Source organism: Mixophyes fleayi, chromosome 4 (assembly GCF_038048845.1).
Source record: "Mixophyes fleayi isolate aMixFle1 chromosome 4, aMixFle1.hap1, whole genome shotgun sequence".
NCBI lineage: Eukaryota > Metazoa > Chordata > Amphibia > Anura > Limnodynastidae > Mixophyes > Mixophyes fleayi.
Window position 1 is genome coordinate 128,502,723 of NC_134405.1, and position 288,358 is coordinate 128,791,080.

Here is a 288,358-nt window from a genome sequence, read left to right on the forward strand (position 1 = left end):
AATTCTCTCGAGAAGCTTGGAGGGACATGGGAGCTGAGAGATGGGGTGGCAATTTGAGAGAGAGTTTGGGTCAGAATTTTGTTTTTTTAGAATAGGAGTAATCACTGTGATGGAAAGATACCAGTAGAGAGAGATAGATTATATATTTCAGTCAGAGGTGGAATGAGCACACGATACAAGGACCTACCAATTTGTGAGGGAATGGGATCAAGAAGACAGGAGGTAGAGTAGGAAGATAAGAAGAGAGTAGCGGGTGTCAGAGGATGCTGGGAAGGAATTGAGCTGATTCCTAGTCGAGGGAGATGATACCATTTTAAGTCTGATCTTATCAATCTTGTCCTTGAAATAGGAAGCAAGATCGTAGGCACTGATGGTAGTCTGAGGGTTTGGAGTGGGAGGATTGAGAAGAGATTTAAATGTTTTAAAAAGGTGTTAAGGGGTTAGAAGCCTGAGCATAGATGAGAGAATGGAAGTATGTTTGTTTAGCAGTGTCCTGAGCACTGCGATAGAAGTGGTAGATAGCAGTATATGCGCTGAACTCATTAGAGGTACAAGATTTACGCCAGTGACGTTCAGCTTTACAAGACAGTTTTTGTAGATTCTGTGTTACTTTAGTGTGCCACGGTTGACAACGAAGTCTATACAGAGCATGAAGAGTCACTGGAGCCACTTGATCAAGGGCAGTTGCTAGGGTTTGGTGAAAATGAGGAACTGTCATATCAGGGGAGGAGAATGTAGAAATTGGGGAGAGAAGTTGTTGGAGAGAGGTGGAAAACTGTTGAAAATCAATAGAGTTAATATCCCTGCGGGTATGAGGAGGCTTGGAAGAGTTTGACAGTAGGGAGGTTAAAGAACTGAGAGTGAGCGAGTAGCTAATAAGGTGATGATCCAGGAGGGGGAAAGGAGTGTTAAGGAAATTAGAAACTGAGCATAGTCTAGAGACAACAAGATCAAGACGGTGCTGGATTTTGGTAGCGGTCACATATATGTGTGTGGGAGAAGTATTGGGGACCTGGATTAGGTGATATTTCACCAGCTAATAGAAGCAGGGAGGTAGAAAGATAGGAAAGATGATTGTAAGATGTGTATCCTTTTAGTTTCTGGCAACAGGGTGGGGCTGTTATAACTATTGAATTAAAGTCGGATAACAGTTCATGAGTGTTCACTAGAGGTGAAGAATGATGGGGCAATGTGGAGTGCAATGTTGAACCCAGTGTCAGAATGTCTTCCAGCAGGACGATGACCCCAAACACGCTTCAAAAAGCACCAAGGAATGGTTCAAGACAGGATGATGGACTGTTCTAAAGTGGCCAGTAATGAGTCCACATCTAAATCTCATAGAACATCCATGGAGAGATCTGAAAATGAGTGTTGGGAGAAGGCTCCCTTCAATGTTGGTAGAACGGCAGCAGTTTTCACATGAAGAGTGGACCGACTTGCCAGTAGAGAGGTGCAGGAAGCTCATTCATGGCTATAGGAAGTGGTTGACTGCAGTTATTCTGATTAAAGGCTGTGATGCCAAATATGAAGCCTAGGGTGTCAATATGTTTGTCAATGCCATTTATTTTCATGTTCTCATTTAAAAATATATACTACATTAAATTCATAATAAAATACAAAGGTTCTGTATAAAAACAGATACAGAATTATGGATACTGAATACTATTGCAATTTAGCTTTAATTTTAGAGAAAATTGTAAGTTATTTGAAAAATTGCTAGGGTGCCAATATTTTTGGCCATGAGTGTACTTCCCACTACTAGCAGAACCATAGGTAATTCACCACCTTTCTCAGAGCCGCGCAATGCAGTCTCCTGTCATTGCCATGTAGAGAAATATGCAAATAGTATAAATATATATATATATATATATATATATATATATATATATATATATATATATATACAATGGTTGAAATGGGGGTGTATATTGTGGTATGCCATACAGTCACTTCTTCTACTGCCTGTACTGTAAAACTGTCAAATTATCAAATTCCATTCCCCTTCATTTATATACACACTCAGTACTCATGTGGAAGCAACTCAATGCATAAAAACATGTACACGTAGTCATGAGATTCAGTTGTTGTTCATATCAAACTCCAAAGTGGGGAAAAAATATGATCTAAGTGACTTTGACTATGCAGTGAACGTTGGTGCCAGTCGAGCTGCTTTGGTTATCTCAGAAACTGCTGATCTCCTGGGATTTTCACAACAACAATATCTTGAGTTCCAGAGAATAGTGCACAAAACAAAAATTGCCCAGTGAGCGTCAGAAGTGTGTGATAATGCTTTGTAAATGAGAGACATCAGAGATGGATTTCCAGACTAGTTCAAGCTGACAGCAATTCAAATAACCATGTGTTTCAACAGTGGTATATAGAAGAGCATCTCTGAACGCACAGCACATCAAACCTAGACATGGATGGGCTACAGCAGAAGAAGACCTCACCAGCTTCCACTCCTGTCAGCTGAGAACAGGAAGCTGCTGTTACAGTGGGAACAGACTAACCAAAACTGGACAGTTGAAGATTGGAAAGAGAGAGAGAGATCTAAGCTTAACCTTTTGTTTACAAACATTTTTATTTTTGTTTCCCTAAATGACAGTTACCGAGCCTGACCCCTGTGGGCAAAGTCCTAGTACTGCTGCGTGCTGTACTGGTATCATGGAACTTCCATGTAAAGTGTGTGCTTTCTGTGTCGAAGCCGTATAATTGGATGAACGAAAGTATATTGATTAATATTGTTTTACCATGCGATTGCGATTAGTACGCCACGTGTTATGTGTCATGGAGCGATCGCACAATAAAACACACACGCATACACTCGCACTTTTACATTCACCTATTTATATATTTCATATTTATAATGGTTCCATTCCACAGTCATTTATGAGCAGATGGTATTTGGTTTATAGTTATATATATTATAAAGTTATATGTACATTTTAGAGATATTTAAGGTTGAGGTTACAGGAAATATGTCATGTTTAGTATCATTTTAATCCCCTATTTATCCGCAGTTGTCCGGTTCATTTGCTGAAGGGTTCGTACATTGCATACTTTAGTTAACGAAGCTAGGGAATAAATGTTTAAAATGATACTGTCTGTGTAATGTAAATAGACTAGTTTAAACTGGATTCTTGAAAATCGGATTATCATCTGGAGAGCAGACCCCCACCCTTGGAATGTTGACCCCCACCTATGGAGGGGGTTGTTTGAACTGGCCTATGACCTGCATTACACTGGACCCTCCTGAAGCCTGGACCTATAGAAGCAAGCCACATCATCTGTATTATTTTCTCTGTATCACTGAGTGTGTATATATACAGCTCCCTGGGACCAGCTAAAACAGTCATCACAGACCACAGTCTTCTGGACTGAAGGACTGTCTCGCTGGACCCAGCAGAGAGCGCAGCCTATGGATCCATGTATTTGGTATCGGCTGTATTGTACTGTAGCTTATTTATGGAACTGCTAAACCTTTGCTTTTGCAAAATAAAATGTTTGTGCTTTGGAACTACAAGAAATCGCTTAGACAATGCTTATTGAAAAACGATGAAAATACTTTAATATCTGCATTTCCATCCATATGCAGTCATACACATCTTGGCTCCACATCAACAACACATACGCCTCGTTTATATCAAGTCATCTACATCAGCATGTATCTGAACCTCTCTTCTAGCAAGTAGAAAGGATACACCTCCTAGCAGGAGTATATGCGTGTTTCTCCTGTGTTAATCTATTCAGAAATTGGCTATCGCAGGTCTATACTCAATCTTCCTGATTTACGGGGCTATAGCAGTTTTTAAATAGATCCCTTAGAACCCTGTTTATCCAAAAATATAAACCATTTTGTTGCTGCTTATCGCAGAGCTAGACAATCTTCTCTCACTGCAATTTAACAGTATAATTTCCGGGGCAGATAAGTGTTCATGCATATGCAGTGGAACAACTGTGGCTTCAAGTTCCACTTTTGAAAGAAATTAAAAATATAAAAAATGTAAGAAAAATCAATAAAATATAGGGGAAAAAATGCTTTCAAATATTTAAATAATGAAGCATTTTTTCTTGTGCAGAACTTCCTGTGATGGGAGATAATGATAGAAGAACAGCAGCAGTTCTTGTTCCACTGCTTTCCTTAATAAATAGGCTTCCCCATGCCTTCACCAGAGATCCTTAGCGAAGGCTATAACCAGCGATAATTTTGGGGGCTTTAGTAAATAGGGAGAAGCCCTAAATCCGTCAAACTCCCGTTTCTTAGGAGAAAGAGCTTTTCTGCCCATCACAAATAGGCCCCTTAATGTTTCTATAACATTTTCTTCCAATTAAAATGTTCAATCAGATATGTCTCCTTTTACTCTGAGAAAGACATCACCCCTTCCACTGTGATGTTAGCCCTAGAAAGTCTGTGTAAATGCAAATTAGTTGTTTATTACCTCTGTTCAAACACCTTTCAAGTCAGATTTTCTTTACACTGACCTAACTTCTTACCAGAATGTCCTACTAAGATGATATTACCTACAGACCTACAGACAACAGGTCATAAACTCCCCTTCATTTGCATACAAAACATGTCTCTTGTAAGTATGACATTTTAGAAAAATGACGTTTTCCTGTGTCCTTACTTCCCTTCATTCACACTTATCCCAGCTGCTCTGTCCCCTCAGTTGAAATGTCCTGAGATATCACTAATGTTATTGATTGAGCTTTTACAATCTGTATCATAAATTGGTATTGAGCACTCATCTGTACCTATGTGTCTGGAACTCTCTATCCATAAATGCCTCCTGGATTTAGAGACTAAATCAAAGAAATAAAGTAGTTTAGCTTCCCCCTACTTTATTTAAACCTTTGCCTGGACACAGAGTTCCTCTGAGCCACATAAAGCTAATAATATGAGTTAATTCACAAACAGAAACTTGCAGTTTTATATGACTACTAATTAGCTTGCATATAACAGCACATGTTAGGGAATTTAAATGGTAACCTCCATTGGGGCAGGGACTGATGTGAATGGCAAAAATGTTCTGTACAGTGCTGCATAATTGGTAGCACTATCTAAGCAAATAAATAAATAAAACAATGATTGGCAAAGCAGACATTGAAAGAGTTAACATTATATTTGAAAAAAAATAAAATCCAACTTAAAGCTGTTTTATATACAGGAACATTTTCTATAAACACAGTAAAACAGCTGACCCTTAGCTAGAGCCCTTAAAGCTAAACGAGACCTAAGACCAGAGTCCATTAGTCCTATTAAAAACTCTTCAAATAAGGGATCATGTGACATGAAGCTGGATAGATGTACCAATCCTCGATCTGCTGCTGGCCTGTCATCCTACACAATTTGTCCTTTGTTACAATTCATTGCTGTGTTCCTCGAACCCCCTAGACCACGCTATGGGCCCTTCTAGAAACATCAAAGCAGCGCTGAAGCTGGAAAGACTTTAACACTATCGCGTGGTGTCTGAGGATATATTCAACACAGCAGAAACCAAGGGCCTTCTCAGTAATTAGTGTCGGCATTAATCAAATATTTCTACTGTTCCCAGGCTCCCTATATTCTTAGCTTGGACATCAACCCTTACCAAAAAGTTGATCATCAATGATGTCTTATGCTGATTTCTTCGTTTGCCCCGACATTCGAACTCTAACTCACCCTTACAAAGCAACTGTTTCAAATCCGCATGTGCTGATTCTATTTTACTATTTCACTTCTATTTCCCCTAATAGCCAGCTATGAGGCAATAGATATTTGCTAGAAATTGGTAGCTAAAGAAAGAATGTTTACGGACAATGTGGGAAGTAGAAGCATTATGTGACCTTTATGTTGATAACACTTTTGTATAATTTCAGCAGCTGCAAGATAGTTACCACATTCCTAGATATTGTGGGGGGGGGGTTTAAATCAAACATGGTGTTTGTGCACAATGGAGTCCTGGATGCCCAGTACTTTCTCCACCGTAGAAATATTGTTTATAAAAAGTTATTGTACTCTATCCTATCCAAGAATAGGCATGGGTGATAGATATCGAAAATATCTCTGACAAGGCATAGGTAGAAGCTTTAAGAGTGCCAAGCAAAGTATCTATCCAAGTTACAAACAGGATTATTATAAGTTACAAATAGTTTTATAACATCAAATAGATCATATATATCCTATACAGTTGTTCAAATGGGCATTTGTACCTTCCCTAAATAATGTGAAAGAGATGAAAGTAACTTTATTCACCTAAATTGTAGCTGTCATTGTATCAGAAAAATTCTGATCAGATGTAATCCATTACTTTGATCATCTTTTATCCACTCCCATATCTCTGAGTTTTGCCTTTTATAAAATTTCTACTTTAAATATGGCAGTCAAAAATCAGTGATTTGACTAAACTGCAGTTTAATACATTTACCCCAAGACGTTTGTTGGAGAGCTGGTAAAGAAAAAGATACATATTCACATCTTTGATGGGAAGGCAAACACATAAGGTTTAAGGCCAGAAGTCAATTTTACAGAATCATATTTTAATATTTCAACCCTGTGCATCTATCACAAATGAGGAAAACAAATTATTGTGTTTTTTGCTTAACGCTGCTCTTAGTATAATTCTTACATTTTCCATCTCCTTCTTCCATCTCCTCAACCTTTTAATTAGTGTTTTGATATATATACACAGATAGAGTGTCCTGCATGTAAAACAATTAATTACAGTTTGGCCCAATGTGGTTCTGAAAAGGGAAACTGGCACCAGACTGGGCATACCAGTCACTTTTGCCTTACTGAACAATAAGCAGAGTAATGAAAGGTTAAGTGCAGGGTTGGCACTAACATTAGGCATATCTAGGCAGACGCATAGTTTGCCAATTCATAGGTGGTGCCTCAAACCCTGAATGAGTAACATAATGAGCACCGGCCGCTAACATGGAGGGGAAGCAGCCAACAGCTTTTTACCTGTGAAGCTGCTGGCTGCTGACACTCCATGTCGGTGATGGGCTGGGAGAGTGGCACTGGGTTATGATATCACAGTGGAGCACCAGATCCAACCCATATCCATTCCACAAGTAAAGAAGTGGGGGTGCCCAAGGAGCAGTCTGCTTATGATGACTTTGATAAATCACTTTGGTCTACTAGTTTCACAGACCATATACATAAATAGGGTTGCCTTGCACAAAGTATAGTTGAATCTAATCTGTCCTAATGTACTTTTGGGAATCAAATGTAAGAACAAAGGACACATGACTCTAAGTTTGTCCCACTCAGAGAAGCAGCTAAAAATGTGTTTGCATCTATTCTATTCTGTTTGCATCTATTCTATTCACATCCAGTTTGTTATTCCATTGTTTTCTATCATGGGAAGGGGCGCTAGCACCCTCTTGGCCAATTTGAAACAAGTCAAGCCATAAGAGGAAGAAAGTGTGCGTCGTGGGATCACCATATCCATTGGGGACCATAGCAGGGGCTGGCTGGCAAATATTAGCCTGGGGTGAGACTTGGCTCAGCAGCCTATTAGGAACATTCTAAAGGGGAAAAAATGCAGGTAGTCCAGTGACCCAGCCTGGGTCACTGTTCTGTGGGGAAGGGCGGCAGATTACCCCCTTACCATAGAGGGGCCTGTGGACAATGGATCCATGGCAAGTATAATTTAATTTTCTTATATGAACGCCTTGATTTCCACCCAAAATTACATTTTAGTTTTGAGTGGAGTCATTCTTTAAATAAGGATCTGGGAGTAAATGTATCAAGCTGAGAGTTTTCCGGCGGGTTTGAAAAACCAATCAAATTCTAGCTATCATTTATTTAGAACATTCTACAAAATGACAGTTAGAATCTGATTGGTTGCTATAGGTAACATCTCCACTTTTCAAACTCGCCAGAAAACTCTCAGCTCGATACATTTACCCCTTGGTATCTTTGATAACCTTTAGTGATTCCTAGCAACTGATTTGAAAGTATATTTACCCAAGTACAACCATGACTTGGGCATCAAAACTGGCAGAAACATTTGTACCTATTACAAATTGGTGTCAAGTGTGTGTGTGTGTGTGTGTATATATATATATATATATATATATATATATATATATATATATATATATATATATATATATATATATTATAAAAGTTCAGTTTTCCACACACAACACTCTTGCAGCGATCAGAATTCAAAAAACATTTCCATATTTGTGGCAGTTTTGATCCATTTGCACTACATAAAGGGCGACCCATGGCAAAATACCATTTACTTATACAAGAAACCGAGAAAGCAGCTGAGCCCTGTGTGGACGTACTCCTTTATGTAAGCTGTCTGTGTGTAGTGGAGGAGGAGGATGGCTTTCATGCAGAAGTGCACATGAATGAAGCCGGGGAGGGGACAGCAGTAGTGGGGATGGGTCTGGAAGAGCAGTGTAGGGTTACTAAGTTTCAATCAGCTGAAGAAGGCACAGTAAAGAGAGCGACATGGGGGTGGGGTGACATGAACACATCAGATGTTGTTGTAGCCCTGGGCATTCCGGACCTGTGATAACCTGATACAGAGGTTGTCTGGGTACAGGCAGCCAACACCAATCTGGGGCAGCTAGAGAATGGAGATACCTTGAGCTGGACACACTTGTGTGACTTCCCATCTACGGTGTACGAATCCAGACACAGAGATCATGATCGAGGTGTACATCCCGTCAGTGGGGCACCAGGAGTTAAAGGCAGACAAGACCCACACGGTGAGTCCCAAGCTGTTGTCATTATTGCCATAAAACCAGAACTGACCGTATATTTATTATTCTCATATACTGGTTGCTACAACTCAGATGCGCGACTTAGGCGATCCCCTGACAACTTGCCCTATGTCTGCTTTGTCTGTACCCTGTATTGTTTAGTACAAAAGATGGACTCAAACTGGTAAGAGAAAAGCTAATTGCAAAATATCAGTGAAAATGTGACCCATAATATTGTATGTTACTGTCTGACGTGCGGTTTGGTATACATGATATTTACAATATCTGCGTTTTATCAGCACATCCACAGGTTCTGTTCCTCTCATATAGGTGACATGTTGCTGGGTCTGCTCTTCCAGTTACATAAACAATATATTACTATTAGAGGATAACTAGCGGTGTGTCTAGACTTTGAACAGTGTCTGATTGTGCAATGTGTCTCGGAGTCAGTCCTTCTAAATTGTTCAGTATTGAATGCTGCGCTGCTTCATGTCTATGTATTCTAGTATATTGTAAAATATATAATATATATATACCTTCTGAGTCTCTCTCTGTGAGGGATTTCTTTTTTTGTGTGATTTGTACTTAGCTTAAAGAAAAACACATTATACACAATGTTGTAGTTTCTGCTGTATAAATAGACTATTTAAAGTTTATAAAACCTTTCTATATGACATAGGTAGTGAAGATCAATTTTAACTGCTGATTAGTGACCATGTTGGTGTTAAAGGTTAATCGCTAAAACATTTCCAGAAATACTACAACACAGACAAAACACTTCCAATGCAGAAATGTAGACACAGAGCTGTACAGAAGCTTCTCTTGAAACATAGAATTCTGCCATTTATACATTCTAATTGCTGGTATGTTATTATTTCATTAAGATATTTGTCTTTTTATGTGTTTCAAGGATTCCTCATAAACATTTTTATTACCACAGTTGAATACATTTTTAATTATTGCTATTCTCTGCTGATCTTTCCTCACTTAAAACATTTTTTGTTGTGTTCACATGAAATGCACCTGTTTTAAATATAATTTAACATATTTTTTTACATTTTGTCTTATAGAAAGTAATATTTATTTATATTTAAATCTAAGAACCACCATTAATCAGGACAAGTAAATCTTAAGATCAGTATCAGTCTCGTGAACAAATAGGTGTCACATATACCTGATATATAGGGATAGTTACATCTTTAAAACAAATGTCTCTTAATTGTTAAGATGAGTTAGAACCTTCTGACATAAAACCTACAAGCTGAACAACTGAAGCAGGGTCTGAGCAATTAACACCTTTTTAAGTCACAAGTAAATAAATTGCAATTTATGTCCCATAGAACTGCTACATGTCAGGCACTGTCCCTTGCACTGTTTATCATGTATTCATATCAAGCTGTCATGCTAAGACCAGAAACTGCAGAAACATTAATGAAAGACACACTATGTGGGCCTAAATATTACATGTATTAAATTCACATATACTATGTAATTCCCCACTTTAGGTTTCGTATATTCCACAATATTGAACAACCAGCAATCCCTGGAACTGGTGAGAAGCAGAATTATTTCTGGTAATATTGGTGCGTCATTACGCACCACATGTCTGGCCTCAAAACTATCTGCATGCCTGAAAAAATCTACTCTAAACTGATTAGATCACTTTTGAGGATGGCAGATGACTATTGTCTGTCTGTAGACATCCAAACACCCCTCTGGTCAGTCGGCTTGATTATCGACAATCTGAATCTGGCCAACTTGGCTCCTCACATGCAATGTAAAAGTGCTTTCTTTCAAGTTAACGACCACACACGCGCTGATAGAGTAATTGTCAGCCTGTTTCTGCCCATCCTGAGTAAATCACATTTTGAGTGTTCAGAACAATTGTTTATCTTGCTGCAAACTGTTGGATGGTCTGCAGCTGGCAGATTGACTTAGTGCTTCTGTTGCTGCATTAATTTGCCTTCTAACCTTATTTTTAATTTATGTTTGTCTAATTTATAAATGTATAATAGCTTTCCTGCCACAAGACTTTACCTTCTTGTATAAAACTATTAATAAGTTAGTCTACAAAGCTTACTAGAGAACCATTGGTTTTCCTCATACGGGGAATGATGCTGAGTTGGACCTATGTCCATTGGAATAGAGTAAATCACACTAGGCAACTCTCCCGGAATGTTCGGGAGACTCCCGAAATCCGGGTCGGTCTCCTGGACTCCTGGGAGAGCAGGCAATTCCTGGTCAAAATAGCACGATTCACAGTGAATAGCGTCATTTTGGCCCCACCCCCGAGACAAAATGTAATTTACGTTTCAGGGGCGTGGCCAAAATAGCGCAATTGACCGTGCCCGCCCCCTCCCGCCCTCTAGTCACGCCCCTCTCCCGGACTGCACTGCCTGAAAGTATGGAGCAAATTACGCATTTCTGTACTTTGCATACGCACAACAAACTGTATTTGAATAATCCAACATGCTGATTCCGACACATCTGACACGTGCATCTGCTTCCGCTGGGGGGGATGGAGGAGGGAAGGCATAGGAAGGCGTAGGCCTAGTACAGTAAGGATGTGTAATCATCAGGGCCGGATTAGGGGATTGGAGGTCCCTTTGCTAACAGGGCCACCATTCCCCCGTGAGGCCCCCCATGTGAGTCGCCCCCCACGTAAGCCACCCCCCTGTGAAACTCCCCCTGTGAGCCGCCTGCCGCCCCCCACCCCAAACACTTACCTTTTTCTGTTCTCCTGTCCCTGTAGTCCTTCCGCGGTGCACTGTAAGATCATAATCTCACTCTCACAAGATCTTCTCAGTAAGGAGACTACTGAGCACCGCGGAAGGACTATAGTGACAGGCTCAGCAGCATTGATCGGGCCGGGGGAGCCCCCGCACGATCAATAATGCCGCTGAGCACTGTCATGGGCCCCCTGGATGCCGATGCCCCTGGGCTGACGCCCAGTTAGATCTTGGGTTAATCCGGCCCTGGTAATCATACATGGGAGTGAGTCAGACCTGGACACAGACATATCTCTGGCTCTGAGTCAGGAGCCATATCTCTTGTGGCTCCTGCAGGGCTGCTGCAACACTCCATGCTGCAGATAACCATCATCACACGGACCTTTCCACAGCAAAAAAAATATGTTGAAATAATTATTTACAAAAAAGAAGGAAGCCTCCCCCGCAAACGATCTAAGCACCAGCACTTGTAGCAAGGGGTAATTGTGACAATTTCGAGGAACAAAGAGCTAACCTGAGGAAGAGTGGGGGTTATCATACTTATTCCTGATGCTTCCCATCCCTGCAGATCCAGCTTTTGGGGGGGCACTGTGGTACCATAGGCGACCGCATCTGCCTATGGTACCACTGGTATGTTAGTAATAATGCAGACCCACAGTGACAAGAAAAATGCAGTGTTGTGTTTGTCTGCTTAAAGCCTTGTAGATGTGACTGTAACACTGTCCTTCCATTGCCCAGCATGTAGGCTATGAGAGAACAGAACTGCAGGGGTGGGTAAGAGATTTATGGGGTGGTGGGAGGCTGTTCAATACAGCGGGAACTGCAGGGGTCCCAGACATGGGAACACCGTGGATATGGTCATTTGGGAGAAGGGAGGGTGACAGGATAGGGCCCTTAAGTACATATGACACAGGACTCCCAACATCCCTGTTATCCTTATATATGATTCATATTTAATACATTTAAAGATATACTTGTTATCTATTTTATGTATATCACATTTTGTCAAGTCTCAACCTTTACTGTTACATTGTTAGAATAACTGTTCATACATGGATGAGCAGCAGATTTTAGGCAAATCACATTATGTTGTCAGTGCTTACTGAGAATGTTTTTAGATCTAAGGTTAGTATATAACCACTCCTGGGATTGTGCATGTGCGAACATCAACAACATTAGAAACATATATGCAGATTTCATGCATCCGGGATCCCATGTGTGTACTGTGTAATGTATACAGGTAAAGGGATCACAGAGACCTCTGACCAGTCTAAACCAAAGCCCACAAACAAGTTTAAAACACAATAAAAATGAAAATCTGTTGAGAGAAAGAAGCCATGAGACATCTGGACAGCATACTTACTTACTTACTTACAAGCAGAAAAATATAAAAAGCAAAATCCTGAAAAATTGTTTATTGAGAATATGGTCCTCTCCAGCCCTTGTGCTGGGCTTAAAGCATATTAATTACTTATGTAATATTGCTTAATATAGTTATTGTGTTGAGTCGTAGAAATACATCCCTAGTCATATGAGTAATAAAAAAAATCCTTTTATTATTGTATTCAGCAAAATAAAAAAATATAGCAAAATATAACTATTAATCTCCGTGCCATCAAATACAGTCAATAAGCCCTTAACATGGGTCCTCACAGTAGAGTAATCTCCAGGACTTACACCGTTCAGTTAGCACTTTTTCGATATAACTCTGTTTTTATTTTATGCCATATGGCTGTTACATGCTTAAAAACTTTGATTTTACGCTCAGACTGGTCATGTACAGGGATGCCGAGAGGGGAAAGGGGGGGGGCTACAAATTACCTGGCTCTGGGACACATTTATTATTTTTTCAAAGTACTTTTGTTTTGTGCCCACGTGTGGCTAAAGCATTAGGCTTGACAACATCAGTGGTGTGGACAACTATCAAGGCAAGAAGTCTCTCAGGGCCATGCAAATGACTTAAAATTCTTAAAGAGACAATGGTCAAGTTTATTGAGGAGAGTTGGTACACACCTCAACAGGTTTTTTTCATGGAGGAGACTGAGCTCTTTTGGATGAGGATGCCAAAGAGCACATACATCTCCATTAAAGAAAAAAACAATGCTTGGATTTTAGGTGTGAAAAGATCGCTTGACATTGTTACTCAGCTGTATTCATAGATGCTTACACTCCCGAAATGTACGGAAGACTCCTGAATTTCTGGGAGCCCTCCTGGACTCTCGGGAGAGCAAGGCAACCTCCCAGTTCCTAATTGCCACAATAGTAAAGTAGCGGGGGCAGCGCTTAGGAGGCGGATCACTCATCATCGTGGCCACGCCCACTGCTGTAATTGGCCGGAAACCATGATTGATGCCTTGGGGGTGGGGCCAAATGATGTGCCCCGTCGGCCCCGCCCCCAATACGCCCACCTCCCCCTGATCTCCCGGATGAGTCCTTGCCAATGTAGGCAAGTATGACTGTATTGCTTCAGGCAACTGTAGGCCTAGAAACTGCAGACTCTCAAGAGTTATTCAAAAGCATTTCTTCCTGTTATCTGGAGGAGGAACAGAAAGGGTTGGTTGTCTTGTAACACCTCCAAGAGTCACCACTTCTGTCCAACATTCAATGATTATTGTGCAAACAAAACACTTTTGCTTCTTGACAATCCTCCAGGACATCCCACCACCCTGAATGAACTTGATCAGCATGTGAAAGTGATATTCCTGCCTCCCAAACCACATTAATTCTGCAACCAATGGACTAAGGTGTTATTATCATCATCATCATCATCATCATCTATTCAGCTAGTACCTGCAAATTCCGTAACGGTTTCTTTAGTTGCGGCTTGTCTGGATCCTGGAACGTTGAGGGCCCTATTTGGAAAAAATAATGGGTACATTTAGAGAACTCCAACCAGCCCCGGCATACTACAGACTGTCATACCAAGTGAACTGTGGATTTCTTTTTACTTCCGCAGGCTCACACTCCTTGCATTTATTAGATGTCATTGCAGGCCAGCAAGCACATGATTTGTCTGACCATTTTTTGCTGTCAATGGATTTCACTTCCATGACATTGAACATTGTAACAAAAACAGATGAGAGGTTAGACCCATGCCAAGTAATTTACAGTAACAGATCAAAATTCAGTTTTCCATGGACCTAGACAGGAGAAATGCTGCTATTTGCATGAATCTGCCATAATTCCTTTATCTGGGTTTTTAATCCTCTATTTGCTGGTTTGTGTTGGTGTGGTACTAGCTGAGAATATGGGAAAACCTACAGGGGCAGCACGGTGGCTAAGTGGTTAGCACTTCTGCCTCACAGCGTTGGGGTCATGAGTCCAATTCACAACTATGGCCTTATCTGTGCGGAGTTTGTATGTTCTTCACGTGTTTGCGTGAGTTTCCTCAGGGTGCTCCGAAAAACACTCCAAAAACATACTAGTAGGTAATTGGCTTCTATCAAAATTGACCATAGTCTCTCTGTCTGTCTGTGTGTGTATGTTAGGGAATTTAGACTGTAAGCTCCAATGGGGCAGGGACTGATGTGAATGAGTTCTCTGTACAGCGCTGCAGAATCAGTGGCGCTATATAAATATATGGTGATGATGATGGTGATGATTGTTATGTTATCCTTTACTGTGACCTAGATACATAGGGCCTGATTTATTAAGAAAAGTAAAGCAAAAGAAATGAGTAACTTTGGATCTCGTGAAAACCATGTTGTATTGGAGGGAGAGGTAAATTTAAAATGTGAGGACAGATTTATAATTGGGGTAGTGCGTGTCTTAGACCAACTTTTAATGTCGGTGTAAAAATGAAGTTATCAAGTATTTGCGTGCTACATGAAAAAACAGCCAGTATTTTCCTTATGTGTAAAATAATAAACTCATTTGCACCCCTTGCACTGCAACATGGTTTTGCCAAGGTTCAAAGTTACTCGTTTTTTTCCTTTCCTTAATGAATCAGGCTCATTATCTTACTCTTAAAAGTTGTGTGACAACTGTATGCTAATATAAGAGAGGTATATGACAAGTCTGTGTACAGTAGTATCCCATGTTACCTCACTTGTTTAACGTGGAATAACACCACATAATTATTTACATACATTTGTTTACAAGGAAATTTTCATAGTTTAGTCCCTGGAACTACTGAAGCCCTGATGTACCTTATGTTATTCAATGGAAGTCAAGACGGGCATCTTACACCCAAGTTCACAAATAAGAGTCTTTAGAGCAAAGAGAACATTTACGATACACGATTTCTGACTGACGTCTGTAGAGGTTACAAATGTAGACGTCATCATATTGGAAATTGAAGAAGATCATAACAAAACATGAAATACAATTATGTATCTATGTTTTTGTAGTTGTTCTAGGAATGGGGTAGGAGTTGTCTTCTATTTGTACAAACTCTTGCTATGCACATTCTAGTCTAGTGCAGATCAGATTACTTGCTGCAGGTGTCTTCATCTTCTTTGTCTCTTTGCACATTATTTATTCTATACCTTCAAGGAACAAAACAGGTAATTTGGTGCTGTGCTTAGTCATGTAATATTCACTTGTATAGTACTGTAACTAAGGTAGTCAACATGTTGCAACATTCTGCTACCTTGAGGTTTGTGAAAACATTCAGAAGCTGTGAAACATGATGTAAAGCAACAATCCGATAAAGGAGATAAGAATTAATTATGCTTATTTTTAGCATAAATCACTGTGACAAGCTATAAGAAGACCATGGCGAATCAGACTGCTATTAATGATTTATTCTTCTGCAGGGTTTGCACAGTGTTGTGTGATTGCCATGGCAACCACAGTCACATGGCACATAATGTAGTGAGGAGAGAGGCTTTGGAACAATTAGTTTTCTCTATGCACTGTAAAATCCACCCCTTCTTCCACCCTCTCTGCCATCACATGTCATGCTGAGAGCTGTGAGTCTGTGTGACCATACTTGTGACCATACTGTCAGCCATACTTGTCTGCTCCTCAGAGAGTTTTGAAAAGCAGATAATGATTTGTAGAAGTACAGCTAATAAACATGATTATCAGTTGCATTCTTTAAAGGTACTTAACTTGGTATTTAAAGAGCAAAAGGCTATGCAGGATTGTTGATTTTAGTTGTGGGTTTTTTTCTGTCATCTGACTGCACTGCTAAGGGCCAAGTTACTAGGATGCACTCCTCATATTATAAACATGCTATCATAAAGCGCACATTAATGCATCATGAAGCTGTTTTTTTTCCAATAAATTAAATGTTACTCCAATGCATGCTGAACAGTGTTCAGGGGAAAGGTCACTGTGCAAAGAATATTGAGTAGCACAGCATCGAGAAAGCCATACAAACCCAACAAATTGTTCTGAAGATTTATTTAGTTTTAAACATCCAAAAAACCCTTCAAGAGTATATATGAGCATTCAGCATGTGTCGCCCCTCTGCTTCAGGTGTGCTCATTTCAGCTCAGAATGTAGCGCAAATGGACCTTTTTCATCTGTGCACTGTGCAGCATTCAGCCTGCTTTCCAAGGTGTAGTGTGAGTGAACAGCACCCATGATCATCATAGGGATCAATTATTCATATTTAAAGCTACATTTGAGCTGCATTCCGTTTCTTTCAACAGAATGCAGAGCAAGTGGAGCAGCAAGACGAGTTGCATTTACTTATGTACACACCCTTAAGAAATGGCTTAGTTTCTCTAAACATTTTAACACTTGGGTTTGTTTTGTATTTTCTCCAGGCTCTAAAAATAAAGTAAAAAAAATATATTCTTCCCATGTAGATTAATTAATTTTACTGACATGTAAAATTAATACATGTACTATACATGTTGTTGTGTAGATTGTTTATGACTTGAATTCCTTATTACAATGGGAAATATCAGCATGAATTCTGAATCATCATCATCAGCTATTTATATAGCACCACCAGGGTCGCCGAGAGGGGGGGGGGGCGTGTACTAATTACCCGGGCATGGCAGGGGGCCTGGCCTGGGCCCTCACTCTCGAATGTTGTTTTTTTTCCCTTTAACTTTTTTTTATCTTTTTAAAAAAAAAATTGCGCAGAGGCGTGGGTCTCTGGCGCCGTGATCATGTGAGTATACAAATACTCACATGATCGCGGCGCCAGCATCCCTCCTCCGTTTGCACTGAATGTCGGGTGTGACATTCAGTGCAAACGGAGGAGCGGCGCAAAATTTTTCACATGCTCACCTGTAAGGGGGGCCCCATGAAGTTGTTGTACTGGGGCCCTGAATTTCTCTCGGTAGCCCTGAGCGCCACTAATTCCGCAGCGCTGTGCAGAGAACTCACATCAGTCCCTGCCCCTTTGGAGCTTACAGTCTAAATTCCCTAACATACACCATACTTGTCAACTCTCCTGGATTGTCTGGGAGACCCCCGAATTCTGGGTAGGTCTCCCGGACTCATGGGAGAGCTGGCAATTCTCCCGCATCTGCCCACTTCACTAGGAAGGGGGCAGATTTCTAGCCTCCATGATGCGACTCTCCGGGAATTGCATCATTTTAGCCCGCTCTCATGATAAAATTACATCACCGGGGGCGGGGCCCAAATGGTGTGATTCACAGAGCTACGCCCCCTCACGCCCCCTCACGCCCACCTCCACACCGAGACTCCTGGAGGCCAATCTTCAGAGGTTGGCAACTATGACATACACAGAGTGAGAGAGAGAGAGAGAGAGAGAGACTAAGGTCAGTTTAATAGCAGCCATTTAACTTACAGTATGTTTTTGGACTAAACCGGAGCACCTGGAGGAAGCCCACGCAAACACAGGGAGAACATACAATGCCCCCAATGAAAGTAATGTGTGAATGAGCCCTATTAGTAGCTCCAAATCTGCAATCATGACCTTCTAAACGATGCTTAAATGGGTTGTAGCACATTTTGGGGGGGGGGGGATGTTTGTGATTCAGCTGTTACCACTGATTAAAACATACATACTACCATTGATGTGTGGTGCATCATTCAACAGTTATATATGTATTTGAAAAATACTTGTATTTAGTTTATAACCTGCTGATGGTATCACTGTTTCCTCTACTCTATAGGGAGCAAATGCTATTTATAGACAGTTGGGCCTGTTTCATTAAGGGACGTAAACAACAATTTTGTGCATACAATCTGCAAATCACTCTGTGTGTGAATGCTGCCAGTTTCAATTCATCTTCAAGCACAAAGGATACTTACTACAGCCTATGATTTCAGGGAGGGAATGGGGTGCAGAAGGGGCGTTGCCCATAGTCAGTGTACAGTACGGGCGTGCCAAACTCAAGTGCACGCAGGAGTGCCCAATTCGAGCTCTGGGCATCTCTCAGGTATTTGTCTTTGAGCGGTTTCTCTTGCTCCAGCTACAGTGCTGCTTACTAATGATGGTGGCTAAGTATGTATACTAGGACATGTGTTTGCAATCAGCAGCGACTGTAAAAATGTATTTAATGTAAACAGACATACATAACATACTAAAATAAAAAAAATGTGTTTTTATGTATTAATGTTTTATCATTAATGTCTGTATTACTAACAGGTGACACTAATTGAATAGTGTTTGTTTTTTCTGTGTCTTCTTTTGTGAGTTTATATTCCACATATGTATTGGACATATCCTGCAGTGTCCTTTCTAGTAGAGAAGAGCAGACCTACACCCCAATTCATCACCACACCCCGTTCATCACCACACGTATCTTCACATCTGCTCCTTGTTGAATTCAGGCGTACGTATAGCCAATTTACGTGCGTTTAAAAACAAACGCACATTGCGCTCATTATGCGTGCCGTGATGAATCAGGCCCAATAATTGCAATAGTGACTTCTGGTGATTAAATATAGGTAATACTTAATTAAAAATATGATTAATGAAGACCAGAATAGTTAAATATATCACACAAGATGTTTAATATTAAACTCATTTAAGAATCATGTTTTGTTGATGCCGCCACTTTTTTACACTTAGCATGTCATATAATTGGGAGAGGGATTAATTGTTTTTTGAATGCAGTCTGTAACTGTAGAGAAAGACAAAGTGAATTGACAATATCAACAAGTAGACTATGCATAAAGAAAGACCATGAGGCACTTAAGCAACTTCCAAAAGCATTTATGAGGAATATACATGCAGTACTGTTATTTTTTATAGATAGAGTATTGTGTTTTAAAAAGGGGGTCTGGTAAACCTCAGAGATTACCTAATAGACAGCTGCTGTATAATCAGCTGCCAATTTAACTTCTGATTGGATTTTTTGTTTCTCTTATAAATCTAGGAGAAAATCTGATTGTGAAGTCTGGCTTTGAAAAAATCCTGTATCCTTTGTTATACAGGATTTAGATGTGGGACACATTTTTCATTCACAGACAGAAAAACGAGACAGCTCTTGTTCACATCTGTCACATGGTACGACCTGAAGCATAGATCAAATGTCCAAAGCAGGGATAGGACAAAAACATTTTTTTAAAAAAATGACCCAATTATGCAGCTAGACACTGTCCAGTGATTCTCCTGTTTCATGTTTGTATGATAGAGATGCATTGATGATAAGATTGAATTTTTTCCATTCACTTGGCTTACGGGGTCCAGCTAACAAGTTCATATTAGTGCCATTTTACATTTTCAGTCTTTAGTACATCTTACAGTCTAGAAGATCAAATGGTAAATAATGAGAATAACATGTAGTACAGAGAAACAAAGGATGCTGACATAAACAGGCTTTATACAGCTTTGATTGCCCAAATTTCACAGATCTGGTCATTAGATTGTGGAATTAAGTCAGGCCGAAAATTAATTTTTAGGACACTTTTGTTTAAAATGGCCAAATTGACACATGAATTAGCTGTTGTATGTCGCCAGCACAGATTTATTATTATCATTTATCTATATAGCACCAATCATATTATGTATTGCTGAACAGAGAATATGTAGTCAATTTCCTTAGTCCCTGTCCCATTGGATCTTATCATCTTAATTCCCTACCACACACAGGGCCACCAAGAGAAAGTTGAGGCCTTGGTACAACAACTTCTTAGGGACCCTTCCATAGCCACTAAAGGGGACTGGGCCATGCCAGGTTGGTGGCTCCTCCCACTACATAGATGGGGACCTATGGGCCTGATAAATAATATGGTTGCAAGAGTTGCTGAGATCAATGCAGCATGTCAGAGGTAATGAGGGGAAGAGATCAGCGATCAGTATTGGCTGAGGAGATCCTTATGCAGTGCTGCTTGGTCCTCCCAATATACAATTGGAGCTCCATGCAGACCAGGAAGTGGGGTTGGGAGGGGGGAGCAGCGAGGACAGGCTCCAGGTGGGGGTTTCTTCCAGCTACTGGTCACCAGATATGGGCTCATATTATATTTTAGCCACCAGATTAGGCATATAGTAGCTGCCATATCACCTGTACTGAAGTGTATAGAGCGACTCATGTAAAGTACATACCAGGGAGGGGCCTATGTGCCTCTAGTTATGTCACTGAAGAGCAGGAAGGCTGTTCTGTATTTCAGAAACATTACCTGGGATATTTACAAACAAGCTGTCCCTGATAAACAAATCCATGCTGCTCCTGGCTTTAAAGCTGAAGATGAGTTTTAGTTTGTGTTAGTTCAAGATAAATATTTATGCTCTGACCTCCTTCTAGATAGTAAAGCTGGGTACACACTACAGAAATTTCGACCAACTTTTTATGCCGAGCAATATTACATACGACGGATGGTCCGATCGCTCGGTCCATTGACTGCATACACACTAGCCTTGTTTAAGACAATAAAGAGAAGAGCCTGAAAACATATGTTAGAACAGAGGCAGTAGATCACTGTTCAATGCTGCTGTTATCTTTCTTCACAGGTCTTCAGAGTGGATGTTTTATTCAATGGTCGCAGACATACACTGGACCGACGTTACAGTGAATTTCATGCACTCCATAAGCTGGTAATTGTCCTTTCTGTTATGTTTGTTCCTAAAGTTGTATCAAGAATGTAGTAATCCTGTATAAGGGAAAGCTGTATGAAGTTTCCCATATTTCTTCTTGAATAGGTAATCACCAGTAAACTGGAATCCAACAATAAGTTACCATTTATTACTAATAAAGGTCATTTACAAACCATACATTTCAATTTGTACAAATGTATACTGTGCTTGGAAGGCACAAAAGGTGCCCTATTGAAAAATGAAATGGGCTTTCTCCACCGCTACAATCTTATTTAAATATTCACACCCACTAAATGAAATCCTGTTTTTCCAGGTGGGTGTATATCTCTTAACATGACAAATGGCCAAAGAGTGACATCCAGGCATTTAGTTGTATTTGTAGGACATGCATATCCATGTCAATTTTAATATATGTATTAACATAAAACACAGATTTATATAGAGAACCAGAACAAAGGAAATGCAACACTGACAGTCACTTTTAGATTTATCCATAAACATCTAGACACAGAAATGCAAAACACAGGCTATTTGTAGGGTAAGAGGTACAGGGGGATTTGGATCTATAGCTGGCCACAACCTGCAATATCACCACTGATATCAGGCATTTAGCCTGAGATTGCAGAATTTGTTGTCCAAAGAGGATAGTAATGGCAGCTAATGATCCTACTGAAATCCGACCCCAGATACAGGCCACATTGAAGACAGAAGTGATCCAAGAGCTGAACGGCTGGATACCAGACGTGTGTGGCCAAAGTAATGTGAAGAAGCTGGTACTTAGGTGGAGTAGTGTGAGCGTGTGCGCCTGAGCACCTTAAGAAGCACAATCTCTAAATAATGCACAACTGGTAACTATGCAAATATAGAAAAGGCTTCTCCATATGTTCTTTCTCTTATTTAGCTACCCATCCAAAAAGGGTCAGTCGAATATAAATGGTACATACTGTCCCATTAAATTTATTTTTGCTTGTTTTTCTGCCTATTTGCTTTAAAACTTTTATGCATAATAACCACCTGGAAAAAACAAAAATGAAACTCTCATATATTTAAAACAGACCCAGAGAAAATGTCTGCGCTGTCATCCTTTGTTCTTTCCTGTGCTTCCACGAGTACGCCACGTGATGGGCACATCCGCTTATGGGTTACCCTGTGCAACACACAATGCTCTGCAGGGCTCTATACTTCATATATGAGCCAGGGACTTGGCATCTCTCCTTTAATTTCCTTTAGAACCTGTGAGTGTCCTGCTTGCTTGGTTCATGTGTGTGAGCTGTTGGTCATAGTGACTGTACTTCTGATAAACATGATCTGGCTCTACATCCTGCATTGTACTTTAGGTTCTATTCAGAACAAGACTAATAAAAGTTAATGTGGAAGTACAACATTAGGTTACACTTTCCTTTTAGCTTCTCTGGTGTGATGTGTTCCTGGAATATATACAGTAACTGTAAAAAAAACAAAAACACTTCTTTGTAACTGTAAAAACTACATCATCACTCCTTTGATATTCTGTGACTTTACGACAAGGTTAATAGTCAGTAAAAGCTAAGCACATTTTTAACTGATAGTAAAAATGTATAATGCTCTAAAAAACATAGCATCGTATAGGCGTTACTAAACTATACATGGTATGCACTCCGCTGGTAGTTTAGCCTGTTATGATGTGAACCTCATATTTACAATTTCATAATTCCCTTGTCCCTTAGGTTATAATTTGAGGCTTTGATACATATTTAGATTGCATAAATAGTACAGCAGTAAAAAGTGATGGTCATCAGTCATACCTGCCAATAATCCTGATTTTTTTCATATTGAGGCTTGGGGCTAGATTTACTAAGCTGTGGGTTTGAAAAAGTGGGGATGTTGCCTATAGCAACCAATCAGATTCTAGCTTTCAATTATTTAGTACATTCTACAAAATGATAACTAGAATCTGATTGGTTGCTATAGGCAACATCCCCACTTTTCAAACATGCAGCTTAGTAAATCTAGCCTCTGGACTCCCTGGAAGTAGCCATATGGGTGTGGCCTATTTTGCCCCAATTTCCAGATTTTTATATAATTATCGAAAATAAAAAGTATGTTAAACAATTGTCAACCCCACTGTTCCCTCTATTCTTCCCCACCCCACATACTTTATACATACACTTTGAGCACACAGCAAATCGGCGCAACTGTATGCAATATAAAGTACTAGTAATAAGAAATATGATGTAGATCAGGGTTGTCCAACCCGCGGCCTGCGGGCCGCATGCGGCCCAGCATGCCTGTAAATGTGGCCCAGCAGGAGTTTTGGTTGTGGCAAGGGGGCAGCGCTGTTAATGAAAAAAAAAATCCTGCAAAAAAAGAAAAAGATAAGAAAATACTTTACCTTGTGGTCACACGGTCCCTCCCTGGTCTCCTCCTCCGTGCGGCGCTCACAGTGAATGTTGGGCGTGACGTCATCACGTCCGACATCCATTGCGGAGCACAGCACATAGGAGTCACCCGCGCGAACTATCAGCAGCAGTGAAACGAAAAAAAACAAGAGAAGAGGATCAGAGAACAAGCCGATTAAAAGGTAAGTTAAGTTTTTTTTTGTTTTTTTTTATTATTTCAAGGGACGCTGACCAGTGTATAAACTCACCTGGTCCTGGAGCATCACGGACCTTATCTTCCTGTCTTAATGACTGCTGTATTGAAGCCCTTCATAAAATTTTGTAACAATATCACTTGATGTTTGACAGCAGCCATTAGCATGTCATTGAAGCACTGAGCAACAACTAGGAGCATTAGCAATGTTTTCTATGTTTTTTTTGGATGATCAGCTATCATTAGTGCTAGTGTATTTTATGTGCGGCCCAAAACAACTTGTCGCCTTCCAATGTGGCCCAGGGAAGCTAAAAGGTTGGACACCCCTGATGTAGATGTAGAAAATGCATATTTAGTGCTACACCTGAATTTTAGATGTAGTGAGGTATTTGACTATTGTAAAATCTAATTTATATCATGCAGTATGTTATATTTAGGATAGCTTAGAATCCCTCTTATTGCTTTGATTTTCCAAACATTAAAAGCCAGTTATTAGGGATTTTCATGTTGAAACACAGATGATTTAATTAAAATATCTGTATTCATTTCAGTTGTCATCATCATCATCAACATTTACTTATATAGCGTTCCATAGCACTTTACAATTGGGAACAAACATTAATAAAACAATACTGGGTAATACATACAGACAGAGAGGTAAGAGGTCCCTGCTCGCAAGCTTACACTCTAGGTTACAGTCGAGCAAAAATTTGCTAAGTATGTTTGGACTTCTTTGTTGTTTAATTTTTCCTATGACCCTGAATCTGGTACTTAACAGCTACAGGGCACTAGCCATTATTCCCCAGTGGTTTCCCTAGGTGACCATAATTCTCTGTTGTGTCTTTACAGCTGAGGAAGGTATGCAAGGTCCCCGATTTTCCACCCAAACGAGTTCCAAACTGGATGTCTAAGGTCCGAGAGCAACGACGGCAAGGATTAGAGTCATACATACAGGTACGTTGACTTTCATTAGTCCTGTAAAAGGATCTTTAAATTTTAAACTAGATTCACTGTAATTAAGTGTATCTCTTCTAGGCCTCAAGTAAAACAATGTTATCTGTCCAAACCTCTTTCCAGAGACAGCGTAAGCTAATAACACATAAGTATCACCTGCTTAGTGTACCAATGCTATTCCCGCCCCTCTACCGAATTAGGTTTACAATATAATGTTTTTTCACTACTATATCCGTATAAATATCACAAATAAAACAGTTGGGCCAAGGCTCGCCAATGTAAAAGGATCTGTGGTTACGCCTTAAATGCTCACATATATCATAGCATTGTTCAACATAACATAGTATATCAATATAAAATTAACCCTAGGCTCACCACCGTTATTCCTGACACTGTTCTTGCACTATTTTCTTAACATATGTATCTTTAGTAAGAATTAGTATTTATAATATTGATTTAACTATCACAGATATCAAACAATAGCTACGCAGTTATAGGTATATAAATAGTTAAATCAACATTACAAACACATATAGCTTTATAGATATATAATTATCAATGATACTTATCAAATCCTTGTATCCTGGATCCAATTCTTTGTCTGCAATGTAAGGAACGTTCCTGTAGTCCTTTTCTGTAGTGTAGTGTATATTTTCTGTAGTATAGTGTATTCCTCCTTTTCTGTAGTGTAGCGTATATTTTCTGTAGTGTATCCCTATAGAATAGTGTATTCCTATAGTATATTGCCTTTTCTGTCATGTAATATATATTTTCTGTAGTGTAGTGTATCCCTATAGAATAGTGTATTCCTATAGTATACCCTTTTCTGTAGTGTAGTGTAGTGCTCGTTGTCCAAGGGCAGGTGGCAGAGAGAACAAGGGGGAGTCCCGGGTCTGGCTTTTATAGTCCAGACCCGGAAACTCCCAGCCTCCCCATCCGTAACATGTGTGTGTGTGGTGATTCACCACACACACGTGGACGCTGTGTGTGTGGGCCAGGCCATGGGTGGAAGGAATTCACGAGAATGCAGTTTACCAATTAATCAGGAGCCATATGAAGTAAATGAATCCCTCAAAACTCTGTTTTAGAAATGAACTGTGAGCTATAATGTGGCAGAAGGGTAAGGTAATTCAATAAAATAATACTTTCTTTCTGTTGGTAGTGCACACAGTTGTTACAAAGACAATATTTGTCTGTTAAACCTCACACCACAGGTTAGTTAGCTTAAGGCATGGATCTTTTCTAACTCTGGTACACGTGTACCGTTTCAGATTTTCCTTAAAGGATCATTAATCCTAAATTATAAGTTGCTATATATAAAACAGCTCCTAACATTCCTTAATGTGCATGTAAATAGTAACCATACATGACAGAATTTGAGATGTTTTACATAGTATTTACATTGCAATGCAGCCAATTGGATGTTATTCTCTATTAGTGATTTTCGACTGAGGAATGCTGCAGTGTATGTCAGTAAGCCAGAGCTGGCAATCAGGGCCGGATTAAGGAAATGGAGGCCCCTGGGCTAAGGGGGCCTCAATTCCCCTGTGAGGCCCCCCCTCTGTGAGCCGAGCCGTCCCCAAGTCACTTGCCTCCTTCTCCTGGCATTGCAGTCCTTCCCCGGCGCGCTGTACACTCTTTACTGAGGAGATCTCGTGAGAGTGAGACTCACGAGATCTCCTCAGTAAGTCAGTAAGGAGACTGCAGCGCGCCGGGGAAGGACCGCAGTGAAAGTGCTCAGCAGCATTGATCGCGCCGGGGGTGCCCCCGCCCCCGACCACTCAATACTGCTGCTGAGCACTTTCAAGGGCCCCCTGGATGCCTGAGGCCCCTGGGCTGTAGCCCAGTTAGCCCTAGGGTTAATCCGGCCCTGCTGGCAATACACGGGCCTATCCAGTCGATCAAGCCAAGATCCGAGCTAAAAAGATCAATGTTCAGTTCGGTTCTGCACGTGGATGAATCAGCCAGTTGTAAACCACACACATTAGTCTGGTTATTTTACAGGCACCAAGTGCCACAAATGGGGATCGGTTACAAGGAATGAGAATAACACCAGGCCACTTACTGCATGAGAATGACTAGGCCCACGTCTTCATGAAGGAGTGTGGATTATAGTAACATGCAGTGAATACAGAAAGCATAAGAGAAAGACATCTTAGTAATAATGTTGTGTATCATTGTGAGGGGAAGTGGGTTCCTACTCGACAGAAAGTGATTCACGAAGTACTGTCCCAGCAGATGTGGAAGAGGTTAGTACAGTTAGGGAACTGAAATGTTTGGGATCGGAAAAATACCTATTATCGGTATGAAGTAACAGAAATAGAGAAAAAAGATTGCTCATTCACACTATATCCCTTTTAGAAAAAAAATAATTCAATTGAATATTTACACTATGCAATTGCACATACATTGTATCATTTTAGTGAGAGTAGATGACATAAGGATTCTAGAAAAAATAGGTTTGTTGCACATAAGACATTTTCTGTTTGGGTGGGACAAGAGTATCTTATCTGGTGTCACATTGTATGTTTTTATGACACCCTATCAAACAGTGCAGGTCTCCCTGCTGTCAATAGATACAAGGGGCATAAAAATAGACAGTTCCTATGCGGTGTGAGGCTGACACATAGATGAGTAGAACATTTTACCCACTAATAAGAGTGACCCTTATTACGTAAGAGCATTTAGCTGCGCTACAAATACTTAATATGGCGTACAAAACAATACAAATTGTAATGTACAGGTCAATATTAAAAGCAATTTTAGTACAAACACTTCTAAAACCATATGTGGGTACTGTCCTAGGAAATTATGGAGTCTCATTAAGAATAGTGAATATATAGGAGGCAAACACAAGCTGGAATGTCTAAAAGGGAACCATTGCTGTGAACACATGCATCTGGACCCTACCTATAGAGAGATATCCTAGAATTTCAGGACATTACATTATTACAAACACACAGATGCAATCTGGAAACTTTGTATTCTGTGTGTTTTGTATAAAGATTGGCTGCATAGCAATAATTAAAGTAACATATCTGCAACCTTGAACTTTTTTTTTACAGTGAGATTGGCTGTAGCCAAAAATGTGTCACAAAGTTAAGGTATTCAGTTGGTGCTAAAAAGGTAAATGATCATGGCAATCTGTAGTGTAGTACACATCGCAAACTGAATATGGTTCAGAGTGGGTTCAACTTTGTATTACAGTGAAAACGTAACCACACAGCACAACTTCCTGTAAAAAAAAACTAGCTTGGTTTGGAAAAAAGTGTGATTACTGTAAATTGTAAATATTGAAATATATAAGGCTGCACTCTCTTCTATGTAAGTAGTGTTGTGTGCGTGTGTGTATATAGCCAATTTGCCCCATATGCTTTCAGATGACACCAAGTAGGTCCGACTTTGCCATATAAACAATATGATCATATTGTAAGCTGTAAAATGAGGACTATAGTTGTTATGCTTTATGCAGTCAGTGTGACAAACACACTGTGCAGCGAAGCGTCAGACACTCTTAGTGTAAATGTCATGGTAATTGTGGAGGTCTGTTGTGAAGAGCTTGCAATCACTATGCTCCTTCTCAAGCCCTGTCCCGTTTTTGGTGATGTCACGTATGGACATGTCCACTCCTCTTTCCACTTTTATGACAGCATGAAATGTTGCAGTACGGCAAGGAACTGATGTGTCAACATGTATTTTGTTTTAGGGGGTTTTGTGGTTCAACCAAGAAGTCCCCAAAGAGTTGTTAGATTTTCTGAAGCTGAAACATTTCACACAAAGCAAAAAGAACTGCAGCTTGGAGTGAGTATATGTTATAACCACATTAGAGTGATCAGATATTATATTGTCTAAAGTATGATAAGGAAAAGGGACCTGTCAGCCTATAAAGCTTTTATGTAGACAGGAAGCTCCAGGATCTTTTGTCTGATTTGATATTCTTAAAGTGGATTAAAACATGACACTATCTTGCTATAGAAGACAGTGAAGTTTATACCTATATTGCAAGCTGTTATTCATAATATTATAATATTCAAAATATTGGTCCATGGTTACACTCTGCCATATTTCTTTGCAAGTCCCATCACATATCCCAATTCCCTGAATTTATTCTACAATTGCACTTTCCTGTTAGCAGCAGACCTTGTTTTTACCACATTCATTTGTTTACTTTTAACACTTAAAATAACATGAATCAGATACATATCCACTATCATAGCATATGCATCAAAGAATTGTTCTCTTTTTAAGAGATCTTGTGATGTCTGCCAGTTGACCTTAGTCAGATAGAACTGAGATTTTAGAAGTTATGCAATTCGGTTTAAAATGCCAATTTATCAACTAAACACCTGTTTTGTAGACATTTTAGGGGCTACGTTTGCAAAATAGATCAAAAGAGTCTGTTTTTCAAACATAGCACCCATCCTTTTTTTAATCATTTGCTAGATACACTCTAAGCTAGAGTGTATCTAGCCATTGCCTCTCCTGCAACATTTGATCTTTGGCATTACTGCTCCATTTTGCCTTCAGCGGTTTACACAGAGTAGCAAAATAAGTTATTTGCGCAACTAAGTTCAACCCTGTGACGTCAGGTTTGGAATGTGCCAGTATACACAGAGGACTTAGCAAACCTGACCCATAGAACTTCAAAAACCTGCGGTTGAGGTAAGGGACTAATTGCAGGAGCAGTAAACTTTTAGAGAGTGAATAGTATTTTATTTTTCTGAACTTTTCCTTTAATTAATGCCTCTCCCATTGAGAATATAAGTGTGTTATTTTATTAGGTTTAGTTCTACAAAAAAGTCTATCATGTGAACAGGTTTTATAAATGAACAGGCGTTCTCAGTGTAGACCGACAAGTGTGTATTTACGTGGGAGCTATACAAATTGGCCATTGAAGTAATACCTTGTAACAACTTTTCTTTCCACCAGATCCTTGACAGATATCACTCATGAAGAAAACAGGTACATTATATTCTATTTCACGCTCTAAATGGTTCACCAGTTTTTCAGGTTGTTATTCTTTCCATTATGGCATCAGTGATTCACATTTAGATGTCGATTTTTTTATTTTATTTTTTTTAAGAATAAATTAACACTTTTTGAGTAAATGCTTTTCAAGCAATGGAAAAAGAAGCCAAGGTGTACAGTCTTCTTATCTTCATATAATACACATACTGCTGTATTTATTCGACTTAAATGCTCAAATTTGATAAATCATTATTATTTAATATGTGAACAACAATAATACATGAACAGTGGCCGCCACATGAGCGGACAAGGACACCGGAGCATGGAAGTTCCGTCAGTAAATCAGATGTTTGCAAACTAACATGGTTGAAATCCCCATTAGTTGGCTGATGATAAGATTACCATCTGGGACTCATTGTGGACAAGCTTTGTTGGGGACTATAGCCTCCTAATGACTGACAGTCCCCATTGAACATTCTGCTATACTGGGCAGACTCATATAATTCCTAACCAGATCCCTAATTGTGTGCTTTACCAACACCGTTCCTGCATTTGTATTTATTTCATATTATGGCTTCTCCTATATTTTAAAATGTCATTGTTTTTTTAATTAGCTTATATTGACCTGTGCAAAAGAGGGTTATTTTTTTTAAGCATATGTTTTAATAAAAGAAGCATTTTTAGGTTCTCTGTAATTATTTCTGCCATGGTCAAATAAATTGAAGAAATTCTCCACAACTGTTTGCCTTGCACTGCGTTGTAGGTGTATGTAGCTCTTATAAGCAGGGCCCTCTTCCCTATGGTCTCTATACCATTTCTTCTTCACCAACATTAGTGTAATAGCTAGGCTTGGAGCTATTGGAGTCTTTATATTACCTGTCTTTGTTCTGTACTGTCTTACCCTGTATGGTTTATTGTTTGTATTCTGTACGGCGCTGCGGAAATCTTGTGGCGCCTTATAAATAAAGGATAATAATATTAATATTAATAATATTAATAATAATAGTAATAATAATAAAAACAACACACTTATGTCCTTTGTACTAATATGCTGAGTTCCACTGAGTGCCAATTTTGTGTGTGCTCCAATCACTAATGAGCATCCCTCCTTAATGATAAAATTCTGCATGCATGCAGACAATTGATGACTCGATAGCATGGGGCCCTATAAGGATCCTGATCTCTCCAAGTCGGCCATTTATAAAAGTGTTAATTGTCACATATGATTACTTTAATGGTCTAGGTCCGGTTCATTCAGGCCTCCAAAGTTTATCATGTGTTAATGTTAATGGATATTAATAGTGCATAATACACAGTTGTATCAAGTTCAACCTTTCATAAATTCTACTTGTGTAGATGAAGGCAAAACAAACCCCCCCCAGTGCGACAGTTGCCTATGTAGCCAGATAGTGGGAGAGAAATTCTTACCTGACTCCAAAAATAGCTTAAATCAGATTAAATCACTGGTTCATTAATCCACATAATGTTTTCTACTAATTATTGACAAGATACAGTAATAACATAGCAAAACTTCTGGCTGTTCCTCCTCTCCGCACCTCATATTAGCTGGTAGACAGGAGACGGAGCACCATAATGCTACACGTTTCCAGCTAGTTTGCAGACCTCTCATATACTTATGGCACCCAGGATAGTGGTGCTTGGGGAGGAACATTTTTCAACACATCTGTTCATTTTAAACCAAACGGCAAATAAAACACATAAAATATACAGCGTTTATTAAAACTCACTTAACAGACTAAATCTCCTGTGATAAAATACCAAACAGCTATGTTTACATATAATGAAGCCATTTGAACTAACAAACAATCTAACAACAAATATGATAAAAAAAAAAACAAACATCTGCAAAGTATATACATAAAGATTGTTTTAGTGAATTTAATAGAAAAAATGAAAATATTTTTTATACCCACTAATAAACCAGATAACTAAAGTGTATTCATTATAAAATTATTCTTATATATTACATCTTTAGGTTTAGTGCTGGTGTTTCATACCATTTTGTTTTTAGTTTCTACTAATTATAGCTACATGTACCATTTCTTGTAACAAAGACTTTCAATCAGCGTATACATTCTGCTAATGATTTTGCTCTCACCACCTCATATGGTTTAGAATTCCACAGCTTAACCACCCTTACAGTAAAGAACCCCGTCCTAACTTTTTTCTTCTGTTCACAATGGAAGGCTTGGGACAAGAAATTCAATCTTTGCATTTACCTTTTAAATATTTATAGATAGTAGGTAATCTTAATCACAGTTTTGTTTCAAAAATAGTTTTTTTTTTAACCTCTCTATAGTTTAATAATGATGTTTCCCACCTCTGAACCTTCTCAGGTTCTACTTGGTGCTTCTTACATTGAGCTGCATAAAACTGTCCCCCATGTTCAAGATGTGGTCTAGCTAGTGCATACCTCCCAACTATGCCAGGACAGCCCCAACTTTAGAGGGGTCTCTGCACTGTATGTCGCTTTAAGTGCTTTATGGTCTGACTCCATCTAGGGAAAGTTGAGAGGTATGATAGTGTTATTTACAATGGATACAACAATTGGCACCCTTGAAATTTGTTGTAATAATGCACCAATTCTTCCAGAAAACTGTTGAAACTGATAAAAAATATATTAGCATCAACACAAAAAGCAGAAAAATATACTGTCGTAGCTTGTTCCATACAGAAATTCCTAAATTGTCTAATCAAAATGATTGAATTAGTTAGAAATAATTAGATTTCAAGCAGGTAATTATCATTCACTTTAGAAATGAACTCACTTGTGTGTACCTGCAATATAAAAATGAAACCAGAGAAAAGAATATAGAATAGGACTCATTGTAATGTTTTGTGTCACTGTATGTACTGCAATGAGCATGAAGAAAAGAAAAAAAATTGAGGTCAGACAGAAGATTGTAGCCCAGCTTGGACAATTTCAAGGCTATATAAATATATAGATCTACAAGTTAACCCGTGCATGATACTCATGCATTCTAGTCAAATCAAGCTACTTAAGGTGTTAAAAAGGTTCTTGTCATGCATTTGGGCCTAGCCCAGGCCTCCTCAGGGGAAGAGCGTTACTTCCCGACGCAAGCGCCCTTTTTTAACGTGGTTTTGTCCACATGTCACCACCTCATTATTTGTCTCCATCACCTCATACTTCATCTTCATCGCCACATTCTTCATCAAGCTACTTAAGGTGTTAAAAACTCCCCACTGTCACCCCAACTGTCACTTCTCCTTCAAGAAATATATAGGTCAGTGTATAACTCTGCCCAGCAGGTGGCGCTGCAGCTTGTTTTTGGGTTTTTTTCACACACGCCACTAGGCATTTATATAGTAGATCACCAGAGACTTTTACCATATGTAATGTTATTATAACCCCCTTGGAAATAGAAAAGTTGATTGAATATTGTAGCACAGGATTGCTTGAATGGAAAAAGCAACTAGGTCAACTCTCAAGCAGAGTAAAGTTACAGACACAAGGTATAACCGTTTCCACTCACACCATCTAACGCCCAGTTCAATGAAAGGACGTTATATGGTAGGAGGCTCAGAAGGGCTCCTGAGAGAGAGATTTAAGAAAGCCTAACTGAAGTTTGCCAGAACACATCTATACAAGCCAGATTCCTTCTGGCAGAATATCCTGTGGACAGATGAGACCAAATTAGAGCTTTTTAGTAAAGTACATGACCCCTATATTTATAGAGATCAAAATTAAAAGAACAACTTCCATACAGTAAAACATGGAGAAGGTTTAGTGATATTTTGGGGCTGCTGTGCTACAACTGGCACTGGGTGCCATGAAAATGTGCATGGCACCATGAAATCTGGAGATTACCAGGCAAATGTTGAACCCAGTTTCAAAAACTAAGTCTCCATTGAAGGTCATGGATCTTCGAGCAGGAAGTTTACCCCAAATAGAACTCAAAAAGTACCCAGTAATTGGTTAAAAACAAGACGCTGGACTGTCCTGAAGCGGCCAGCAATGAGTCCAGGAGGCAAATGTATTAAGCATTGGTTTCTGAGAGTCGGCAATATTTGTTGACTTTGCAGAGGAAATTTAAAATGGCAATGGCTTTCAAGGCAAGTTTTGCCTTGAAAGCCATTGCCGCTTCAAATTTCCCCTGCAAAATTGCCAGATCTATATCCCATAGAACACGTGGAGAGATCTGGGAGCTGGGAGAAGGAACCTTCAAATTTGGAAGAACTGGAGCAGATTGCACATGAAGAGTGGACCAACCTGCCAGTAGAGAGGTGCAGGAAGCTCATCCATGGCTGTAGGAAGTGGTTGACTGCAGTTATTCTGACCAAAGACTGTGATGCCAAATATTAAGTCTAGGGTATCAATAATTTTGTCAATAGCATATATTTTAATTTTCTGATTTAAAAGGATATATACAATTACATTCAGAATACAGAATTTGATATAAAGGTTCTGTGATATTAACAGAAAAATAATTGTGGAGACCAAATACTGTTGTTAATTTCACCTTTTGCTAAGAGGAAAATGTTAGTTATTTCAAAAAAGTGCAACGGTGCCATGACTGTATGTTTGCATTATGTATATGTATCCACCTTTTCATGCATCCCAGGATTTCATTCATCTCTGCAGCCATAGGAATACTTGCTGGGAATTCTGAATATCTATCTTATTTTCCTTTTCAGCTTTCCCTAATTTTATTCCATTTATTGTGTTATGTGGGTTATTGGTTCAGTCTCTCTGAGGACCAAACATGCAAAATGCAAGATTAATAATATCGGACATAGCAGACATACAGAAATTTTGCATAGGTGGGAGAAACCCAACTTTTTAAGTATATAAATCTGTAACTATGTGAACATATAATGATTATAACTATTGCAAGCAATATTGCAACACCTCTGAAAAATATTTGGAGGTAGAAAGAGGCAGCAAAGTCTTTGGACTGTTCTGCATCTGACACCTATAGAAATGCTGCTTTATGACATGTCAGAGGTCAAAGTGTCCTTTTCACCATGGCCCCCACTCCAGTGACCATTGTAACCCCCTTGTGGCAGCCTGACCAATATAGTACTATAGAATTAAAAAGGGACAGATGGTGATTCATCTGCAAAATAGGTGCTCCCTCTAGTGGTCAAATGTGACGTCTACACCTACATTTCCACAAGGGAGGCTTGTGGAGTAAAATAATATGTTACACGCATATAAGTTTATAAGTGTAAGTTGAACTTTGTATCTTTGTCACTGATTTCTCCTCTCACAGCCACAGTAAGTATAATTACATGCATTCAACATTTCTATACCCAAGTGTGCACAAGTCACACATTTGGAAGTCTTTGTTGGGTCTTATCCCATTTATCCCATTGTTTCCATTGTTTACTGTCTCCTTACATATTTTGTATCTCAACTCCAGTCCTCAAGTTCCCTCTGGCAGCCCATGTTATATGTAAATATAATTAAAGCATTTGTTTTGTTAAAGATTAAAGATTTAAAGAAATCATGAACAGAATGAACAGAGATTTATAGAGGCGTTCTACCTAATCTATTCAAGTTGTATCATATGTAAGCTGGAAACCTTTATAGAGAAGGTCCTTTGTGTGTGCATGTAGCACATTGATACATGGTGGCTAAATATTCCTGTCAGTTGTTCCTCAGTAGTGCTTGTTTCTATCCAATCAGTCTGACATAAGTGTGATAGCTGACTGCCCATCATACTTAGGAGTCTATTTATTAAGTTGCGATGAGCAAAAAATCTGGAAAAGGCTGTTTTCTGCAGATAATGCCAATCACAGCTCTTCTTTTAATTTATCAAAGGGTTAGATCAGAGATTTGTCTTTATCTATTTAACACTGGTCACACATTGCGGCTCACAGGGGGGCCCTCATGGGGGAATGGAGGCCCCATTGGCCCTGGGGCCTCCATTCCTTTAATCGGGCCTTAGGTTAATGCCTAAATAGCAAAAGTGAGAGTGTATTTTGTATGTCATGTTTAATAGACATCTGTTTATCGGCTGTTACTCTGAATATGACTGATCTTTTCTGTAAATAAGGATTTAATAAATAATTGAAATAAATCCTTTGATTTTTTTCCCCCACAGTTCTAAATTAGCGCACAAAGCGGTGGTAGGATTTTACAAGGATCTGTATATTTTTCCTCCAGATACAGGTAAGATATCTTCCAGTATTAAGTCAGTACCACACTACCCCCAGCCCAACCCTATCAGTGTTCTGTCCACAAAATCACTTATAGCACGTTATTCTCTACTAAATAAATATACTTTCCCAAAAACAAGCCATCTCCGCCAAGCCGCCTTAACAAATATCCTTTACAAATAGATATTTAAATTTAATCAAGATAATAAATCTAGATTTTAGCATTCAGCCAATTAGAAACATAATTTAAATTAAAGTGATCCTTACCCAGTAACCCATGTGCAACCTGGAAATGACTCTTCTAGCACCAGAATTGAAAGTGTTAAATTGGATGTCCACTACCTACAGGGCAGAGTGACTGATCTGAGTGCTGGTGTATGTTACATATAAGTAAGAATCCCAAGTGATTGCAGCTCCCCAACTCTGTACGGCGCTCTACATTAAGCTGTGGTGTCACTTGTTGTAACTGACCAGCCAAGTGCAGATGTGGAATATCCGTGTATTAGTGGAATATCAACTGTACAGTTTAATATCATTTGTCTTTCCTCTATAACAGATATGCTTGAGGACATAGTGTTACATGGAGTTCTCCAAGGACTATACCAGAAGAATCAAAAGGACACAACTACAGTCATGCATAAGCTCCCACCAAGCAGACAAGTGCAGTGACAGCAGTAGACAACTGTCACAGGAATGATTCCATTCTCTCCTGATGGATAATGTCTCGTTTGTATTGACGCATTGGATCTCTGTGATATTCACTGAATCGGATAAACCTGCTTGGAGGAAATAGGGAAGATATGGCTTGATGCCAAATGACAGTGTTTGTTCAGGCTGGAGTGTGCAATACTAGGTTAGGGAGCAAAAACTTATGTATATTTCCCAGCATAAAGGACATGGATACAGAATTCTACAGACACTAAGTAAAATGTTGCTGATGCTGGATACCCTTCCTGACACAAGAATACACTGACTAATGACCCATGATTGTGGAAGAATACCTCTCTGAATGGGAACAACAGCACGGCTGCTGTTTATGGATTCCTCCGGGTCCAGATATTGAAGTACAATGCAATTTGCAAGCATTGCAGTCTATGCATTTAAGCATAATGTGAAGGCAGTGCCACCAGTGCTGACAAATCTAAACATATCATGGGATGTTGTTACTTTTCATGAACGCCTGCTCTCCGGCTTACAGAGAGCCTGTAAAATCACAGAATGAAGCCAAATCAGATGACCCTCATAGAGAACAAGGCTGTAGGCAGCTTTTTTTCCAGAGTGGTGTCTCCATATCTCATACCTTACAGCATACCAATGTTGGTTATAAGAATGGTATCATATGCGTCTCGGGCATTTCTCCTGAGACAGAAGGGGCCTTACATTTTGGAGCTCTGGCTAAGCCTGTTACGTGTGGATAAGGAGTGTTGCATGGCAGAAACTGGCCCCCGCTGTCCATCACAGGCACCATGTCACTGCCCCATCTGGATGTGAAAGAAGTGGAAGCACAGCTAGGACTTATATTTGTGGTACAGCAGAATACCTCGACATTCATGGGATATTATGTTTCACAGGCTGTAACTGTCTCCTTCTTTCTTTTTGGGTACTAATTCCAATAAAATGAAACCTGCTAAATTCCGAGTTAATGATTTCTGTGTAAAGTACCTGAGCTCATCAGGGAAAGGAGCGTATCTCAGAACAAGCTCTTGGGAGTCTGAGGCTCAACCCAGATAGTGACTGCTCTGCTGTACTCCTGTTGTTGGGAAACAAAACACACATAGCCCACATGGGTGTTATTTGAACACATAAGCATGAAGACTTTGATCTTATTTATTTAACCTCATTAAATAGAGATTTGACCCAATTCATATAATGTACTTGTAATAAAACACAGGAAAAGGAATGGACAGTTTTAAACTCTTTTCTGCTAAGGCATTTTTGTCGCCCCTTTGCTGAGCCTATTTGAGCCATTTTGGCCTCATCACATTCTGCCTTCAATATCAGTATTTTTCTGTGCAAGTCCCACACAAATATTACCCTGTTTTTTTTTTAGAAGATGTTGTATCTTTATAAAAATACCGTTGACTTTTATAACCCAGTAATAGAATGCACAGTAATCTCCGGAATGTGACACAATAGATTTGGCACACAAGTGAAAGGATGAGATTGTCATAACTTTATTAATAGCTGCGATAAGATGGTACCACAATTGTATGAGTTGACTTTTCCTATTTTATATTTGCATCCCTATGCAACTAACCCTTTTTGTGTGATTCCACCCACCCCTCAAATATGAGATGAGTGCATTGTAAAGGTTGCAGAGGCTAAACAAAGGTGGGGAAATTATCCCATCCATAAAACTATACAACTTACTGACTCAAATCTGGGGTCAGTTACCTTTATAACCCAAGCCTGGAATACACAGGAGATGCCATAGAGGAAACATTTTAACATATCTCAGTCATGTTCTAAATTAAAGTTGAGGAAATTGTTGTGCTGCTGGGATCCTGACAAGAATAGTACCCCATTTTTATTGATTGACTGATATATATGTACCCCTGGTACCTCTTTACACTATCTAATTCCTTTTTCTTACATAAATATGTATGTGGTTCTTTGTCTGGTGATTACATGTGTTTAATAGACAATAAGTAATAGGGCTCACGTTTTTCAAATGTGGGTATTCCCTTGTATTTTGTAAATGAGGGGAGAGTTTGGTTTAATTAATAGTAATAGGGAAGGGATGATAGCACCCCCTCCCCCTCTAAAAACATTTTTTTTCTTTTAAAAATTATTTAGAAAGGCAAACAGAGGGATACCCTAGTTTTAAGGATAGGCTCCTTGAAAAATGTGGGTCCTTTTGTTTATTTTGAAGCCAAAGGGTAAGATCTGAGCCCTCACCTTTTCTCCTATCTTCTTCAATGTTATATATAGTTTGCTGAAAAAAAATGATGCGATTTTGCCCGCCCCGCCCCCTCACGCCCCCCTCCACTGGCTGGCTCCCGGAAGGGAGCTGAAGAAAGTAGGTAAGTATGGGTTTGAAGGAGGGGACTTTTTGTTTCCAAACAATGGTGCCCCCGAGGTTTTCTGGTCCAGGAATAGGGAGATCAAGGTAATGAAAGAGCCTCTCCTATCCCTGGCATTTTCAGCGCTCGTTTCCTAGGGACATGTGCGTGTGAACACTGTGACGCCACCATCTGCCTGGTCATGTGACCTTGTGACCCTCAGTGCAGTGGCGTAACTATACATTTTGGTGCCCTGGGCGAGACAGGGCACCGGTGCCCCCCATCTAAGGAGGGGGAGGAGGGAGGGAGAGGCGAGACAGAGAGAGAGAGATTAATTTGCCAGAGTTTGATGCTTGTCCTTAACTTTCGCCGTGGAACGCATGTGCGTTCCACTGACAGGAAGTTCAGCATTTGGAATGCATTTGCGTTCCAAATGTCGAACTTCCTGTCAGTGGAACGCACATGCGTTCCACGGCGGAAGTTAAGGAGTGAAGCATCAAACTCTGGTTAGTTAATCTCTCCCTCTCTCTCTTCTTCAGCCCTTTAGCGGAACTTAAGGGCTGAAAGTATAAAGGCAGGTAGCGGGCGGCTGCTGCGCCCACTTGGCTTTGCGCCCTGGGCGAATGCACCGCCCGCACCACCCTCGTTACGGCCCTGCCTCAGTGCGTCTCTCCAGTAGCAAAAAATTATCCTATGTAATGCGCACTGGATTCATATCAAAATTAGTTATAGTGGTGTAAACATCAGTAGCCAATTCTGTAAGTGATCATATTGATCCATTTAACATATACAACAATATAAGCAGTTCAACATGCTAAAAAATGCTAGATAAGCATGATTTTTTAATGGTACCTGGCCTTAGGGCTATCTGGCCTAACCTCTTCCATTTCCCTACATTTTGTTTTGACTTCTCTGCTACTGTTAGCTCTGTCAAATTGTATCTGATGCAACCAACACTGTGAGGGCTCTGCAGGCTGTCCTCCCTCCACCAGCATCACATGTATAAAAGATACCACGCCAGAAAACAGTAACTGGAATTCACATAAGTGTCTACAAAAGGTATGTCAAGGGACATAATTATATAACAAAAACACATTTCTTAGACATATAGCATATTAGCTTTATTGCATATATTATTGGAAGATGGAATTAATCTTTAAACCACTATGCAAGAGATATTTATGTACAAATGTGAAAGTGAGAGTCACAGGGCCTTATGTTAAGTTGAATGTAAATTGCATTCTAGGCGTATAATACACTTTTTACACCTGAGCATGTGCACATACCTCTAATATTAGTGAACTAGTGATTTGTGCGCTTGCCAAGAAGTAAAAAAATGGTTTTAATTAACCCGATATAACAGGAATTAGGACAAAAGATAAAGAATATAAGCTTGTCCTGTTTGAGAATAATCTGCTTGCGACACTTACCAATTTAATTGTGTCACTTCCCAATTGTTAAACAAACTCACAGAGTTTGGTAAATTATCTCATTTTAAAGTAAATGACTGTAGCACTACAACTTACAACACTGCTGATAGAGGGCCTGAAACATGCTTTTCCCTTTGTATGGCATAAGTCCCATATAAAATATTTGAGAGTTCATATCACAAAACATTTAAATAATATTTTCCACACTAATTTCTTTCTTCTGTTGTCCAAACTCCGCAAGTTAAATGATTGAAAATCTAAGAACTTGGATAGAAAGAATTAACATTCTCAATATGAAATTGCTACCTCAAATACTATACCTTCTACAGACATTACCAAACCACATACCCCACAAGTGGTTCTCAGACATCTAGATAATGATAAGAGAATGAGAGACTTCATTTAGAATGATATAAGGCCTTGTTTAAAGCTAGAAGTACTATATAGAAAAAATCAAATCACAGAGACCTCCAACTCCATCATGTCTCTAGCTACTATGAAGCTGATTTGTTAAATAGCTTACTAGAATGGACTAGAGGCATGGTTGCAAAGTAATGGATAGAGACTGAGGAACAATCCATGTCCAATGAACAATTCCAGAACCTGTGATCTCGCATCCAATAATTACCCCTACTCCTGCTTGCTGGAAAAACTTAAATACTGGAAAATTATTTTCTCAATGGTCTCTCCCATAATGTAATAATGTAGTAAATGCTCAGTCCCCACCAGGTTTGAATCTCATTGCTCTTAAAAATTGTCTGGAGGCGGGGATATTGTTGGTGGGTCAGCTGGTGGATACCAATGGAGTACGTCATTTTTTTTGGGCTAAAAGTTTGCTTAGAGGGCTCCACAGAGACCTTACGCCACTGGTGCACTTATATTCAGGCCCTCATTACCCTTCTCATTCAACCTCTAAATGATACAGTCTAATCATTGAGGATTTGTACAGCTCTGTGCCACAGTACAAGTTGTACAAAGGAGAGGGACCTTGGACTTGATATTGAGGAGAGTAAGTGGATTTTTTCTTTCAGATGGCACACGCTAGTTCTCCAAGCATATGCGTAGTTCAAACACAATTTAAATTACTCTCTAGCTGGTACAGATGTCCTGAGTAAGATGCACATAGGTGTATCCAATTTATGTTGGCGAGGACACTGTGTTATGTCTCTCCAGTGAGATCCTTGGGGAGGGTGTTACCAGTGATCCAATGTTTAGGCTCCTAAACTGGTCAATGATGCATATTTCCAGATATAAAAAATCCTTTTTAAAGCACCTTTAGCAATGCCACTAGGCAGTGATCCCCACTCCTCTAACTATTTACGATTGGTTCTACAAAATTGATTTCTTTATGGATATGAATGATATCACTTCTGCAGCAGCTGACAATTATGAGGTATTCCGAGATACGTGGTTTAGATGGTTAGACTTCAAGGACTAAACACTTTACAATTCATACTTCTCTCCTCCCACCAAGATAGCTGCCTATACGTCATTAATGGATTGAGATGTGAGATATGATGCTAGTTACCCTTACAGCTGATCCCGACATACTTGTTATCCCGCTTCTCAGCTCTCTTCTCGGGGATAGTACATAGTAAAACCCAGCCGGCGCATAAATTACATATAATATTCATCCAGGCGAACTGGATGTTATCTTATCTCTTCTATATCTTAATCCTCTTAACACAGATATATTAAAATATGTTCCTTCTCCTCCCATCTCCCAGCCTGTCCCTATTGGTCTGTCTTCCGGGTTTGCTTTTCCCGTTTCCCCCATTTAATTTTCTACCTGGTTATGTTTCCATATTTTATGATTTCTTTTCAGTGGTTTATATTTATATATGGTAATTACGTGAGCTTCATGGTATATAATGTTTTGCATATTTGTTGCCTCATCGGCAAATGTACCTAGTATATTTGTTCCAATTACCAAATGTACTGTTCTGTTTTGATAACCAATAAAGAAAATGTATGTGCCCTGTAACTGGTGGAAGTGATATGGCTAAAAATCACATACCTCAGAGATGTCCAGAGCTTGCATCGGATGGATTTCTATGTTTTCTGCTATTAAGGTGCTGATTTAAGGAGGCGCACACTGTAGAATGTAAAAGGCTTTGTAAAAAACATTCTACAGCCTGCGCCTCCTTAAATCAGCACCTTAATAGCAGCAATCATAGTGTCCCCCTGCAAACTGACGTCATTTTGGCCGGACGGGATGTTCATTCGTCAAAAATCCTTTAAAGTCTGTTTTTCAAGCAGTCACTATTACATGTCTGTCAGTAAGCACAGTTTCACTGTTTGTTGTTGGGGTTGTGGTAGTCGGTGAACAATAATACCCAACCCAGTGTGCCCGACCTTGGCACGCCCGTACATTGCCTACGTGCACACACCCCTTCCCTCCCCCGTTCTGCCGTTGAAATCATAGTCTGTCGGAAATTACCTTTGTCATAACAAAGAATGGATAAACATTTTTGGGTGCTACCTGTTATATACCAATAACAATATATACAGGACTAACATCACACAAGTCCAATGAATGGTATACAAGTCAAATAAATTATAAATAGATTCGGATCCACACAGTAATGAATAAACTTCTTTTATGGTGACCTTTATGTTTGAAGATGAATTGCATGCACTTGCATTCACTGACGTATAGTCCATTTCTGAGCATACACAGAGCAATTTTTACACAAAATATGACACATGTCGTGATTTACGTTACTTAATTAATCAGACCCATAGTAACCAGCTTCCTCTGTGTGGAAGAGTCATATGGCTGCACAGTCTCTCAACACATTTGCACCTCTCCTAGTGAACGAGCTTATCTGGTCTGTGAGTTGAGCCTCTTTCCTTGTAAAATTATGTCATGTGACTGTGGTAGTCATCATTAATAGAAGCTTGAAGAAAAAATGTAAGTAAAAAAATAACACTGTAATGAGTGATTTATGCTTTAAAAAATACACAGGTTTTTATTGCAATTTTAACAGAAAAGTTATAAATGACAGCTAAAACTAGAACAGTTTTTCAAAACCCTCCACGTGCATGGTGAGCAGAAATGGATATGGCATATTGTGAATATGGTCTTCACTGTTTTCAAATTAAGTTAGATGTATAAACTTATACAAAGAAAAGAAAACAGAGAGTTGCACAGAAGTACCTATTCAGCATTTAATAAAATTCATTAGAAAATGTACAGAATGCATATATCAAACACACATAACCACCATAAATGTGGTATGAAATACATATGTACGTATACACTTGCCCTTTTTAAAGAAGGAAGTAGAAAAGCTCTAATATAAGTTCAGTAAAATACAGACCATATAACCTGAATAACATGCATACATGCATATAAAGGAATACAACAACCCAATGACTTCTATATCACCAGCTGGTAAAGGTTGTTGAAATATTCATGGAATTTTGATCTTTCAAGATATAGGAGAGGAAAAGCCGAACTCTCTCTATAGATGACTTTGAAAATAATATATATACATGTGTATAGACAATTACATGTCCATGCAATGAACTGTAGCTTTGCAAAGTTAGATCCTCGGGACCATCCTCATTAAGGTCAAATATTAGTAATAGCCGGTATGCGGACACATAATCACAAGATCAAATAAATAGGAATAATTTTCAACAAGATGAGATTTCATACCGCAGCCGCGGCTAAGAGAAAAAAATGAAATCCCGTGTAGATAACCACAGTCATATATTAAACATCCAACGGAGATACAGCTTCTTACGGCTTCAGAGGCTGTCTGAAATAAAGATTCCACATACCTCCAGGATGTAGCGGTTCCGTGATTATAGCCAGCAGATGGCAATTGACTTTCAGCAGTAATAGAGGTAAGGACTTCTTACCATGTAAGCGGATCCAGGTAATTACCAAAATCTTCGGTGCGCACAACTAATCCGCATATTCTATCTCCATAATTTTGGGGGACCCTGTACCATCCACTATCTAACTCGCAGTCTGTGGCTTTCTGCTTATCTGCATTTCCATTCACATGTCCCTGGCACATGCAGCCCTATCCACAAGTGAACATATCACTGCCTCCAAATAATCAGCACTTTTTCAATCTGATATAATCTGTGATGCTTTGAGCATTACAGCGACCTGATTGGCTACTATCCCTGTCTACTTCAAACTGAAGATAAAGCAGGAGCAGGAGATGAAGACTAAATACAATAAATTGCTGTGACCCTAGTCTAGTAAACCTTAAAAACAACATTGTCAAGAGCAAGATGTAGAAAGTTAATGTAGAGAAAATATATTGTATGCAGACACCTAAACAAACCAGATTAGTGAATAAAACACCTTGATTAATTGTGGCTAAATAGGAAACTATGATACCACTAGTCAGACACCAGCAAATTACTACAATTACTACAATACAGAGATGGTCAGCAGAAAACTTTTATTTACCAGGAATATCCAGGAATATCCCAAGAGGTCACTAAATATTGTTGGGGAGTTGTGTTGCATTATATCCAATACCAGTAATTGAGGAGCCATTCCAATGGATTGCAGTAGACCTATTTGGGCCACTCAGCAAACCCAACCAAACTGGGAAACAACACACATTCACCATAGTGGAATATGTCAGACAGTGGCATTATGTAACATGCATCTCTAACCTGTAGCTACTGGATCCTTTACTACAAGTTTTTTCTAATGTGGATTTTACTGTGAAATTCTTTCAAACAAGACAACTCAATTTATGTCCCAAGTATTACAGTGTCTGTCACAACAGTGTGGGGCTAAATGTACTTCATATCATCATCAGAGTCGGGGTAAGGGGACTTTAAAAATTATGTTACAAGTGTTTGTTGAGTCCTGAACGGATGATCGATAATAAAACCATGCTAGAGAGATTACAGGGTGCAGGACTTACCATTGCACCAAATAACAACATTTTACACTACTCATTGCATAATGAGAGATGCCAACAGCTTTTCAAAGACTTAGGGACGGACTACTAGAAGTGGTGTCAGACTATGCAGAGCTTAGTTAGATGACAGCCATCTTTAGTGACCCATTGGAACATCCTTTAAGATAGTAAGAACTGAGATCTGCATAGGAACGAAAGATAATAAAAGTTTTGCTGTATCTTTAACTGAGTATACTCTGGAGTGTTATCAGTTAACTATTTGGGGAGGCCCATCCAGAGTCATAGGGGAGGGGTGTAGATGTTATAAGATGGATGGGCGGAGTGTATTTCAGCCATTGCAGATCTGGATGTTCTGGCTGTTGGATGAGTACCTCCTCCCACTGTCAAGTGCTTCTTGGTTTTCTGTTCACCTTATTGCTCTTTTTCTTGTTTAAATTGTTCTGTTTTATTCCTCTTATATCCTAGCTTAATTTCTTTCTCCCTACTTTCCCAGCTTTTCCTTCAGTGTATTTTTCCCCCGTTTTTTCATCTCCCCCTCTCCTTCCTCCTCCGTTTTCTCTCCCTGTTTCCCCCCTTTTTTTCTCTCCCCCCCTTTTTCCCCTCTCTATTGCCTTTTGTGCTTTTCTTTGTTTTTTCCCCTTTTTTAGTTTTTTGTACCTCATGGTCTGTCACAATGGTGGGTGTCCGCAATGTTTTTCATAGTCCCACTCGGGCCAGCCGCCAGTCCCCCTCTCCAGTCCGCCGCTCCAGTGGTAGGGTTAGGGGTCCCCCTCCTAGGCCCTCAGCAGAGGGATATTCGGTGCCCCGAGCGGTTTCTCACGGTCTGCGCATTCGCCGGCGGACCCAGCGCATAGCGTTTCTGTTAGTCGGGCACAGCACATCTCCAGGAGGGAGATGAGGTACTCGGGGGGGGCAAGGGGGGGTGGCGGTCCACCCTACCCCCGTTAGTAAGGAGTCCAGGCCCTGTCCTTGTGTACCCGGTGGCCATTTTAGTGGCGGCGGTCATTTTGGAGGGGGGAGTAGTTCTTCCTCCCTCCGTGTACCCCATGTTCCCCTGCCTGATACAGGCAGTGTTGGCATATCTAGGGGTAGGCACAGGGTATTTTCAAGTAGGGGCAGTAGCAGGTCTTCAGTTAGGGTTAGGGGTCCTGATCTAGTAGCTCCTTTGATGGTCCCTGGGCAAGTGGATCAGGGTCAGGTGGTTCATGCTAGTCCCGGTGGGGGTGTGCAGGGAAAAGTGTTTAGGGGACGGTGATGAGGGGTTCTCCAGGGGGGGGGGTGTCCTCTCATACTATCCCAGCGGAGCAGGTTCACGGTCCTGCGGAGTCACAAGTTTTTGTTCAGTCTGAGGTGCAGCGGGCCGGCGTAGGCTTGGCCACAGAGGTACGTTGCTCGGACGAGCGGCGTATGTCTTTTGATTATGTCAGTTCCCAGGTTAGGGACGTAAGGGTTGAGAGACACGGTGGGGCTCGAGGGCACGGCAGAAGTCAAGGTGGTTTGAGTGATGTTGGTAGGAGGCGTAGGTCAGCGTCCCGTGGTTCTCTGTCTCAAGCTTCTGGCAGTAACATCTCTTTCCCAGCAGAAGCCGGGGTGTATAGGGAAGATCGGACGGCCAGATCGGAGGATCGGCAGGAGCGCTACCAGGCTTGGTCGGATGTGGAAAGTCATGCACAGGTGTTGGAGGCCGGTTCAGGGTTTGAAGGTGAGCAAGAGTTGTCTGATTTTCCTGATGTTCAATCTGTTTGGTCTGATTTTTATAGTTCCAGTACAGAATCTGATAGGTCAGGGGTTTGCCCCAAGAAACTGCTTAAGAAATTGCACAAGCACTTTATGCCGCGAGACGGGGATCGGGCGGTCGGGAGGCAGTCAGGTCAGGCCAGAGGTTCACGCCTCACGGGGGGTTAAATGCTGCGCTGTGCGAGTACAAGGATATTGCAAGGGGTTAGGTTGTCGGTCAGAGATAGGATCCACAAGGGCAGATACATTGACATGTTTGCTATGACAGATAAGGGGAAGAAAGTGGTGGTTCAGGCTCTCGCTCGGGGTGGCGAAGGTGAGGGGAACTATAAATCTTATAAGAACTGGCTTTCGGGAGCTTATCTTTTTGCGGCATGTTACTTGGAGACATGCCCTTCTGAGTGGATGGACATGCTGAAATATATGCACATGATCCATAAATTGTATGCTTCCTCCCGCCCGGGGTTGTGGCTGGCATATAATGAGACATTTAGGGAGAAATATGATGGACATGCGAGCCTCATGTTGGGTTTCAGGGATGTTGAGACCTGGTTACAGGTGTCCCAGGAAGGGGGGGGGGGGGGGTGACTCAAGTCAGGGTGTAGGATGGCGGTGGCCGGTGGGTCGCGGCAGGAGCAGCATTCCCTTTGTGTCCAGGGGCCGCTGTTACCCCTTTAACAAATCCGGGTGCACGCGCGGAGCGGCGTGCAGGTTCTCACATGCTTGTATGCGGTGCGGAGGTGGCCACTCCGTCAGGGTCTGTGACTAGCCGAGTAGAGGAGGTGGGGGGGGGGGGGGCAGTGGTCGACCGGCTGCCGCAGCTGCGGACTGCTGGGTCCCCAATTAATGCGAACAGCCTCGGCCGATGGCTGGACCGCTATCCGGTAAAAGAGGCAGCGGAATCTTTATGGGATGGGTTTCTTCATGGTTTCAGGTTGCCTATTGTGGGGTCGGTTAAGACTACTGAAGTCTGCCAGTTTGATCCCTGAAATTTTAGCGGAGAAGGTGGGTAAGGAGGTGGTGCTCGGGCGGATGTGTGGGCCTTTTTTGAACCCCCCTTATCGGGACCTGGTGGTTTCACCGGTAGGGATGGTTCCCAAAAAGGCTGCAGGGAAGTTTCGCCTGATACAGAACTTATCTTTTCCCTATGGGGCATCTGTGAATGATGCCATCCCGGAAAAATATTGTAGGGTAGTGTACCAGTCATACTGTACCAAAATCCCGGGTTTTTCCCAGGGCGAGCTCAAACGACCCGGGTCTTGGTGCAGTATGAATGGTACAAGTCAAAAATCCCGGGTCTAAAAACCCGGGTCTTCAACCCGGGATTTATCAAGGGGTAATTCCCGGGTCGGACCCGGGTTGCCTGCACTATGAATGGTGCAATCCGGGTTTTTCAACCCGGGTTGCATAGAAAACAAGATGATTGGCTGTCTGCCTGTCTCTGGAGGATTTAAAGCTGGAGAATACAAAGAATGTATATGAAAAGAAGGGCAGTTTACAGAAATTTTATTAATGGCTATTACATACATAAATATACCATTGGGTATACATGATTGAAGATATATAGAGAAGGCATACCATCACTATTGTACTTTTTTATATATATATATTTCCCTTTAAAGGTTACTTGTCCTGATTAAAGCGCAGTGCTGTGTATTTATTTGGGTGTCTGATGTAGCTGATATCCCACATTACAGAGGTACAAAGTCTGGGAAATACTAGTTGTGTGAAAGGAAGCAAAGTTCAGGTTTTTCTGCCAGGATTTAAACACTGGAGCAGCATCCAGTCTTCATTTTTCAGCCAATGAAAACTGCTCTGGTGATGACTCCCACAAATTGCCAGGGCAAAGACTTGTGCAGTATGAATGGGGTCAACCCGGGAAATTCCCGGATCCGAGGTGCAGTATGAATGGTGTTTCTGAGCTGGGACGCTCCGAGCCCCGGCAAAAACCCGGCTTGAAAAACCCGGGATATTGCCGGGGCGGCAGTATGAAAGCGGTATTACTTCTGTGCCAAAATTATAGAATTTAGATCAGATGATGGGGGATTGGTTAAGCAGCATTTATACAAGGCCTAACAAAAGCATTGGTACAATTGACAAGCTAGAGAGCAGACCTCTTAGATGGGTACTTAAATATTACTAGTTATTCCAACCAGACAAACTACATGTGGCCTATGCAGGGCTCTATATAATAACCCAACATCTTAACAACACAACCTATATAGTTGGGTAGTCAGATGATGTCCATTAGCAAAACATCATACATATAATGACGGCATAGTATGATAGTTGATGCACCAGAAATGCCACATTGTTTCCCTAACGAGCAGAACAAATCCATTTTACATGACATACTGACAGAATCCATTCAGGAACAAACTGTAACAAAATTAGAATTAAACAATTAGAAATGAATGTAATGAAGCAGGATCATGTGCCCTATTATATGAGTTTATTAATTAATTTAGTAATTAAGTGGATATTAGAATCCAAATTTGACTTAACTATACAGCTTGAAAATATTTTTAAAACATGGGGAGGCCTAATCAGTCTTATGTTGCTGGTTTTACTAGTTTAGCCCTATTCAATCTAGGTATTTTCCCTCCACAGACAGGGGCAAACACATGATTTTAAGAGGGGAGTTTCCAAATGTTTGCATGGAAGCCTGTTTAAGAAGTATCATGGTGGTATTTGTACCGCTGAAATTCCTGTTCTGTTATCGCCATCTCAGGAATGCGAGAACAGATTAATATAATTTAAAAATAATTTATTCTTTGAAGAAAGCATTTTTAATTCATTAAGGTTTTTAAGAATGTAAGCTTGTTTTTTTTATTTATTTTTTTACATAAATTTTAAACTATTTTTTTCCACATTATTGGAAGCAGTGGTGGATGTGGGAGTACATGGTGGTATGCCATAGGGTCACTTCTTCTGCTGTCTTCATTCTAAAATTATCAGATTCCATTCACTTACATTTCCATTACATTTTCATACAGCCACTTCTAAATTTCCACTTTGATCCCTTATTGAAACTAAAGTCAGCATAGTTTTCAGCAATAATAACTCTTACTGATCATTGGAGTAAGGTCTATTGTATCTCTCTCTCTCTCTCTCTCTCTCTCTCACTCTGTATCCACGTGTGCTCTCCTTTGTTTCTGTCAGCATAGCTCTGTCCCCTCTTTGTGTTTATGTCCCTTTCTTTCCATTTGTGTACCTGTGTTTCCCTCCCTCTGTCCCCCCCATGTGTGTTTCTCTGCCCCCATCTTGTGATAGTGTGTCTCAATCACTAAATTACCTTATTACCTCCCCCTTTATGTATTTTGTCTGTCTTCTTTCACTCTCTCATCACATCTGTGTGCTTGGTGCAAACTTAGGAAGAGTTCCCAGAACCCCCTCACACTCAAAACAAGTTTGCCAATAGTGTATCTGCTTTTTTACTTTTTTCGCAAAATGTTTTATTTAACTTGCGAAGGCTCCTAAGTTAATATCAAAATATTCTTGATTTTGAGAGTTTATACAATAAATAGAGTATTTTAGGAGCACCTCAATCAATCCCCAAGACAGATGCCCATTTGATGATTCTATTAGGTCGAATGTTGCATCTGTAATAGAGTGTCCTGACCATGTGTTGGAGTGGATGGATGTCTTGGATAAAGTTTGAGTTAGTGCACTACATCCCATTAGCATCAATTCTGGAGTAGGTGCGATGATGATGTGTGTAAAAAGTATAATCTGTAGAGAAGGGATTTAGCAATCTCCAAGTGTCAAACGAACCATCCTCGGCCATATGCTTATTAAGGTACTTAGAACCAGCAGCCATAGCCATTGAGGTTTACTTATTTGATCACCTCAGTTATGAGAGAGAACTGTGTTGAAATCAGATGTTAACTCTTTTGGATTTTTTGTAATTGTGAAAAAAGAGGTAGAAAAAAAATGCGGATTGACATGAGTTAGGCACAATTAAATTAGATATAGTGAATTCATGCCGATCTTCACTATAACAGTTGCATAGCATCCTTCTGTGCATTCAAATTCAGAAAATGTAACCTAGGTGCAGGGCCGGACTGGGACTAAAAATCAGCCCTGGCATTTAAAGTACACAGGCCCACCTCAGTTCCAGCAGGAAAGAAAATATGCACCGAACAGGGCGTGACCTCATTGTGTTGTGGGTGTGGCCAACATGGGGCATTGATACATACATTATAATAATACATTACATTTATCACCCCCTCTCAGCCACATCACGCCATCCCTCCAGGCACATTATGACACCCCAAGCACATTGTACTTATCTATGCTTCTGGTGCTGCTGACATCCATAAGGGTGGGAACTTCCTGTAGAGTGAGCAAGGAAGTTCTTTGTCTCACGAGATTACCAAATCTTGTGATACTTAGAGCTCCTCGGCTTGCGCTGTAGGCTGTGTCCTGTCCGGGAACTGGGAGCAGCTATCAGTTCCCTTCCTGTAACCAGAAATAGATTAAGGCCCAAGATATTTAAGACAGCATGACCCCTAACATGGCTATCACTTTAGAGAAATACACAGGCACTACTGTTAGAAGCACACAGCTCTGCCTTCACAAGCAGTATGTTGTGAAGCAGGACATACCTCCCAACTGTACTTGCAGACGGACCAAATCCTGATTAAGGGAGACAGTCACCCAAATTCAGGACTGCCCCACCAGATTCAGGACAGTTGGCAGACTGTCCTGCTCTCTCCTACCTGTCTTGGTCACTTTCACTCCTTCCTGCGCGCTGCTCTGAGAACGGAGAATCAGTGACTGCCGCCTATGCAAGTAATCACATGGGACGGCACCTGTCACGTGGTGCTGTCCCATGTGATTACTCACATAGGTGCCAGACACAGACTCTCCATCCGCCGAGCAGCGCGCAGAGTGCTGCTGCTCGGCCGGCATGCGGACCGGCCTATCTGGCGATTGGCCCTTCTGGCATTTGCCAGAAAAGCCAGATGGTCAGTCCGACCCTGCCTAGGTGTCATGAGTGCTACTCCATTTCACTTTGGGGCATGTTTATAGTACCATATTTATGGGAATCTCCAGGAGGACAGAGAGGTGTGGTATGGTATTTTCCTGAAGTCTGTCTTGTGTAAAAAAGTAAATAAAGTCCCCTCGTAATTTATCAACAGTTGAATACAACAATGAACGTTTTTGGGCAGTGTTAAGCCCCTTGTTGTTAATATAGGTAACCTTAATTGGCATAGGGGGAGATTCAGCTCAGTGTGAGGTATCTCTGGAACGTGCTCGGAGACACCGTGCACCATGTTATGACTAAAGTCTTTACCATAGAGGTGCCAGGAAAAATGAACAGAGCCTGCTACCGTAATTGCCAGCAATGTGCGCAGTGTGATATCCGTGCGCCACATTGCTGACAATAGAATCTCCCCTATAGTGTAAGTTAGTCTAAATAACTTCTAAAATATACTGGTCCTGATTCATTAAGGATCTTAACTTGAGAAACTTCTCATTTCAGTCTCCTGGACTGGTCTCCAGATAGAGTTTAAGATGTCTGTCCAATTCCATCTAAACGTGCAAAAAGAGACAGCACAAAGAGTAAGTCCAGAAGACTCAAAAAGTTGAGAAGCTGATTTATGGGACATAACATAAAAATAAAACTTTTGTCATTTTAAAATTTTCAATGCGTCTATGTTTCTGTATTATGCTATATATAGGAACAGCCTAGAATTCATTAACTTATTTTTGGTAATGTATATATGGGGCCTATGTTGTAATTTCAAGTGCCAGCCAAACTTGTACAGTAACATTACCTACAGCTAGAGACTCTCCTCTTCCTCTTAATTAAGTTTTCTTAATTTTGTATAATGAGCACGTCAATTCATGTTTTCCTGGGGGGGGGGGGGTTAATTATTTTATGGATAGTTGTTTTAACTAAGATTTAATTGTTTTATTATAGTACTTAATACTGTTTTGCTAAGAAAGTAAAGCAAAGAAATGATTACTTTGGCAAAACAATGTTGCAATGCAAGAGGTGCAAATCAGTTTATTATTTTGAAGAAAATACTGTCTGCTTTTTCACGTGGGGCGCAAATACTTGATAGCTTTATTTTTACACTGACGTTAAAAGTTGATCTAGGGCATGCTCTACCCCAATTATAAATCTGTCTTCACATTTTAAATGTACCTCCCCCTTCAATACAACATGGTTTTGCCAAGATTCAAAGTTAATCATTTTTTTTCTTTACTTTCCTTAATGAATCAGGCCCATTATGTTTACAATTATTATTGTGTATTTGAAAAACTCTGCATAATATATTGTATTGTAGGAATTATTAGTAATAAATACAGCTTCTCAGCTGGTAAATGTTGATAAATATGTGTTATTTTATTAAAAATGTTCCTGAATCTTGGTATAAGAATAAATATCCATGTACAAAAATATAAAATAAATTCCTCTGCTTGTGACTGCTGACAGTTCAATTGGAAATGTGTTATTTTCAATATGGACCTATTTGGCTGTTTAAACTTTTGCAAGATAAGCAGTGGCGGCAGCCAGTTTATAGGCTAAACCAATATTTAAGTTATCTGTTAACTAGGAATTAGTGGCAGGATTGAGCTGCCTCTCTGGGAACACCTGGACCAGGCAACACAAGTCTGAACTGGCATTTATGTAGGCTGGAACACATAAGAGGCAGCGTGCAGTCATTTACACAGGAAACAGAGCATCTAGCTCCCAGGGGTGTGTCCCTACCCCCCCCCCCCCCCCCTTCATCTGCCTCCTCCATAGGCCAGGCCAGGCAGAAGGTAATGTGAATAGCTTCCTCACGGTACACAGTAAATAAGTGTTTATTACAAATCTGTAACTTAAATGGCATGGGGGCTGCTCCAAGTCATCTCACCCACCTGCTCCATCCCTATCTCCATGTGTGCCTCTGCCCCCCATCCATGTGTGCCTCTGCCCTCCCATCCATATGTGCCTCTGCCCCCCATCCATGTGTGCCTCTGCCCTTTCATCCATATGTGCCTCTGTCCCCCACCCATGTGTGCCTCTGCCCCCCATCCATGTGTACCTCTGCCCTCCCATCCATGTGTGCCTCTGTCCCCCACTCATGTGTGCCTCTGCCCCCCATCCATGTGCACCTCTGCCCTCCCATCCATGTGTGCCTCTGCCCTCCCATCCATGTGTGCCTCTGCCCTTTCATCCATATGTGCCTCTGTCCCCCACCCATGTGTGCCTCTGCACCCCCATCGATGTGCGCCTCTGTCCCCCATCCATGTGCGCCTCTGTCCCCCCATCCATGTGCGCCCATGTGTCCCATCCATGTGCATCTATGCTCCCCATCCATGTTCGCCTCTACCCCCCATCCATGTGGGTCTCTGCCCTCCCATCCATGTGCACCTCTGTCCCCCCATCCATGTCGCCTCTACCCCCATCCATGTGCGCCTCTGCCCTCCCATCCATGTGCGCCTCTGTCCCCCCATCCATGTGCGCCTCTACCCCCACATCCATGTGCGCCTCTGCCCTTCCATTCATATGTGCCTCTGCCCCCACATCCATGTGCGCCTCTGCCCTTCCATCCATATGTGCCTCTGCCCCTCACCCATGTGTGCCTCTGCACCCCCATCGATGTGCGCCTCTGCACCCCCATCAATGTGCGCCTCTGTCCCCCCATCCATGTGCGCCCATGTGTCCCATCCATGTGCACCAATGCTCCCCATCCATGTGCGCCTCTACCCCCCATCCATGTGCGCCTCTGCCTTCCCATCCATGTGAGCCTCTGTCCCCCCATCCATTTGCACCTCTGTCCCCCATCCATGTGCGCCTCTGCCCCCACATCCATGTGCGCCTCTGCCCTTCCATCCATATGTACCTCTGTCCCCCACCCATGTGTGCCTCTGCACCCCCATCGATGTGCGCCTCTGTCCCCCATCCATGTGTGCCTCTGCACCCCCATCATTGTGCGCCTCTGTCCCCCCATCCATGTGCGCCCATGTGTCCCATCCATGTGCACCTATGCTCCCCATCCATGTGCGCCTCTACCCCCCATCCATGTGCGCCTCTGCCCTCCCATCCATGTGCACCTCTGCCCTCCCATCCATGTGCGCCTCTACCCCCCATCCATGTGCGCCTCTGCCCTCCCATCCATGTGCGCCTCTGTCCCCCCATCCATTTGTGCCTCTGTCCCCCCATCCATGTGCGCCTCTGCACCCCCATCGATGTGCGCCTCTGTCCCCCATCCATGTGCGCCTCTGTCCCCCCATCCATGTGCGCCCATGTGTCCCATCCATGTGCACCTATGCTCCCCATCCATGTTCGCCTCTACCCCCCATCCATGTGCGCCTCTGCCCTCCCATCCATGTGCACCTCTGTCCCCCCATCCATGTGCGCCTCTACCCCCATCCATGTGCGCCTCTGCCCTCCCATCCATGTGCGCCTCTGTCCCCCCATCCATTTGCGCCTCTGCCCTTCCATTCATATGTGCCTCTGCCTCCACATCCATGTGCGCCTCTGCCCTTCCATCCATATGTGCCTCTGCCCCCCACCCATGTGTGCCTCTGCACCCCCATCGATGTGCGCCTCTGCACCCCCATCAATGTGCGCCTCTGTCCCCCCATCCATGTGCGCCCATGTGTCCCATCCATGTGCACCAATGCTCCCCATCCATGTGCGCCTCTACCCCCCATCCATGTGCGCCTCTGCCTTCCCATCCATGTGAGCCTCTGTCCCCCCATCCATTTGCGCCTCTGTCCCCCATCCATGTGCGCCTCTGCCCCCACATCCATGTGCGCCTCTGCCCTTCCATCCATATGTACCTCTGTCCCCCACCCATGTGTGCCTCTGCACCCCCATCGATGTGCGCCTCTGTCCCCCATCCATGTGTGCCTCTGCACCCCCATCATTGTGCGCCTCTACCCCCCATCCATGTGCGCCTCTGCCTTCCCATCCATGTGAGCTTCTGTCCCCCCATCCATTTGCGCCTCTGTCCCCCATCCATGTGCGCCTCTGCCCCCACATCCATGTGCGCCTCTGCCCTTCCATCCATATGTACCTCTGTCCCCCACCCATGTGTGCCTCTGCACCCCCATCGATGTGCGCCTCTGTCCCCCATCCATGTGTGCCTCTGCACCCCCATCATTGTGCGCCTCTGTCCCCCCATCCATGTGCGCCCATGTGTCCCATCCATGTGCACCTATGCTCCCCATCCATGTGCGCCTCTACCCCCCATCCATGTGCGCCTCTGCCCTCCCATCCATGTGCGCCTCTGTCCCCCCATCCATGTGTGCCTCTGCCCTTTCATCCATGTGCGTCTCTGCCCTTCCATCCATATGTGCCTCTGTCCCCCACCCATGTGTGCCTCTGCACCACCATCAATGTGCGCCTCTGTCCCCCCATCCATGTGCGCCCATGTGTCCCATCCATGTGCACCTATGCTCCTCATCCATGTGCGCCTCTACCCCCATCCATGTGCGCCTCTGCCCTCCCATCCATGTGCGCCTCTGCCCTCCCATCCATGTGCGCCTCTACCCCCCATCCATGTGCGCCTCTGCCCTCCCATCCATGTGCGCCTCTGTCCCCCCATCCATTTGTGCCTCTGTCCCCCCATCCATGTGCGCCTCTGCCCCCACATCCATGTGCGCCTCTGCCCTTCCATCCATATGTGCCTCTGCCCCCACATCCATGTGCGCCTCTGCCCTTCCATCCATATGTGCCTCTGCCCCCCACCCATGTGTGCCTCTGCACCCCCATTGACGTGCGGCTCTGTCCCCCCTCCATGTGTGCCTCTGCACCTCCATCAATGTGCGCCTCTGTCCCCCCATCCATGTGCGCCCATGTGTCCCATCCATGTGCACCTATGCTCCCCATCCATGTGGGCCTCTACCCCCATCCATGTGCGCCTCTGCCCTCCCATCCATGTGCGCCTCTACCCCCCATCCATGTGCGCCTCTGTCTCCCATCCATGTGCACCCATGTCTCCCATCCATGTGCACCTCTACCCCCCATCCATGTGCGCCTCTGCCTTCCCATCCATGTGAGCCTCTGTCCCCCCATCCATGTGCGCCTCTGCCCCCACATCCATGTGCGCCTCTGCCCGTCCATCCATATCTGCCTCTGTCCCCCACCCATGTGTGCCTCTGCACCGCCATCGATGTGCACCTCTGTCCCCCATCCATGTGTGCCTCTGCACCCCCATCCATGTGCGCCTCTGTCCCCCCATCCATGTGCGCCCATGTGTCCCATCCATGTGCACCTCTGCTCCCCATCCATGTGCGCCTCTACCCCCCATCCATGTGCGCCTCTGCCTTCCCATCCATGTGCACCTCTGCTCCCCATCCATGTGCGCCTCTACCCCCCATCCATGTGCGCCTCTGCCTTCCCATCCATGTGAGCCTCTGTCCCCCCATCCATTTGCGCCTCTGTCCCCCCATCCATGTGCGCCTCTGCCCCCACATCCATGTGCGCCTCTGCCCGTCCATCCATATCTGCCTCTGTCCCCCACCCATGTGTGCCTCTGCACCGCCATCGATGTGCGCCTCTGCCCCATCCATGTGCGCCTCTGCCCTCCCATCCATGTGCGCCTCTGTCCCCCCATCCATGTGCGCCCATGTGTCCCATCCATGTGCACCTCTGCTCCCCATCCATGTGCGCCTCTACCCCCCATCCATGTGCGCCTCTGCCTTCCCATCCATGTGCACCTCTGTCCCCCCATCCATTTGCGCCTCTGTCCCCCCATCCATGTGCGCCTCTGCCCCCACATCCATGTGCGCCTCTGTCCCTCATCCATTTGTGCCTCTGTCTCCCATCCATGAGTGCCCCCCCCACCCCTATCCATTTGTGCTTCTGCAATAACAGGCGATTCAATTGGCAGTGATGTGGTGCGCGGATATCACCCCACACACATTTCCGACAACAACGGTAGAAATTTTTGACAAAATTTCTGCCGCAAAGTGTCTCACGAACATTCCGGGAACACTTAATGGCTAACTGAATATCCCCCATAATGTCATGTGTTAAGAGGCGCAGCCACACAAATCACCCCAAAAACAGAAAGCAGTACAAAGTAATAAAAATATGTCTCAAACCAAAACTAGGTACAATATCAGCCCCAAAAAAAACCATAATATGAATCTATTGCTAAAATTTACAGAAAAAAATCATATATAAACAAATTAAATGTATTATACAATAATACAACTGTAAAAACAACCCTACTTAAATAACATGATTAAACAATACATCATTAATAAAAATATTAAGCAGCAACAGATTGGAGGATCCCAGTGATTCTTAATAGTAAATGTAATAAAACAGACTAAATCTCTGAAGCAAACATTCAAATGGAACGAAAATAAGTCACTGACTTGTTTTGTCCGGAAGAGGGTGCACTTTCTCAAAGATCTGGCCACTTACTATGAAAGTGTTCCCCCCTACAAATAACTCATTAAGACTTGCTACTAATTTGTTCTTAAACCCGCTACAACTCACTATTCAACATTTGATATAGAGACTGGTTTATATACAGTTTGGATTGACAGCTGCATATGTGTCTTCCCACCGAAAAACTGGTATAAACCAATCCATTAACAGAGTACTATTGAGAATTAATCTTATATTAATCATAACTAGCGACCGCTATGTGCAATTGCTTCTCTGAAGATACCGGATTCCTGCTGATAAAATGTGTATTAAGACCAAACACCATACATTTCTTAGGACCTCAACCATGAATACCTTTTAATGTAGGTTTATCTTTGTGTAGATAATCTCACACCTGAAACTATTACAATCAATACTTTATTAATTTAGAACGACTCCATCCAATTATTGGACTTAGTCACAAAAATGATAATCACTTTCTTTTACATTCAGTATCTGGAAACAGTAGCAATGGAAAAAACAAAGGTGCATTTCATTTGTAATTATAAACTTGGCAAACTTAGGAGCTGATACAGTGTGGAATGTACTACAATTTGCATTGCGTATATTGAGTGAGATTGTTCTGTGGACTTATTTGGCACTGATGCCCACCTGCACCTGGAAAGGTGAGATGGGGGAGGGAAGAGAGCATTCTAACAATGTCTCAGTAGAGTAGCCATGTTTATGTAAATATAGCTCATGCAGACCTGTAGAAATACACATTTATGCCTGGTTGGAGGCTCAGCTTTTGCAGGTGCTATAGGGCATGTACAAATACTCGCTGAAGATAATGACTTGTGTTAAATCAGGCACTTTGGTTACTTACTCCCATTTTTGCCCAACTGCATCAGCCCATTAGTTTGCAAAAGTTTACTTAGTAGTTTTTTTAAATTATAAATGTACCCCTAATTTTAGCCAACACAAGATATGTTTTTCCCACAGCAGAACTATAAACAGCTTTATAAAAAAAATTTTGGCGTAGCACTGTGAAAGTGGATGGAGATGTAACATACACACCAAGCAGGGAAAATAGAACAATGGAAAGATTTTATTTTAAGACAGCAATAATCCAGTCAAGGAAAATTAAATTTTACTTACTAGCACATTTCCTCAAACTGATAGTGATGGTACTTGTATCTACTGGTTCATGGTGCCTCCACACAGGGTAAGTGTGAGACACTGCATCAGAAGTGTTGTATTCAGGACTCACCTCTTTGGTTGCAAGTGTCGAAGTCGTATAATTGGATGAACGAAAGTATATTGGTTAATACTGTTTTGCCGTGCGATTGCGATGCGTACGCCACGTTACACAGATCCGTACGCCACCTAACACAGCGCGTGGTGCGATTGCACGGTAAAATACGCACGCACACACTCGCATTACAACATTTAGTTATCTATATAATTCATATTCATATTGGTTCCGTTACACTGTAATTTATGAGCAGATAGTATTTGGTTTATTATTAGTTTATATAATATGATTATATGTACATTTTAGTGTTATTAAAGGTTTAGGTTATAGGAAAGGTGTCATGCCTGATATCATATTGATCCCCTATTCATCAGCAGCTGTCCGGTGCAGTCGTCGTCGAAGAGATCGCACATTGCATACTTTAGTTATTGATATTAGGGAATAAACCTTTGTATGATGCTGGCTATGAAAGGAGCAGACCCCCTGGAGAGACGACCCCCACCTTTGGATTCCTTAGATTGAATCAGCCTATGACCTGTTTACCCTGGAGCCACCCTTTGTCTGGACCTATAGAAACAATCTACGTCATCTCTATTGTTCTCTGTAACACTGAATGTGTATATATGATCATAGTCGGGCACCCAGTCTGCAGTCAACTCTGACACAGTATTCTAAGCAGATATACTGTCCATTGGGTCCCGTGGATGCGCAGCGAATGCATGCAACAAGAGTGCGGTATGTATGTTTCTTTTGGTATTGGCTGTGCTGTACTGTACTGTATTATTTAATAATGTATTGAATTGTTAACTTTTTACATCTGCTAAAATAAATCACTTTGTGCGTTGGAAACACATACAATCGATTGGGCAATGCTTATTTGAAAACAATAGAATTACTTTAATAATTTGGGAGTTTAGGAGGTTACGTTATCTGAAAGTACGCAACGCTTGCGGATTTCGGTTGCTCAACAAAGGGTGGATATTGACGGACGCGTCTCATACGGGAAAGAACACAATGTGTTCAAAACCTGTTGTTCATAGTATAATTACTTGTGAAAGCCTCTGAGACATTATTACTATGGTTGGGAACTTTTAATTTTCTGCGCAGAAAAGGTGTATAGTGTGTGATTTTGTAACGTAGATATACTGTTTTATTGTGGATTGTGCTCAGTTGCTGTCTGACGAGGCGGGTTGCCCAACTGAAGGCCGGTATACAGGGCAGGTATACGAGTGCGAAAACCGGGTTTTCGCGAATCGCCACCAAGAGATCGCAAGGTTTACTGATAATTAGTATTAGTAGGCGGTGCGATCTAACCGCACGGTAAATACAACCGCGAGCGTAAAATTGGAAGTGCGTGGAGGAATTATGTTGGAAAGGCTGGTTGATTGTATCAACTTGGTGCTACCAGTTATAATAAACTCAGCAGATTTTTGTGGTTGAGCCAGGGTATCGAGGAGCTGATAGCCCTTGGGGCCCACAGTGATATTTCTGTGTTAGGGATTCTTGTTCGGAACAAGAGTAAGCGAGTGGACGCGCCTATTTGGAAATACGTCCACCGGGCATTAGAGATCTCTAGCGGTGATTGTAGCAACAGGGTTGAAATTGTTTGCTGGAAGGAACAGAGTATTGCGGTATATCTGTGTACCACAAACAACAAGGGTATTATTTGGTGGAAGGAACAGAGCATTGCAGTGTATCTGTGTTCCACATAAAAGAGTATTATTGGCCGGAAAGAACAGAGCATTGCGGTGTGTCTGTGTTCCGTGCTGAAGGTATTGTTCAACGTGGGTGCTAAGCATACGCTAGAGATGGACAGTGTACTGCCTAAAGAAGGCCTTATTGATTCAGCGAGATTTCTCATGTGTAAAAAATATGGTACATACGCAACTGTGTAATGTGACACGTGGGTCGAAATGACCAAAGGTTGTGATAGGCCTTTCCCAACAATAGGGAGTTTCAATGCAGAGGTACTAAATAACATAAAAGATAAAGTACGGTTGATTAAGTCAACGAAAGTGAGAAATTCACATAATGATTGTTTAAAATCGTGGCAAATGGAAGGTAACACGTGGCAGAGCAGCGAATGCACAGCGGAAGTGAGTGTGGCGAAAAACGCGTGTTCAGCGGAAGTAAGCGTACCGGAAACAAGCATTCCGGATGTGTGCATTGCTAAGCGTGGTGAACTGAGCGCAAACACGCCCCCGACAAATTCGGTCGGGGCAGAAAGTACATCCAATACCAAAAATTTAAAAACTGTAACTAGTAACTTGTATGTTGTTTTAAGTAATGTTAAAAGTAATGCTTTAGGACAAAGAAAAGGAACGATCCCACCAGCAGGGGCAGCGGCTGAAAGTGGTGAGAATAATGTAAAGGTTAACACAGGGGAAGACATCCATTGTACTGCAGCAGCAATTTCAGCAACTAGATATAGTGATTTGGTAGACTTACATCCTGTCTGCACAACAACAGTTCCCAATGGGAAAGCGGACAGAGATGGTGATGTTCCCTTAAAACATGTAGCAAAGCATGATCCATGCACTAGGTCTGAAACATTTTCAATTTTGTCTGATTTCCCTGATCCTAGGAAAGATTTGACCAAATGTCAGCAGTTTATTAGATATTATGGTAGTGTGTACGAGCCAATTAATAATGATTGGCGAGTATTATTGAAGACCTGTCTTCCTCTCAATACTGATATACAAAAGTTCATTAAGGATTGTATGTTGGAGGAGGATGAATCCTTAACCGAGGATGATAATCAGGACAATATTAGACACATAATCACACAGTTGGCCATATATTTTCCAGTGATAGTGGACTGGAGTAAAATTTTTACTATCAGGCAAGAGGATAGTGAAAATGCAACAGACTATTTTTGCAGGGCTCTGATAGAGATGGCCAAATATACTGGGGTATCAGACATAAAAGATAATATATACTACAGGGAGGTTGCTATTTCAATTCTAATGGATGGCCTCAGGGAAAACTTAAAAAGAAGGGTGCAGACTTCATTACCATACTGGAGAGGAATCACTGTAAGTGCTCTCAGGGAGTCAGCTATAGGACATGATAGAAGTATGAATAAACAGAAAGAGACACTAAGTGATAGGGTAATGATGGTAAGTATCCCAGCACTAGAGGGTCTGCACACCCGACCACCAGCATACAACCCACATAATAAGAAGCATAGAATAATCAGGTGTTTCAAGTGTAACGAAGAAGACCATTTCGCAAGAGAATGTAAAAAGGAAAAAAACACAGAGTGATAGGTTAATGATGGTGAATATCCCAGCATTAGAGGGACTGCACACACGACCACTGTGTAATAACACCTGGGTTAAAGAAAAGAAACAACATGAATTGAGGAAGTGTTTTCAATGCAATAAAATAGGACACCTAGCAAAATATTGTGCAGACATGACAGGGAAGTGTTTTTACTGCCGTAAGAAGGGACACATGAGTAGGAACTGTGTAGAGAGAAGAATGGATACCTGGGTTGGAAATCACATAGACATCCACAAAGAAGGCGCACACTTCTCTCAGAGGTTCCCCAACAATTGATTGCACACCCTGTAACAACTAATACTTTGGGGTAGAACTATAGCCAACTCTAGAGTACAGGTCAGACCTGTAGTCCTACAACCAGACAAGGTAAAGGTTAAAACTGTGATAAGAATTAATGTGCAAGTTTAGGGGAAAAAAACTGATTTAAAAGGTAATCTTTGTCTTTGTTGATTTTGCTTGTTTTGTTTTATATTGTAAAATGCTTGTTTTCCTAATCGCTGGCCGAGGGAAAAGAATGGAAATGTTTGTTTTGATTGCTGTTTTAAGATAACTATCTTGTTTTCCTCTCACAGATAAAGGGTACGCAGAAGAAATATAGACTCAGTGTTTAAACGGGTGAGGTAGAGAAATAGAAAGATTACTCTTGAAAGACTAATTAACAATGGATCATTGGAACACTCTTTGTTTCAGGCTGCAGTGACTCATGATAATTTGTTTGGCCGAGAATCATTATCCAAAAATGAAGTATGTACATACTTTGCTCCAAAAATATTGTTTTATGTATCTCAGATGAGTCATCAAGAGTTAACTTCTATATTTCTCTGCCATAAGTTAGAAAGTCCGTTGAAAAGGTATGTAGTCAATGTGATACCGAGTTCTTAATGAACAAACGACGGACGACACTGGATTGCACGGTTGGGTTAAGACCCCCTAGTCAAGTATTGGGAGGGGTCATAGTTAGCAAATAGCTAAGGGGATGAGTGAAATGAATACAGCCATTTTCCCATAGAGTCCAATCCAGCTGTCATTTGTGTTGTAAAATCTCCCTTTCTGCATGAATGTTTGTATTCAAATATTTGTTTTCCTATTATTCATTGCTTTCTTATTTCCCATTTTTTTTTATCTATGTCAGCTCTCTCTCTCTCTCGCTCTCTCTCTCGCTCTCTCTCTCGCTCTCTCTTTCTCTCTCTCTCTGCTCTGGTAGAGATAAAAAACAGACACAGTCTCATCAATGGGGCTAAGACATATTTTTATTTTTTACATTTACAGACAAATTCAGGGATCCACACACTAGATTGACATGAGTTACAGAAACAGTCAAGGGTTTTGTTTTCATGTGTATAGAAGCTGCTGATTTTAAGCAGAAAGGTTCTGTCATAGAAATACGATTCCTGTTTTATAGATTGCATATCTGTTTTGTTTTTTGTTGTTTTTGTGGTTCGTGCCTTCTGTACAAAAATGTGCCTTTATATGGATGCACAAAGGGTGGAGACAGGAGATTGCTAGAGGATAGGCATACAGATATGCATCTCTGTGTAGAACATTGGAGTAGGATTTTTACCACAAGATACGACATAATGTGAAACCCTAGAAAATGTAGAATTTTCATGTTTTATATTTTTCCACTGTTAGACAGACATGTACTGGGTACTGTTATATTTGAAGAAAGTGTTATAGAAAAGAGACCCCGTTGTCTTCTCACTTAGTCAAGTAGCTGAATGTGAGGTACTGAGAATGGCATGTGAGTTGGCAGAGGGAAAATCGATCGATATACACTGGCCTTCAGCATTTTTCTAGTCTAGGGGGCGATGTTGAGTTGACTGAAAAATCTTTTTATAGCAATACCAGCACATGAGTAGCACACTACACAGAGGACTTTATACAGTGACACAGTTACCCACTGAAGTAGCTGCTAGTAAAGTCCACGCTTACACACACGACCATACATGGCTGTCACACCAGGGCGAACATAGCCGTCAAATAGACAGCAGGGTTTTATGTGACAGATAACAAATCTATGTTTTGTTTTATTTTTCGTTGTATTATTTTAGTTTTAAAATGTGAACACACACACACACATGCATACATACACATATTAGTTAATATATGAAGATTTGGGTTACCTGAAGAATTTCTCCAGATAAAACAAATCCACGTCATCCAATTACCACCATGCAGGATTCTCAAGTATACAATGGTGTACCAATGAAATATGTCTGGGTAAAGGTGTATTGAAATGTGTCTAATGTATTACTGTGTCATACTCAAAGCTTTTGTTATTCAATGTGATAGTCCTAGAGTTATAATAGGTGATAAGGGTATTCATGTTATTGATAATAGATGTATAATGTATGAGTAGTGGTAACAAATCACATACTTTCAATTAGCCATAAACCAGTGTGAACATAAAGTAGTGGTACTCGGTAGAACGAATTGAATAGAATAAGAGTTGGAACTTGATTGAAGTGACTGATAGCTTCGGCCACTAGTCCTTCCCCGCTACCAAAAGATCACTCCTGGGCAGACCCTTAACCTGTTGACTTTTGAAATGTTCTTGACCCCTCGTGAGATGATATTGTAACTGGGAGGCTAGGTTAGACCTTAAGAGAAGGTAAATAGTGAGACAGTAACCAAGAACGTCCAAAACACTGTTTCCTGAAAAGTCACACTAACTGTCAGGATGTTGGATCGGGAGAGTAAGTTGTGGAACAGAAATTTCTTAGGCACGGTAAAATACGCACGCACACACCCGCATTACAACATTTAGTTATCTATATAATTCATATTCATATTGGTTCCGTTACACTGTAATTTATGAGCAGATAGTATTTGGTTTATTATTAGTTTATATAATATGATTATATGTACATTTTAGTGTTATTAAAGGTTTAGGTTATAGGAAAGGTGTCATGCCTGATATCATATTGATCCCCTATTCATCAGCAGCTGTCCGGTGCAGTCGGTGAAGAGATCGCACATTGCATACTTTAGTTATTGATATTAGGGAATAAACCTTTGTATGATGCTGGCTACGAAAGGAGCAGACCCCCTGGAGAGACGACCCCCACCTACCTTTGGATTCCTTAGATTGAATCAGCCTATGACCTGTTTACCCTGGAGCCACCCTTTGTCTGGACCTATAGAAACAATCTACGTCATCTCTATTGTTCTCTGTAATACTTAATGTGTATATATGATCATCGTCGGGCACCCAGTCTGCAGTCAACTCTGACACAGTATTCTAAGCAGATATACTGTCCATTGGGTCCCGTGGATGCGCAGCGAATGCATGCAATAAGAGCGCGGTATGTATGTATCTTTTAATATTGGCTGTGCTGTACTGTACTGTATTATTTAATAATATATTGAATTGTTAACTTTTTACATCTGCTAAAATAAATCACTTTGTGCGTTGGAAACACATACAATCGATTGGGCAATGCTTATTTGAAAACAATAGAATTACTTTAATACAAAGTTTTCAACAGTCCTGTGAATAGTTTTATCCAAAAAGGCCAATCACAGCACGCCCGACATCTTCATTTCCAATGTGATCATCAAAGTACACCTGTATAGAAGGTTATGCAAACAAACAGGTCAGTTTCAGAGATCATGTACTGGGTAGCATGGTGGTTTAGTGGTTAGCACTTCTGCTTCACAGGACTGGGGTCATGAGATTTTGATTCCCGACCATGGCCTTATCTCTGTGGAGTTTGTATTTTCTCCATGTGTTTGTGTGGATTTCCTCCGGGTGCTCCAATTTCCTCCCACAATCCAAAAGCACACTAATAGGGTAATTGGCTGCTATTAAATTGACCTTAGTCTCTCTCAGTCTGTCTGTCTGTGTGTGTATGTTAGGGAATTTAGACTGTAAGCTCCAATGGTGAGTGAGTTCTTTGTACAGCGCAGCAGAATCGGTAGCGATATATAAATAGCTGCTGCTGCTGCTGATGTATTGTTTGCAATGGAAGGGGGGGTAGTTGTGAACAAAAGAATATCAATCCTTGACATTAACATCCTATAATTTACCGTACTCAGCCATTAGAGTAAATAACGGTGCTTTTGTATGTTAAATCCTGTTCTCTAAATCCAATTGGTGACAATGGTATAACTTGTTGAGGCAGGATATCAAGTTACACAAAAAATATTCATTAACTGCTCATTAATACTTATATTAAGGTGTGAATAACAGAACATTAATCAAAAACAACAGGGCAAGCACTGGTATAAACTGTCATCATACCAATTTTAATCCATGATTATATCTATGAAAATATAGTTGTATGTTATCTTACCTTAAACCTTACCTTTACCTTTGAATAGAAAAATAATCTCTTTCCCAATGAGTTTTCACAGAGCCACTTTCCTCACTCATTATTTCCTCACTACTTTACTACTCCCTACTTTGCATCAATCCAGTGTCGGACTGGCCCGCCGGGAAACCGGGCTATCCCCCAGTAGGCCCCGACCCTGATCGCTCCCCTCTTTGTTGGTGGGCGGAGCGGACACTTTAAAATAAAAACAAAACAAAAAAAACCCATACTCACATGATCGCGGCACCAGCGCCCCTCCTCCCTCCTCTCTGCTCCGTCCGTACAGAATGTTGGGCGTGACGTCATCAGTGAAGAGCAGTGCAGAGAGGAGTCGCAAGAAGAAAGAAGACAGAAGAAGAGAAGAAAAGAGAAGAAAGAAGCTGATAGAAAAGGTAAGTGAAGGAACGGAAGCAAGGGGGGAGTAAAGACAGCATAGGCAGCATAGAAGAGTGTGAAGGGAGGAGCAAAGATAGCATGGCAGCAACTGAAAGGGGAGCAAAGTCAGCATTGCACAGTGTGAAGGGGGGCCAAAGCAGCATGGCACAGTGTGAAGGGGAGCCAAAGCAGCATGGCAGAGTGTGAAGGGGGGCCAAAGCAGCATGGCAGAGTGTGAAGGGGGGTCAAAGCAGCATGGCACAGTGTGAAGGGGGGCCAAAGCAGCATAGCAGAGTGTAATAGGGGGCCAAAACAGCATGGCAGAGTGTGATGGGGAGCCAATGTAGCATGGCAGAGTGTGAAAGGGGGCCAAAGCAGCATGGCAGAGTGTGAAGGGGGGCCAAAGCAGCATAGCAGAGTGTGAAGGGGGGCCAAAGCAGCATGGCAGGGTGTGAATGGGGGCTAAAATAGCATGGCACAGGGTAATGAAGGGGGGCCAAAGCAGCATGCAACAGGGTGATAAAGGGGGGACAAAATAAAGGGGGGGCAAGAGCAGCATGGAGGGCGCAGTGTAATCATAAGGAGGCACTGCATGGTGATGAAGGGGCACAGTAATGTGTGTATGATGGCACAGCGGGCTTGTGGCAATGTAATGTGTGTGTGTGGTAGGTGGTGGCTAACTGATGGATGCTATTTTGTTTGTGGAGTGATGGTGGGGCAATTTAATTTTATAGTGGGGACTGTTAATTTAAGATGGGGTGGTTTGGGGGCTATTAATTGAATGTGGGGCTAAGTTTGAGGAGCATGAGGTCTATTTATTTAATGTGAATATGAATTATTTAATGGCAGTGACAGTTGCGGGAAATAGGTATATTTATTATACGTAAATGCTATTAATCTATTGCTGGGGCAGTTTTGAGGGAGGGAAATAGGTTTATTTATTAAATGGGAATACTATTACTTTAATGTTGAGTCTGGAGGGTCGTGGATCCTAATGATTGAACGCCAGAGCTGGTTATAATTTTCTAAATGTACCCATTTTTTTCGCCAAAGAGGGCCACCAACATTTCAGGATCCAGAAAAGCTGCAACTTAAGAAACCAGCAGCCACAGGTGGTGAACATGACAAGAACAGGTAGGACAGTCTGTCAAATGCTCTGATTCTAGTGGGAAAATCACGATTTTTGGTGACTGTTCTGCCAAATCTAAGAGGCAGTTCTTTATATACACACTACATTCTTTATATACTATGGTGCTAGCTGTCCTTCGTGTGCTGACCACTCCCCCTCTAGTGTCTGGCCTCGCCTCTATGATGGCTGGCCACACCCCCTCTGGTGGGCCCCCAGTGTTGCAGTACCCTGGTGGGCCCTTCCTGCCCCAGTCCGACACTGCATCCATCTCAATCACCAACCTACACAAGCAGAACCAAATCTAGCAAACAGAAATCATACTCCCATATCCTTTTTCTCACCCTGCTAATTCTCACAGCTGTTTGTGACATTTCACCCAACCCCTAGCCCTGTGCAATCCCCAATACTGCTTAAGCACCTCACACCTGTATATGTACCACACATTTTAATATAATGTTTAATTAGTATTTATGTGACTTGTATACTGCCTCTCTGGGACACTGGAATTTGTGGCATCTTAGAAATAAAAAATCATGAAGATGATGATGAGGTCAATTTGCAAAAAAGCAATTGTCTATTATTTATTTATTATTTATTATTATTATTATTTTTATTTATGATGCACCCCAAAGGTTCCGCAGTGCAATATATAGAGCATGAGAAAAAAAAGACCACAGCATACAGGGAAGTACAAAAACAAAACGCAATAAATAGAAACTCAGCTGAGAACAGGTGCACAGGGTAGAGAGGAAAAAGTGAGTTCCAGAACATAGAAAAAATGGGAAAGGGATGGAGGAAGGTGAGGAGTGACCTAAAGGAGGCAGAACATGTGGCCAACAGTGTGGGCGCCACTAATAGGATCAGGGCAGTGATAGAGAAGCAAGGGCAAGGAAGAACAGGAGAGATGGGAAGGAGTGGAGTATCGAGGTGTAGAAAAGAGGCTGGGGAGCTGAAGGCAAATGTAAACAGGAGGAACACAAGCAGAAGTGGGCCCTGTTCAAGGTATCTTACACTCTAGAGTGGAGGGGAGACTGACAGGAGAGACAGAGTGAAAAGATAGGGTGAGGGGATTAGAACTCTGAACAGGAGTAAGTAGGAGCAGATGAAGAATGTGGGTGAGATAAAGTACAGCTAGTGAAGAATGATTGTGAAGAGGGGAAGAGAGGGGCAGGGGAGAGGTTAGACAGAGGAAGTGTAGGCTTCCCTGAACAGATGTGTTTTAAGGAAGCGTTTGAAGATTTGTAGGCTAGGGCAGAGCCGTAACTTAGAATTCTAGTGCCCTGGGCGAGAAAGACAAATGCCGCCCCCCTAGCCCTCAATTTTAACCAAATTAACCTAAAATATTCCTAAATTGCGCCCCCCTTCAGCGTTGCGCCCTGGGCAGTCGCCCCTGTCGCACAGCCCTAGTTACGGCCCTGGGCTAGGGGACAGCCTGATAGAACGAGGGAGATCATTCCAGAGAAGGGGGCAGCACTGGAGAAATCTTGAATGCAGGAGTGAGATGTGGTGACCAAATGGGATGTGAGGTAGTAGTTGGCGAGATGGAGTATGAATGGCGCATACCTCACAGGCTTTGATAAACTTTTGAACATCAAGACTTAAGGAGGGCGACCAGTAAGACCGGGAGAGGAGTGCCACCGTTTTCTTCACGCTGGCATAGCCTGCAAGTCTGGAGTAGTGAGCCCAATTTAACAACTTGCGGCGTAAATGGGAGTCAACAAAAGAATGGCCCCTAGGCGGGGTTCTGACTGAGGATTGAGTCAATGCCAGAATTTTTCGGGGTTAATAATAGGTTTAACAGGCACAGAAGTCTGTGAGTCGGAGGGGTCAAAAGAGCGTGAGAGGGCATCTGCCCTGAGGTTTTTTGAGCCAGGCCGGAAGGTCAAGATGAGTTGAAAACGGCTGAAGAATAATGACCATCGCGCCTGTCGAGCATTCAAACATTGAACTGTTTGGAGGTAAATGAGATTCTTGTGGTCAGTAAAACTGGTGACTGGAAAGTGGGCTCCTTCCAATAGATAGCGCCATTCTTCCAGTGCGAGTTTAATAGCCAGAAGTTCTTTGTCCCTGATACCATAGTTAGATTCTGGGAGAGAATTTTTTTTAGAGAAGAAGCCACAAGGTCTGAAGATGCCAGAGGGAGTCTTCTGGGATAGAATAGCCCCTACGCCTACGGCAGATGCATCGACCTCCAGGAAGAAAGGTTTAAATAAATCGGGCTGAATCAAAATGGGAGCTAGAGAGAAGGCATCTTTGATAGCTCTGAATGCCAAAAGTGCTTCGTTGGGCCATAACTTCGCTTGGCCTCCCTTACGCGTCAGAGAGGTAAATGCTGAGGTTGGAGACCTGCCCCATTCGTATCGCCTGGTCAGTGTTGTCAGCCACATCGGATGTTCCTCCTCTTCTGGCCACTATATCAGTGATGTTTACGATATCAAGAAGCAAGCCTGGTTTACGTACAATGATCTGGCCGTGTCCAGAACGCAAGAGTCCACCGTTCAGAGCAACAGAGATCGCAGTGGCTACAGTAATAAGAGTAGAGAATCCCCGAATAAATTGCTGGTAGTAATTTGTGAAGCCGATAAAACGTTGAGTAGCTTTTAACCCTGCAGGTTGAGGCCAGTCACGGAGCGCTTTAAGTTTATCTGGGTCCATTTGTAGGCCAGAACCGGAGACAATGTATCCCAAGAAGGGTACTTGGGATTGATGAAATAAACATTTCTCCATCTTTCAATATAAATGGTTCTCTCGAAGGCGAAGAAGTACCTCTTTTACATGGTGTTGGTGGGAAAAAAGATCCTGGGAAAATATCAAAATATCGTCCAGATAGACCACCACGGACTGGTACAATAAATCTTGGAAGACCTTGTTGACAAACTCTTGGAAAACGGCTGGAGCATTACATTGCCCGAAAGGCATTACCAAGTACTCGTAGTGGCCGTCTCTGGTATTAAACGCCGTCTTCCACTCATCCCCTTCTTTAATCCTGATCAAGTTGTAAGCGCCCCTGAGATCCAATTTTGTAAAGATCTGAGCTCCCCGAATACGTTCAAATAATTCTGGAATAAGGGGTAGAGGATACCGATTCTTAACTGTGATGGCATCGAGTTTGCGGTAGTCTATACATGGTCTAAGAGATCCATGCTTCTTTTTCACGAAGAAGAACCCTGCACCAGCCGGGGAGGATGATTTACAGATAAGTCCTCGTTTGAGGTTCTCGGAGACTTACTCGGACATAGCCTGGGTCTACAGTATGGACAGAGGAAATACCCTGCCCCGTGGAATGTTCTTGCCCTGCACTAACCCAATGGGGCAATCCCAATGGCGGTGAGTAGGTAGAGATTCCGCAGCCACTTTGCTAAAAACATCAATGAATTCAGAGTAAACTTCGGGAAGGATATCACGAGAGGGAGTGGCTCTGCAAGAGATAACTGAATTATTGCGAATGACAGGAGTCAGACAATGATTTTTACAGAATGAACCCCAGGAGATAACCTGGGCGTGGTGCCAATTGAATTGAGGGGAGTGGACCCTTAGCCAGGGTAGACCCAGAATAATAGGATTGATGGATTGCAGGAGAACCAGAAACTTGATCCATTCTGAATAGAGAGCTCCTACCATCAGCCACACGGGAACAGTGATGCAGGTGATAGAGCCTTTAGAGACCCGGCTTCCATCTACTGCGGTGAGCATAAGCAGCTGAGGCAATGGTGAGGTTCCCAAACGGAGCTGCGAGACCAAACTGGAAGATATGAAGTTCCCCGTAGATCCCGAGTCCACAAAGGAAGATAGAAGTTGAGGGCCATCAGGAGAAGATAAGACAACTGGCATGAGATATTCTTGCTCTTTCTGAGGACAGGGAGAAATGAACCGGGATTCTAGCCTGACCTCCCTGTAATCACCTAGGAGGGAGCATTTCCCGGTCTCTTGGGGCAAAGCGAGAGGCAGTGTCCAGGATCCCCACAATAAAGGCATAGCTGGTTTTTCAGGCGTCTATCTCTTTTGTCCGGAGATAGCCGTGACCGGCCAATTTGCATCGGTTCCTCTACAGAAGCAGGAGGAGATTGGAACTGAGATGCAAGGCGTGAAAAGGGCCGGCGACTACGTTCACGTTCTTGTGAGCGTTCCTGGTGACGAATATCCACCTTAACACACAAGGAGATTAATTTATCCAAGTTAGAGGGTAGATCTCGTGATGCCAGATCATCCTTAATTCTGTCGTTCAATTTTGGCCAGAATGTAGCGATAAGAGCCTCGTTATTCCAGTAGAGCTCCAATGCTAGTGTCCGAAATTGGACTGCGTACTGGGCCCGCAGTAAGGACTCCTTGACGAAGATTTAAGAGGCCAGTGGAAGCAGTAGACACCCGACCTGGTTTGTCGAATACCCTGCAGAAGGATTCAATGAAGATCACAGAGTTTTGAAGTAGCGGATCATCGCGTTCCCACAATGGTGATGCCCAGGCCAGGGCCTGGCCGGAAATGAGAGATTATATAGGCCACCTTGATCCTTTCTGAGGAAAAATTTTCAAGAGCAAGTTCAAATTGTATGGCACATTTATTAAGGAACCCGCGGCACCTCTTTGGGTCTCCATCATATTTTTCCGGTGAGGGAATGCGTAACCCTCGGGAGCCTGCAGACCTGGTAGAGCTGAAAGGAGCTGGTGCGGGAGTAGGAGCCACTATTCCAGGAGGAGCCACAGGGTGTTTAGGTGGTGACACTTGAAGGGTATCCAGGCGGGTGATTACGCCCTGAATACAATGTAGTAACTGAGCCTGATTGGCTTCCTGCTGATCCGCACGCTGGGCTAAGTGCAACAGCAGATCCCGGGCCGACGGTTCATCCTGGTTACTCATCTTTGCCAGAGTATACTGTCACGATCGGACTTGGAGATGCCGCTGACTGGTATTGACTCTACTAGACAGGAAGGCGCGGAGTCTAACGTACCCCCAGTATTCACCAGGGACCCCCACAAGGAGGTACGGGCTTGGCTGCGTGGGGCACGCAGGTTGCGGTCCTTCAAGCTAGTTAACAGTGCAGCGGGAGATTGCAGGAGTAGTCGTATGGTCCGGGTCGTAGCCAAACGATAGCGTGGTACTGAAGGGTGATCCAGAGGAATGGTCAGGAGGAAAGCCAAGGGTCAGTATCTAGTAAGCGAAGAAGCCAAATCGTGAGACAGAGAATGGTCAGAAACAAGCCGAAGGTCAAACACCAATGGTAACTAGAATATGGGAACAGAATACTATGCTGAAGAAAGGTGAAACCAATACTCTGGCACTGGATAGGGAAAAGGAGGGGCTTTTTATAGTAGGGCACTATCCCTAATTGGACCTGCGGTGGTCAGGTGCTCCTGACCGCCGATATACAGAGAAGCGTCCTGTTGCCTAGCACTGCGCATGCGCGGCCGCGAACCAGAAGTACGTCCCGTTGCTAGGCAACGGGACGGGGACCCGACAGCAGAGCCAGGCGTACGCTCCCGACACCAAGGATGGTGTGTGAGCAGCGCCTGACACAGAGTACTTTTGAGAATTAATCTTATACTAATCATAACTAGCGACCGCTATGTGCAATCGCTTCTCTGAAGATACCGGATTCCTGCTGACAAAATGTGGATTAAGACCAAACACCATACATTTCTTAGGACCTCAACCATGAATATCTTTTAATGTATGTTTATCTTTGTGTAGATAATCTCTAATTCTTAATAATAAAAGAAAATAAAAGATATGTGACTTGGAACTTTATTAAACGTGAACTAGTTACAAATGTAGAAGTGAGTGTAAGTATATTTGCTCTGTTTGCCCATGTGATTGCGTAATTAACCCTGGCAAGACGTAGTGTACTATTCGCAATCACACGTGAAACTATTACAATCAATACTTTATTAATTTAGAACGACTCCATCCAATTATTCGACTTCGACAGTCACAAAAATGATAATCACTTTCTTTTACATTCAGCATCTGGAAACAGTTGCAGTGGAAAAAACAAAGGTGCATTTCATTTGTAATTATAAACTTGGCACACTTAGGAGCTGATACAGTGCGGAATGTACTACAATTTGCATTGCGTATATTGAGATTGTTCTGTGGACTTATTTGGCACTGATGCCCACCTGCACCTGAAAAGGTGAGATGGGGGAGGGAAGAGAGCATTCTAATAGTGGCTCAGTAGAGTAGCCATGTTTATGTAAATATAGCTCATGCAGACCTGCAGAAATACACATTTATGCCTGGTTGGAGGCTCAGCTTTTGCACCTGCTATAGGGCAGGTACAAATACTCGCTGAAGATAATGACTTGTGTTAAACACGGCGCATTGGTTACTTACTCCCATTTTTTGGCCAACTGCATCAGCCCATTAGTGTGCAAAAGTTTTTGCCTAAGTTTACTTAGTAGTTTTTTTTAAATTAGAAATGTACCCCTAATTTTAGCCAACACAAGATATGTTTTTCCCACAGCAGAACTATATACAGCTTTATAAAAAATAAAAAATAAATTACTTTCGTTCTGCCTACAATTTTGGCGTAGCACTCTGAAAGTGAATGGAGCTGTAAGTTTTCAACAGTCCTGTGAACAGTTTTTCCAAAAAGGCCAATCACAGCACGCCCGACATCTTCATTTCCAATGTGATCACCAAAGTACACCTGTACTTTGTATAGAAGGTCATGCAAACAAACAGGTCAGTTTCAGAGATCATGTACTTGGCAGCATGATGGTTTAGTGGTTAGCACTTCTGCTTCACAGCACTGGGGTCATGAGATTTGGATTCCCGACCATGGCCTTATCTTTGTGGAGTTTGTATTTTCTCCACGTGTTTGTGTGGGTTTACTCCGGGTGCTCCAGTTTCCTCCCACAATCCAAAAGCATACTAATAGGGTAATTGGCTGCTATTAAATTGACCTTAGTCTCTCTCAGTCGGTCTGTGTGGGAATTTAGACTGTAAGCTCCAATGGGGCAGGGACTAATGTGAGTGAGTTCTCTGTACAGCGCAGCAGAATTGGTAGCGATATATAAATAGCTGCTGCTGATGATGATGTATTGTTTGCAATGGAAGGGGGGAAGTTGTGAGAGAACAAAAGAATATCAATCCTTGACATTAACATCCTATAATTTACTGTACTCAGCCATTAGAGTAAATAACAGTGTTCTTATACTTATGTTAAATCCTGTTCTCTGAATCCAATTGGTGACAATGGTATAACTTGTTGAGGCAGGATATCAAGTTACACAAAAAAAAAAAAATTCATTAACTGCTCATTAATACTTATATTAAGGTGTGAATAACAGAACATTAATCGAAAACAACAGGGCAAGCACTGGTATAAACTGTCACTTGCATCATACCAATTTTAATCCATGACTAAATCTATGAAAATATAGTTGTATGTTATCTTACTTTAAACCTAACCTTTACATTTGAAAAGAAAAATACAGAGGGCCCGATTCATTAAGGAAAGTAAGGCAAGAAAAGGAGTAAGTGTTCTCCGGGACAAATCATGTTACAATGTAAGGGTGCAAATTAGTTTATTATTTTGCACATAAGTTAAATACTGGCTGTGTTTTCATGTAGCACTTATTAAATATACCCCTCAAGTCTCATACCAAATTTATGTGTTCAAGAGATAACATTAAGAAATGCATGAATACAATACATATGCGTGAGTTTTGAGAAAGCTACAACCTACTGGATCTACACCATCATTTAATAACAGGAACAGTAACAATATAGTAACGATATAGTAACAATAATATCAAGAACAGTAACAATATAGTAACGATAATAACAGTAGCAATATAGTAAATATATCAGTGTATTCAGCGATTTGTAATCATCACTGTTATGTATCACTTGTCACATTACACTACTATTTCACTGGTTTTATTATTATTTTTTTATAATCATAATAAATATTGATTTTAACATGAAGAGGGAACCATGAAGAGGGAAACCTAACTGTACCACTGACTGTATGTGCACTACAAAAATAAATTCTACCCTGTTCATCATTATTTCTATTCCCGTTTAGTAGTAGCACCTCAATTAAACAAATACTGAAAAGTTACCCTATTATAAGGAAATACATAAATAGACTGTAAGCTTGCGGGCAGGGCCTTCTTACCTCATTGTCTGTATTACCTAGTATTGTTTATTACTGTGTTTGTCCCCAATTGTAAAGCGCTATGAAATTTGCTGGCACTATATAAATAAATGTTGATGATGATGACTTATAGAGATTTAATTATACAGATTTGGTCAATTAGAATATAATATATTTATTAATGCAACAGGTTCTTTTGTCCTTTGTATATTTTATTCTAGTAAGGTAATGCAGTTTATTAATTGCTGATTACAATTTTTGATGGATTACTGGGAGACAGAGTGCCCATCTTTCAGCTTATTTATGAGCCAAATATCTGGTTATGAAGGTTTCAAACTTACATGCGAACTTCAGTGCCCAGTAATATTGTATCTAGTCCTGCCCTCCCATCAATTTTTTCCCAATATTTAACCCTAAATGTTCATGTGACAAATGCTGCAGTTTAAATCTTATTTATACATCTATGATAATCTCTTTCCCAATGAGTTTTCACAGAGCCACTTGCAGCTACTGAAGTAACTGGTATTAGAATTTCCATGTATGTCGAATGTACAGCTCCCTAATAACCCATGACCAACTTCAACATGAACAACTCTAGGATCAGTCCAAAAAGTTTCAGATTTGGAATAACTGTTTGGTTTGTACTTTTTCTTTAGTGTAGCTCTATGCCATACCTCCCACATAATAATATTCTCACAAATATAAAACATCTAAAATTTGTGGGAAATGACACAGTAGCGTTGGGTGTTGTCACATCTAAAACAAATCTACTGGACTATTCAGATCTCGACTCAATAAGCTCAACTGTAATTGCTGTTACTATATCTGTTTGACTGCTGGATCCACTGAGTCCCATTGTCAGTGTTCCGAAGATATGTCCAAGCGGCGGAGGTTGGCTACATCACTATACCAGCCATGTGGGTGACAAAGGATCCTCCACTGCCTTGCAATACCAGGACCAATTCCCCACCCCTACCCCCAACTAATCTACATTTATCCATATCTCTCACATCACTCCACCATGCACCTACTCAATTTAACCTTCATTTCTCCTACTCACTTCTATCACAGTTATGTCCAAACTCATATCTTCAGTATCCTATTTCTCCCTCTCCATCATTATTTCCACACTACTTTCCTCCCTACTTTGCATCCATCCAGGGTCGGACTGGCCCACCGGGGAGCTGGGCTATCCCCCAGTAGGCCCCGACCCTGATCGCTCCCCTCTTTGTTGGTGGGGAGAGCAGACACTTTAAAATAAAACAAAAAAAACCCCAAACCCATACACACGTGATCGTGGCACCAGCGCCCCTCCTCCCTCCTCCGTCTGCACTGAATATACGTTCAGTGAAGAGTGACGCAGAGAGGAGTCGCAAGAAGAAAGAAGACAGAAAAAGAGAAGAAAAGAGAAGAAAGAAGCCGATAGAAAAAGGTAAGTGAAAGAACGGAAGCAAGGGGGAGCAAAGACAGCATAGCAGATTGTGAAGGGGGGAGCAAAGATAGCATGGCAGAGTGTGAAGAGGGACAAAGGCAGCATGGCAGAGTGTGAAGGGGGAGCAAAGGCAGCATGGCAGAGTGTGAAGGGGGGAGCAAAGGCAGCATGGCACAGTGTGAAGGGGGAGCAAAGGCAGCATGGCACAGTGTGAAGGGGGAGCAAAGGCAGCATGGCACAGTGTGAAGGGGGAGCAAAGGCAGCATGGCGCAGTGTGAATGGGGGCAAAGGCAGCATGGCAGAGTGTGAAGGGGGCCAAAGCAGCATCGCAGAGTGTGATGGGAGGCCAAAGCAGCATGGCAGAGTGTGAAGGGGGGCCAAAGCAGCATGGCAGAGTGTGAAGGGGGGCCAAAGCAGCATGGCACAGGGTAATGAAGGGGGCCAAAGCAGCATGCAACAGGGTGATAAAGGGGGGCCAGAAGAAGGGGGGGCAAAAGCAGCATGAAGGGCGCAGTGTGATCATAAGGAGGCACTGCATGGTGATGAAGGGGCACAGTAATGTGTGTGTGATGGCACAGCGGGCTTGTGGCAATGTAATGTGTTTGTGTGTGTGTGTGGGAGGTGATGGCTAACTAATGGGTGCTATTTTGTTTGTGGCGTGACGGTTGGGCAATTTCATTTTATAGTGGGGACTGTTAATTTAAGATGGGGTGCTTTGGGGGCTATTAATTGCTTGTGGGGCTGAGTTTGAGGAGCATGAGGTCTATTCAGTGCTTTTTTTTGTAAGAAAAAAGGTGCCGGAACTCACATCACGTAGTCAATCACTGTACACACACCTACACACGTCAGTTTTGTAACGAAACATAACGGTCACCGCCCGCAGTAAGCTCTCAGCGCGCGACCACACAACCAATCACAAGCTGAGCAGCGCCACAAGCCGAGCAGTGCCATCACAACTAGCACGCATGCATCGGACTCGACACACACAAGCAGCACGCATGCACCGTTTTAATGATTTTGCGCCGACCTGCTATGCTCGACAGGGTGATTCAAGTCCAAGTGGACCAAATATCAAATGTTCAAAAGTTACTTTTAAAACTGTTGAAAAAAGGTGCCGGAACTCAGTTCTGAGTTCTATGACAAAAAAAGCACTGGGTCTATTTATTAAATGTGAATATGAATTATTTAATGGCAGTGACGGTTGCGGGAAATAGGTATATTTATTATACGTAAATGCTATTAATCTATTGCTGGGGCAGTTTTGAGGGAGGGAAATAGGTTTATTTATTAAATGGAAATACTATTACTTTAATGTTGGGGCTGGAGGAAGGCCTAAGTATTAATCATGGGTCCTACTGATTTAACGCCGGGGCTGGTTGGAATTTTCTAAATGTACCCATTTGTATTCCCAAATAGGGCCCCCAACATTCCAGGATCCAGACAAGCCGCAACTAAAGAAACCAGCAGCCACAGGTGGTGAAAATGACAAGAACAGGTAGGACAGTATGTCAAATGTTCTGATTCTAGTGGGACAATACCGATTTTTGGTGACTGTTCTGCCCAATCTAAGGGGCAGTTCAAGACTATGTACTCTTTATATACACACTGCATTTTTTATATACACACTATGGTGCTAGCTGTCCTTCGTGGACTGACCACTCCACCTCTAGTGTCTGGTCTCGCCTCTATGATGGCTGGCCACACTCCTTCTGGTGGGCCCCTAGCATTGCAGTCCCCCGATGGGCCCTTCATGCCCCAGTCCGACACTGCATCTATCTCAATCACCAACCTACACAAGCAGAACCAAATCTAGCACACAGAAATTATACTCCCATATCCTTTTTCTCACCCTGCTAATTCTCACAGCTGTTGGTGACATTTCACCCAACCCCTAGCCCTGTGCAATCCCCGATACTGCTTAAGCACCTCACACCTCTATATGTACCACACATTTTGTTATGTTTAATTAGTATTTATGTGATTTGTATACTGCCTCTCTGGGACAGTGGAATTTATGGCATCTTACAAATAAAAAATCATGAAGATGATGATGAGGTCAAGTTGCAAAAAGCAATTGTCTATTATTTAATTATTATTATTATTTTTTATTTGCATGCAAAAAATAGAAACTCAGCTGAGAACAGGTGCACAGGGCAAAGAGGTAAAAGTGAGTTCCAGAACAAAGAGAAAATGGGAAAGGGATGGAGGAATGTGAGGAGTGAACTAAAGGAGGCAGAACATGTGGCCAACAGTGTGGACGCCACTAATATGATCAAGGCAGTGATAGAGAAGCAAAGGCAAGGAAGAACAGGTGGGACAAGTACTGGAGTGGAGTATCGAGGTGTAGAAAAGAGGCTGGGGAGCTGAAGGCAAATGTAAACAGGAGGAACACAAGCAGAAGTGGGTCCTGTTCAAGGTATCTTACAATCTAGGGGTAAATGTATCAAAGTGTGAGTTTGCCAGCGTGTTTAAATCGCGGCAAATCGCGGGTGTTTACCCGGGATTTTTTTTAAAAAAAATGGAAATGTATCAAGCTGCGATTTTGACACTCATGTTCAAAATCGCTGGTCATCTCTGGCGATTTTGAGCGATGTAAACACTCCCGAGTTTAACTAACTCTCCTGTGTTTGGCAAACTCTCCTGTGCTCTAACAGTGAGATGTAAACACATCACTGTTACACTGACCTGTCATACAGGTGCCGGAGCTCCGGCAGCTGTTAAAATGTTAAAGAACAGATAAAAGTTGAAAAAAAAAAAGCGTGAGGTCCCCCCGCTATTTATGCTTAACCCTAGTGCTGCCTGACTAGTGCTGGTCCCGTGAAAATCGGGGAAAAATTTTGCGTGGGGTTCCCCCGATTTTCACTTTACCAGCACTAGGCAAACCGGCCAGGGTTGGCGGCACTATAGCAGGGGGACGCGCAGCAGGGGTCCCCCTGCCATAATGACTAACCAACCCTAGACTGTTCAGCGCTGGGCTGGATTCCCTAGGGAGTGGGGTCCGCTGAAAAAAACGAGCGGGGCCCCCCCCTAGAAAGAACCAGCCCAGTGCTGATAGCACTAGGGCTCTTCCTACCACCCCTGGGCTGTGGGTAGTAGGGTAATACGGCGTAAGGTAGTAAAAAAAACAAACTGACACCAATTTTGTTTGTGGAACTACAAGTCCCAGCCAGCCAGGTTGCCAAAAACAGTGTGGCCATGCTGGTGCTTGTATAACTACAAGCACCAGCATACCCACGGCAGCCAGGGCATGTTGGCACTTGGAGAACCACAAGTGCCAACATGCCCTGACATCCCCGGCTTGCTGGGCCCTGTAGTTCCACAAAGAAAAAAAGTTTACAAAGCCACAACACCCTCTTATAAACCACATACATTTATTAAAAATAATAAAACCCACAATAAAGACACTAACCACCCTCTTTTAAACCACAAGTATTTATTAAAATAATAAAACCCAAATACTTACCGATGATGCCTTCTTTCTTGCTCCAATGTCACTTATTATTTGTAAATCCATCTTGCCGGCTTGCCCCAGTCCCAGCCATTTGTACCTCCATAAGGGAATCTTTGCCAACGGGAACTCTTCGCCCAGAAAGGGCACATATTTGTACATCCCGACTCTTTAGTGTTGCTTGAAGATAAAAAATAAAAAAAAACAGGAGCCGCCGCAAGCACCTCCTACCTAGTAGGAGGTCCGTTTCGCAATGCTCTTATGCTGTTTGCGTAAGAGCTAACTACTGTATTATGGTATTTTCCCACGCTAGTGGGGAAATCACATAATACTGTATCTAGCGCTTACGCAATTAACGTAGCGCATTGCGCATGCGCTACGCTACTTGCGTAACCTGTAATACAGTAAATACAGGTTAATTGCGTAAGCGCTAGATACAGTCCCCCTGCTATAGTGCCGCCAACCCTGGCTGGTTTGCCTAGTGCTGGTAAAGTGAAAATCGGGGGAACCCCACGCAAAATATTTCCCCGATTTTCACGGGACCAGCACTAGTCAGGCAGCACTAGGGTTAAGCATAAATAGCGGGGGGACCTCACGCTTTTTTTTTTTTCAACTTTTATCTGTTCTTTACCATTTTAACACTGCCAGGGCAGTATAACAGTGATGTGTTTGTACAACACGCTGCTATCATGCAGTGTGTTGTATCTGGTGTGTTTTGAAGCAAACTCTCCTGAGTTTGCTAACTCGCAGCTTGATACATTTGAGAGCTGTATAGCTGCAGTGGCAAACAGTCGGGAGTTTGATCACTGGCGATTTTGCAAACAGCGATTTTGACAGAAGCACAACTCTGGCGATTTTGCATGAAATCTCAGCTTCATACATCGGCGAGTTTCAACTCTCCTGAGAAAATCGATGGAGTTGCAAACTCGCAGCTTGATACATTTACCCCCTAGTGTGGAGGGGGAGACTGACAGGAGAGACAGAGTGAAAAGAAAGGACGAGGGGATTAGAACTCTGAACAGGAGTAAGTAGGAGCAGATGAAGAATGTGGGTGAGATAATGTACAGCTAGTGAAGAAGGATTGTGAAGAGGGGAAGAGAGGGGCAGGGGAGAGGTTAGACAGAGGAAGTGTAGGCTTCCCTAAACAGATGTGTTTTAAGGAAGCGTTTTAAGATTTGTAGGCTAGGGGACAGCCTGATAGAACAAGGGAGATCATTCCAGAGAGGGTAGCACTGGAGAAATCTTGAATGCAGGAGTGAGATGTGGTGACCAAATGGGATATGAGTTAGCAGTTGGCTGACCATAGAGGGCGAGATGGAGAATGAATGGAGATGAGGTTGAAGAGGTAAGGAGCAGTGGAGTTAAAGAGGGTTTTAAAAGAGAGGGCGAGGAGTTTGAAGAGGATTCTGTAGCGAAGGGGAAGCAAGTGCAGAGCTTTACAGAGTAGGGGAGACAGATGAAGCGAGAGAGGAAGATTAGTCATGCTGCAGCATTGAGAATGGACTGAAGAGGAGTGAGATGGGTGCAGGAGAGGCCAGTAAGGAGGAGATTGCAGTAATCAGGCGGGGGGGGGGGAGATGATTAGAGAGTGGATGAGAGTTTTGGTGGCATCAATGGAGAGGATGCGTCTGATCCAGGCTATATTGCGGAGATGAAAGCGACAGAATTGGGTAAGGGATTGTATGTGGGTGGTGAGTGAAAGAGAGGAGTAGAGAGTGACATCCAGGCATTGACCTTGGGGATGAGAGGCGATGTTAGTAGTACCAATAGTGATAGAGAGGATAGGAGAGGAGGAGTCTCTTGAGGGAGGGAAGACTATAAGTTCAGATTTGGTCACATTAAGTATGAGGGGGAAATGGTAGAAATCCAGCAGGACACCTTAGTGAGGAGGGAAGGGGAGAGGACAGGAGAAAAGAGGTAGATTTGGGTGTTATGGTCATAGAGGTGGTACTGGAGGTCAAAGGAACTAATAAGATCACCCAGTGAAGAGGTGTACAAAGAAAAGAGCAGAGGGCCAAGGACAGAGCCAAGGGACTCCAACAGGAAGTGGGGAATATTGGGAGGAGGAGGAGCCAGAGGTAGAGACACAGAAGGAGAGGTTGGAGAGATAGGAGGTGAGCCAAGAGACCAGTGTCAGAAAAGGCAATGGAGATAAGGGTGTGCAGCAAGAGAGGGTGATCAACTGTATTGAAGGCTGCAGATAGGTTCAAGAGGATGGGAAGGGAGTTAGTGATTTTAGCTAGGGCAGTTTCTGTGGAGTGGAAGTTGCAAAAACCAGACTTGAGAGAATCGAAGAGGGAGTTGTCGGAGAGGTAGTTAGTGAGACAGCTGTAGACTAGCTGTTCAAGCAATTTAGAGGCGAAAGAGAGGACAGAGATGGGTCGGTAAATGGACATGATGGTGGGATCAAGATTATTTATATTTTAGAATAGGTGAGTCTAGAGCATCTCTGAATGAAGAGGGGAAAATTCCAGAGGAGAGGGATAAGCTGAAAAGGTGGGCTAGGTTGGAGTAGGCTGTAGGTCGAGAGGGATCTGAGGAGGTGGGAGGAGATGGGTTCAAGAGGGCAGGCAGAAGGATCCGGTGAGGAAGGTAAGTGAATAGAACAGGATCATGGATGTCCAGTGAAGAGGAGAGTCTATTGCTGATGAAATTGGAGGTTGGTGAAGAAGAGAGGCAACCAGATTTAGTGTGTGTCATGATCTTACCTGTTCCCCGCTCTGCTGCGCTGTCAGCGTTGTCTGGCAGCTGTGTCCGCTCCTGCAGTTCAGCGCTGTCCTCCGATGGCGCCCCCGCACTTCCCGGTTCTCCCAGCGTCAAGTCATGTGACTCCTGGGCGGGGAAGTCAAATCTCTGTATCTACTCTGCTCTGACACGCTACCTGTGTCAGAGCAATGTGTTTCCTGTTCCTGGCTACCTTTTCTTGTGTACCTGACTCCTGTGATCCTGTTCCCTGTGTACTCCTATGTTTCCTTAGACTCTTGTGTACCAACCTGGCTGTGACCTGACTACTCTTTGGCTTTATCCCTGGCACCGCGAATTGGACTGACCATCCCGTGTACCGACTCGGCTGTGTTCTTGACAACTCTCTGGATTTCCCTCTGGCACCGTATACCTGATGACCTCCTGTGTACCGACCCGGCTGTGTTTCTACTCCTCTGGATTCATCTCCTGCTACGCACACAACTGACTCCGTGTATTACCGGTTTCCGCTCCAGACCTCCAGACCCTGGAATTCACGGTTAGTGCCTGTATTTGCATCACCTTGTCATATTGCCTGTTTGACTACCCATCACTTAGAGCCTTCTCCCTTACGTCAGTAGGCTAACCTGGGGGCCGCGACCTGCGGTTCTTCGGCAGCAAAGTCCACCCTACCTTGCGGTGGTTCTTGGTGAAGACTGGAAGGCCGTTAGACTCCGCGCCCTAGGCAAGCCTGTGTAAATACTAAGGCATCAGAACCGTAACAGTGTGGGAGTGAAAGCCCAGAGATCGGTTGCAGGAAAGGTTGCTGGAAGTGGCGAAGAAAGTGGGAGGAGGAGGGCAGGATAGGGGCAGTCAAATGAAGTGGAGTTGAGAGGGTCCCAGGGCTATCCGGTGCTTCGGCAGAGGCTGGAGCAAGAAGGTCAGCAGGAGAAGGAATACTGCATATGGAGCCAGAAAGAGTGAGATCTGGAACAGGTGAAGCGGGTCATGGCAGCGGCCAAAAATGGAGATGATGTCTGGGTCTGTACTGCGTTACCAGCAGAAAAGAGATGCAGCAGGGCAGCTTGGAGCTCACAGGAATCAATGGGGTGGTGATAGAGGATCATCGAGTCGGTGTGGGAGGTGTGGATGGAGAACTCATGGACAGACAAGGATGCGGGACTAGCCTGAATCCACGGCCGCAGTTATGGAGACATATCTATGTCAGATTTCCCAAGGCAAGACCACGGAGAGAAAGTAGGTGAACAAAGTGGTTTACCAGAAACACAGGTAGTACAAGTTCAGGATGCAATAACCGGTAAGGGAGTAATATACAGTCAAGTCCATAAATATTGGGACATCAACACAATTCTCATATTTTGGGCTCTATACACCACCACAATGGATTTGAAATGAAAATAACAAGATGTGCTTTAACTGCAGACTTTCAGCTTTAATTTGAGGGTATTTACATCCAAATCAGGTGAATGGTGTAGGAATTACAACGGTTTCTATATGTGCCTCACACTTTTTAAGATTTGAAAATCACCGCTCTGCTCCACCCCCCCCTCCTCTGTGTGAAGAAGCAGAGGAGTGTTTGGGCAGCCATGAGAGAAGAGAAGAGAGAAGAGAGAAGAAGTTTGAAGAGCCCCCTGCATCTGCTGACCAGAATTCAGGAGAAAAAAGAGTGAGTAAATACAACCTAATTATTTATTTATTTTTCTTTTTGTTGATTGTTATGTTTGTATCTTGAAAAATTCCAATAAAAATACTGGATTTAAAAAAAAAAAAGAGGGTGCCCAAAGTCCAATCTAGGAAGTAGGGAGGTTAAAAAAAAATAAAAAAAATGGGGGGGATTTTGTGTGATTATTATTTGCCACCTCATGCTCTGTATTTGATTTTCAAACCATGGTGGAGAAAATTAATTTCTACCCTGTGGTTTGAAAATCAAATATAGAGCATCAGGTGGCAAATAGTCATTTTTATACGGTCGAAAAATGACTATTTACCACCTCATGCTCTATATTTGATTGACAAACTCTGCGGGCGAAAAATGACTATTTGATTGGCACCTCATGCTGTATATTTGACTTGCAAACTATGGGGTACCATTTCTACACCATAGTTTGCAAGTGATGCAGAGGCTGGTGCTGTGGTGTGATGCAGAGGTGCAGAGGGGGGTGCAGTGGTGTGATGCAGAGGGGGGTGCAGTGGTGTGATAAAGAAACATATTTGTGATGAAGGGACATGTTAGGGCCGTCCATTGCCTTTAACAAATGCATAATTCATAGGCTTATTGTGTCATGTTTTTTGTTCTAAAATCTAACACCTGGATACCTCCCCTCTAGAAATCCTGTGTCTGCAGTGGAGTCTGTAAAGCGTTCTGCATCAAACATCACTGCATCTGGACCGCTGGAGGAGGTAAGGCTTATCTTTTTTTTATCCAACACAAAAGCACAAAGTCAAGTATGTAAGGGTCTGTGAGGCGGGTATTTGGTGTGTTCGCGCGCAGGGGGGGATTTTTACATTTTGCCTAGGGCGCCGAGAACCCTTGCACTGGCCCTGGTAGGAGCCGAGGGTGGCAGAGTGAGTGATAGAGAGGACAGGTGGGGGGAGGCAAGTCTTACAAAAACAAATATAATTGCGGATAGAGTAAATTTTGTATTTGAAGTAGGTGGAAAAGTCAAGAGCAGTGATGAAGGAGGGGTGAGGAAGGACACAGTAGAGAATGGTAGCAAAGAGGCATTGTGGTTTATTGGCTAAAGAAGAGATGAGGGATATGAAATAGGTTTGTTTGGCAAGAGAGAGGGCAAAATAGTAAGAGTGAAAGATGAATTTATCAATGGAGCAGGATTTCCTCCATTGGCGTTCAGAGGAGCGGGAGCACTTTTGGAGATGAGTAAGAGGGTAGTGCCAGGGTTGGGACTTAGATTGGCGATACAAAGGGGGCTGGCTGAGGCTGCAGTATCAAGATCAACAGAAAGTGTGTAGTTGTAAAGAGAGACAGCAGTGTTGGGGAATGGTAGGGAAGAAGTAGAAGCGAGTAAGGGTTCGAGGGAGGACGCAAAGATCAATGCTGTTGATAGGACGCAGAATTCGAGCTCCTATGGGTGAAAGATGGGAGTAAAGGGGTAAAGATAGGCTAAAGGAAAGGAGATTGTGGTCAGAGATGGGGAAGACAGAATTGGAGATGTCAGACAGATGTGAGAGCACTAGGTCCAGGGAGTGGCTGTCACAGTGTTGTGGCAGAAGTTGTCCTTTGGGAGAGGGCATAGGAGGAAATGAGAGTTAGTTTAGATGCAGGGGTAGTAATAGAAGAGTCGGTAGGGATATTAAAAATCCCCATTAATAATAGTGGGAAGATCAGAAGAAAGGAATTGGGAAAGCCAGGTGTTAAGTTATGAAGAAATTGGAAGGAAGGGCCAGGGGGGGATAGATGACAGGAACACAAAAGTGGAGAGGGGAGAAGAGGTGGATGGAGTGAACTTTAAAGGAGGCGAAGGAGAGGGAGGGTTCAGGGGGAATACTGCTGAAAGTGTAGCCAGGAGAAAGTAGGACACCTACACCACCTTCTTGGCGGTCCACAGGACAGAGAGTGTGCGAGAAGGAGAGACCACTGAGGGAGTGTGCATTGGGACAAGCAGTATCAGAGGGGAGATTCACGTTTCTGTAAGGACCAGGAGACCAAAGAAATGAGAGGAAGTTGTAATAAATTGGAATGCAAGATCTGTCTTCAACAAGCTCACTCCCGAGTGTGCAGGACAGGAGAAGGTGAGAAAGAGAAAGGATGGGAAGAAGGTTGGGTGGATTGGATGTTCAGGGGGGACAAGGTGATATGTGATGGATGGGGGAGTGACAGCGAATAGAGGAGATAGGCTTGAGCCTGTAATATGTATGGAGTAAAGATGTGGGGAGCCATTTGGGGAAGTAGGTGGAAGTGTTGAATGGAGGGTACAGGAGATGTAGTAATTAAGACTTTGCAGAGTCATGAACTAGGAGAGAGGGCCAAGGTCCAGTCCAAATCCAGTTCATACTCCGTTTCAACTCATCATACTTGTGATGGCAGGCAAAGCTTTGAATAGGCTTGAAAATACAATGATGAGCTAGAAGACTGAAACAGCTGTTGCAGGGGGGGGATGGCTGAGCAATAAGAACAGCAGGCTGATTAAACAGATTGGATGCTGCAGTGAAATAAACAGACAGATAAAACAAACTCTCTTGAGGCAAGAAAGAAATAAGTTCAGAGTTCAAAACAGAGTTCTTGAGATGTGAAGCTTGCAGCCAGGGAGAGATGGAAACATCAGAGGTAAAATATGGAGTTTCAGGTGAAAGCTGAATGTTGTCCTTGTGTGGTTGTGTTTCCTGGTAGAATGTTCCCCTCCTGTTCAAGTCTTGTGTAATTCTTACATTACATGAATTAAAAAAAGCACTTTCAGATATTCAGTTTTAACAGTGGTGCAAACATGGGATGATAATTACCATGAATTTTAAAAAGCACTTTCAGATATTAATGTTTAACACTGATGCAAGCATGAGGACTTTGTTATATTAGGACACACTTAAAGTATTTGACAATTCCTATGCAATTAAGTTGGGTCCTCCTAGGTATGTTTAGAATAATTGCTTGCTACTTATTTTTTTCAATCGCTGATGCCCCATTTGTAAACATATCTACAAATATGGATCAGTACCTTCCTAAAGCTGTTGCTTTCCACTGCTTGTTACCAATACAAAAAAAAGTCTCCTTTTAACACGCACACTTTTGTTCCTAACCAGCATTAGCTTAATAGTGAAATGCCAAAATGCGTATGATATTTTCATACCTGCCAACATGATCCATTTTACCTGGGACAGTGTCCTGATCTCATTTTTAGCACTTAGCTCCCAAGTTAATTATATTGTGCTGAGTAAAGTAATTGATGATAAAATTATGAGTTTTATTTTGATGATGGTCATCCTATTTATTGTGTTCACGATAAAAGCTGTGCTACGACAAAGCAGCCAGAAAATGAGAAAGGGCATCTAGAGATTTCAGAGCTCCATTATAAATTTGCAACGGGGCCCTCTGTGCACCATCATAAACTTATACCCACCCCAATACCTGCTATATCCACAGTCAATATTCAATAGAGTCAAACTGCATTAGTAGTCATCTGGCACATTGTTTTGAATTATTTTATACCTCCCAATTTAAGAAGACATCCAGTCAGTTAGAGCGACTGCCACTAAAAAGTGTGCAAGAAAGGGGGTAGGGACTAAAACAATACATGCACTACCATGCTCCACTGCTGTGCAGAGTGGAGGTGAACAGGTCATACCTCCAAACATTACCAGTCAGGACAGCAGAGCACTAAATCAGGAAAATTAGGAGCCATGTTATTTTTGAAATTATATAAATGTACATATATAAAATACATCATGGGCCATGTTAAATTTGAATATTTGGGCATTTTTTCCCTTTTGGAACATGCAACCTTATGCAGCTAATTCCAATGCTATTGTGGGGATTGCTATGGCTATAGTCACACCCTAAGTGGGTAGGGGGGGGGGGAATTCCTAGTAGAGGATCCTCTGGTCTGTTGTTCCTATAGGCCCTCTAAAATTCTTCAGCCGTGTCCACACCAGAAGGGCGCAGCTGTGTCTCCCAATGTGTGCACTGTATCTGAACTGAGAACCCAGAGTCACGTTTCCTGTTTACATATGACTGAGTATGAGACTGACAGCCCCAGCAACCACTTAGCAATTAGCGTTGAGCGATATAATAAAGACAGGGCAGTGAACGTCTGCCGGGAAATAATTCCCACCGCGCACTGAGTGGCATTCCGGGGCTTGTTCCGGATTCAGTGACTGGCGTCAGTGACCCTGCAGCTCGGTTACAATAAGCAGACAGGGGCTGAGATAACGGTACAGCGCTGGCACCGGGTGTTATATATCTCCACGTCACACCCAGCGCCACTGCACGCCCCTTCTCACTACCATAGGCCAAGGTGTCTGGCTTGTCTGCCTCTGATTGGCTGCTTTGTTCACCAATGCCAGAATCGTAACGTGGCACATTGCATGGGGGTTGTAGCTACATGGTATAGTCCTAGCACCAGTGACCTTTACATTGATGTTTAAGCATGTACTGAAACAACAAATATGTGATGCTATCAAAACACTGGAAAACGACGAGTACCCTCAGTAATGAATACCCCATCTGGCAATACTTTAGCCCCTCATCTGAGACTAGACAAAGCTCTTTTTTTTAGACGAGTCCACTCCCTGCTTTCCTTACATACGTGGCAATTCAATACATGTAAATTGTCAGAACCCGACACAGAAGAATGTCACCCCTATGTTTGAGGCTCAGTGGTATCGTCCCTGTCGCTGTGACGTCACATGCGCTGTGCTTCTTCTTCTCCCGCTCCTAGGCCCGTTCCCGTCTTTGATGCTGCGGCTGCTGGAGAGAAACATGAAGCTGCTGTTCGCCGCTGCCCTCATCGCGGGCTCCGTTATCTTCCTGCTCTTCCCCAGCGCCTCCGAGGCAGATGAGAAGAAGAAGGGACCCAAGGTCACAGCCAAGGTAATAAGTGGCCAATGGCAGGACATGGGTCGGATGCCTGTTACTCCTGTGTCTTAGCCATGATCCATACACGTTGCTTCAGCTACATAGTCTTTATGGTGTACTTTTAGTAGCTTGGTCTCAGAGTTCTCTTATCCTTGTAACAACTACTACACCCATAAGTTATGACAGTGGACATAATAATAAGGGTATTTGGGAACATAGACTGTAGTTATGCACACAATGTCTACTTCGTACAATTATGAGTTTAATACATGGGTCACATGAATAACACTCCTTAAATATGATTATTCTATCTAGTCTAGTAGTGATAACGGTTGGAGATCTTCCACAATCTCCCTACAGCCAACCTCTACTGGATAACTGCAGCAGAATGATGTCACACACACACACTAAGTGTTGAAATAGAAATTATTAGGGCAATAAATTTGTAAAAGCACTAAAAAAATAGTTCAGAATTGGTTCACTGCCCTCTACACAGCAAAATTTTGCACTACTCAGCCAATTCCAGCTCCAGCACCATCTGTTTAGCTGTAACAATTCTCAGCTGCAGAAGAATCTGCTAGCCATTTGTGCATGACTAGGACACTACCCACATGTCCTGAAGTTCCCCATTGTCCTGAAGTTCCCCTATTCTATAAAATCCTGCCTGTACTTAGAGGTTATAAATCAGGTAATAAAAAATGGAGACCTGATTCGGCATGTTCTACTAATTCAGGTGTATGAAGATAAAGAACTTTGTGGGGGAAATAAGTATTGAAAGTTGAACCTTTTGGTGGAAAAGTGGATCGTCCTGGGAGAATGGGACAAATGTTAGCCTGAGCTATGAGTTTTAATTGATTTCAGTGAGCACTACTTGCCATTCTTTTTCCCAAACATCCCTTACCCAGAATCCATTTCCTACTGCAGCTTGCATGGTAATGTCACAAATTGTTGCCTATGTTTAGTAAAAAGCCTGTGTACGCTTCACTGATTGTCTTCATAGAGACCATACCTATGTGAACTTTCATCTCGCCTCTATTCACCTGTCAAACAATAGAATGCATGCATGGCAGATAGACACACTTCTCGCCCAGTGCTAGAGTTTTCATGATCTCTAGGTCACTGTCTCCTTAGTAAAGCATCAGACTTGTGGTAGCACATCCTGACAACACTGCAAAGCTGTTTAAAAACATTATGAATGAACACCACAAATGCATAGTTAATTTTCCCTTGTAAATACTTGCTGTGACTTGCAGGATATCAGTGGCTGACTTATTCAGAATAACTTGAGAATCACGCAGCAGAGCAGGGTCAGACATAATTGGCCAGAGGGCATGATTTTTTGTTAAGCACATTTTTCTATGTGGAAATAAAGGTTACAAGTTAAAAAGGTGAATGAAAGCTGTTGGCGTAATATCTTAAGTTGTTTAGAAGTCCATGATCTGTTAAAGGAGACACAGGTAAGTCTCCCTGTATTTCCAGTACAATTTTGCCAGTATATCTTAGATGTAGTATTGAAGCAGACATGTGTACTATTATTAAATACAAGTCCCACTAATTCTATAGCTACAATACCACACATATGACCAGTCTTTCCTCTGCAAAGACCAGATTCCCAGATCTTTTCTCCATCCTTTTTTTTTCCCGTCTTCTCTCCTTCCTCCCTTCTTTATTTACTAACATATTCACTGTTTAATCCTTGCAAGTGTGTATTAAATTTTAAAAATATATATGTTCCTAATTTAATTATATCCTTTTACTCTGAAACTGATTGAGACATTTGTTTCAAATAATTGTGTGTACAGTTTCATCCAAAGGACAATTTTTTTTTTCTCTCTATTCTAAAAGCTTGAACTCTAACTATAAACACATATGTTTAATAGATAAACAATATAGGGTACCACACCTATAGGCACTACACAGCGAGGAAATAAATACAGTTCAATATATACTTATTGTTGCATTGTAAAGTAACAGAATGTCTATGAAGTTCAGTTCATCAAGGTATTTCCATAGAATGTTTTCATCAAGATGATCTCATTCAGTATCTGTATTCATAAAATTGGGACAAGGGAAACAAAAATCCCATAGTGCATTATCTTTCACTCCAATTTATTTACATAATAAAAAACAACAAAATCTATAAAAATGTTCACAAATCCTTAAGTAGTAGATATCAGAAAGGACCGGTGGTCTGCGTGTTGTAATAAGTCTTTAATTCTGGATCATTTTAGAGGGTGATCGCTTCTCATCAGGTGATTGGACAGCCAAAACTACAATCACCTGATGAGCGATCACCCTCTAAGGAGATCCAGAATTAAAGACTTATTACAACACGCAGACCATCGGTCCTTTCTGGTAGGCGGCCAATATCTACTACTTAAGGATTTGTGAATGTTTTTATAGATTTTGTTGTTTTTTATTATGTAAATAAATTGGAGTGAAAGATAATGCACTATGGGATTTTTGTTTTCCCCTTGTCTCTTCACATGTCCCAATTTTATGAATATGGATACTGAATGAGATCATCTTGATGAAAATATTCTATGGAAATATCTTTATGAACTGAACTTTATAGACATTCTGTTACTTTATATTGTATATTGCAACAATAAGTATATATTGAACTGTATTTATTTCCCCACTGTGTAGTGCCTATAGGTGTGGTACCCTATATTGTTTATCTATTTTGTTATGGATTGATGGGTAATATCCAGATCCACTACTGAGGCAACAAAATAAGAGTTCTCTATATCTATTTTTAATATTGCTTCTGTTATACATCTGTTTAATAAACCATTCAACACATTCACTGTAGAAGTGGCTAAGTGGAAAGAGTAATTTGATTATCATCATAGAGCTTACAATCATATTTGTGCCATTCTCCAGAGTTATTGCAGAGGAGAGTGTGCATTCTAAACAAAAGGCCAATGAGCCTCATAAATTGCTTCACTCTCCAGTTGGAGCACTCCTCGGGGTAAATAAATCAAGCTGTGGGTTTGAAAAAGTGGAGATGTTGCCTACAGCAACCAATCAGATTCTAGTTATCATTTATTTAATACATTCTACAAAGTGACAGCTAGAATCTGATTGGTTGCTATAGGCAACATATCCACTTTTTCAAACCCGCAGCTTGATAAATTTACCCCCTGGAGAGTTTACGAAGATTCCGTAAGACTGAAAACACTCTCATTTACTGCTGAGTCGGTTGTCTATATATACAGCAGTCTAATTAAAGTTTGATGTGCTGGGACTCGGGAGTTCCTAAGATTGATTGAAACAAGCAGATATCTAAATATAGAGATCCTCCTTAAGCTGGGTGCACACTACAGTAAAGTAAACGATTAACGATATACCAATGACAGAATAAATTAAAAAAAATCCCGATCAGCATACCGATTGACGTGTACACACTATACACGATTATCATCAGAAATCTGCTCTTCATCTGTCAAAATTATCGGCTGCAAGGTAGTGACAGCTCAGTTTTTAATTCATTGAGACATTCAGCCCGGTAATTGTATTGGGCAGCCTGTCTTGACACGGCACTGTGCCTAGTGCAGAACTGTAAGCTGGCCGTAAATTCAGTGTGACAGCTTTATCTCCGGCAGCTGAAGCTTAACCCCAGGAACGGATGCTGCTCTAATCTCATACTGCACTAATCTTATCCGTTCCAGCCAGCACACAGAGGGTTAAGACTACATGTGCAGGGGGAGAGAGGGGGGGAGCAGCCCGTACCATCGATATTGGTCTCTTCTCTAAAGCGAAACAGCTGCAGACAGTTGACAGAAACCGTGGACAAGGTGAATGAGACCTGTCACTCTGAGATACATTATTGGCCGATAGTCGGGTGAATTCATACACACTGCAGGATTGGAAGGTGATTGGTCGGCAAAAATTAAACAGTACGACCAACCAAACGACACGATGATCGGCACTTTGGGGCGACTTTAGATCATTGTGTAAGTATACACACTACATGATATCTGATCAAACAGTCGGATGTCAGCTGATTTGTCCAATTATTGGACAAAAACCTGTAGTGTGTACCCAGCTTTATTCTGCAAAGAACGCTCAATCCAGTATATAAAAACAACATATTCCCTTTATTACGTTTGCTCTGAACAGTAACTGATAGTGGTACAAGCATATTCAGAAACTATTCAAAATGTTATGCAACAATTTTACTTTTGAGGAGTCATAGCAGTGTTTTGTTTTTTAAATATTCAGTATGTTTCCAAATTAATAACAATTTTGACCTTGTATATAAACAAGTTTTTTGACCAATTAGAAAATGTCAACTAAATATACATTTTTGGAGGCTTCTTAATGGAATAAAACAAGAAAATAAAAAATATTAAGCTTTTAATTCAATTCAAATGTAACTAATGGCACTCTCCATAATGAAATGGAAAGAAGTCTTTTTATTCCATTGTTTTGGTGAACCATAAGACCAATCCACTATCCGATGCATGCTTAGAAATAACTTGCTATTTAAAGAAGAAATATATCCTGCTTCAGCACACTATAACCCAGTATTCCATTGTCCCCCATTGGATTCAGAGAACAGGATTTAACAAGTACAAAAATCCCATTGTTCACTCTAATGTATAGTAAATTGTAGGATGTTAATGTCAAGGATTGATGTTCTTTTGTTCTCTCACAACCTCTCCCTGCCATTTCAAACAGTACATCATCTGTGAAACTGACCTGTTTGTTTGCATGACCTTCTATGCAGGTGTTCTTTGATGTTCACATTGGAGATGAAGATGTCGGGCGTATAGTGATTGGCCTTTTTGGAAAAACTGTTCCCAAGACTGTTGAAAACTTTGTTGCCCTGGCAACTGGAGAGGTGAGTCCTGAATGACACTTGTGATGCAGTGTCTCACACTTTGCCCTGTGTGGAGGCACCTTAATCCTCTCAGTTTAAGGGAAGTTGCTAGTAAGGGAAACGTAATTTTGTTATGACCGAATTATTGCTGTTTTAAATAAAAATATTTCCATTATCCAGTTTCCCCTTCTCGGTATGTACATTACAGCACCTTTCACATTCAGAGCGCTATGCTAAGATTGTAGGTCTGATGTGTCGTCCCCCCTTCCCATTTACCCATTAATGAAAGAGCAAAAAATGTTGGTTGGTTTTGTTTGTTTTTTTTGTTTTTTTTTACAAAGCTGTATGTAGTTCTGCTGTGGGCGAAAAAACATTTTCTTGGCTAAAATTAGGGCTACATTTAAAATAATAATAATAATAATAATAATAATAATAAAAATAATTAATTAATAATAAAAAAAAACCTAAGTAAACTTTTGCATATTAAGGAGCTGATGCAGAATTGGCTGCAAAATAACTCTCCCAAAAATGGCATGGAAAACCAGCATATTTCCACCCACATAACGTGCTGTGCACATCTTCAGATTCATTGGAAGCCTATGCCCCTAGTTTGACTAAAGTGAAGGCGTACACAAGGACAGCTCTTCAGTTCTTCAGTGCGGGCGGATGTAAGTGTCAGGTAGTTTATATAGGTAAATTTGTGTTCGCTTTCTGAGCATCCAAAGAACAGTCTCACTCAAGATATGCTACACAACTAGTGTACGTCCCACTATGCATCAGCCCCGGGGGGTCATGTTTATAATTGAACATTAAATGCACCTATTTTGTTTTGTGGGGGTTGTTTTTTTTTTTTTGGGGGGGGTTTCATTGCAATGGTCATATTCTTAATATAAAATGCAGCTGTAATGTTTTTACACACATTTAAAACTTCAGTAAAGGAAATGCTGCTCAATCATAGTACATTAAATTAAAATTTTCTGCACTTGGCTTATGTTTAAAATCTAAGGCAGCCAGGTTTTGACACCTTAACAGAGCCCTAACTCTTCCCATGCCACATTCACACTCTTCCCATGCCACATTCACACTTTTTTTTTTTTTTTCATTTTGCTGTCAAACTGTTAAATTCAGCAAATGGTAATTTCTGAATGCGCAGCATGTCATGTTCAGTTTTGTATTCACGGTTGTGTTAATATTTTTTCACTTGAATTTGAGTGAATCATTTAGTCTGGCCATACAACTGTCTATTTAGCCATCTTTAAAAGAATATACCATACAGATGGTCTCGGCCTGCAATATCACAGTAGTAGTGATTTGGGTTGAACACCTTTGGACTAAAGACCTTCTTCCTTGCTGATTTCAGTTTAGTTGTTGTTTGTTTTTTTTACTTAGTCTGTTGCAAAAAGCATTAATTGCAAATATTACACATGGCATCTGAAAAAGGTGACAAATCATATCCCTACTTATCTCCTTTCAGAAAGGGTTTGGCTACAAGGGCAGCAAGTTCCACCGTGTGATAAAAGACTTCATGATCCAGGGTGGGGATTTCACAAGGGGTGATGGTACTGGAGGTCAGTCTGTTTTACTTTTATATTTTGTCTGTGTTTGGTGCATGTTTGTGTAATTGCACACTATTGCGTGGTGCGCTTAGTCTACATTTCTCATCAGTACATTGCAGGTAGTGTCAATCGTATGATTATACAACTAGACATTACTGTTTAAATACTGATGGCAAATCGCTGAAAATAGTCTGTTTCAGATAACCACTGATTGATGTATTTAGCCCTAGTGTTGGCCAAGCTTCAAAGCTGGGCATTTATAAAAAGGTATGTGGAGTTTTTTTGCATCAGAAGCACTGGAGAGACTTCAAAACTGGAACACATCCATAGGGGCATGTTCAATTGTCCGGTTTCTGCCGTAGTAAAACTATTACCAGTATTACGGTAATAGTAAGCTGGATTTCGGCTCGCAGCTCCCTGAGCCGCGAGCTGAAATCCAGCGAGAAAAGTACCGTAGTACCGGTATTTACGCTCACTATTACCGTATTGACGGTAATGGTGCGCGCACCCCAAGAATTTTGGCTATAACGCCAACAATTGAATATGCCCCATAGAATCTGTAGTGTGTGTCTGAATAAACTACCTGTATGCTGTTTTTACTCTACACTTATATTGCTATAGAATTTCCAAGTTTTACATGACCCAAATAGTGGACAGACTGAGCAGTTTTCATTCCTCATGGTCTCATTCAGCAGTTTCCAAGCACAGCAAAATACTTATGCATAACATTGCTGCCTGTCTATTTAGCAATATTATTTTTGAGAACTTCCTTTATTAGCCGCCCCCCCTGTAAAAATCTTTTCTGTAATGGTAAGTGTAGTTAGACATTTATTTCTATAGAATATAAGAAGCATGAAAATGACTTTAGAATCTCCACTTGTCAAGTAGTGTGAAGCATTCTATACCATCAGTTATTGAAAGGCTTACAGCAGCATCACACTCGTCGATAATAAATCCTATAACAAGTTTGTGTTTTATTTTATTTTTACCTCCTCTAATCCAGGCAAAAGCATCTATGGGGATAGATTCCCAGATGAGAACTTTAAACTAAAGCACTACGGCGCCCTTTGGCTGAGCATGGCTAACGCTGGCAAGGACACAAATGGCTCTCAGTTTTTTATCACCACTGTTAAGACTACTTGGCTGGATGGAAGACACGTGGTGTTTGGTAAAGTTTTGGAAGGAGAGGTAAGACATTTTGGTCATTAAATGTTTACATATTTCTGTGTGTGATAATATGAATTGACTTCAAAATCAATTATATAACTAATTATACTGGTACACTTATGAACAACCGAGACTAAATCATCCAGTTATACACATATAATTTAATGGTGCTTTTCTTTAAGCCTTACATGCCAGTAATTGTATATGTATTTTGTTCTTCCTATAATAGAAATGTAAGCTTTTTGACACCAGCAGTGGTGGGTGGTATGGTACCCACATACGTTACATTCAATCTACTCTTTGATTGAATTGTACTGACATTGTAATGTGTGAGGTGGGTGAACTGTACAATTTGATACAATATATGATTGGATTACATGAAATTGCAATCAGGACAGTTGGAAAATTTGTCCCAAAAAAGTATCCCGTTGTAGCATGTGTGCTGAAATTGCATAAGTTTACACTATTCAGTATATGGTTGATATATCTGTACCATAAAAATCTTAATGTGTTGTTTTAAAGAACACTGACTGTTACTACCACAATGCAGGGAATTTAATTCCCTCACATGGAGTGTTAGTAAATAACACTGCAAGTTGTACATGTGCTGTAACCCTTAGCAAACAATGAGACGGGCTTTTATCTGTAATTCAAATAAAAAAAAAAGGTGAAACTCGTTTTTATATGCTTTTACTCTCCATTTGCGCAATGTTTGTAAATTGACTTGTATATGAGCAAAATAGCTCAAAGAACTTTAATTCTTTTATGCTAACTTGAAGTGTACATGATTCTTTTTTTATTCTTCATTGGTGATGTAATGAGGGAGGAGCAATGTGATTTTTATGCATTGTTTGAGAGCTTAAATTGGTAGCATGCCCCCAGTTTTATGGAAAATATGTTCCATACAGTTTAAACTTGCCTCTAATGACTTTTTCCCGTTTGCCAAACCTAAACGAGTACATGCGGTAACAGTGCCAGGAGCAAAAGTGACCATAGGAATCATTGCACAATTCTCTTAAACAATGTCTTGGAAGTAATCTGTGAACAGTATTAGCTGCTTTCCACATGATGCCATTGTGACTGATAGTCAGGTTGCTGTGCTATTAAAACCTGATTGATGAAAAGGTTAACAAAGTGTTTAAAGTCTCACTTTCTTAAAATATTTTTTGCATTTCTCCATTATTTTTTTTTTCCCCCAGGATGTTGTGAGAAAAATTGAAGCCACCAAGACAGATGCACGAGACAAGCCTCTTAAAGATGTGGTAATTGTAGACTGTGGAAAGATTGACGTGGATAAGCCATTTGGCATTGCTAAAGAGTAACCAAATGGTAGTACCCACTCAGCCAGGAAACTTTCATCACTGGATAAATCGGAGCCTGAAAATCTGTTGAATCAGTTGCCTTTGTTCCATAATGACTGGCACAAAGCTCTTTACAACTTGTACGGGGCCTTCTGTGTAGCTCAGAACTGAGTTAGTGACCAAAACATGTGTCAATCCAACAGGGTTTCTTGGAACATAAAGTACATTGACTTGCACATTCCACCCACTTAACGTTTAATATGCCCAAACTGGGGGGAAAACATAAGTAATGTGTGAAAGTAATGGAAATAAACGGTTTCTATAAAACGAATGCTGAGATTTTTTTTTTATATTTTTTTCTCCTAAATATTCTCTTTTCAGTTCATGTTGACTACAATTATCACTGATCAGGCACACAACTTGTCACCAAATGGCAGGTTTTATTATTTTCAGCCATGGTTAATGTCTGCTAGAATGGAGGCTACCCATATAAATGACCTGGCTATATTGGGTTCAGCTGTTGGCCATCCATTTATTGTACACAGTTTAACATGGATCTAATTGTGGCTGGTGTGGCGGATGCTATTAGATCCAGATTAGTATGATCTAGAGCAGAGTTTCCCATCCCAGTCCTCAGGACCCCTAACAGTGCAGGTTTTCCAGGTCACAGGTGAAATAATTAGAGCACCTCTGGATTTTTCAAAAAACGTGTCTAATGAATACACCTGTGCACCAGCAGAGAGAGAGAGGTGGAAAACATGCACTGGGCTTGGGAAACACTGACCTGGGGGAGACCCCAGGCAGTCTCATCTGATTAAAAAGAGAAAAAACAAACTGGTTAAATCGTTCTCTTTTTAGGCACTACAGTTGCATCATAATGTACATAAAGAACACATATTTAGTCTTCCTATATTTGGGAGAATTAGCTGATTTGAGAGATTTTCTGGATTTCCAATAATTTTGCCAAAGTAACTAGTGGAAGCATCATGTAAAAGTATAGTGTGGCTGGATCACATAGAAGTAACTTACTGTATAAATTTTAATTGTGCAATGTACATCACTGCAAATGTACCGATTTTGTATTGGAAATGTTTCTGAGACCGTATGTCATGTTGGAGGAAATTAGTTTTTGTAACTTTTCTAAAGGAAGTCCCATGGTACTTGGACCTTTTCATCTCAGTGCATCAATATACTACTAAAGAGCATTCCAAAAGAAATAATATCCAGAGGAATAGAACATAACTAAACAGCAATTACTTACACAAAACATTAAAGTACCCCTATTAAGTAAGGGTTAAAGGAGGACTAGCTACTAGGGGCAGCACTCTACTTTCTCCAACCACCTGATAGTCGCTGCTGGAATGTACCATTGAGTAGAATGAGGAAAATACAATAAATGTTTTGTTTTTTATAATGCTTTAGACTTTACCTGATGTGGAACTTGAATCATGATCAGCTTTTTAACCCTTTGCTGGAAATTATGTAAAATCTATTTGGGGCCAGTCTGACACTACGTGGCGTAACACGTGCTCCTGCAGTGTTATCTGCAGCCTCTTTTCTGTGGTCTAAATCCTCTGAGCATCCTGCTTTCATGTAAATTGTGATTGGACACCTGATCATTCTCTTGACTGGTTTAACTATGCGATGCTGTCCCTCCTAGAGTCTAAAACCAGCCCCAGTTGCACAGTTCATCCATGAATCAGCCTAAAATGGCTGCTCCATTACTGTAGCACCTAAGATGCTGGATTTCCAGTGACAAGGTGTGTGGTTGAGGGGACATATGCCTCTATTTACATGCTCCATGAAGACATCTGCTTATGCTAGCAGTGTATACAGAGATGTGCGTCTTACTCTAGATCCCAGTGTCATCTGGAGAGGATGTTGTAGACTCGGTGTGCAGGGAAATGGTGAGTAACTGATGCTGACACAGTTTAGCTCCGACAGCACAAATTGGGGGGGCGGAAGTAAAGCTATCCCCTAATTAGGCACAACATGCAAAACATAATAGTGCATTACTATGACAGTGTAAAGGAGCTCAAAAGACGAGAAATAAAATGTATGACCCCTCCCCTCCCCTCCCCCCCCTTTCTCTCTCTCTCTCTCTCTCTGACCAGACATCAGTTTTTTTATTCAGTGCCACTGGAGTAAGTACATTTATAACTTCACTTAGCTTTTTTTATTTTATTAACTTATAATTACTAGCAGTGGACACCGCAGCAAGGAGGGAGAGCGCAGATGGCGCTTACAGCCGCATTCCCCCTCTACTTAGGCTGATCATGGGTTTCCCAACAGAAAAGTTGCTGTCACTCCAATAGTGATTGGGGATCCGGCGCTGTACCAGGACAGCATGCGGGCCGGAGCAGCAACTCCTGTCCCCCATTCACAAATGGGCTGATGTGGAGCTGCCAGCGGTCCCTGACCACAACTATGCACAACAAGCCTGGCTGAGGACAGACCTCGATGGATTCCAGGTACTATATTGAGAGGCAGTTTCACTGGCAGGGGGCTCGGATGGGCACAGCTCCTACCAGTTTTAACGATATACAGGCACCTTTTACAGATGGAAAGAGGTGCTTCTAGTGGGAGAAGACACTCCTTCCTGGGGTTCTCTCAGAGCAGCATATATTTCCTTCCTGCTCACCATCCTCGGCGGAGCCTGTTACGAGTGTCCTGGAGGGGAAAAAAACCTGCCTGTGTGCTTGTCCCCTTCTCATGTTGAGTGACCTTTGTATCCAATCCTTTCTGCATTATCTGATTGATTGTTATAGGTTTCCTGTATAGGTATAGTACTCCTCTCTATAGCAGGTACTACTTTACGCACACACATATAATACACACTTATATACTCTATAGTGGTATACAATTGGCAGTGTGGGTAAAAACTGTTAGACTGTTTTTATACCGGGTCTTGTGTTTCTCATTTCTGCACTCTAACCCTGTCAGAAAGAGGGACAAGTTCCAAGTCCAAGGGTGGTGGCACAGATAAGAAATATGAGGGCATTCTCAAATTCATTGATTTGGCTTCACGTGCATCTCTCCACCCTGTGGCGACGGGAGCGTGGGTGAGTAGAGCTTTGGAAAAGTGGGCCATTCCCCTCACTGATGGCCTTCAGCCTGGAGTGCCTAGAGCTGAATTGTTATCATTAGCTGATCACATTAAGGAGGCAGCCGAGTTTTTTGGGGAGGCGGTGCTTGACGTAGGTCACAGACTAACCCGGACCTTCTCCGTGGCGGTGGTGGTTAGATGCACACTGGTTAAGATCTCGGGAGCTGCTTACCAAATCCAAGAAGGGCATGGAGGCATTGCTGTATAATGTCTCAGCATTATTTGGTTCAGCCTTAAAAAAATTAGTTTCTCAGGTCCCTGGGGACAAAGTGCATTTCTTCCAGTGGCTGGTCCCAAAATAAAGGGTAGACTTTTTTTCCACTCATTTTGTTGGCAGATCCAGGGTCAGTACCCCAGGGTGGGGTGCAGCAAGGTAGGCAAGCTTGGCCTGGGCGATGCCCAAATCAAACAGAAAAGCAACCTACATGACTACCTCCTCCCTCTTTCCGGAAGTGCGGTGGTGAGGGCCAGTCTCCTGCCGTTCTGGGACCAGTGGTGCAGTTCTACCACAGATGTCTGGGTAAAAAGGAGTAGTTCAGAGCGCATACATCATATCTCTTGGGGATGCCTCCGCAGTGTTTCACGGTTACTCCTTTCCTGGAAGAGCCAGTAGGGTGGCCTTTCAACAAGCCATTCACTCCCTGTTGGGGTCAGAGATAATTGTACCGGTTCCCAAGGCACAATGGGGGGGTGTGAGAGTTTTACTCACACCTCTTTCTCATGCAAAAACCAGACTTATCATACCGTCCCATTCTAAATCTAAAGTCGATCAATGCTCACTTGAGGGTCCCAAGCTTCCGCATGGAGTCCATCCTTTCTCATCAATGCAATGGCGTCAAACAAGTTTTTGGCATCCTTGCACAGCAAAGACGCTTGCCTTCATAAACCCATATGACAGAGACACCACAACCTGCTCAGGTTTGCGGTGGACCAGTCCATTTTCAGTTCAGAGCGCTGCCCTGTGGCCTGGCAGCGGCTTCAAGGGTGTTCTTAAAAGTCAGGGCAGTACTCATACATCAACAGGGGGTAACGGTCCTGCTGTATCTAGACGACCTCCTGATCAAGGCAAATTCAGCCTCTCTGATTCGGTCCCATCTGCATCTGACTGCAGAGACTTTGCCGTCTCATGGCTGGATCATAAACTTCAATAAGTCCAGCCTCATAACCACTCAAAGCATGGTTTTATTTTGGTCTCTTGTTCAACACCAGTTGCCAGGGGGTCTTCTTGCCCCCATAAAATATCTGGATCATTCAACAACAGGTGAAATCTCTGTTGTCCACAAGCGTGTGTCCATCCATTAGTGCATGAAGCTGATGGGTGTCATGTTTCAAAGCAGTGCAATTTGCATGATTCCACTCCTACCTCTTCCAACACGAGATCATCTTAATATGCAACAGGTGGAAGCCCAGCTCTTCCATATGTCACCAACAACGTGCATGTCATAATTGTGATGGACCTGGGCAGGTAATCTCAATCTGGGAAGACACAGCGGTGACATACATCAACCAACAAGGGGCACCAGAGTCCCCTAGCAATGACGGAGGTTGCCAAAATCATGGTGTGGGGGCGGAACAGTAGGGTTCCTGCAATTTCTGCGGTCTTCATACCAGGGACGGACAACTGGGAAGCAGATTTCCTGAGTCGGCATGCCATTTACTTGGGAAAGTGGTCCCGCCCTCTGATGTTCGTCCAGATTATGTGAAGGTGGGGACACAGGATCCTCAAGTGTATCTAGTGGATGCCATGACTGTTCCTTGGATGTTCCGGTTGGTTTACCTTTTTCCCCCAATCCTGATGTTGCCCCAGGTATTGAAGAAGATCAGGCACGAAGGAGTCACGGTCATTCGTCTGGCACCTGGTTGGCAAACGAGATTGTGGGACGCGGATCTTCTCGCCATGACAATGGATGCACCTTGGAAACTTCCTCTCTGAGAAAATCTGCTCAGCCAGGGTCTGTTTTTCCATTGGGACCTAGCATGGCTGGCTTTGATAGCCTGGAGGTTGAAACCTTAATTCTCAGACAAAAGGGTCTCCCGGGTAGTGTTATTCAAACCATGATCAAAGCCAGAAACTAGACGTCTTCCAGATATTACCATCGGTCTGAAAGTCATACGTGGGTTTGTGCGAGCAGAGAAGAGTGCTGACCTTTTCCTTCTGTTTAGCCAGAGTGTTGGCGTTTCTTCAGGACAGTCTGGATAAGGGGTTGTATATGGCATTCCTTAAAGTACATGTGTCGGCCTTGTCAATTTATTATTAAAGGTTCTGGCTCTGCTGCCAGAGGTAAAGACCTTTCTTTAGGGGGTCCTGCATGTTCAGCCAGCCTTTGTTCCTCCGCTGGCTCCGTGGGACCTACATTTGTTTCTAACTGCATTACTGAAATTGCTGTTTGAACCACTGGAGTCTATTTTCTTCAAAGCTTCTCACTTGGAAGGTTTCTTTTTTGTTGTCAATTTCCTTGGTATGGCGTGTTTCCAAGTTGGCAGCTTTCTGCTGTCGGGCTCCCTTTTTAATCTTCCATGATGACAGAGCTGTTCTGCATACCCTGGCTTCCTTTCCACCAAAAGTTGTGTCAAAATTTCACATTAACCAGGATATTGTTATCCCAGCATTGCCTCAAGATCTCCCATCCAACAGTCAGGGTTTTCTGCTGGAGTTGGATGTGGTCAGAGCCTTACGGATCTATATGGACTGCTCACCTTCAGTTTGCAAGACAGAATGTATCCTGGTCCTGTATTATGCTTGCAAATGTGGCTGGCTAGCTCCAGAACAGACTATAGCCAGATGGATTATTGGTGCAAAGTTTCTTAGGGATCGCTGGTTCCCGAGGGCCTTACAGCTCACTCCACTAGGTCAGTTGGTGCTTTCAGGGCCTCGGTCGAGCAGTTGTCGGGCAGCTACATGGTTGTCCTTCCGTCTACACGTTCACCAAATGTTATCGTTTTCATGTCTTTGCTTCCAAATGTAACGCTCCCTAGTGGCGTTTTAGTAAATACTTGCACCTCAGTGAATACAGGAGGGGGTCAGCTAGAGGGCAAGCTAGAAGTTTATGAAAAGTTACATAAACTGGTTACCATGGCGATAACTGAGCCGAGAGAGAGAGAGAGAGAGAAAAAAAAAAAAAAAAAAAAGACACAGGAGAGGAGAGATGTAGCTGGGGACCAGGGAGAGTGGGGTGGAAGCTCCAGGATCACCCAGCATTGCCTGGAAGTCTGAGTGCGGTGACTGTGACAGGGCAAGGAATGTGTGCCCTGGATGAGGGGAAGAACTCCATGTCACTATAGAGAACCCAAGAGAGAGGGGAACACTTCGCATGGAAGAGACCCTGGAGTGAGGGTTGCTACAAGAGGCATGGTAGCTGTATTGTCAGAGCCTGAGGCTGAGAGAACACAGAGTGAAGTGTCAGAGCCCACAGGAGACATCATCCCCGCAGAGGAGGGGTGAGCTGCAGTTGAGAGTTACACAGCGTGTGTCAGAGCTGCATTGAGAAGAAGCTGCCTGCCTGTAAGCATCCATGTGAGTGCCCCTGCAGAAAGGGTGATCTGCAAGACATGTGATTTATGTTATATAACATCTGGGTAACATTAAGAACTGTGCAGGAGGAGTAATGAGATATTTGCAACCATATTCATATTGCTCATTAAGAACTGTGCTGGAGAGTGAGGAGCTGTATATATTTTTCTTTATTGCTGCAACCATTATGATTATCGTGCTGGAGGAAGAGGAGTGTAAATAAAGAGTTCAGTTTATCATAGAGATGGTCTGGCGCCCAAATTATTGTGACTTTTATTGCACTGCACCACAAAGTAACATTACCTGTGTCCCACTAACTACAAAGAAACACCTGTATGTGCAGGGACCCCGATCATTTACACCCATGCCCATCAGCGAGTCAGGGCTTGATCCTTCCCTCTGTAGTGGTTACCGCCCCATCCCGCTACTAAACGTTGATCTTAAGATATATGCAAAATTCTTGCATATAGGGTTAACTCAGTGCTTCCTAAATTAGTACACCCAGACCAAGTCGGATTCATCCCAGGTCGGCAAGCTGCGGACAATACTAGGCGGACCATAGATCTCATTCAACATATTAACGATAAGGAGCAGCACTCTCTCCACTTATCACTAGATGTCGAGAAAGCGTTTGACCGCGTTGGCTGGCCCTTCATGATGCAGGGCTTAACGGCTTTCGGTTTTCAAGACCACCTTCTCAAAAGGATATCTTGTATTACAACCCATCTGCCTTTTTCCAGGTGAATGGATGTTCCTCCCCATCTTTCACTATACGAAATGGGACTCGACAGGGGTGCCCCCTTTCCCCTCTCCTATTTGCATTGGTTATAGAAGCCCTGGCTACGAAATTCGTCTGAAGGTAACCATGCCGGTGATATTTGGGTTCAAAACACACACAAGATGGCTCTCTACGAGGACAATATTCTCCTTACACTCACTAACCCTTTAAATACGCTTCCCAATCTACTTCAAGAGCTTGACATTTTCTCTACGATTTCAAATTTAAGAATAAATACAGCCAAAACAGATATCCTAGATTTTCACATTCCTCTTAAGTTGAAACAACTCCTACGGGCATATTCAATTGGCGGAAACACCAAAAATCTGTATTAGTTATTGCAGTAATAATGCGCGTAAAAACCATTAAGGTAGTTTTCTCGCTGGATTTCAGCTCATAGCTTCCTGAGCCGCGAGCTGAAATCCAGCTTACTATTACCGTAATAATGGTAATAGTTTTAACACCGCAGGGATATTCAACAATTGAATATGCCCCCTAGAATTGCATTTCCCTTTTCACTGGAATTCCTACCACATAAGATATCTGGGTATAGCACTCACCAGAAAGGTGGAAATATCTATCAAGCTAATTACCCACCGCTCATAACCTGTATTAAAAAAGACCTGGTGTCATGGGATAAACTTATATCTTGGGTGGGATGGATCACATCACTGAAAATGAATTTGCTGCCAAGGTTGCTATACCTTTTCCACACTCTCCCTATTAGAGTCCCCCCTCAACTTTAAAAATATTACAAACCTTTATAATGAAATTCATATGGTCAAATAAGAGACCTAGGATTTATTCCCGCATTTTGCAATGCTCTCCCAAGGCAGGTGGTCTCGGCCTCTCCAATCTGCGCAACTACTACCACGCTGCATGGTTGGCCCAGTGTGTACAATGGCACTGCCCTCCCGGAACCAGGATCTGGATAGACATAAAATCAGATTTATTTGGTGGCTCCCAATCGCAGTGTCCAATTCCAGCCCGATCCCACCCAGTTCTGGCCCTCTCACTCTCAATTTGGTCTCGATGCAATAGATCAGCATCTCTTTCTCCCACTCCTTCAATTCTGATACCTTTATGGTCCAACCCCGATTTCACACCCTGACTATCTCATCCCATATATACAAAGTAGGCGGGTGAGGGCAAGCTACTATTAATCATATTACTAAGACTACAATATTCCCACAATTTTTGGACTTGATGGACCAGTGTGGTTTTGTGTTGGGACAGTTCCACCAATATCTGCAGGTTAGGCATTACCATCAAATGGTCAAAGCTCAGCTGTCATCCAGGACACCCACTGCATTTGAGAATCTTTGTCTTTCAGGTCTAGCCTCGAAAGGTCTTATTTCAACTCTGTATAATACTCTACTTCCCAATACTTTGCATGTTAAAGATCGCTTCCAAATGCAGTGGAAGACGGATTTAGGGACTGCTTTAGACCAGGAAGAATGGTCGGATATTTATGAATGGACAGCACGTTGCTCCATAAATGTCCGCTTCAAAGAAAATGCTAACGAACTGCTTCATAGATGGTACCATGTTCCTTCTAGATTACAAACTATATATCCACAGACAAGCACTGACTGCTGGAGAAACTGTGGTCAAACAGGAACCTTTATACATATTTGGTGGGACTGTCCCAGGATACATCCATTCTGGCCAGCAGTCCTTACATTAGCGTCAGCAATCCTTAATGCTCCCATACCCTCTGATCCTAAGCATATCTTGTTACCACTGCCGCTCCCAGACCTTACTAAATCTGCTCACAAACTCCTTAGACATATCATTAGTGCAGCCACATGTCAAATAGCGGCCTCTTGGAAAAGCCCCACACCGCCAACATTCCAAATGGTCTGTGGTCGGATCTGGCATACATACCAGATGGAACACATCGCCAGCATACGGAGGAGGGACTCCTCCATCTCCTTCTATAAAGTCTGGTCTCCATATTATAACCAATCACCACTTCAATACTAGCAGAAATAGGGTATGGAATGGGACCGCTAGACAAGTTTAATCCTTTCCTATCTGACACATGAATCTTCAATTCCTCATCCCTCCCCTTCCTCTTCCTCTTCCTCTTTTTCTGTCCATTATCTCCCCCCCCCCTTCTCCTTATGAAGATGTCGTTAATTTAGACTATAACGCTAGATAGTTATCTTCCAAATGCGAAAGAATTGTCAGTGTGCAACAACACTCTCACATGTGTTAATATGTATAATTTGTTACTGATATACCTCTCAAGATTCTGTAATGCTATTTCCAGTGAAAGATATTTCCAAAGTGCCGAAGAGGCACATAATAAATTAAAAAAAATTAAAATAAAAAAATATAAAGAATCTTTTCTATTTAACAATGGGTTCCGTGGGAGATGGCTGCTTCGACTGGTTATTTGTTTGTTATGGCAGATACTTGCATTCCCCTCAGTAATATTTACAGAATCTTTGAAGAGTTTCTACTTCTCCCCCCTCCCCTCATTTTTTCTCCTTTATTTCCCTTCTCTCTGTTTTGTCTTTATGTGTTATGTTCATCTCCTCACTTTTTGGGGGGGAAAAAAAAGAAGAAAAATGAAACATTATGTTTTACTCCAGTACAATTACCTATATACCCCCTAGGCCTCATCACTTAATAGGATAACACATTTCACACTAGGATGTATATTATCGCATGTAGTATCAATCTTACCAACCAGCAATTATCATGCTTTTCTACATGTGGGCTAACAGGAAGCATTATACATAAGTAAAAATAGCTCTCTCTCAGCTATCTTAATGTCTGATAAGCTCATGAATGTTTTATATATTAAATAGAAGTTTTTGTTTTTTTAGGACTTCTACACAGGAAAATTTAACTCAATCATATTGTACCAAGAGTTAAAGTTTAGGTCAATTTTAAAGCCTACAGTGTTAACAAATTGAGGGCTTTCAGGAACAAAAAAAAAAAAATGTTGTGTACAGGTCCATTCATACATGTTTTTTTCAGCTATCCAACTTAGAGCATTAACTAGCTTTAAAATTGCATAATGAACCCATAATAATAAAGTTGGTCAACTCCACCAATGGTCACATGACTGACTGCAAGGGACCAGACCCAGGCAAGAGTGTGCAGTATGTACAGTACCAAAACATGGACATTTTGTATTATCTGGTTAATGTGGAGAAGAGAGTAGAATGAACAGATTGTACCAAAATGCAAACTAATTTGAAGGCTGTTAAGTGTAAACATATTTTCACCAAGTACAGAGAGCTCAAATATCATTTACTGTAAATAGAACCATAATGCACTTTTTAATGTGGTAACAGTTTTATAATAAGCAGTCCACCCTTCTCTGTTTCGGTGCAGCCCTATTGCAATCCTCCTGAAAAAGTTCAATCTATTGAAAATGCATTCAACGCTCCCCAATTTATATCCTTAAAATGTAGTAACCTCACATTCCTCAACCAGAAACATTAAACAGACAAACATTTATTAAAGTCCTTAAAAGAAACACAAAAACAGCTTAAAAAAAATCCCCTTCTAGCTACAGTGCAATGCAATACTCTAAATTAAATATACCTTAAAAACAAAAATTACAAAAAAAAACAAACAAACAAAAACAAAAAGAGTGATCTTTATACATTGCAGGTAAATGGGAAGTTTCCTGAGGGGGTGATCCATCAATGTGGAAGAGTAGGAAACGGAAGGAGGATTAACTTAAGTCCATGGTTCACCTCCAAAAACATAGTAAAGCATCCTACGAGGCATATCCTTGTGGAAAATGTTTTCAGTGTCTGGAAGTTTGAAATGAAGACTGATCAGAATAAAATAAAAAAAAAGGCACTGGAGCAGTAGGGAAACCTCTATCATACCACTTACGGGTATCCCAATCTCTTCAGTGCATCAGGAATAACCATTTCTGGCAATCAAAGGCTCACAAATAGTCAACAAGCTGCAGTACAACCTACATGATGCTGGATTATGAGTAATTCCTCAATCTTGAGACTGAAAAGGTTAGAAGTCATAGCTGGTTCAAAGCTCAGGGTTAAGATAACAGAAATGTAATGTAGAACTTTGATTGGCTGACCTCTAAATTAGACCACGGTCATTCCTAACATTCTGGCAAATTTAACCTAAGTTTACTTGGCCAATTGCTATTATCATGGCAATTTGAGACTTGCTTTCTTTTATATTTACATGAATGCCTAGATTTCATTGTTGCACAAATGCATTGATAAGACTTGCACATATCTAAAGAAAAATAAACCCTAGAACCAGCTCTGATTGGTTAAAAGATTAAACAGATATATTATATTATATTATATATAAAAAAAGTAATGAATTCACAGTTTTCTTCAGCCTAGCTCAGTGTATGCTATAGATCAGGGAAACATTAGTTACCCTGCATATTAACTGAAAAACAAAATAAAGTTTTGCTTTGTAGGAAAGGTATTGTCTACAATACCATACTTAAACAGATTGAAGAATTGTGATGTTTCCTATTAAAAAGTCTAACATTGTAAGATGATCGACAGTAGGAATTCAAGCATAGAGAGGTATTCCAATAGTATTTAGTGAGTTTATCAATTTCTGTCTGAATTTCTTTTCCCATGAAGCAGCAATACTAAATACTTATCCTCAGTTTATCAATTGTGATCTGCTGTTTACATAAAGCTAAGCAGGGAGACAAGGCTTCATCATCCTAAAACCTGAGCCCAAGCCTCGCTCTGAGGTGAACGTGCAGCAGAGCAGGAGAATGTACACGTCTTACAAAAAGGTATATTTAGTTTAAAGCCAGTAGTGCAACACAGACCCCGTGAGGCATTTACCCATGCAGGAAGCAGCCCATCTACTGTGGAATGCTTTAGTCTATACTTTATTTCTAAGGAGATAGAAAAGGGTCAGACGAGAAGAAAAAAATAAAAATAAAATAAAAGGTGGGGGAATGAACTGGATTCTTAAAACAAAGTAGTCAAGTTTCTGTTCCCTAAATAGGGAGCTGAGATGCAAGCCCCAGCCATGGCTATAAAGGAGGGTGAAGGGCTGCTGCATTCAAGCAATAAGGGAGTGCAGTAACCAATATATTTAATACAAATAAATGGGAAGGGGTGGTCCCTGACAGTCCCTGTTCTGAGCCACAGGCACGCCCTTTCTCTTAGGACTCTTGGCTCTGAGAGATCGGCATTATTGCACCTTGCTCTAGAACCATTTGTGAGCCGGCCTTCCATTATAGCCGACGACATTCGATTTTCTGGTGTTTGGTTTCCTTTGAGATTTACACCATGTAGAGCCTACATCCTCTCCCCCAAAGCCCTGGAGTCATTGACACAGCGACAATGTAGATGCCATTCTCAGCTTCCTCCCCCAGAGGATTATGGGAGTTCACTTGTGGTGTCTTTGAGAGTGGTTCTTCCTTTTTCTTTTAAAAAAACAGCAGCACCTGCCGAAGAGAGAAATAGAAGGGGTCAGAGACTGAAATTGAACTTGAAGTCTTCAGTGAACTAGTTATCTTTTCTTTCAACATTCACTGTTGCTAACTGTCTGCACTGGAGGTGTTCATGTTTGCGTAGCAGAAGAACTAAACTATACCAGAATTTATAAATAGAAGTGTATTCCTGAAAATCACACTTATGTATTCAAACATTATGCTATAGGAGGACATAACTTTTCTAGGTATAACATTTCTTGTGGACACATGCTTTTCTGTCTGGCAACCCTGCAAAGGTTAAAAGTCTTCTAACCTGACTGCAGCCCTTCTAAACCAAAAAACAAATGAATACTGAATGCACCATGTAAGACAGTGTAGGAATGAGGAGGATCAAGAAATACACCAGTGTGTTGCATGCAGACAATATACAGGGACAGTGGAAAAGAGTAGACAACTTGACCAGACAAATTGGGAATTTGGGTGAAAAGTGTATAACCCCAGTCACTATGAGCTCTTCTCACACCCATTGCAAACATAGCTAAGTGGTCTCCCTCAACCCTATGACATCTATGTACCATACAACCCTCAATGCGTCTAATGTTCAGATGCACTGGAGACATGAAGTTATTACAAAAACCGTGCTCATCAGGAAGCTTCACTGTTGTAAGGAAATGAGGAGATGCAAATATGTTAAAGGATAGATATAGGTTTCTTGCTGAGAAAAACAAGGGTATCTGCAGGTGTTACACGTGTTTGATAATACCAAGCTATAACTTTTGAGGAGGGGGGGGAGGGGGGGAAATCACACCGCTCTATCACATGTAGATGCTGATCCATGGATTCTGCAGGGCAGGGCAAAGCCTCAGGCCCTTTTCTTCAACCTAAAAATTATGAAATTAACCTGTAGTAAACAGAACACTAATAGTCCAAAGAATACAATTATTTATCCCCATGGTATTCATTTCAATAGCCTGTTTATTTCAACAGGATATCTGTAGGCACAAAATCCCATTAACATAATGAACTACAGAAACAAATATCACCCTTTACTTGCAAGGGACCTGAATATCAACAGTGTGCAAAAGCTCAAACTGGCCTTAACCACCTACCTGTTGACATCATACTAAGCAGCAAACAGTACTTCCACCACCAAGGTATACTCCCATCTCTCTATATTCAGTACAGAATTATCCACTGTGAGATCAGCATTGAAGCAACCTTTCAGAATAGGCTAGATACACCCCACGCAAGACCGTAGGCATCACTGCCAAAAAGCATGCAGTGGTCGCATGAAAGGGTTTCCAATTACACTTATTTTAATAAAACAAAAAACAACTATTTATAAACTATGTGAGCAGAAGATGACCATAGATATTCAATGGAAATCCAGCACTCTAGACTCAAATTCACCTTCCTTCCTTGTTCACTACAGTGAACCTTGGCAGGCAGCCATGACAAAGTTTTATTTTTATTGCAACAATGCTGCATTATTCTGCTAAACAGTTAACTCTCAGTGTTGCAGATAAACTGAGGAGTTAGAATGTTTTTCCAAAAACAACAGAGCTGGAAATTGAATAAAAATGTCTGTAGATTTTATCTGGGGACTATGATTATGATGCAACGTCCACATAGACTTTCCTGTTTGCATATCTGAAGCACTTGATAAAATTACTCAGTTCATTCATTCATTGATTCTTTAGACAAAAAAATATCAATTTGCGAACATTACTCTAAATGGAAACCAAAGCCAATTTAGCATTAAGACTACACAAGACAAACGCAACCATTTCTCTTTCTTTCTATGCAGAGTTTTAGTGTTCTTTATTTCCAAACAGAGATTCTAACTCATAATGGCAACTGTCCCAAGGGAGCAACTGAAAGGCTGCAAGCTTGTTGTGTGAATGACAAAAATATCTGCCCACATTTCTCCTTGCAAATCTCTATAAATTCTCCAACTAAAGATCACATTTTAAATGCAAACTTCAGAACAGAGTACACAAAATTACATCTAAAGCAAGCGTTTTAGCTCACAGATAAACCTTCCTCTCCTTCTGAAAAGCACAACCTAGGGGGAGTTCTGGAGGGCAGGGTCTTCCAGACATGCTCACACCTACCAGCTTCAGCAGCACACTGCACTGAGGGGAGTCAGCCTCAGACAATGGACTGTTACAGGCAGAAAAGGGTTAGTCTCATCAGAAATGCAGGGGTAATTCACTTGGGCCATTTGCAATTCTGATAGTGGGTCGTGGGAAGAGGGTCTAACCTGCTAAATAAAATTTTTAAAGCACATCTCCTCTAAGCAGTATATAATTGTTAAGATATCTATGCATTTACATTTTTTTCTCCTACCATGTCCCAGACACTTGTTTGCATGACATGTGCAATGTCAAAATACACAACTGTAAGTACTGGATCAATGGAGTGTAATATCTCATAATTCAATAATTTAGGGCAGACAAAGCTATCACTATCAAATTTGGTTCTATATATACACACAATACATGTGTATTGGGAAAATACGAAAGATCCAGCCGTTTGAAGCTTGGGCAGAGGGCTGGATATACAGCGTACCTGGCCTACATGGACAGGTGTGGTTACCGTCCGAGAATGGATCTATATCCATCACAATAGCCATCTGTTGGCTCCCCGACCTGTCAAATCGGCAATGTATAGGGACATGTTAACCTTAGCCAGGAATAATGAAAGTTATTGTCGAAAGGAAGGGGAAGGTGGCAGAAACTTTTAGCCTAAGGCTTACAAATAATTAACAAAATTATTACTTTTTTGTGTTGCCTTCTTGTATTGATTAACACCATACACAATATTTTTAATTTTAATGCTACATCTGCGCTGAATCAAGCGTGCTTGAAATGCTAGGGCGATCACATACACTCACTTCCCTATTCACTGTAACAGTTCCTGGCAAGTAGCCACAACTAGTATTTCATGCTGCTGACACACAAAACACATGTACAAGTCAGTTGTAAACATTACTGTTTATAATCACCTTAATTGGGTGATGATACTAATTAAAAACAAAACCTACACACCACATCTCACTAGTTGCGATGTATATGTAGTGTGTGATTATGGTCAGTATTGTCCTGGTCACAGAACTGGATCTCCTGTCCAGGCAGGAATGCTGTGTGCTGTGGTTGGGGATACAGGAACTGAATAAAATGACAGCAATGGCTATGGGTGCCTGTGGTCTTTAGTACTGGCATTTGCAGGGCTAGCTAGTCATTGCTGTGCCAATTAAATAAAGAGCACAGCCAGCAAGTGGTTCGTGGGATGCAGTACCCCATACCGGCCTGTAGATATCCCTATTACAAATGACGTCTGCAGAAAGACAACAGTTTTGTTTCTCCATAGAAATCAATAAAATAATTGATATAATGTAAGAGTCGGGATGTTTGCATATACTGCTTGTGCTTTTTTCTGAGTCAGGGCGGAGGCATCATTTATGCTCCTTGCAAGGGTGCTGCCTTCCTACTTCTACATGTCCCTTCCCTCACAACTAAAATTCAGAGAGCTGCCAGGAGTGAACACATAGCAACTCTGTATTATATGCAAATCTTCTGTTTGTTCAGAGATTATTTTTAATCACATGGTTAAGAAACTATGTAAAGATGATTTTGTGCGCTTTAAATCTAATTTAAATTTAGATAAGCTGACAATAAAATAAGTTATAATATAGATGCTGATAATTGAATGATTACTCACATAGAATTTTTTTTGTTTGTGCCGTGGCGCAACCTGGGTAGAGATAAGGGGAAAAAAAGAGAGAAAAAGAGAGAAAAAGAGAGGAGGGGGGGGGGGGGGGGGGATGGGGAGAAAAAAAAAAAAAAAGGAAGAGAGGGGGGGGGGGGGGGCAGGGGTGGTGTGTGGAGAACACAGTACTGGTGTGGTACCAACAATATACTCCTTGGGCTTAGTGTAGGTTATAGCTCTTTTGCTGGTGTGGGTCTATAGCTCTTTGCCCTGTTTACAGCCCTAATTGCACTGTATATTGTGGTGGTTAGGTACCTCCTGTGAGGGATGCGTCTAATGGTCTGTGGGGGGGTTGTTTTTCCAGGGGTAGAGGCGAGTGTTCAGAGAGCCGTTTTGCGGGGGTGTGTAGGGGGGTCCTTAGACTTCGTCAGGGATCCCTGACGAAGTCTAAGGACGAAACGCGTTGGACCCCCTACACACCCCGCAAAACGACTCTCTGAACACTCACCTCTACCCCTGGAAAAACAACTCGCACAATCCTCCAGGATCGAAGTGTGAAGCAGAAAACCGAAGAAACAACTCAGCCCACAGTGGAAGGCAGAGTGCGCTCCACCAAAACCGGAAGTCCGGCGCAAGCGCTTTCAGGTGAACAAGCAACACCAGTTCGACTACAGTAACGCTACTGCTCGGGATACGCTACAAAACCTCCTGACTGCAGCGCCTAAACTACAGGACAGAGAGACTGCCTGGCGACTACCAAACTGCTCTTGTAAGAGCTTTCTGAGCAAAAGCATATCCCACCCGCACCTCACGGAACTCCCCCCCCCCCCCCCGTCCGTTTACAAAACACATATTCAACACTTGCCACATTTAACACTAGCAGAAAGCATCACAGCACACTAGTAAGAGGCTATCACAACACATACAGCCTCTTTTATTAGCTCTAGCCAACCAAGAGCTCCTTAACCCCCCCCCCCCCACAGACCATTAGACGCATCCCTCACAGGAGGTACCTAACCACCACAATATACAGTGCAATTAGGGCTGTAAACAGGGCAAAGAGCTATAGACCCACACCAGCAAAAGAGCTATAACCTACACTAAGCCCAAGGCGTATATTGTTGGTACCACACCTGTACTGTGTTCTCCACACACCACCCCTGCCCCCCTCTCTTCCTACTTTTTTTTTTTCTCTCCCCCCCCCCCCCCCCCCCCCCCTCTCTTTTTCTCTCTTTTTTTCCCCTTATCTCTCCCCAGGTTGCGCCACGGCACAAACAAAAAGACAAGCAACACGATCGGAAACCGGAACACCCGAAGTATCCGTAACGGCAGCACCAATCCCTAAGAAACTCCTGTCAAGCACAGACGTCCAAGGTAAGCTCACCAAAAAGAGCCCCTACCACCTGATCCGGACTCACATAGAAATGTTTGTACCCTTGTTTTAGTCAGCGAGAATGGCTCTACAACATAAACTGCTGTATATACGGTTCTGAGAAAAAAATGGATCTCATACTATGAAAAAATTTCTGCCCCCATTTTCAAACTTCTGCATGAGCATAAAGTCTTAAGCCATAGGCACATAGCCATTACTATTATTTCACTCTGCCCTCAGTTCCACTTTGGCAGGAAACGGACCTTTCATAGCCTCCACTGAACTCTATAGAGTAACAGAAAGCTTCGGTACAAGGGGGTAAAGAGCATGTCTGAGCAAGGGCAACCAAAGTTTGTCATTATTCTCTCAAAGCACCTGTGTGTGCAGGCACTCCTTCACTCCATAAAGATCAATGATGGCCTCTCCTCCATTCCCCTGATAGAAAACGGAAGAGAGGGGAGACTGAAATAAAGACAGCTGTGTGTACATGGCCATCGTCGTACTACAGCTCACCAGACAGGATGTCTGGTGCTTGTTACAGTGGTACAAAAGATAAAGGGCACAGTAAAAACTACCAGATTTAAACAAAGCTGTTTTGGTGCTACTAATGATTGGAGCAAAACTTGACAGTGTAGAAATAACAGTTTGCTGGTAAATTATGTGCCAAATGTGTAAGCAGGAGTAATGTGTAAATGCGTCAAAGCAACTCAACAGAAGTTACCATTAATCAACTTATATGATATAAGCTTAATCTGCCTCCCCACAAAACCTGCACAGCTGTGCCTGTCACACCAGGAAAGCAAAGCTCTTTTTATTTTGTTCCCCTAAAGATTACAGCAATGTATTCAACTATCAAATTACACTATGTATCCCAACTGCAGGACCTCTCCCATCCACCCTCAGCCTGTTTCTCAGTATCTAGGGGTTGGGTGGCCTCTCCTGCAGGAACTAAACATATACACAAGTTTATGTCATGGGCCTTTCCTAATTAGGAGGGGTCCTCTCCCTGGTGTGCGCTCCGCAGAGAGAGACTCACCACAAGTTGAGCATTTTCACGCAGCTACAGAGTGTTAGAAGACAGAGAGAGAAAGAGAGAAATATTAATACACCCAAGAGACACTAGGGACAGGATGGGGGATGGAGCCATGCAGACAACATGCCTTGCAGGACATAAGGGGTATTATTAAGGTCAAGAAAGGCTGTGGCTGTCCAGACACTTAAATGATAAATCAGCATATTTCACACACAGGAAAAACTTATGCGATAGTTAATGATTTCCAATGTGACATTATTAAAGTAAATGGGTATATCCAGCATGATTTTTTTTTCATCCCTTGATGATCCTAGTACGGCAAAAATGAAAATGTGGCATTACCAGCATGCTGAACAAATGTGGTTTCTTGGCAATTGCCTTGTGTGCAGCAATGCATACATATACATTTTGTATTTACAGGTATTAACCGTGATCACTTCATTAATGAATGCATTAACACAAGGAGCTCTAATCTAGTTAGACTTCTCTTCCAGTTCTGGAGTTTCCCTGGCAGAAATCGAACTACTACTGGCAATACCGAAGAGGTAACAAGCAAAATAAAAAACAAACATACACATTGGAGGTATTAAGTGATGGTCAATTTAACAAGATGTCAACTTTTAATATTACAAATTGCTATACAGAGTTCACAATGAAAAAAATAATCAAGAGGAGATGTAGAGGAGTGGAGTGAGAAACACCCATGTGGAAGACTCTAAACTCCTGTCTAAACTTGTGATCATAATACAACCTGGTTAGAGCCTGAAATGCTCAGACCACCATTCAAACTATATATGGCACCATTTACTTTAAAGAGGACAGGTTGACTAAATGTAGTGGCTGTGCCTAGGTGAGGACAGCTGTAGTCTGCATCCTCGTGAAGACTAAGTAATTGCATGCTGAAGGGGCTGCATTTAAGGCGGTGACTGTATACCGTAGGAGAAGTGCTGACAAAGAGGCACAATGTGGCAGACAGGAAGGTAGATGAGGCACATGGGAAAAGGTATAAATGGAGACACGTGCTGGGCAGGAGTCCAGGCAGTAAAGAAGCATGGGGCACATACTTAGCTTCCTCCACAACCTCCACCTCGGCCTGCGCTGTGATCGGTGCGTTGGAGTGACCACCTGTTTGGTCATCAGCATTCAGCTGCCCATTTGTTGAACTCATCACCTGTGTCAGACAATAATAAAACATGCATTGGTAACATGAAGAGTAAGGCATGAACCAATGTACACAACTTTGTATTTTGCAGGCTAGTAACAAGGTTAAATGGGGCTTTTTCTCTCGCTCATTTGTGTTGATAAAATGTATATGTACGCTATATAACAATGTACACACAAGTTAATTTGATCCACAGAAGGACAGACATTTGTCACTAACAGGTCATAATAAAGACTTTAAACTAAACTTTAGCATCACATTCCATGATTGCTACCAAGCCTGGTCCTACAACCACTTAGTTCTCTTATTGGTAACACATCTACTCCTCTAAATCAAAGAATAGCAGATTCTACACTAGATTAGGTGTGGTATCTCTAGGATCAATATATCATCTCACAACTGTTGGACAAATGGCTAAAGGGGAAAGCTACATCTTTTAAAAATTTAAGATATTGCCAATAAGAGCCCATGCTGAAAAAACAAGTAGTATGCCAATTTAAGGACAACCTGCACCTATAGGAATAATATTGTATAAGTTTAAATTCAGCAGTATTGTTTAAATAGCTTGCCCACCTTCAGATAGCCTGAACTGGCTTCTACATCCCTTCAAGTTCTACTATATACAGGGTGGTTCAAAAAGATGGACCCGATTTGTAATTGCTATATCTCTGCAACCATGAACTACCCATGAATGAAACTCTTACTACTAGATGGGGCATTGAGTTTTAAATGACTACCACTAGATGCCTCTCCCAGTGCACCAACAGCCACTAGCCTCAGTCGATCACAAGATGGCGACTCCGGACCAAAAGGCGTTTTGCGTTCTGCAGTTCAGCAAGACTGAATCCATAATTGCGGTGCAGCATGCATTTCAATGCCATTTTGGCATTGATCCGCCAATGCCAAAAAGCATTCGTTGTTGGTTCCGTCACTTTGAGGAAACAAGCTGTTTATGTACAGGGAAAAGCACAGGGCGACAACACACTACAGAGGAAGACGTGAGAAGAATTCAAGCAAGTTTATTTTGCATAGCTGGCCCCCAAAATCCCTAGACATTACACTTTGCAAACTTTCTTTTGGGGATGTGTCAATAAATGTGTTTTTGTGCCGCCATTAGCAAACAATCTGAATGACCTCAAAAACAAAGTCACGGCAGCGGTGAATTCAGTGTAAGACGACACAGAGGGCGTTTGGGACAAATTCAACTATCATCTTGATGTTGTCTGTACAGCAGGTGGGATGCACAAAGAGCATTTATAAAACGGTTAGTAAAAATTGTTAAATCTTTAAACAGTTTGTAACTTTTTGTGTAATTGTAACATGCTGTCATCGTGAAATATACCGCTTTAAAACTGGGTCCATCTTTTTGAAACACCATGTATATCTTCCATAGCTATATTTTGCTCTCTGCACTCAATACAACTGATACCAGAGATCAACTGTGTGTCAAATTCTAGGACAACCAACAACTGCCTGATTCACCAGATGTGCCCTCTTAGTGGTACTATATACTCTGTTTTTATATGTTTTCTTAATCATTCCTCATATCCTTGAAAAGAATTAAAGCAACATGCTGTGATACCTGCACGGATCCCCCATGCCGGTCTGATGCAAGGTGAGGTGCCAGGTATGCGGGGTGAGCCTGTCGGCCGGCCTGTAGCTCCCACGCTCCTCGGCGGTCTGGGGCGCCCGTCTGCGCAGAGGCGTTAGGAAGCATGCGATTGCGAGGAGAGGGGTATTTGGGGAAAAGGAGATCGGCCAGCCAAAGCAATGGAAACAGATCACTGTGTTAGTGAGGGTGAGTAGAAAGCCAAGCTATGGCCACATGCAGCTAGCAGAGCAAAATACTCAGTCCTCTCAATACTTAAAAAGGCAACCTATGCATTGTGCTCTCTCTCTGGTAAAGCAGTGCAAGCAAAATATATATATATACACACAAAGTAATGGAAAAGTAGTGAGACGCACTTGTTTCACAGAACTCCAAAGCATCAGTCCAAATGATATTAGCAATCAATCTAAAAAGCAACATAACCACTCTCAGATATCAACCAACTAAAAGCCCTTAGCAGGAGACTGAATGATAAATGTACATATTTCAATAAATTTCAAGAAATAGGATTAATGACCTGCTCATCTTTTTTTTTAAAAAAATGTTTAGTATATTATTAGCAATGGTTGAGAAAGAGAAGGCTTTATTCTTATCAGTCCTTGACATGCTTTAAAGTTTGAGTAAATTCACTACAGGCTAGTTTGAAACGAAGGAATTAAAGCAAATCACGCTCCGGTTCCTCAGTGTAGAATTGGTGGGGTTCCAGAAGGCCAGCTTCAATCTGAAGATGCTCCCCCTCACAACAAATAGTGTATTACATACACACATACAAAAAAATGAAATAAAAAGATATAGATATTCAATAAACGCAATCACATGTATCCATGTATTGTAACCTCAACCCAACTACATCTAATATTCAATGAGATATGCATTTACAAATAGCACAAAACCAAATTAACTTGCTATAGCACAGATCAAAAACAAAGTGTTAGTTGGATCAAAAATATATAGTAGTAACAAAACGCATTAAGGGGCAGATTCAATTGGCCGCAATGTTCCCGAGATCTGTTTATATGGTAAAAGGTAACACTTACATTTGCTTGTACCTCTATAGGGTGCGAGCAAAAGTGAGCGGTACGTTCGTTAAAAAAAACCCACCACGTAGTGTCTCAGCCATTGTAGACCGTCGCAGAATAAATGGTGCAGTATTGGGAAATATATGTTGGATATCAAAACTGAATATTAAATGTAGATGGGTTGAGGTTACTGAGACAAAGGAATTGTCAACCAACCTGATTGCGTTATTGCTTTAATTTTTCACTCCATAGGTTTATTCCCACCACCCCATTGACAAACACTATGTTGCAATATAATTCCTAATATAAGTATGACCATTAGCCCTGAATAATTTCTTTTTCTGTATAGTCTGAAACAAAGCCTGAGCCTGTATCTTACAAAGCTAAACAGATCTGAAAGAACATGGTGTTTATAATTAACTATATTTGTACAGGCAGCATGCAGTTTCATCCCCTTGGTGAACATAGACATCCATAAACCTGCATATAAAGGCAATGCTTTATCTTGCATCACACTGAGAAAGCGCAGATGCTTAAGTCACAGGCTTGCAGTTGTGTGGGCAACAAAGGCACTGGACGAATTTCAAGTTAGTGGGTTCACACATAAGGACATAGTCATTGCATAACTGACATTCTAAGCTTAATCATTTGAGCTTTTAGCCTGTATGAGATCAACCTTGTACCTTGTATAAGCATTATTGGGTGATAATTTGTGTCTATGGGGGGGAAGGGGATGTCACCGGATGGCAGATTTATTAAAGTACAGCTTAATAGAATAATATCAGAGAATAGCACTTTATTTGATATTTTTTTTTTTTACAATATCACTGCCAGTAATTAAGAACAGAAAATTCAATACTCAGGCTAGATGCTGGGCTCAATTAAGTGTAATGTGTGCAGACCTGGAAATATTGTTGGTAAATAAAAAGTAAGTAGTCCTCACTCAACTGACCCTCACTCCAGACAATGTATCATAACCCTTGCTCAGTTGGGAGCAAAGTAATGGAGTAGGGGGGCTCCCAGAGTGACAGAGGTGGGTCTGCACCATACTGTTACTTCTTGTTATATCAAACATTTTATTCAACTTCCTGTCCCACAGTGACTCTGCCAGGATCCTTTTGCATAAAGTAGCCTTACACACAGCAAGCCAAAATCAAAGTAAACAAGGATTAAAAACTTAAACGTGCAATGTCAAGTGCATAAGGTTCCACCTTTGACTTTGCCTTAAAATATTTGAATTCATTGTATTAGCACACTGTACAAATCATACATATATATCTTCTCAGAATGGGTGCCAGAATAAGGGCTTCAGTAATGCAACAATTTTATAATTTATACTTTAAAAACAGGCAACTAATTTTTTATGCATAAATGAATGAGAAACCCTACAACACAAATCCATGCATATGTTACAGCCAGACCCGTATTTAGGGTGGTGCGGGCGGTGCTGTCGCCCAGGGCGCAGCAGCCGCCCTCTACCTTCCCCTCTGTGGCACATAGTAAAAATAAATAAAATAAATAAATAAAAAATAATAAAAAAAAAAAGATTGGGACCCCCTCCACCGACTCGCGGCACCAACACCCCAACCCCCGCGCAGGGGTGCCGCGAGAAGGGGAGAGGCTAGGGTGGTGGCTGGTCTCCTCCCTCCTCTGTGTGGCCTGCTCTGTGTCACATGGGACGTGCACCACATGACAGGTGCCGTCCCATGCGTGAAGTGGATGAAGACTGCACAGCTCGTGGATGCAAAAAGGTAAGTTTGGGGGGGGGGGGGGGGGGATTGTAATATATTGCGTGCGAGGGCCCACTGTGCGTGTGTATGATGTGTTATGTGAGGGCCCACTGTGCGTGTGTATGATGTGTTATGTGAGGGCCCACTGTGCGTGTGTATGATGTGTTATGTGAGGGCCCACTGTGCGTGTGTATGATGTGTTATGTGAGGGCCCACTGTGCGTGTGTATGATGTGTTATGTGAGGGGCCACTGTGTGTGTGTATTATGTGTTATGTGAGGGGCCACTGTGTGTGGCATGTAGTAGAATATTCCAGAAGGTGCTTAAAATATTTCTCGGAATTTTAAAAGAAACCACCTTTTACAGAGGTGGTTTGCAAACACTCTTGCTGAAAGGACAACATGCACAGCTTATAATGCAGCTAGGAGTTCTGGGTAATGGTATGCAATTGAACCATAGTACGTCAGTTGAAATTTGCATGAAACTTCTGCTACTCATATGCAAGCTTTAGACTTGCGCAATAGATCAGTTTGCATAAGTAAATTTATTCATTGAGCACACCTTTTACTTAAAACACTTCCAACAACCTGTAAATCACATAGCCTGGGGACAGAATGGAGGGATAGATAGGTGTTCAGCTGACTGTCTGCAAGAAAAAGCTGCAGACAGAAATATACAAGTGCCAAACAGTGCACCTAGTTTAAAATGATACAGGTGGAGGACATGTGTGACAAAATAATAGCATAGATGGTGATTTAACTTGCATATTTTGTAGTGATTTAAAAGGAACTTTTTCCACAGCTAAAAGAACACTTGCAGGGAACGCTTAAAAGGCAAGGAGATCGTGTCATCTGTTCATCAAGTTAAGGCTATGGGAGGAGTGTAAGGAATTTAAATTTGTCTTTCATTTGTACAGTGTGACCGATGTTTAATAAGTCGGGTGGTGTCTAGGGACTTAGACGTTTATTTAGCATTGCAGTCACAAGAAAGTGTGTGTAATTTTGTTGTTACTTTGCTATCCTGACAATAAACGCAAAGAACCAAACAAGAAGTTGTTCATCTGTGATGTTTATCACCAAAAGGAGGGTGTCTATGTATGTATGTATGTATGTATGTATGTATGTATGTATGTATGTATGTATGTACACATATACACACACACCAAGTCAGTTCCACAAAGTGAGATATATTATATTTCTAATGAGAACAAAGATCCGCAGTACAGAGTCGTTGTGGCGACAAATCAGATTGCAGTGGTTTTATTCTGATTTAATGTCAAACTGTGTGAACTCATCATCATCATCATCATCATCATCATTTATTTATATAGCGCCACTAATTCCGCAGCGCTGTACAGAGAACTCATTCACATCAGTCCCTGCCCCATTGGAGCTTACAGTCTAAATTCCCTATTATAGACACACACTCACACACAGAGACAGACAGACAGAGAGGGAGAGACTAGGGTCAATTTTTTGATTGCAGCCAATTACCCTACCAGTATGTTTTTGGAGTGTGGGAGGAAACCGGAGCACCCGGAGGAAACCCACGCAAACACAGGGAGAACATACAAACTCCACACAGATAAGGCCATGGTCGGGAATCGAACTCATGACCCCAGTGCTGTGAGGCAGACGTGCTAACCACTAGGCCACTGTGCTGCCATAGTCAGTCAGTAATCAACTTATATAATGCCATTAATTCTGCAGTGCTGTAGAGAGAACACACTCACATCAGTCCCTTCCCTTACAGTCTAAATTGCCAGACACAGGTCAATTTTGATAGCAGCCAATTAACCTACCAGTTTGTTTTTGGAGTGCGGGAAGAAAGCCCATATCACACAGGGAGAACATACAAACTCCACACAGATAAGGCCATGGTCGGGAATCGAACTCATGACGACAGTGCTGTGAGGCAGAAGCGATAACCACTAAGCCACTGTGCTGCCCACAGTCCCCACATACAAAATGTGGGGACTGTCCTTTCCGCATGTCGGAAAGGACAGGGAGTATTTATGTTCTGGGTCCCACGATATCCGTCGTATTTACCGCGTCTTTCAAAGAACGAAATTAAGGGCGTCATGTGGCCCATGGGTGGTATGTATGTATGTATGAATCTATGTATGTAACATCAATATCTTCAAGTGGTGTGTTACAACTTTTGTAAGAGCTATTAAGCAAATAAACATCTTCACTGCCAAGATTCTCCTTTGATCCTGTGACCAACAGGTTACAGCGAACACTCTAATCCAGGCCTGTCCAACCTGCGGCCCTCCAGATGTTGTGAAACTACAAGTCCCAGCATGCCCTTCCAGCTATCAACAGGTTGTCTACTAGCAAAGCATGCTGGTGCTTGAAGTTTCACAACACCTGGAGGGCCGCAGGTTGGACAGGCCTGCTCTAATCCATCTCTTGGGCTGTCCTGCACTGAGCCCAGTAGTCCTGATGGAAAATATGTGGTCAGAAGACAAGGGGACTGAAGGAGCCTTGTGGTGGCAGCGCTATCCTCCCACAACTGGGGGCATCATGCTGGCGTGCAGGAGACACTCAGCAGGGGAGGTGCTTGTAGCTAAGCAATATCAGTGGCCATCACCAGCCGCCACAGGTGGCTTGACGATAGTGAAACCCTGTACAAGCTGGTAACAGGGTAGCAGAAAATCCTATTGTTAGTGTCACCAGCACAGGATAAGAAAGCAAATTTAGTTGGCAAGGGCAGAAAGGAAGTTAGGGTCCTCTTATTCTTGAGGCAACTTAAAACACAACCACATCATTGCGTATAGTGAAACCATCCATAATATTACTACACTATGTATCCAGGTAAATCATGTTTTAGGAGACATGTGGTCAAGGTAAAAAAAATAAATCCTCATTATTCTCAAGGCAGACTATAGTAAATAGTAACCAGTGGTAGAACACATACAGGTGTCAAATCAGTAGCTATTCTCTCACATCTTAGAAGTTTCTGCTATAAGCCAAGCCTGTTAGGTGGCTGCCATTTCCAAGATAACCTTTACAAGTTTACAGTTTGTATTTGTAAAAACAGACTTCCATTATAGAATCACACTGCTGCCACCAAGGAGGAATTGGTGTAAATTGTAATTTAACAACATGCTTTCTACAAGGTATATTTGGTCTCTAGATGGCACTAGTGTACCATTTACAAATCTTTAAACGTTAAAAGTGGCTAAAAAGCAGCACTTAGGCTGGATACACACTACAGGAAAAATTCTAATATGATACTTTTATCAATTTTACTAGTGACTAGGGAAAAAAAAGTCCCAATCACCATGCCTATTCCTGTGTACACACTATTGAAGTTGTATATGAATTACCCTTCAGATCTGTGTTCTTCATCTGTCAAACATCGGTTGAAAAGATCATGACTCTGTGGTCGTGAGTGCATACACACTGCAGAATTGGAATTATTATTATCGTTTATTTGTTAGGCGCCACAAGGTTTCCGCAGCGCCGTACATGGTACAAACAGTAGACTATACAGGGTAAGACAGTACAGAACAATAAACACAAAGTACCAGTACTTCAGAAACTCCAGGCAGGCAGATACAGTAGAGACGGAGCAGAAGAACAGGTGAGGAGACAGGAGGGAAGAGGGGGGGAAATGACATCATTCCATTGCTGAACAAGATATTTTGTTCAGTATAAAAATCTCATTCAACAATACAATGGGCTTTTGAATGATAATCGCTGCAGGGTACACACTACTGTGATATCAGGTCTACCGGTTGTTTATGGTCTGATTGGTCCAATAATCGGCTGAAAACACTGTAGTGTTTACCCAGCCTTACTTCCACTCAGACTTATACATACTTTATAAGCAGAAAAGTTCTGTATAGCATTAACAACATCTAACAGACCAGCTGCAAGGTCAGTATTTTTAACTCGTACACAATCTGGATTCTGGATGCCCAAATGATCAAAAGACCATATATTCAAAACCCATGTGATAAAGACACTCAAACCTTACTATAATGGTCCAAAATCTTGTGGTTTCTTTATATTCATTCATCTTCTAAATAAACTGGCAAACGCCATTAAAAAAAAAGGGCCAGTAAGCCAGTGGTATATATGTGCTGAATATCGTTTTGTATGGTCTCTCTGTACTTATACAACCTCTTTTGCTGGGCTCTCATGTTTACTTTTCAGCCCTGGCCCAGCTGGCATTGGTGTTACACTACTCCTCACTGACCTCAGACATATCCCATGCTACTGGGCTATGCCCCAAATGTCACTCAATAAGATTGTCAAGAGCACTCTAGAAATAAGTGAATATGGAGCAGACTAAAGAGCACCACAGACCATCAATAATTTGTTAATACTTCTATCAGAACAATACAAAAGGCAAACAAACTGTATTAGGGTCCCATTAAACTTGCCTTGCAGAACTTTGTACTAACCAAAGGCCTTTCATACCAGTGCCATTTTACCATTGGACTGATGCTTTTGGAGATTAGAAAATAATTTAGAGGAAATTATAAAGCACAAAGGGCAGGACACTCAGTATTTAATACAAAGCATATACATAAACGTGTCCAATTTACCTTAAAACTAACCAATTCATAAAAATCATTAACGCCAGGCAAAGCAACAGCGAGATGTTCCAGCTGATTACTGGTAACATAAGTGAATGATACACATGGGCAAAATGTAGCTCTTTAACAGGGAAGAAACTGACCTGGTTTCTCAGGGGCTGGGTCTGTGACGGTCGCTCTCGATGGACATGGCTGTCCCTGGTTATTGCAGAAGTCCCAGAATCTACATGGACGGATCCCACCGGGGTAGGCTGGAAAAAACATGTCTATTTATTGCACACAGCTTGGCAAAAGCATATAACAAGTTAAGGCACAAACATATTTACCACAGCACGTCAACATATCAAAGCAGGTGTATTACTGAGCAAAATATGTGAACTAAAGAAACGTATTCCTAGCTAAATCTGTCCAGCATAATTATTAAGAGATCTAATGGAACAGACATCTTTAGGGGGGACAATGCAGAAATGCTATAGATTGCTAGATTCACACATATGCACTGACCGCATATTGCTTTGATATTTCAGCTTTCTGTCCTACAGCAGCACCACTTTAGACAGTGTGTAAGACTTATGATGCAGCTACCAGTGATTTTTTGTGGAAGGGAAGAAAATACTTCAACAAACCCTCTCTGACAGCTGTATCCACCCTCACAATTATGGTTGGCACTACTCCAACAGCACTGAAAGTGAGCAGCTAACTGGGGAAGCCAGGACTTTCCCACTGATCAAAGGATAACCTGGGATGTCACAGTAAATATTTAAAGCAACACATTGCAAAATAATGAAATGTGTACCGGTCACAGAAAAAGTATTCAGTCCAGTCTTGAAGAAGTGAAATTACACTTGTTCAATGCATTACCCTTTCCCTGAACGTTGGATAAAATTTAGGTTATGAAGTTACTTCACCTTTGAAAATGTAAATTTTAGACTTTAAGGTAGAGATTCAATTCCGCATGAAGTGCCTCCGAACACCTTGCAGGAATGTTCTGGCTGGAATCTCAGCTCATTTTTTGGATGCGTGGAAATCCGATCAGAGATTCCTTCCGTAATTGCCAGCAATGTGTGCAGAGCATTGTCTGTGCACCACAACATCGGCAAAGAATCTCCCCCTAATTGTGGATGGGATTTTGCTTACAGGACAATTACCCTGGCTAGTTAAATTATTGTTCTACCAAACTACAGCTAGGTCTTAGGCCCACAATTGCCAAAACAACTTCATAATTAAGTCTCTGTATCTTTTAATATTAAATAAAAATGACAACATCTGAAATGAACACAAACTACTCACAATTGGCCTGCCAACCCAGTCGTAAACATAGTCAAAGGTGTATCCTTTTCGTTCAAACAGCTCAGAAAACAGCGTCCGTAGATAGTCGTAATCCGGTTTCTCAAAGAAATCCAACCGCCTCACATATCGCAAGTAAGTTGCCATTTCCTCTGGAGGAAAGAGAAGCAGAAAATTAAAATGTGCTTTTCCAGTTTGATATAAACATGCCAAGAACAGAGGTTAACTTTTGGCACACTGGCAACCTCACACCAGTCACATATATAAAGCCTCACACCAGTCACATATATAAAGCCTCACACCAGTCACATATATAAAGCCTCACACCAGTCACATATATAAAGCCTCACACCAGTCACATATATAAAGCCTCACACCAGTCACATATATAAAGCCTCACACCAGTCACATATATAAAGCCTCACACCAGTCACATATATAAAGCCTCACACCAGTCACATATATAAAGCCTCACACCAGTCACATATATAAAGCCTCACACCAGTCACATATATAAAGCCTCACACCAGTCACATATATAAAGCCTCACACCAGTCACATATATAAAGCCTCACACCAGTCACATATATAAAGCCTCACACCAGTCACATATATAAAGGCACACACCAGTCACATATATAAAGCCTCACACCAGTCACATATATAAAGCCTCACACCAGTCACATATATAAAGCCTCACACCAGTCACATATATAAAGCCTCACACCAGTCACATATATAAAGCCTCACACCAGTCACATATATAAAGCCTCACACCAGTCACATATATAAAGGCACACACCAGTCACATATATAAAGCCTCACACCAGTCACATATATAAAGCCTCACACCAGTCACATATATAAAGGCACACAACACAATTGGATATACTGGTAGTTCTACTACCAGTATATAAGTTATACTTTGCATAACCTAGGGGGCCATAACTGTCAAACAAGGACACAGTGTTTACACTAGCTACTCAGACCATACTGACCACTTCTGTTTTTTATAAGTAAAAAAGGAAAATGCAGACCTATTTCTCGGGTAAAATATACCAATAATAACCACTTATGCTTGGATTCATACATGGATATGTTGGCAACCTAAATGCCTAGAGCATTGCAGACTAAGGTACATCATCAACTTCATAGCTGCTGCCACTATTATTGTCCCATGGCAGATGTTAATATTTGCTTAGCTCTGTCTTATTTTACCTAGTTTTAAGTTTAGCCCAATTGGCAAAATGATATCCCTTGTGTTTCTGCAGCATCTGATACGGAGCCATGCTGTACTGTCTCCTAGCAGGAAGCCCAGTATAAGAATGCAGCCATAAGCTATTGCTGCACAATGTATTTATGAATGTAGCTGATGGGGAGTGCAGGGGCTGTATTGCTATTTAGAGTAGTTTTGGGGTAGACCTCTTGGTAAGTTCGCTCTCAATTTAAAAACACATGTATGGCCCAAAAATAGGGACTCATTGTTTAGTGTTAGGACAACCCTATTAGCAGAAGCCCCTTGACAGGGCTGGTTGCTTACCATACATCTGCAAATGTGTTTAACTGAGATTTTTCCAAGTAGAAATAACAGCTCCTTTGCTGGTTATAGCAGTGTCCTAGGGGATTGTTCTCTGTATTTGTTCCTTGCTGGATAACCCTGCTCTTTCAAGCACCTGCTATGAACCTATAAGCTGATAGAGCATCTTCCACTTCTGTACTGTAGTATTTACAAATGTGTAAAGTAGTGCTCTAAAATAACGCACACTAAGAGGACAGGAGGAGATGTATGGGAAGAGATGGGACTTGAAATTTGACAATGTCACCAGCAATTGCCTTATCCTTGTGAGGAGGCCAACCTGGCATCATCAAGTACTGTGGTGAAGTCTCTAAATTGGGGGCTATGTCTGGAGCACTGGCTGCCATATGTGTCATGACTTGGGAAGGCCCATACAGCGATACTACTGAGTGAGCTTTAAGACAAGTAGGCTGTGCTCACAGCTTGTGTTCCATCACTCCTATGTCAAGACAACAAATTCAAGGGTATATAATATTAAATTGAAAAATAACTAGTGCCCTGTTAATAAAAAGGCAAATCCAGCAAGAGCTGTATGGACACTTATAACACTGCATATAAAAAGTATTTTCACCACTTTAATCCAAGAAGGTTTTACAGCTATAGAGGAAGCACATTCAATAGGGGTCTTGGGATCTACACACTCCTCTCCAGTTTAAACAAGACACTCACAGGACCTTTTGAGGGCAATTTTCTTTTAACTAAACAAAACAGCCTAGATTGAAAGCCAAACGTTGACTTAATTGTCATTGTTGAGCCAATCAACCAGGCAAAAATCATATGAGCATCTTCCTTGGAAAGGGCAACAAAGTGTAATTACATGTACCTAAAGCTGTAATTACATGGTATGTACAAGACTAACTTCTTTCCAATTTCTGCAATAGCAAAGATCTAAAAATAAACAAAATGAAAGAACAAAACACAATTTTAGGAGTAACCTTTCACCACCAGAGACCAATGATCTCACCTGGAAAATTCTCACAGAGGACTTCTACAGGAGTGTTACGCTTTGTGTCCCCAATCTTCTGGTAGCGCTCCTTAAGAGTATCTGCCTGTGTGTTAGAAACATGTCATAAATAGATTATGATTATTAGTAAGCCGGACAGTATTATGCTGCCTCCACACAGAAATTTCATCTGTTCGGTCAGATGTTCAGATCTGTGAGCCATTTGGCCACACATCTATGGCGTAACTGCACAGATTTGGCTACACAGGCACAAGTTGATCACACACAGATGAACGTTTTTGGGTCATACCAAACAAAATGTAGTGTCTTATTGCTCAAGATTAGAGTGCAGAGCTTGACACTGCAAATTTGGTAAAAAAAAACAAAACAAAAACACAAGAAAAAACAAAAAAAACAAATGAACTGGCCAACCAAATGCCATAAAACAAAACTTGAACACCTTTAAACAAGCCTATTCCATTTGTCCAAAAATTGCACAGGAGTTAAGAAATCTAGAGCACTGAACAAGCATCTATGCATAAAACTGGGCTTCTTGGCCACATACACCCATATTTCAATTAGGACAGAGTACTGGCCCGGAATGCTACAGCATTTCTAATACACTGAAGACTTCTACATGAATAGAAGCTGGAGCAGTGCCACAGGCTGACATTTACCTAAAGCATGTGGAACCAGCTACTTTCATACTGTTGTCACGCTATCGCACCTGTCAACTGGAAAAATGTTCCATGTCACCTAAGACTGGAAAAAGAAACTAGGGGCTAGATTTACTAAGCTGCGGGTTTGAAAAAGTGGAGCTGTTGCCTATAGCAGCCAATCAGATTCTAGCTTTCATTTAGTACTTTCTGCAAAATGACAGCTAGAATCTAATTGGTTGCTATAGGCAACATCCCCACTGTTTCAAACCCGCAGCTTAGTAAATCTAGCCCTGAGGGTTGTTGCTAATGCACTATACACCCAGGTAAATAAAAGCCACAAACGCAGTAATCCTGACCAGTAAAAACTAAAATGCCACACATTGAAGGAGGCTAATAATGTAACACTAAAGTGAGGGCAGAACTATAGAGCCACTCCATTTCATTTAGGATTCAGTGTTTAAACCATTGTGTCTTCCAGAAAGTTCTACTTGGCCTGGAGTAGAAAACACACCCAACCAAATGCAAATTACTAACTGACCCAGACATTTACCTTCTAGATTCTGTTTTGTGGAATTTGCTTGACTTGCACTTCAGACAGTAAGTCACAGGGAGTAAGGGCAAAATGTGCCTACCTTGAGCCCTTGCCATGGAAGACTTCCTCTCAAGAAGTACATAAACATGTGTCCCAAGGCCTCTAGGTCATCTCTCCGGCTTTGCTCTTAAAAAACAAAGAAACGCGATACATTAACTAGTCCTCTCTAAGGAAAACATCAGAACACAATATTAATATAACATGGAGATGCAAAAACCAGTAAACAGCATGTTATTATTTTTGGACTTATCACAGTTCTATGTGGAAGACGAGCAACTCCACTCTTACAGATAATAGGTATAACCTACAGGACAATGCATATCAAGCTAATTAGACAAACTATTTCCTTGCTTACAAAAGTGTGACAAGGGAAACAAATGCAGTCAGAGCTGCTATTACCAGCAACATTATTGAGACCGAAACTGCAGCCTTTATCTAAAGTCAGTGTGTAGATATACACGTTCATGTCATAACAGTGCTCGTCAACGGATAAACATAAACAACATGCACATAAAAAAAAATCCCTAAAAACAATGCATTTCATAGATTCAACAATGTCTGCCTCAATAGAAGAGGAGATTTGCGTAGACAGGGTGTGGAGGTGAGAATGAAGTAGATAACAATACTGATAAAATTCCATTTTACACTGTAGTTGCCATAGAAATAGTGCCATTATGCAATGTGCTACAGGGCCCGTCAATAGTGTTAGCAAGAAAGTATATTAACCTTTAGTTATATAGCACTTACATATTATGCAGCGCTTTTCCAAAAGAATATTTAACCATCCCCCCCAATTACCACACAAATACACACACTAGAGTTTATATAGTGGAAAGCAAATTAACCCATTATTACATTGTGTTGGAAGAAACCAGAGCATACAAAGAAAATTCAAGCACACTTACGAACAAACATACATATGCCACACAGATAACGTCATGGTAGGAAACAGACCCATGGCCCCAGCACTGCAAAGCATGCTAACCACCGTGAACCTGTAACAGGTTTAACAATAAAGCAGAATACCAATCAAACCTTCATATTTTAGTAAGGAGCCAAGGCATATTCATAAAGAGTTTGTCACTAGTCCTACAGACACCTTTACATATTAAGAGAGAAAAAACAAACTGCACATGAGCCAGATTCATTAAAAGGAACATAAATGCAGATATGTGCTGTATTCTGCATTAATTTACACAGCGCATGGTCAGAAGATGACTATACGCCAGTGAATGCAAGAACATCCAATTCGTCTTTGAACAAAAAAAAAAACACTCCCAACGGTCTACAAATTAATTGGCAGAACAAGGTGGGGAAGTGGCGTATGCACATTCAATGTACAGTGATGGCATGCCAAGCTTGAGCGCACATAGCAATGTCCGATTCAAGCTATAAGCCTCTCTTATGTATGTATTTTTTAGTTGCATCACTTGCACCAACTTACAGGGCAGGTGTAAGTGCCCAGTGATCGAATGCATACACAGCTGTCCTCACATTGACATGTGCTTGCAATCAGGAACAATTGTAAAAGTGCAATTTATATACAGTAGATTTAACATCCCGATAAAAAGTATTTCATTTAAAAAAAAAAAATTAAAAATGCTTTTCAATAATGACTTATTAACAGTAACAATTAAATATTTTTTTTCCAGTGCATTCTGCTAGTACTTCCTATTCCATACTCCGTGCTGTATGCGCAACTTGATGTTACGCACAGCACGGAATGTCGAACAGTGTGTCTCAATACGGCAAGGACCGTATATGTAGAGCGTAGCTAGACTAAAGTATTCAACAAGAGAACTTTCTTCAGATGCGCTTCTAGTTGAATACGAACCTGTGTATGCCTGATTTTTTTTTATTTTTTTTTATAAATTAAAAAAACAACACATTTCATTCATTTTGTGCGCCATAAATGAGTCAGGCTCACAATGTTCAACAATGGCTCAGCCAAGTGCCTGTGAATGAGAGGAATCTGTCCTTTAACTCGGAGAAAAAAAACCTGTTACACCACAACAACTCTGCCATTACTTTCCATGACTGTGTACCTTGATAATCTCTTTGTTACCAAGTGACTTAAGGCAGATGGGAAATGTACAAGATCAGGTTCTTTAACTGTTTGAGGGTGGGACAAGAGTTTTAGCAGTCTGAACAAAAACAAAAAAAAACAGAAAAAAGAAAAAAAGATGCATTTTTGATCATGAAAGGGGAGAATCTAGTACAAAATGAAAGCTGTAAGCTCAATGATGGAACACATATCAAGAAAAAATGAATCCAATTAAAATAATGGGGCCTGGAATGTCTCTGATTGCAAAACCCATTAAATACTTTGATATTATGACACAGATTTATTGCCAAGTGGTGCAAGAGAGTTACATGGTTTTCATTCATTTTCCTTAAACCACTGGGCATATTCAACGTTGAAGTTTTCAAAACAGCAAGCTGTGATTTTTCATAAAAATATTTTTAATAAAACTGAAAAAAAACCATGAACTCTACATAAAAAAGAAAAAAAAACGAAACTTCTGAACTTGGATGGGGAGATTCCCAAGTGATATAGTCAGCATGTGTTTTGTTGTGTGAGTGATAAGCAATAGGATGACCAATAAAGACAAATATAGTTTGACATTAAGACATGTAATGGAAACCACAATAGACATCAGATAGCTCCAAAGCCAAATAGAGACCTATCACTGCAAATGGCTTGTACTGGAAGCCTTGACATGGCAACAATGCAGATATGGAACAGGAAGCCAAAATAAATATGGAAAGGCACAAGGTTAAGCAACACTTTTAAAAAATATATATATTTTGTTTTAAAACTTTAAGGCTCACTCTATTGTAGAAGGACAACAATGAAAATTTTTCACACCAGCAGCTTATTTCCATTACCAGACTACTCCTTACATCTACTGGCAGGGTCACTTGAAAGTAAACAGACAACTGGTAAAAGCAAAAGCACTCAGTTCTCTGTCTTCCATACTAATTAATGTGCTTATTACTTATCTCCTTTCAACTGCTCTATAAAGACTGTGCTTTCAGGACCAAACAATAAATGAGGCTAATACAATGCAGTGAACTGACTGCTAGTCAACATAAGCAAATGGATCATTCATTCATCTCCATGGTACCTGACCCCATTGAACACAGCACCACTTGTAACAATCATCCAGCATGCGTTTTCTAACAAACATGTCTACACTTAAAGTTGGTTTACAAAAGATACAAATATTCCCTACTTTTGGTAAATTAGTGCTTCTTTCACATATAAGATTAAAGCAGGTTTGAGCACTAGGCCTCACTTTTAGCTGTGCTCTGCCTGTTTATCAATCCATTCCCAAATACCACCAGAGCAGGGGGCGGAACGTGGTCAGTGTCAAGTCTTCTCTGCCCAACCCTGAAGCTGTCAGAGTTCAACAATTTCTAACACAAAAAGGTAAATTTAATAAAGACTAGTTAACATAATTAAAACACACATCCTACATGTAATGACTAAAAAACAGCTTTTAACTAGTGGTAGATTTAATCTACATAGGAGAAGACAATATGCAAGTAATTGTAGTACAATCATGGATTGTTGAGTAATTATTGCTGTAAAAATTAGCTGCAAATACAGTTTTCTAACTTGTATTTTTCTTACAGGCATGTCCCATTATAGAATGATGCTTTATCACCACTGGTAAACCATCTGCCTGCTCTATGACTCTCTGGTACAAGAGGATGGTATCTGCTTAGAAAGATTTGCTGTGAATATACACAGGCCACGCGACACAGGGAGGCTACCTCTTCAAGCTAAATTTTAAATTACAATTAACAAATAAAGATACCCTTAAAAACAGTTTTAATAAAAACACAAAAGGTGGTGGAGACGGACACCCTGGAGGGCAAGCTCTTTTCGCTGACGACATTCTCCTCACCCTCCAGCAACCGAAAACATCCCTACACAACCTATTCAACCTCCTTACAAGAAATGGCAACCTGTCTGGTAATAAAGTCAATATAACAAAATCCAAAGCCCCGCTTCTCAATCCCACCCCCCCCCCCCCCGCCGCGACTGCTCTGATCTCACCTCCCACTTCCGATGGCAAAATAAAATATTTAAAGCATCTTGGGGTTTACATTACCACCTCCTATGAGTCCCTATACCAGGAGAACTACCCAGCCCTCTTCCTCAAACTTAAAATCAGACATCTTCTCTTGGCGGCCCTTAATCATATCGTGGCTAGACAGGATTATCGGGGTAAAAATGACTATCCTTCCCCAACTCCTTTACATCTTCCAGACACTCCCTGTTAAAGAGAACTCTGTCCTTATTATAATCTATACAACGACACTTGGCTACATTTTTTTCTGGTGAGGCAGGCCTCTCAGGATCTGACTAGCGTTCCTTAAAAAAAAACAACCTACGAGCCGTGGAGGCAGGGGCTTCCCCGACCTCAAGGCTTACTACTGGGCTGCCCACCTTAGTTCAGTGGTGCCCTCATTTGTTTCTCCCGATTCTCACCCGTGGGCAGACTTAGAAGCTGTCTATCTGGTCTCTGGGTAATGCCTCCATTTCCTAGTATGACTGATTAAATGTTTTCCTACCTTGGATTTTACTGCCCAGACCTGGGAGACTTGTAAGCATTATCTTTCTGTCCCCCCCAACCCTCTGCCCATCACACCCCTGTGGCATAAACCCACCTTTCCTCCAGTTATGTCGCTGCCTTTTTCTCGGACATGGACAACAGCAGGCATCTGTTTTGCCAGAAACCTTCTAGTACAGGGAAAGCCCATCCATTTTGACATACCCTGCTCCAAGGTCCCAGACTTTCACCCGCCTCTATCAATATCTGCAGGTTAGGCATTTTCTTCAATCTCTCCTGTCGGGCAACCCACCTCATCTCACCTACCCATTTGAAACGCTCTGCCTCTCTTCCCCACTGCGGAGAGGTATGATTTCCTCCCTTTTAAAACCTCCTTCTGGAGGATATGCGGACCCCTGGAAATGCACGCGAGAGATTGGGGGAGGGACCTGGGCCCTCCCCCCAGAAGAGGACTACTGGGAAACCATCAGATTGAATGTGGTCTCTAGCTCCACATTTACATTAAAGAAAACGCATAGAAGATTTACTATAGATGGTATCTCACACCTCTCAGACTCGCAAGGATGTATCTGTCTACTTCTCCTGCTTGCTGGTGAAACTGCAGCCATTGAGGCACTCTCACATACATGGTGGTCATGTCCGGTCATATCCTCTTTCTGGGACAAGGATGCGGGTCTCTTCTCCTCCCCTTCTTCCAATGCCCTATCAAGAAGGAACCGTGGTCCTTCCTTCTCTGCTAGCCTATACAAGACCGCGATGTTCACTCAGTGAAACTAGCTTTCCATGTTTTGGCGGCTGCTAAATGTCTGATAGCCAAGTTATGGAAGCATGCAGAACCCCCCCCCCCCCAATCACGTCTCTTCTCCAAGATCATATGTCTGGTTCATTGCCAATATGGAGAAAATTACCTCCCTCCTGCGAGATAAAGACGACAAATTCCACCAAGTCTGGGATCCCTGGCTCTCTCTCTCTAGTGTTCCCACTTCATCAACCTCTAAGTAGTAGTAATCCCCTCGCATGATCCTGGGCCTATTATTTTCCCCAAGTCCCATAATACAGTTCTGACTGTCCCCTTCCCGTAGGGGTCCACACTCCTTCATGTTTACCATATCCTACAACCATACCCTCCCCCCCTTAATTTCCATAGCTTGATCTACCCCTCTTTACATAGTTACCCTGCTTACTGCAAATCACACTTTTACTACTGAAAGTGACACTGGTTGATATTTGTATCCTTAATGTTTCATTCATGTTTATTGTAACATGTGTTTATACAATAAAAATTATGAGTTAAAAAAATTAAATCTAGAAACCTAGGGGGAAAAAAACAAAAACAAAAAAAAAACCCAGAATAAGTTGTCCATAGTATTTTATGTTCTTTCTATAACAAAACCTCCATGGAGGTGATTCCAAAGACACAAATGATGTGTAGGTGCAACATTTTTTTTTCTCCTGCACATTAAATGCATTTTATAGAATAAAAAAATATTGCAAACCTTTCCCTAGGTGGGTGTTTATAGACATGTATCTGGCCGTTCCAGTCAGGCTCTTGTGTTCCCGGTAAGGTATGTGCTTTTTGGTTTCCGGGTCTATATATTCCTTAGCCAGTCCAAAGTCAATGATGTGAATGACATGCTCCTTCTTATTCCCTTGTCGACCAATTAAGAAGTTCTCTGGCTTGACGTCTCTGTAAATTAGGTTCTTGGAATGAACATATTCCATCCTTGAAATCTGCAGGTTTTAAAAAGACAAGGCAATTAAAAAGAATTCCAATTAGCTTGAAGTTTGCAGATTAGTTATAGTGTTACAATGTTTTAGAAGAGCTGGTAGCATACTTTAAAAGTCTCAATTGTGTCCTTGCATAGATTCATTTTATTACAATGCTAATCATATAGCAAATTATAGTAAACCACAAAACAGAGCAGGGAAAACAGTTCTGCAACAAGCCTTGTTGCTTAAACCACAAATCATGAGTTCTAGTTCAGCAATAAAATATATTATATTTGATATATAGTGCAACAACCAACCACCACAAGTCTAACGCACAGGCATATCAACAGATTAGCTTTAAAGGATAAACAATAATAAGTTAATGAGCACCTAGATGTGTCAATTGGACTTTATAATGGGGAAGGGCACATCATATGGAAAAGCAGTTCCTGCATTATTTCTTCAAGAACAAATCAGTGGCGTGGCGATAAAGGAACCCTACTCACCAGCTGAATTGCTATCATTAGCACAGTCTTCAAGGTGAAAGTCCGATCACACAGGTCAAACAAGTCTTCTAAACTTGGACCTAGGAGCTCGAGTACCATGGCATTGTACTTTCCACATGGACCAAAGTAGAAGACCTGGGGAAGCCCATCAGCTGTAACAAAAAAATATCAGTAAATAAGAAACAATGGAAAAAACAAGAACCAATCACTCTTATTTGTTAGACCAAAACTTATTTTTTGGTTATGAGGTATTTTGCTTCATGTCAAATGGTACTTCATTATTTTCTGTGGAAGATGGACAATAAGGTGGAAAATTAAAATGGTCTTTTCAGCCCTGGAGTATGGGCTCAAGCTAGTTTGTCTATTACCATGTAGGTAGGTGTTATAATTAGTGCGACTTACTGACAACGCACATGATAAAACAAAGCACAGTGGCTTTGTGGTTAGCACTTCTGCCTCACAGCGCTGGAGTCATGAGTTCAATTCCCGACCATGGCCTTATCTGTGTAGAGTTTGTATGTTCTCCCCATGTTTGCGTGGGTTTCCTCCGGGCGCTCCGGTTTCCTCCCACACTCCAAAATCATACTAATAGGTTAATTGGCTGCTATTAAAATTGGCCCTAGGCTGTCTCTCCCTGTCTGTCTGTGTTAGGGAATTTAGACTAAGCCCCAATGGGGCAGGGACTGATGTGAGTGAGTTCTCTGTACAGCGCTGCGGAATTAGTGGCGCCATATAAATAAATGGTGATGATGATGATGATGATAAAGTCACACAACACATCTATACGAGCACATGCTAGATTTAAAAATGCTCTAGTCCTATTAACTTCCACTGGTCATTTTGTACTATACAGGTATTTATATACCTCCTAGAATTACAAAGTGTCACTTTGAATTGTGAAAGGTGTGATATAAAATGTATCTGGTTCTAAGCTTTGAATAGGCTGGCAAATAACTGGAATACATTTATAAATGTTTAGCTATATTGTTAGGGTGCTGCTGTTCTTTTTACTTGTACATATCCACACACTCCAGCAATATTTTAATCAAAAGCCAATCAATGAAGCAGCACTATAAGTTTGTTTAAATTTTTGCTGAGGATACCCTCTGTACCTTTCATGAACACCAGAGGGCAGCATAATGTGCTGAAGATACATAATGTATGCAGAGATCAAATTATCTTCTGTTTACATTCTTTAATTAAATATGAATGACTGAATGCATTTCCATGAAGCAGTGCAATATGAACCCACCAATACCCACACTAACAAGTAGGCATACTTTCATATGTAACCATTAAAAAAAAAAACAAAAAAACACCTTCATAAAACAGAAGATATATCATAATGCACTCACTACGGCAAAATTTAAAGACATCAGAATAAGTCACCAAGGAGGTTTGTGACCGAACAAAACCTAAATAACCTCAGACCAACTCCACACAAAAAAGAACACTTTTTGGTGGCGTTTATTAAACTAGACAATAATAAGCGCTCTACCTATTGTCTCAAGTCTTCTGTCTGTTCTCATATCTTTTGCTACATTCTGCGGGCCCCTACAGTTTCACGCATACCGATTTGTGTAACCGCTTCATATATCTGTACTTTTGCTTACCTCACCTGTCCTGCATCCTACGGCCATCATTCTGTATCTCCCACTGTTCTACGACCCACTCTGCCACCTGTCCCGTTGACCCTATACCCTCACAGATCAGTTTACAGTCTCCTGTGATAAACCCAGCCTTAGCATCTGTAATCTCTCTTCCTGCTGGCAACTTCCCATCAGTATTCAAGCATGCTGTAATTAGGGCTGGATTAACCCTAGGGATAACTGGGCTACAGCCCAGGGGCCTCGGGCATCCAGAGGACCCTTGAAAGTGCTCAGCAGCATTATTGATCGGTCAGGGGCACCCTCACGGGGGAATGGAGGCCCCCTTAGCCCAGGGGCCTCCATCCCCTTAATCTGGCCCTGGCTGTAATTAATCTTATTTTGATACAAACTGAGCAAAACTCACAGATTACTGTCCCATCTCTCACCCGCCATACCACTCCGAACTTCTTGCAAGATTTAACTCACCTTACATGCTTTCCTCCCTCACACAACCTATTGGACCTGGTTTAGTCAGGCTCTGTGCCAAACACTCCAGAGACTGCACTGTTAAATCTAAAGGCCATTACTCTCTTCTAATTCTCTCGGCTGCATTTGACACTGTTCACGACTCTCCTCATACAAACGCTACATTTCCTAGGTCTTCAAGACACTGTCCTATCCTGGTTCTCATCCTATTTTTCAAATAACTTCTTTAGTGTTTGTTTCGCTGGATCCACCTCTTCTTCGCTTCCGCTATTGGATGAAATATCACAATGCTTGGTCCTCCATCTATAACATTTCTTTTGGAAAACTAAAGAGCTCCATTGGATTTCAGAATCCTCTGAGGATGGAACCCAAATCTATCTATCCTCTCCCGATCTTTCACCATTTTTGTTGGCCCGTATTGCTGCATGACTCTCTATTATTCCAACTTCATGCCCTTGCGCCACCTCAAACTCAATCTTTAAAAAACTGAGCAAATCATAAGCCCACCAGTCAACTGAAGCTGCTTACCCGCTATCTCTGTGTGGACAACATGAAGGTAAACAGTACCCCTAAAGTCATAGAGCCCCACAAAGCACATTTTCCCATTGCTATCTGGTTGCACTGAAATGCAGTAAAGTACACCCCATTACCCTTCCAGGCTATTGAGAGTTGTAGTGTTATTTGTTTACTGTATTGTACCATTACACCATGTACTGTCTTGTTATTTGTCCTCTGTATAGTCCTGTAAACCACATGTGGCGCCCAAAGGAGAGTATAATCCTAATCATCATAATAAAAAATGTGTCATTTAACCTTATGTATCAAATGCTGTTTTATCTATAGAGCATAGAATTGCGCACAGAGCACTCTTATTGCTGTGTGTCTTAATACCAACTCTTGTTCTATTTCCCTGTCTGTTCCCCATTGTAAAGCACTACAAAGTATGTATGCCGCTATATAAATGGTAATTATATTTAGAGCATGATGTCCCTCCAAATCTAGTAGGATACCAATGCCAAAACATTTTAGATGTTCACACCCCATAGCACAGACTTAAAAGTCTAGATGTAGGCTCAATCTGAGTGAAAGGCCTCCATAGCCTCTTTATATGATTTCTTGACCACACCAATCAAGATTCAGGCTTTTCAGGAGGACCTTGAAGAAAGAATTGAGCCACAATCTCCCAATTATTGAACAGAATGAAATGTACAAGTCCATCAGAAGACTAACTACATATGTTATTGTATATTAAACTTTCTACACTGTATACCAAGACTACATTTGATCTAGTCCACCATTTTTACTTTGTTGCCTCCCCTCGTTACTTCCACATAGCGAGTAAGTTGGTGACAATATCCATACTTGATGGAAGTGCCATACATTGTCCTTTCTTTTGATGAAAATAGAGTTCCTTATTCATTTTAGGCTTAAGTGCAACTTGGCTTTGGGATATTGACAAACCTATTGGTTAGGGAAAGGGTGTCAGTCTCCTACATTCTTTAAACTGCTATGTTGATGGTCTCTAGTTGACGGTCACATAACCTTGACTATCCAAGATCATTTATTAAAAAACAAAAACTTGAATACTCCATGGTTAAGTTGAGAGCAGTATGGAATTTGTGGGAGGAACAAACAATTCTCCCATACTGGATACATACAGGTGGATAGCTGTGGCTCCCTGTAAAAATGAAAAAAAGTTTAAATCCCTCCTCTCGTAGTTGTGGTATCAGGGTGGGGAGAGTTTTTGTAGATTGGGGTATTCTTTATTTTTTTTTGTGATGTTATTGAGAGAAAAACATGGAAGTTAATATTTCTTGCTTTCCAAACATACCTGTGATGCTACATGCATTACATTCCTGCTATGTTAATGAAGAATCGAAAAATTTTGAAATACTGCAATGCATTAAGAGGTCGTGTACCTGTAGTCCCAAGTTGCTTGTAAAACCGATATTCCAGATGAAGTTGAGGAGCACGAGATTTAATTGGTTCCTGCAAAAATATTTGGATTGTTTATTTAATTTGATCATATCATGTGCCCCAAAGACCACCCATTCCAATCATCAGCAACTATCCAGTGCCTATTTACACTGGCAGAGAGGATGCGTGTATGATGGCCGCTATAAGGCTGTGTGGGGGCAGTCAAGCCTTTAAATCATAACAAATAGACCCCATAAGAATAGTGCCGGATCCGTTCTATTTAACCACACACTCAGTGAGAGTTTGGCATATGTATGAGTCACTTAAGGAACGCCACCCCTACCTATAAGGGTGGCATTGAAGGAGTTAATGATGAAAAAACAAAAACACTTATCTTGTGAGTGCCATTTGCTACACCCGCCAGTATCACCGATGGACCCACAAGTCCTACACAACCTTGCTCTTTAATGTTACTGGTCAGCCTATTTTATACAAGCCGAGTATGAATGCTCACACCCCCAATAAACTTTTTAATTCATGCATCAACAGAAGAAACTTCAGTGGTATGACCACTAACACACTAGCAAACTGAAATGTAAACTCCAAAACATTTTTATTATTAGATTGTACAAAAAAAAAAATAAAAAAAAAAAAATCTGTGTTGGTATTTGCTATAATTTATTACCTACAAGAACCTCTTGCTCTTTACAAACTTGTTTTCCTTCATTTCTGCTGATAAAAGGAGAAGGAGGAAGTCCAAAGTCAGGTAAAGAAAGCAGAGTTAAGACCTCCTTGTAGAGTGTTACCAGTAAGTTGGGCTGTTTGTCAGACGTGGGTGGGGTTTCCTATATTTTGACAGCTTTATGCATTTACATATTTTATCACCATCGTTTAGCTAGAACTTACTTCATAGCTTAAAGGGCATCTTCTAAACATGCACAAATACACACACGAAAGGTCTGTTAAAAGGGTTTCACCTGACAAATTTAAAGTTCTCCCATATTCCCAACGCCCTCAAATTTACACTCAGTATTTGCACTTGCAGAGTGTGAAACCGAACACTACGCAATGATTTGCTGCATGCTCCTAAACATGGAAAGCATTAGATGGGTCTAAAGCACCACAATTCCATGCAGTTCTAATGCACATTACAGTGGAAGCTAGCTCTGACATGTGCAATGGAAACAAATCTGCAGTCCCGTTTCCATGCAGGCTGGTAGTAGAGCTATATCTGCAGAAAGCCCAAATAGGTGATCAGCCTGCCAGATATATTAAAATATATTATCATCATCAATAAGAAGAATTGAGGAAGTCAGAGGGTTGGGGTCATGGAATTTCTGTCAGGAGAATCCATTGAAGACTAATATTCAGGGACTCACTTGGAGTGGAAAAGCAATTGTTTTTGTTTGGAGGGAAAATACTGGCTGCTTTGCATGTAGCACACAAATACCAAGTAACTTTATTTTTACATCGATTTAGAATTAAACTAGGATACGACCCTCTCCGATATCTAAATCAGTCCACATGTTTTAGATCTGCCCCCAACCCCCTGCAGTACAGCATGGTTTTGCAAAATTGCACTTTCTAGATGGAGTTACATCTAACTGTAAATTAGGTCCTCTTTACGTACTTGCAGTTAAAACAGCAGAACGGTCAGCCATTTATGCGTCTGGCAGTGAACGTTGCCTGCAGGGTCTCCCTAAAGAGACTCCCCAACTACAAAAATATTTCTTTCATGACTAGACGTACTAAAGATATCAATTGTGATACGATTCTGATACTTTGGAATATAGGCTTGGAAAAATTAACAGTTTAATAAAGACTATTCACACTGCATTGAACCTTGACATCTTGAACCAGGAAGCCAGTCCTATTTTTCACACATGGTTAACAGCAAGAAAAGGAAGGAAGCATGGGTTCTGTTCAGGAAGCTGAAGACAAATGTAATCCTGTGAGAAGTGTGCACATGCAAACCTAGTAGGACGGGTGCATACTCACCAGTTTAATTGCCACATATTCATTTGTATAAAGATTCTTGCCTAGAGGGGAATTAAAACAAATTTAGGTTAGAAATTAACAATCTTGATATCAATTGATGCCCATCTTTCCATCCTTCTTAAAAGACCCTGCTGGCTCTTAAAATTTGGTGAATGAGTGGTTCATGATTTTTTTTTACCTCGCCTATTAGCTTTGTAAAAAGGGACAAGTCGCAAGTCAGTGAATTGCACCAAAAGTGTAAAATGATGGAAGAATCTAAAAGACTATACTTCAAGTAAAATTAAAAAAAAACAAAAAACAAAAAAACACACAAATCTGTTGAAAAATTTGCTCCAGAATGTAATATGTTAAAATATCTTCAAATGTTTGCCTTTCCATGCAGAAACAAAAAAAACTAAAAACAAAATGTGGGAAAAGGTAGTGCTAAAATCAGAGGAAAGTGCATTCAAATGCAGTAGGAAATGTTAAATCATGTTATTTGAGACCAGATGCAAAAATCTGTCTTGTAGCATCACAATAGTCCCACATTTAGATCATTAAATAATAGATAAGTTCATATTTTGCTCTTACAAACCAGTTATTTAGAATACCCAGGCTGCAAGTAGTACTCACGGTATTTGCACTACTACAGCACAGGCCCTTCATCAGGTCAGACCTTTGCAGGTCACAGGGAATAACAGTTAAGAGTTTATATAAACATAACAGCATTTTACCAATGATTTCACTTCTGTATATTTTCTGTGCAAGTTGTAGTATAGTGTTGGGGGAGGGGTGGGGGGACGGGAGAGGCGTGATTAGGCCCCACCCGCTATTTTAAATTCTCAGCATGGGCTCCCAGCGGCTGCACACCATGTGCTGGTCAGTGTCACTGTCAGCACAGACAGGCAGTCAGAGTATGCTGACCGGCCCCTCTGTTAAAAACACAATCAGAGTGGTCGGGCAGGGTTCTCAGACTGCCTGTCTATCTGCCGACATGTGACACTGACCTGCACATAGTATGCAGCCGCAGGGAGCATGCCCCGATCCCCCCTCCACCACCACCTGGATCCGCCACTGCCTTTTGTCAAATATCAAGTACCTCAGTTTTGTCAGCATTTAGTTTAAGCAAACATTTTGAAAACATTCATAGTACTTTGCCTTCTCAATTTTTTATTTCTGCCACTTGGGAAACCTACCTGGAGACTGAAGTGGAGACTTTCATTGTATTTGACAAACCAGTGGAAGAATTTATGGTTTATGCCAACAAGCATTAAGAGCATAGAAAATACCAAACACTTCCTGTTTTATATTCTGTGTGACATGATGTCATCCTGCCAATGTAACAAAAGTGGCTGCCTAACACTTTGTTTTCTCCCTTCTGCTAGGGGTGTAGAAGGAGACACTGTATGATGAAAGTCAAACACAACAGCTAGTCGTTACTTCAGAGCCTGCATGGTGTTGTGGAAAATCTCTATTAGTCTTCAATGTAGCAAGCAGGGGCAAACAAAGCTCTGCCCTGCTCTCTATATTGGACACCACTGTATATAGCCATAGTGATGTAACTGATGAGGACTGGTCCTATTGGATACTGAAAATAACCAGCCAGCTCTCCAGGTGGAGAGGAAAGGGGGGCAAGATCTGGTCATCAGGCTATATGTGAAAGATTCAATGGCAACAGGAATTCATACAGCTTTTTTTAACAAATACAATTTATGTCTATGTAGTGGCCTCCTGCCTCTGCTCTATCCATTGCAGGGTAGATCCAACACTGGAGCTCTAGAACTTTAATTTAAAGTCTCTGTGTTGGATTATCTCAAACTAAATGCAAGTGTTGGGACCCTGTTAAATAGAAAAAAAAATTGTGGAATCACATGGAAAGGACAGCCACCAAAGTACAGTTATAGCGGAACACTTCTTTAGGAGGTCACTGAACACACACTGCTTTATATAGTTAGATTAGAGGCAAAACATCCATCAAGTTCACCCTATTATAAACTGTTTAGGCCCCAATTAAATTAAGTCCACCATCCAACATTTGCAAATCACCCAACCTTCAGCAAGTCTGCCCACCACCTAACCCTCACATATTCCTTGTGATGAAAGTGAGCTCTCACAAGTACGGCAGCCCTCTTCACCCTTCTGGTTCTTCATGACAATGTTTGTACCTCTTACAAACTATACAGTGCTAGAATATATAAGTATCTTTAGAAAATGCTAGTTAATTCAAGTGTTGCTGATCAATACAGGGTCTGGGAGCTCACTGTTAAAACTGGCTTTAATATTAAAGAACTTTTAATAAACTCCAAATGGTCCAATAATGGCAACAAGCTGCATATTTAGACTGTTCGGCATTTATTAAAAATTACTGTGATTGTTATAGCAAATATTGTGATTAAAAGTTGATCAATTTTGATAATCTTTCAAGCAAGGTTCGTAATCCTGCGAACTAATAATAGGTAATACAGCATTATTTGATGTAAAATCATGCATTATGTGGCCTATAGCATACTGGTAAATAAGTACAAAAACAAATACAAATAAGCTTTATTCAGCAAGTTACTCACTGTTTTTTGCTCATAAAAAAGAAAAACACTTTCTAAAATTAGTGAACATTGTTTATAAATACACTTCTGGATTGGTATAACTTGAATGCTGCAATTAATTACCGTAGTTGGGAACAGTTTATTTTGCACACATCTAACGATTGTATGCAGTTCTTTGGAAACACTACCATACAAAATATGTTGATAGAGAGCAGCCAGTAATTATGTACAAAACAAGTAATCCCTTCTGGGTGAAATAAGCAGGGACCAAATCCTCTGCTCACAATCAACATCAGGGTGCCAACTAAGTTACACTAACCACTGCATTTGGAGGGTGTGATCTCTTTGGCAGTACGTTGTGCAGCTAGTTATTTGAAATTATGTGCAAGAAAATATTTAAGAAAGGGCCCAAATTATTATGAGCCTTTATTAAGTAGATGCTTGGCTACCCACACGCTGACCTAACACCTCCAAACTTGCCTAAACATGGAAGCACAGGTGATGTCAAGAGTTCAAAGACACAAGCATTCAAAGGATCTGATTGTTACAGCCCATTCCCACTAGACCCCCTGTACCAATTTTAATTAGGAATATAACAAATGCTCTGAATTAAACAGAATAATTTGCACTACTTATTTGTACTCATTTGTTTTATTTAAAGAGAAACATTTAGACTATGGGAGTAGCTAGAATAAATTACCTGGGTCTGAGGAATGTATGTCCACCTTATATCACACCACTACATTGCAAACACACATTTGTAAACCAGCTTTTAAGACCTAGGGGAAAAAAACCTATATTCTAACAAACACTATTTTCCAATTAATTAGAGATGGCTATAATTTGGACTGGAACATTCATTTCAGTATATGCTTTCCTGTTGCACAATGCTTTTTAAAAGCTTACAGAGCTACTTCATCACCCCACACACCAAATCAAGATTTACATGACCTTACCTAACCGTAGTTCTCCAAAGTTTCCACAGCCAATCTTCTTTCCCACCCTGAAGTTGGGTCCCACCATAAGGACCCCTGAGGAGGTGGTCGAGCTGGACGGCCGAGAGCTATGACCAGTCCGCACTGGCAAAGCTTTAGCTGCTCGGGGCCTGTCATCCTTCTCCCTGTTACTATGGTCCATGTTCCTATACCATAAGAGCTAGGCCTCGGAATCCCAGCAGATGCTAGGGGACTCCCAATCCAAGTAGCCACAAAAAAAAAAGGGGCTTGAAAATAATCAAGCCGTGTATCCTCAGGGGCCAAAAGAATAGCTCACATCACCAGGCAGAGCTGCCAAGGTACGATCTCAAAGACATTCAACAACTTCATGATGGAGGCTTCCCATTGCACGCTTTGTGTAGGTTTCTGAGGAAGAAATGGAAAAGTTAGGATAAAATGAACATTAGAGAATAATAATAAAACGTAAATCTATAAAAACACATTAAAGAAAAACAGACATTGACAAAATAGGCAATTTGGAAGTGTCAGGTTAAACCTTCATGACAATCATACATCCACAAACTTAGCATTTGGAATGGAAGACATCAAATTCACATTCTAGGATTACAAAGGGTTGTTCCGTTTTTGACAACCATCACTCCCACTTTATAAATCAGTAGCTATGAGGGGGTGCACCACCACCCCTTCTTTCACCAGTTGCATAATGCAGATTCCTGTCTGAGTACTGACAGAGCAAAAACAAAAAAAACACAAAAACCCCAAATACAATATAGTATTAAAAGGATACCAAGCCTTTTCTTATTTTAATTACCCTTTATATTTCCCTAGCCTAAACAGGTAGTAATGTACAAAACTATTCTTGACACTGACTAGTTAGAGACGGCCTGCACAGCTTACCCTTCCTATAATCCATTTATCTTCTGCAGAAGTTTCCTATCATTCATGTGTTTGCGTGGGATTCCTCCCGCACTCCAAAAACATAATAGGCTAATTGGCTGCTATCAAATTGATGTGTGTGTGTGTGTGTGTGTGTTAGGGAATGTAGACTGCAAGCTCAAATGTGACAGGGACGGATGTGAATGAGTTCTCTGTATAAAAAGAGCTAAAAATGGTACTGTGACTGGATTATTAAATAACTTTTGGTAAAAATTTATTTAAAGCGAATAGCACGGGGCACTTATTTATGTATGGCAATGCCAGTATTTTTGATATTGTGTATATTGTGATATAGGAAATTGTTATTTCTGAGACCAGGCTAGAAACTGGTATTTCCTGAATACTAAAGGATATGCCTTATTTCTGATGCATATATCTGATACAATAGGCCTTTGTGGATGGAGGTCTTGTGTGTATTGGGATGTATTTAGTATGGATGTGTCATTGTTTAGGATTTGTAAGGTTGCTAGTGGGAACCTCCAATTAGACCTATGTGGAAGGAAGTCTGATAGCAGGAATGGCTAATGAAGTTTTGTGATGAAGTGTCATGCCTGCTCTGGCCAAAGGCCCAGCAGGGGGTCGTTACTGTGTGTCTTTTTGCCAGAGTGAATTTCATAGATAAGTGTGAATTTTGTTAGCCTTGAAATGCATGTAATTCCATGTTTGTGTCAATAGAGTATATCCGGTTTCTAAAAATAGACTATTTCTGAACTGTATAAAAGAGGAGCTCTGTGAGCAGGTATCTTGTTCTTCTGAATTGTCATCTGACCTGATCACACTGGAACCTTCCACCAGTGTGTGTGAGCAAATAAACCATCTTGCTTCAAAGACCTCCTTGGAATCATCTTCAATATTGCTGTTTTCCTGTGATCTACAGATAAAACCCTAAAATCGAATCCGTTTTCCGGCTGTCTCTGCGGTTTGGACCCAAGCTATTCCAGTACTAATGCTCTGCCGCTACCCAGCAGCCCTGGTTAGTGTGATAGGCCAGAAGGGATCCATTCACAGCAACCCGGATCCATAGTAAGAGGTCCGGAGTTACCAGCCAGGTACACCAGCAACGAGACACGCTAGCAGTGTCAGTGACCCAGAAGAAACCAGGTACTGGATGCCGGTAAGGAGTCCAGTGGTGACAGCTCGTGTAAGCCCCTCCTACTGCGGCAAGAGGGCACTTTTTGGATAACGAAAGGGAACGGTGGCAAAGTAAGTCCAGCCGGTTCCCAGCAACAACAGACAGGGTGGCATAGGCGGTCCATCCTGTCACAGGTACTCCTCCCACTGAGTAGTCCTTCACAATAAAATGATTTAGGCACTATATAACCCACTAAAGAAAAAAAAAGGGTGCAGTCCTAACTATACACAAGGATATAAGATCTGGGTGGATCTTTAAAGGCAAACTTCTAGTTATCCATTATCCGCACGTGACCTACAAGTAAAGGCTAACACTCTAATCCGTTCCCCGGTTGTTCTTTGGTCAGGAGGAATCAGCCATAGTCACTAGCTGCAGCTGCTACAACCATCACCCAGAACATCCTCCAAGAGCAACTTCTCCCAACCATCCAAGAACAGTTTGGTGACAATGCCTTTACCAGTATGATGGAGCACCTTGCCATAAGGCAAAAGTGATAACTAAGTGGCTCAGGGATCAAAACATCGAAATTTTGGGCCAATAGCCAAGAAAATTCCCAGACCTTAATCCCATTGAGAATTTATGGTCAATCCTCAAGAGGCAGGTGGACAAACAAAAACCCACAAATTCTGACAAACTCCAAGCATTGATTAGTCAAGAATGGGTGGTCATCAGTCAGTATGTGGCCCAGAAGTTGATTGACAGCATGCCGGGTCAATATTTGCATCAACTTAACGTAATTGTCAATAAAAGCCTTTGACACTTATGAAATGCTTGTAATTTTACTTCAGTATAGCATAGCAACATCTGACAAAAAGGTCTAAAAAAACACTGAAGCAGCAAACTTTGTGAAAACCAATATTTTTGTCAACCTCAAAACTTTTGGTCATGACTGTATACTTTTTGACCAGGGTTTGTTTCACTTTCTTCCAATTTTGATATTGTCTGCAGCACTTACAAACACACACATGGTATTTAGTACACTTTGCAGCAATGAAGAGTTCAGAACATGTCTTGTACTCTGACCTCTTGTCAGACTGCATTAAATAAATGTTCTGAAAAAGGATATAACAAGTAGCCAAAAGTAGGGGGAAGACTCAATAATATGAACCAGTCAGTCAGTCACATCTAGGAGGCAGCAAAATTTTTTAAAAAGGAGATGTGGATCCATTGCCTTCTCAAGATTTAATGCGTCCGCAGTAATTTTTAAGAAGCTCTGGCATTTGTCCAAGCCTGTCTTCTTTACAGTGCTATTCCAAGTCACAAATAAATATGCTCTTTGACAAATATACCCCTTAAACAATATCCTTTAATAAAAGGGACTAAATGCAGTATATTGAATTTTCTGATATACAGTAGTAGCAGTTGTTTAGGTGCTATACTTGTAATGGTGCAAGACCACCTCAGAATATCATTTTAGCAAGGTTGTTCACACTTTGCTTCAACAAAACAGATCATTCTTTATATACTGCCAACCAAAAGAACAAAAAACACACTAAACTTAAAAACATAAGAACGTTTCCCTTTATGGGTTATTTTATCCTCAAAGGGTGCAAAAAGCAGCTGCATATGGTCAGGAAATCTTACGAATAATAATCCTAATGTTTACTTTTTTCTTTTCTTGTTTTGTTTAATATAAAGACAGAGGGGGGTATTCAATTGACGGCGCTCAAAGAATATTACCGTTAATACGGTAATCCTGCGCGTAAATACCGTTAATACGGTAATTTACTCGCTGGATTTCAGCTCGCAGTACAAAATTTTTAAATATATATATATATATATATATATATATATATATATATATATATATATTTCCCTCAGGTCAGAGCCATCAAAAGGGTTCTCTAATAACTATAATATAATGTGTATATTATATAGGTTAAGACAGCAGTTTTGACAGGTAGAAGGGGTGTGAAAATCTCAGCTTTCACTTGCATATATGAACGCCTTCCACCCTCCAGCCTTGCTAGATCGTCATTATTCCTCCCTTTTCTGTTGCTATAAATAACTGCGGAACTCACCCCTGCTGGCTGCTGAATGATTCCACAGATCAAAAGAACTTGCATCTGGGAAACCACCACCCTGGTTAATGTTTCCTGGATGACTGTCCCAACCCTGCACCTAACCACAACCAGTTCACTGATGACCTGTTTCCCCCTGAGCAACAATACAAAAACTGCACATATATAATAAAATCTCTCTCTCCAGCCTAGAACTCATAGTGTAAAGAAAATGCTAGTAAATCGTTGAGAGCTAAACTGTGTGCGTGCGTGTGTGTGTGTGTGTGTGCGTGCGTGTGTGTGTGTGTGTGTGTGTGTGTGTGTGTAACAGCTCATTACTGACTATAAGCTACTGACCACTCCTACTATTGTCAGGCATTCACCAACTCTGCGCACCAACATGGTGCCCCCAGTTGCAGTAGAATAGCCGCAATCACCACCACTTGAAACTGCTTGCTCCTAGAGTGGTGTAACTGCAGCAATAGTGCTTTTCTGGTTATTCCGACAAGGTCCTTCTGAATCCTTACTTTAGCATAGGATTGCTGGTTAGTGTTGACTCAAAAGAGGACCACCAGGAGGTATATATTAGAGTGTAGGGTCTTATCTGTAGATGACTAAAATACAGCAGGTATAGGAGAGTCTCACAGGAACTGAGCATAACCTTTAGTAGCAGCAATATTATTTAGGAGAGAGCCCTTACTCACACACTCCAACACTTAAAAAGTTAATGAAGAGGTCATGCACCTTTTTGCCCTTCAGGTTTACACACATCTGCTGACAGAAGGTATTCAAGCCCTGTCTATTTAACCACAGAAGGTGAATACTACTCTCCATCATGAATAATCAACCTGTAATCTTACCTTACTTTAACATTATACTTATTGGCAGTAGAATATATTACGCACACAAGTTGTCCCCACTGTTGATTCCCTTGTGCATTACTCAAAAGATGCACTTGTGCTTTTTGCAACACTTCCCTTGATTCCTAGTAGACTAATTTCTGATAAGCAGACCATAAACTCCATTTGTTATGTTCCTGTATTGTAATCAACTTTTACATGCACAATTTCTCTCTCCAACCACTGAAGAAATAGCCACCTTAACAGAAATATTTTATTAACCTACTGTGCTGTATTGAACTGCAATCAAGTGATCCTCAAATTACCTTCATCCTATTGTGTAGAGTGGCACATATACTATGTTTTGTATGCTCAACGAAAAGGCTTTCAAGTAATAGCTTGCAGCAAGAATGAAGTACTAGATCTCCCTAAACTCTGCATGTTCTCATGTCTCCATAGGTTTTAATCCCTTTGCACTCTTAAGTGTGCATTATTTCACAAGTACATTATGTACAGCCCTCTATTCTGAGAAAATACACCTAAATATGACAAACCAAGGAGTGCATTCTGGGAATAATACCAGAGGTACAACTCTAACACTGAATTGTTGATGACCTATTAGATTTTTACAGATTTAAATATTCTAACAAGTTGTAGATTATAGAAAAGACATTTCTTTTCTGCTTTGACCCTTTAATAATCTATATTTAAGGGTTATAAATAAATTGTCATGTATAGCATATAGCCAGAATGTAAGCAAATGTATTCTTAGCGGAGAAGAAGATTGCTCGAAAGATCAAATTAACAAGAAACCATACATGCAATATACACATCCTGGAGTTCCTGAAATTCTATTTTACTTTGTTTAAACTGGTAATTTACAACAGGGGGCTGGTACTACACCAACTTTTACATGATTGTTACAAATGTTCTGAAGGGCAGGGTAGAGGAATACAAACCATAAAATCAATTCTGAACATGATCAACATACAAATGATGCATATATTACTGAGACGCATCATAATTTATATAGCGCCACTAATTCCGCAGCGCTGTACAGAGAACTCACTCACATTAGTCCCTGCCCTAATAGAGCTTACAGTCTAAATGCCCACACACACCCCCCATTTTTAAAGCGGTTTTAATAAAGTTAAACACCATTTTGCACACGAGATAAAATTATGATTGAGTGAAAATGGGTCAGCAAGTGTTACAATAGTGTGAGACTAAAAAATAAATAAATAATAAATCATCCATGCTTTGATGAAACCAAAGAAATCTGGATTTGCATGTGTTGTGTGTTGGTTTCAAGGGTAGGCAGATTGAACATATTAGTTTTGGTACTAGAAAAATTACAGAAAAAGAACCCCACAAACTGTACAGATACACTCACCGTTAAATTTGTTTGTGCTGTGGCCATTAGGTTTGTGTAAATCTCTATATAAATGACACATTCAAAATGCACTGGCTATGCAGTTTAGTTCCCTCCCCTAGAGCCTCTCCATGGTAGCTGTTTGCTACTGGTCACTGTACAACCCATGCTGGGTGTAGATGCTGCACTATGCTCTGTTTACTACTCGCAGGCCCCTGTAGCATGAAAACATTTATTATAGGCCAAAGCTGAATGTATGTCTATAACCACTCAGTGATATCCCTTCTCTCACACAGCAAGGGGCCAGTGAGTAGCTCACAACAGTACAACCACAGTTCATTAAGGAGGAGTTACATGACCTGCAGTGAAGACTAAAGCTGAGCTTTATTGTGGTGTGTGGTGAGGTGTGCAAAGGTATAAATGCGATTTTGTTGTTTAAGTGTGTGCATAAAGGAATCACTATTACATTATAATGACAATTGAAGTCATCTTGGAGTTCCATGGACTGTACAACACATTTTATGGTCACTGTAAGGTTTGCTAGTTGCTATCATTAGACTATTATCACAGCAAAGACATAACATAAATACCCCCATTTAAATAACCACAATATAAAAAGGTAGCGGCTTTTGGGAGTCCTAGCCATTTGGCCTCATCACAAACTGGGGAAGACAGTCAGCTAGTACAGCAACCAAATCAAAGACAATAGAAATACCTTGCATAAAACACAGCAAGCAACCAGATGTACAAAACATGAACTGTTCTATAGCTGTACCAATCATTTCCAAAATACTGATAAAACATTTTTAAAAAAAAACAAAACTATAATATCAATGATAAAACATTTGAAAATACAAAGAAACTGAAGCAGCAGTACAAAAAAAAAAAAAATACATGTCCACTAACTGAAATAAGTGCCATTATCAGTTTATAGTCACAATCCACCACCAGGGATCACGAAAACCCCACTTCAGAAAAGGATACAAGGAATACGCTAGTTAAAATGCCAATGTCAAATGTAGAAGCTAAAGCACATTGCTCTCCTCATACCACCTGTATACAGTATGCTTCTGCACACTTACATTTCAATAAAATGATATATATGAAGAACCTCAGGGAGTACATGTAGCAATTGTGCTTGAAGTTGGAGTAGTTTAGCTTGTACAAATCACCTCATGCAACAGTGGGGGAAAGTGGCTGAACAAATATCAGCCTGAAGGTCAGTAAGTATATACCTAGGTAAGAAAGTGTCTTGTAACAGGATTGACATTTAACTTTCTTTCAAAAGAATAATGTAAGATTTTCTGTGATTTGCAATTTATTCATGGAAAGAACAAACTGTTTTTCCCATATACTTTGCTGTATGCCATTCGCACATACTGTTCAAACACAAATGACTCTTTAGGTGCATTAGAGGTGTTTAAAGCACTTTGTAATTATCTGTCTATCATGTTAGTCCCACAACCCCACGGTTGAAATCTGAATCTAAATTTAAACAAGTTGTTTATCTCTTATAGCAGAGCGGGCATTACTATGCACAGCCCACACAAATTAGGCTTTCGGGATCCCTTTAACACTTATGGATGGTAGCTGTAGCTCAACGTGTGTAATGTATTGTTGCAGTCTGTTCAGACAGTTGTGTGTGTAATGAATAAAATGTAGATCCAAAACGTAAAAACAGCATTCAGTTTGTTTCTAAAGTGAACAGTATAGTTGTTAAATCAATTCTTAGTTCAAACCTCTCCAAAATGTTGACCTCTTTCTCCCTAGGCTTCAAACCTTTAAGCATATTCTTAAACTCACCTCTTTAGGAAAGTTTACTAAATTCCCAAAGAACCTTCTTAAACTCCTTTGGCTAAAGTTTGTTATGTACTGCACATGTGTAATAGGTAAGTAAACAAATTATTTCTAATGCATAAAACCTGCTGTGTATGCATACTGAGGGAAGCACTCTTGAAATACAAGAGGATATCATGCTGTGATATATAATAAAAGCCATTCTGATCACTTACACCATTGACAACTGGTGTTTTTCCTCGACATTAATGACAACCAAATCAAAATTGCTGTGCAACTGGAACTTTGTTCCAAATTATTCCTATTTGTTCCAAACTCAATAAAAGCATGTGATAACTGCACATTGTACTTAGGCTGTACAATTAATGTTAGATCTTTGAAACTGAATTACCCGTGAAAGAAAATGTTGTAGGCTTTCAGTTGAACTTACATGGGAGTTATCTTGCACTGAAGGGGAAGTTCAGGAATGACAAAAAGTAGTACTGGAAAGGAAAATATACGGGTTTATACTGCGAGTGCATTCCTCCAATAGTAGCAAACCAGCCTGACTGGGACACCACTACTGCTAGATCAACACGTTGAAACCAGGTACAGTTCATTCAGCACACTAAAAAGAGCCAACATGGAGTTTTATTCCATTTGCAGTTCATAGATGTGAACAGGGAGTTAGAGGACTTCATCCACTATACATATTACTATATTCTAAATTTATGCTATTCTTTTGGCTTTCATTAGTGCTTTCATCAATACACCAGTGGTTCCCAAACTTTTTCAGCTCTCAGCACCCTTAGGGTCTCCATAATTTTTTTTAAGGCACCATTCCAAAATAATTACTGAGCAGTCCTGTTTTATAAGTATTTAGGTCAGGACAGAAATACTTAAGATGTTTTGCAAATAATGCGCATAAATCCAAGGGAAAAGAATATTTTTATATTTATTTTTTGTTCAATTTCTGTCAAAGAACAATTTACAGCTATCATTAAAAGGAATAAGATCTAACAAAATAATATGCACAAAAATCACTACACTGCTCCCTTCTTTCTTTTTCGCTCCATTGCTGTTTCCTATTACTATTTCCCCTTTATTCCTTTACTTACCTTATTTGGCCTTCTTTCTTCCAGCTCCTCTCTGTGCAGCTCCTCACTGAATGTCAGGTGTGATGACGTCACACCCAACATTCAGTGATAAGGAAACAGGGAGTAAGGAAGATGCTGGGTACCGGGAGCCACTGGATTTTTGAGGTTTTTTTATTGTGTATCCTGGCCGGTAACAGGTGCTGCAATACATGCTTTAGTTAAATTTCATGACCACTCTAGGTGGAACGTTCACAAGGTACACTTAAGGTATTTGATACTACAATCCATAAAAGGCTGAGCTGCATGGATCTATGGATCTTACCCTGGATTAAACGGACACTAAAGGGGAGATTTAATTCAGTGCTGTGTGTCTCTGGAACAGTCCACAGAGACACATAGCGCCACTGTTGGGGCTGAAATCTCTGCTGATTTTTCAACGCACACAAAGATGCGAGAAAAAATGAGTGGAGATTCCTACCCCAATAGCGGACAATGTGTGCAGTCTGACATCACAATATGCTGCACCCTACTCTTTCTCCACTTAGGTTCAGTCTATACACACCATAGAATGGAAACTCAGATCATCAAAAGGCAGCATTGAGTGATAAGCTGAAACTGAGATACACATATTGGAACACAGAGAAAATCACAACACCCCTATTTGTCAACATAGCAGTAGTAAAAGTAGCTTACAGCATTTGAATAGAAGTTATTTTAAAGTTCAGAAAAATAAATGAGCTCATATGAAGCAAGATTGGGAGATTTGAAGGCAGATCCCATATACACATTCAATGAATTCAACAGCACAGATGTCAGATCACTTGGGAAGAAAATTAAATACTTTGCATACATAAGAATAAAAAAAACAAACAAAAAAAAAACAACAACAGTCAAATGTATTCTTTATAACCACCTTTATAAAGATATGCAAAGCAAGCCAATAAGCTGATTTGTAGTTGAACTGTAATAAAATTATAGTACTGGATAAATAAGGCCAGACCCACACAGTAGTTATCTTTTGTTTTTTTTCCTATTAATAAAACAAAAAAAAAAAATGATCATTGTGACACTACCCCTAAACTAGCATTGCTGCCTGTACCCTACATATGATCTTCTATAGCAAACAGTTAGGTTCTCTCTACAGCTTGGAAGGATTGAGAAACAAGCATTGATGCTTCAACACAAAAGCGTCAACACTACTATTGCTATAGCTAAATAAAAGGGGGTGGGGGGTGAAGTGTTGAAGTTAATTTGGGAATACTGATCCGAGGGTTTCCAGTAAGACTGCACTAAATACTGCCCACATTTAAGCACACGTACACATGGGTGATTTAATGTGCTGTCCTGTGCAGTGTTCAGCACATGCAACGTATACCTTAAGCCAGTGAAAGTGAGGGACACTGGTCACCATAAAATGCATAACCAATAACCAGTCAGCCGTGTTCTTTATACCCAATGAAGCATTTGACATGCAACTGTTTCACTTGCATTTAGGAGGTTGCCTAGATTTCACCAACTGGCTCAACTCCAGATATGTATGTTTAAATATAGCACAAAGAAATTAAATAAACAAAAAAGAGGAGCTATTGCAATACTCCTAAAAGGAGAATGGGTATGGGTCATTTGAACAGAAGTTTCAATTTCAATACCCAGTTAAACACATTGCACTGGAGTTACAAATTGAGGTCAGGAGTACGAGGCCCAAAATGTCTGTATACTACCTGTAGAAATCCGGAAACTACTCACTAGCATCAGAATGCAGATGGGTTTTGTTTGTTTTTTTTTAAATTAAAATAAATAAATAACCTAAGCTATGGCCCTTTACTTATCTAGTTAAAGCATTCACAATCAAACAATATACAAAATAGAAATGATAATTTTTTGCAAATTCCCAGTCATGTCTTGGATTTCATTTGGTTACTGTAAGTTAAAGTGCTGAGAAATCACTATTTGGCAGTTGTAGTCTCTGTTTCAGTCAAGAATCTGATTGGTTGCTATTGGCAACATTCCCACTTTTTCAAACCCGCAGCTTAGTAAATCTAGCCCCTAATCTGCTCAGTATACTTTTAAGCAGACATAACACTAGATACTATGTTATATGGTTTGCTTTATTAAATAGTATGTTGTACATTAGGCAAAAAAAACAGTTATTTGCACTTAGAGACCATAGCACAAGCAGTGGGTTGATAAAACTGCTCTAAAGAACTTGGGAATTCCCATTAGTTTTGCACTAAAGAATTAATCTCTTTCAGATCCTGTAATAACGAGCAAAATAAATGCTTTCTGGCCTGGGACAATGTCACCGTGTCGGATATTGTGTTTGAGCAACACACTGCTCAATCTCCACAGACGCATCAATGAGAGGAGTCTGACTTCCGGTGATCAGTCAGTCAATCTCTGACCCAGAAGATCTATTCCTAATAATAGAGGCATTTTCTAGAAGCATTTTCCATGAGACTGAAAACCATGGAAGGACAGATATCTCTGTGGCTTCTCTACTGATCTTCTGCAAAATGGGTGCAAATTTGTGTTTTGCCCTCCTGTCTTCAGATCTATCTAGGAAGACCAAAACTTGTCCCTGATGCATCTAGTATAGACTCCTAAAATTTGACACTTCGCTCCAAGGACTGTGGACTGCCATCCCACCGACTGGAGTATTTCCAGCTGAAGTTTCCTCATATGCCATCTTGCCCATGGAAGGCTGTCGAACATGGAGAATGTCTAAGTCCAAAACGTACCATTATAGAAGACTCTCCCTGTGATTGAAAAACTGCAGGACACCATGATGGTACACTGCCACCGGGATGTGGAGATGACCATAGATTTACAGGATGGCCATGATAAAATCTTCTCTCTAGTGCATGGAAAACAGGTCACTGGTTCTATTCAGAAAGGTTTAGTCCCCATGTCTTTGATTCGCAGGAACTAAAGGGGTGACATGCTGTTCAATCAATATCTGTAAATTGATATGAAACGCATCCAGCTGTACTAGGGAGTCTGGGCTCCAAAATTTATTTAAACACACAAAAACATTCATCCTGGGTATTTCAATAAATTCTTTTTTGTATCCCTTGTCAATAATGTCTTCTACCGCTCAGATCAAGCTGTGAACTTACAACACTAAGCATCATAACTTTAAGATCCAGCTGCTAGAGGTTGCACAAACCCCAAGTCAGTGGGAACTTGGTCATCATCCTTCCTAATCCCTGAAGGGATGAAAACAGCTTAGAAATATTACCCATTGCTGTTTAAGGCACTGTCTGCCTGCAGGATAACTTCCTTAAAGTGCTGCCTGGAGGAAGATATAGAAAAAGACCTTCTAAAATCCTGTGGCAGGTCATGGGATTTCACTTCTGTGATTTTCTTAAGAATAAAGTTGAGTATATCGCCAAAAACTAACATAAAAGGCAGGCACAAGAACACAAGGGATAATACAGTCAAAGTTGTAAAGACAGCCATACACGAGCAACTACATAACCAGCTCACGTAGGGGCCGGTTAGCTTATACTGGTAGATTATGGTGAGTGGATAAATGCATTTTCACTTTTTTAACTTGGCAACTTTTCAAATGTAAAAGGTCAGATGCATAGAGATGAAGATCTGTCACACAACCCACAGCACTGTGTTATTTGGAAAACAAATCCAAACTTTATTTGTGCATACATATATCCAGCTTTTATTCACAGTAAAATAGCTCAATGTCATTAGTTAGTATACATGGTTGTTTTGCTACTCACTGGGAAATAGTTCTAATATATTATGCAAGCACTTTACCAATTCAAGCAGTAGATCCCATTCATTAACGTAAATTTGAGTAGAAATAAGGCCCCCTGAAGAATAAAATGTACCTTTATAGTATTTATTGAAGTACAAAAAGTTATTCAAATGAAACCATTTAAATTAACTTTTGTAGGGACTAAAGCTCATTGAATGGACTGCTAGACCTAACATACAATTTACTTTAGAAAAACCAAACAAGAAAACCTAATAACTAATTAAAAACACAGTATGAACCATGGGTGCAGATGAATCTATTTCTAGACCATATGGCCGTTCAGTCCTCATCAGTGACCGCCATGTTAAAAGGTTTATTAATGATGCATCTATCTTCAGATGAATGTAGGGCAAAGCACTAGTGGTTTTACATCTCATGAACATAATCTTAGACTATTGACTTTCACAATGCAAATATACAAAAAGATAACATATAACAGTGTCAAGTGTGTGGTGTACAAGGTTTGCCCAAAAATATGTGGCATTGAGGTGACCAATAAGGGTTATTAAAAAAAAAAAAAAAAAAAAAATTTCATACAAGCCCTTAGCCAGGAAGTGGCTAATAGAGAAAGTGATCTTGCACTCAACTGCACAGCAAATGTGAACAGACAGAAAGAATGAGATTAAAGTCTATTTTTTATCCAAGACTTGAATTTAAGTTTAGTGGTCATTTAAGTTAAAATGCCTTTATCTCTTTACTTCCTTAAGCTGGTATTATGATACAAGATGGGTGAGGTCAGTCTGTTGACAAACACTAATGTATTGTGCAATCAATGATCTAAGCAGCGAATCCGGTTACATCCAGTATAAACACAGGTATATTTTTGTGTAAAGCTTGTTATACTGTTATCTGCTCTATAGTTCTTGCTAGATGTGACTGCATCTTCACAGCTGCAAGATAGTGAAATTATGTCCTGTGTTCATTACCACATAGAGGAAAGCTGGAAAAGCTATAGGAGTGGGTGTGAAGCAATTATCTTCCCCACATGAATGTAGGGGAGGAGGAACATTGTTACAGGAGCAGAAAGCTCAGCATGAACTCGCTAGCTGGAACAAAACACTGCACCCTGCAGAAAGTAAGCAGAGTGGAGGGAGAAGGGCAGTAGGAGGAGTTAGAGTGAAAACAAGGCAACCGTGTGTACAGTCCACAATCAATGCAACCATTTTTACCTTCCCATCTCCTGACTGATCCTCATTAATATTACATGACTGTACTGTAACCATTCACATTCCTTTACTGAAAAAGAAACCGCACATTTTCAGTAAATACACTGGCTATGTAACATACCTAATATACAGTATTAACATGTCAAATAGTCCAAATATTGGACTACATTTTATTTATGGACTGGTCTATCTTTTCCTTTCTCCTGTACTCTACGGCTATAATTTTCTCATTCACCTATCTTCCTGCACTCCACACTATCACTCTCAATAGAATCATATACATATCTTGTCCCTTTCTATTATCTCTCCATCAGCACTAATTACCCTTCTTAATTTCCCATTTGTACCCGTTCTCATACATCTCAATTCTCTCCCACTCATTTCATCTTCTAGCGGTTCAGTCATTTATCTGTCTGCTCTTTCATCTCTCTGTTCTACTTCCTCTGATCAGAATTCTGTCTCTGCCCATCAGCTGTTGAGCTCATCTCTGCAGCAGTGACTCAAGCGCATCACTGACTGACTGGCTTAGTGACAGTGTCCAGAGACTCGCTCACACCAGCGGATCAAAAAAAAAAAAAAAAAAAAAAAAAAAAAAAAAAAAAAAAATGGAGCAAATCCTCAAGCACAGCACTGCCTACAAACATGGGTGACCAACCCCTACTATGGCGCCTTGTAGCTAAGCGGAATGCATATTATAATGTGGAATAGATTTATACATACAGAAATTTAAGATAAATGCAAACATACAATTTTTGCATACAATTCAAATACAGTCATTTAAAAAAAGAACTGTTAAAAAAAAACAAAAACAAAAAAAAAAACCTTGTTCACCTCTTTATTAATTTTATAATAAAACCTCTACTCGCCTTCATCTACCGTAGACCAAATAGGAAGGGAATATGGTTAACCCTGAAGCGCACACACAAAAAAAAAAATATATATATATATATATATATATATATACACACACATTTTTTAATTAAAAGCATCACCAGCACACTACAAACAACAACATGATTAAAGCTAGGACTCCTCTTCACCGCCAACCATAAACCAACCATTTCCTCATGCTGGCCCCTTGTAATTGTCCATCAGTGAATTCCAGCTGCAATCAGTTACTAGCTGCCTTTCATTGAGAGTTGGGTTTTTTTCCCCCATGTGGCCCATACGAGACCAAGACAAGACGCAAATAAAAGATTTTATTTTTTTATTTAATAGTAGAAAACAAGGGGTATTAAGGAGTCTATGTATAATGGGCAGCAGTCTATGGTGCTCATGATTTAATTTTTTGACAGTGATTCCAGACAACTATGGGGTTTGCCATGGTACTGCACGCAAAACTCACCAGTTTGGTTTGGTGTTTAGCTTTTAAGATTACACCTCAAGAAATGCTACTACATGGGCTATGGAACAGTGCCATAATCAACCATTATTAAGAAACCATTTGTAGCATGCTACATCTGTATTTGCAAACAATACTATAAACTTTGTCCCTCAAAATAAAACAGAAAATAAATACAATGACTGGTATATGGGGCACAAAATTTCAGAGAATATATAACAAAAAACAAACACATACAACTTTGTATTTAGCCATTTCAATTTGTCAATCAAGAAAGCATTCGGCATACATTACTATGCAAGCTAAAACATAGTTCCATAGTGAATACACAAGGTGCATCAAAGGAAGTTACATGATAGTTTTAGTTATTAAACATATGAATGTTCATGTTGTAGTGATTTCAAAAATTATATGCAACAAATTTGTAGTTCCTTGTTATTTTGTGTGCCAGAAATAATTAACTAGCAATATGGCAACACAACCATTGCAAAGGTGGTTTTCCATCTCCCCAAAACATTTGGACATTAAAGAGTCATATATGGTGGCCTATGATAAGACCTATAATAAAATATTGCTAGAGAACATTCAGAGTAATATTAAAAAGTACAGAGGCTTCACCAAGTGCCTACTTTAAAAGACTATTCAGACTGACTATGTTTTAGGTATTTAACTTTAACTTGAAGTGCAACATCAATTCTATCTCATAAAAAAAATAAACACCAAATCAGCCTCCGGGACCCACAATAAGATATGCTTCAACTTGTTTTTATATATGATGATGATGCTAGGAATATAAGTCACTGCAATATAATGATCCATATAGCGTGAGTCATCAAAAATAGCATTACAATTTGAGAAGATTACCACAAGTTTCACTAACAGGAAAACCTGACCTAACCCAAAGATTATGTACAAAGAGGAGACAGATTTGATCAAGTGTTTAGTAGCAATCAATTTATGTCTGCCCACTGTGTATCAGTTCCATATTCAACATGGTGAACTTAAACAGGCATAGCAAGAATGACAGTTTGCCTTAGGCAACAAGGTTTCCTAGGGCTGCTGTATTTTTGCACTGGTTTACCCATGGGTCACACACCCTAAGGGCTAGATTTACTAAGCTGCGGGTTTGAAAGAGTGGGGATGTTGCCTATAGCAACCAATCAGATTCTAGCTTTCATTTATTTAGTACCTTCTACAAAATGATAGCTAGAATCTGATTGGTTGCTATAGGCAACATCCCCACTTTTTCAAACCCGCAGCTTAGTAAATCTAGCCCTAAGACTTTAGAGTCTGAAAGATAAACTGGACATTATGAAATGGTATTTCCAGGAACAAGCAGAAATTGGAGCTACTATACTTACATGGAGAAAGGACAACTAGGTAATTTGGCCGGTGCGCGTATCTAAGCAAATTAGAAAACCACCAGTGCGTCCTTTACGTTAGGAGCATGAATGGAGACAGCACTAATCAATTACTTCATGTACAGTAGTCACTCACAGCCTTTGCTATATATTAATGTAAAAATAATTTACTTTAAGAACCAAAAATACTCGCTCCATAGAAGACAATAATATATCAGCAGATTTACAGTTTCAGTAGACAGAGAAACAAGTAGGTACCATCATTGTGTGTCATTTACGTGTAATCTCTACGTTTGCAGTAATCTCTTGGTTATTATTACAGATTGAAATGTCGTAGGATTTGTGAGAAATAGTATATAATCCACAAACAGGAACTTTTCACATTCCAGTTCTGTATTTACCAAGCAATCATTCATTTCAATGAATCCCCATTAAATAAAGCTTTAATGATGTGAATTTGTTTTAATGAGGAAGGACAGGCCAACTTTAGAGTGCAACTATATTATTATTATTATTAATTCTTATTTATAGGGCGCCACAAGGTTTCCGCAGCACCATCCAAATTACAGACAGTGGATTATACAGGATAAAACATACAGAATAAACAAAAAATACCAGAACTTCAAAGCTCCAAACTAAGCTTACACATTGAATATGAAGCAGAAGAATAGGTAGGGACAAGAGGGAAGAGGGCCCTGCTTGTGAGAGCTTACATCCTAAAGGGAGAGCAAACCCAGACAGGGGGCACAGTGGGAAGTCAAAAGGGGAACAATTGCAAGAGAAGCAAGAGGCGGGACAGGGGAAGAGAGGTGAGGAAATCAGGCATGGAGAGCAGGTTAGGTGGATGGTTGATAGGCTTTGAGGAAGGAGTGAGTTTTAAGTGTCAGTTTAAAGGTGCACAAATTAGGGGACAGCCCGATGGAGTGTGGGAGGTCATTCCAGTGGAGGGGAGCAGCCAGATGGAGTGTGGGAGGTCATTCCAGTGGAGGGGAGCAGCCCGATGGAGTGTGGGAGGTCATTCCAGTGGAGGGGAGCAGCCCGATGGAGTGTGGGAGGTCATTCCAGTGGAGGGGAGCAGCCCGATGGAGTGTGGGAGGTCATTCCAGTGGAGGGGAGCAGCCCGATGGAGTGTGGGAGGTCATTCCAGTGGAGGGGGCAGCCTGGGAGAAATAATGGACTCTAGAGTGGGATGAAGTGATCAGAGTGGAGGAGAGGCGATGGTCATTGGCTGATCACAGGGAACGGGATGGGGTGTGAGTAGGGAGGAGGTTGGAGATTTAAGGGGCAGTGGATTGAGGAGTTTGCTTTCCTTTCCCATATAGAATCCTCTTCAGAGGCAGGCAGGTCGAGGCAGAAGAAGAGCGGTGGGAGAGGAAGAGGAGTCTCGCAGCAGCATTAAGTATAGACCTGAGGAGGGCAAGGTGGGAGTGGCGGAGACCAGTGAGAAGGGTACAGTAGTGAAGACGGGAAATGATGAGTGTGTGGATAATGGGGGGGTATGATTGTAGCGTGTTACAGAGTATGTTTTCACTTACTATCCAGCGCCTTAAGAGCTCTTGCATAAATTCTATACATACCACTCTTCCTAAAGATTATGCTTTATTGCTGCTAGACTCATAATGCTGCTTAATTCCTGTGACCTACAGACAAGAGGTAACCGGGTAGTCTGTCCCCTGGTTGGCCTGTGTTGAACCCGGTCAACACTCACCTGGTACCCTGTGGTCCTGATGGAAAGCAAGCATCAAGATGACCCAACCAGAGTCATCAGCAAAGAGGTGTTACACACACATGACCCAGACGTTAGTGGTTAAAGTGCCAGGGTAGGAGCCTGGTAGCAGAAGCGTGACGTCACTGACCCGGAACTAGGGAGCCGGTCAGCGGGACCTCACTGCAATTATACCCCGAGATTTAGCTCACTGTTACAATACAGCAATTATCATACAGCAGCTTTGCATCGCTATGTTAGATTTTATTTTGAAATCAGGGCGAGAGGCTTTTTGTCGGTTCATCAAATCAAATAGGTGGTCCGTTTAGCACACCAGTGGTTACACATTATGGTGGAACACTCCAATTATAGTGGGCAATCATATAGTGACATTATGATTGTAACTAAATATTATGGACAATAGCATGTAACCATGCAATAGCAAGAACTCTCTCCTGTGTCATAGAGAGCAACATTTGGGGTGTTTGCACATATATCGCTTGCAAATTTATTTTATACTGCACACGGAGACCAGACATTGTAACAATACCATTTGTGTTACAAGATTTATCTTTATATCGATATCTATATAAATTCATACTTTGGTCTCTGCGATAATATTGAAATAATCAATATAGAGATCACAGATGTACAAACGTATATGTGGAATAAGAGTCTAGGGGGGTATTCAATTGTTGCCGTTAACGCTCTCAAACGAGCGCTCTAAAAATATTAGCGTTAATACGGTAATTACTCGCTAAATTTCATCTCGCAGCTCCTGAAATTCAGCGAGTAAAGTACCGTATTAACAGTATTTACGCGCATATTACCGTATAAACTAATATTTTTCGAGCGCTCTTTTTTTTGTTTTAGCGCGTTAAAAGCAACAATTGAATACCCCCTAGATCTCAGTGCACTCTTATGCTCACTAACAGGATAGATAGATTGATTGCTCTGCCCAATTATACTTGGGCTGGTTCCGCTCTTGTATAGGTTCAATCATACACTAGTTACCTTCAGTCATGTCAACTCTGGAGACCACCAGTTAATAAAGTCTTGTACCACATTACAATTAACCTATTTCAATTCATTTTCTCCTCATATAACGAAAGACGTATTATTAGTGTCTAACAAATGGGATATATGCATACATATTAACATCAAGGCCTGTGGGGAATTAATATTAACCCCCTACTATCATAACGGCGACTGCATATGCCATAATGAGCATCTTGGTGGGATTGAATATATCAGCTAACCTGGTCTTATGACACGTGATCTTTAACACAAATAATTAATATTTAGTTGGGGACCAGGATTTCGCTATATGTTGATAAAACGAGGAAATCGACCAATAATTGTGACCGGCTATCTCTATGGGTCCGATTTTTGTCTTTAACACTTTATTCTAATCTTTTGCACTACTATATATTATCTTTTTAATAAATTCGACTATTTTGATGACATCAGGATATTTGTCTAAATTTTAAGAGAATTAATAAAGTTACTTATTTTTAATCAATTTTTTCATTGGACAGGAGTGCCTCATATACTACTCCGTTCAGCTGATATCTACTATCAATTGAACTCCTTCTGTTAAGCAGAAGCTACTCACCTGTGGTCACTAAAGTGGTGCACAGTTTGCACTTATAATGAGTAAGTGCCCGAAAAACACCAATAGGAATGGCCAGCAACAGCAGGTTACTGATGGTAAGAAGATACCCAAAAGAAATCTGTAAAATCTATCCCTCAGAAAGGGTGAGGGAGTAAGCCCATTCTGTCACACTTAAGATTTGAATCTTAGATTCCATTTTAATGTAGAAACCTTCTGAAACTTTGACAATTCACCAGGTTCTGATGGAAATATCCCTTACATATCAACCCCCCCCTAAATGAGGAATTTAGTAACCTATAGGAGATGAGCTGAGCAGCACATTTTGATTAGGCTGGGTACACACTACATGAAAATTCTAACGATACGATAGTTAAAGTAATTTTACCAACAACAGAAAAGAAAAATCCCAATCAGCATGGCAATTCATTTGTACAGATTATACACGGTTTACCTCCAGAGCTCTTCATTTGGTCCAAGAGCAGTGTAGTCGTTTAGAGAATTAGTAGCTCGGCTGTCATCCTGGGAACTGGAATCCTGCACCCCTTTCTCTAAAAAGAACCCGCCCCCCAACAAAAGGACACACAAACAAAACACTTCACCCCCACAGTATTGATGATCAGGGACTTGTTTCCAAAAACGTATTACAAATGTAGGGACCAGATTCCTGATATTGATTAAAAAAAAAAAAAAGCTTCATTGACTCATTTTCTATATTCCAAACACATCTTCAATAAAGGAAATTAAAAAATAATCAAAGTTAATTTCTATCACCAAATATACAACAAATCCTTTTTACCAGCCCTTTTCTCTTTTTAATCAGACATTTAGCGATCTGGTTTGATCAAATGTAATCGCTTTATAATTCATCGGGCTATTCAAGGTTAAAATGCAAATTATAATACTCGTTCATGCCCAATGATATCTAAAGACAAGTGCTCTACAGAACGCCATATAAATGACACCCATATCCCAGCTAATCATGGTTAATATGATAGGTGCTGTAAAACTGCTAATAAGCACCCAGTCCTTCTGAAAACCAGCAATTTACAGCGTTGCTCAGGGTTCTTGATAAATGCGATTTTAATTGGCCAAAATGATTCAGTTTCCCGCAGAATACACATGACAAAATACAAATCTCAACTGCTAGATTATATAAATGAACCTCTACACACACTAATGTATGTGCTAACAAGCAGTATTTTATACACAAAATATATTTTTATTTTTCTAATCTATGTTTAGAATTTTCTGCTGTATCATAATATTTTGTTTAGGGTTTTAATTCTTTAAGTACAAATATTTTGGTGTTTGTGTAGCTTTGTTTATGTTCTGTTTGAATTTCCCCAGCCATGTGAGGTATGAGGTATCAGGATATTCTGGAATCACAGCTATATGATCTAGTAGGTGTTCAATGCCTGCCAGGCTCTCTCTGATCAAGTAGATCGTTACAAAGCACTATATAGCTAACAGATTTAAATATTATATTTATTTTCCACACAGAATTTGTGTGGTTAAGTACACGAATAAAAACCCTTGTGTGTTGAATGGTTGTCTTCCATGTGCAGCTCCACATCCCTCATTCTGACACTTGTGCAATATTGGGAAGTATGAATAATTACGATGGTGAATGTCCACAAAGGACAATTTCATCTGTGCCACCATTTTTCAGGCACAAATGCCTTTAACGGCACTAGTTTTATGGGTATAACACAAGCCCAAATATAGTCTGTACACTATGAAATATGTATACCGTGCACTATCATGCACTATACATACAATGTGAGTTCGTTCTTCTATCTGGCACTGTAAATTAACAATCAGGTTTCCAATACAACATGCTTTCAGTGCAAAGTCTATGCGCTGTTCTCCATTCATTTGTTCCTTTTCCCTGATATTCTTGTATATCTATCTATAACTGCATCAGTCAGATTCACATTTATGGGTTAACTTGTATGAAAAATTATCCTATGCACTTCTTTGTAAGATTCAGAAGCTTGGTCGTTAATTACCACACTGCTATAGGAACTTGCTTATACAGAGAGTTATCCAAAACCCTTCTTTGTAAACGTCAGGAGCTAAGATGTTAATTTCCTCACTGCTACACAAGATAACAGTGGTTCAGCAAAGGCTGACTGCATGTTAGACACCAGCTCTGTACTCATATTAGTTTTATATATTTGTTTTAACCGCTGATGCCGATAATTATGCCGGCACCTGTGACTTATGACCAGATTCAGATTTTAGTGCTTAGGTTTATTAACAAGTGTTTTGTGCTCTAATCAGAAACATTTTAAGCTTGCGAGCAGGGCCTTCTCACCGCTTTGTCTGTTTTACCCAGTTTGTTTATTAGTTTATTACATTTGTCCCCAATTGTAAAGCGCTACGGAATATGTTGGCGCTATATAAATAACTGATGATGATGATGATGATTTTCTGCCACTCCATGAATGTTATACTGGAACATCGCAATTCCATAAGTTAAATATATGCAAGCTCATTCATGTATATAACAGTGACATATATGGAGGGTCTAACTGCATTTAAAGTTAGCTATAATCATCTTTCTTGTATGTACGTTTGAAAGAACAACCAGATTCAGTCTGTCAAGTGAAATTACTGAAGCAGAGATAAAATATGAGTCAAAAGTGGAAATTATGCGCTACACTGACTTCTCCTAATGCACTACACTCTGCAAAATTGGAACGACATCGAGGTTTTTAGTCAAGTTTAAAAACCTCAATCAATGATACAATGGGCTTTAAAACTATAATCGTTCTTTGTTTCAGGGTACACACTACTGTGATATCGGGTCAACCCATTGTTTATCATCTGATTGGCCCGATAATCTGCTGAAAACACTGTGGTGTGTACCCAGCCTTAGGGGGGTATTCAATTGTCAGCGATTTTTTTTGTTTTAACGCGTTAAATCATATTAACGCTGTTTTTTATCATTTTTTAACGGGTTAACTTAACCCGCGATTCAATTCCATTTTTAATACCCCTTTCATACTGCACCAAAATCCCGGGTTTTTGCCAGGGTGAGCTCAAACGACCCGGGTCTTGGTGCAGTATGAATGGTACAAGTGAAAAATCCCGGGTCTAAAAACCCTGGATTTATCGAGGGGTAATTCCTGGGTCGGACCCGGGTTGCCTGCACTATGAATGGGGGAGGGGGAGGGGGAGAGGGAGGTTTTTTTTTCATATTCCAGCTTTCAGCCAATGAAAACTGCTCTTGTGATGACTCCCACAAATTGCCAGGGCACAGACTTGTGCAGTATGAATGGGGTCAACCCGGGAAATTCCTGTGTCCGAGGTGCAGTATGAATGGTGTTTCTGAGCGGGGACACTCAGAGCCCCTGCAAAAACCCGCCTTGAAAAACCTGGGCTATTGCCGGGGCGGCAGTATGAAAGTGGTATAACACTGTTTTTTTTCCCATGAACCGGTCCTCTCGCGGTCCAGTAGAAGGTCTATTGAAAGTACAGGGTGTGCGAGAGGCAGCCGCGCTAAAAGCTATTCAATTGTTTTTTAATGCAGTGTGTTAAACAGGCAAATATGCTGTTTTTATCTTGCACCTCTTTGGGGTGTGTTAAAAATAAAAAACCTGTGAAAAAGTATTTGAAATCATTTAATAATGTGAAAAAAAAAAAAAAAGGTTAAACTTATGTTTATCACTAATGCCCAATATGTAAAATTTGATTTTCTTGTGAAAATTTAATAAAAAAATCACTAATTATATTTATGTATGTTTTTGGTACAAATATAAATATAGTAATGTGTTTTGACATGGTATAGATGATTCTATGGCTAAAGATAAGCTAAAGTACTGTAATGTAGATATTATCAATGTATAATGCAATCTAATGTATGCAAAGTCTTTTTGTGTTATACATGACCACGTTAAAACTGCCCTTCACTCCCCTAAAAACTTACAAACACAATGTTTAACGCGCGGGGGCAGCGTTCCCTCTTTCAAATGAATTGCACAAGTTTTCGCGCTGCGCTGACTCAAAACAGTCGGGATTGCAGTTAAAAACCCGCAATTTTTTATTTTTTTTTAATACGCTGCGGGGAAGAAAAAACTCGGACAATTGAATACACCCCTTAGTCTCAGATACAATTCGCTCAAGAAACGATCTGATAAAGTATACGTAACTCCACATTCCGCTCCACCTCACTGCATTTTCATTGTATTACACTTTACTGTTTGAAGGAAAGTGCTGTCCGTCAAATAGGGGTAGATTTAATTGGCTGCGCTTTATTACCATTACTAAAGTAAAAAGCAACACAGATTTTTGCACGAGCAGAAATCAGAGTTACTTCCGTCAAAATATCTGCGCATTTTCTGAATTGAATCTGCCCCATAAACTTCAAGAATGGAGAGCGCATTTCAGATAATGTGAAAAAAAATCCAGTTTCTTTCGTTAGTTTTAAAACACAGAAAAGAAATGTCAGTTATCAAGAGGATACCAGACTTGGATTGGGAGTGGTTTTTTTCCCCCTAACAGTTCCACACTGTGTGGGCAAGGTTATAATGCACTGTCTCCTACACTTGGTGGCAGGTCAGTTTTTTCAGTCACAATGGAATTAAGTTTAGCCAATTTGTAAAGTTATTTAAAACTTATTGAACAGATTTATGACCTACAATAGATTACTTACTTTACTTCTGCTTAAAGCAGCCAAATGTATAATCCCAAAAGACTGGGAGGGGGGGGGGGGGGTAGGGTATAGACAATTGTCGAATCGTTAAGGGAATAAACCAATTTAGTATAGCAGAAGAAATGCATATGAATACTGTAGACTGTGAGCAGCTTGGCTGTGCTTCAATGAGAGCAAAGAATACAGGAGAGGTCTTCCACCAAGAGCTGCATTTTAAAATTGTGCAAAATGCCTAAATCTTTTTCCTTTTGTGCGCATCTGATAAATGCAATGCTTGCTATTGTGTTTTTATATATCCTGGCCATTTTTGTTCATTGCAACCACTTTGTTGTATACAACCCCTTCTTCCCTCCTCTCCAGTTTTCACCAAACAGGTTTTCTATTTATTGTTGATCGCTCACTTCGCAATATTTTCAGAAATGCTATTAACATGAAAAGATGAAAAAGTTAAACACAAATGAGGATGACTCTCCCATTCCCCAAAGTGACATTGGTATCCTGTAAATTGCCTTACAATTCTAGCTATAAATTAATCTGTCTGAATCACCTCTCAGCATCCAAGAAAAACTAACAAACACAGTAATACAATTTGAGGCTGTAGCACAACAGAATACTTTCCCGAAATTATGATCACGTTGCCCTATAAATGAAACTTGGGGGTCACACCATGCAACCCAGTAAATGTAAATATTTGGCTACCGATTGTCATTAAAATAATGGTATAAGGATGTACCTGTTAGGTATAGGTTCTTTGCATCTCAATTATGTTAAAATTCTTTGAAATATGAAAAAAAACAAAAAAACACAACACACAGTTAGTAAATCTGACCTCACAAAGTTGAAAGTGGTCAGACACAGAAACAAAATAAATCAAAGTGAAGCAGTATGTCTAAGTGAGCACTCAAAACAATAAAATTATATATGTCAGCACGCAATGTAGGAAATTGATGTAAATTTTGTTATGTTTAAATTCCATTTAAAGCCACGTTTAGAGAACATATTACATACTAATGCTAATCACTGAATGTAATACCTCAGACTTTGCAGTACCAGTTAGGAAAGGGGGCTGGTTTACCCCCCTGCCACCATGAGTGTCAGAAAACATATAAAAAAGTTCTGTTGTACCATGTAATGTGCGATACCATCTGTGCTTCTGGATGATCACTAGTATCTCCAACTAGTGTGTGATGGTCCTTGTAAGGAACCCTTGAGCAAACAAACATCACTGCTTGAAGATCCAGCCCGGCACCTATTACCTGTTTAATCCTGTGACCAACAGATAAAAGCTTACACTCTAATCTATTCCCCGGCTGTCCTGTGTTGAACCCAGTGTGTGTCAACGTTCTGCCCGCTACCCAGCAGTCCTGATCCATAGTAAGCAGTCAACACAGAAAACAGCAAAGAAGCACTGCAGTAGCTATACCAGCTACCCAGAAGTAAGCTAATCAAGGTGCTGTGAAGGAACCTAGTGGTGGCAGCGAGATTATCCAACAACTATTGCGCAGTTGGTATTCGCAGTCGGCGAGTTCCTGGTGGTTAGGTGACACCAGTAGGAGTGGTCAGTAACAGTCTGTTACTGACAGAGGAATCCAGATAAGCTGTGCAGGAAGAACATCCCTTCATTCTTCTTCCCCAACAGACTGTGTGGCAAAGCAAGCCCATCCAGTCACAGGTACGATAAAACATAGTGGGAGCGTACACACTAACAATATCAGACCTACCACTTGTTTATCGTGTAATTGGAATGATAGCGTGAAAAACGTGTAGCATGCAACCAGCTTAAGTCTTGAAGCTATACATAATGTGGAGGAGGCAGATTAAGTCAGCAATTATGCAGTCAAACAATGTTGTGGTAGGGAAACTGCAATAGTGGCAGATGCCTATGGTGCCAGGGTATAGGGAGAGCCTAAAACACTGAATGAGTGACATACGATCACACAGTGTCCTCACTTTCATTGCACCACCCCCTCACTATTCGCTGGATAACGGTCAGGGAGTAACAGCAGCATCTCATGTGTGAAGCTGCCAACTGCTTCTCCCTCATGTTGGGCTGGGAGCGCAGGGCTCACGTCATAGCCCTGCACCACACTCACAAGATCAAAAGATACACTAGCCTCTACTCCACACAAGGTTACAAAGGGGGGGGGGGGGGCACAACAGACAAAGCAGCCCTGGACCACCAGCATCAAAGTAACATGAGGCGCAAGCGATTGTTTCTACAGTGGAAATAAACAACTGCATGTTAATTGTGTAAAGAAAAAAAACGGGGAAAAAAACCACAAATGAAAGTAGTAATTAGCAAATGGAATAGTAATATTTCAAAACAAATAAAAAACATACAATAAGATGACTGACAAAGAGGATTCCAGATATGTAGAGGACTATTAATAGAGTCCTCAAACAACAGATCCACCTATGAAGCAATCGCCATAGCTTAGCAGGATAAATACATCAAGAAGTATAAACACGAGAGATTTCAAGTATAAGATTTATTTCCTAACATTAAGGGCAATTCATTTACATTGCTTACATAGATAAAAAAAAACTATATTGAACAATGCTCATTAAAAAGAGCTAATAGCAGCATTCAGACATGGGCATACGAATCAGGAACCATAGCTGGAAACTTGATGGTGCATTTTTAACACTTTGTATTAACAACAAGCTTAACTACAAGACAGAGTACTGTACTCTTGTCAGTAGGGGTTAATGAGCTTACTGTACAGTAAGTGCATGGGTGTGAGCATACACAAGAGGAAACTAAATGGTCCCCTTTGTAGTTTAATTTCAGAATAGGAGTAGCTGACTCACCATTTAAAATCATCTAAGACTGCTGTGTACCAACACCAATATACTACTTTCACACTTTGAGACCTATACCCACCAGCATTGTTAATGTATTTTTAAAGCAAGTTAAATAATATGACACTAGAATCTATTGTTTCTATTGTTACCAAACAGAAGTATTTTTACTTGTGTTTTGATGTGGTAGCATTGTTCCATTTTGGCGTTTGCCGCATGCAAGCGTAACCGAAAGACTACAAGCAGCTCTTAAATGTTACAAACGTAAGTAAAACACCAGTGGGTATGTGACTTATCCCAAGATATTTCATCACACACAATACACCAGCATTCTTTGCTAGGTTCAAAACATGTGGGTTAATTTGCTAAAGCTTCTAAAAAAAAGTAGAAGTGTTGCCCTTAGCAACCAACCAGATTCTAGTATTTATATAGTATATTCTAAAAAAAAAAAATGAAAGTTAGAATCGGATAAGTTGCTATTGGTAATACCTCCACTTTTCCTTTTTAGAAGTTTTAGCAAAAGTGCATCAGACTACATTTAGTAACAATATTTTAATAAAAACTCTTCAGGCTACACAGCTGTAATTAAGGCTGCAATGTTTTATATTATTATTTATTTAGAAGGCGCCACAAGGTTTCCGCAGCGCCGAACACAGTACAAACAATGGACAGTACAGGGAATAACAGTACAGAACAATAAACGAGTAATACCAAGACTTCGGATGCTCCAGGAAAAGCAAAAATATTGAGGTTGGAGCAAAAGAGAAGGTACATTGACAGGAGGGAGAAGGGTCCTGCTCATTAGAGATTACATCCTAAAGGGAGGGCAACAGACAAATCGGCACAGAGGGAGTCAGAGGAGGGGAGCAAGCGCACCCTTTTCAAAGGAGGAGCCAGGAGATGAGAGCGAGCATGGAAAGAGGGTTAAGTGGAGGGCTGGTAAGCTTTGAGGAAGAGATGAGTTTTGAGTGCCCGTTTGAAGGAGCACAAGTTAGGGGATAGACGGATAGAGCAAGGGAGGTCATTCCAGTGCAAGGGGGCAGCTCGGGAGAAGTCTTGAATTCTGGAGTGGGATGAGGTTATTAGAGTGGAGGAGAGGCGATGGTCATTGGCCGATCGCTGGGACCGGGCGGGATTGTGGATGGAGTGGAGATTGGAGATATAGGGGGCAGTAGAGTGGGAGAGGGCCTTGTAGGTGAGGGTAAGAAGTTTGAAAAGGATTCGATAGGAGAAGGGGAGCCAGTGAAGGGCAAGGCAGAGAGGGGAGGCAGAAGAGGAGCGTCGAGAAAGATAAGCCTCGCCGCATATTTATATTTACATTTTGCACATGGCATTATGCAAGAATTACAGCTTTCTAAAAATTTATTTTGCCAACATTTGGTTAGCTTTGGGGCATCACTAGCTAAAACAGCAAAAAATGGTAGCCCTGTACAGCAGTTTATACTGTCAGTTTCATTTTTTGTGACAGTGCAATTCAAATATACAAAAAAAAAACCCACACAACCCCTTCACATTTTGAAGGAATACACTTTGCTCTAAAATTTAAACTTTCTGATATGAACTACGGTGATTTCCTGTTGATAAACTGACGTTTCACTGCAACTCTTAAGAAAAAAGAAAAAAAAAATGACCATCCCATTCTATTACATAGAGCTGAACCTCCTAACACATCTTTTGGGCAGCATCATAAGAGGATCTAATATGGGTCAAAAAAGTGGAGACTAGAGTAATTTCATTTACAGTGATATCACGGGCCATGCTCTTGTGTACAAATCCACCGAGCCACACTCTGCATTTCTGATAAGTCTACTATGCTGTCCCTCACTTTTTATCTCCGTATTAACAGGGCAAGCTGCTGAAGAGCGAGAGCATATTTAGTAATATAACCACTCCAATTATTTTATGTATATTATTCAGCTCTAAGTCATAGCCATTGATATGTAGTAATGTCAAATTGAGAAGGCTATACTTCTTCCTTAAATAAGTACAACAACATGTTCTACAAAGCAATGTATCACTTATTATATATTACCTTGAAGACAGTATTTGACATAAATTAGTTTCAAAACACACCAAAGGTGGGGGGAGGGTGTGGGCAACGACTCACAAACATACCAGGCTACCACTGAGTTGCATTAAAAAAATGTTTGTGACTGCTGATATTTCTGGCATGTGACTTGTTCAGAAACTTAGCAGGCTCCAACAGGGAGCTGATAGAGCAAGAGGAGAGAAACTGCAAAAGATGTTAGGGGGCAAGTAAGCCCCTAGCCAGAGCAAATGGGTGCTAAACCTGGAGTGGGACTGTTCATCTGGGAACAGGGTTTGGATGCGATTTGGCTGCCCTAGCGTGGATCCAGTGATGTGCTACCAGAGAAACCTGGGTTCCAGAGGCTAGAGATAAAAAGGGATGGGGACGCAGTGATTAAACAGAGTGGGTGGCGCAAGGATCTAGTATAGCTGCTGAACGTTCTGGTACTTTGGAAATGAGAAGTTCTAGGATCCAAAATGCAACGTTCAAAAATAATTAGTGGGAGGAGAGTTCAAGAGAATATTGTCCAAGTAATTCTGTTTCATTCCATAACCCTTAGATATAACATTGTATCTAATATGCAGACATGAGCTTCTCTGTGGCTGCAATGAAAGGCAATGAAAAAAAATCTGGCTGGACAGTAGTATTTTTGAGGGTGGTCTTCCCCTTTAATATTATACTGTGCACATTTCAAGAAATGAATAACCTGGAAGCAGAAGTTCTGATCTCCTTATAGGTTTCCCACATAACACACATGAATTATATGAAGAACCTTAAAAAAACAACAATAAAACTCACCAGTATAGTATGCAGTTGCCAGAGTGGCTCGTCTAGCTTTGGCCAAAGTTATAGGAAAGTATGCTGTCCATAGCTATCTTTAATTTTTCTTGGAAATGTGGTTTATATTAAGATTATTCTATTATACTATCAAGTACTGATATCAAACACCAATCCAGGAACTTATTTATCATTCTGAGGTCCATATAACACAGGGTGAGGCACTTCAATCAATGACTACGTAAAATGTACACAATGATGGCACCTAAATGTTTGAGAAGAGACTGTCTTGCACATATCACATAGTCAAGGTCACCAGCTTATAACGGTAGCAGAAAGTGGGAGGGGGGGGGTAAGGGGGACGAGTAGGAGGACCAAATCAGAAGCCGCAGTCTCTATGAATCCAGCTTCTTACTGGTTCCCCATTATCCTCCTCCCCCTTACAGTATCACACATACCTGTTTTTGGGCCTGGGATGCGAGACAAACCACCCTACCCCCCTCCCCAACATAGCAGCCTCTATGGAGCTAGTGAATGGCACCCTGGGAAGAGTAACAATCAATCAATCACCTTGAGCTGGGAGTGTTAATTTAAGAGCAGAAGCATATAAAATTTACATGCTCCACAGCTTAACTGCATTTCATTTAGATGTACAGGCATGCACAATATCCAATTAATCAACTAATTGCAATATAGCATGTGTATTCCATAGGTGTCCTGTTTTAAATAGTTGTTTGGCAACTTTAACTAGAGAGGGTTGCAAGTATGCATTATAGAAAAGAACATTTGTTAAAGAGGACGCAAGAGGTTTTTTTTTCCTTTCAACAGGGAATGGACAATATCTCAAAAGGGCCAATTACACTGTCAAATTTGCAAATAAATACATGATTTGGTGGCAAGTATGCATGAATTTCCCTATTTAAATCGACTACAGAGTAGTTATACTTGTGGCCCACCTTTGGATAAAAATGTGTGTGATTCAAGTAAACATTCACTGCACAGACAGTTGACCATAAACCGGTTGGGTCTCTTTCTGACGTCAGAGTAAGCACAACTCTTCTTATTCTTAGGAACAAGGTAACAGTGAATACAATATTATTCTAAAATGCATGCTCTATTTTTCATCTTTACCAACATAAATATTAATAACTAAATGTATAATATTAATTTTGCATAAAATTCCCAAGTGTCTATAAGGTTGCATGTACCATTAATGCATGCAAAATGTGAGGTCAAGCATTACGGTGATAATAAATCTGTTCATAGAGTTCAGTTTGCCTACACAACAACTATGTCTCAATTTCAATTATCTGCTTTTGTCAATATTATTTAGTGTATAAATATCTCAGAAAAATCTTTTTGGTGGTTGGCTGCCAATGTGAACACTGGCAAGTCCAGAGGTCCAGTAAGAAATGTAATGTAGGCAAAAGCAGTGTAAGTAACAGATTTACCTATAGCCTGTACAGAGGTAAATCAATATAGCTATATTGTGCACAAAATTCTTCTATTTATATCTATACTGACATAGTGATTTATATATTGTTTGCTTTAGAGATCCAGACAAAGTTTTCTTCTGCGCTCACACACACAGAGATCTTAACGGTCTTGACAGCACTTTTTCAAATAATTTTATTCACTTATACACAGTTCATTAATTTAAAGAAACGCATCTTTTTCGCTAAGGAATTGTGATGCCTAGACAACCGGGTAACAGCATGTCCAAAACGGCAGGTCTTGTGGATCCATGTATGCAGTGGTTTGTACCTAGCAAAAATGATCTGAGGAAGGACAGCCGGTGAACCTGCAATAGGGTCAAGGGCGCCCAAGGCTCATTGGTGCACATGGGGAGCGAGGGCTAGATCGTCTGGGCCAACCGCACAGAAAAGTTATTGTAGCACAAATTGCTGAAAAAGTTAATGCTGGCTATGATAAAAAGGTATCAGGACACAGTGCATCACAGCTTGCTGTGTAGCTGCAGACCGCTCAGAGGGTCCATGCTAATCCCTGTCCACCGCCAAAGTGCCTACAATGGGCGCAAGAGCGCCAGAACTAGACCATGGAGCAATGGAAGAAGGTGGTCTGGCCTGATAAAGTTTTATTTTACATCATGTGGGAATTGGGGTGCATGTGCATAGTTTACCTGAGGAAGAGATGGCTACAGGATGCATTATGGGAAGAAGACAAGCCATTGGAGGCAGTGTAATATTCTGCTCGGAATCCTTGGGTCATGGCATTCATGTAGATGTTACTTTGGCACGGACCAACGACCAAAACATTGTTGCAGACCAAGTACACCTCTTCATTGCAATGGTATTCCCTGATGACAGTGGCCTCTTTAGCAGGATAATGCACACTGCATAAATTGTTCAGAAATAGTTTGAGGAACATGATAAAGCAATCAAAGTGTTGACTTGGCCTCCAAATTGCCCAGATCTCAAGATAATTGAGCATGTGTGGGATGTGCTGCTAAAACAAGTGAGCTATGGAGGCCCAACCTCGCAACTTACAGGACTTAAAGGATCTGGTGCCAGATACCACAGGACACCTTCAGAGGTCTGTGGAGTCCCTGCCTCAACGAGCCAGAGCTGTTTTGGCAGCACGAGGGGGACCTACACAATATTAGGCAGGTGGTGTTAATGTTGTGGCTGATCAATGTATGTGTATATTACATACACACACACCACTATAGATTATTCTATTTTGCACATATAGCGCAGAAACAAAAAAGAGAAACATCAGTGACAGTGGAATTGACCTTTAGGGGAGATGATCTTTTCATAGGTTAAATTGCAAAAATGATAGAGAAAACGAACAGACTGTAGATTTTGGGCATATGCTTTCCATGAATGTTTCTTCACTCTAAAAACCAAACAGTCACATTACTACTGTAGAAAAAAAGTGTTATGCGTTATTAGAGAGTATAGCCACACAGCACAGTGTCTTGGGCCTTGTGACAAAATACCATAGAACTGCACACACTTGGAAACTTAAGAACAAAATGCTAAGACCTATAGTTCCCGGTTATATGACGCACAATAGAGTGGAGCAGGGAAAATAGAACATTGTTGTGTCTTCACAAGAACACACATCTGGCTGTCCTAAATCAAAGTGTGACATTCAATAATCTGTGGGGTTCTGTAGGATCCTGACACAATGTGTTTTGCAAAGTGTTTCAGGTAAGAATATCTGCCCATTTTTCACACCTCAGATGTAAGCAAACCCGGGCATTACTTTCAGTTCCATAAATGTAGTATTTCAACACAGGAACACATCGTGTGAAGTTCCAACAAGACGTTGCTGGGCTTAAAAAAAATAATAAAAAAAAATCCACCTCTAAAAGGAGAATTATCGTCTAATTCTTAATAGAGTAAGAACTCAGAAGGGAAAACAATTAAATAAATAAAAAAATAAAAAAAAAGAGAAAGAAGGTCGCCGACCGTACTATGTTGCCATTTATTTTAGGGCTTTGAAAAAAAATACAGCTCTCTTTAAAATCAGTTTACTTAGCACTGACCTTTTTGGATACAGAGAAACATCACATGTAAGTCATGCATTCATGAAATATTGCCTTCATTCTAAAGGCGTAAAGACATTTTTCAAAAGCAAAGGCTGTTGCAAACCATGGGATACCAGACTCAAGACATGACAATGAGATATGTAATCAGTATATCATGTGTAGAGATAAATACCTTGGCTTATTCTTATTCCAATTAAACTAGGATCTAGGAGTTATTTTTACAAAGAAAACCTAGACAACAAATACAACAATCAATGAATGAAATCCTTCCACTTAAAACAATACTACACTTGTCCTCAATCTGCAGATATTAAGAATCAACTTAGAAAGTGCTTTTCTCGCAATAGAACTCAAAGTGCTTCACATTTGCAGATTAAAAAAACATAACACAAAATAAACATAAAGGATTAACAGAGTCCAGAAGAGAGACTTAAATATTAGGGTCTTTTGTTTACTTTTTAAAGAAAACTAAGGGTCATTAATGAAAGGTAAAGCTGGGTACACACTACACTGTTTTCGTCCAATAATCGGCTCAAACAGCCGACATACGACCGCTCGTTCAAAAGTCGGGTCAGTGTGTGCAGTGACACGATGGTCGAAAGTCTGCCCAAATGGACGATCATCGCCTCATTTGGTTGGTCGTACCGTTTAATATTTTCGTCCCAATCTAGTTTCCGCTGTGTAGGGTGTATAAACTTCCGACCGATCCACAACAGTGAGTATGAAATTACAGTCATTGCTCACAACAACATGGCTGTAAAAAGTCGCTAAAGGGACGTCTGCTCTTCCCTTTATTGCCCTAAACAAGGCTAGTGTGTATGCAGTCCATGGACCGAGCGATCGGACCATCGATCGCATGTAAAATCGCTCGGCATAAAAAGTTGGTCGCAATTTCTGTAGTGTAGTTTGTTTTTGAAAACTTCTGGAGTGGGGGCCTCTATGCAGGGAATTCCAGAGAGTAGGAGAACTTCAAAGCTAAAAGCTTGAGTCCCAAATGAAGTATGGAGGATTCTAGGAACAGTTAGTCGTCCATCTATAGCAGTGCTACTCAGCCAGTGTGCCGTGGTGCAATGCTTCCAGCAGGAAAATAACCACAAGATTTATGGCGGTAAATGCGTCATACTATGGTTAACTGAAAGACCTTGCCTTAATGAATTCACTTCACCATTTGATCCATATGTTTCTTTGTAAAACATTTTAGAGAAATAGAGTTCATTATTATTATTCATATATTATGTTACAGGGGTGACACTTATGAATATATTGCGTACGAGTATATTTTTGCTTTTGGTGTGCCGCGGAATTCTGGGAAGGTCTTTGGTGTGCCAAGGGTGAGAAAATGTTGCGGAGCAATGATCTATAGATCGAAGTGAGTTAGTAAAAGTATAAGGAATCAGAAAATGCTTCAAGAACCCAGGACCCTGGATGTGCAGGGCTTTGAACGTCAATAAGCCAATCTTCAAACATTTGCCAACTTACAGGCAGCCAGTGAAGGGAATGGAGAACAGGTGCTATGTGGCACCAACGGGGCTGGTTAGTTAACAGTTAACAGCTGCTTAGTATCAGCCACAAGCGGTGCAGTTCTTTTTCTGGGAGACCCAAGTGCATTGCAGTAGCCCAAGTGTGAAAACACAAATGCATGCATCTTCTGTAGGAATCAAATGCTTGATTCTATTAAGATCCCCAAACAGCCAATATACAGACAGATGATGGACCATAGGCCTGGATAATAAGGGTGGTGTCAGCCAGGCGCTTTGAACACTAGCACTTTTCCAGCTAGATAAGTACTAGTGATCAGAGCATTCAAATGGCTCCGCGTACTGTCATACTTAAACGCTGGAAAAGCACTACCGTTCAATATGCCAGTCTGACACCACCCTAAGGGCTTGTCCAGACAAGTGATCTTCACGTACACATGAATTTATTTTTAAACACAGATAAACGAGTTGCCAAAGAAACTGCAACACGTATGACTATTGTGCCTTTGTACATTATACAAATAAAAACTTGTAGGGTTATCCCCCCTTCCCCAATTTTAAAAATAAATACACTAAATGCTTTTACCTTGTGTGTGTCAACTTAACTACATGCAGCCCTGCACTAAGCTTTAGAATGCTACTTACTATAGATTTACTGATAAGGATAACACTTCCAAATGTCAACTGGATTCCATGTTACTAACTAAAGTTACATCAAGTTGTAGTTTAATTTTATGATAAATGATTTGGTACAAATAGGAACAGCAGCAGGCCCATTGTCAGGGATATGAATGACTGCTGGGCATATCAGAGTGCAGACAATAACCCACCCCGCTAATGGGGGAGAGTGGGGACACCTGGGCTTATTTGCATGTGAGAAGAAATGTAGATATCACACTCACCTTGTTCCCTGCGGGTGTCAGCAGCAGTCCTGGAACAGGGAGTGTCACACAGACAATGGACCAGCTCCCACCTATAAGCAGCTCAGCCCTGCACCCGGATCTCATAGACGTCCCCCGGTGTGGTCTGATGTCAGGCTGCGGGCCACAGCCTACACCCCGGTCTCCGCCCCCGGTCAGACACACACCCGCAGCGCCCCGGATCTGGGCCAGCACTTCCTGGGGCTGACAGCGGAAACCGGTACTCCAGCACCGCACGGCTGTCTGTGGTCCAGTACGCCCCTTCCCTTGCCGGGACCGTCTCACTACCTGGTGCCTGTGCGATACCACCCCAAACTCCACCGTTTCCGGTATCTCGCTCCGCCCCGGTGTCCCGGTTCCTTTACTCAAACACGGTGGGGCCGGACCGGAAGCTCCACTGCTAACTCCGCCCTGCGCGCTCGTACAACAAGGAAAGGGGCGTTACCTGGAGAGACAGGCGTGTGACGTCATAGCATCGCCTGTTTGCCAAACCACGGGAGACCATCTTAGTTTCTGGCAACCTGCTGTACTGGATGTGTTGGACGAAGAATAACATGAGCATATCCATATAGCCTTACATATATACATACTCACCCACGTGTGTTCTATAAACACTGCTTCGCGGTTTACAGCACAAGCCACAGGGGATGAAATAGACAATGAAACACCCGAGTATTAACCCGCTACGAAGTATTTTTGCCAACATGAAAAATGGAGCAGTAGTGTTGTCAATCTCATTACGCATTTCCGGGTATGGCGGCTTCTCCTTAGCGACCGCTTGTGATGTTGCCATGCGGAAGTGTAAAGGGAAAATAACTTCAGTTGTGCTACGACGCCCCCTAGTGTTCTTGTGTGGCATTCTCATTAGTTTACAATATTGCTATCGACTCTATTTACAGTATTCGTGTTTTGCAGATTTCTAGGTGTCCGTAAATCGTCGGTCGGATGTTTTTCACGGGCTTGAGAAGGGAGCGGCACATAAGGTTGTGGATTATCTGCTGCGATCAGAGCGCCAGTAAGTGATAATGCAGCTGTAGCAATAGGCTAGCCTACAGCATGGACTAACCAGTTACATAGTGAGTGACTGCAGTGCGCCACCCTGTGATATCAGAATTACCTGGACAAAACGGAAAATGACTCTAGTCCTGAGTCTCATCCATCATCATTTATATAGCGCCAACATATTCCGTAGCACTTTACAATTAGTTACAAACACAGTAAACTAATAAACAAACTGGGTAAAAGAGACAAAGAGGTGAGAAGGCCCTGCTCACAAGCTTACAATCTATGGGACAATGGGAGTAAGTAAGGCAGGAAGTCGCCAGCCCTCAGTGGCGCTCTGCCTGCCTTCCCCACTTGTCCACCCGCCCAGTAAAAAAAATTGCTTGGTGCTGCTTCCAGTGGCGGCCTGTCGGGCGTGCCGTCATCATGCTCCGACACTGTCAGTGAGGAGCGGCGCAGAGAGGAACCAGAATACTGAAGAAAAGACAGAAGAGGAAGAGAAAGACAAAAAAGAAAGGTCACAGAAAAGTAAGTAAAGAACGGAGGGGGCACAACAGGTGCGCTTTTAGGGAGGGTTCCAGTTGCCTGGAACCCACCCCCCCATGCGCCACACACCACAAGGGAGTTTTCCTTTGAGTCCAGCAGCCCCAGTGACATCATGGGGCTGCCAGGAGAATGCAGGAGTCGTGCAGTCTATTACTGCTACAGACAGCCTCTTCTGGTGGTCCTGCCTCCTCTGCACCACACGCTGCCTATTAGCATAAAGAAGTCAGCGCATGACCTCTTACATTAAACAGCGCAGATCCGCCTCTCCCGCTTCTACCCAGGTAAGTGACATATACTTTTTCCTCTGCCCATTTCAGACCCCTTTTTCCCCCACCATGTTTGTTGCCTTTTCCCCCATAATTCTGTCTGTCTTTCATCTCCCCCATCGCTGTTTCCCCTTTGTGTTTCCTTGTCCAATATTGTATGTGTGTTTCTATTCCCCATTGTGTTTGTATGTGGAGGAAAAAAAAATATTCTTTGTAGTTAAAAAAAACAAGCAAAAAACTAGAGTATATTTATTTAAAAATATTTAAAAACCTCAGTTCATTTAAACAATTCGAAATTTCCACATTAATAACTGTTTGAGAGAAAAGTGCTATATACATTGATTATTAATATCTGTAGATTACTGAGGGCAAGTGTGATGAGACCAAGCCACACTGCCAAGATAACATCTCCCACTGGCCCGTGAATCCGCATCATCATCATCACCACCATTTATTTGTATACCACCACTGATTCCGCAGCGCTGTATAAAGAATTCATTCACATCAGTTCCTGCCCCATTGGAGCTTACAGTCTAAATTCCATAACATACACACACATACATACAGACAGAGAGAGAGAGAGGGAGAGAGAGAGTAGGGTCAATTTTGATAGCAGCCAATTAACCTACTAGTATGTTTTTGGAGTGTGGGAGGAAACTGGAGCACACGGAGGAAACCAACGCAAACACAGGGAGACCATACAAACTCCACACAGATAAGGCCATGGTCAGGAATTGAACTCATGATCCCAGCACTGTGAGGCAGAAGTGCTAACCACTTAGCCACCGTGCTGCCCAATCCGCATAGATTATATGGACTGTCACACTTGGCCATGGCTATAAGGGACCACTCCAGTGAAGGGGGGTGAGAGGGTATTCATTCTGAGGATTGATTCCTGGAAATTGTGAGGCTGACTGGTGTTGAGTTTATGTTCTTTATCAGCAGACCCAGTAATCAACGCTGTCCCATACCTGGGGAAGCAGACTGTTGCTCCATCGGGAGATACTCACCAGGATCTGGGTAAATTGGTGTGCCCACAGGAGTGGGGAGACGGATACCCAGAGCCCCATCAGGCTGGTGGAGAGTTTGGCAAGCATTCAGTACCAGCAAGATACTAAGACTCCTTGGACCTTCTGTTGACAGACTCTTTTACCTATGGAACTTTTGCATGACTGAGGTGGGTGGGGAACCTTGCTGGGACTACTATTGACACTGGAGATCTGCTGACCTATCATCATCATCATCATAATCATCATCATTTATTTATATAGCGCCACTGGTTCCACAGCACTGTACAGAGAACTCACTCACATCACATTGTTTAAAGTGTGCAGTTTTATATTCTGTTGTTTTACTGTAAGAAAAGTAAAGATAGGGTTGTATTTTTCGTTCTCCTCCTTGTCTGTGTGATTTCTGAACCTAAGGGGGGTCGGGTAACCTAGTAATCTTCCGTTCTAAAAACCTGGTATCCTCACAGAAAGTATAGTATTATATTACGTGGAAAAATGTAAGTAATTGTTTGTAGTATTTGTTGCCTAGATTTTTTGTAAAATAACTCCTAGACCCCAGTTTAATTTAAATAAGCCAATGTATTTACCTGTACACATGATATGCTGATAACATATTACATTGTCAGGTCCTGCAGTGTACAAAACAAAGGCTTAGTTGAAAGTGGTTGTATCAGAAATTGACTTGACATTGTACTTTAGTTAACACAATAAAGGACAGCACTGAGTATTAGCAACATAATAAAAGTGACTGTAGCAACGGTGCCTTGTGCTTTGCAGCCAGGACAGCATGTTGCCAGAGAAACAAGTGGTGAAGCAGAGTTCAGCCCTTGCAGTGACTTAGGGCTGGGATGAGAGACAGAAAAGGAGGTGAAGAGAAAGCACAGTAAGAGGTGCTGGAAGATGGGAGCGAGAGTGGCAGCAGCAGGAGGAGAGAGACCTGCGAGGAGAGTATACTGAAGAGACGGTGTGTACAGGGAGACACGGACACCAGAGCTACCACAAAAGCTGCTGGGTGATGCACAAGAAAGTTTTGCATACGGATCCCTGCAGAGAATCAGCTACCTATCAGCCTGAAGGAGATTGCAAGGAAAATGGAGCCTATGTGCTGAGAGGGGCTTCAAGCTATTGGTGAATTGCATGTAAGAGGGGTAGAGCTAGCAAGGTTAGGCTTGCAGGTAGTCCACGATGCAAGAGCTACTGAGACATCAATCTCCATTGAGAGAGAGAGAGAGAAATAAGAAGTAACACACTAAACACTGTTACACCATTACTGTTGCATTAAGAAATAACACTATGGGCCTGATTCATTAAAGAAAGGAAAGCAAAAAAAAAAAGAGTAGTAACTTTGAATCTTGGCAAAACAATGTTGCATTGAACGGGGGATGTAAATTTAAAATGTGATAGCAGATTTATAGTTGGGGTAGTGCATGTCCTAGATCAGGCCTGTCCAACCTGCGGCCCTCCAGGTGTTTGTGAAACTACAAGTCCCAGCATGCTTTGCCAGTAGACAACCTGTTGATAGCTGGAAGTGCATGCTGGGACTTGTAGTTTCACAAACATCTGGAGGGCCGCAGGTTGGACAGGCCTGTCCTAGATCAACTTTAAATGTCAGTGAAAAAAAATAAAGTTATCAAGTATTTGTGTGCTACATGAAAAAAAAACACTATTTAACTTATGTGCAAAATAATAAACTAAGTTCCCCCCTTTGCATTGTAACATGGTTGGTCCAGGAGAAAATTTACTTCTTTCTTTGCCTTACGTTCCTTAGTAAATCGGGTTCTATACCACTAATTTTACAAGCTAGATATCCTAATAGTAATCTGCACATATCATAGGCTGAGTTACATGTCAGCGATATAGAGACACAATAATCAGAGAACTAGTACAGGTTACAAGATACCAAAGTTACGTAGCCCGGGTTACCAACGTTACTATAAGTGCCTCAATGTTAAATAGTTAATATTATAAACTATTTAATAATGTTATTACCTTGATTTTTGCTTTAAAATATTGTTGGTTTATATTTTTTATACTCTGTGTGATTTTTGTCATTATTGTTCACCACACTGTTGCCATTGATTACTATTTTCCCCTTTGTTCCACTTACCCATCTAGAATCTACCTTTCATTAAATCTGCCTTACCCATTTACTTACCCCAAAATAAACATGTATTCGATTGTACATAACCACTGTGTGTGGTCCATTATTACTCACAGAGTTAGTGTGGTCGGGTACAAGGGGCTTCCTGAGGGACCAGTTACAGTCCGCATTCCACCATACGTTGTAGAAGACTCGGGTGGAGGCACTGAAGTGAAGATAGACAACATCGCACCAACCCGACGGCCGGGACGTTCACCCAGGCAGGAAGTGAGTCGCGGCGGTGCCCGAGGCCGACGAGGCTCCTGACACCGGGAAGCTAAGAGCACAGGAAGATGTGATGCTCTTTGGCTTATCATTGATCTCGGGGGCACGCGGCCATCATCAACATGTTTCAGAGAGTGAGTCTACCAGCCATCAATTTAAACAGCTGCCCACCCCACTCACTGACTGGCAGGGTGAACTCACATCCGCAGTAGGACAACTGACAGAACTGGTCAGCCGAATGCATGATGATGGAGGATAACTAAAGTTGCGGCCATTCTTTGGAACAGTCCCCATGGGAGAAGAGCCCTATGACTCTTGGTGGGAAACTGCCCACCAATGTATGGAAAAGTGGAACTGTTCAGAGTCTGTGAAATGCCAGAGACTAGCAGAGAGCCTGCAGCGGATTTTGTGTAGGCATAGAGAAGGGATGATCCCCACGCAACAGCCTGGTATTATATTGATGCACTCAATGACGTGTATGGAACACCTGAGGATGCTGAGGAGCTAAGCATCAGTTGAAACATTGAAAAAAAAAACTATGTATTTATTTTGCTTAGATAAGGAGGGATGGCTAGAGAAGATGTGAACCTGTACAGACTGCAGCTAATGGTTCAAGAGGCTGTTACTGAAGACCCTGTGGTTCAGAAGTATAAATACACTGACACTGGAAAGAATTTCCCCTCTCTCAAGGAGTTGGTGAAAGACATCTCGAAAGAAGAAATTATAGTGGCCGCTAAAGAGCTGCCTGCAAAAAGGGTAGTGACTGTAACCACAAAGCCTGAGACAGAATCCAGCAAGAGTGGGCTACTACAGTTGATCAAATTACAGGGTGAATAAATTGCCCAACTTTTGGCAGCACAAGCCCAAAATATCCCTGGTTGTTCACAAGAGTCTCACAGCTAGACATCAGAAGAATAGGAGAAGTCAAGAAGTGAGCCCTCAGAAAGGTTGTTACATTTGTGGAGGTGGGCCACTTTGCCTGTATGCAGATTGGTGGAACCAAAGAAGATCCCGATTCCACCAATCTGAGGCAGCAAACCATTGAGAAATGGTAGGGGACAACCAGCAATCACCCGTCGGCCCTCTAAGAAAGATCCAAGCTAAGAAGGTTGTGGAGCCCAAGCAGGAGTGGTGGAAGACTGTCCCAGAAGGACTGATGGGTCCTGCTCCAAGCATGACTTTGTCTATTAATGGTTATCAATGTTCAGCTTTGCTAGATAGTGGGTCTCAGGTGTTCATCATTTTTTTAGAGATGGTATAGGCGATACCGGTCAAAAATGCCATTAAGGCCCTTGACTGGATTCTGGATCGGAGTGAGCAGACTTATCCTTACCTATAGCACATCATGGTGACATTGAAATTTCCTCAGAAAGTTGCCGGAGGGGATAGCCAGTTGCAGGTGATGGCTTTGGTGTGCTTTGAAGGAGATACCAGAGAGGTGACGGTCATTATTGGCACGAATGCAAACATCTTCAGGAAACTAGCTCTGTGGTGCCATGAAGCAGAAGAAAACTACCCAGTCTCACCATCCATGCAATATGTTTGGCTGCCTACCAGAAATTGGAGAGAGGTGAGCAAGATGAGAGAAAGACTGAAGCTTGATAGCTTTCAGTCCTGCTTCGAGGAAAGTAATGCATTCTCGACAGACAAGGAACAAGTGATCAGAGATGATGAGAGCTCCAACTTTCTCTATAGGGTTTAGGACCTAGACGCAGCCCACGTAGTGGTGCATCGGATTAACTTGAATGATGAGACACCATTCAGAGAGGTCCAGGAGGTTTGCGCCAGTGGATTTTGTCAATGCCCAGGATCATTTGGAGAAGTTACTAGAGACCAAAGTTATCATGGAGTCGGAGAGCCCTTATGCCTCTCCAATAATGGTGGCTCAGAAGAGCGAGGACATTCATGTGTATATGGACTACCAGGCACTGAATAAGAGTACAGTCCCTGACCAGTATACGGAGCAGAGCATTGAGAAGTCTTTGGACTGCCTATCAGGAAGCAGATGATTCTCCATGTTCAACTTCTGGAGTGGGTATTACCAGACACCCAAGGAAGTGGAGACTATATTTATCTTCCCACTGTGTCTACCAGTTCAAGAGAATGCCACAGGGAATCTCCAGGGCCCTAGCTATGTTCCAGAGATGCATGGATCAAGTAGTGGGAGTCAAAAACTAGGTCATATTTTACCAGGATTTCAGTCTTTGTAGAGACCCTCCAAGAGCAGGGAATATAGCCTGAAGCTCTCTGTGAACATATAGTCTGTCAGACCAATGTAAAATATGTGGGGCACTTGGTCAGCAGACAGGTGTGGCCACAGATCCAGCTAAGTTGGAAACCGTGTTAGAGTTGCTTTGGCACACAAAGTTGAGGGAGCTCCGGTCCTTTATGGGGTTCTGTGGGCACTATGAGATTTGTACCGGACTGTCTGACAAACTTGACGCAAAGGTACCCACCTCTCAGAGGGGAAGCTCCCCCGAAGACACCTTTTTTAAGGTGAACTTTGGCCAGTGAGGAGGCTTTCAAGAAGCTGAATGAGTCCGATAGGCTCCCGTACTGGCCTATGCTGATCCCACCCTACTGTATATTCTCCATGTTGATGCTTCATTCGAGGGACTTGGGGGGGGGGGGATGATATACCAGGAGCCTGATGGGAAAATTCACCCACTGTTCTATTTCTGCCAGTTTGTCCCCCAGCAAGTAAAACTATCCAGTCCACAAATTGGAACTTCTGGCACTCAATTGGGCTATAATGGACAAGAGATGTATTGTAATTTGCATCTGTCTATTTTTGCGATTTAAATATTAGATTATGTACTATGATCAATTTATGCAGAAATCCAGGTAATTCCAAAGGATTCATATGCTTTTTCTTGCTACTATATATGAGAAACCATGGGTGAAAATTAGAATAAATGGCACTCTCTGCCTCCTTCAACATCACCATTGGTACAAGAGAGATGCTCCCTTTTCCCCTTATCTTTAGAGTATGTATGGAAGTATTTGATAAAGGGATTCATGTGAATCCTGACAATCTGGGATTGAGTCAAGGGAAAAAAAAAAAAAAAAAAAAAGGAACTTGCGCTTTACACCAACAACTTATTAACTACCCTAATGGATTTGTTTGTTACTCCCACCAATTTATTGCCAGAATTTCAAACCTTTAGTGAATCAAGTTACAAGTGAATTATACAAAACCCATATAGCATTCAGTATTAATTTACATGAACATACTACTCTGGCTCTGCAAAGTGCTTTCACATTTAAATGGAACGCAAATATATAAGAACATACCAAGATACGAATGATCTCCTTACTGCAAACTTCGCCCCCAAACTAACAAATATATACGCAAAGAACACTTGAGTGGAGGAAACAAAGATCTCTTGGATAGGCAGGGTCAATGTAATAAAAAAAAATATTGTCAGTGACTTATACCTTATCCAGACCCTGCCAATTTATATCCTTAAGAGTTTGGTCCCCCACAATTTAAGGAATTTTTCTGAAACGGGAGTGAAACCCTGCTTCAGACATAGCTTTACAGGAAGAAATATCTAGGTGGCCAGCTGCCTAATTTTGTTGTACACTCAGACTGTTCACCTTAATAGGATTAGAGTGAGCACACCCTGTTGAGTCAAACAGTGTTACTTTGTAAGAACACCATCGCTGTAGGCCAATACAAATTGCTGTATGACTCTGGATTAGTGGAAAAAGTAGAGATTATTTTAACTCTAGACTACTACCCACCCTACAAAGATTTTCCTCCAGGCTTGACATCTCACACACTTAGGAATTGGTGGTTCTCTCCATGGTCAACAGCTGCTTAGTAACAGGGGAATCTGCCCATACCTGGAGATTAAAAAATTGACACTTGCAGATAGATAGTTGGACCCATTATGAGTCGGCTCACACATTGCCTTAGAAATGTTAATGAAAAAATTGCTTTGGTTAGGCAACTCCATTTTTAATTCTGTTCCATCCAGCAAGCTCCCAAACAATCTCCTTAATATATATAAACTTCTGGGAACCTATCTTTGGCCACACACCCAGATTCACCCAAGCACAAATTAAATCTTGCAGCCCCAGAATTGAAGTCCTTCATACCCATTTACCCAAGCTTTAAGTAATGTTTCAGTGTTGGAGACTCAATACAAGGCAAGTGCTAGATGTTACAGATGTCCCAGTGTCCTCGGTAAGATGTTTCCTGGACTATGAGATACATGGTGGCCTCAACTTCATTGGAGACCCCTGGCATATATCTGTGTCCATAGCTCCAACCACTTGGGACAGAGGTGATCAAGATTTTGAGAGGAGTGCCAGAGGGCATGGAATTCTGGATTCAAAGTATGATTAAAGTTCCAGTGTGATCGTATTAGATATCCCTTCTAAAACCACTTCATTGAGGCAAATCCACATATCCCTGTTAATTGGAAATCACCCCATCAGTTAAGGATTGGTTTAAGTTTTTAGATTTCTATAGGTAAATTGAAGCTGCAACAGCCACGTTAGACCAAAATGCAGTTAACCACAACCCAGTTCATCTGGCTGACCTTTAAAGAGTTAGCTAAACAGTGATTATATTTAAACTCCATTACAGTACCATAGTGCACTCAAAAACAGCTTCCTACCATATTGCATTCTCTTATAAATCTGCTGCATGGGACTCGCATTTCCTCTTTCACTGCTTGCGCAAGTTAACAGCTTAGATTTCCCAGATTTTTCTTGACACTTCTTATAGAACTGCTACATTACCTTTTAAATCAATAGAAAGCAGCAGAAAATCCAGCATTTAAGCAAGTCCCTCAGTTGCAGTAGACAAATGAGGATTAGTCCAGAGAATTTTATCTATCCCTTAAGTATTATTGAGGAATAAGACACCTCTTAATTTATTTAGAGATAAAAAAAAAACTTTTAATAAGTTCAGTACAACTTTCAAGTTGGTGTAAAAGAGCATTAAACAAAGGTTGTTCTAAACTAGTTTTTCTGTAGGTCTTTGGTCAAATATGCTTATCAGAAGTAAACAGGTAACAAAAAGCTTTTCAACAAAAAGAAAAATGGACTTCAAGTTACAGAAGCTGTGACTGATGTGTATCAAACTTTCTAAGTCTTACCAACTTCCATTAGGTTAAATACTACCCTGAATAGTATCAGAGACAAGACATTAAAAGTGTATTTTTTAAAAATTATATATGAATGTTAAACGCAGCTGTCAAAGATATGTACAAAAAAAAGCTTTATTTACAAAATGTACACAAGAGTTGATTTAATGACGATTCAATCTTCATCTGAAGCATCTTCAGGCAGAGGGCGAGATCTGTAATTAGATTAAGTTACCTTAGTATCTTACAAATCTGTTACCCATTAATTAAAATTACATTTTGCTTAACATGCCTCTTACACCTTACCAAACCAATTCCTTCCCAGAGAATGATGGTTTTCAGCATTTACTCCATGACTATACAATTTAACAAACATTTAAAAAAAAAAAAAAATTAAAGATAGTATTTTTAGCCATTGTATAACTTGAAAGTGTACTTGGCTTAATGAGAAGCTGTACTGACAATAGACAACTAGTGACCACAATTCAGGCATTTGTTCCTGTAATGGATTATTTAGATTACACAGCTGTAATATACACATTTAGGAATGTTGCAGTGTTTAATTTAAAGAGGCAATACTTATTTACCAGAACTGGTTTGAACTTTGTATATCTTTAATCAGGATTTAAATAAGTTTCCTGTTGAGCTTTGCTATGTTGGTACAGACTTCAATCAATTCTGCTCTAAATTTCACTGGAAAAGCACTGAAAGTTCCACCACTCCTCTAAAGATTTTATGATATGGAGACTAGTGGTCATCAAAGCACATCAAAATTCTCAGCCATTATTATGCATAACAAATGGTGACAGCATTTGCTGAAAGTAAACTTACTTCCTTTGCACTTTACCAACACCACTACCACCAGCTTCTTCATCATCAGATGGCAAACGATTCTCTTTTTCAGGACAGCTTGTAGATGGGGACCCAAAAAAGTCTCCTATACCCTTCTGCCATTTTGGAGTAGGTCTGACACATACAGGATTCCCTCCTGCATATTTGCTTTCAGCTGCAAGTTTATGAAAAATGGATGAAAAGAAAAAAAAACCCTGAAAATTGCAAGCTTATACTTGGGAGTAATACATATGAACACAAAGCAGGTCACAACTTACATTTCTTTCCCGTTGGTGATGTGCTGTGGTTAGAGGAACCAGAGGCGGTGCCAAAAGACTTTCTTGGTGCTCTAGCAGCAACAGCTTTGGGGGAAAATATAAAGAATTAAAGACTCTTAAATAAAGCAGTCTAGACTACACCTGATCAACCATATTGCTTCATGTCAAAATACAGTACTGCAGTATTAACTAAAGTGATAGCCACACCCCTTATATGCAAGTCATAACCACTCTGGCAGCATGGTGTGTACACCACACACCCCATATCCCATATCTAGAAATCCCACATATCATAGGCACTGTTGAGAAGTGTTTACAGTACCTGTTACATACATGAGAGTTATCATACCAGGTATATGTAGGAACACAAGCTACCCACCTGACAAAACCCATGGGGGACATTAGCTCTAGCGATCATTTCCCCAAGCTAAGAATCAAAACGCTTGTAAGAGATTTATTCTAGGTTATCGCAATTAGTTCAGAATGAGGCCTCAAGAAGGTCCATTAACAATGTAGGCCCTACAGGAAAACAGATATGATCCCTCATAGCCAGGCTTCTGAAGACCTTTCCTCCTATACTGGGGAGGGGTGAGACAAGTGCTGGCCTGCAGATTAATGGAGACAAGATCAGCAGAGAGAGTGGATAGACGGTTTGCTTTTTCATGTATTGTATATTTGGTTTACCGTCATTCTGCAGATATATATTCCATTATAAGGCAAGCACCTGTCCACCAGCAGGGGGAGCCCTTTCAAGTAGCCGTAGCGAACTTCTGTAGCGTTCAGCTTCTCACCCACCCTAAAATGTGTCCCACTGGAGAACATTACATGGGTGCATTACTGAGGAGCGAGCAACACAACGTAGATTTGTACATACAAAATGACGCTATCGCTGCCCCCCACGTATGTACAGAGTGTCCACAAACGTACAGTATTAATAAGCACTCTTCGCTGTAATGAGACATAGGTGACGTTATGCAGCCGTGTAACTAAGTGCAGACAAGGACCCGGATTTTGCCGCGCTCCCCCTCTTGGCGCCATGCATATTATTAACCCTTTAGTAGTCGGCTAGCGGGTAATCAGCTGCAGCTACAACGATGCCGCACATACGTACAACGGAGCGAATAACCGCCAACAAGATTACATGTAAACTAATCCATACCCTCACAAGTCCCCGCACGTTAAGGACTGCTTACAGTGCAGATAATTAATAAAAGTGTGGAAAATAACGCAAATCAAATATAATTCTACAGACAAGTAACTGCTGAACTCACCCTTCCTGTAGCTGCCGGTGGAGGGGCCCGCGCTGTCCGCCTTGGTACGCACCATTCTCTGTCACACACACACACTACCCGCTGTGGCACTGCGCGCCTACCTCTCTACAGCGCAATTTAAACATCCCACTTTGGCGCTCTAAATTCCTGCCAGCCCACCGTGCTCCCATTGGACAGACTCCTCTTTGCTCCGCCTACCAAAATGTGACCGGCCACTAGTAGCAGAACGGAAGCCGTCACTCCTCCTTGCCGCCCAATGCTCGCTCACCTATAGCTGTCAGGCTCTAGTGTGTGGATTGAGTTTCCCGCTCTGTGACATGATTGGATGAAACGCAATAGACGTTCTCAGTACCTCTAATGTGAACTACAGCTGAATACAGTGATTATAATCTTTAATAAGCACTCTATTACCTGCATACTATCATATGCATATAGTAATGTACTTGGTAATACATAGAGATCGAATGAACTATACTACCTGTATACTTTGTTTATGGGTGTAAAGTTACTGATGATTCACTCTTACCATAGAGGTATTGACTTCTCCCACTCTTCTTTACAAACTAATTTTTCAGAAGTGAAGTGCAGAGGTGCAACTAGCGAGCTGTGGGCCCCAGGGCAGGAGGGAGCTGGGGCCCTCATCTCGCTTATAAAGCCCAGTATATCCATGGGCCCCGGTATACTGCACCTGCTGCACCATTGGTTCTTTCTCCACTGCAGAGGTGGAGCCTTGGGGGTAAATGTATCATACTCTGGTTTCTTCAACTCGCGGGAGTTCGGCGAGATGACAGCTAAAATTTAAAGCGGTGCTGCCTTGTAAAGGCAAGTTTCCCTTTACAAGGCAGCACCGCTTTTAATTTTAGCTGTCATCTCGCCGAACTCCCGCGAGTTGAAGAAACCAGAGCATGATACATTTACCCCTTGGAATAAGTTCTCTTAAAGGTTTGCGTTTTGTAAACTGGTTTCAGCAATGAACAATCTGGCAGTGCTTTGACAAACGCATGTTTTTTGTAGAAAGCAAAAATGAGGAATTTAATTGGTCTGTGATATATGCAAAATTGTTGTGGCTTGGACGTACGTTTGGCAAGTTCTTATGAACTCTCCTCCCGACTGATTTAAGAGTGCTGGTAGTATCACAGACCTCAGAAGAGTATGCATGATCAGGAGTAGAGAAATAATTGGCCTTAGGATGAACACCATAAATGCAGTAGAATGGTGATATTCCAGAGGCAGAATATGGAGAATTATTATAAGCAAATTCAGCCCATGGTAGATGTTCCCCCCAATAATCCTGTAAAAGAGTGCCATAGCATCTTAAGCATTAACTCTGTCTGGCTGCCCATTTATTTGTGGATGATATTCAGAAGACAAAATTGAGATCTATCCTGAGCAGATTACAGAAGATTTTCCAAAATTAAGTGTGAATTGTACACCGCTGTCTGGTACAATATTCTCAGGGATGCAGTGGAGCTTCGGGATATACTGGACATACATTTGGGCTAACTACTCAGCAGTGAGAAAATTAGAGAGAGGTACAAATCTGTCAATGACAACCAAAATAACAATAAAGCCTTCGGAAACTGGACGTTCACCAACAAAATCCATGGAAATGTGCGACCAGTGTTCTTCACAGCACCTATTTTCAAGGTGCTTCATCTAGCTGTTTTTACTTGCCATCTGGCTCTTGGAGTCTGAAAGAATCCTATTTTAAAAGGATAAACCATTGTTTCATCAGCAGCTATTCATATAGCGCCACTAATTCTGCAGCGCAGAGGACTCACTCACATCAGTCCCTGCCCCATTGGAGCTTACAATCTAAATTCCCTAACATACACACACACACACACACACACACAGACAAGGGTCAATTTGATAGCAGCCAATTAACCTACCAATATGTTTTTGGAGTGTGGGAGGAAACCGGAGTACCCGGAGGAAACCCACGCAAACACAGGGAGAACACACAAACTCCACACAGATAAGGCCATGTTTGGGAATCGAACTCATGACCCCAGGGCTGTTTATACTATTATAATAAGCACTGTGTGAGCACTGCAGCCAACATGTTACCCAGCTGTCAACATTTTTGGGCAAGAACACTGGTGACCATAGATGTTTAGGTATTGGTAACGGATTCAGTAGGCCGTAGATAATGTCACATAGAATTTTATTGTGGGAGCATACCTCCCAGGAATGTACAAAGTCACAAATATCTTGTCACCAGGGTGGCCACCATACCAATCTGGAAAGGCCAGAGGTCATCTTCCTCATACCAGGGTGTCCAGATAGTTTATGAACCTGGAATTTTGACTGGACTTGTTGTTTGAAACAATCAGAGACAAATAACACCTTCTTAGGAGTCTTGGGTGATACCATGCCTTGGTTCTGTTTCAAAGTCTCAGAGAAATCAGGAGTCAGGATAGCCAGAATTACTGTGGATGGAAGGATAGTATTGTTACCAGGAATGCTCTCATGAAAAGGTAGGAAATTCCTAGAGAGTAGTATGTAATCACAAGTTTAAATCTGGTAAAGAGGGGAGCCCATAAAGCTTTTTTGGGTGTAAGTGTCTGAACAGAAATGATGTATTACAGCTGTCACGGGAGTCTAGGATGCTAGGACCCTGATCTGCCAAATTGGTGGTACTCTTACTAGAGGCGCCAGCGGCTGGTCTTTTCCAGGAACCCCCGCAAGGAGGTATGGATGTTAGAAGCTTCCTCTACGCAGGTCGCGGCCCTCAGGAGAGTATGGCAAGATCAAAGGAGTTCAGTGCTATCTGAAGACTGGCTACAGAAATAGGAACGAAGATCAGCGGGTAGCAAATGTTACCACTGAGATGGTGGATTGGTCATCTGCGGACAGCAGGTATTGCCACAAAGGCAGCGGTATGATGATCTGTGGATGGCAGGCGTTACTGCTGGGATAACTGATATGATGATCTGCGGGTAGCAGGTATGCCACAAGGATTGCGGTGTGATGATCTGCGGATAGCAGGTGTTACCGCTGGGATAGCAGATATGATGATCTGCGGATAGCAGGTTTGCACAAGTTTTGCGGTGAGATGAACTGCGGACAGCAGGTAAGCACAAGGGTTTTGGTGTGATGATCTGCGGATAGCAGGTGTGCCACAAGGGTTGCGGTGAGATGAACTGCGGACAGCAGGTAAGCCACAAGGGTTTTGGTGTGATGATCTGCGGATAGCAGGTGTTACCGCTGGGACAGCAGATAAGATGATCTGCGGATAGCTGGTATGCCACAAGGGTTGCTGTGAGATGAACTGCGGATAGCAGGTATATCACAGGGAAAATGGAGTGGAGAGTCCAGGAGCTTATTCCATGCAGGAGTGATCCCGAGAACAGGCCCAGAAGGAGAGGGGAGGCTGCTTTAAATAGAGGAGAAGCAGCCCAGCAGCCAATGGGTTAGCGAAGAGTTTTTAAAAGATAATTCGAACCTAAGATGGCGGCCGGCCGTGAAGACGGGAGGACGCCGGCGAGGAGGTGAGTAAGGCGGGTCTCGGTCTAGAGGTAGCGAATGACAACAGCTTTTTAAGATCGGTGACAATGGGCACTCTGTTATTTGCACCCTCCTTTCAGTGCCACCATTCTTCCAGAGCCAATTTTACTGCTAAAAACCTGTCGTAAATATGCTCAGCAGATGAAATCGTTTTAGAGAAGAATGCACAGGAATGGAGTCTCTGGGTCTGCGTGTGAGAGAATTGCTCCAGCTCCCACATCCGAGGCATCTACCTCAAAAAAAAAATGGCAGTCATGGATCAGAATGTGTGTCTGCGGTCACTGATGGAGAGATCCATGCATCTGTCTAATGTCTTGGATGGAGGGTATTGCAGAAGGGGGTCCTTTATTACTTCAGATAATCCGACACAGAATTGACTGCAAATGGCTGGATCGTTCCAAGAGGTGTCTGCTGCCCACCTTCAAAATTCTGAACAGTATATTGTCAATCATCAGAGGGACGATTGACTTGTCTTAGAGTATGTAATGCAGATTCTGCAGAGTATCTGGATCATCATACAGGAGGGAAAATGCAGAAAAAATGTCTGTAATGCAGGATCATAAGGCTTTAATGAAAAAAAAAAACACGATTGTGGATCTTTCTGAAGGAGTGATTCAGTACAAGAGGACACTGATCGCAGATGGAAATACAATCTACAACTGTTTATAAAGTTGCTGAAGCAAGCTCTGTCACCACTGAAACAATATGGAAAATGCATTTTAGGCTCAAGAGGTGCACTCTGTATAGTAGTGCTATTAACATATTTCTGCTGAGCAGACCGCAGAACGGGAATTATTTTGTTGCGCAGCACCAGTGCTTTCCCTTCGATGGCGAAGTACTAAGTCTTTCTTTCCAATACTTCAGTGCCGCCTCCTCTCCACCGAACCAAAAATCTTGATGAAGTCTGACTTGATTGTGAAGGGGAATGCAGCGGTGACAGATGCCACTCCCCAAAGAGTATCGCCACTGACTTCCCGACGTTGACCTTTGCCCCTGAAGCTCAGCTAAAGTTCTCGCAGGTCTGGATGAGTACTGTCACTGAACGCTGGTCAGCGCAGAAGACAATGATGTCATCTGTGTAGAGCGAGCACTTGGCCTCTAGTCGGTCTGCACCCGGAGCAGTGATGCCTCTTATCTGTGGATTCAGCCTGATACAGATCACATATAGCTCTATACAACAAAAAAACACTTGATTTGCAATAATATCCCGGTGAAGATCCATATAATCAAGGCCCTGCTGTTTGGACATCCTTGAGAAAGTCCGGTAAGGACGAAACGCGTCGGATGAAAGCATACACATCAAAATACATCTTTGGATTTTTTGTACACAGTGGGCTCCCGTAAGGAAAGGAAGCGCCGGAAGGACGTATGCGGTCCACCTGCGTTCCACTGCGTGTGAGGACACTGTAACTGGATTGTAACAGCACCGTTTGGACAACGATCATCAGGACATCAATTCCGGAGTGAACATATGAAGGCTACTGGATTGTGGATTCTATTTCACTTATACTAAGAGGGAAAGAGCAGGGTAAGAACCTTTAATTAATACATTTTCTGCAGAAGAGCTATAACATTACCTCTGATTGTGTCCTACATCTACAATTGGTCATATTGTTAGCCATGCGCTGAACCCCTTTTTTATCAAGTTATATATATCTTTTTTCAGCAGCAGGTTATTTTATATAGAGAAGCGCCGTTTTTTCTATCCATTTAATTAAGAAGATAAACTACTCACCACTGCCCTGGGGCAACCTAGTTACAGGTTATTAAAGATTGTATCTGGCCTCGGTTTCGAAACTTGGGTGCAGCTAGACTCATAACTGTGGGTGAGTTGCATTTCACTAACGACCAATTGAGCTCTATCTTGTTCTTTAAACTTTATCTTCTCTGAGGAGGCTAAAAAATTCCTCATTGAAGTAAAACTATCAGCGACACTGGCATAAAACAAATTATTTTAGAGAAATGTAACTTTTGCAGGACTTTATTAGTGTCTTTATAATCAACATGCATTTTTCAAGAGCACAGATATTATTACCTGATATACTACTAGAAAAATCTCTCCCTAGGCCTGCATCGTATTTTTTCCATCTTGAAGCATAAATAATTTTATAATTTTAAGATTATCCAAATTTTGGGCAGAGCAGATTTATGCCGTTATGTCTACTTGAGAGGTGCCTCCTATGCTGTACATGGTCACAGCCACGTGGTTAGATTTTGAGGTTTGCTTTAAGTAATTTGGGAGTTCTTCCTCTTTTGGTATCCTTGTACATTGTCATTTTAAAAAATGCCTAAAAGAAAAAAGTTGTGGGTTTTGCAGAAACTCACAATATTTTTAAGTAAAGCAACTACAGGACCACAGGGCTATAACTAGGGCTGTGCGATAGGGTCGACCACCCAGGGCGCAAGGCTGAAGGGGGAAGGGGCGCAGTTTACAAATATTTTAGGTTCATTTGGTTAAAATTGAGGGCTAGGGAGGCACCATTTTTGTTTCTCGCCCCAGTAGCTAAAATTTTAAGTCAGCTGGTCCTGGCTCTGAAGGACCAGCTAATTCTCCACACAGGATTAGGAAGTAAGAGTGACATTGCTTGTATCTTGACTGAAATTAAGCAACTAAAACAAACTTTCACATCAGAAATCCAGAAAACAGTGTCATGAATCAAAGTGGCTGAACTAGGAGCTAGACGGTCTTGTTTTTAAGTCCAGGTCACCCTGTGCTGTCTGTGACTATGCATGGAGCTTGGGTCTTTGGACCCTCTCTTTAAGGAAAAGGGCCCATTGTTCCGCAAACCGTGGAGCCAGAAATGTCTTCACACTATCCACTGCTGAAGCTAGGGGGGACCCTATTATTCTCAAGAGTGCAAGTGCCTTCAGGTTCATCTTCACTCCAAGGCTAGGGAGGGCCAAAACTTCCCTCGAGGAACTGTATTCTTCAGTTCCCCCCAACGTAGGAGGGAGCCTCCAGTAACATGGGAAATGAGGGCATCATAAGGGTCACACGCAAACCCCACCAAAAATATAACACACAAAGAATAAATATGAAAAAAATGCTGGCAGTATACGCGCTGGTGTCAATAAATAAAATGGAAAAAATAAGGTGCCTTCCGGACGGTGTATAAAGGAAATTTCTTGCCCAGTCAAAAAGCCAGGGCAAAGAAATACAAGGGTTTCCGAAAAGAAAAGTGTGTGCGCAAAGTGCTGTACAGAGTGCATTGGTGTTCCCATCCACCAGTACCTGCTTCTGCATCCCCTGCTCAAGTGGCGTTTGGGGCACGCTACATCTTGGATTTCCAGCAAACTGGCCCTTTGTTCATGGGACCAAGTGTCAGACCATTGCCTTCTTGGAACACCTTTAAGCCCCACAGTGTAAGTGGGCATCTACACAGATCTTACCCAAAAGGCTAAAAAGCGATATGAGCTAGACTGACTGTTGAGAGTAAACTAGAGGAGGTGATTCAATATCAACAAGAAATTAAGGAGGCCATTTTATTCAGATAACCATTTACTCAGGGAGAAGCAGGAGAACTTTGACAATAGAGGTAATTATCCACAAGGTCCCGTATTCATGCAAATTGAATTTCTCTTTAGCGACACTGGCATCTACTCAGAAAATTTCAGACTCTGTCCACTTTCTGACATACCCTTACCTCAGTGAGCTCCTTGAAAAGTCTGTTTGGTGGTTTATTTTTGTCTCAAAGACTCAAACTGCTTCCTTCTCTGCAACCAATTCAGCTTAAGAGATCTCAAATAGACTGTTCATCTTGAAATAGGATAGGTTATTGTTGTCCTTTTATGAATCTCTGTTGAGTTTTGTAATACAATATACTTGGCTCCTCTAGACTGAAACCTTTTTTGCGGTTGTTATATAAAATGTAAAAGGTTTGTTGTACTATTTGTTATTATTTTGTCATACATTAACCGAGTGGTGCTCTTGGGTTATATTTAAAAAACAACATTATATCTGTATGATAGCAATCCATTCCATTTGCATTTTTTTAAAACAACTAGAGGGACTCCATAGGGCTCTTGATTTCTAATTTTGTCCCTTGTGCTTCAACATAAAAGGGCATAAGTTATTTGATGTAATTTTGATTTGAACATGAGGGAATTTGTTTTCCTCTTTTCCCCTGTCTGCATGCGCCTGGGCTTTTGTCCCCATACATCCATAGGGCCAAATATTGAGTTTAATTCAGATTTTTTCCCTACCCTAGTACCATATGTGCAATTAGTCACTCATCCCAGTCTCCATTTTTCCTCACTCTCCCTCTCACAAGGAGATATGTTACTCAATTCTAAAATTTCTAATTACAACATTTTCTAAGCTTGGGCAATGCACTCTCTTACAACTCTATTTTAAATGTTAATGACCATTAAAATAACCTTTTAATGTAAAAGGTCTGAACAGCCTTCAAAAACATTTTGTACTTTGAAGCAGATGTTGGGGGATGTTGTATTTCAGCAGGAGAGTCATTCTCAGGCAAGAAGCACCCAGAATTCTAGGGCAGGGTTTCTCAAATCAAGTCCTTAGGGAACCCTAACAGTGCATGTTTCCTAGGAAGTATCATGCTGTCTTCCATGCATGTAATTCCAGACAAAAGAGGGGCGTGGTTATCCCCATTGGCAACCATATTTATTTTGAGCCTGATGAGATTATTGTTGACAAAATGGTACTGTCATGGTTCTAGGCAGAAGTATAGGATTCCCAGGTCTGTCTAGCTCAACACTACTTTACCCAGAGGCACAGAGTCTAACGGGACAGGTTGTCTTTACCAGAAATCCCCCCAAGAAGGTATGGGCTTTGCAGCCACTGCCCCGCAGGTCGCGGCCCTCTGGGAGAGTGTTAGACGAGACCCGTATGGAGAATATAGGATTGGAGGGATTGCAGACTTTAATTACATACTAATAAATGTATTTTATGGGAGAGGGGGGAATGAAAAAAAAACCTTTTTAACTTCAATAGTATTTTTGTTTTTTTCCAAATTTAAGGGATACAGAAAAAAAATGAAGGGGAGGGGAAGGGAAGTCCAGAAAAAAGAAAGGGGAAGGGGGGGTACATAGTAGGGTAAGCACATTACATCGTATCGAAATTTAAAAAAAAACACATTTTTAATGTTTTGTGTTTATTAACTATGTTAATACAGGTGACAGTGATTGAATTCTTTTATTTCTCCTATGCGTTAAACTGGGACTTTATTCCTAGATCCATATTGAACAAGAGACGTTTCTTTAGATTAGTTCCTGCTCTCAATTACGTTTGCTTTAAAAATTTATGTTCGTTTTGTGTACCTTAATGAATCAGGCCCAAACTTTATTCCCCTGCCGGTCTCCTTTTCTGCGCTGAGCGACGTGGCGCAGACCTGCTTTTTATCCCTTTCTACCCCCAGCCATTGATTAAGACTTAATGGCTATTAAACTATTTATTGCACCTGAATCTCTACTATGTTGACAGATCTTTGAGCCTTGCTGTCTGTACAGACATGACTCCCTGTGCTCCCTTCATCCTGTGCATGCAGACCATCACACCCCCTGTGATCCAGCCCCAAAGCTTTCCGACTATCAGACGCCGTCCCTGCGCCTCCTCGTTAGGCAGGGACGGGCGTCTTCTTCCGGCTGAGCCAAGCAACGGGGACGCTTCCTCCGGCGGCGTGGTGCGCATGCGCGCCCGTCGCCATAGAAACCGGACGCGCTGCTGGACTTCCTGTCGGCGGTCAGCGCGTCTGACTGCCGACCCACTGTCCACCAATGAGGGCTGGCCACTTCCTTTAAATACCCTGCTCTGACACCACTAGGGTGCCAGAGCAACTAGTTATCTAGACTCCAGCGTTCCAGCTTCATATATACAGCTATCCATATTGCCTGACTACTCCTGTTACCGACCCGGCTCCCTCTGACCTCGCTTTTGGATCTCCCTTTTGTCCTGCACTGTATTCTCCAGTTTGACCTCGGCCTGTTGACTCCTCTTCGCCTCCTGATTCGGTACCTTATCTGCCCGCTTGGTTCCTGACTCTGCCTGTACGACCACGAATATCTCCGCCATCTCGCAAGTAGCTACCTGGGAGGGCTGCGACCTGCACGTCGTTCGCCGCAAAGTCCAAACCTCCTTGCGGGGGTCCCTGGCGAATACCGGCGGCGTGTTAGACTTCGCGCCTCCTAGTGTAGTTGTGCCATTACTTGCAGGTGCTGATAGCTCCTCCGTGACAGCGACTTACTTGGACTTTTGCTAATTTCTGTGCCTGCAGACTAATGCTCCCTCTGATCTCCAGCTCATAGGCCTTTCAGCTTTACCTGAATATCCGGACGTCTCTTCAAGCAGTTCACTTCAACTGTCTGACATCCAGCTCACGGGCTTCACAGCTAATCTGGGCTTCGACTCGACTCCATCTGGCAGCCCATCTCCTTCACCATACTTGCTTGTCTCCTGTATTCTCCAACTGGTCTCGCTTGGAACCCGTTAGGAGAACCGCAACCTGTGGTGCAGAAGCCGCAAAGTCCATACCTCTTTGTGGGGGTCCCTTGTGAATACCTTCTGCTTCATTAGACTTTGTGACTCCCAGTAGGGTAGTGTTAATTTAAGCAGCCCACAAGGGTCCATCAGATTCATTGAGTTTGTGAAAATAACTCAATATGAGCCAGAATCAAGGAACACTCTTATAAGTTATATTATAAGTGGTATCTCATTCTCTCCAGGATCCATGTGTCACACACTGAAGTCCCGCTATTTCTTTTCGAACCACGCTTCCTCTGCTCTTCCCTGCGCTACAGGCGCAGCATCCTGTGCCACAATCCTACTCTGTACAACAGGAGGTGCATAACCCTTTAAGAACTCTGAACCTGTGGTCATGTGTGCTGACCTGAGAGACAGAGCAGATATAAAGCTGTGTAATAAATATATAAATGCAAATAGTATGATAATAGATGCATGTATTGATTTAACATTACAACACTCTTTCTTTTGCATTTCCTATCAACAATTGAGGAATGGGAAATTATCGCAGATGAATTTGACAAATTGTGTTATTTCCCAAACTGTGGCAGGGCCATAGATGTCAAACATGTCAGAATTATGCCACCCTCTAAAAGTGGATCCAATTTATACAAGTACAAGGGATTTTTGGCATTATCCTGATGGCCATAGTGGATGCCAAATATGAATTTATATTTATGGACATTGGAAAAATGACAAAGTGTCAGATGGTGGGGAATTGGAGCAGACTCCCTTCCATGACAAAATTAAAAAGAATGCCCTGAATTTGCCAACACAAACTAAATTTGAGATTAATTTTGTATTTGTGGTTAATAAAGCCTTTGTACTGCAAGCTAATATATTAAAACCTTAAACCCAAAAAACACCCCAAAAAACACTCACATCTGAAAGGAGGATATTTAATTATCAATTAGCAAGAGCAAGGTGAGTAGTGGAAAATGCTTTTGGTATATTGAGTAATAGATTTAGAATTTTCCATACAGCTATTAATCTGTGCCTTAACAAAATAGACAAGGTGGTGATGGCATGCTGTGTCACACACAGGCAGGGGCGCACGTAGGATTTGTGAGGGGGGGGTTTCCTCCGCCCCCGGGGAAAAAAAAAAATCCTAGAGACCTGCCAGCTCCGTTTCAGCTGCACTGTAGTATACAGCAGCCGCGGCGCTGTCAAAGAAGCGTCCGCGGCGGTGCTGTATACAATATAGCACCGCCGCGGACGCTTCTTAGACAGCGCCGCGGCTGCTGTATACTACAGTGCCGACATGTAGGGCACTTTTTAGCGGAGGGGGGGGGTTTCTGGAGACCCAGAAACCCCCCCCCCCCCCTGCGTGCGCCACTGACAGGTATCTGTGGAGGAAAAGCCCCAGTCTGCACAGCACAGGAAAGGATCAGCACATCCTCTACTGTGGAGCATGCTATAGAATTTGAGGAAGTGGTGGGGCTGACACCAATGGAGTGTTGGCAGATAAAAATATGCCAACCAAAAGGCCCAGTTAAGCACTGAGGAGTATTTGATATTTATCTTTCATCCTATCTGGGGGAAACTGCTAGCATGGGGTTGTGTGAGGGGAGTGAAGTTTGGAACTTGACTAGTTAACCTGTTACTGTATCATGCTGACAAACTCCTCCCCTCTGCAACTCCCCTGTAGCCTCTTCAGTTTTAGTTGAGCGCCCAAGGGAGTTGGACTTGCTTATGCTAGGTGGTTATTTCTTTAGTTTAAAACTATTTTATTTAACCTATTTTGTTTTTCTTTTTATATATTTTACCTACAGAAGTGTTCTTTGTCTTACACAGTGCACACTTGTTCTGTGAAAGGGGGCAGCTGTCAGACAGTGAGAGCCGGACTAATTACAGCGGCCATAGCAATAAAGGATTCAGCGATTACTGCCCCTTCAATAGGCAGTAAATCGCCATTGCCGGCATTATAGCATAAACAAGGGTACACAGCAGAGCTGCAGGACGGAGAGAGCAAGGTATAGAGCTCCTCCGCCTGCAGAGACATTTTGGACCATGTGGCGCCAAGGAAACTGCCCGGGAAAGAAGTCTAAGTACCGCTGAAATTATTTCTATACTCTCTATAATATTGATAGGGATGTATTAAAAAAAAGTTATTTGATGCAAATATATTAATATATAGAATACTACTTGCATAGATATTCTGTTTGACACACATCGCCTTAACAGGGATACTATCTTTTGACTTCTGTCATAGATTAGTTTGTATCTTCTATTGCTTGTGTAATTGCCTGTATTACATTTTATTACTGTGACTCTGTTCCTTATAAAATGTCTGACAAGGGAAAAGCACCTCATGCAAAGTATTATACTTGCTCCAAGTGTAAAATTAAATTACCCATTGTACAACAGGGCCTGGGGGCGCTTGTACTGACTGCGGTGGGGCTCCCCTAGTAATGCAGGCCCAGACTAACGCACTACCAACAACAAAAACACCAGCATGGACAGCTGGCCTGACGCAGGGGGTTTTCACATTGGTACAGCTGCTTTCTAAACAGGCAGAGATTCCGGCGGTTGCTGCGGTACTTCCTTCAACCTCTGGAACAGTAGACCCTCTTATATCAGGAGGGACCACAGGGACTCCCGAGTGCTAAGACAGGCAGGGGATCCATCCGTACTCTCTTCTCAACACCCACTACAGGAGAACCGGCTTGGTCTGCATCCTTGGCCAGGGACCTAGATCAGTTAAACCGTTTATTGGATGCGCCAAGACCTTTACCCAAGAAAAAGCAACACAGACCCGCTAACCCCCTTCTGTCCCTCTCTGATTCGGGGACATCCTCAGAAGAAGAGGGCGAGGTTTTAGAGGATTCGGATTCCACACAGGTTACAGACCCAGAGGAATCTTCCAGATATCGGGGGATTGACGACCTGGTGGTAGCAGTGTAGCAGGCACTAGTTCTTCTAGACCTAGAGGAGACTAGAACTACAAATCTGATCTCTTTAAAAAGGTCAGGAGACAGGAGATCCGTTTTCCTCCATCAGTGGAGCTGAAAGATCGCAGAAGCATCCAGGAAACACCCTGGTTCATTATTCCACGAAGATACCTGGCTATATACCCCTTACAGGAAGATGACCTAATGTTACGTCAAGAGTACACTCAGTCTAGATTTACACAGGCCTAGCAAGGCGCGGAGTCCTAACAGTCCCCTGGTCTTCACCAAGAAGCACTGCAAGGTGGGATGTGTCTGGCTGCTAGGAGACTGCAGGTCGAGGTCCTTGGTTTGGCCTCTAGTCGTGAGAGGGATAGGCGAAAAAGGCAATACAGTAAATAGTACCTTAGGAGGGTTGGTGAAGAACGATGTTGGGTACGGCTGGCACTCTGCAGAGGGTAGGTCCAACCGGAGAAGTCAGGATACTAGCTGGGTTCGGTACACAGGTCAGATGGCTAAACAACAGTAGGAGAATCCAAGGAGACTAATAGCAGGCAAGACGGGTCTGGTACACAGGAAAGGATCAGCAAGCAGAAGGTTCACAGGAACAGACAAACCCACGCTGGAGACAGAAGGAAGCTAACCTGTTTATCTGACACAGGTAAACATTAGATCCTCTCTTTTATTCAAATTCCCCGCGGCAGGATGATGTGATGATCCCCGACGTAGAGACATGTGACAGGTCCCTGCCGCGAACCCGGAAGTGAGCAGCTGACAGAGCAGGAGCGAGGAGAGGTAGGAATCCTTACACCTAAACCGTTGAGAACAGGTCCCAAGGGTTGATAGGTGAGGAACTGCACTCCGTCTGGGGCACATTGGTGGTCAGCCGTGAAGTACGGAAGTTGAAAGTACCACAACCTAGGCATATACACATCTTCAGCCCCTGCCCCAGATCTTTTTGATCACTCCAATTTACTATTGAGTTCCTTCTTGATGTACAGTCCTCAGTAGCCTCTGGATAATAGGGAAGGCTCCTATCACGGGCACTAGGAGTTGCTACCCGAGTTTCACCAGATGGCACTCTGCTGGAGAGGCGGGGATATAGCACGCACCTCAAAGCAGGCAGGTGAATGATTGGAGTGACACAACAGCAGGAGAGTAGAGATAGTCTGAGGCAATCCCCAACTTGGAGCGGTAATCTGGAGACTGAAGATAATGTTGACACGAGGAGTGGACGTGGATAGGTGATGGTAAGTAGAGGAGGAGTCAGTGGTCTGCATACAGCAAGTTGTACCACTGCTCTGATGGGAAGAATAGGATAGGTGCAGGTAGGTAGCAGGGTAGTCGGTGGTCTGCGTGCAGCGAGTTGTACCACCGCTATGGTGAGGAAACGGATCCAGGTGTAGGTAGGTAGCAGGGTAGTCAGTGGTCTGCGTGCAAGTTGTACCACCGCTGTGATAGGAGGACTTGTCCAGGTGTAGGTAGGTAGCAGGGAAGTCAGTGGTCTGCGTGCAGCAAGTTGTACCACTGCTGTGGAAGGAGTGAGGACTTGTCCAGGTGCAGGAGAGTGAAGTTGAAAGACAAACTGTGTCTGTATGGGAACAGCGCGAGTATAGCAATGTCTTGGAGGGCACAATGAATAGTCTGTATATATAGTTGGTGCCTTTCAGTGATGAGAAGCTGAACACAGTAGTTTATGCACAATGACGCCAAGTAGTAGCGTGAGTAGCTAACGAGCTTGAGTGACAGCAGTCCTAACTGGAGCAAAGCGGGAACACAGTCTATATGGGTACTTGTACCCTGCGTAATAAACAATAATGGATGCAACTGGTATGTGAGTAGCATAGATAATAGTCAATAGTAGTAACGCATACCCAGTTGTGTAGATCCGGAATCAGCTGGGAGATGAAGCGTTGTAGCGGTATGAGAACCGCCGCTGAGTAGAGCAGGGAAGCAGCGTGGAAGCTGTAACACGGTCAGCAGGATGTCAGCGTTGGAACGGTCAGAGAACCGCTGCAGAGTGGAGCCAGAAGCAGCGTGGAAACTGTGACACGATCAGCAGGATGTCAACGTTGGAACGGTCAGAGAACCGCTGCTGAGTGGAGCCAGAAGCAGCGTGGAAACTATGACACGATCAGCAGGATGTCAGCGTTGGAACGGTCAGAGAACCGCTGCTGAGTGGAGTCAGGAGCAGCGTGGAAGCTGTGACACGATCAGCGGGATGATGGTGTTGTAGCGGTGTGGGAACCGCCGCTGAGTTGAACCAGGGAGCAGCGTGGAAGCTGTAGTAAGAGCAATCTGCACACAGTTTGGGAAACTGTATAACGAGTAAAGCTGGAAGAAGCAGTCTGGGATCTGCACACACCTATAGAAGTTCACTGGGAATGAGACTTCAAGATCAGGGGCCCTACCTAGGGTTGCAGGTGCCTCAAATAGGGTGAGGTGATTCCACACAGGTGTAGCGAGAAAAGATGGAGGACCTCACACCAGAGTAGAGGCACTCACGGTCCGGTGAGTGACAGCCCCACTCTCACCACGCCCTGATAAGCCATGATCCTCCCCTGCCTGTCTGCTGTCTGAGTACTATTGTTGTGACTTGGTGGATTTCCACGAGACATTGGTGGGATCTATGGGCATCAATGAAATCCATAATAAAGTGTCTAAAGAAATAACATATAATGTATTGTAATATTGCTATCCACGCAAATATCAGATATAAATCAATTCTTAATTTAATATATATATATATAGTACTTACCATGCTATATTAGCGATGAAAAGTGTAATACAGATCTTCAAATACTTTCTGCAAGGGCCAAAACGTTAATGCTGAGCAGAAACTACCATCGCGGGCGAACACTAATGGCAAATTGATGTTCACCCACAATGCTCCAATCTGCATATAGAGCTGCCGTGATTAGTCCATACCAACTGCTAACACCCACGTATGCACTAGAAGCATCTAGATGACAGACAGGACCCAGATTTTTGACAGCAGTATGCGACAACATGGCTAAGGAGAAAGATAAAGGGGAGGGAGGAATGGAGGGTGAATGAGAAGAAGGGATGGCATTGGAAGAGGTGAAAAAAGCCAAGCCAATGAGTCACAGGGAGATGGAGATAATGGTTGGAGTTCTGGACCAACATGACTACGATTGCCACAACAAGAAATACCAAAAGTAACTTTCAGAAAGGAAATAATAATAAAGAAGCTGATTAATAGGCTATGCGACAAACTTGAAAAAAAAATAGTTCCAGAGATGCGATGGTCATATTTGAACAACATGGAACAACAAAAGTTAAAGTAAAAACGAACAAACATAAAAAAGTGAGTAATAAATGTGGTTATGAAAACTTTGTAAGATTTGTTAGTAAGCAGTGTAATTAACGATAACAATAACGATTAGTAAAATAGTGACATCCATTTCCAGAAATAAAAATATGTGATCAACAGTGCACAGCAACACAGAAAAAGAAAAGCAAGGAAGCCATAGCAAATGTGAAAATAAAAGAGGAAATACAGACATAGGCATTGTGGGAATAAAAAAGGAACCTAAAAAACGGTTCACGTACATTACATTTGTTTTGCATGCCTTGATGTATCAGGCCCATCATGTATATTGTGTACAACTATTTTCTCTTGTTCATATTATGTACAAATAGGTTTATGCAGCTTGCATTTACTATTAACACTATTGTAGGGTTAAATATAGCATTTATATGCCTGACAAGAGAAATACTGCTGTGTTTTGAGTTGGACGTATCTTGAGATATGTGTGATTTAACCTACACACGTTTGCAATGATTACAACTACAATTTTACGAGTACATTTAGAATGCAAAAGGCGTCAATCTCTAAATCAGAGGGCGAGATTTAACTGCTGACGATGTGTCACATGGACATCACCATAATGTCCAGCTGCGCACATTGCCAGTCATTACTGTAGGAATCTCCACTCGTTTTTCTGCACACCTCTTAGTGGGCCGAGAAAAAATAAGCCGACATTCCTGCCATAACATCAGCATGAAGTGTCTCTGTGGACCAGGCGCAGGCTGGCAAGATTCAGCCCGGGGGGGGCAAAAAGTCGGGCGCATCACAAGACATGCGATGCAGCCGCCGCGTCATTGCATCAATGGCACGGCCGCATCGCGCGCCTGTGCGCTGAGGTGGCCGCATCGCGTGTCATGTGATGAGGCCGTCAGTAATAATGCATCCGGGGGGGGGGGGGGGGAGCTGGGCGGCCGGCCCTAACAGTGGATAAACTGAGCGGCCCAGAGGGCTGATGCCCCCCAGCCCAGCCCGCCCCTGCTGTGGACGTTCCAGAAACACCTCATGCAGAATCAAATCTCCCCCAAAATGTTCTAAGTGAACGCAACTTCATTTGAAGAGGAAACTCTGTGAACTCCCTAACAGAGGTCTCTGGAAAGAATTGCATGTTGAGGTCTCTGTGCCTTCTAGCACTATTTGCTCCAAATGGACTGAATAAAACAGAAGCTGCTTTATTGGACTTGGTTTACACGGAACACTCTACTACTGGCAAAAGGGTGCTCTATCAAAAACCAAAGTTTCTCTATGATTAAAAAAAAAAAAAGTAAAAAGAATATTGAAAAAAATTAAAGTAAATCTTGCACTTGTAGCTCTACAGACATCAGCGCAGTGGCTTAAAAATAAATGTGGATGTAAACGAGCAGGTGTTAGCAGAGGAGCCACCACTGCCGCAGAGCTCTCACAAACGGTTTAGAACTCTCGGCGTTGTGAGCTTTGGGACTAAGCCCCGCCCCCCACACTAACCCCCGCCCCCCACACTAACCTCCGCCCCCCACACTAACCTCCTACAGTACAGCCACGTGTTAAAGTGAGGCTGCGCACAGTTCCGGTCACGTGATTGTTATGTCGTAAAAAAAAAAAAAAAAAAAAAGCGCTTAGTAGTTACTGTCATTACAACCAGTTGCCGCTGATCCTGGACGGTACAGGCAGAGTGACCGGTGTCTCGTAGCCCAGGAAGCCAGTATGCCCGCTGGTCTAGTGAAGTGGTGTGTCGGCGAGCTGGAGAGAGACTTCGGTCTGAGTCTCAGTGAAGACGTAGTGCAGTGAGTGTGGCTGACACGTCTCCCATACTAGCAGTGATTGGTACATTAGTGGTTGTGTCCGGGCCAGTCACTACTAGCAGCCTGGAGGACGATCTGGTTGGAGGAAATAGAATAGGCTGTTATATTGAAATGTTACAATGTTTATGGAATGATGTTTCTCTGGCAGGTTTTTAGTTACTTATAATGCCTCTATTTGTATTTTCTGCCAAATGCACAGTGATTGTACCTATTTTCTGCTGGATACCACAGACCCCATTTATTTTTCTATTTTTGCCACCAGCATGTAAAAACTAATCCCATCTCAGGTGTTGACTAACCTTTTTATTGGGATTAAGTGCCATAGAAGAGGTTGGGTCCCATTGCAATAGTGATTGATCACTTCCTCCATTTGCTGCAACTGTAGACTGGTGGCTTTACTGCTATTGTTAAGGAGTATGGGTTTACCAAGGCTCGCCAATGAGCCCTTGCATGGTAATAACTGTGGAGCTAGGTTATGTATTAATGTGATATGCAGCGATATAGAATGAAAGTTGCCGCCACCAATGGTAAATAGACCACTACTTCTCTTATTCATTGTAGAAGTATAGAAATATTTTCTAGTAACATTTTTTTGTTTTTACCGTTTAATAGGATTGTGTTCTGATCATCCCTAGTGGTTGTCTCATATTTTAGTATCCCGCATCTACCATGATTGCCCATGTACTACAGATTTATTTATATACTGAGGTTGGCAACTGTTAAGCTGAAATTGCATACAATTATTTTATCGTTTGCACAGAGTACTTAATTTGTGTGCAAACCTTGATTCTCTATATGCACATTACTAATAATATTTTGGCCTTTATTAAGGAAAGAATGTTTTATAAAATTGTAATATTTGGAAAAGTGAAGGAGCACTTATTGCTTATGTGTGTGTGTGTGTGTGTGTATATATATATATATATATATATATATATATATATATATATATATATATAATTTTATTCAGATAAACATTTAATTCCATGAAAACATGTTGCAGAAGCCACTCCATTGTCGCCCACAGGTACATCCTTTCAATTGACACAGAGGAAGAAATTGAAGAATACATTAATGACCTTGTTCAGAGCTCTGAAGAGAAGAAGCAACACTTCATAAATGAGCTAAAAATTCGATGGCAAAAAACTAGACAGCCATACAGCTCCCAGTCAGCACAGCACAATAAGAAAGATGGTTAGTCAGTAAAGATGTTCTTCAAGGCTCTCCTAAGTGATCGCATGTTGCTTCCTGACAGTGTACATAGTTTCTACTGTACAGCTTTTTGTACTCATTGAGTGACCCCAAATGAAAGTATTTGAAGTATTGTAGACCTGCTTCTATTAAAGATGCAGACATAAGTGTTAAAGTAGTTATCCAGTTACTTAAAAAAAACCATTTATTTGATGGTTTTCCAATCTCCTGGATTGTTAATCATTCTGAAATAATATAAATGTAATTGTTCATGTGAGGATCTTGAAAATCTTTTTCTTAAACTGTATGTTAAATCCCCATGGGTAAGTTAGCACTTCAAACATTAAAGGAACAGTTTTTTATTGTACTGTTTATAGTAATGCTGATGTACTTATTCCCTTTTTGAATAAAGGTGCAGCGGCTTCATGCATGCAGGGACTATTTTCTACAGACCAGTCAAAAAGAGGTAGGCGTAAAGGAAGGAACAAGCTAGATCCTCTCCCAGCCTATGCTGTGACTGATACTGTTGCTGAAGAGGTTAAGACCCCTATGGATTTGGCTAAGGTCAGTAAATATAAAAATAAATAATCTGTTAAATATCTCATGCTTTGGTCTCAATGAAGAATCCAGATAGGAAATACTGTCCAGGGAGCAAAAACAACTAAATAATTTCCTTCACCTTTCTATATATTTCCTAAAGAAACAAGATTCTACTGTATTTTAGTTTAGGCTTCATTGAGTTGTGTCATAGCTGAAATGGTTTCTCTCCAGCTTATCACAACAAAAAGTACAAATCCAGGCTCAATGCTTTTTACATGGGAAAAAATTTCAGTTGAACAATCCACTAGTTTATAATTATTGTTCCAATAAAAGAAACCAATGTGTTGGAAGGCTGTGCAGGTTCCCTTCACATATCTAGACACATGCTTTCTGTGCTTTATGCACATGCAAGCCATTGTCTGTGGGGTGGAAATGTAAGGATGCACTGTATCTGCACTAAGACACTATTGTGGCATTCTGTTCTAGTAGCTCCTTACGGCCTCAGTAATAGTGTATATGTATATATATATATATATGTATATGTATATGTATATATATATATATATATATGTATATATATATATATATATATATATATATATATATATATGTATATATATATGTATATATATATGTATATATATATATATATATATATATATATATATATATATATATATATATATATATATATATATATATATATATATATATATATATATATTTACACACACACACATTGTGGATGTATGCAGGTTGGTGCCATTTATCTAAATAACCACAATTTATGTGTTCACAATCCTTTATATTACCAAATGGATAATTTGGCATTGGCTTTTTTTTTATTTTTTTTTTTAAATAAAAGTAATTTATAATATTACTACTACAATGCTCTATTAAAACATTGATACCAGTAAAACCTCAATCAACATTCCTTATGTAATGTAATATACATGTCGGGGTAATTTATTTTCTCTTTGCTCAGGCTCAGGAATTGGCTGCTCTGTCGTCCACCAAGAAAAAGCAAAAGTTTGTCAACCTGTACACCAAAGAGGGACAGGACCGTCTGGCTGTATTGCTCCCTGGGCGATATCCCTGTGACTGCCTGGCCCAGAAGCATAAGCTCATAAACAACTGTATGACATGTGGACGGATTGTCTGTGAGCAGGAGGGCTCTGGACCGTGTTTGTTTTGCGGCAACCTGGTAAGAGGACTGACCGTTTAATTTTTTTTTGTAATTAAAAATCTTTTTCTGAATAATATCTCAAATTAAATTAAATCTTGTGACAAATATTGAATTTAAATACAAATATGTGAGTTCATGTATTTCTGCTCATTTCAAAAGTTGCTGACAAAACACAGATACTATTTCAGACTTTGGCTATGTGTAGGCATGTGTGATCCAGTTATATAATACTGCTGTATTGAGTGTTTACTTGTGTATAAATACAAAATGTGGTTGTATCCTCTAAATATGACTCTATTTAGAAGGAATGCTCACATATGGATGTTCCCCTCCTTAGTTGAATCTTTGCAGCAGAAGTAGAGATCTCTGTGGAAGGTGGATGCATATGTCACTATTGTCCTTGCTATCTGTAGAAACGCAATAGCATTTTAAGGTTGAGTAAAACTTCCGGTTTTAATCAGGTGCTCTTGCAATTGAATGTTTCAACAGTGATCAAGTTGGTCCCGTCCCCCATGATGTTTTCTATGCTGGGTATTAGATTGACCTAGTTGGTATCACCTCTTTTCAGCATCTCAATACCTTTTTTTTTTTTTTTTTTTTTTTTTTTCTATGTTCTAATAACTTTCCCCTTATGTGATTGGAAAAATTAGATGAAAGTTTGTTGCAGTGACTGCAACGTTGTCCTCCCATATTATATGCATGAATTGTAAATTCTCCTTCCCAGAACTAGAGAGAAATGGACATACGATCAGGGATTATATATATTTATCTCTAACCAGGTTTGAACCTCTGAGCAAAAGAAACTCTCCCTTTTGCAGCTTTTTCCATGGGTCTATCTCTGGATATCTTTGGCATGACACTCAGATCTTCTTAGTCTCTAGAAGGCTGGAGAGGTTCCTTCCTTGACAATGAGCATCCTATATGAATTCGAGCTAATATGTAAATTAACACTTCAAGCAAACAAATGTATTCCACAACTTTCCACAGAGTTATATAGTGATCGGTGTTAAACAGAAACTGTTCCTTCTGCTACATACTGTCATTGCTGGTGGCTTCTCCTATTAATCAAAGGGTTTATCCCTAATTACAGCAGCCAGTAAACGGATAACACCTTTCCACCCAACCCCTGGATTGCATTTCTTGTTATACCTCTGCACTCCTGTGATACACAGTATTTACAATGTTACCATTTCTGCCATGGCTATAACTTTATATGTACCCATAGCTAAGGGCTTTGAACATTTTGATACACACGTGATGTTGATATTGTCGATATAAAAAAATAGCATCCTAGTCATTGGGTATGCTTTCCCATAGAGTTTGTTTTTCAAAATGAGATGAGTCTCATAAGGACTTTTGCAAAAGGAACGGTGAATTTTAAATAAGTATGCATTTAAGGAAGCGGACTTGTTCTCTAAAGTAATGTGACCTGCATTGATTTTATGAGACAGAGATATATATATATATATTTCCTTCCCCTTTTTAATTGAAACTCCCCATTAGGTTTGCACAAGAGAAGAACAGGATATTTTACTGAGAGACTCGAACAAGAGTCAGAAGTTGCGAAAGAAACTTTTGGGAGGTAAGCTGACCCATGTAGGTATTTCAATTGGAGGTTAATGTGTGAAGATGAAGTTTGTATACAGCCAGAATATTGCTTTACTCGTACAGGATCTATTATCCGGCACAGTGATTGCTGTAAGTTGAAGCACCATGTCTAAAATATACAAAGTTACACTTTAGAATGTGATTGTATTCCCCATAATTGTATAGTAATCTTTTTCACATAGATGATGGCACTAGGTGAACGTATCTGTTTTTATCAGAATTAGCAAGAAGCTGCAGTTATTTCATTTTAGGTTTGTGGATTGTATTTATACACATGCTAGATATGAAGCACATGTATATTTAACATTCTTATCTACATGTAATCTATGCTTTCATACTAGACCTATGTCTTGACTGTTTTGAATGCTGAAAAAGTTCTGTGCTCTTTATAGAAGATCAGTCAATGGGGGGGTATTCAATCGTTAGCGAGATTTTTTATTTTTGAGTGTGTTAACTCATTTTAATGCTTTTTTTTTTTTTTTTTTTTTTTTTTTTATATCATTTTCGAGCCGGTTAACTTTATCCGCAATTCAATTCCATTTTTAAAGCTACGTTCTTATTCATGAAACGGTCCTCTCACGCTCCAGTAGAAGGTCTATTGAAAGTATCGGGTGTGTGAGAGGCAGCCGCGTTAAAAGCTATTCAATTGTTTTTTAGCGCGGCGGGTAAAACGGGCAAATATGCTGTTTTATCTCGCACCTCCTTGGGGTGTGCTAAAAATAAAAAAAAAACCTCTGAAAAGTATTTGAAATCATGTAAAAATGTTATAAAAAGTTAAACTTATGTTTATCACTAATGCCTAACTTGTGTAAGTTGATTTGCTTGTGAAAAATATTGAAATAAAAAATCACTAATTATATTTATGTATGTTTTTGGTACAAATATGAATGTAGTAATGTGTTTTGACATGGTATAGATGATTGTATGGGGGTAAATAGTTCTATAAAAAAATATGCTAAAAGAAAGTACTGTAATGTAATGCATATATCTGATACAATAGGCCTTTGTGGATGGAGGTCTTTGGTGTATTGGGATGTGTTTTGTATGGAAGTGTCATTGTGTGGGATTTGTAAGGGTGCTAGTGGAAACCTCCAATTAGACCTATGTGGAAGGAAGTCTGATAGCAGGAATGGCTAATGAAGTTTTGTGATGAAGTGTCATGCCTGCTCTGGCCAAAGGCCCAGCAGGGGGTCGTTACTGTGTGGCCTTTTGTCCAGAGTGAATTTCATAGATAAGCGCAAATTTTTTTAGCTTTTCCATACATGTAAATCCATGTTTGTGTAAATGGGGTACATTCTGATCCTAAAATAGCCTGTGTCTGAATTGGATAAAAGGCACTAGCTTGTATTTGAAATTTGTTCTTCTGATTTTCATCTGACCTGATCACACTAGTACCTTCAACCAGTGTGAGAGCAAATAAACATCTGCTTCAAAGACCTGCTTGAAAACCTCTTCAATATTGCTGTATTCCTGTGACCGGCCAATTAGACCCTAAATCTAATCCGTCCTCCGGCTGTTCTGAGGTTGGGACCCAAGCTTTCCCGTACCACCAATCTGCCTGCTATTCATGCATCCCTGGTCAGTGTGATAGGCCAGGGGGGGATCCATCCACAACAACCCTGATCCATAGTAAGAGGTCAGGAGTACCAGCCCATGTACACCAGCAACGAGACGCTAGCAGCGTCAGTTAGCCAGAAGAAACCCGGTACTGGATGCCGGTAAGGAGTCAAGTGGTGGCAGCTTGTGTAAGCCCCTCCTACTGTGGCAAGAGGGTGCATTTGGGATAACGAAAGGGGACGGTGGCAAAGTAAGCCCAGCCGGTTCCCAGCAACAGACAGGGTGGCATCAGCGGTCCATCCTGTCATATGTTCATTATTTTTCAACAAATGCAGTATATTCTAGTTACAAGGTGATAATAAACCGTATGATGTATACGACATCTTTATTCAGCTGAAATTTATTTTGTGTTTTTGCTCTGATACATAAAATGATCTGAGAAATGCCATGTACAATAACATAGGGTAGTCATGGTAAATTAGTTTCACATGGTTTTTGTACCTCACAAACTGCTCCCGAGCTTTGTTGCAATAATAATGAAATCTGTAAACCATGGCATAAGTCTGCTCTGTTCATTTTATGTTTTCTTTCCAACCACTTCTTTCTATATACACCCAGCTACAAAAAAAACATGGCAAAATAGATTGTAGCATTAACCATAATGTTATAGGACCTTTCTAACCCCACTAATGTCCATACTTCAGCTCTGCAAATGTTAAATGAATGATCCCTTTTAATATTTACTAAATGTTTATCTATTTTAAAAGTTGAACATTTTCTTTCCAGGTTCTGACACCTCAGTAAAACCAGATGTTTCTGTAAAGGATCTTCTCCCTCGACAAGAGATGAGGCTTAAGGAAGGATTTGAAAAGGCCTTGCAGCATCGGGACAAGCTCCTGGAATATGACAAGACTAGGTATTAGATGCAGTTATATTTCAGCTTTTTGTTGTAGTAAATGTGTTAATATTTAGTGTATTGTCCTTGAAATGGTGCACACGTGAAATGCATTACCTCTTGTAAAGAAATTATTGCATTTGGGTCTTGTAACACCAAATATCCAAACTCTTCCCCCCCCCCCAATTTGTAATCCAGAATGTATTAATTCCTGTTTTTCATGCTCTCCCATTTTATCCTGGACATTTTTCCCTTTTTTTTTTTTTTTCCCCTCTAGCACCTCTTATATTTCAGCTTCATTTCCCACGATTTCCTCTCACTTTTTGCACATTTACCATACAGTGTGCGGCGCACTCATGTGATTGATGACGAGTCTGATTACTTTTCAACGGATTCCAACCAGTGGTTGTCCCAGGCAGAGCGGGAGGTACTTCGCAAGAAGGAACAGGAGCTGCAAGAGTTGCGTCACACTACTAGACTTGTTCGCAAGGTGACTATAGACTTTGCAGGACGCAAAGTTGTAGAAGATGGAGGAGACCTGACAGAATATAATAAGAGGTAAGGAAAAATATAGCTGCTTATGTTTCACATAGATTTTGAACTAGTTATTACTTTGCTTATCAGTTCACCAATGGACAACATTTCCCAAAATCACTGAGGACAGCATTTATACTGATACTCATTCAGGGTAAAGATGATTGTCTTTTCATGTTTGAGAAGTGTTCTAGCAAAATTTAATGTCATGACATGTATGGGGAATATATTATTTTGATGTATCAAGGGACTTTTTTCTTCTGCAGAGATCTGTTCATCTAGGATTAAATTGAAAAGATGCAAAACTTTTTTTTTTTAATATTTACAGAAGAGACCATTATTTATTATAGATTATACTCTACAGGCATGGGATCTATTATACGGTGTCTTTGAGACTTGGGACTTTCAGGATAAGGAGTTATTGCATAATTAGAGGCACCATGTCTAAAATCTACTATATCACATTTAACACCTTAACCTTTATTTCCCTTCTGATAAATGGGTTAAATCCTTAAGCAGCCAACAAGAGACAGGAAAAAGTTGAAGATATATATTGGGACTCCTCCTGGCGTGTTTTTTTTCTGTCTCTTCAGCTAGTAAGAAACGTAAGGGCAGAGAAGTTTTTGTGGATTTGGCTAGATCTTTACCAGATGGATTTGGAGAGTTCTTGTTTTGTTCCGTCTTGGAATGGAATGTTACTCTGGAAATGGGTTGCTCTCCGTGATGCTAATTGGTAAAAGAGGTAGCAAAAGACGGCAGTGAATTACTGTTTTACCTTGGCGTAATCAGGTCATGCTGTGCGGATATTCCTTCTAGGTCAGACCTGAAGGGGAACTTGTTATACTACACAGTGATGTGCTTTACAACGTAGCCTGCAACTATGGATCTGGGTCCCGCCCCAAAAGAGCCAAAGGACACTTGTTCTATGCAAGTCCCTAGTTGTGGTTGCACTGCATTAGCTCTGTTTTATTAGAATAGTTACTTGCCTATATGCCTTCTTGGTCCTTTCCTTTTTTTTTGGGGGGGGGGGGGGGGGGGGGGGGAAGTTTCTTTTTGTTGTAAAAAAAAAAAAAGCTTGTAGAAGGAAAAAGCGGGAAGATTTATTGCGTTTCCAAAGCATGTGATAAGAATCTACCTAATGATTATAAAGAGGCCTACTGTGTGAATGTGTGGACTGTATTCCTCGACCCTGAAAGACCAGTGTTAAACCTCCTGAACAATCTAAGGCATTTGTGGATTGGTTAACGAAATATGTTTCACAAAAAGGATTTACAGACATGTTCCGTGTTAAAAGGACCTGGTCTTGGATGTGTAATAAATCTAGATTATTTACCAGGACCCTCTACCTCTGAATCCCTAGTTGCCTTTGAGTATGAATGGCTGTCCGTAAAGCGGGGTTAAAGCTGAAGTGGTGGATGTATGTAGTGACTGAATTGTACGTATCCCTTTTCAAGAGGATGAAGCCTCTTACGTTTTGATTCGGTACTTAAAGTTAATGCAACTGTAGCTTGTCTCCTACTAAAACAGCTATTCCATTGAAAGAAGTTGGTCCATTAAAAGATCGAAAGGACTGAAAAATTGAGAAATATTATAAGACTTCACTTCTCGGGGACTGTGATCCTGGTGTGCCGATGGCTTTGCTCTCCAGGGCAGATTAGAATTTGATCTGATACTTTGTATAAGGATATTAAGGAGCAAACCAACAGAAAGCAGGCTACATCTTCAAAAATATGAAGAGAGGAATTGATTTCATATGTGAAGCATCATTCGACATGATCGCACTCTGCCAGGAGTGTGGCTCCAACTCTGGTTGTCAGGAAAACCCTCTGACTGTGTCCATGTGTGGCAGACCTGCAATCTAAAAATCGTTTGACTAAGCTTCCCTTTTTGAAGGAGACCGTATAGGATGAATGCTTCCAAGCAGCCTTTTCCTTTTATGGGGAAGGGTGGAAGGCAGCCAAAATTTTTGTGATGACTGTTTTCCAGCACAAGCTGCATCAAGTCTTGTGGGTGGCAGGATTTCAAATTAGGTGGCGGTATGGACACTCGCTACTTACTATGTTTTCAACAAATGGTACAGAAAAGAATTCGTCGGTACCCAGGGGACATGTTTTTGTAAAATCCTGGACTACAACCTGCTCAATACAGCTGCGAGCATTATGCAGCAGTTTACAAAGACTTCTGAAAAATAAGTGATTTCTCTAGTTCTGAGCATCAGTTTCTACCCCAAACTTATTTTGCTAGAGAAGCAGTCTTGAGGTTTAAGAACAGTCCTTGATCTGAGAAGGCTCAATCAATTTATGTATATAAATATGTATGCATGAAGTCTGTAAACCTCTACTCTCCATGCATTAGAGAAAGGAGACTTTTTTGCGTTATTAGACTTACAGGATGCTTCTTTCCATTTTCATTGTTTTTCTATTCAACCTCTCCACATCCCAAAGGCCCTTTACCAAGTGTTGGTGGTACTTATGGCCAGAAGCGGGAAGCCGTGAATGTGTTTGGCTTTACTTGAGCAATTAGCTGGTGACATGAAAGTCAGAATACTGTGCCAAAACCAAAACACTAAAGGTAATCTCAATTCTACAAAACCAAGGTTGGCTTATAAATACAACAAAAAGTCATCTTGTACCTTGTCAACAGCTGCAATCCCTGGGAGCATTGACAGACCCAGTGGAACACAAGGTTTCTGTGTCCGATGAAAGGATTGTCAGACATTGAGCTCATCAGGTGGTACAGTGGAAGCCTTCAATAAGGGATTTTCTCAGACTCTTAAGAATGTTCTCAGCTATTTGTATTCTTCTGTGGACAAGCTGGTATAAGGATTTACTCAACTGATAACAAGACCCACCCTTGAACGACTGGGGAGTGGCCCTTTCAGAATTGGAATGGGTTGTGCTAATCACGTTTGCTAGGAGAGTGAGAGAACTACATGCTTTATGTAAAGAACCACTTATTTATATTTTATACCGACCAGGTAGCACTAACAAATTTTACCTTTTTGTAAACAAAGGTAGTTTCCACTCTTTATATAAAGCAGGAGTTTGTATTCAAGCCTCTTTACCCACACCAACTAATAAAAGTGAACAACAATTGAATACTTTAGACCTTGTCGGAGCAGTTTCTATTACCTCTCCAGAACAAAAGAATTTGGTGAGAACTCCTATAGGACCATGTCCAGGCAAGCTTCGTCCCTCATAAGATGGATCTGTGAAGTCATTACACACGCTTGTAGAGGGAACGGATGTGAGGTGTGAAACATCCTTGTAGAATGTGCATCAGGCTGGTGGGAACTCCTGGGCATGCAAAGCTTAGGGCAGCAGCGCGGTGTTCATCAATTCATATCATTACCAGACATTATCTTTTGGATGTTACTACTTTGGCTGATGCTCAATTTGTAAAGAAAATCCTTCGAGCAGTTTTTCAAATGCATACCCATGTTGGTGTTCTCTGTTTCATGGGCCCACCCTGTATTGGTACAACTTGGGTCAGGGCTGCCATGGAGTCTGAGGAGGAAGTAAGCAAATTGTATTTATTGATAAATTTGTTTCCATGAACTACTTCACTGCCGCCCATGTTTGAGTAATTTCCCAAGCTGTCTCTGAAAAACAAAGACCCAGAAGGAAGTCCTGAAATAATGTAAACAAAAAAAAATTGCATAAATGATTATGCCGATAAGTTTTATTTTTAATTCCAAAAATAAAGATTCTTTCTATGCATATGCTGTACCTAAAATGTGTTTTTCTAGTCTCTTGTATACAGATGTTCTGTGCTAGCTAGTGGCTAATTCTTTAAATCAAGGAATAGAAAGCAAAGCCTTATTTGCCATCACGATCAGTCGGCATTTACACCAGCCTTGTAGTGTGTGCAAATGGTATAGCTGAAAAGCAGCACCTTTATGAGAAACCCAGGACTTGAACTGACCTTTAAAAATGGATTAAATTAGTAGTGGAGAATAGATACTGGTTTCAAAAGTTTTGAAGAACAGGGTATGGTTTGATGGAGTTTTGGAACTAGAATACCTTTCTTGCCACCATGCTGTAAGCTCTCCTTTTTTTTTTTACTTTATTTAAAAAAAAAAACAAAAAAAACTTTTTCAGTAATAAATAACTAAAAACTGTGCAGAAATAATCCATGTGAGCATGTACCTAGCATAATGCATGTCCTTATTTTCTTGTCACAATATAGCCACCCACCAAGAATCAAACCGTACATACATAGTTTACAATATTGACATGCAGATGGTAGTTATAGATGACTGCACTTTAGATCATCTCTGTTTCCTGCCTCCTACAGGTTTTTGTCTTTTAATTATAAATGTTGTCCTGCTAGCGGAGAGAGTTCAGCTGGCATTGCTGCTCTAGTCATCTTTGCGGCCTTATTGGTAGCAATAGTGGCCTCCAGAACTTCTAAAAACTGGGGAACAAGTGTCCTGGCTTTGTGTCCAGCAGCAAGCATGATATCAAAGAAAAATACAGGGCACACAACTACAGTCTTCCGATAAACTGAAGAATGCTCAGCGGTTGTCTGAATCTGAAAAGAAAAGGGGTTCAGTTAAGTGGTGAAAGACAGTTGAGTTTGTCATCAGATGCCTGTCTTGACATTCCCCATGTTATGATCTGTTCTGTAGTGTATGTGAACTAATTTTTCAAATAGTCAGTGACACTGGTTACACTACAAAATGTAAAAGTAATGTTTTTCATTTTATAAACTGGTAACTCCTAACTACGTTTATTGGCTTGAATAGAGGCTGTAAGATTGTTATTGACTATATAGTTATAACATCAACTAATAGACCAGGATGTTAAAACCCCGGTGTAAAGTGTAATTATCTCCTCCAGCCATGCTCTCAATGATTTCTTTTGTCACTGGCAACCTTGGAATTCCCCCTGCTTCTCCATGCTGCAAGGGGTTTCTCTGCATGCATCATCAGATATTTATATAGCGCCACTAATTCCGCAGCGCTGTACAGAGAACTCGCATCGGTTCTACCCCATTGGAGCTTAGTCAAAATGCCCTAAAACGCACATAGAGACTAAGGTGAATTTAATAGCAGAAAACTAACCTACCAGTATGTTTTTGGAGTGTGGGAGGAAATGGGAGCACCCCGAGGAAACCCACGCAAACATGGAGAGAACATACAAACTCCACACAGATAAGACCATGGTCATGAATGAAGCACATGACCCCAGTTTTGTGAGACCGAAGCACTAAGCCAGCCTGTTGCCCATGCATCTTCAGAGTTCTGGCCATTCTGGTAAGAAACCTACGCTCATTTTTTCTGTGCCGCCCTTTTTGATGCAAGGGAAAATGAGCAGAGATTTTTGTAAAAATGCTGACGCGGTATGTCTCCGACTGCTCCGGAGACGCATCGTGTCGCCTCATGCCGAATTGAATCTTTCCCCAATATGTGTTTCTTAAAATATTTATTACTTATTTTTTTGGTCACATACTCATTTATGATTTTTATGTGCCATTTCTTTTGTAAAATATAAGAACACTTTTAAAAAAAACAAAAAAAAAACAAACCTGTGCATCCACTTACCATCCAAACACACACACACCCCTTATTACTAGTCCTACTCATACCCTCCCACCTGACACTCAAACCCTCCTTACATGAAAATTAGAAGGCATCGTTTACTTAGGTCTTTGCCATTAATCATTGATTTTTTTTTTTTGATATACTGTAAATTGAAATGACTACAACAATATTGTTAAATCGCTTGTTCACTGAGGCTATATTTGTTATATGGATTACTCATGATACTTTCGATAAACAGTTACGTACTCACTGGTTTGTTTGTTTTTTATTTTTGTTTTGTTTTTTAAATAGAGCTGCATATTTTATTTGCATCTACCACTTTTGTAGTTTACAGACTGGATGATTGATTGAATTGTTAATTTCTACTGATAGGTTTGAAGAAGCTGTATATGCCATTAACTCTGGCACAATAGTGAAGCCATTGAAAAATGCAGGGGAGAAATTGTGTGATTCCCATCTTTTGAATCCTAGCTTGCTATTCTCTCCACCAATGGTAAGCCACTTTCTGCAGCATGCCATAGCAAATATTGTGTACCCCTTAGACTATACAGCAACATTATGCAATATAAAAGTCCCGAACATATTGTGGCTCATTTTTCTCTCTGGGTATTTTCAGATATTTATTAGCATATCAGGATAGTAAACAGAGTTGTAGTAAATGGAGTGCATTCACAGGAGGGAAATGTTACCAGTGGAGTACTGCAAGGATCTGTACTTGGACCAGTGCTTTTTAATATCTTTATTGGTGACATTGCAAATGGTATTGAAAGGAAAGTTATGCCTTTTTGCAGATGACACAAAGATATGCAACAGTGTAGACACCAGGGGGTATAAATGTATGAAAGTCCGTTTTTTTTTTTTTCATCTTGCGGGATATCGGCGACTTTGCAGCTAAAATTTAAAGCGGCGATGGCTTGTAAAGGCAAACTTGCATTTACAAGCCATCACCGCTTTAAATTTTAGCTGCAAAGTCGCCAATTTCCCGCGAGTTGAAAAACCGGACTTTCATACATTTACCCCCAGGAAGGGTAAAACAAATGAGTGAAGATCTACTTAGACTACAGGAATGGTCAAGAGTGTGGCAACTACAGTTTATTGCCAAAAAATGCAAAATCATGCACTTTGAGGAAACATTACTTCACAGAAAGGGTAGTGAGTAAGTGGAATAGCCTCTCAGGTGGTAGATGCTAATAAGGTAGAGCAATTTTAAACATGCTTGAGATGGACATAAGAATATCCTTACAAAGAACTAAGGATCAAATAAGGTGTAGTTTACTATAGGTTAAAAATGGGCAGATTGCATGGGCCAAGTGGTCCTTCATTTTTAAGTATTTTTATCCATGGCTATTTCAAAGAAACTGATAGTAACAGTTGACTGAATATGAAATTCATTCAACTGATCAGTGTCATTATGATCAGCAAAGACCCATATTTTTTGTTTTTATTAGGGGAACAAAAATAAGGGAAGTGGTCTTAGAAGTGGATAATTAATAGGGAAGTAGTCTAGGGAGAAGGGAGAGGAGCAACAGTGGGTGGATTAGAAAACTCCTTGTCCTAAAATTAATGAGAATTAATCATAAGTAATTGAACTCAATTAATTAATGCCTTTTGTTGGCACTCATTAGTCTGATTAGACACAAATGTAGCCAGTAGCATATAGTCAGTGGTAAGCTCCAGATAATGTTAATATTAGTATCGCATACTCTGTAAGCACTTGATTAATTTCAGACCTTTTGTTTTCCATTTCCTTCATCTCAAGTGAACAGAGGGAATTTCCTTAAACATGCCGAAACTCATGCCAAAGTGCATACGTCTGTTCTAGGCAGATGGCTTAGTCTGGATACACAGATGTAGATAACATTCCTCAGCATGCTATACCAAATATAGGTTTCTACAGCAAATACATTACATCTACCTTACAAGTAGGTTCAGCTGGGGATGCTTCTGGCTCATCGAAGGGCAAAAGTGGCCACATGATTTAACACCTTCTCAGCTGAGCCTTTTCTCACCCCTATGCTGTGCCCATTTTTGCACTTTCTGCTCTTTTTGGTCTGGTCACAATCCAACATCAATATTAGTTACTACTTTATGAAGTGCCAACAGACTTTTTTTTTTTTTTGTTTTTTTGTTATTGTTTTTTGTTCCCAGCAGATTTTGAATTGTCCCAAAATACCATATTGGTTTGCTAACATATCAAAGAAAAACTGACCCAAAATGAGCAAAAAATGTCTTGTTTAACTGAACTTGCAAGAAAATTAACTAAAAGCAAAAGTGTGATTTTTGTTTTTATTCTAAACGCCACCAACAATGGTCCCACGGTAACCAATTAAACAGAACAGTGAAAAGCTTATGGCAATCGCCAATTCATCCAAAGAGCCAGATATGTGTCGATCAGATTAAATGTTAAATGTTTTTTGGGGGTATACACTAAGCAGCCCTTCAAATGAAAAGTTTAAGTGATCTAAATTCTCCTTTTCTTTAATTTGAAAGAGTGATAGACTGTTTGGTAAGTTGTAAAAACATTCAGACATATTTCTAAATGTTTGTTTTATTGCTAAAATATTCTGTGTTCTTTTGTACCAGTGGGTAGATCAGGTGAGCACAGGCCTAAACAGGAAACAGGCCGCTGCATCAGCTACAACTGAGCATATAGAACGGAACCGGCTTCGAATACAAGACCGTGAATTGCAGGAGATCAGTGACCATGGCATGTGTCTGAGCATGCACCAGCCGTGGGCCTCTCTTCTTGTTGCTGGCATCAAAAGGTGAGAAGGTATCTGAATCTTCTGCTTGTGGCTGGGGCTCATCGCTGTTTTCTGTTCTATGGAACCTATAGGTTGAAGGAATTGTTAAACAAAGGTGCAATCAGAATTCTGTTTCTGGCTTTCAGGGATGTTTCAGCTCAGGAGTTTTACAGGTGGTCTGAGGACTCGTAAAGGGGTTAAGAACAGTGGGGGTTATATGACAACATTACTGAAACTTGCACTAATTGTTACCAACCAGTTAACACTTATCTATCTAATGCATGTTTTTTAGTGCACATTTGAGCAAACCTTCTGGGGGCTTAGACATTTCATACTTTGTGTTCAAATGCATGTGTACTTTTTTCTTCATCTGAAATTTAAAGTACAGTAGTTTCTCCAAAGCCCCTGCTGCAGATTAAAATCATCTTTAAAATATTTGCATAATTTATTTGGTATTTTGAAGCATGGCCAGGTCTACTTTATCCATATCATCATCACCATCTATTTATATAGCGCCACTAATTCCGCAGCGCTGTACAGAGAACTCGCTCACATCAGTCCCTGCCCCATTGGGGCTTACAGTCTAAATTCCCTAACACACACACACACACAGAGACAGACACACAGACTAGGGTGAATTTGATAGCAGCCAGTTAACCTACTAGTATGTTTTTGGAGTGTGGGAGGAAACCCACGCAAACACGGGGAGAACATGCAAGATAAGGCCATGGTCGGAAATTTGAACTCATGACCCCAGTGCTGTAAGGCAGAAGTGCTAACCACTTAGCCACTGTGCTGTCTCTTTATACTGCTGACTGTCTGAACAGCAGATGCATGCTCAAGAATTTCTTTACCAGCAGTATGTATTTATAAACTGAATGATAAACTGCACACCTAATGATGAACATGTGCTTAAATTTCATTCCTCTTGCCTCTACATTTTTCATTTTACTTTTGGTTTTTAATATTTTTATTTCTCTACATTTGTGATAACATCTTGGGATAACACGTAGAAGGCGTTCCTGCATACTGAGTTTTGTGTATATAACTAATTTGCCAGCTGGATTGTAAAGTGTCTTTGACTGGAACTGCACTGTCTTTACGTACTTCCCTGCTGACAAGCAGTGTAACAATGTGAGTTTGTCTCTGTGTGACTCCAGCTACTTTATTTTGATATGTGACTGCAGTTCAGTACTTGCCTGAACAGACTGCTCATCATGGCTCTCACTTCTCTCATGCAGGGTGGAGGGCAGGACGTGGTACAGTGCTCATCGAGGGCGTCTTTGGATAGCAGCTGCTGCTAAAAGACCTTCCCCGCAGGAGATCTCAGAGCTAGAGGCTTCATACAGAGTGCTACTACACAAAGGTTGAGCTGCCAATCCTTATGAACACTGAAACAAAGGCAGCATTGATTCAATTTAAATTGGAAATTACTTTAGGGGTTGTTCACCCAGTTATTGTCAGATACAGAGATCTGGGATGTGGTCTTCCCCTAATATGGCAGGTCTCCTCATGGCTCTAATTGTTCACGGCTGAGAGGATTGCTGATCCGGACTGTGTTTGAGCATTCGGCAGACCTGTCAGATCGGTAGAATGCCACAACCCAGTAAGTTAAGTTATGTGTGTTCTAAAAATGTGTTGCACTCCAGGCAAAAGTAAACTTTTAGGGATCACTTAACTTAAAAAATAAATAGTAAAGTATATATTATCCAGTTACTAGTATACAGCTCTGTAATACACAGCCTTTGAAATATAATAATGTCAAATACTGGATTTACTTGCTGTTTTAAGTTTTGGATGGTTCAACCTTTAGTCATATTATAATGGCTACAGATGCTTCAGGATTTCAAACTAGTTCAATTTTCTCTTTTTTTTTTTTTTTTTCCCCCCCTCCGGTAATTTTTGATGGCCTATCAAGCATTCCTATTAAAGCATATAATAAGACTCCTATTACATTGTGAAAAATAGATGTTAGATAGCATAAAGTTAGCACAAAAAATTAGATTAAGCATAATAGATAATATGGGGAATAATTACCAAGGTGACTACAGAAGGAAGAAGTGTTAGGGCTTGTTCAGACAAGAGCTTTGGGATAATTTTATTACAATGGGGCAGATTCAATTTTTTGACCTCTTGCCACCTATTACAGTAGAATATCCACTCATAACTCAGATTCCCATAAAATCTCTGGCGGGGATGTGCCTCTGTAGATGTCCTGGAAACACCTTGCACCAAATTGAATCTCTCCCACAGTGGTACACACAGGGGGGGGATTCCTTTCCTCGCGTTGTGCTAAAGAACAACGTGGGGTGCGCTCATTTACCGTTAGTATGGTAATTGCTACGCGTTACTACGGTTATTTCTACGCTGATTTCTTTTATTTTTTTCTTCAGAAATCCACGTTGAAATTGCCATACTAACGGTAATTGTGCGGGGAATTGAATTCCCCTCTTGGAGTGAGACAGGCACTCATCTGCTGTTCCTACAGTCAGCAATGTAGGAGACAGTCTCTTTACCCTGCTGACTGTCTGAACAGTAGATCGTTGCTCAAGAATTTCTTTACCAGCAGTATTTTTAGAACCAACATAATGTTTCATCCTTGTAAAAGAATATTGATCTTGTCTATCCAGTCATTTGAATGATTTAAGAGTATTGTTTGAGTGAAAATAATCTTCCATTAGGACACTGACCTCCATTAAAGGTGGCCACACACGATGAGATAAGATCATGCACCCTGATCTGTCCAGTTTGGCCAAACATTTAGTGCTTTCCCTGCCATGTATGGTGATAGATGGAGCCCCACACTTGCAATGGGCCAGATTGCTCTAAATTGGCTAGTAAATGGCATATATGGCCAACTTACTATAAGGGACAAGTCCACCTTTGTGTGGTGGTTTTCTTCTAATGTGCAAAATATACTCATGGTCTGTTTTGGAAATATTACCACTACCTAATCTCTTTGTTGGTTAGCTAAGACTCCCTTTCACCTTAAATAGTTTTTATGTCCCGGTATGCTGAAGAGAAAATATGAAAATTGGTCTAGTGAAATGAGGTGAAACACATGTGCTCATGTCTCTTTCACCAATCTTTGTTACATTTTAATACGTTTTTCTGTGTTATCAATAATATAATTGAGGAAATGTTTGTTTTAGAATATGCATTACTTTCAATGGTGAAAGTACTGTCCATGATAGAAATTGCTACATTGATTTTATGAAGGAAATAACATTTCACTTTACAGTACTCGCTCACTGTCTGGCTTTAAAATGCCGGCTAATGCTTCCTAGTTCATGTTTTATGCACTACCTATAGGTAACGCTAGCCTATCTCTTGGTGTATGCTGCTTAAAACTAACTTTATATTTGTAAACAGAAATAAATACAAAATTTTAGCTTCGGTCATTTTTTTACACTTCGATAAACAATTCTGTATTTTCAGATATGGATTTTCCTAAGGATTATCCGACTGGCTGTCTGTTGGGATGTGTGGAAGCAGTTGACTGCCTGCCTCAGGAGCAGTTCAACGAACAGGTGAGTTTGCAAGAGATCTAACTTGTGTAAGGATATAATATACTTGTTGAAGGGATCACAATATTGTTGTTTATGTAAACTCCTCAGAGAACCAGCTCACATTTTGCCGCTAGTGGATGCCTTATCATGGGTAAAGGCGTATAGGCTATAATCTTTAAAAGATGTATCTTTTGAACTTCGAACCATCTGTATTTTCTTCAATACAAGCTCTTGCATAGCACCTGTTTAAGTGTGTTCCTCAAAACAAATTTAGTTTTGCTACAATGAAGTTGTAATGCACATCAGAATTACAACTGGGGGTAATGACTGATATTATATATGTGAATTAAATGTGCTGCTACTTAATATAATCTTGCCTTTCCCAGGTATCACTTTAGCTGACACCACGCACAAATTATGTCTTTTTGCAGACGACATTTTGCTGTATGTGACTAGATTTGCTACAAGAATTTGGAAGGGCTTCTTTATTACAAATTAAACACAACTAAAACGGACGCTCTCCCTATTAACTTGGCAGAACCCCTCAAGGCGGCCTTTCCATACTCTTGGAGGCCCCTATACATGATTATCTCCCACCTAGACTCCCTCTTGGAGGCCAACTATGGCCCACTATTGATACAATTAAATACTCTTGCAAAAGCGTGGCAACACCATGAGATCTTCTGGCTAGGCAGGATAGCCGCGTTTAAAATGTCCCTCCTACCCAAAATTATGTATTTATTTAGGACTTTGCCTTTTAAGTTGCCCAAACTCTATATGGACAAATTACCCAACCTATTTACCTCTTATATATGGAAGGGGAAACCCCCTAAACTAGCTCATACAATTATATTATGGCACGCCCAAAAAAGACAGGGGGTTTAGCCTTACCTGACTTGGTCAAATACCAGGAAGCGCCCATTTTGGCTCAGCTCCGAGACTGGTCTCTTCCAGGTTCCTGTAAATCCTGGGTTGACCTGGAGAGAGGCCTCAACATTGCATTCCCACTGGCTGATCTTCTCTGGATTTCCAAGCCCTGACGACCCCCTCAGGCTACCCTACCACGTCTCATTAGTGATGCTCTTGCAACATGGGACAAATTTCCAAAGACCTCTAACCATGTCAACCTCCCTACCTCTAATCTCTCCCTCCTTGCAGTATCGAAACTTATTCAGAATCTAAATCTCTCCCTGTGGCATTTAAGGGGCATCACTAACCTCAAACTGATTTATTCTGACTCAGGGCTACTACTCTTCTCTGAATTGAGGGATAAATTCCATATTCCTAACCAAGATTTTTACAAGTACCTCCAGGTCAGACATTGGTTATATTCCTTGCACCCACGGGGCTCCTCCCTACAACTTCCACCAGCCCCCTTTTTTTCCAGACTCTCAACTGGAAGTAACAAAGCGGCTATCTCATTCTGGTACACCCACCTCAACACAGACCATCACCCGATAAAAACCTCTTCCCAGCTAGCCTGGGAGAGGGATATTGGCCGGGAATTTGAGCCGGATCAGTGGGATAAAATCTACCAAAATGCCCATCGAACTTTGAGGTGTTTGAACCACTCGGAGATGCTTTACAAGTTGCTTTACAGACTTTATATGACCCCCGATAGGTTGCACAAGATATGGCCAGACCAGGTCAGGACCTGTTGGCGTGAATGTGGAGAGATGGGGGATATTTTTCATGTTTTCTGGAGTTGCCCAGTGGTCAGAGTGCTTTGGGCAGAGGTGTACACCTTAATATCCAAAGTTATTCGAACTCCGATTCCTAATACTCCAGAAGTTGCTCTCTTACATTTCTTTCCTCCACAAGTGTTATTAGGTGATCGGTATGTGATAGGTCACATCTTTATAGCTACCCGTACGGTGATTGCCCAAGCCTGGAAATCAGCCACGCTGCCCTCCATAGCCAAGATAATAACTAAAGTTCAGTTAAGTTGTGACATGGAAACGTTGGGAGTCCCTTACTCCTCCTCTGCCTCCTCTCCCGACATCAAGTGGTTTGAATGGAATCGTATCCAAATCTGTGGCCTTGCCCGCCCCCGGGGGATCCCCGAGTAACCCCCCACAGTAATATCTTATGTTCCATGTTGTATCTCAAACGATATGTAAATTCTGTAAAATGTTGTGGTTGGTTCTGTTTCATGCTACTGATACGTATTGATATGTACTCCCTCCCCCCTCCACCCTCCCCCACTCCCATCTATCCCTTTGTTTATTACAATGTATGTCTGTAACCAAATGGAAAAACCAAATGGAAAAACTTTAATAAAACCATTATTGAAAATATAATCTTGCCTTTGTTATCCCACCGCCTCTTATTTTTTCCATTCCATTATTGGTTAGAGTTGAAAATATACTGATTAACATTGTAATTACTTGTGTCTGAATTTTTGGAAATGCTGGATTAATTATGCTCCAAAATAGAGACACCATGATACTGCTTTACCCTACTTCTACTAGGAGTTGTTCCCTTAAGCCTCTGCACTGCAACTCCTGTACTCCTAGCTGTTTCCTTTTGTTTGGGGATAGTACTTCCCTGTTACATTTGAATAAGGAGTAAGAAACATTTGTTTTTCATTTCCTCTTATCTATTAGTGGAACACTTAGTGATATTCACAAAATATACTTTCTAGACCAGTGTTGGCTAACCTGTGACACTCCAGGTGTTGTGAAACTACAAGTCCCAGCATACCCTTCCAGCAATAAGCTGCTATATATTGGCAAAGCATGCTGGGACTTGTAGTTTCACAACACCTGGAGTGTCACAGGTTAGCCAACACTGTTCTAGACTGATCCAGCTGATAGGCTTTATCTATTAGGTAATAATTAAATGCTCTATTTTGTTTTATACATGAAAGCAGTTCTCTGACTTTGTATTTTTGTCTTCATCTCCTCCATAGTACCCATCTCTCAGCCAGGAATCTGCATCTCCATTTGTCTTCATCTGTACAAATGCTCAAGAACTACTTATAAAATTTCCAATTAAAGGACAGCACAAAATCTGTAAGTGCTAAAATTCACAGGCCTGACTGCAAGATGGCGAGCCCTAATGTCAAACACTAATTCTGAATACTGATTTGCTGACAAAAGACGGCCCGTTCTACATTATATACATTAAGTTAGACTGCAGCAGAGTACTAGTTTTTACCCCAGGTTACACAATTGCTATAAAAGGCTCACCCCTATTGGCATGCTTTTATATTTTCTTTTCTAATATGGATGTATTTGGTAATGCTTACCACTGGCCAACACAACATACTCTGGAATATCCATTAAAAAAAAATAAAAAAAAAATTTAGGTTTTTCTTCATCCCAACAAAAAAATAGACTAATTCATCACTCTTTAATACTTAGTAGAAGTACCTTTTATCTGCAGTTACAGCAATTAGTCTATTTAGTGGTCTCTACCAATGTTCCACATCTCTAGATTACAATGTTTTGCAATACCACTCAATTCCATGAGGTTGAATGGGGATTTCTGGGGAACAACAATTTTCAAATCCTATCATAGATTTCTGATGGCTTTGGGGTCTGGGCTTTGACTTGGCCAACTCAGGACTTTGTTTTTTGGGGTTTTTTTCCACACTGGGTTTTGCTTTAGGCTTGGGGTTAGTGCTGGAATATAAATCTTCTCCTAAGTAATAAGTTTCTTGCAGACTGCAGTAGCTCTTCCTCCAAGATTTATCTACATATTGCTTCAGCTGTGTGGACAGGTTTTATAGTTCCTGAAGCATTCCCATAGAATTATGCTGTTGCCGTGTATCACAGCACAGTGCCCTTGATATTATGCATATTGTTAGGCTTGCACCTAGCATTGAGGCCAGTTGTAATCATCAGACCATAGACTCTTCCTCTCCTTGGAGTATGGCTCTCCCACATCATTTCTGGCAAATTCTACACAACGTTTTGTGTGAGTTCTCTTTTTGCAACAGTGCAGATTTGTATAGTGTGTGGGCTTTTGTTGTCCCATAGTGTATGCCCACAGGTTTTTGGTTTTTGAGGATGGCTTGTTCTAGACCAATTTATATTTATGACTTATTTTCTCCATTTCTTTATGATGGGCTTGTCAATGCTCTGGGGTATATGGAGTCCTTACAATCACCTGATATGCTTCTCTAGGTTAGTGCATTTCCAAAGAAACTGTAGGACCCCACAAAGACCGGTGTGTTTTATTTTAATTAAATTGATACAGAGGTGGCCTCCAATCCATTATGTGACCTGTGAAGACAACAGAATGTTAACATGCACCTAAATAAATCCAGGTGCAAAGGGTGGTGTTACTTATGTATTCAATTGTTTGTTTTTATTTGTAATTAAGATACAAGTTAAGAATTAATCTAATCTACTTTTACATTTTTCACATTTTATTTTGTTATGAGATCAAAGTGGTGAATATTTATAACCATAGTTTATACATTCCTGCAGTCTTTCCCTTACATTTTAAATGAAAATGGTGAGCTTGGCCCAGAAAAATTTAACAAACCAAACCACTTATTTTGGCCATATTTAAGTTGGGATGTTGTGTAGATGTTGGATTGCTGTCTTTTGTTAAGTTGTCATTATGTTGCTGGCTTAAATAACATTATAAAAATGTAATCTAAATACTATGGTTTAGAATAATAATGGGATTGCAATAATAAATTGGAGATAAATTTTTATAGCATGGCCATGCAAACAAGCCCAACAGTAATTTGGTGGTACTGTTACATTGTTAATTGTCTTTTTTGATCTTTTAATTCACATTGAACCTAAAATTTAATTCCTTTCTTTAAAGGGAAACTGGACACCAAAATTCACCAAGCAGCCAAGAAAGGATTAATGTTTAGGAAGGAGAGAGCAGGACAAGCTGGAGAAAATGACAAGCCGAGTCAGCCAGGAATCTGCAGATAAAGGGATCACACCTGTGGGATTAACATGACTTTCCTGGATTTTAATTCTAATTTGTATAGCTTTGTATATACTAAATTATGATTCTAGATATGGGAAAGAAGTGCAACAATAAAAAAAAAAGGCTGTCCTATTACATACATCTAAGAAATGTATAGTCTTAAATCCATGGGGATTGTTGTGCAATAAATATAGACAAGATCTCTTCCTACCTCTGGATTGCATGCAGTCAGTTATTTCGTTCTTCCTAGCATAAGTATATGCTGTGAATCTGTGTAATTTTTTTGTCTACAACTAATCTGGTTTCATGACTTCTTCTAATATTACTGCAATACAAAAACCTAGAACTTCCACTATGAGATATATGTAGAAGTGGTTGATAAATGTACAATATCCATAACTTACATTAGTGACAGTACGATTGAACTATTTAGAGACTTCTGCATTTCTACATACATTTCACTTGAACCTGATCTTGACAGTAGAAAAAGTGAGGCTTAAACTAGATGTATTGGCTACATTTCTGAGGGACCTATTTATTAAGCCTTAAACCATGCAGAAACTTTTCTCTTTTTCTGCATGGTCTAGGCACTTTTAAGTAACATCGCTATTTAACAAAAGCCTAACACAGGAGATATCATGGATATCAGCTGCCTTAAGTTAGTATTAAACTGCAGTCCCCATAATTCTCAATGGGGACTGCAGTCTGGGCCAATGTAACAATCGCCCAAAAAAAAACTAGCTTTTTCGGAGCTTGATCCTGATGGCGTTGGCCTTTCTGCTCTATGGGAAAAGCATTGTAGGAGAGGGATCTGGAGATCCCTCTGGCAGATTTTGTGCTTTCCCCTCTTTTAAATGCAGAAACTGACTGCGCATATGTAACCCAAGACAGGTGTATATACAGTTATGGGCAAAAAAATTTGAGAATGACAAAGTATTGGTTTTCACAAAGTTTGCTGCTTCAGTGTTTTTAGACCTTTTTGTCAGATGTTGCTATGGTATACTGAAGTAATATTACAAGCATTTCATAGGTCTCAAAGGCTTTTATTGACAATTACATTAAGTTTATGCAAAAAGTCAATATTTGCAGTGTTGACCCTTCTTTTTGAAGACCTCTACAATTTGCCCTGGCATGCTGTCAATCAACTTCTGGGCCACATACTGATTGATGGCCGCCCATTTTTGTCTAATCAATGCTTGGAGTTTGTGAGAATTTGAGGGTTTTTGTTTGTCCACCCACCTCTTGAGGATTGACCACAAGTTCTCAATGGGATTAAGCTCTGGGGAGATTTTTGGCCATGGACCCAAAATTTCGATGTTTTGATCCCTGACCACTTAGTTATCACTTTTGCCTTATGACAAGGTGCTCCTTCATGCTGAAAAAGGCAATGTTTGTCACCAAACTGTTCTTGGATGGTTGGGAGAAGTTGCTCTTGTAGGATATTTTGGTACCATTCTTTATTCATGGCTGTGTTCTTAGGCAAAATTGTGAGTAAGCCCACTCCCTTGTCGAGAAGCAACCTCACACATGAATGGTCTCTGGATGCTTCCATGTTGGCATGACTGATGGTAGCGCTCACCTTTCCTTCTCCGGACAAGCGTTTTTCCAGATGCCCCAAACAATCTGAAAGCAGTCCAATCCCTGTACCTTTGGTAAAATATTAGTCCCTGATTTTTTTTTTTTTTTTTCTTTCCTGGAGAGAAATGGCTTCTTTGCTGGCCTTCTTGACAACAGGCCATCCAACAATATTCTTTGCCTCGCTGTGCATGCAGATGCACCGACATTTGACTGCTGCCATTCCTGAGCAAGCTCTGCACTGGTGGTACCATGATACCGCAACTGAATTAACTTTAGGAGACTGTCCTGGCGCTTGCTGGACATCCTTGGTTGCCCTGAAACCTTCTTCACAACTATTGAACCTCTCTCCTTAAAGTTCTATATGATCTGATAAATGCTTGCTTTAGGTGCAATCTTACTAGACGCAATATCCTTGTCATTGCTTTGCCCAAAAAGAGCTTTAAAGACAACTGTACATATTTCCCTTGCAGGTAACCATAGTTAACAGAGGAAGAACAATGATTTTAAGCACCACCCTCCTTTTTAAAAGCTTTCAGTCTGTTATTCTAACTCAATCAGCATGACAGCGTGATCTCCAGCCTTGTCCTCGTCAACACGTTCACCTGTGTTAACGAGAGAATCACTGACCTGTTGTCAACTGGTCCTTTTGTACCAGGGCTGAAATGCAGTGGAAATGTTTTTGGGATGAAGTTCATTGTCATGGCAAAGAGGGACATTGAAATTAATTGTAATTCATCTGATCACTCTTCATGACATTCTGGAGTATATGCAAATTGCCATCACAAAAACTGAGGCAACAGACTTTGAAAAATAATGAGTCATTCTCAAAACTTGTGGCCCTTACTGTACACTCAGCAGACAGATATTTTTTTTTTAATTGAAGCACAAGGTGTGTGCTCTAAATCATCCAATGCAGTTAGTTTGTGACTGCTGGGGGCTTAGTTCTTGGTACCCTTTCCCTTTTGGACAGTGTCCAATTTCCTCCCCTCCCTCAAGAGCCAAAAGACCCCAGAGAGGGATAAAAAAAAAAAAGGATCTTCGGGCTAGGGAGAGCCCCTTTACTTCCACCTAGGAGGCAAGGGTGTGAAGCAATATTGGCCGAAGCACACACTGGCTTTTCGGCCCTTCCCATAAGAAGGGAGCCTCAGATTATTTTGGAAAAGAGGGTCGCCCATACCCCCGACAAATGTGCTCCACATCAATCAAAAAAAAAAGGAAAAACCTAAAAAGTGCTTTATGTCCAATAGAGAAATAAGTATCCACAGGCCCAAGTTTAAGGGGTGGTGGGTTTAATAAAAATTCTGGTAAGCCTAAAGGCCAGGACCAAGAAATAAAGTGACGAGGGGAGGTTAAAAGTGTTTCATGCTCGTGCTATACTCTGTTCACAGTGAGGGTGTTGCAGGTTCTCCATGACCAGTCAATCATTCAGGCCCCCCCCTGGCTCCCTTTAACCAGGGGCACATCAGCACCACTGGCCCTTTTGGCCAGGACCAGGTAACACCTCATCACCTATAGGGGGTGCCTTTAAGCCCCTGCTATGTACATAGAAATCTGATCTTCGCCAAAAGGCTCACCAGACAGATGCCATTCTTCACAGGTACAGCATACACAAGTAACGGAAGCATAGTTCTTAGTCCTCAATCCACGAACACCCTCAATATGAAGCTAATGGTGGGTGGACTAGAGGGGTAGCTAGGTTATATGTGGCTCCCCCATGGTGATTGAGGACTGTTGGCTGTCTTGCAGAGAAGATGGCTAGGAGTTTAATCAAGGCATACTAGTATAACAATGACCTGGTTGACTAAACAGGAGAGATTTGATAACGTTATCCCTGAATACACCAATTGTTTAACCCAGTCATCTCAATCTCACTTATCACTGATTAAAGTTTACCTGGTGTCAATTAAGAATACCTCCACTATCTTATGTAACCATGTTCCCATTAACATCATTAAGCACAGCATACAATAACAGAAAGGGCAAGAACAAAAAAAATGCAAATAAACGAAGACCATGAAACATTGAAAGTTCCTATTAGGTGGCTAGAACAACAGATCATGAGTGTCCCTCTGCTTTATTCACATGAATCCAAAAATAGCACTGTTTGATTACATAAGAATAGTTTTAAAAAAATAATCCAAAATGCCAAGAAGGTTCCAGTATGTAATGTGTTAAAACACAAGCTTCTAAGTGGGCAGGGGAGGGCAAATTATTACTGCTAAACCACATCACCAAGACCCCAACATTTCCCCAGTTCTCGGACTTGGCAGACCGGTGTGGGTTTGTGATGGGACAGTTCCATCAATGTTTACAAATTAAATATCGCCAAAAGGTCAATGCCCAGCTATCATCTAGATCTCCCACTGTGTTTGAGAAGCCATGCATTTCTGGACCGTCTTCAAAAGGTCTCCTCTCCACATTATACAACACTTTACTCCACATCTTCACGGGGGGCGGACAAATTCCAGACACAGTGGGAGACGGACTTGGGAACATCTCTAGATCCAGAAGGGTGGTCAGACATTTACGAGTGGACTGCGCGTTGTTCAATAAATGTCTATATTAAGGAAAATGCTAATAAATTACTCCATAGATGGTATTACGTTCCCTCTAGATCGCATGTTCTATATACACAAACAAGCGCCACATGTTGGAGAAATTGTGGACATACTGGAACCTTTATGAATATTTGGTGGGACTGTTCCAGGATACGCCCATACTGGACAGCGGTCCTTACTCTAGCCACAGCAGTCCTCGATATTCCAATTCCCTCTGACCCTAAGCATGTTCTACTGCTATTACATCTCCCAGATCTCCCCAAGCATACCCATAAGCTTCTCTGTCATATATTTAGTGCAGCTACCTGCCAAATAACTGCCTCCTGGAAAAATCCTATACCCCCATCACTTCAAATGGTCTGTGGTCGGGTTTGGCATACCTACCAGATGGAACACATCACCAGTGTGCTGAGGGGCTCCTCCGTGTCCTTTCATAAAGTTTGGTCTCCATGGGCTTCATACTACAACCAACCTCTGCTCCAATTTTAACAGAAACCAGACCTATGTTGGTACTATCAGATTAGACTACTCCTTCCTATTTAACGCGTGAACTCCTTCCCCCTTCCCTCAGTCCCTCCCAACTCCATCTTACCTCCCCCTCTAACCCTGTACCATTCCTTCTACCCCTCCTTCTCAGTGGCGGATCCAGGGGGGCGATCGCGCCACCCCCCCCCCAACAGGGGCTTGCTGCCGGCAGCTGCACACTATGTGCAGGTCCGTTCGGCAGAAACAGGCAGGGACAGTGTGCTACCTGGCTGCTCTGATTGTGTTTAAAACACAATCAGAGTGGCCAAGCAGCACACTGTCTTTGCCCAACGGACCTGCACATAGTGTGCAGCCTCCAGCAGCCTTAGGTGTCAAAAAGGGGGCGGGGCGAGGCCTAAATCGCCCGGGTAAAACTATTTTCTAGATTCTCCCCTGCTCCTCTTTTGTTTATATTGTTCAAAAAACAACATCTTTATAGTACCAGGTTAACATATTTGTATTGTAAAGGCGCTTTGAGAGAATGTTGTACATCCTGTTATTTACATGCACGTATACTACCTCGCTTATGTACCTTTTAAGAATTTTGTAACACTGTTCAAGATAAGATGTTATTAATTAAACGTATTTAAAAAAACAAAACAAAACACAAGCTTCTATAATACACATAGAAATAAAATGAAGTATTGCAGTGTCACGAGCCGCGGCGGTACTCACAGCTTCTGGCGTCCCGGCCGTCATCTTGACGACCTGTCATATAGCGCTGCGTCCCGGCGGTGTTGGAAGCCAGGCGCATGCGCAAAAAAGGACACAGCCTGTGGGCTAATTAAAGGGGGCTGGAAGTTACAGGCATTAGCTTGCATCTGTGTGTATCTATCAGGGACTAGCCCTGATTGGTCTGGTGCTATATTGCTGATTAGTCTGCAGGGGTGCATGTAAGTTCTGATTGGGCCAGCTGTGTATTTAAGGCAATGAGGTCTGCTGCCTCATTGCCGGTTATAGTTTCTGTATCCAGTCTGCTAGACCTGCTCTCTACCTTGTTCCTGTCTATTGGACTTGCTGTTGTTTATCCGTGTATGACCCTTGGCTTGGATATGGACTTTGCTTGTGAATCTCGTGACCCCTGACCTCAGCTTGTATACTGGTACTGTTGTCTGCTGCCGGCCCCTGACCTCTGCTTGGATTCCACTCCGCTTGCCTGGGTTCTCTCCAGCCGGTACACACTTCACGACCCTCTGTCAGTCTGCAGAACAGCCTTTCCCCACCATCAGGGGCTCCAGTGAACACCTGACTGGCAGAGTAGACTCCGGGTTGTGTTGTGCCGGCTGGAGGGGTTCCTAACATGCAGTACATTAAATTATTGAATTACTGACAGACAGCATTAGGTGACTAACTCCTTTTCATTGTATAGAACAAGGTAACAACAGTGCTGTAAAGTTATGTATACAAATTAGAGATGGGCGGGTCCGGTTCCCCGAGAACCGAACCCACCCGAACTTTGCCTATCCCAGTACCGAGCTGAGTAGCTCAGTACTCTCCCGCCCGCTCCGAATCCAAATCGAGGCCGAACGTCATCGTGACGTCGTCGGATCTCGGGGCTCGGTTCTCGCGATACTTCAACATTATAAATACCCGCCTCCACAGCAATCCATCGCCATTTGACAGAGGGAGAGAGCAGGGTGTAGTCACAGGCTGATTAGAGCAGGGACAGAGAATCCAATATTCTTCTTGCAATTGCTCTAACAAAAATCGCTAGAGAAGAGAGGAGGATAGAGGTTTATTATTTTTTTTTTATATTTGGCACTCCCCAGTGCTTTTGGGGTGTCCCCCATAATTGTGCATAAGTATTTCTGGCTGTCAAAAGTCATATCTGTCAGCAGTATCTACCAACTAATTTTTAGCACTCCTCAGTGCCAATCAGAACAGATTCCCGCACCCAACAATGCAGAATATAGAAAATGTTAATACCCCCACAGCATGGTCCCAGCCCTTTCCACCCCCTGCTTTGCAAAGCAACCTTAGTACAGACTCGCAGTGGTCAGCCCCCTATCCTCCACAAGATAGGAGACTGCCCCATGATTATTTTAACACAACGTCACAAGTTCAAAGCCCATTCTCCCAACAGGTTTTTGGCCAGAGTAACATTGTTTTGGGAGCTGATTATATAGGTCCTCAGCCACCAGCCCTGGGTTTTAGAATAAACACGGGTATCAATATAACTACACCCGCCTATAGTGTAGGACAAGTAGGGGTTGGTAGATCTGATCCAGTACCGTTGGCTAACATATCCTCTCACCCAGTAACGCAGGAACGTCAAGGAGCTGTATCGAGTGTTGCAGAAGCAACCGGGTCCTCGTCACAAGGAGCACCGATAGGAGAAAGAACGCTTCAAGGAAATAGGACAACTGACAATGCGCCCCAAGACAGCTCACCACAACAGAGACCAGGGATCTCGGGAACTGCAGTCGGTGAGAATAATTTTTTAATTATGCACCAGTCACGAACACAGACACATAGTCCCATGTTATCTACTGATGACGATTCGTCGGATGACGAGCAAGGCTCGCGCAAGCTCCTTAGATTGTTGAAAAATCACTTGAGTCACCCAGCTAAGATAGCGTCTGCGGCAATGGCTCCACGAGCTGCGTTAGGTGGCCCCATGGTACGCTGTGACAATACAGCACTGTTAACAGGAGTGAGGCCATGTATGAAAGATCGAATTAGAAAAGGTGCGTTTGTAGATATGTTTTCACTGACAAAGAAAAGTAAGAAAGAGTTGGCCACGGCTTGTGCAAAAGGCGGTATCGGTGAGGAAGCGTATCGTTCCTTTAATAATTGGGTTTCAGGATACTGTGTTTTTGCGGCATGCTATTTAGATACCAGACCCGCAGCCCTAATTGACGTATGGCGTTATCTTCACTTGATAACTGAAATGGCAAATAAAGATGGGCATAATGCGTGGAGGAGATATGACGAGAGCTTTAGGGAGAAGGCTGAAGGGCTAGATCGTATCCCATTTGAATGTAAAGATACGTGTTTTGCTTTCAACAATTCCACCTGCGGCAGAGGAGAATCATGCAGGTATAGACATACCTGCGCGATTTGTAGAGGTCCCCATTCAGCAAAGGATTGTACAAGGAATACAGCGACCCGTGGAAGGGGTCGCGGCATGTCAGGAGCTGCTGCACAAGGCTCCTTCACCAGTTAATTTGGATTGTCTATATAGATGGTTGGGTTTCTTTCCAGACACCCTGCATGCCCAATTTCTCCACAATGGTTTTACTGATGGTTTTAGGTTACCTATTGTTGGACTGGTGCGGTCTAGTGATGGTCGGAATTTGAAATCAGCGTCTCTTCTTCCCCAAGTATTGTGGGATAAAGTTAATAAGGAAGTCACCCTGGGATGTATGTTAGGCCCATTTAACTTTTGCGGATTTAATATTGTCCCCTGTTGGTGTTGTGCCAAAGAAAACGGCAGGTAAATACCGTTTAATCCAACACCTGTCTCATCCCCCGGGTTTTTCAGTGAACGATGCCATTGACGAGAGACACAGTTCAGTAAGCTATCAGTCTTTCGAAGAGGCATTAAAGCTTGTTAGATCATTTGGGAAAGGTGCGCTGTTAGCTAAAATAGACATAGAATCAGCATTTAGATTGCTTCCCCTTCATCCAGAATCTTTCAGATTCATGGGTTTTAAATTACAAGATGACTACTATATTGATCGCTGTCTTCCAATGGGATGTTCGGTATCTTGCGCATATTTCGAATGTTTTAGTTCTTTCCTGCATTGGTGTATACAAGCAGGAACAGGCCACGTTGGCCTGGCTCATTATTTCGATGATTTTTTATTCATTGCCCCAGCCACATCGTCAGTTTGCGCAGATGTATTGTTTTCGGCAAAATCTCTTTTTACCGTTATGGGAGTACCAATAGCCCATGACAAAACTGAAGGCCCTATTGATTGTTTGTCTTTCTTGGGTATTGAAATCGATACCACAGCAGGATGTTGTCGTCTACCCAAAGAAAAGATTGATAAGTTAATTTTCGTTATCTCAGAAGTTTTAAGTTCAGACACAAGTCCTTTGAAGGGGATACAGTCATTGTTAGGATTATTGAACTTTGCTTGCAGAGTCATTCCGATGGGAAAGATTTTCTGCAGAAAGTTGCAATTAGCTACAGCGGGTTTAACGAAGCCTCATGCTCGGCTTCGTTTAGCCATGGACATCCGATATGATCTTCGGAGCCTTTTTTAAAGGGGAATGGTGTGCTTCCCCTTGGCCGATAGAATGGAGACAAAACGGTTTAGTTAAAAATCTATTGGTATTGGAATTATTTCCAATAGTATTGTCCCTTGTATTGTGGTCCAGTAGTTTGTCGGGCCAAAATGTAATTTTTTGGTGTGACAATTTAGGTGTCGTCCAGGCCATTAATCAACAAAAGTCAACTTCGTTACCTGCGGTCAATCTTTTGCGCAGACTGGTACTTTTGTGCTTAAAGTTTGATATCTCTTTCCGGGCTAAACATGTCCCAGGAATAGAGAATCAGGTAGCCGACTCTTTATCTCGTTTTCAATGGAGTCGATTTAGAACACTTGTCCCACACGCTAATTTAATTGGAATTCCTTGTCCTCTTTCCGCTTGGCAGATGGTCGAGTCGGTATAAAGGACCTGGCAGAAGCTTCATTGGCCCCTTCTACTAGACGATCTTATCGTGCTTCATGGCAACAATGGCAATTATTTCTGAACACATGCCCGGGTGCTTTTCCCTCAGGTCAGAATGAACCCATCTTAGAATTCATGTGGAACAGATATTTACAGGGTTATACTAAATCTAATATGGCGTTTACACTTGCTGGCATTTCATTTATGGCTCGCCTGCATGGGTTTCCAGACCCAACAAAAGGATTCATGATTTCTAAAGCGTTGAAAGGTTGGGCGAGGGAACGACCAGTAGAGGCTGACTCTAGGCGTCCCATTTCCATTGAAGTATTGAAACAATTGGTAGAGGCACTTGCATCAGTTGCTTCAAATCCATATGAAGCATTGTTATTTAGTACAGCTTTTTGTATGGCCTTCCATGGGGCTTTTAGAATAAGCGAACTAGTGGCACGATCTAACACCGATATTGGAAATGCGTTATTGACTAAGCACACACATATTAATTCTACACATGTTTCTTGTAAGTTGACCCGATCAAAAACCGATCAGTTTAAGCCTGGACAGTGGTTCAACATATGTACACACGAAGATTCAAACATTTGTCCGGTGATATTGTGTTCAAAATTTTCTCTGATTCGTCCTAAAGGAGGGGATATGTGGCTACTGCATGCAGATAGATCACCGCTTTCTAAATTTCAATTTAATGCCCTATTTAAACGTTCATTAAGCTATATCGGATTAGATCCGTCCTTGTATGGTACCCATTCATTTAGAATTGGGGCGGCTACAGCTGCAGTTGAGAAAGGTGCTTCCCCTGCGGACATACAGGCTATTGGCCGTTGGAAATCCAAGGCCTATAAAACTTATATTCGCCCGCAATCCTAGTTTAATAGGCTTTTGCCTCGCCAACTCGTTAACCCATGGCTATGCTGCTTGTCGCTTTTAGCGGGGGCATGTGGGGATTTTTTTCCCGTTTCTCCTGGATAAAGGCCTGATTGGCTATTGGCCTCCGGGGTGTCTCGGTTTTTTTGTCCTTCATATGGGCTAACGTCCCCTACCCTCCCTCCCACATTCACGTGTCACGATTAGATTGATTATTAGCAGCCTGTGCGGCTGAGTTAGTATTTGCAAGTTAAAGCGTCACATTATTTCTGTGGCTGCTTGGTTGTTATTGCAATAAACAATGATATTAGTTCGTTTTGATAAAGCTGTTCGATCGGTAAGGATTTCGCTTGGTTATATATCCAATGACATTAGTCGGATTAGTAAAGCGATCCTAGATTTAAGACGGACATGCTTGGTTTTGTATATTTAACGAACTTTCATATAAGTATTGGATCTGCTGTTGTATGCAGAGATCAGTCCCCTTTAACATATTAGATATTTATATTTCCCACATGGGCATAGTGGCATAAGGTTCTTTGTAAAGCTGTCCGGTCGTTAATGATTTCGCTTGGAGTGACATTTCCAAGAATACTAGTAAACTGACTTTAGATTAAGACGGACTCGCTTGGTTACACGAATTAAAGAACTTATATATAGAATTGATCTACTGCTGTGTGCAGGGGTCAGCCCCTTCATTTAACTTACTAAATACTTACATTGCTCTAATTGAAATAGGTTTTAAATGGTTCTAATAAGTGAAACATGTTTCTTTGGTTATAGGTGCTCTGAACCGGAAGACAACCATATGGGTTTTAGGCCACTCATATGTTTTTTGGGCAGAAAAACACAATTTGGCCTATGATTGGGCATTATTTCCCAGCCCAGTAGCTATAAAATGGGTGGGAAAAAGGGGCCTTAAATGGCTTTCGATTAAAACCCTACTGGAAGATGAAATTAATAGTCACGGTTCCCCTGATATTGTAGTTGTGCATGCTGGAGGTAACGATTTAGGGCAAGCTAAATCACTAGAATTAATTATAAACATGAGGGAAGATTTTAAAGCTATGTATGCGAAGTGGCCAGAGATTAAATGGTTTTGGTCACATATTATTCCACGTCTTAACTGGAGAGTTACAATTGCTGCTCCCAAAATGCAGTCCATACTAAGAAAGACCAACAAAGCTGCAGACAAAGTAGTACTTGCTTTGGGAGGTACAGTAGTTGCACACCCATGGATATCCTGATGGGGTCCACTTAAATAATCAGGGTTTAGAATTGTTTATATTGCAGATTTATGGGCAGTTAGTTTCAGTGGTCAGGGGTTCATATGGCGGGCTGACAACCCGTTAAAGGGTTTCAGCGGTGGGTAGGAGAGCGGTGCAGTCAGTGACTAATCGAAGGTGCTACCGTTTAATGGGCGCACGTTGCTGAACCTTTCGCAGTAACCCGACTCTTGGTCCTCCTGGGCGGAGGGTCCCTTCGCGCGCCTTGAGCGGGCGCGTTATTGTGAGTCCAGAGGGGGGCTGTAGCGCTGACGCCAAGTTTAGCTCCGACCAATGTAAAGACTTGGGACTCGTAAAGTCTTGGAACAGTGGTAAGTGAGGTTTACAACTGTATTGGTTTCAAGATTAGTTGTTAGCTGACTGCGTTGCTCTCGCCGCCATGACAGTTCAAAAAATGTCATTAATAAACTGCGACCCCTTGCCAAATATATATACTGTGTCTGTGTGGTTATGTTAGTTAAGTATAGATAAGAATTTAACAATAAAGGTTATAAGTTGTGTCAAGGTATTAACACTGAGCATTTTAAGAATTTAGTAGGTCAGTGTATAACTCTGCCCAGCAGGTGGCGCTGCAACTTGGGGTTTTTTTCCACACACACACAGACAGACAGACGCCACTAAGCATTTATATATTAGATATATATACACATACACACTCATACCGTTCAATATTTTCGTTCCAATCTCCTCTCCATTGTGTAGTGTGTATAGATTTCTGACCGATCCACGACAATCCTCCGATACTTCCTCAACCTGGGGGATGTGTGCATGTAATTTTGTGATGCCTGTACCAGTCCCACGTGGTGCGGTATCCTCACATCACTGACTTGTGTTTTGTATAGATGTGTATTGCACCTGTCTGGTTGCAGACCATTACACTTGTGTAAAGCACGTGTGTTATTACCCTTTGCATCTATAATGGGAACCTATTCATATTTACCCTTTATAAACTTATACCTTTATAAACTATTAAACTTATAAATTCATATTAACCTTTGTTAACAAATATTTGTAAAATACCCAGATTAAACCACACAGTGTTAATGCAACAGTTTTATTTCAGGAAAGAGTTCAACATTTTTTATTACAGAATATGACAAGTGAAAAAAATCGTATTTCACTTTAAAGGTGCTACTGGTTTGTGGCAGAATAGTTCCAAACAGCATACACATTTCAACAAAATTTTTCTCAAGGTTTTTCATTTTTTTTTCTTGATGTCGCTTGGGTTTCTATTCCCTTTGAATTCTTTACCTACGAAACAAGGAAATAAAAAATGTTTATTATTAAACTTCTATATCAGTAATCTATATCCAACACTATAAATACTCTCATTTGCGAACCTTGCACACTGCTCGAGATCAGTTTATGTTGTGGTCCCTCTGGCACAATCGCAATAATAGCGGGCTTAACCTCCATATATTCTGGAAAACAGGCGTCATTTTGGTTATTATAATGCTATAGGTGTGTGCCCAAAGCATTTAGTTGTCTACACATGTTCACTGAAATACCTTTGTATATAGTTTCTATCATGTCTTGGAATTCAACATCAATTTTATCTTAACAGATGCTACTTTAGTGGTATCAGTGGTATCTAAACAGGCCTTCTCACCGTTAATTCTTCGTTGTGACAAAAAAAAAAAAGTTACAAATCAGGCGTTTGCATTGCTTAGTGTGAAACTAGAATGAAATAAAGTCCTTCAAACAGGTACACTACATGTGCTACTCACCTTTTCTAATTTCGTAGTCGTACTGATCTAGTACTTTTACCATCATCTCCACCTCTCGGGACTCATTGGCTTTGCTCTTTTCTCTTCTTGAGCATCTCCATCCCCCACCTTAACGTTTCCAACATTTTTTGGCCCTTCCAGCACCATCTCTGGCTCTGTCTCCATCTCCATAGCTACCACACCCACTGACACCTTCTCCTCACCCGCCATCTTCTCACGTTCCTCAGCGCCAGACAGGCTACTGTCATTTTATACACTCAGATATCAGCGTTCGTTTCTGCTGTGGACCAATCAGCGATCATGCCCGCAGAGAATGGAGCATTGTGGGCAATGCCTATTCGTGTATAATAACCTTGTGTATGGAGATTTTGGGCTATTACTTTAACCCGTACAGGACCATTACATACGAAGGGATTTTATAATTAGGGAATAATTATTGCATTACACTTTACAAGTTAAATGTATTTTCTAAATGTTATGTATGGTAATAAACTTCTATTTTATAGGAAAGAATGAAGAGATAGTCTTGCCTTATATTTTTATGTGGATTTGGGTGTTAACTATAGTGAAAGCTCTGCCCCTTTATGCTAATATCTTTGGTATATCGTTACATGCCCCGTAAATGTTGCTTCAGTGTGTACGAAATCAAAATCATTGCTCATGACAGCATGGCTGTAAAAAGTTGCTACTGGGACGGACGCTCTTCCCTTTATAGTCTGAAACAAGGCTAGTGTGTATACAGTCCACGGACCGAGCGATCGGACCATTGATCGGATGTAAAATCGATTGCCATAAAAAGTTGGTGGAAAATTCTGTAGTGTGTACCCAGCTTTAGCGGCTGAAAATCACACTGATAGCGGAAAGGTGTAAATTAGCCTTTAGCGAAATGTTTCAGGCAGAAAAATCTTCTCAACATTGTGACTGAGAGCCACACTGCACCAGCAAGACAACCAAATACAGAGAGTGACCCTATAATGTGTCATTAATATTCACATGCTGCAACAGATGTCATCTTAGTGTAGGTAGGTAGATTATTTGCAAAAGCCTCACTTATGAATTGAGGGGAGCAAATGTCTTTTCAATAAACTCACAGCCTCAGTAACTCTTTACTCTATTGCTTGTGGTAAAATGACAGCCATATTTCTAAAAAGTAGAATAAATGTTACTTTGCTGCATTAGAGGCATTTTCTATTTAAAGTTTCTATAGTGTAGCACAGGTCAGTAACCTTCAGTAATAACAAAAAAGTGAGTAACCACTACTAGTCTGTAATCATACAAAGAGCAATGAAGACTACTATTGACATTGTAGCAGTAAAATAAAGAGTTTAATGTCCTGGAGCATTCACAAATAAATATTAAAATTCCCGGGACCCTAAACATCCCAAAACTATAATCTTTATTTTGGATTCAAGTTTTAAAATGGTTACTGTAAACAATGTTCTAAATCCAAATGGATATGTAAAGTATGCAAAATAAGTCAGGGTAAGACAAGGGCTAGATGGGGAGCTGATGCATTGTCACTGATAAACAACAAATACAGGTTTAATAATGGCTAGCAAGAAAGGCGACCACTCTTACCAATAAGGACAGGGATATTTCTGCCATGTGGTGTACCTCAGACAAATGAACTGTAGGGGTGGCAGGTGGTAACAAAAACAGCTTGTTAAATTGACTTTGTAAAGACTAGCAGCATACCTATTCCTTTCTCTCTCAAGTACATTATCCTTCAGTTAGTCACATGGGGGAAGTCATTCTAAATATCCCATTTAACCTTAAGGAACAGAATCAATGTGTGATATAATATTATTAAAACCATACTAAAAACAAAGAATACAGGAAAAAGTCAGACGGGGCTGGAACATTTTCACAATAAAACAATCACATGTAGATTTATTGATAATGTGCAGAGATTGAGATTTAGGCAAAAAAAAAGCAGCTTTAGTAGATTTGAAGGATGCATAACTGCTGTTACCATACTATCAGTCAGAGTGGCCTTTACTTCTTGGCAGTCTATCACACCATATGTCAGAGACATCTGCTTACAGACACAGCCACAACTAAACCACTTATGAGTGTGTCTTGCTCCTGAAACCATGTATGGCGGAAAACACATTCAGTAACCAGATATCACACAACGTGATGGTAAACCAGCAGCAGTTACCTGCTTTTACACTTGTACTGTCAATGTTGTAAACATAAACTACTCAATAATTATGTATTGTCTATTCCCTAATGATACAGATTAGAGGCCCTTTCCAAAGGTAATTGTTGTAACAGACTACAATGTAAAAACCTATATAAATGTCTTGTGCTCTGTACACTGATTTAGAGTTGAATGCAAAGATGCCCCATGGATGCATGAGCAAAGACACTTTAATTTCCATATCTGTATTCAGGGTCGGATTAACCCGAGGTCTAACTGGGCTACAGCCCAGGGGCCTCGGGCATCCAGGGGGCCCTTGACAGAGTTCAGCAGAGGTATTGATCGGGACGGGGGCGGGGGCGCCCCCGGCCCAATCAATGCTGAGCTCTGTCACTGCAGTACTCCTTCTCTGGTGCTCAGTGATCTCCTTACTGAGGAGATCTCGCGAGAGTGTAACGAGATCTCCTCAGTAAGCAGCTTACAGCGCGCCGCGGAAGGAGGACTGCAGTGACAGGAGAAGGTAAGCGCTTGGGGGGGGGGCGGTCGGCTAACAGGGGGGCCAGTCTGCTAATGGGGGGGGCCTCACGGGAGAATGGGGGCACCCTCCATTCCGTTAATCCGGCCCTGTCTGTATTTGAAGGTGCACGCATCTTAATATATGTGTGACTCTATAACTAATGTATGGCTGCATCAGGAATAAGATTTGACAATCATCATCATCAACTTTCAATCTGGTCTTGTTAATATTTGCACAAAATGTATGTCTCATAAATATTTTAAGATACATGCAACAATAAATACATCTCTCCCCTGGGGGTGAATGTATCAAGCTGAGAGTTTTCCAGCAGGTTTGAAAAACCAATGAGATTTTAGCTATCATTTATTTAGTACATTCTACAAAATGATAGCTAGAATCTGATTGGTTGCTATAGGCAACATCTCCACTTTTCAAACCCGACGGAAAACTCTCAGCTTGATACATTTACCCCCTGGTCTGCTTCTCCAAGTACAAGGAGCCGCAAGTGCAAGATAATCGCAACTCTGACTACAGACACAAGTGGTGTGTATGCCAGGTGCCACAATTTTGCCCCAAGATGCATCTTTATGCCACGCAGAGATACTCTCATGCAACTCTAATGCATGCCTTGAGTTGGAAAACCAGAAGAAGTAGTAAAAAATAAATATATGGTTTTGTAAAACTAGATTTATAGACTTATAAAAGATTATAGAGCAGCCTATGATACTTTGCTCTGGACAGCATTCACCAGGAGGTAATGGCAGTAATCATGGCACTAATTTTTAATGCTGGAAAGACTCTGGATGCCTCAGGTTGATTTCTGTACTGTATAACATCTGACATATTGCTCATAAAACCATGTATTATTATTATTATTATCATTTATTTGTTGGGCGCCACAAGGTTTCCGCAGCGCCGTACACAGTACAAACAGTAGTACAAAACAGGGTGACAAAGTACAGAACAATAAACACAAAGTACCAATGCTTCACTAACTCCAGGGAGACATATGGAGTAAAGACAGAGTAGAAGAACCGGTGTGGAGACAGGAGGGGAGGGGGGGCCCTGCTCATAAGAGCTTACATCCTAAGGGAGGGTGAAACAAAAACAGGCACGAAAGTCAGAGAACACTATGTATGGCAGAGAACACTTTCAGTAAAGATATTAAAAAAAAAACCATGGTGGTAAACCAGTAGCAGTCAGTACCAGACAGGGTGATGCTAATAGTGATCAATACATCACTATTGTGTGGTCCACTACTATTGTGTTCACTTCTAAGTGAACGCAGCGCAGAACAAGCACCAAAGTCTGACTGGTATTTGCTCTTAGACCTGGATATAAGTCAAATCCTTATCTCAAGGGTGTGTTTGCTGTTAGTGGGAAATCTGTATGTATATTTATTACAGCAGAAACAAAAACAATCATTCTGTGTCTAACATTATGTCTAGGACCCCTGCAATCATTGTATGAGGAGCATGAAATCACTGTTCTATGTTTATAGGTCATCATACTTTATTTTTACCGATGGTTGGCAAACATGGCCATCTGTCTAACGCTCCTATTAAGTTAGACTAAGGTTGGGTACAAACTAAAGAAAAATTCTAACAATGTGATATTTTAAGCGATTTTACCAGTGACTAAAAAAAATCCTGATCAGCATGCCGGTTCCTGTGCATAGACTATTGAAGTTTTACATCATTTACCTTCAGATCTGTGCTCTTCATATGTCATAACCATTGACCAGTGCCGTAACTAGACAATTTAGTGCCCTGGGCGAGACAGGGCACCGGTGCCCCCCATCTAAGTGGGAGTGACATTTGCCAAGTGGGTGTGGCCAACCTAATGTGGGGGTGTGGCTAGCACTTTACTGAAAGAATTCTGTTACACATACAATGAAGTTCATTGTTTCCCTGTAAGGAAGTATGTCAATGTTTACATTTAGTTGTGAAATACAAGCAGGTTGACAGTGTACAGCCTAGCCTGTTTATGTTACTGAATTATATTATAATATAAACAGCCTTGCATGTATAGAACAAACAATTATCACCTGAGTGTGAACTGTAGAGTATACATATAATACATATAGATAAATACATTGGTCCTTAGCTAGTTAGATATAAGTCCAAAACAAAAGATCAAAATGCGCTTTTCAATACAAAAATACTAAAAAGGAGTATGTATTAATACTAAAAAGGAGTATGTATAATTCCATATACATATGAAAGAGGGTGACATTCACAGGACACGGTGGCATGCTCCTCAAGGTGAAGAGGCAGCATGGTATCAGAAGCCGACTGCCCCAGAGCATTGCACCTTTAACCTCTCCACTGCTGGACAAGCTATCTTAAAAAAAAATTAAATACAAAAATAGATGTAGGAATAAGCGCTCTAATTCAATCAGTCTACCTTCCCTGTCACAAGCAGCATGTAGTAAGATTCTCCCCAAATCTCAATACCACATATTTGCTAAATCTACAGTGCTCAGTGTCAGGGCATCAATTCCCACACACAATAAAATAATATAAAATAAAATAAAATGAAAATAAAATATAAATGATAAATAAATAAGTGAAAAATATTTGAAATAATAGATAAAGGAATTGATTATGAAAATGTAGATATATAAACACTCTCACACCAAGTTGTGTATATAGATGATTTTACATGAAATCTGATCATATGTCAGTGATTTTGGAGTGTAATTGAAGGTAAACTGTCCTATCCCATAACGATAATACATTATAAATGTATTGAATAATGATAAATGTTTATATTCCTGGGTTCCTTGGTATAGAGTCCGATTCTAGCACAATATCTTATCCGATAAAAGTAACTGATAGTACCGTGGGAGGAGTTCTTAACCAAATCACTGCGATGTCACCCAATGCTGCAGATCTAGAGACTGTACTCCGGTGCGCTTGAGGTCAGGCTATATCCCAGGTAATAAATGGAGAGCTGTTTCTCCTAAGGATGTTGATGTTCCACCCGCTCTGTGCCTGCCTCGCAGTGTAGTTTCCTGGTGTGTTCGCTCTGGTCATGTGATACACCCAAAAAGAGGCCAGAAAATATCATCAGTTTCACAAAACTTTATTGCACATCACAAATTTCTCAGTACTTACACTGAAGTATTTATCATTTATATTTTATTTTATTTATATTATTTTATTGTTTGTGGGAATTGATGCCCTGACACTGACCGCTGTAGATTTAGCAAATCTATCTTGAGACAATCATACAGATTACCTGGATGCAGCAGCCACGCGCAGTAATAAAAGGCTGGATTCTTCAGTCATTTAGTTTCACAGTGGAACGCATGTGCGTTCCAAATGCCGAACTTCCTGTCAGTGGAACGCACATGCGTTCCACTGTGAAACTAAATGACTGAAGAATCCAGCCTTTTATTACTGCGCGTGGCTGCTGCATCCAGGTAATCTGTATGATTGTCTCAAGATAGTTTGTCCAGCAGCGGAAAGGTTAAAGGTGCATTGCTTTGGGGCAGGTAGCGGGTAGCTGCTGCGCCCCCTTGGGCTTGCGCCCTGGGCGACGGCACCGCCCGCACCACCCTCGTTACGGCTCTGCCATTGACTGAAAAGACTGTGACACTCTAAAGAGATCTATGGACACTACCAGTCATGAGTGCATACACACTGCAGAATTGGACAGACATTATTCCATCATGCGGAATTAGTGGCGCTATATAAATAAATAGATGATGATGATGATGATTATCATTGAACAAAGCTTTTAGTTTACTTTAAAAATCTTGTTCAAAGATAAGATGGGCTTTGGAACTATAATTGTCCATTGTTGCAGCCTACACACTAATGTGATATCGGCCCAACCTGTCGTTTATCATCTGATTGGTCAGATAATCGTCTGAAAACACTGTAGTGTACCCAGCCAAAGTATGCAGGGTCAACCAGTATATCCAGTTAATATCGCTTACTTTAGAGCAGAATTATGTTGTTTTTTTTACCAAATACCCACAACACAAAAACACACACATTGCATCTCAATCCTTACCTGTTTCTCATGTTGCCTGTCTTTACCATTATGGTGAAGGTTGTGCTTCCTCCCCATCATCTTATCCATTCTTTCAATCATCATCATCATTTATTTATTTATATAGCGCCAGCAAATTCCGTAGCGCTTTACAATTGGGAACAAACACTGATAAGACAATACTGCGTAATACATACAGACAGAGAGGTAAGAGAACCCTGCTCGCAAGCTTACAATCTATAGGACAATGGGAGTTAGAAACACAAGGGCATGTGCTACATCATATTGCACACTGGACCAGCTAGAACGCAAAGGTAAAAGTATTGAGTGGGCTGTGTGTGTTGCAATGTTGGTCAGAGGGTTGTTGTCTTGCGTTAGCAGTGTAAAGGATGGTAATAGGGTAATCTAGGGAAATTAAGATGGTGGTTGAGGAATATCATAACCTTGTCTGAAGAGGTGGGCTTTCAGTGAACGCTTGAAGGTTTGAAGAGTAGAGGGAAAGTCTTATTGTGCGTGGGAGGGAATTCCACAAATTGGGTGCAGCCCGGAAAAAATCCTGTAACCGAGAATGGGAGGATATGATGAGAGTGGAGGAGAGACATAGATCTTGTGCAGAACGGAGGTGTCGAGTAGGGAGATATTTTGAGACAATTGAGGAGATGTATGTCGCTGCAATTTTGTTGATGGCCTTGTATGTTAGTAGAAGAATTTTATATTGGATTCGTTGATATACAGGCAGCCAATGTAGAGACTGACAGAGTGGCTCAGCAGAGGAATAACGGTTAGTAAGGAAAATCAATCTAGCCGCTGCGTGCAAAATAGATTGTAGGGGTTCAAGTTTGACTTTGGGAAGACCAGTAAGGAGGGAATTGCAATAGTCGATGCGGAAGATGATGAGTGCATGAATTAATGTTTTTGCGATGTCTTGTGTCTGATATCTACGTATTCTGGAAATGTTCTTTAGGTGTATGTAACATGATTTAGATATAGAGTTGATGTGGGGAATAAATGACAGTTGTGAAAAAAGGATTATACCTAGGCAACGAGCTTGCGGGGTGGGATTTATGGTCATGTTATCAACAGAAATAGAAATGTCAGGCAGGAAGCTTCTGTTTTTGGGTGGGAATACAATCTGTGGCACAACTGTCTGCCCTGTTATCATGTCTGTCTAATTTATCAATCTCCCTTGCTGCTGTACCTTATGTCTTGTCTGAGCCCCATTGTCCACTCTTATTTGTTCTCCTTGTCTTGACTGCTGCCCTAAACCTGTTCATCATGTTTAGTCTGTCTTCATTGACAATTTCTGAATTCAACAGTATTGCTGTTAAGAGCATAGCAGCTGCCCTACAAAATCTCATAAAGTGAAACTGTCCCATACTGAACAGACCATACAGATTTACCATTAGGAAGACAGCAACTGTGGTTCACTAATATCCAGCTTTACTAGTGCCTGGGCCCCAATAAGACCTTTTCATATCTCTACATTGGATTGTGGTCCCAATCCAATTGGGCCCACCTGTAAGTGCAATGCCATTACTATACCTCTTATTACCCTGTAATATGTCACAAAATGTTCCCTTCCTCTTATACTAAATGCTATAAGAGATTGTGGCAATCTAGGAACTTTGGTGGATGGCAGATTACAGTTTGAACTTTATGGACTACTGTAAATGTAATTTAAAAAAACCAAACAGATTTAAAGCCTCGATGCATGAACAATTTTTCAGCTGGTATTTTGTGCTATTTTGATGTGCAGAAAACAACACATGCAACAAGCTGATGAGACACATTGATAAGCTGTCATACTTTTCTTTTAATTATTTCAGCTTTGTAATATTTTTGCTAGTTTTGGAATTAGCAAAGCAAGAAAAACTATGGAACAAGCTCTAAAAAAAAGGCAAACCAGGGAAAGAATAGCAAAGCCAAATTACTCAGATGTCTATGTCCAGTTGGCTACTTCCTATTGTACTCAAAGATTCAAGTTTTTATAAGGTAAACTTATTGTCTCAAAGTCATTTTTTATGGTAATGTTTAATATCTGTGTACTAAATGAGAAGTATCATGTCATATGCATTTTTACATACATACATATATATATATATATATATATATATATATATATATTACATTACATTTTAGCACTTATTGTGACATAAAACTGAGCTGTGTGAAAGGTTCCTGCGCCCCAGGTTAGTGCTGCACAGTGTGAGCAGACAGAGTAGCAGAGAAGTCTGGGCTGCAGCTGCCCTACAACACTACATAGACCTGGAGGGCGTGGCCTAGTGACATCCATGGAAATTACGTTCCCCTATGGGCGTGTCGGGTGGTGTATCGCGTGAAGGGGCGTGTTTCTCGGTGGGATCAGTGGGCGTGTCTCCGGCCGCGCCGGAAGCGCAGTCCTCCTCTGGGTCCGAGTGTGACTGTGGCCTGTGTGATCGGTGAAGCCTGGAGCTGGAGTAGTGGCTGTCCGGACACGGCACGGGGGGAGGGAGAAGGGATGGGGGGGAGCCTGGGCCACGCGTGACCCGCTCCCCGGGGAAGTGTGCAGGATAGGACAAGATGGAGGACACTTGAGGCCAAGGAGAGGGTGAGTGAGATCACTGCAGTAGCTGTGACTTATACTGGTATAATAATATATGTATTCTGTGTGCTGACTGAGTGTTATTCGTTGTGTGTGATATGATGGTTTGTAACCGCAATCACCCAGCAGCTTACATTGTTGTTTGTCCACACGTTGTATATATGATTATATACAATGCATAGCCTGATATTGGGGTTGCTGTGTAAATATCTCTTTATAATAAATAATGTAAAGATCACTTAGTGTACTCATCCTAGCAAAGACATTAAGGTGCACTGTAATGTCAGTTGACATTGATTTCCTTATCATGTGTTTATAATCTTATGTCTGAGTCATATTGCTCATAGTATGGAATGCTTTGTACTGTTAGTGTAACTTGTGCATAAGTAATCAATATACTAAAACTGTAGCAAATGGCTATTTGTGTATTCTTTGAGAGTATGCACTTCAGCTTTCCAGAACTGATTAGATTTTTATTGTATTTTTATTTTTTTTGTTTCTTGGAAACTGTTACTAAAACACTGCTACTAAAACACTGCCATGAATTCATATATATAGATAGGCTGTAATCTTTGTGTCTGTTAGAGGCATTAATGTGTATGTGACATTACCTTCTATATGGGTAATACAACGGTGTGCATGTATATCGCACACAGACAAATGCCCCTAAAGCCAATCCCTAAAGTCTGAAAACTTTCTACTTGAAGGTTAAACATAATAAACCAGAGCCTATTTACTACATTCAGCTAAAACCTGTTTCTAGTGATTGTTCAGGGAAGTAGCACAATCTTAGTTGTATAGGTTTTAACCTGTTAATGGTTTTGTTTTTTTTGCACTGTTTTCTTCTGCCTAATGAATGATCAGAAATACTGATGTAATCTTTGCATGTAGCATCAGGTATATACAATAAAATATTTGGTGTGTAGTATCCTAAATTTACCTTTGACGTTATCTGTGTATTAGTAATTATTTTACTCGTTTGACCTGTTTTTGCTCATATCGCTTTCTTTGCGGTGACCAAATTATTATTTTTGTTATCTTGTAATGTGTACACATTACTTCTTGATGTTCCAAAAATATGATAGTCTATATACCATATAGTTTGTGATTACCCAGTGTAGCTATTATCAGGTTCCAAAATAATTGGATGCTTGTTTTAGCTTTACAATTATTTAGAAACTGTATCTTTTATACATTCCTAGCTGTGTTAATGTAAACACAGTAGTAAAAGAAAGAATGCAAACACTGAAGTATTGGTCTTTGTCTTTTGTAATTTTATTTCAAATGTATAATGCATGTTCTCTAATTACAGGCATTTTATAAACCGATAAAGTACACAGTGCTGCATTATTAGGAGACAAAACATGCATACATTAGTAACACAATACACATTCAGCCAGGAGATGGTGATGACTTTACTCAATAGAGCTTACTGTCTATAAAATAGTGATTTACAGCAAAAAGTGCAAATGTACCATTGTCCAGCCAGCAGTGCTGAGATTGTGTTAGTAAACACAAAGTAAGTTTCCCCTTTTTATTTTCCGTCCTCCAGATACTGTTGGTGTGTTATTCGTTTTTCTTGTAAGTCCTCCAGCCAGACCTATGCCTTCCATTTCCAGACTGTGGAATATGCACAGGGCAAGTGTCCCTTGTCACCAGTCAACAGCGTGTAACCTCTGGTTTTAGAGCTGTCCCTCACTATCACAGGGATTAGACGTGGGAAACACCGCCCCCTTCCCTCCATCCCCCACTCCGATTGTCTAGGCTCTCTTTCATCCTAAGCATCTGCAGTAGTAGATTGGGTTACAACAATAATACTGCTATCAAAGAGGCTGCAGCTGCCCCAGCCCCCTCACTCCACAGTGTTTCCCTCCTTGTCTTGTTTCCTTTCTTCTTGTCCCCTTTTTCTCCCTCTTTCCCTTTCTTCAATTCATATTCCTTTCCCCGTTTTCTCTTATTCCGCGGCCTCCATCTCACACCTCCCCCCTCGTTTTTACACACTACTCAGTCTCTGCTTCAGTACACATACCTCTTGTACCTCTGCACACTCCAACCTATATTTATGTACAAAACATTTTATGTGCTTGGGAAAGGGTGATTCAAGGACATGAGAGAAGTGTTACATTTCTTGACATGCCAAGATTCTTTGTGTACAACAGGCTTGGGTATAGAGGAATAGAATGGTCTTTTGTTCTGTATCCAGTGTTTACATTATGCCCACTGTTGACCCAGCCTCCAGCTTCTCTTTTGAGGTTCTTCATTAAAAATGGAATTGTAGAACATGTTATGCACATTCTGTACTCTTGTGATGGATGCATGTGTGTGTGTAGTATATATAAAAAAAAATATGGCTTGTGCAATGTTTATACAAGGAGTAAGATAGACTCATAATAATGTACTTTAGTTATCTGGGTTGAAATGCACATAATAGGCGAGCAAAGTTCTCACACAAATAATGTTTCTTTCTGTTAAAATGTTAGATTCTGAAGTCATTGCTTTTTATGTAAATGCATGCAATAAACTCCTCTGCCAAATATTGTATCAGTGATGTCACACAACTGTATACACCTGTCTTGTTCTCTCTATTGCTCTGCCATTCGTCCACTTCTTGGGGAAATTTCTGTATGAAAATCACGTTGCTCCTATAGGACATGTAACCTTTTTACAGATTTGTAAATGCAGACATATGAGTGCATTGCAGACATGCACCATCTCTTATTACATTTCATTAAGCATGCAGCAAATTCTCACATATATCAATACTGCACTGACGTTATAAAACAATATTGTAATTCACTGGATAGCAGTATCTGCTAGAGGATATGATGAGGATAAATACTTTTTTTTTTTAAACTCAAAAGGTTTTTATTGAATTTTTTAGAAAAGCATATTACAAACATAGCAGTGGTTGCAGAGTACATACAGCAGATCAGTTATATTAAACAATCCACACTGCTTAGATAAACAATCAAACAAGTAAATAAAAATAAGAAAAAACATTGGTACAGACAACAACAGAGGATAAATACTTTTTAAAACATAATTTATATCTGCAGCTTGAAAATATTCAGATATACAAATTCCGTATTAAGGGGTATGTAAAGGAACAGTGATCCAGATAGATGTTAATAATATATTGAGAGGTGGGGGAAAGTAATCTGGAAAGGCTTCAATAAAAATATATACAGTGAAAGTGATCTGGAAGTTTGGGAATTAAGTAGTCAAAAAGTTCTGTGGAAAATATTTTTTTATTTCTTTATTTTAAGCTCTAGAATCAACATGTGAGCACCAAGGAAATAAATTGTTACAAATGCTATAGAACCTGTAGCAGGGACATCATAACAATTGTAGAACAAGGTTGCCTCCAATATATGTCGTCACATAAATGACAAATGAAAAAATAAACTACACATTTATTTATATTATTCATGCAAAAAAGGCATTTGTTGCAGCTTTGCACATGTACAAAGAAAGTATATATCTAAAGCTTAGCGCGTTTGTAGTAGCCTAATTGTAATAATACACAAGAGAATGCAGCGCTAATGACCTAACTGTCACACAACTATGATGTATGATGGAACAAATAGATCTGGGTCACGAATCATCAGATGTGCAAGTTTATTACAATACAATAAAACCATGTAAAATAACCTTGCCTAAATGTAGAATACTCCTCATGAAATAAATCACAGTGCACTGTAATATAATGTACATATATATAAAAAATACCGTTGCTCATGAGATGTTTGATCAAACAGCGCTACTATTGAATAAATCTGACAGCTGTCCCAATGTAGCCAATGCTGTACTAGAAAGTCAAATGTGTCAAGAGCTTATAGAGTATTTCCACAAAAATAATTATTGTTGATAGCCACCACTGTCGATAAAAAGATAGTAATCAATCACATCTAGACGAATGTTGCTGTCCTCCTTTCTGTATAGAACTCTAGATGAGTCCAGTTCAAACACAGGTGATATAGAACCGTTGCTCAAATTTCTCAATTAGCTTGAATGCAAGAAAATGTTACTGCGATATTTCCAATCTATACCCCATAATATTATGTATATGACAGTTCTAAATGTGAATAATCAATAATACATGAGCTCACTGTCTCTGGCCATGCGGAATAATACAGTGTCTCAAAACACTCCACATACCGGCATCAGATGAAGCTACGATGGAAGGTCTTGCACTGACTATCCCGTGTAGATAATATATCCTTTGGATCACAGTTCCATCACAGTTGTGTGACAGTTAGGTCATTAGCGCTGCATTCTCTTGTGTATGTTAACAGATTGTTTGCAGGTCGGCGCAGCCACCTTTGTTTTTGCAGCAGCTCGACCTCTGTCATATATCAGCAATTACCACTGCCAGCTTTATTTGTACAGCATTAGACTTTTGTTATTGGTATTTTATTATTCCAATTATTGCATTGGCGCCTATCAGGGGTTGTTTTGTTTGTTTTGCATATTGTAATAAGTTCTATCAGGGCCCTTGACCCCTGTAGTTAGATGTTTAAGAACACATGCACCACATATCCAAAATTATATGGACTCCCCATCTAGTTAGTGTGTTGTGTCCTTTGCAGCCACACCCATTGCGAACATGCACAAAATCAAACATGCAACCATGCAATCTCCATAATCAAACATTAGCAGTAGAATGGATCATACTAAAGAGCTCAGTGACTTTCACAGTGGCACTGTCATAGGATGCCACCTTTCCAACAAGTCAGTCTATCAAATTGCTGCTCTGGTCGTGCTGATGTTGTTCCTAGACATTTCCACTGCACAATAACAGCCCAGCGGTTGATCACACAAGCTCACAGAATGGGACTGCCGAGTTCTGATACTGGCTTGGGTGTCCACAGCCAAGGCACAGTACACAAGTCTCAGCGCACAATGCCAAACATTGACTTGAGTGGTGTAAAGCACACTGACATTGGACTCTGGAGCAGTGGAAACGCCAGGAGAAAGCTTTCTAGCCGAATGCGCACTGCCTACTATAAAGTTTGGTGGAGGAAGAATAATGGTCTGGGGCTGTTTTTTATGGTTTGACCTGGGCCCCTTAGTTCCTGTGAAGGGAAATCTCAATCCTACACAATACAGTGGAATTTTAGAGAATTGTGTGCTTAAAACGTTGTAGCAACAGTTTGTGTAGAGGGGCATTATCATGCTGAATCAGGATAATGGCCTTCCCTCAAAGAGAGGTTCATAAAAAAGAAAAAAAAGGTTTCCAATTTTGGTGTTAAAGATCTTCACTTGTCTGCACAGAGCCGAGACCTGACCATTGAACAACAATGATAAGCCAGGTCTTGCTACCTAAGATTGGTGCCCAACCTCACTAACTCTTTTGTGGCAGAATGAATGCAAATCCCACAGGCAAGATTCAAAATCTAGTGGAAAGCATTCCCAGAAGAATGGATGCTGTTGTAGCAACAAAGTGTGGCCAATTTCATGGTTTTGGAATGAGAGGTTGAACAGACACATATGGATGTGATGTTCGGGTCGCCATATATTTTTGCCCAAGTTGTGTACATGCGTGAGCAGGTCAATGGTTTTTTATAAATAAGCATAAGGCTAATGGCACACAAACCTGTGACATAATCTATGCCCAAGCACTGCCTCCTAGGTCCAGACAAATAAAGTGTGTACATATGATTGCTAGCTCTTTAATATTGTATTGCACAAAAAATTCCGCCTGCACTGAATTCTGCATGTATCCTGCTTGCTAAGTGCAGACAAATGCAACGTGTAAAAGCACATTCAATATGTGGATGCAGAAAGCATTAGATTTGTCTTAATATGATTGTACCGCCTGGAATAAAAAGGCAAGTTCTTTATTTATTTTTCTTTTTGTTGTTTATTTCCTGTGTTTAGAAGATTGCATGTTATCATGTGAATATAAAAAAAATGTCTGTAGAGCTAATTGCTTTCACAGATAGGTATTATGTCTGGTGGTTAGCACATCTGCCTCACAGCACTGGGGTCATGAGTTCGATTCCCAACCATGGTCTTATCTGTGTGGAGTTTGTATGTTCTCCCTGTGTTTGCGTGGGTTTCCTCCAGGTGCTCCGGTTTCCTCCCACACTCCAAAAACATACTGGTAGGGTAATTGGCTGTTATCAAAATTAACCCTAGTCTCTCCCTGTCTGTCTGTCTGTGTCTGTCTGTCTCCCCCTCTGTTTGTGTGAGTGTGTATCTACATTAGGGAATTTAGACTGTAAGCTCCAATGGGGTAGGGACTGATGTGACTGAGTTCTCTGTACAGCGCTGCGGAATTAGTGGTGCTATATAAATAAATGATGATGATAAATAATTTATTTGTGGCTGGATCATGTAGAAATTATTTATTGTAGAAATGTATTTCAATCAAGGGTGCAGGCACCAATCTATAATTTGAAATGCAGTTATTGTGTTTCATTGGAATGTATTTTGTATGGAAGTGTCATTGTTTGGGTTTGTAACTTTGCTAGAGGAAGTTTGTTTGCTTATTGCAGGAAATGCCAATTGAGTCTTTATGTGACGTGACAAACACCTGTTTAACCTGTATACCCAGCAGGGGGCCGCTGTCTGGCATGGCTGCATCTCAGATAATGCAAGCATCTAGTTTTAGCACATAACAGAGTAGTGTAAATATTGTTAGCTTTGCATTGCATGTAAATCCATGTTTGGGAAAAATATTGTATCCTGATACTAAAAATAGCTCAGATCTCGGGGGGCTGGCTTACCCTGTGAGACTGTGTCCAAACTGCATAAAAAAAACCCTTGTAAACTGAAATGTATCATCATCCTTGTTCCATTTGACCTGATCACTGGTACCTTCAATTAGTGTGACTGCAAATAAACATCTCTTACTTCAAAGATCCGCTGAAAATCCTGTGTCCTACAGATTAGACTCAAAATTTAATCAGTTTCCGGCTGTCTGAGGTTTGGACCCAGCTTCCCAGCACCATCGCTCTGTCCGCGACCCAACAGCTCTGGCCAGTGTGATAGGCTAGGGGGGGATCCATCCACAGCAACCCTGATCCATAGTAAGAGGTCAGGAGTACCAGCCCAAGTACATTATTAACAGGGTACACTTGCAGCATCAGTTACCCAGAAGAAACTGGGTACTGGATGCGGGGAAGGAGTCCGGTGGTGGCATCATTTGTAAGCCGGTCCTACTGCGGCTAAAGGGTGCATTTGGGATAATGAAAGGGAACGGTGGCGAAGTAAGCCCAGCCGGTTTCCCAGCAACAACAGACAGGGAGGCATAGGCGGCCCATCTTGTCACACACAATAACACTTTCAGCCATAGATAGGTTCCTGAAAAATTTTGTGTAGCCGCGTGCCTTAGAGGAATTTCTTTAGTGAAGTGCATCTAATGACTTTTATAGATTAAAATTCTTGATATTTCGGTCACTGCGCATATGCAGGCCTTTGTTTTTGGGTTGTTTTTTTTTGTTTGTTTTTTTTATATTTTTCTATATAAATATTGCTATCTTTAGAGCTTTCAGCAGCAACATGGCTTAAGGAAAAACTTGTTTGTTGATCCAACATCTGAGATCATAACCTTCAAATAGTTGGGTAATTGAAGGATGCAACCCATGAAAGCACATATACATGTGTGTACAAAATTTACATTGAAACAATCAGTAGTTGCCCATTGTACGGTCATGGCCAACAGTTTAGAGAATGACACAGGTATTGGTTTTCACAAAGTTTGCTGCTTCAGTGTTTTTAGACCTTTTTGTCAGATGTTGCTATGGTATACTGACGTAAAATTGCAAGCATTTCATAAGTGTCAAAGGCTTTTATTGACAATTACATTAAGTTTATGCAAAGAGTCAATATTTGCAGTGTTGACCCTTCTTTTTGAAGACCTCTGCAATTTTCCCTGGCATGCTGTCAATCAACTTCTGGGCCACATACTGACTGATGGCCACTTATTCTTGCCTAATCAACGCTTTGTTTGTCAGAATTTGTGGGTCTTTGTTTGTCCACCCACCTCTTTAGGATTGACCACAAGTTCTCAATGGGATTAAGGTCTGAGGAGTTTCCTGGCCATGGACCCAAAATGTCAGTTTTGATCCCCAAGCCACTTAGTTATCAAATTTGCCTTATGGCAAGGTGTTCCTTCATGTTGGGAAAGGCATTGTTCATCACCAACCTGTTCTTGGAGAGAAGTTGCTCTTGGAGGATGTTTTGGTACCATTCTTTATTCATGGCTGTGTTCTTAGGCAAAATTGTGAGGGAGCCCACTCCCTTGGTTGAGAAGCAACCCCACACAGCAATGGTCTCAGGATGCTTCACTGTTGGCATGACCCAGGACTGATTGTAGCACTCACCTTTCCTTCTCCAAACAAGCATTTTTTCAGATGCCCCAAACAATCTGAAAGAGGATACCTCAATCCTCAGCAGTCCGATCCCTGTACCTTTTGCAGAATATCAGTCTGTCCTGATGTTTTTCCTGGGGAGAAGTGGCTTCTTTGCTGGCCGCCTTGATACCAGGCCATCCTCCAAAAGTCTTCACTCACACCTGCCTGCTGCCATTTCTGAGCAAGCTCTGCACTGGTGGTGCCCCGATCCCGCAGCTGAATCAACTTTAGGAGACGGTCCTGGCGCCCTGATGACTTCTTCACAACTATTGAACCTCTCCTTGAAGTTCTTGATGATCCGATAAATGGTTGATTTAGGTACAATCTTACTATCAACAATAGTGCAAAACAATGTAGACTGCATGATTTTTCTTGCAGGTAACCATGGTTAACAGAGGAAGAACAATGATTTCAATCACCACCCTCCTTTTAAAGCTTCCAGTCTGTTCTAGCTCAATTAGCATGACCGAGTGATCTCCAGCCTTTTCCTCGTCGACACTTTCACCTGTGTTAATGATAGAATCACTGACCTGATGTCGGTTGGTCCTTTTGTGGCAGGGCTGAAATGCAGTGTAAATGTTGTTTTTGGGATAAAGTTCATTGTCATGGCAAAGAGAGACTTTTAAATTTATTGCAATTCATCTGATCACTCTTCATGACTTTTTGGAAAAATGCAAATTGTCAGCATAAATACTGAGGCAGCAAACTTTGTGAAAAATAATATTTGAGGCATTCTCTAAACTTTTGGACATGACTGTATGTCTTCAACAAGTTGAACAATATAAGCAAGTTTTTGCTAATGTAGTGCAATTTTTTTTTCCACCCAAATGCAATGTTGGCAAATGAGTCGTCAGATGTTGCTTAGTAGGTGACAAAGAGAGAACATAATCTTGCACACTTTTTATATAGAACAAGCATCACACTTGTAATACATTTCTTAATTCTCACTGTAAGAGGATAACCTCTTTAAACTCCTAATGACTGAGGCATTTAGTGGGCATCATTAGTAATAGTGATTGCTGAGCTGCATTACTCCCACCAGACTCCATCGGGCAACTTTTGATTTGTATAAATATCTTTCACAAAGCAGTGGCAATAAGCTTCTTAAATGTTACAATACTTAAGAGTCAACCAGCCTAGGGCAATGGATTTTCTTACATAAAATAGGGTTATCACTAAAAAATGTAATTTTTTTTTTGTGACTTATATGGCTTTAATTTTATGGTACAGTCCTTATTTTTTGTTAGTGTTTAAAAGAACAAGGCAAAATATGGGGGTATATACCATCTTTTCAGCCAATTAGTGCAACACCAGAAAGTTGCCTCAAATTTGAATTTATTTGTTTTTCTGTGGAGTAAATGTATACATTAAGCAACTTCTTAATGGGGTTAGGAAGATGTTTTAGTTTAATGTTTATGTTGTTTGTTTTTGTTTTTTTGTAATGTAAATATTCTGCAACATGAGTTCAAAGATCTTTATGGTAAGACTAGGCTAGTGGTGGTAGGCAGACAGATTTTCATGTTATAGGTTATTCATAACATAACCAGCAAATTCTGCAGCACATTACAATTGGGATCACAGTAATGAAACAAGACTGGGTATTAACAGACAATGGTAAAGAGATCCTGCTTACAACCTATAGAAAAATTGGAGTTTGAAACATTAGGCTGAAAGCTGCAGATTGAAGATTGGTCCAGTCAGATTGCAATAGGAAAAAGTGCTTAGTGGTGCTATATGATTACACAGCAGCTTTGTCTTGAGGGTAGTCTGTTGTTTGAACAAAACTTATATTTATTCTCTGTACAGAAACAGTGGAGTGGTAATTGGGAGAAGTGCGTGATCGGATGGGCTAACTCTGCCTGTCCTTTGCGGTTATCCAGGGATTTCACTGATTTGTGTTGAGGATTCCTTTACCGGCAGTAACCTGCTATTACTGACCACTCCTACTGGTGTTGCTCACCGGCTGTGAGTGCCAACTGCTCACCAGTTATAGGAGAGTGGTCGCTGCCTCCAGCAGGCTCCTCCACTGGCACTCGGAGCCGCTTACTTCTGGCTGTTTGGTATAGAGGCTACCCCTAAAACGTTTAATCTGACTTTCCCACAGCCTTCATATTTTTAAACGCTCTCTGAAAGACCGTCTCTGTCAGAGTTTACGTTACTCCTGCTGACACTAATGCACTCTCACAACTGTCCCAATCTCCACAGCTGTGCCCTCTTTTAATTAGAATGTAAGTTCTCTAACGAGCAGAGCCCTACTTACCCTTTGTTATCATGCATGTGTTTATTTTGTCTACCTTGTCCTATTTTCCCTACCGTATAACGCTGCACCTGACAAATCTAAAATAATAATGAGAAGCCTTGCTTAAGAAATACGAGCGCTGAGGTACACTACAAAGTTTTTGGGTCACATCAAGGCCAGATATTTTTATATTTTTTATAAAATGTTTTATTTATGCAAGGTCACTAAAGAAAAAAAAGTTTACAACTGACAGTACAAGTTCACAAGTTGAAATTAACAAAATAAGAAAACAGTGTCTATGACCAGCGTAGAGATAGAAATCAACAATAAATTTATAAATGAGTCGAGATAGTGACCAAGAGTTTTCCTTAGGGGAGAAAAGACGGTACTGGGAAAGAACAAATAAGATATAGAGATAGAAGAGAAAAAGGGGCAGGGCTATAGAAGAGAAGCAGCTATAACCAAATTGGAGGATATAAAGAGCTAGGGGAAGGAGATAGTAATAGTTACGTGACAAGTGAGTGAGCCTGGAAAAATAAGAGCCACGGGTCCCAAACCTTGGTGATGGCTCTCAAGAAGTTACGAATAATGCTGGTCATATACTCCATTTGCTGCGTTTGCCAGACTCTATTAATTATGATCTGTAGAGAGGGAAGGCCAGACATTAATATTAAGAAAATTAAAGCTGTTTGCTATGAGTAACATTTTTTCTTGTTTTCAGAAGTGTCCTGAATAGTATACACACACCAACTGACGTGCTATCAGACTTCACTTTTCACCCCTGCTGAGCTTGTACTGTCAGAACATTGAAAGGTTCCGGCCACATTTCAGAATCCAGCAAACCGATGCTACTAAAGAAATTACTGCTGGCGCCTAGTCAGTAAGTTCTATTTAATCTCACTAGGTTCACACCTTCCCTGACTCATTTAAAAGAAACTTCTAATTTTACCTTATTTTGTCTATGCCTTCTTCACAGTATAGGCTTTGGGTAGTGGCCATGTCCCCAAGTATCAATGCCCTACAAGGCATTATACATGTAGTCACCCAGTGGTACCCATTATTCTCTTACATGTGGATGAGGAATTTCTTTTATATTACATTTTCTTCTTACCTTAGTCCTCAACACTCTTTTTAATAATCTATAGAACACTCTGAGCGTATTAAATTCCCCCATATACACACACTCAAATTGACTTCAACTTGTGTGACTAAACTCAATAAGACAAGGAAGGGGCAAGCTAACAGGAGTAGAGCCTATTGCCTTGTACACAATGGTCATTTACATGTGCTCAGCCCAATGCTGTTCGACTGCATGGTGACTGTAGGTGTAATGCAGCAAGAAATATATATCCTTGATCCCTATAAGAAACAAACCAACACTTTAACGTGTATTAACCATATTATCATCTTTACCGAACCTTCTTATTACCCCTTTCACCCTTTTTTCTTTCCCTATTGCCCACCCCTTCTTTTCCCTTCTTTTTCTTCCTTTGTCCTTCTTTCCCTCACTTAGACTATTGTACCACTTGCCCTTTTTCCTCAGGTGGTCATCGCCACCACCGTTACTGGGCGGTGTTAGCTGTGTCTTACATTGTCTCTCCAGCAAGACTTACAGAAATGTGTTATAGGTTGCATGCTAGATTTGGACCCCTACAGCACAGTAGTCAAGCTAGGAGAGGTAATGTAACAAATACAAATGATCAGGTGACTCTCCTTGTTGTTTTGTAAGTCAACTTAGAATCTGAAATTACTTTACAGGGTGCTTTTAAATAGACTGTGTATCAAGATGCACTGATAAATTAATTCTTCCAATGCTTTAAGCCATACCCGATATATATTTCAAAGTTTTGTAACCGAAGAGATTTGTAAATATAGTTTTTTTTTATAACGCAACATGCGTTTTAGTTCCATTTGTCCTTCAAATAACTATTTTTAATGCATATTGTGCCTCTTTTAGCTATTAGATGCATGAATGAGATTCAGATTCCCCGCAGGTCCCAACCACAATACTGTCATTTGTCATTGATACACAGCTCTTGTATTAGTGAAGGGCCATTAAGCCTAAAATTCAAGGTGATCCAATAGGAAAGACATTGTGTAACTTTCAGAAATATTTATGTAGACACATACTTATGTTTGCTCTGTGGTTGAATGTAAAATAATAGTTGATTTAATAAAAAATGTTCTCTAGTATGGTTTGTTTTTCTAAGTAAGTTCAGTAAAACACACACAAAATACATTTTCCCACCATATTGTTTGGTAATGAAATCCTTTTTAACATAAAAAGGGGGCATGCGAATTTCAAGTGCTTAAAACATATTAAATGCACTTTGATGCTGATACATTATTTTTGGTTTAAGTGAAATAATTTCTACACCCACACACTTTCTGACTTTGTATCAATTTCAACATCGCGTTCAGAAGTGATAATGTTTGGTAAATTACAATGGAGGTCAGGACAGGGTGCAAGGTTTTTGTATTGGTGTTCTTTTTTTAACAGCCGTGTATAGAAATCCTGTCGCTCACTATTCTTGTGCAGTTTAGAAAATTAAAGCAAAGATCTAATTACACTACATTTTTTTTCTGTGACCCAGTTTTAAGAAATACATCTCAAACTAAACAGTTTCAATATAAAGTGCTTTTTAATTTGAGTAAACCATAATTGTCTTATTTACACGTACCTATCTGATTCCTTATTGATCATGTTGATCCTATTGAACAAAGAAATTCAGACTCCAGTTGAATTATTGTCAATGTGGCATGCACAACAGTTTGGGCACCCTGTCAGTCAGTACTTGTTGACACCTCTTTTGTAAGTGTTTACAGCTACCAAGTGTTTCTTTATAGAAAGCTAAGAGTCTTTCTAGTCTTGCTTTAGGGATTTTTTTCCCACCCACTTAAGTATTCTTGGGTCTTCCTGAATGCACTATATAAAAAATGTTGATGACGAAGAGTTCTCATATTTTGAGCAATAGTCGGGGTTGTGCAAACCATTCAAAAACTGTCATTCTTTCATTCCTGTGAATGTCTATGTTGATTCTAAGGTTATGTTGTCTTGCTGAAATATCCAACTCCTTTTAATTTTCTCTTTCTTCATTGATCGTGGGACATCAGCTTCTAGATTTTATTGATGTTTAGTTTAACTTCCATACATCCCCACACCTTCCATACATGCCCAGGTTCCTAACCACCTGTGGAACGCTCTATCAGGTTAGCCTCCAGTCTCCAAGGCATCAAGCTTGCCCTTTAGTAATTCATCATCATCATCATCAGTTATTTATATAGCACCACTTATTCCGCAGCGCTGTACAGAGAACTCACATCAGTCCCTGCCCCATTGGAGCTTACAGTCTAAATTCCCTAACAGACACAAAGACAGAGACTAGGGTTAATTTGATAGCAGCCAATTAACCTGCCAGTATGTTTTTGGAATGTGGGAGGAAAACGAGCACCTGGAGGAAATCCACGCAAACACAGGGAGAACATACAAACTCCACACAGATAAGGCCATGGTCGGGAAGCGAACTCAGGACCCCAGTGCTGTGAGGCAGAAGTGCTAACCACTAAGCCACCACCCTCTTCCTAACTCCCTCCTCTACTCAGTACCACCCTATTTTGTTTTCTCCATCCCTTTAGGATGTAAGTTGTCACAAGCAGGACCCTCTTTCCATGTGTTCTCCTATTATTCCATCACTCTCTGTACCTCTAGGTCTACTTACCTAGCACTATTTTCTTGTGCCTGGCCTACTTCATGTTGGACATTACCATCACTCTCACTCACTGTCCCTTTAATAATTTAATTTATTTTACCATGTAAGCTGTGTATTATTTATACAGTAGGTGTCTGATCTTTGTATAACTTCGTTTATCATGTATTATGTAATGTGTTTTGGGTCCTTGCCGTCTGTTTTATGTATACTACTGTAAATGTCTTGTACAGCGCTGCAGACCTTTTGTGGTGCCTTATGAATAAAACATTCTGATACTAATATGTATAGTATATGCAGCCCAGTGCTTCACAGCTTGCAAGGTGTTCTTCTCTATAAATAGTGTACCCCTTTTTTCTTTAAATGTACATTTTGTGGTAGTGGTCAGAAAGTTAGATTTTTGTTTCATCAGTCAACAGCACTTTGTTGCCAAAAATAATCTGGCTTATATCTATTGTTTTGCTTAGTTCAGACGTTGACTTTTGAGATGAGGTGGTAAGAAAAGCTGACGACTCTTCCATGCAGGGAAGACTTGTGTAAGGAATACTATCCTGCTGAATACTACTTTGCGTTGGCTTAATCTATCGGTGGTATGTGGCAGACATTTTTCTGGGTTTTCCAGATGACTTTATTTCCTTAACGATGATTCTGACAGGGAGACAGTCAGATTTTCTTCCTTTGCTTTATTACAGTCAATTATCTTTTTTCAGCCAGCTACTTAGAAGACCCATTATTGGTGTTGAGAGTAGGCACAACATTCTAAGCCTAACAATTAAATCAAGATTTGAGGCCTTAAAGTATTACTTAATCATCTGTGTGGGAGCTCTAACTTTTGAACATGCCGCATTCGCTTTGCAATCTGTACTGCTGTACTGTACTGAACTGTATGTATGTGTGTATGTATATATATATATATATATATATATATATATATATATATATATATATATATATATATATAATTCGGGCACTTCTTTTCTTATCTTGTTTACAGTATCTCTGCATTCTGTGCTTCAGTTTGCTCTCTTGTAGTCCTGCCCCTTTTAAAGTAGTGTCACAGAAGCTACAAAACGTCAGCAGCAGTTAGTAGCGTAAGACATGCAGCAGTTTTGACAGATGCCAGTACATATAAATAGATTGTAATGCGCAGGGTAATTCAGAGGTTAAACGTTTGGGAAAGCTGCCCACTTTATCTATGTTGTAAATTATCTCTAAAAGGTATCCTCACCAGAATAATACATATCCAGGTGGATGTTTTAGTTCTCATATGATGGGTTTTGTTCCCAAAAGCTGCGAGAATGGAAATACAGCACTCCTGTATTGACAAATGGCAAAAACACAGAAATTTGGAACTTCATTTCTTTCAGAAAAATATTCAGCGAAGAAGAGCTACGGAAATGCTCCAAAATAATGATTAGACTTGGCACATACCCTTACTATTACTGCTGTTTATTTGTTACTAGCAAAGACTGGTTACTTTATTGAAAGCTGTAAAATGTTAGATGAGCACCTATATAGATTCTTAGGGCTAGATTTACTAAGCTGCGAGTTTGAAAAAGTAGGGATGTTGCCTATAGCAACCAATCAGATTCTAGCTTTCATTTATTTAGTACCTTCTACAAAATGACAGCTAGAATCTGATTGGTTGCTATAGGCAACATCCCCACTGTTTCAAACCCGCAGCTTAGTAAATCTAGCCCTTAATCTTTTTCTGCCCTGGGCTCCAAATTTATTGGGTAACTTGGGATCCATAGTTCACTTTTATTTTAAGAGTTATTTTCATTTTGGTCCATTATCTTATTTATAGTTTTAATATGTAATATAACTGCATGGACCTTAGATAGTGTTAGAAAATAAATTGCATTATCAGTAATTGGGTTATTATTAATTAGTACATTGCAGTAAAATATAAGCCTGCATTTCTTAATTATTTTTTTTTAACACATTATTTGCTTTACTTTGCTAGAAGCTTCACCCTAATTCCATAAGTAACATATGTGAATCAGAGCAAGATGTTCTAGTCCAGGGTTTTTTCAGGTACCTCAATCATGTCATGCTCCGATGATTTCATTAGTCATGGAAAGGTAATTTATTCTATTTTGTTGGGTCAGTCAGTAGCCCATCTGTTTCTACAGAGGGAAATCCTGAAAACATGACCTGCTCTGGGTACTCGTGAGCTGAGAAATATAGTTATAGTAGTAAAAAAAATAAAAGCTAGCTTTTGTCATATTTAGGTGTGGGAAGGATAAAATAGAATTACTACTGCTACTTTCTGTTTGTTTATACTACGCAGTCCTATTTTATGTTTGTATTAGAAGTCCAATTTTAAATAATGTAACCAAATAAGCTACTCTCTGCACTTGTCCAAGTAGGGACAGACCCCCTGCCTGTCTTGTCTGTGACCCCTTCATCACCCCTCCGGAAGTAAGATTCAGGCCACTGGGTCACAGATTCAGTGTCTTCTTTCATAAGCCTGCAACCATCTGGCATGAAAAGCAGCTCAGGAATTAACATGTTCTGTGCTGCTTCAGTGCCAGAGACCACTCCCATCTGTAGGAATCCAGCTACAGGCCACAATGCTTGTGAGCGAAGATCAGCTTAAACTCACTTTGTTTTTTTTCATAAATTATTGTTATTCAGGATCCTAGTTAGATTTTAGAGATCACACAAGCTCTATCCAGACAGCATTGTATGTTACCTGTGATGGCGTATCAATTCAGTTATGTAAACAATTGATTAACTTCTCCTTGTTAGTTAACTACAAGATGTTGGTTACTGTAAAGGGCAGATGCTACAGTATAGGCACCCTCACAGGTATATAGGTATGGTACATTTGTCAGGCGAAATGCAATACAGATTTTTTTTTATATATTGTAAGTGAAAACTTACATAAATGATACTCCCGCTGCTATCGGACTTTGATAAGGTGTTGTCACACACACACTAACCATTGACACTGCTCTCCACAAAGGCACTCTCATACCCAAACGTAGCCCATCTGTGTGACATTAGAAGGGATTATTTCATTGTTAATATATGTAGTAAAGCAAGTTTCTGTTTTTAATTATTCTAGCTCTAAAAATACCTTTTCTAGATGCGTCTGGAAATCTCATTAAAAGTATTCTGTCTTTGTATCTTTTCACGATGAAAGGGCCCCTCCCCTGCTCTGTGTGTGATGACTACTACATATAGAATTAATTCTCTCCTCTCTGACTTCCTCACCAAGCTGCCTGCATGGATGGAGCAGCTGGGTTTGAATTGTGCTTGCAAAGAGCTATCAGTTGCAGGTTAGTTAACACAAAACGATGTTTGAATTGTGAGGGAGATGGTCAGACAGTACAGAGACTAAACACTATTAAGCTGGGTACACACTATAGATTTTTCGCCCAACTAACTTGCCAATCACACGATAAACAACTGTTAGGTTCGATATTGCGTTAGTGTGTGTGCTTCCACAATCATGTTTTATTGTACCAAAGCACATTCTATCTTATCATTTGATTTTATAACTGGACTTAAAAATCTCTATGAACGACGGAACGATGTCTGTAAATTCTATGACCAGCAGTGTAGGCAGCTCTCCATAGAGTTTACAGAGTCATGATATTTTCAGCAGATGGTTATGACAGATGAAGAGCACAGATCTGAAGGTTAAACGTTATAGTGTGTACACATGAATCGGCATGCTGATCATTGTCATTGGTAAAATCGTTTACGTTATTATTATTATTAATTTTTATTTATAGGGCGCCACTAGGTGTCCGTAGCGCCGTACAGGGACAAACGAAATTACAATACGAGGTGAGACAGCACAGTACAGTAAACAATAAGCACAGTAACTCAGTGAGCTCAAAGCACAGCTAGAGGGGCGGGAGAGGAGAGAAATCACATAGGGAGAAATTTACTGTAGTGTGTATCCAGCCTTAATACATAGGAGGTGAGACATGTTATAAACTGAATTTCACAGCTATCCTGTCTAAGTATTTTTGGTCCTAGAGATTTAATGGACGCACTTGATTGCATCTTAGAGAGGGCTTTTACACTTTTCAATAATGGTAGTCCTTCTAGTACGTTGACATTTACTGACTTTGATTTAGGAGGTTTGCAGTGCAGAGTTTCACATGCAGAGAGTTTGTATTACAATGGAAGGCTTGACTACCTTAGTGGTGGTGTGGACACAAGCTGCAATATCACAATTAGTATGGGGCCATTTGCTTGAAGGTGACTGTATGTTAGGACCATAAACACATGCCCAATAATATTCATATTGAAATTAAAAGGATCATAATTAGGCATGGCAGAAAATGTAGACTGAAGATGACGTCAGGTGGCAGTGTGCGCTCAACCTCCAATCACAGCAGACTGCAATGCACTTATGTGGCCAAAATGAGCAATTGTCCTAACTCAGTGTGGCCAGCTTTACCTTGTCACAACACAGCCTGGCAGAGGTTTTACAAAACATGCTTGTGGTGGAAGCAGATTACACTAGAGCATCGGTTCACAGCCAGTGGTACGCTGGGTTATTTGCTGGGCCATTCAGGGGTACTTGAAAAACAATCAGTAATGGCGGGAAAACAAGTAAAGTAAACAAAATACAGTGGGACATGGGCTAGCAGCCAAGAGGGTGGGGGGCGAGGCTGTCTGTGTATCACCGGAATCCGGTGTCGACAGTCCTTCGATCGGCGCTAGACTCTCCACGCATTTCTTATCTGGTGCTGCCTTGTCCTGATTGCAGGTTGCCGTAACCTTGCAGATGCCTTATCTATTAGTGGCCACAACCGAATTAAATCCCTGCTGCAAGATTACAGTGCAGTGAGCTGGTCCTAGTGAGTGTGTGCTCCGCGTGGAGTGTGTGGTGCCCCCACTTACCTGTTGTTCCACCACTGAATGCCCGGGGTCAGTGAGGTGTTTGCACAGCCAGATGAGGCTTTCAGGCGGCCTTACACGACGGATTCCCTCTCTGCACCTATTGCGGGACTATTGATGGCAGCATTCTGCGTTTGGATCCTCCCATCTCGCGCTCCTCTTCTTGAGGTAACTCGACAGGGTAAAGCTGCAATACCCCTTAATCTGTGATCTCGGATACCATAGCTCTTCTGTACACCTATCACCTCCCAAGACTATTACTACCAGTGTTTGAGCTGGCATACGCTTAGTTTTGCCACCAGTTCTTGGCCTTTATTAGACACCCATGTGGGGTTTATGGGTGGAGTGCCTAATATTGGGGTGCCCACTTGTTGTGCAGCTCCCCACTGCCAAGTTCCTTGGCTTGTTTGGTGTCCTTACAGTTCTCAATTAACTTCGCCTTTCCTTTCCACCTGGTCTATAAAGTGTGTGCTTTAATTTAAAGTAATTTTCCATTCCAACTTATTTCCTAATTTTCACTATTTTACATTAAGATACAGTGAACAAAAGTGTCGGTATTTAAAAACCGCTTTTTAAAAGGCAAGGGGTACCATTTATAAAAATGGGTTCAAAAGGGGTACACAAGTGGAAAAAGGTTGGGAACCACTGTACTAGAGCATAATTTAAGCATGACATTTCACAAACTAACTTATTTGCAAATTTTACTTAACAAGAAAACTCCCAAAAACTGCTCATTGTATTTACGTTTCATACAGTGAGTGGAAACTATTTAAAATCCAGGTTTCAAGTGGTTTGAATTCATAATCCAGAAAAATGCTAATGTTTTGTTTTTTTGGTTGTTGTTTTTAAAAAAATAAATAAAAAAAAAAATCTGACTTTATACTTATAAATCCCTTTTCTTCATTCTTTAACATCTAAATCTGCTTTAATTATCACTGTAATCCAGTGTTCTTTAAAAACATTTATTAGCTGCTACAACAGTCTCCCAATTTCCCACATTTTAAAAACGCTGTTTGAATGCACGTTGAAGTGCATTCATAAATATAATTTGTGTCTTCAAGTGTTTTATTTACTTTTTAACATGTGTTAAACATATTGCAAACACAATTGTGTGCACATAGCTTTTTACTGATCACATTGTAATCTTGTACAGGCTCCTAACTACATGAAATATATTATTAGAGTCATGTTTGCAGTGTGAATGATGTATATAGATACTCCTTCCTGTCAGTAAATTGTCTTTGGAAATTGTATTAAATTATTAGCAGTGATATTTTGGTGAATGTTTGTCCAAACTTGAGCAACTTCAGATATTTGCAATGACGTGCAATAAGGGAACTAGGAAATGATTTTACTTGCTAAGTATGGCCTGGTGCAACGACTAACTACTGACGGTACAGCCAAGTAACAGGATTGTTGCACTGTAACCCACCAGTGCAGTGTTACAATGGGACATTTCATGTCTGTTTACAATGGGGGGAAGTGTGTGGGTTGTGTAGGGCAGGTATTATTGTAGGACTTCCTATGATACACTACATGTACTGCAGTAAGCACTTGCATTGTACATGCTAAATAGTATGTGGTTTTTCTTGGGTCGTGTACAGACTAGTTTGAGAATTGAACTCCTCAGCATTGCCCAGGTGTAATACACCAGTAAGGGACTGTGTGTATCAGTGTAGCTGTACCACTCTGCCGCCATGTTCTGCATTGTGTAAGGCAGTCATTCCCAACTCCAGTCCTCATAGACCCCTAACAGTGCATGTTTTCCATATCTCTTTGCTGTTGTATTCATTACTAACTGACACATTTTGAAAGATCCAGAGGTGCTACCTGGAAAACCCGCACTGTTGGGTGTCCCTGACGACTGGAGTTGGGAAACAGTGGTGTAAGGGATGTGTGGGAGGGGTCACGCTGCTCCTGTAACTGCCGCTCCTCAGAACACTGAGTTGTTTGAATTTTACTGGCGGACCGTTTAAAATGTCAGCGGACTACATGTATGTCACGTGTGCTCGTAAGGGAGCTGGCATAAGGTGTGTGTGTGTGTGTGTATATATATGTATATATAATGTGTACATATATGCATATGTGTGTGTTTTGTTGCCGTCACATTGAAGTGAATTTTTTTTGTCTTTCTACAGCTAGATAAAGCACTGACCCTGTTGTGACATTTGGAGAGGCACAGAGACGCTCCTTCCCTGTCACATGAGACAGGGTGCATCATATCTTCATACAGCATCTTTGCAGGTAGTGATGTCGTGTGACGGGGACATGATTTTCACTTCATTATACAGTGTGACTACTCTAGCGGTACAGCTCACATGAGCTCTGTGTTTTTCTAGCTGGAAGTCTTTTAGTTCAGTTGCTGCCATGTGATGCCTCCCTTATTATACACGCCATCATGCAACTTTTTCCTAATGAGTCATGTGACTCATGGTCTGATGCAAAATCATGCACTTGGGTATCAAAAACCCAAAGACTAAATATAGTATTAATGGCATTATAATATAAACTACTGAGAGGCAAAAGGATCTATAAGTCACTATTTCAGGTGACAGTATAACAAAGCAATGAGAAAGGCAAGTCAGATACTTGGTTGCATAGGGAGAGGAATCAGTAGCAGAAAGAAAGAAGTAATAATGCCACTGTATAGGTCATTGGTACGGCCTCATCTAGAATACTGTGTTCAATTGTGTAGGCTATAACTCCAGAAGGATACAAATGCATTAGAGATTGTACAAAGAAGGGACACTAAAATGGTACATGACCTACAGCACAAAACTTACCTGGAAAGACTCAAAAATCTTAATGTGTATAGATTGGAGCAGAAAAGAGAACAGGGGGACATGATACAAACTTTCAAATATATCAAGGGGGTTTGAACAAGGTGCAGGAGAGAACATTCTACAAAGGAAGAGAAGTATTAGAACACGAGGACATGCACTGAAACTGGAGAGAAGTAGGTTCGGAGGAAATTTGAGGAAAAACTATTTCACAGAAAGAGTAGTGGATAAGTGGGAATGGTCTCCAAAATTGAGTTAATACGTCATGATATCTTAGCCCATCAATCCCCTCTTACACCACTCTCTCCCCCCTCCCTACCCACTTTGTTCTCACCCTCTTCTGTGGACGCTAATTCGATCCCCTGCTCTCCACTGTCATCCTCACTTGCTATCCTACCCGCCTTCTCTTCCTTTGCTCCGGTATCTGCAGATGAAGTCTGCACCCTTCTATCCTCCTCACTTCCCTCCACCTGCACACTTGACCCCATCCCCTACCACCTCCTCTGCTGCCTCCCGAGAACTACTCCCATCTTGCTCTCTTCTTTTACCTTCCCCTCCTCCTTTAAACATGCTCATGTCTCCCCCATAATTAAAACAAACAAAATAAAAAGTCCCTTGACCTCTCTCTAATTACCGCCCAATCTCCCTCCTTCCTACCGCTGTCTCACTAGTTCACTGATTACATATTCCCAATTCCCACCTCCAGGACTTGACCCGGGCTGTTTCCCAGTTGTGGAATGATCTCCAAAGTCCCATTCAGGTTAGCCTTTTCTGACAGGATGGATCGCCTATGCCACCCTGTCTGTTGCTGCTCAGAACCGGCTGTGCTTACTTTGCCACCACCCCCTTTCGTTATTCCGAATTCACCCCTCCTGCCGCATTAGGAGGAGCCTGCTGCCACCACTGGGCTCCTTTATGGTGCCCAGAACCACGTTCCTTTTGGGTAACTGTCACTGCTAGTGTACTCCTGTGCTGGTACACTTGGGCTGGTACCCCTGACCGCTTACTATGGATCAAGGTGCTGTGGATGGTTCCCCCTGGCCAATCACACTGGCCAGCTGCTGGGTAACAGCAGAGTCGGTGGTACTTGAGAGCTGGTTCCAACCTCAGAAACAGCGGGAGAAAGGATTAGATATAGGGTCTAATCTGCAGGTCACAGGATTACATCAATATTGAAGACGTTGTCAAGCAGGGTTTTTAAGCAAAGAGTGATGTTTTATTTCGCTCAGGTGCCCTGAAAAAGGACAGTTCCACTGATTAAAGGTATCAGTGGTCAGGTCAGATGGAACATCAGAATGATGCATTTCAGTGTACAGACAGTGCTTTTTATACTGATTGGGACGCAGGCTATTTTTAGAATCAGGATGCAATGTGTTTACACAAACATGGATTTCCATGTATTGCAGAGCTAACAATATTTACGCTTATCTGTGATATTTTAAAACCTTGCTGTATCTTACAGTGGACAGCAAGTCTAATTACATCTCCCTATGACCCTTACACATCTAATTAGCATGAGATTAGCATGAGTTCTTTATTCCAACAGTTGCAGAATACACATTTCTTCCAAAGAAAAGAATTCCCCAGGAAAAGTTGTAAACCCCCAAACAAGACATTTCCTTACACCAAGATATACAAAAGGCTTTCAAAACAAAGGCTTATTGAATCGGATATATGCATCAGAAATATGGCATTTCCTCTAGAACGGTTAAAACAGAAAAAAAAAAGAATTTTCTCCCCCTGGTCTCCGAAATTAAAGATTTCCCTTACCAAAATATACACAATCTCAAAAATAGGCAAACGTTTGCCTTGGAAGAGAAGCAGACCTAAGCGAAACGCGCGTCGGCGTCCTCGCTGTCTGCACAAACTATACCTCTTAAACTGGCAGCTTGTATAATATAATACTCCGATAAAACCAGAATCAGTTCGGAGATATTATTTAGTTAGACAGCAATACACTCCCCGTTTTGCAAGGAGACACTACAGCTTAAATTTAGGAGTTAATGTGATAGTGGTCTCGCTACAGTGAAAATCTGTTAATTAATTAGTAAATCCTATTATGGAATCAGCTAAATGTGGGAAAATATCTTGTGTTTTGATACACACAGTCATCTAGTAATACACAACTGCAGCTAGTGGTGAAATTATCCCCGTTCTTAAGGAGATACATAGCATAACCTATGATCTAAGTAATAGCAGCTTCATTATAATGAAGACTTGTTAACCAACTAGTATATACTAATATGGAATTAGCTTAACGTGGGGAGAATACACTGTGTCTTGATATACACAGCATCACCTAGTAATATATAACTGCAGCTAGCGGTGATATTAAGAATCTACCTATAGCATAAGTCCACATATTATGGAGGTTATATGTGCAGACAGCCTTTGTTTTTAGTATATTTTATTATATTTCGCTTATTTTAATACATAACAATAAAAGTTACATTTTAATTAATATCCAATTGGGAATTGGAAGCTTCAGTGCACCTACAATCAACTTCTTTTTCTTCTCTGTTTAATGTTATACAAGTTAAGGTGGCACCCCATATAGATATAATTTTGACATATAGAACCAATGGGCAGTAAGCTTCCAAACATATGAATTAGTGCAACAGCAATTTCCATTTCTACTTTCCTTTAGGATGTAAGCTCTCATGAGCAGAGCCCCCTTTCCTTGTGTTCTCCTTCTCCTATTCCATCACCCTATGTA

The 288,358-nt window shown here is 41.1% G+C and overlaps 6 protein-coding genes across 10 annotated transcripts in view; 4 read left to right on the top strand and 2 right to left on the bottom strand.

The window, feature by feature from the left end:
* The first annotated feature begins 8,377 nt into the window (after positions 1-8,377).
* SNX22 (sorting nexin 22) lies at positions 8,378-38,596 on the top strand. Of its 2 annotated transcripts, none has more exons than XM_075208215.1 (7): positions 8,378-8,712; positions 21,262-21,345; positions 24,766-24,870; positions 28,577-28,671; positions 29,800-29,832; positions 35,928-35,995; positions 36,539-38,596. In XM_075208215.1, exons 1-7 carry the CDS (start codon positions 8,650-8,652, stop codon positions 36,649-36,651), a joined length of 561 nt encoding a protein of 186 aa, XP_075064316.1. In that variant the 5' UTR covers positions 8,378-8,649; the 3' UTR covers positions 36,652-38,596. The 2 variants fall into 2 exon arrangements, with proteins under 2 accessions (XP_075064316.1, XP_075064315.1); XM_075208214.1 differs by lacking the exon at positions 8,378-8,712 and adding an exon at positions 19,724-19,818.
* Positions 38,597-90,761: 52,165 nt separating this feature from the next.
* On the top strand, positions 90,762-100,129 carry PPIB (peptidylprolyl isomerase B). The gene is made up of 5 exons (XM_075208216.1): positions 90,762-90,961; positions 95,682-95,795; positions 97,249-97,342; positions 98,334-98,518; positions 99,697-100,129. Exons 1-5 carry the CDS (start codon positions 90,827-90,829, stop codon positions 99,817-99,819), a joined length of 651 nt encoding a protein of 216 aa, XP_075064317.1. The 5' UTR covers positions 90,762-90,826; the 3' UTR covers positions 99,820-100,129.
* A 10,518-nt stretch (positions 100,130-110,647) lies between these two features.
* On the bottom strand, positions 110,648-186,831 carry CSNK1G1 (casein kinase 1 gamma 1). 4 transcript variants are annotated; one of them, XM_075208217.1, is made up of 14 exons: positions 186,393-186,831; positions 150,115-150,519; positions 146,637-146,677; positions 144,641-144,710; positions 140,647-140,798; positions 139,927-140,161; positions 133,888-133,973; positions 132,618-132,702; positions 130,081-130,229; positions 128,934-129,041; positions 121,467-121,577; positions 119,787-119,893; positions 118,726-118,749; positions 110,648-112,618 (listed from the first exon to the last, which is right to left on the bottom strand). In XM_075208217.1, exons 2-14 carry the CDS (start codon positions 150,293-150,295, stop codon positions 112,561-112,563), a joined length of 1,407 nt encoding a protein of 468 aa, XP_075064318.1. In that variant the 5' UTR covers positions 150,296-150,519; positions 186,393-186,831; the 3' UTR covers positions 110,648-112,560. The 4 variants fall into 4 exon arrangements, with proteins under 4 accessions (XP_075064318.1, XP_075064320.1, XP_075064319.1 ...); XM_075208219.1 differs by lacking the exon at positions 121,467-121,577 and having other exon boundaries at positions 186,393-186,830; XM_075208218.1 differs by lacking the exon at positions 118,726-118,749 and having other exon boundaries at positions 186,393-186,830.
* A 9,992-nt stretch (positions 186,832-196,823) lies between these two features.
* On the bottom strand, positions 196,824-199,225 carry PCLAF (PCNA clamp associated factor). Its single transcript, XM_075208222.1, has 4 exons — positions 199,079-199,225; positions 197,808-197,891; positions 197,530-197,704; positions 196,824-196,913 (listed from the first exon to the last, which is right to left on the bottom strand). Exons 1-4 carry the CDS (start codon positions 199,131-199,133, stop codon positions 196,874-196,876), a joined length of 354 nt encoding a protein of 117 aa, XP_075064323.1. The 5' UTR covers positions 199,134-199,225; the 3' UTR covers positions 196,824-196,873.
* A 17,622-nt stretch (positions 199,226-216,847) lies between these two features.
* TRIP4 (thyroid hormone receptor interactor 4) lies at positions 216,848-241,484 on the top strand. The gene is made up of 13 exons (XM_075208223.1): positions 216,848-217,048; positions 218,094-218,260; positions 218,670-218,821; positions 219,783-220,001; positions 221,487-221,565; positions 223,935-224,064; positions 224,386-224,601; positions 230,495-230,615; positions 232,706-232,887; positions 234,108-234,232; positions 236,305-236,396; positions 239,287-239,389; positions 241,161-241,484. The coding sequence occupies exons 1-13, from the start codon at positions 216,969-216,971 to the stop codon at positions 241,274-241,276; spliced, it is 1,782 nt and encodes a 593-aa protein (XP_075064324.1). The 5' UTR covers positions 216,848-216,968; the 3' UTR covers positions 241,277-241,484.
* A 21,986-nt stretch (positions 241,485-263,470) lies between these two features.
* The window catches only part of ZNF609 (zinc finger protein 609), a 69,370-nt gene continuing 44,482 nt past the window's right edge, over positions 263,471-288,358 (top strand). Inside the window, 1 exon segment of the mRNA XM_075208232.1 lies at positions 263,471-263,696. The gene's annotated coding sequence lies outside the window, so the exon portion shown is untranslated.

What these genes read in the sequence shown, in the direction of transcription:
- SNX22 (XM_075208214.1), top strand. Translation starts at nt 19,753, where the DNA reads ATGTGGGACACATTTTTCATTCACAGACAGAAAAACGAGACAGCTCTT. An exon ending in ATCACTCATGAAGAAAACAG is followed by an intron (nt 29,833 to 35,927) that starts GTACATTATATT and finishes TTTCCCCCACAG; the next exon opens with TTCTAAATTAGCGCACAAAG. An exon ending in TATTTTTCCTCCAGATACAG is followed by an intron (nt 35,996 to 36,538) that starts GTAAGATATCTT and finishes CCTCTATAACAG; the next exon opens with ATATGCTTGAGGACATAGTG.
- PPIB (XM_075208216.1), top strand. Translation starts at nt 90,827, where the DNA reads ATGCTGCGGCTGCTGGAGAGAAACATGAAGCTGCTGTTCGCCGCTGCC. An exon ending in TTGCCCTGGCAACTGGAGAG is followed by an intron (nt 95,796 to 97,248) that starts GTGAGTCCTGAA and finishes ATCTCCTTTCAG; the next exon opens with AAAGGGTTTGGCTACAAGGG. An exon ending in AAGGGGTGATGGTACTGGAG is followed by an intron (nt 97,343 to 98,333) that starts GTCAGTCTGTTT and finishes CCTCTAATCCAG; the next exon opens with GCAAAAGCATCTATGGGGAT.
- CSNK1G1 (XM_075208217.1), bottom strand. Translation starts at nt 150,295, where the DNA reads ATGGACCATAGTAACAGGGAGAAGGATGACAGGCCCCGAGCAGCTAAA. An exon ending in CTTTGGAGAACTACGGTTAG is followed by an intron (nt 146,678 to 150,114) that starts GTAAGGTCATGT and finishes ATTCCCCTCTAG; the next exon opens with GCAAGAATCTTTATACAAAT. An exon ending in TTCCATGGCAAGGGCTCAAG is followed by an intron (nt 132,703 to 133,887) that starts GTAGGCACATTT and finishes TCTAACACACAG; the next exon opens with GCAGATACTCTTAAGGAGCG.
- PCLAF (XM_075208222.1), bottom strand. Translation starts at nt 199,133, where the DNA reads ATGGTGCGTACCAAGGCGGACAGCGCGGGCCCCTCCACCGGCAGCTAC. An exon ending in ATCACCAACGGGAAAGAAAT is followed by an intron (nt 197,705 to 197,807) that starts GTAAGTTGTGAC and finishes ATAAACTTGCAG; the next exon opens with CTGAAAGCAAATATGCAGGA. An exon ending in GTTGGTAAAGTGCAAAGGAA is followed by an intron (nt 196,914 to 197,529) that starts GTAAGTTTACTT and finishes ATCTAATTACAG; the next exon opens with ATCTCGCCCTCTGCCTGAAG.
- TRIP4 (XM_075208223.1), top strand. Translation starts at nt 216,969, where the DNA reads ATGCCCGCTGGTCTAGTGAAGTGGTGTGTCGGCGAGCTGGAGAGAGAC. An exon ending in CTCAGTGAAGACGTAGTGCA is followed by an intron (nt 217,049 to 218,093) that starts GTGAGTGTGGCT and finishes TGTCGCCCACAG; the next exon opens with GTACATCCTTTCAATTGACA. An exon ending in TGCTATTCTCTCCACCAATG is followed by an intron (nt 230,616 to 232,705) that starts GTAAGCCACTTT and finishes CTTTTGTACCAG; the next exon opens with TGGGTAGATCAGGTGAGCAC.